The sequence below is a fragment of the Equus caballus genome, chromosome 3 (assembly GCF_041296265.1).
Source record: "Equus caballus isolate H_3958 breed thoroughbred chromosome 3, TB-T2T, whole genome shotgun sequence".
Taxonomy (NCBI): Eukaryota; Metazoa; Chordata; class Mammalia; order Perissodactyla; family Equidae; genus Equus; species Equus caballus.
In genome coordinates, this window is record NC_091686.1 from 24,198,351 (window position 1) to 24,411,013 (window position 212,663).

General features: G+C 42.2%; 5 protein-coding genes across 13 annotated transcripts; 1 reads left to right on the forward strand and 4 right to left on the reverse strand.

Moving 5' to 3' along the window:
- Positions 1-20,051: 20,051 nt before the first annotated feature.
- Positions 20,052-147,472, reverse strand: CFDP1 (craniofacial development protein 1). Of its 3 annotated transcripts, none has more exons than XM_001498771.6 (7): positions 147,341-147,472; positions 131,450-131,567; positions 129,750-129,969; positions 129,287-129,414; positions 118,678-118,797; positions 33,439-33,597; positions 20,052-20,356 (listed from the first exon to the last, which is right to left on the reverse strand). In XM_001498771.6, exons 1-7 carry the CDS (start codon positions 147,402-147,404, stop codon positions 20,266-20,268), a joined length of 900 nt encoding a protein of 299 aa, XP_001498821.2. In that variant the 5' UTR covers positions 147,405-147,472; the 3' UTR covers positions 20,052-20,265. The 3 variants fall into 3 exon arrangements, 2 of the variants coding, with proteins under 2 accessions (XP_001498821.2, XP_070119223.1); XR_011437395.1 differs by lacking the exon at positions 20,052-20,356 and adding an exon at positions 29,604-31,701 and having other exon boundaries at positions 33,106-33,597; XM_070263122.1 differs by lacking the exon at positions 33,439-33,597.
- A 552-nt stretch (positions 147,473-148,024) lies between these two features.
- LOC102150625 (tigger transposable element-derived protein 1) lies at positions 148,025-149,806 on the forward strand. The gene has a single exon (XM_005608555.2). The coding sequence runs from the start codon at positions 148,025-148,027 to the stop codon at positions 149,804-149,806; it is 1,782 nt and encodes a 593-aa protein (XP_005608612.2).
- Positions 149,807-153,361: 3,555 nt separating this feature from the next.
- TMEM170A (transmembrane protein 170A) lies at positions 153,362-171,142 on the reverse strand. 4 transcript variants are annotated; one of them, XM_023637347.2, is made up of 4 exons: positions 170,461-170,702; positions 164,203-164,257; positions 159,160-159,261; positions 153,362-156,562 (listed from the first exon to the last, which is right to left on the reverse strand). In XM_023637347.2, exons 3-4 carry the CDS (start codon positions 159,257-159,259, stop codon positions 156,432-156,434), a joined length of 231 nt encoding a protein of 76 aa, XP_023493115.1. In that variant the 5' UTR covers positions 159,260-159,261; positions 164,203-164,257; positions 170,461-170,702; the 3' UTR covers positions 153,362-156,431. The 4 variants fall into 4 exon arrangements, with proteins under 4 accessions (XP_023493115.1, XP_014593898.1, XP_003364685.2 ...); XM_014738412.3 differs by having other exon boundaries at positions 159,091-159,261; XM_003364637.5 differs by lacking the exon at positions 164,203-164,257 and having other exon boundaries at positions 170,461-171,142.
- Positions 171,143-171,760: 618 nt separating this feature from the next.
- CHST6 (carbohydrate sulfotransferase 6) lies at positions 171,761-186,088 on the reverse strand. 3 transcript variants are annotated; one of them, XM_070263120.1, is made up of 5 exons: positions 185,604-186,088; positions 185,182-185,485; positions 180,735-180,881; positions 179,464-179,539; positions 171,761-178,708 (listed from the first exon to the last, which is right to left on the reverse strand). In XM_070263120.1, the coding sequence occupies exons 3-5, from the start codon at positions 180,736-180,738 to the stop codon at positions 177,505-177,507; spliced, it is 1,284 nt and encodes a 427-aa protein (XP_070119221.1). In that variant the 5' UTR covers positions 180,739-180,881; positions 185,182-185,485; positions 185,604-186,088; the 3' UTR covers positions 171,761-177,504. The 3 variants fall into 3 exon arrangements, with proteins under 3 accessions (XP_070119221.1, XP_023493111.2, XP_005608494.2); XM_023637343.2 differs by having other exon boundaries at positions 185,182-185,655; XM_005608437.4 differs by lacking the exon at positions 180,735-180,881 and having other exon boundaries at positions 185,182-185,926.
- Positions 186,089-186,472: 384 nt separating this feature from the next.
- TMEM231 (transmembrane protein 231) lies at positions 186,473-211,501 on the reverse strand. Of its 2 annotated transcripts, XM_001501532.5 has the most exons (7): positions 209,591-211,501; positions 209,320-209,489; positions 199,726-199,854; positions 199,246-199,389; positions 190,958-191,039; positions 189,768-189,873; positions 186,473-189,405 (listed from the first exon to the last, which is right to left on the reverse strand). In XM_001501532.5, exons 1-7 carry the CDS (start codon positions 209,727-209,729, stop codon positions 189,225-189,227), a joined length of 951 nt encoding a protein of 316 aa, XP_001501582.1. In that variant the 5' UTR covers positions 209,730-211,501; the 3' UTR covers positions 186,473-189,224. The 2 variants fall into 2 exon arrangements, with proteins under 2 accessions (XP_001501582.1, XP_070119222.1); XM_070263121.1 differs by lacking the exon at positions 199,246-199,389.
- Between the last annotated feature and the right edge of the window lie 1,162 nt (positions 211,502-212,663).

The following is a 212,663-nucleotide window of genomic DNA, read 5'->3' on the forward strand; positions in this document are numbered from 1 at the left end:
GAGCTGGGCTGGCTTTTAGGAAGGATCCTGTCTCCTGGTCACCCCCACTCATGGGCCCACCCACAGCCAGGCCGTCCCTACGCCAGGGGCCAGCCCTCAGACACTAGAAGACAGGCTTTGGGGCCAGAGATTTCCTTTCCCCAGGTTAAATACCCCCGATTTCTTCTGCTGTTCCTCATCGGACACAGTGTCCAAACACCGTACCGACAGGCAGTGGGCACATATATGTGCGACCTAATTTCCCCACCCCCTGCCAGGTACGCCTTGCTGTTCCCATGTTGTATTTAACATGCTAGACTGAGGCTCTGAGACCCCTCAGCTACCTGAAGGCAGAACCAGGGGGCTGACCACTCTGTTCTGCTACCCATCACAGACAGCCTGTCTCTGCTCCCTGGGGACCCTGCTTGGGCAAAGCCAGACCTGAGAATTGGCTGCTACTGCCCAGGTAGGATGAGTGAGTGCCTAGACCAGGGTTCCAGGGGCCAGGGCAGTGTCCGGGGAGGTCAACACTGCTGCCCACCACCTGGAGAAGAAAGACAGAGCCGGTTCCATAATGCTGGCTGGCAGCAGCATGGCTCATGGTGGGGACATGAAGGACAGACAGACAGTGCCAGCCCCTGTGGGGGCAGGTGCCCAGGGGGACAGGCTTATTCTGTCTGCCAAGTGTGCAGTATCAGGAGGCCTAAGGTGACTGAGCAGAGGAAGGGAGCAGTGACAGGTGACAGGTGGGTTTCCCCAGAGACCCAGATCTGGCCCCCAGCTCCCCAGACCTCAAAATCCCCCATTAGCAGACCATCCTTTGGGGTTTTGGAGGCTTTTCAGTCTTCATCTCCAAGAAGAGGGGCTGCCTGGGTCTTTCTCCTCCTGGAGGGTCCTGGGGAGAGTCCTAATAGTGGCCACCAGCCATGAGAGGGGTAATAGATGTGCAAAAAAGGGGGAAGTTGAGGCCTGCCATGTTTCCCAGGTCCTGGTTCTAGGACTGATGAGCTGGGGTCCCTCCCTGCTCCAGCTGAGCAGGGTTGCCCTGCTTTACCCCTTGAGTGGGGGCTCCGCAATTGTGTACCTCGCTTTCCCCAGCGCAGTGCTGGGCAAGTTCTTGTTGGAGGGGGCAGGCAGGGCCACAGCAAGCAGAGGGGGGTCTGGGCTGACAGCTGCCACCTCCTCAAAGGGCGCTCTGTGTGTGCCTGGCAGGCAGCCCTGCCCGTGCCCACCCGCCCGAATCCAGCTGGCACAGGGGCTCCTGAGCTGGGAGCAGCAGCTCAGCCTGGCACCCGGGCTCCCAGCCACACACAGCCGCTGTCTCTGAGGCCCCCACTGCCACCCTGGCCCCCTCCCTCACTGAGCCTCCGTCCTAGCGCCCTGGCTCCTCCCCCCTCCTTCTCTCCTACTTGAGCTGGATTCTTTTCGCCCACTGTTTCTGTCTCCTCTCCCATCGGCCCCATCTCTAGGTGCCCTGCCAGAACTGAGAGAACAGTGAGAAAAAGACCCCTTCAACCCTGCTGGTATAGAGAAATGGAAACCCAGGGGAGGGTGGCAGCTGGGGCCAAGACCTCCAAACCACCTGCTCCTTGCCTCCAACTGACCCCCAACAACTGCTCATGGCTGCTTACTCAGGGAGGGCACCACTAACTCATCCTTTAGTGCAGAAAGAGGGATCCCTGGCTGGACCCTCACTTACTCCAAGGCAGGGACCCAGGGCCTTGGGTGTTGGGTTGGGGGCGGCCAGAGGAGCCCCATCAGGGCACTGAGTGGCCTCCCTTGACACTACCAGGTGTCTGGGAAAGCGGCAGATGCTCCTCCCTCACCACCCCCATGCATCCCCCACTTTCCAGCAGGCAAATGATCCCAGGATGACTCATTCAGTCCTGCAGAGAACAGGCTGTGGGGGCCTCATGACTAACAGTTCACACCAGAAGCAACTGCTGGGTGGGCTGAGTAGACACCAGCGCCCTGAGAGGGGCCTTGAAGGATGACCAGGGCCCCAGGGAGACAGGGGTTATTCTTGTCCCTGGCACTGGGAGGGAAGGGAATTTGGACATGGCCACAGAGTAAATCTGAGCAGAGACAAGCTTCACGCCTAGTTCTCCAGACACCAAGCCCGGCCTCTGTTGCCTGGAGCATGCTGTGTCTAGAGTGGCTGAGGCCTGGGAGATGGCTTCTTCTCCCCCAGCCTCCCAGGGTAACTAGGGACCTCTCTGGCGGAGGGGCTCCTGGCCCAGGAGAATGTATGAGCCTTTGGAGGCACCTGTGGGCACTGTGTCATAATCCTACATTAGCATGGTGCATCTGTCACCACTGATGAACCAACATCGACACATCCTTATAAACTAATGTCCATGCTCTACTCATATTGCCTTAGCTTTTCCCTACTGTCCTTCTTCTGTCCTGGGATCCCTTGTTACATTTAGTCTCCTTGGGCTCCTCTGGGCTGTGCCGCTTCTCAGACTTTCCTTGTTTTTGATGAGCTTGACAGTACAGTGGAGTACTGGTCCACGATTTTGTAGACTGTCCCTCAGTGGGGATTTGTGTGATGTTTTTCTCATGGTTAGACTGGGGTTATGGCTTTTTAAGAGGAAGACTCCAGAAGTAAAATGCCCTTCCTCTCACATCGTATCGAGGATATCAACAGGACTTCTCTCTGTTGATGTTGACCTTGACCACCCGGCTAAGGTGGTGATTGTCAGGTTTCTCCACTATCAGATGACTCTTTTCTCCCTCACTTTCTCTACTGTACTCTCTGGAAGGAGTGACACTCCACCTCCTTGAGGACAGAGTATCTACAGAAACTATTTGGAATTCTGTGTGGGAAATTGGTCTCTTCTCCTTCATTTATTTACTTATTCAATCATTTGTTTATATCAGTATGAACTCGTGGGTATTTATTTCATAGTTTGGATTATAATCCAGTACTACTTTATTTTCTTGCTCAAATTGTTCCTGCTTTGGCGATTGGGAGTTCTTTCAGTTGGCGAATCAGATTTTTCAAGAGAATCTAGAAATCCAGATTGTTTTATAAAATCTCTGGATTTTTGAACCATTGACTGAGTAAGCCCAACAAATTCTTTCTCAGGCCAATCCTGCGCAGCTCTGGGCTCTCTCGAGTCAGGTGACCTGGTTTGAATCCTGCTCTGCTCCTTGCAGCTGAATGACCTTGTGTATGGGAGTTAACCTGCCCGGGTGTCAGTTTTCTCATCTGTGAAATGAGAGGATAAAACTCCCTGGGTGGTTGGGAGGATTCGGTTGAATGACTCAGGTAAAGTTGAGGGCACTAGAATCCTTGCTTGTTAAGCAGCAGGGGCCATCATTGCCACATGCACGAGCCAGGTGTGGTTGAGCAACTCCCGATGGAGGGCAAGAACTGAGTCTGTTTTGGGAATACCTATATAGAGACTTCAGGGTTGGGGGTGGCTGACGGGACCCTGGGAGCTCTGGAATGGATGAGAAAGGGAATGCCCCACCCCAAGCCTGGTTTTCAACATAAGAGTCGAGCTCTACGATTCTGTAGTAATATCACATCGACAGGATGGGGAGTACCCAGAGCCAGATGTCCTGTCTTACTCAGTCTAAACTGTTAATGACTACCTCTCTTCAGGAAGGCAAGTCAGACTGGCACAGAAAGAGAAGCTCAGCCGAGTGGAGTAGATGGGAAACCCACTGGCCCGCCAAGCTAGCCCTTGGTCCTGGCACCACTTCACATGTACTTCATGACCTTAAGCAAGTCCAGTTTTGTTTTTTTTTTTTTTTTGAGGAAGATTAGCCCTGAGCTAACTACTGCCAGTCCTCCTCTTTTTGCTGAGGAAGCCTGGCCCTGAGCTAACATCCGTGCCCATCTTCCTTTACTTTATATGTGGGACGCCTACCACAGCATGGCTTTTGCCAAGTGGCACCATGTCTGCACCCGGGATCCAAACCAGTGAACCCCGAGGCCACCAAGAAGCAGAACGTGCAAATTTAACCGCTGTGCCACCGGGCTGGCCCAGCAAGTCCAGTTTCCAACATCCTTGAGGGTAATTTCACAGTCTGGTCAAAGGTGGGCCCTGGGGGCTGGGGCAGGGAACCTCCTTGTCTGTCCTTCATGCACAGAACCTTGGGTATACTCTGCCTAGGAGGCATCTGGTTAGGAGAGGGAGTAATGTTCAGGTCATCAGGCTGCTGGGTGCAAAGGAAGGTGTCCCTTAGACAATGGGGCTTTAGGACCTGGTTGCAAGGGGGAGATGCATTAGTTTCTCTCTTTTTTTTTGAGGAAGATTAGCCCTGAGCTAACTACTGCCAATCCTCCTCTTTTTGCTGAGGAAGACTGGCCCTGAGCTCACATCCATGCCCATCTTCCTCTGCTTTATATGTGGGATGCCTACCACAGCATGGCGTGCCAAGTGGTGCCATGTCCACTCCCGGGATCTGAACTGGTGAACCCCAGGCCACCAAGAAGTGGAACATGGGCACTTAACTGCTGTGGCACCGGGCCAGCCCCGGGTTAGTTTCTTATTGCTGCTGTAACAAATACTATAAACTTAGTGACTTGAAACGACGTGAATTTATCTTACAGTTCTGGAGGTCAGAAGTCCAGAATGGGTGGGCAGGGCTGCATTCCTTCTGGAGGCACTAAGGGAGAATCCCTATCCTTGCCCTTTTCAGCTTCTAGAGGCCCCCAGCATTCCTCGGCCTGTGGTCCCACATCACTCCAGCCTCTGCTTCTATCATCTCATCTCCTCTGACCCAGGCCGTCCTGACTCCCTTTTATGAGAACCTTGTGATGACATTGGACCAGAAAATCTCCCCATCTCAAGATCCTTAATTTAATCCCACCTGCAAAGCATCTCTTGCCTTGTAAGGGAAGCTAGTCATAGATTCCGTGGATTCAGGCATGTATGGGTGGACCCTGGCCCCCGCAAACTGCTCCCCCACTGGGCACCACAGCCTGATCTTCTGCCGTGGCTGAGTTGGGCTGCTGCAGGAATGTTCCCACTCAGCTCAAGCAGCATCTCGCTGCTCATGGGAACAGCTATAAGTGATGTGTGGCTCCAGCATGCAGTCTGGCAAGATGAGGCAAAAACCCCCAACAGGCACAGACCCTTTGACCCAGAAATTCCAGGAATTTATCCTAAAAAATGCACTCATAAGTGGCCAAAGACACATGTGCAGAGACACGACCTGCAGCGTTCCTCATGATCAGGGAAACGTGGGAACGACCTACATGTTCAGTAATGGGTAGCAGTTAAACAAACCATGGAACATTCACATGACAGAATCCAGTCCTGGGCGCCACCACAAATGATACAGGATGACTTGGAAATATGTTTATGATATACTGTTAAGTGAGGGAAAATAGGCTTCCAAATAATAGAGACAGTTGGCTCCTATTTTCATAAATTCACATATTTATATTTGTCATCGTTCTGCATTGGGAAAAGTGTGGAAGGATAGATACCAAACGGTCAGCTGTGGTTATCCTGGGGAGGGGGTAGGATTTCTTTCACCATTGGGCACCATTTAGGGAGGGCCTCTAGAGGCTTAGTACTGTGTTGGTTAGTAAGTAGGGCTTCTTCTGTCTTCATGGATTATAATCTCACGGGAGACTACTGGTTTGTTTTTTGGAGAAGGGGAGGAGGTTTTGGTGTAACTAAAATTATTTTCCCTACTTTCTAATGTTTCTCAAATGAACATTACTTGTGTAATTTTCTTTTTACAGTATACACTTTTCAAAATTATGGTAAAACATACATAACATGAAATTTACCATTTTAACTATTTTTAAATGCACAATTCAGTGGCGTGAAGGACATTTACAATGTTGTGTGACCATCACCACTATGCGTTTCCAGAACTTTCTCATCATTACAAATAGAAACTCTGTCCCCATTAAATAATAAGGCCCCATTTCCTCCTCCCCCAGCCCCTGGCAACCACCATTCTACTTTCTGTCTCTATGAATTTGCCTATTCTAGGTACCTCATATAAGTGCAATCATACAATATTTATCCTTTTGTGTTTGGCTCATTGCACTTAGCAAAATGTTTTCAAGTGTAATTTTTTTAAAAGAACACCTTTTGAGGGGAAAATGCAATTGCCAAGTTCTAGCAAATGCAAGCCACCCTGGACATCTTCCCAGGGACCCTCTGGGGCCTGGTGCAAGGATCTTTCCCAGGGACAGACACCAAGTGAGGCCGGGGAGGGGGTGTAACTGAACAGCGAGCAGAGAAAGGCCCTGGAGTCACACACACCAATTCTCGCAGCCCCATCACCCTGGAGCAGGCAGGAGACAGAGGGGGAGGGACTTGCCAGGGGCCCCCAGCTGAGCTGGGCAGAACTCAGGCTCCCACCTCAGCTCCCAGCGCCCTGGCTGCTGGCCTCCTGGTCTTCTAGGATGTTTGTAAACATCCAGAGACCAGAGCCCCTTCCAGGAACAGGCCTGCCTACTTGGTGACTGTGACAAGTGGAATTTCACTCTGCTGGAAACAATCCCCAGGGCTTTGTGTTTCTGAATCCAGGGATGAAGCCGCCTGGCTGAATAGTATACATTCTCTAAATTATTAAAGAGCCTGAAAGAGTGGCTGCCACATGGGGGCTACCAGTGTGAGTCCCCAGAGCAGCAGTTCACGTTCTCAGTGAGGCAGCAACGCCATGCCCCCAGCCCCCATCAGTTGCTCTGCTTCCTGGAGGGCAAGGGTCTGCCCCAGGGGTGCTGGGAAAGTCTCCCCACTCCCTGGGAGTGAGACTGACCCTTGTGAAAACAGGAAGGAACTCATTGTAGGGAGCCAGGTCTGCACTTTGGCAAGAACCTGGACTCCCTGTCACCTTTGACCTCCAGTGGCAGGGTGGGGCGGCAGGTCTGGGAGCCAGGCGGGCCTGGGTTCTGATCCTACCCTGAGAACTTCAGCATGGGATTTTTACTCTCTAAGCATGTTTTCATCCCATCTCTTAAATGGGGCTTACTGAAGCAGTGAAGCATCCTACAACTCCAGGGAGGCCCATTGCTATTTTATTCTACGTGAACAACCCCCCCAGCCACCGCGCCTGCCAAGAGTGGTGCAGTGGCCCTGGTCCAAACGTCCTGGAAGGACTGGAATATAAGGCATATAAGGGCTGGTGTGGCACCCTGAGCACGGGAAGCATCAGTTAAATGCTGGGGCTGTCAGAATTGCTGACTCAAGCCTCTCCACCCTCCACCCACCAGCCTTCCTTTCTGGCTGAGCTTTCTACTTCTTATGCTCCCCTAAGGCAGGAGACGAGACACCCACTCCCAGAGGATAGTCCCTGCATTTACCGATGGGGGATGGGGCCGAATGGAGGGAAGGCTGATGCTGGAGGCTGGCCCAAGTTCTGGCCTTGAGGATAACCTCAGGCAAGTTCTTTGCACAAGACTCTTGGGCTCAATGCTTGACAGAAGGAATGTCTGATAGGAGGTTCTGGAAAGACAAGGCTGCACATCATCCGATGACAGACCTTGAGTGGATGGAGTGATGTTCGCTGCAGGGCATCCCTCGAGTGCCAGGCTAAAACCCAGAGACACAACGACAGACGCAGATGGAGAAGCTGGACTTGTGGGCTCTGCTCTCCTGGGCTGCCTGGGATGGCAGAGGCTTCCTAGAGGAGGTGGCACTAGAACAGGAGCTTGAAGGAGGAGCAAGAGTTTAGGGGCCTGTGTAGGCAGCAAAGCCAGTGTGGAGGCTCCCCATGAGGGTCCAGCAGCCTCAGCCCTGCCTCCTCCTGGGGAGAGACAAACCAAGGTTTCCGGAAGCAGAATCCAGTGGGAAGGCCTACTTTCAAACCCTGCCTCTGCCATGCTCTGCCGTCCCACCCTGGCCAGTTACCCTCCTTCAGACCTCGATTTCCTCTTCCGTGCAATGGGGCAATTGTGCGGGGAGCTCAGAGAGAGTGTTAGGGAGACCTGGGGCCGGCCACTTTGGGATCCACACCTGTTTCCTTAGAATGATGTTTTTCTCCCCTGCTTAACAAATCTCTCAGTGTTTTAAGGCATCAGGACCAGACTCCCGCTGGGCACCTGTATCCTGGCAGAAACCCGGACATGGAGGGAAGGGAGCCCCAGGTGAGCAGACCTACAGAGAAATATTGATTGTATACCTAATATGTGCAGGACATTGTAGGGGTTGTCATTTCTTAGAAGCAGAGCCTGAGACAGGGGTCCTTTGAAAGTAGAGTCTTGAGAGAAGAGGAGTGAGTGGGCAGGAGGGAACAGGGGAAGATGTGGACAGGGAAGTGGTGCCCTCAGCTGGAATCTAGCTCCAGCCTGGTCCCCAGGGAGCTCTGGACTGGGAATTGCACCACAGAACTGGTCCCACCTCGGGGCAGGGGGCTGGCCTGTCAGGCTCCTGGTCAGCCACACACTGACCATTGCCTGGCGTGGGGTGGGGTGTAAACTCTGACCAGGCAGGCTCCATTTTGCCAAGGGCAATTTTCCAGAGAAGGGGCAGCTGTGAGCAGTCGGCAGCCAACTCTCCCAGCAGCTGGGGATGGGTGCCCCCGAGAAAGGGAGTCTGGGCCTGTTCCCTTCAGTGTGCTCACAGAGGTGAGTCGGCAGTTCTACACGTTCTTCTGCCCTTAAGGAGCCACTAGCTTATCGACTTCCCTGTCTGCACGGGCTCTTGGGCATATTTGGGGAGTTGCTTGCAGAAAGGCCCTAAGTAAACAGGTGGGGATGAGATTTCCAGAACTTTCCTGTCCCTCTCCTCTTCCCCACTCAGCACCCCATTCAGTGTCCCACTCAGCGTCCTGGGACACTCCAGGGAGGAAAAGGCTCAACCCAAACCCTTCCCCTTCCCTGCTCAGGAAGGAGCCCCAGGGGAGAGGAAGGGGCTTCACCAAGGCACCATAGAGTTAGGGCTAGGACCCAGGTCTTCTGACTTCCAGTTCTTTCCTGGCCAGGGAGAAAGCCTATGACAGATCCTCCTGTAAGGAGGAGCAGAGTCTCCTTTTTGGGGGGTGAGGGTGGGCAAAGCTCCCTTGGTGAGCAGAGGCAGGCTCCCTTCTTACTCTCTGGCCTCGGGCATGTTGATTTAGCCAGCTGGATAACCCAGGCTACAGTCAGACCAAGGAACAAGGATGCAGCAATCCTGGGGCCAGCCAGCAGCCTGGAGGGAAGCTAAATGCCACGACTTAGCTTGGAAAGAGCCCAGGGCAGCTGCCTGAGGGGTTCTTAACGGCTCGGGGTGTCTTGCTGCCAGTGTCTTAGGCTCTAGAGAAGGATGTGACTTTTGGTTTTAAATGGTTTCCTTCCAGATAATCCCTTCACCCATCCACAAGGAAGGAGTCTTCACCAGCCCTGACGCCTATGGTGGCCTAAGCCTAGCTCATCCTGGAAGGCGGGGGGTCTTGCTGTAGCTGTCAGCGAGGACCAGTGCTCCACCTGCAAGCAGAGAAGCCCAGAGCAGCTCTGACTCTCAGACTGCTCCATCCTTACTGGCTCCTTCTTGTCCAAGGATGCACTGAATGGAGCAGTTGCCACAAGTGCAGTATGTACTGCTTCTTGATTGTCAAGAGGCACCCCCATTTTATAGAGAGCAAAAGTGAGGCCGCCTGAAGCAGCCAAATTTACGAAAGAAACAGTGGTGGCAGAACTGATGCTTGGGGCCTGAACTGCAAATGTGGAATCCTCTGTGCAGGTCTGATTGTCCCAAGTCAAGGCCAATGTGGTAGATGGAGAACAAAGGGGCAACTGAAATGAGAAAGGGGGTGGGCAAGTGATCGCAGGAAGAGGAGCCTCACTTTGGAAGGATAAAGACAGAGAGGGGATGAGATCAGAAGCTATGCGGTCATGAATACTACTTAAAGGCAAACGTGGCCTGGCTTCTCAAACCTCAGAACCCTTGAGAAGCGTGAGAGAAGTGAAGTCCCACCTCTTAACTGAACAAGACTCACTAACCCTGAGAGGTGAGAGGATAAATGGATTCAGAAAATGTTTAGAGCAACTCATAGACGGGTGTGCCACAAAACTAGGTTTGTGATTGGGGCATATTCCTGCTGCATTAGTCAGGGTTCTCGAGAAGCAGAAGCAATACAATAAATATAGGCTGAGAAGCCCCACCATCTGCCGTCTGCAAGCTGAAGACCCAGGGGAGCCACTGGCGTAAGTCCCAGTCCAAGTGTGAAGACCCAAGAACCAGGGGTGCCGATGGACAGGAGGAGATGGATGTCAGCTCAAGGAGAGAGCAAATTCACCCTTCCTGCACTTTTTTTGTTCTATTCAGGCCTTCAGTGGATTGGATGATGACCACCCACATTGGTGACAATGATCTTTACTCAGTCTACCCATTCGAATGCTAATCTCTTCCAGAAAAACCCTTACAGACATGTTTTACCAGCCATCTGGGCATCCCTTAGCCCAGTGAATTTGACCTGTAAAATTAACCATCACACCCGCCCTGTCCAAATGCCCCTTCCACAGAGTCCTGGGCTGGTACCACAGAAAGTTCTCGTACTCAGGGATGATCTAGTCCAGTCCTTTCCACGGATGGCCATCCTCCTAAATGCAATCAGGTCTCGCCCAAAGCACTGGGCTCTGTGCTCAGAGACAGGCAGACAGGGCTTCCTTGCTGAATCTTGATTTCTCAGAGGGTTTACACAGGAAGAGAGGGCCACAACATGCTGGAGAGAGGGAGAGCTTTCTGGGAGGTAACTGGGCATTATATTTCAAGTCCTTGAAAATGTGCGCCTTCCCTGACATGACAACCGCACTTGTAGAAGTAATCTATAAATAATCAGGGCTGCAGATCAAGATCTGGACCAGGGCAGTTCATCACGGCATTATTTATAATAACAAACAGTAGGTAACCCAGTGGCTAATGGTGACTATTGGTAAAATAAATTATGGTACAACCATGCAACGACATACCATGCAGCTGTTAAAAATTGTGTTCTCAAAGAATGTTTGAATAAATGGGGAAATGCTCATAGTATATACCATAGGTTAAAAAAAAGAGAATACAAAACTGCATATACCGATGCAGTCCGATAGAATTCTGTGATGATGGAAACGTTTGACATCTGCACTGTCCAATATTGTAGCCACTAGTCACTTATGACTACTGAGCACTTGAAATCTTTGGCTAGTGTGACTGAGGAACTGAATTTTGAATTCGAATAAATTTAAAATTTAAATAGCCACACGTGGTTAATAGCTTCAGTATTGAGCTGCACAGGTACGGTATAATTCCAACTGTATTAAGAAAAGGTATGTAAAAACAAAGGAAAAAAGATTGAAAGAAAGGATCTGGAAATGCATATAGTAGTTTTCTCTGTTAGTGAGATTATGGGAGATTTAAATTTTAATTTTTCTGCTTTCAAATATTCCGACAATAAACAGTTTCATTCTATAATGGGAACGATAAGAGAGGGGTAGCAGAAGGGGGAAGAAGAGAGAGGAACAGCCATTGCAGGCACGGCTCCTGTTGGCGGGAAGGCCCCAGCGCTGGCGGAGCTGGCCAAGCTGGCCTGGGAGCCGGGGTAATCTGCCTCGTACAGGGCTTGTTTTGACAGGAGTGTTGTGCCTCTGGTGGCTTGGGGCTTCTCCAAGTGGCAGGGCGACCTAGCTGACACGCTACAAACTCGATTTAGCTGGTGTGAGCATGTGTGTGTGTGCACGTGGGTCTTGCCATCTGTTGCCAACCTGGCAGTGAAGTGTTGCCTCCTCAGCTGTGTTTGTTGAGACTTGGGCGGATTTTGTTGTTTGAATTTCTTGCTTGCTTCCCAGGCCTTACTTCAGCTGCTTCTCCGAGTTCCTGTTAACTTTAAGGAGCTTCCAGCTAAGCTCTTTGCTGGCCCTCCAAAGCCTTTGAGAATCGGAGAAAGCTCCTGCAGGTGGGTCTCAGCAGACAGCACGGAGGAGACCAGGGCCTACTCACTATGGTTTGCTGGTGCGTCAGGAATTTAGGAGTTTGAATTATTTGAAGTGGCAAGAATAAAGGAAGATGGAATTTTCCTAAATACATAGCTGGAGGCTTTTTAAGTTTTTATAAGTAGGGAGGCCATAGTAGTGGTTCTCAAACTTCAGAGAGCTTAAGAACCGCCTGGCCTGGCTGCTTGTTAGAAATGCAGATTCTTAGTGTTAAACCCCCAGGATTATTTACACCCCCCTCCCCACCCCGCATTTTACGGATGCAGAAATGGCAGGCAGGGGAGACAGAGCGCCAAGCCATGGCCTGAGGGCACCTGCTAGTCAGCAGAGCTGGGATTAGACTCGGCTGTCCTGACTCTCCAACATGCGTGTCTTTCACTATATCCTGCTGCCTCTCAGCCGCCTGCGGCTGATGTTTGCCGTTAAGGAAAGCGTTAGATCAAAGTGAGGTCCAACCAATTCTATAACACCAGCTCGATGTCCAACCATTCAATTCAATCCTGTCCCTGACTACTCAGAGTTCCACTCTACTCCAACAGAACTGTGAAGTCCAGCTAGAGACAATAGTAAAGATGAGGCAATCTGATTAGGCAATCTGATGAGGCGTCTGGGACAGAGAGGGCCCACTCTGCCCTAGACAGTGCCCTCAAGCACCCAAAGAACTTCGACTTAAAAATGTCTTCCAGCGGCCGGCCCAATGGCCAAGTGGTTAAGTTTGCACGCTCCACTTTGGTGGCCCAGGGTTTCACTGGTTCGGATCCTGAGCGTGGACATGGCACCGCTCGTCAGGCCGTGTTGAGGCAGCATCCCACATGCCACAACTAGGACCCACAACTAGAATATACAACTATGTGCTGGGGGGATTTGGGGAGAAAAAGCAGAAAAAAAATTAAAAAAGAAATGTCTTACATTTGCCAGTTAGGGTGCCTCAAACGTGGGCAGACTTAGGTTATAACGCAAAGATGTTAACTGGGAGAAGTAGGGCATTAAATCATTAACAGAAATTAGTGGGACTAGTCAAAGAGGATAGCTTCCTGCCCTCCCTGCAGAGGAGAGCAGGGCAGCTGGCCCAGCAAGTCTTCCACACCCTGAGGAGTCTGGCCACACCTCCCACTGAGAGAGGGCACCCACAGTAGCCTCATGTCAGAGCTGTGGCCCAAGGGCCTTGGGGACAGCTCAGGATGCTGAGCAGAGTTTCAAGAAAGACAGCTCCATAACTTCCACTAGAAAACCCAGACATTGACTGTAATTCACTGTGGTGTCTTCAAATCTCAAGCTCATTTATCCAGGTCAGGAACCATTTATTTGCATCTAACAAGTCGAGGCCTGCCGCACCTTTCTAACACATGGCCTGTTTGTGTCTTGTCTCTGTGCATCTGTCGAGGCTGTGTGGGTGAAGGAAAGGCTGACTCAGCAGGCCTCGCACCATCGGCTGTGCTGAGAGGGGGCAGAGGGCCTGGCACAGACCCGTCAGCTCTCCCAGCTGCCACCTGCTTTTCAGAGAAAGGGGAGTTGGAGGGCACCCATGTGAGTCACTCCTCTCCTGAGGAATGTTCCCAGGAGTTGCTTGCTGGGGGTCATTCTGGAATGCCTGCTAGCCCAGAATGGAATGTGGAGAAAGCTCCTTGACACCCAGCAAGCTCATCACCATGGCAACCCTTCCATCCCTGAAGTCCATCCCTTGGACCTCTCTCTTGTAAGGAGACAGACAGAGGTGATACAGGTTTAAATGTGGGCTCGCTTGTCTTTCTTTTTAAAAAATTACCTTGAAACATTTCAGATAAATAGGTATAATGAATAATGTAAGAAGTATCTGTGTCCTCATATCCCAATTTAAGATAAAACCTCATCTGCAAATTAAGCTCCTTTTTATCTTTCTCTGATCATGTAATCTTCCCTATCCCATGAGAGGTAACCACCATGCTGAGTTTGGTGTTTATCACCCATTTATTTATATATGACTATGTTTATATATGTATTTTTATGTATAATGATATATATATTCTGAACCAATGTATAGTATCTTCAGCATGTTAAAATTTTTTTTTTATTGAGGTGAGATTCACATAACATAAAATTAACCATTTTAAAGCTTACAATTCAGTGGTATTTAGTGCATTCACAATGCTGACAACCATCACCTCTACGTCCACATTTTGAACTTGTATAACTGGGATCGTATGCTAGGTCTTTCGCAACTTCCTTATTGCATCAATGCTGATTACGAGCTTCGTCCATTTCATCGCTGTATCATATTCCACCGTGTGACTATTTCACAACTGATCCTTTCTCCTAACGGGCGTTGGGTGGTTTCCAAGTTTTTATGATCACCTCGTCCTACCTCCTTGTGCACATGCTGGTGCTTCTCTAGGACATCAACCCAGGAGTACAGTTGCTGTGTCAAGGGCCAAGTGCAGTTCCAGATTTATTCACATAAGCTTGGCTGTCTTGAGGGGCTGGAAGCCAGGCGCACAATTTAATTATGGTAACTTAACAGTTAGGTACTGTATTTCATTAATGAAATGCTGTCAGGGAGGCAGAGCAGGATTATTAACATCATTCTTAGCAACTTTTTGAAGATGGAATCTGAGACTCAGAGGATCTCAACCTGGATCACAGCACTAGGATTTAAGGTTAGGGGCAGGATACCAACCCCAGTGTATTTGACCCCAATAATGCTCTCCTTGTGTTAACCTCCGTCCTCCCCTCCCTCACATAGCTACCTTGTACCTTACTTGAACAAAGATCAGTCCACCCTATCAGCTGAGATCACAGGGAAAGCTCACTGGCAGACCACAGGGAGGAGACCCTGCAGGAGGGTCTTTGTGGTTAGGGCCATTCCAGGCTGCAGGGGACCAGGGAGGAATCTTCTGGATTTCCACATCCCTCTTTCTTTGTTGTGGTCAATTTGCCTGTGCACAAAGACTGCATCTGACAGTATTTTTGGATCTAAGTTGGGCTAAGAGGGCACACAAAAAAAAGCTGCAGAAAAAAAAGACTTTACAGAAAAGTCTGAGGCAGAAACTCTGGGCACGCCTATAAGCCAGGGAAGGAGGTACCGTGGGAGTGGCACTTAAGATACCCTGACTCTCCAAGATGCAGTCACCTGGCACCCAATCCCTCCTCCCCTCACTCCCTGCCAGGCAGCATCCTAAAGAGGAGAGGGCAACTCTGCTTCCACTGCTTAGTACGGAAACTTGGTTCTGGAGCACAGCGTATGCATGAGTGACACCACCATGAGGCCTGAGGCTGTCTAGGTGAGGCAGCGCACTACCCCCATGCAGAGAGTGGTTCGGATGCTGCCCCAGGGTGTAGGCAGGACTGGAAGCTGAAGCCAGTGCACCTAGGCCTTTGCTGTACTTCTGACACAAACTTTTGGCACCAGTGTGTGCCAGCTGCCATTCTTTTCAACTGCAAGCACCTCTTCATCTTTGGTTCTTCTGATCCCTTACAATCAAGTCTTGCCTTTCCAACGTGAATCCTCCATTATGGAACTGGGATCCAGAAGGCGATGAAAGGCTGTTTAATCTTGCCTGCACCAGACCCCCCCATCTTGCCCTTCAGTCCTAAGATGTAGGTGTGATCACTGGCTTTTCTGCAGTTTGACCTTAGGCAAGTTTCCTCTTCTGAAAAATGAAGAAAGGATCTGATGAGATAAGCTGTGAGGAAGCACTGGCACAAGGGACCACTCCATCATTTGTTGGTGAAGCTAAGAGCTTCTGATCCTTCCCCAGGAATCCACCATCTCATACCAATTCCTATTTGTTCACTTCTGCTTTCTGGTAATTAAAAGAGTCATGGGGCCAATCCTGGCGGCCTAGTGGTTAAGTTCGGCATGCTCTACTTTGGCGGCCTGGGTTCACTTCCTGGGTGTGGACCTACACCACTCGTCTGTCAGTGGCCATGCTGTAGTGGCGGCTCACATACAAAAAGAGGAAGATTGGCAGTGGTTGTTAGCTCAGGGCAAATCTTCCTTGGCAAAAACAAAACAAAACAAAAGTCATGTACTCTTATCCAACATGCCTGAGCCATTCCAGTTCTGGCTAAAGGCTGCTACCAAATGCCTGAAGACTGTACTCTCAAGAGCCTGTTCTGGGTCCTTTCCCTCCTGCCACGCCACGCCAACCACACTGTGCCACGCTAACGACCCCACATCACACACCTCCTCTGTTCAGCTGACAGCACGAGGCAGCACAGCACCTGGAGGGCCCTGTCACCTGGCCTGCCTGGGCACCAGAAGCACCATCACTCCACTCCTTTCTAGGAAGATTCTCCTCGTCCTTCTGTGGGGTCAGCCTTCAGCTAGCCTGCTGCACCTGTGCAGTTCTCATGGCCTCAGGCACCAGCTAAGCGCCTGCCAGGGTTCTTAGTCCAGCTCCTCCTCCTCAGCTCTGACAGTGTACAGCTCTCTCAAGATTTAGTTCTTAATGCGGTCCCTTCTCCCCTAGAGACCTTATACAGAATTCCTAATTAGAACACCTTGTTCCTCAGGAAATAGGTGAGAACACATAAAGAAGCTTGTTTTATTCTTTGATCTTACACTGTTTTAGGGCAGTTTTTTCAGTAATGGGAAGGTACCAGATGCCCTGAAAACCTGACACACCCATCTGGGACAAGGAGAAGACAAAGACTGATGGCAAGAGCAAGGCCAGGAACCTCAACGCTCAAGGATTCTCTGGACTCTGCAGGCCAGCCAGGAAGCGTCCTCAGGCCGTCCTCTTGTCCTTCACGCCATGGCAAGGGAGGCGCATGGTCACCAACAAACGGCTGCTGAACTGCCTCTCAGCACTGACTCAGTCTTTCCACTTCCTGCAAATATTTTCCTTGACATTTCCCAACTCCTGGATAAAGGGCCATCACTTCCTTTGGGAGTTGGGCAGATTAGTTTTCACTAAATGTGGATGTGCAGAGCCAGATAAAATACTATCCACTTGTTCTTAAAAACTATGGGCTAGATGGTGTCTGCCATCTTGCAAACAAGACTCAGATAAAAAAGGTGATTCTTGATTGCAGATAACACAACTCAATCAGCCCCACCACTCAGCCTGGCTGCCACAGGCCCACTGGGAAAGGCCAGGCATTTGCTGAGGCAGCTCTCAGTCCTTTGGAGAGTGAGGGAGGAAGAGGTCAGGACAGGTAGCAATGCTGACTGAGAAAGTAGGTCCTGCCAAGGACAGAGATGGAGCTCAGGCAGGAGCACAGACGACCAAGAGGAAGGCCCAAGGGTGGTCCATGCCTGCCTCAGGCGCCCACATGGATGCCCACACCTCACCCTCTCCAGATTTCACCAATTGCTGAATCATGCAGGTCTGCTCCTTAGTGGCTGTGTCATTTCCTTCATATTTTCTCCTACACCTTAGTCCTCTGCCTGGGTCCCTGACTGGCAGCCAAGGCACATTTCATTCTGCAGCCACAGTGCTCAGCCCACTGTGGATGGTCAGGAAGGGCTAAGAAGACACACATATCCTGGGGTCTGGTTTACACCTACGAGAAACAATCACACATTTGGAGACCAACTGCGCACGTCCAAGGACCTCTCTTGCTGGCAAATTCCACCATCCCTTGGAATTGATCCACAACACTATGAAGTGAATATAGGCATCAGAGGAGGTGCTTCAAAGTCTGAGAGATGAGGGGGCCAGCCCGGTGGTGCAGCAGTTAAGTTCGCACGCTCCACTTCAGCGGCCTGGGATTTGCAAGTTCGGATCCTGGGTGCGGACCTACGCACCACTTATCAAGCCATGCTGTGGCAGGCGTCTCACATATAAAGTAGAGGAAGATGGGCACGGATGTTAGCTCAGGGCTAATCTTCCTCAAAACAACAACAACAAAAAAGTCTGGGAGATGAGATGACATAGAATCTGTACAGATTAGTTTCCAAGTTGTCAAATAAGCACAGGATCTTAGGAGGTGGAGAGCAGGGCTTCTGAAGGCTGCCCATTCTGTCCTGGAATGGCTGGAACACCTCAAAGTCCTTATAAACAGCTCAATTCTGCCTCTCTGGGACAATTGAAAAAAATGATTATCAAAAACTCAAATCTATATAAAAGTAGAGGTAATACTGTAAAGAACATGATGTATTCCTCACCCAGCTTCAACAGTTACCAATACACGGCCCATCTTGTTTCATCTCTAACCCCACCCACTCCTCTGGGACAACTGTCAAGACCAAATGGAGAAAAGCCTGTGGATTTATTACAAAGAACTGAGTGTGCTGGGTACCCTGGTTGGCTGACCTATCACCTACTCCTAATTCCTGCCCTGCAACCCCCTGCCCCAGCCAGCTTCCACGACAGAGGCTTTTCCAGCCTCCCCTACTGCTGGGGGTGGTCAGATGATTCAGCCATGGCCAATGAGACAGAAATGAAAGCCTGCTTTGAAACTGCTTCTAAAAAGTCTCATTGTAAAATGATACACGTATGTGCATACATACACACACATGCACATTAGCCAGAGGAAGCTGCTTCATCAGTTAAGGTGAACTTAGTTCAATATGAGTGGCTTTTAAGGAGGTTACATGTAGATCGAGAGGGAGGCAGGTGAAGTCAAGGCAAAGGAAATAATTTTAAATGTGAAAGTCTGGGAACACTAAAGTAAGGATCTACAAAGCTGGGAGGAAGGGCATCTGTAACAAGAATGGTGCAAACAGCTATGAATTCTTGAGAAGTTGCCAGATTCTGTCAGAAGAAGGGGCTGGGCTAGAGGAGCTTTTCAAAAGACTCACGAACGCGTAAAAAGTCATCTAGTGGAGATCAGATGCGTGCAGCAAACCTGTCAGGAAAAGACTCACCAAACCAAGAGGGCGAAGAAAGGAGCCGACCTTTCTGCAGAGCTGTAGCATTAACCTAATACAGAGTACAGAGGGAGAAGCCTGGATCATGAGTAAAACAGGCAGGGCCAAGGCCCTGCTGTGACCATCACTGACATACTTGACTCCTCTCTCTATGCCTTCGGAGCAAAGCGAGACTAGCTAACCCACCTGTGTGAAGAACCCCAGCATCCCACGAGGCAGCCATCCACAAGGCAGTCAACAAGGGACGACACACCTGAGGATACACATGGCACGACTTGCATCTCGGTCTCAGCTGGTGGCTCCTGTAGGTCTGGATGTCCCGCCCTAATCAAAATGCTGGATAGTCTTAGGTTAAAGGACTTTCCTGTTATTCCTGTGTCCCCGTGTAGGCCCAGAACTGAGGCCTGTTCTGACGCTGGCCTGAATGCACTAGTACCAGTTCTAGAATCCTTTATCATCATGGATGTGGACAATGTGTTCGAATGTAGGTTGTAGACTACCCTCCCGAGCAATAAAGTTCGTAACCCCATAACCATGTAGGGTCGAATATTAAAGGACTGGATGGGGAGGCCTGTGCTTATAGCCCTCAGGTGTGTCATTAGCTCATCTCAACCCTTACGAGGTACTGGTGTTCCTCATGCCTTTACAGACCAGAGAATGGAGGCTCAGAAAGCTGAGCTGTGGTCAAGGTCACATAGCTGATAGACGTCCAGGCAGGAACTGGATCCCAGTCTTTGGAACCTTAACCTTCCTCTCAAACTATCCATGTTACTTAGGACACACACACACGTGAGCACACTCACAACCCTACCTTCCCTCAAACCTGTCCATGTGACTCAGGACACACACACGCACACACATACACGGAGCAGGTTGTGGGGTTTACAGCTCTATTACTATGAAGTTTGGAATTTAAATTTTCCTACGGAGTATAAAAAAGAAAGAGCCCTTCACAGTCTCTTTTGACAAACCAAAAACTAAAGAATTATTGAGGTGAGAGCACATCTGAAGTTGACTTTAGGAAGAGGAAAAAGACTGAAGGGAAAAAAATCTCTAATTCAGCAATAATATATCCTTATTTTCAGCTTTACTCTATACCAGTAAATAGGAATCCCATTCAGGATGGAGAAGGAGATCAGAAGAGAAGCACGAGCGGAACTGAGAACAAAACTGCCCAGGACCTGGGGTTCCGCAGCGCTGGTGAGCCTCCTTCCCTCGGTCTCCACAGCAAGGCTGACTCAGAGAGAGCCCCACGGCGCCAGAAATGCACACCCAGGCCGGGCAGCCCTCCTCCCCTAGGCCAGCTCAGACAGGTCTGGGGCATACTGCCTTGCCCTGGAGGACTTCGCAGCAAAATAAGGGAAGGTGAGTGTGCCATCATCTTCGCCAGCCTCTCAAAAGACCAACTTGTACTTACTTATTTATTTATTTTAAAGGACAAACTTTTAAAAGTAAAATGAATGAAACCACGTGAGATCAAGATACAAAGACACAGATTCAAAGTACAAAAAAAGACCTTGCTGGGAAACAGTCAGTGAGAAATACCGGAAACATTTCACAGATGCACAAAAAGCTCACATTGTAAACCGGATTAAGCTGCTACTGATTTTCCCCCATAACATTAGGGTTTCATTTTGCTCAGCCTGAGATCCCGCTCAATTTCAAACTGCCTGTGATCCACTCGGTCTAGAAAAGCTTTCCGTTCAATGTACCTAGAAGAAAACGAAAAAAGATGTTTGTCAGCAGAATCCAGCCAGAGAAATGCCTCCTCTGCACTGTCCCAGCGCACCCTCTCCCTCTGGTGTGAATGGGGCCACTTGGCCAGCGCGATCATGGGGTTACAGCAAATGCAAACAGATGACAACAGTTGGTGCCCAGACTGACCACCCACGACTCTTTCAGTAACATCCAAACCACTCATGTTGGATCTAAACAAGGATGTTTCTGGTTCAGATGTATAAGAAAAGAAAATGAAAAGGAGAAAGCAACAACTTATCAAAGGGAAAGCACATCAGAGCCTTGGTGGCAGGAGAATGTTCCAATTTTGTAACAAGGTCTTAAGGAAAGAATGCAGGCTTAGTCAAGCCCAGGTTTGGAGCCGTTACTCATTAGCTGGGCCACGCTGGTCAAGGACTGAATAGCCCTGAGCCTCAATTTTTCTCAACAGCAAAACAGTGATGCCATATTTCCTGGCCTTAGTAGTGTGCTGAGTTTGTAGGGGAGAGAAAGCTATGCATGCTGCATGTATATATCAAAATGTTAAAAAAATAAATGCATCTGAAAATGGAAGAAACAGGGTAGTAAAAACCACCCTCTTGGACTGCAGTGAAGGGGCAGAGAGCTGAGCTACATAAAGAGCTCGCTTCAAAAGCGATTTAACTGCCTTCAGCTACTACCTTTCCCCCCACCTTTCTCTCCTCTTCTTGGCTCCTCCAGGTCGCTTCTGTGAGCTTGACAGAAGAGGCCTTTCCCTCAATTCCTCTAAGGGGTGGGATTAAGCGTCTGCTGCCTACAGTCCACATCAAAGGTCAGTGCTCTGGCTCCCAAACCTGGGGCCAGGTCCAGGCTTCCCTTGGTCCTCCCAGGCAGGATGGGAAGGCAGCACAGGGCTGAAACGGGCAGACTGGCGGCTTAATGAGACACAGCTGCATTTTAATGCACCTTCTTGCCATAAAGTGTGCCGAGATTTGCCTGGGGGGAGGGGATCTCTGTTGCTCATTAATCTATTGAGAGAGCAAAATTGCCATTGAAAATGGGAGACTTAATTGAATCTCTGCACTAATTTTCCTTTTGTTGCACTGTGGAAAATGTGCACCTGTCATTACAAGGTCATTACGTTTATGGTGAGAACATTCCCAGGTTCAGGAACCTGTGCTGCTTTGCTGAGCTCAGGGCTTCGCTTTCCCTCCCGGAGCACTCTGTGAAATGCAGTCCAGCCTCTCTGCTTTCCAGCCAAGCCTGCAGCCACTAACCCTATGCCTTACTACAGAGGGGGTGGCGACTCTGAGTTCGAATCTTGACTCTGTCACTTGCTGGCTGTGTGACTCTGGGTAAGCCATGTAACCTGCCAACTCTGTTTCCTAATCTGCCAGAAAGAAAAAAAAGGATAATCATCCCTTTTTTGAAGGGCTGTTGTGAGGACTAAATGAAATAGTGTATATATAATGCCTAGCACAGGGCAGGTGTGCAACAAAATGGCAGCTAATGTTGTCACCATCATTTTGGGAAGCCAGCTTCTGCCAGGGTCCTGAGGACAATGACCCAAGAGGAGCAGTCAGCTCTTTTTTTTTAAAGATTGGCACCTGGGCTAACAACGGTTGCCAATCTGTTTTTTTTTTTTCTGCTTTATCTCCCCAAACCCCCCCTGTACATGGTTGTATATCTTAGTTGCATGTCCTTCTAGTTGTGGGATGTGGGATGCTGCCTCAACGTGGCCTGACAAGCGGTGCCACGTTCGCGCCCAGGATCCGAACCCTGGGCCGCCACAGCGGAGTGCGCGAACTTAACCACTCGGCCACGGAACCGGCCCCTCAGCTCTCTTGATGAGTGTTCTCAGTGACTAACAACCACTACCTGGTCTGGGATCAGAGATTAAGCTGCTGTGTCAAAACTACCAAGAGGCCAGAATGGCTGGGAACACAAGAGCAGAGCCTGCTCGCCTGATATAAGCCCTCAGGGTCAGGTTGTCAGATTTAGCAAGTGAAATGGAGGATGCCCAGTTACATTTGAATTTCAGATTCCCTGGCCGACAGGAAGCCACAGACACCATGGACCCCTTCTGATAAAGAGAGAAAACAGGAGACTGGTGGGGAAATAGACACACCACAGAACAAACTCGCATTCCACCTAACACTGAGGGACCCATGATTTTCCAGAGGGGGCTGTTAACCCAAATTGATTGATGGGCTTCGTTACACTCCAACCATCATCCCTCCCCACCCCAGTCAACTGGTCCTGGCTGAAGACTGTGATGGGGATCAATGTTTTGACAGCAGTGTGCTTTACCTGCCCCTTGAAGCTCCAGCAGAAAAAAAGGGGTGAACTGTGGCTCGAGAAGAATTTCAGGCATGTTTCAAGAGAGCCACTACCAGATACTACCTATCTGAGAGAGCGGGCCAGGGGAAGGAAGAGAAGTATGCAGCTTTGAGCACTTGTGGTCTTTCTTCTTGACTTTCCTTTAAAGAGGAGGAAGTCATACTTAAATTAGGATGCTCAGTGAGCATGAAGAATGGTCTTGCAGGTTCCTGGAAGCTGTTCTGGGTCCAGCTGACCTTGGGACTATCAAGAGTGAAGCCAGGCTGGGTGCTCAGCAGGCAGAGTTCAGGTTTAGAGAAGGCCTCAGGCAGCAAAGAGGGGCACATGTGCAGAATGCAACTGAATTCCCAAGGGCAACCCGGACAAAAGCCATCAAGGCAGGTTTGGCGACTTCATGCCCCTATTCACAGCCAGCTGCAGCTGCTGATAGGATGCTTGTGATGGCTTTGGTTTACTGCCAAGAACTGAGCAGGAACAAAACTTCTATTGGACGTGGACTCCCCTACCACCCAGAGATAGAGAAGGTGTTGAGGATGAGAGTGGCTCTGACGTTTACTATTTGTGTGACTTTGGGCAAGATACTTAATTTTCTGTGCCTTATTTTTCTTCTCTGTAAAACAGGAATAAAAATTACAATATCTCTGACAATACAATGAAACTGTGAGAAGTGCTTTGTAAACAGTAAAACCAAAAATAGCTGTGAGCATCGCGGGGTTCTTGCTTCCCATTTCTAACTTGACTATATCACTGCAAAGCCTCAGAACTTGGGACAGCTGGAGCAGGGACCAAGAGACCAAATGCTCCAGAAAGAGGAAGGGCTCGTGGGGAAGGCCACCTCCTCCAAAGTGGCCCAAGTGGATGGCCTATTTAAACCGAGCCTCAGGAAGTTCTCAGGCGCGGTAAGTGGGTTACAGTCCCAGCACAGAACCGCCAGCTGACAAGTGCAGTGATGCTTTTCTGGCCTGGGCCCAGCACTCCAGGTGACCCAGCTTGATGCAGCCCAGTCCCCTGGGAAGCCGGGCTTAGGGTTGAGGGTGTCATCCCTTTCCCCTACTATTGCCTTACGTGGCCCATTTAAGAGGCAGCAGCTCTTCTCTTGTTTAATAAAATATGCTAACAGCATCAAATCCTAAGGGATTTTCTAGCTTTTCCTTTCAGAACCAGGTTAGACACAACTGGCTCTGACATCTTTTTGATCTTTCAATGCAAATTTTACTTTTCTGCTACCAACTTTCTTGAGATCCAGGCCAATGGGGAGAGAGGGAAAAATGGAAGACAACAAGGGTAGAAAATGCTTCTAGGGGCTACATCAGTACCTACTTCTGGGAACCCATGCTGCAAATGAAAGAATGGCTATCTCTCCTCCCAAGAAGTCAGAGGTCTTTGAAAGTAGGAGGGCCCAGGGGAGTGCTGACCTGCAAGAGCTCTGTTATATGGTCATCTGCCCAGGAGAGGCCTCCTGCCCACTGGCCAGGAAAAGAAAGCACAGGGAGTGGCAGGGAAATCTGAAGCAGGGACATGAAGAGGACGTTTTAGGGCTGTTAGTTTGCTCCACGCAGAGCCAACGTTCAGTTCCCCAAGCAAGCATTCAGCGCAGCACAGACATGAGAAGGAAAGCGGGTAAACTTCAATTCCCAGCACCAGAAAGCAATGGGCAATGCAGGCACTTGGAGACTAGAGCAAAGCTCTGTGATGGACGTCATATGTACTTTTTTTTTTTGAGGAAGATTAGCCCTGAGCTAACTACTGCCAATCCTCCTCTTTTTGCTGAGGAAGACTGGCCTTGAGCTAACATCCGTGCCCATCTTCCTCTACTTTGTATGTGGGACGCCTACCACAGCGTGGCGTGCCCAGTGGTGCCATGCCCGCATCTGGGATCCGAACCGGCGAACCTCGGGCTGCCGAGAAGCGGAACCTGCGCACTTAACTGCTGTGCCACCGGGCCGGTCCCAGATACGTACTTTTTTGCCCTGAGAAATGCAACTGAAAGAAGCAATCTCCCCAGTATTGCACAAGCCCATGGCACCCCACCCTCGTGGAAGAGGATGTCACTCGCAAACCTCCCAAAGGCTAGAGTGAAAGTGTGGTGATTTTAATTAAGTTTCTTCTCCACTGCTTTCCTCCCATTTCACCTCAAGGTTGTGCTGGTTCTGAAAGAGTGACTTGGTCACGGAGATAGATTCCTTGGAGAAAAAATTATTTTCTCTGGTCTCTCCTTCATGCCCCGCCAAATTACAAACACACCTGGCTTCCAATCACCCTGCTCCATGACCTTCAATTTGACTGCCAGCAGCAGCAAAGACCAAGCCCGTATTTCTCTCATTTTCTGTACATTGACCCTTTCCCCCTAAGCCTGCTGATCTCTGCCTCAGCAGTGCTGGAGAGACACACTGCTGATGGTGAACACTGCCGGGGAACCTGTGTGATTGGGCTGGAGGGAAGCAACGCTAAATGCCTGAGTGCAGACTGCTGACACCAACCCTGAAAAGCTGGACCATGCTGGCCTGGGCCCTGGGAGTCTGGGACTCAGAGAACGAGCAGCGATTCTTTGCTGTGCAGACAACTGTCTTTGTTACAGGCATTTTGCGTATGCTTTCTTTTTTGTTTTTGGTGAGGAAGATTGGCCCAGAGCTAACATCTGTTGGCAATCTTCTTTGTTTTTTCTCCCCAAAGCCCCAGTACATAGTTGTATATCCTAGTTGTAAGTCATTCTAGTTCTTCTATGTGGGATGCTGCCACAGCATGGCTTGATGAGCAGTGTGTAGGTCCATGCCCAGGATCCGAACTGGTGAACCTTGGGCCACCAAAGTGGAGTAAGTGGACTTAACCACTTGACCACGGGGCTAGTCCCAGGAACAGGCATTTAAACCAACTTCATTGACTGAAAATGATGCATGGTGGAGACATCATTCTGATGTATTGCACCCTTCTTTTCTAGGTGGTTGATTCTAATCCTACTAGGGCCCCAAGCAAAACCATGGTCATCTGATCAGTACTGGGATGGGCACTTGGACAGTGCTCCAGGGGCAGGTGTTCTTCAGATGCTGGTGATGCAGTGTGAACCAGACCCTGCCCCTGGGGGCTTACTAAACATCAAATAAGACACTACAACACCCGTCAGTTGATACTAAGTGTGAGGGAGACAATCAAACAGGGTAGTGGGATTGAGGGTTCCTGGGGGAGGGCGGGGGCCATCCCAGAGAGTGGCAACAAGCTGAGCCCTGAGTGACAAATAAGAGCCTATCGCGGAGGAGGATCCCGAGGAGCACTAGAGGCCAGGTTGCCTTGTGCGGGGAGAAGAGGAAAAGAGGTGGGCAGGGCACAGCGCGGGCAGGACCTGGAATGCCAGGGTAAGGAGCTGAACGTGGATTGTAAGTGCAACTGGAGGGCTTTCGGCAGGGAAGAGAGGGAAAATGATGTGTATTTTTAAAAACTTATTTTCACTGCTATGTGGAGAATGGAGAAAACGGTAGAGATATTGAAGCAGGGAGCAAAGCAGATGTCTGCGGCATGTACCGGAGTGGTGGCAGTGGGGCAGACACCAAGATGGACAGACTGAATGTTATACTACAGAATTGTCTATTGGACTTTCAGGACATGAGCGGAAAGAGTGGAAATCAAGGATGACTCCTAGGTTTTTCTTTTAACAGTTGGGTGGATTATGATGGTGCCATTTTCTGAGAAGTCTGAGGAAGGAAGGAGTCCATTTATGCAAAGAAAGTGAGCATTTGGTTTTGGATGTTAAGTTTGATGTGTGTCGGACATATAAATGGAGATGTCAACTAAACAGATTGTATGGGAGTCTGGAGCTCAGTGGAACAGTCAGGCAGGGGACAGCTTTTTTGGGAGTCATCAGCAGAAAATGGTATCTTAGGGGCCGGCCTGGTGGCGCAGTGGTTAAGTGCAGACGTTCCACTTTGGCAGCCCAGGGTTTGCCAGTTTGGATCCCGGGTGCAGACATGGCACAAACTGTTTGGCAAGCCATGCTATGGTAGGCGTCCCACATATAAAGTAGAGGAAGATGGGCACAGATGTTAGCTCAGGGCCAGTCTTCCTCAGCAAAAAGAGGAGGATTGGCAGCAGATATTAGATCAGGGCTAATCTTCCTCAAAAAAAAAAAAAAAAAGAAAGAAAAGAAAAGAAAATGGTATCTTAGCATGGAATGTGAGGAGAGACAGCCCTGGGACTTCCCCAGTTTAAAAGCCCAGAGAAAGAAGAGACCAGCCGGGGAGACTGGAAGGAGATGCTCCCAAGCTGTACCTGCTTGGGAAAGTATTCCTGAAGGGTTGGCAGAAATACACCAGGAAGAGATTTAAAGGAATAAAAGCACCTAGCTTTCCAGTAAAACTCTAGACTTGGCAGGGTCAGTAATGGCAGACAGAAGAAAGAAGAGCAAGCAAAGGACCTGGGGGAAGAGGGAGGAGATTCCTACTTATAAACATGCTAGACATTTCCCCTACTTACTTAATTCCCACAGTAAACCTGAGAGGTATACTGAAGAATTTCTGCTTTATAGATGATGAAACTGGGGCTAAAGCACATGGCAGGTTTGTCGTAGAGCCAGGATATGAATTCAGTTTACTGTAAAATATAACGCACACACACACACGGATGCACAAACACGCACACACAGAGCAAAGTGTTTAAAACGGGCAAGGCAATGAATCATTATGAAGCAAGCGCTCATGTGGCTATCACCAGGTCGAGAAGCAGAATGCTGGCAGTCTTGAGGAGGCCTCTGCATACCTCTTACCCCAACACGCACCCAGCCAAGTGTGTTTAACTCGCCCACATTTCCCTGCTTCCCTTTCAAGTTTCTGTTTCCTTGGCATTGCAGTCTAGTTGTGCCTGATTTTGAACTTGATGTAAACAGACTTATACTGTGTATTCTTTTGTGACTTGCTCCTTTCACAAAATGACCTAATGGACACATTGGTTTTGCCTATTTTTGACCTTCATATAAATGGAATCATACTGGGTGAACTTCTCTTTGCTACTATGTTATTGAAATTTATCCACAATCATTCCCATTGCTAAAGAGCATCCCAGTGTGTGAACATACCCCAGTTTGTCTCTTATACTATTGATAGACATTTGAGTTGTTTCGAGTTTTGGGATATTATGAAAAGCACCATTATTTAAATTCTCACACGTCTTTTGGGGGAACATATAACTGAACTTCTGTTGGGCATATAGCTAGGAGTAGAACTGCTGAGTCACAGGGAATGACTACACTGAGCTTCAGTAGCTAACGCCAAACCGTACATTCGAATCTGAATTGTTCTATCTCCCAAAGAAAGTGAATGTTTTTTATCATTATGAGAAGACCGCTCTCTTTATTTCCAGTAATGTTTTTGCCTTAAAGTTTATTTTGTCTAATTAATATGGCTACATCAGCTTTATTTTGGTTAGTGTTTGCATGGTTTATCTTTTCTCCCATCTTTTTATTTTCAGCATTTCTGCATCCCATTGTTTTAGCTAAGTCTCTTTTAAACAGCAAATAATTGTTTTTTATTTTTTAATTCAACGTGCCAATCTCTTGTCTTTCAACTGGAGCATTTAGTTTATTGCTATTTAATGGAAGTTCTGATAAATTTAGTTTTAAGCCTACCGCATGGGGCCGGCCCCGTGGCGGCGTGGTTAAGTTTGGGTGCCCCACTTCAGTGGCCTAGGGTTTCACCGGTTCGGATCCTGGGCACAGACATGGCACAACCAGAGGCACTCACAGCTAGAATATACAACTGTGTGCCGGGGGGATTTGAGGAGAAGAAGAAGGAAAAAAAAAAAGAAGATTGGCATCTGAGCTAACATCTGTTGCCAATCTTAAAAAAACAAAAAACAACCAACCAAATAAACTCTATCACCTTATTTTGCACTTATTATTTGTCCTGGCTGGTTTCTTTAATTCTCCTTTTGTGTCTTCTTTTGCTTAGTTAAAAAAAAACACATCATTCTATTGTCTCCTTCCATTACTTTGGAAATTAAATACTCTGTTTCTACTCTAGAAATTTCAATATGCACCCTTAGTTGACACCTTCCCCGTCCTTCTAGACAATACAAGATCTTTGGAAAACTAAACTCCATTTATCCCCGCTGCCCAACTTTTACGTATTTGTTGCCAGCTATTTTAATACTATCTTGCTTTAACAACTTACAAGACATTAATATATTGTTTTATATAGTCAAAGCTCATTTAAGTTTACCACATATATGCCTCTTTGCTCTTCAGTGATTCTTAGACCTTCCATCTGGAATCACTTTTCTTTTGCTAGAGTATATCTTTCATCCTTTAGGTGAAGACCTGCTGGGGGCAACTCTCTCAGCATTTTTTTTTTTTTTTTTTTTTGCTGAGAAAGATTGGCCCTGAGTGACCATCTGTGCCAATCTTCCTCTATTTTCTATATGGGTTGCTGCCACAGCATGGCTGCCACTGAGTGGTGTAAGTCCCCGCCCAGGAACTGAACCTGGGCTGCCAAGGCGGAGTGTGCCGAACTTAACCACTAGGCCATGAGGCTGGCCCTCTCAGCTTTTACTATTCTGAAAATGTCCCTATTTGCCCTCATTCTTGAAGGAGATACACACAGACACACACACACACTCATTCATCTATATGTACACACACACGTAAAGCAGAAGTCTAGGTAGATAGTTGTTTATTTCAGCACTTTGAATAGATCATTCCAGTGTCTTCCGGTTTGCACTGTTGCCGATGAGAGGCCATCTGTCAGTGTAATTGCCCCTCCTTTCTTTTTTCTGGCTGCTCTTAAGATTTTTTCTCTTTGTCTTTGGTTTCTGCAGTTTCATGCTGACATGTCTATGTGTGGATTTCTATTTCATCTATCTTGGATTCTTTGGGTTTTAAAAAATCTACAAGGAGGTTTTTTTTTGTCTTTTCCCATTCTGTTCTCCAGGCTGCTTAACTTCTTTTCTATTATTTTGTCTTTTTTGTCTCTCTGAACCATCTTCTGGAGAATTGCTTCTGACTATTTTCCAGTTCATGGATTCTTTCAGTTGCCTAAGTACTGTTAAGTCTATCCATTTAGTTTTTAATTATGGTTATTGTATTTTTCATTTCTAGAAATTCTGTTTGGATCTTTTTCAAATCTCCCAGGCCATAGTTTCCCCTTCCTCAAAATATTTTCAGGTTTGTTGTTTACTTCTGTAAACACAGTAAGGCATAATTGTTTTAAAATCTGTATCTGCTATTTTCATTGTCTAAATTCTTTGCAGATCTGAGCCTGCACCTGCTGTTTCTCAAGGTGCCTTGTTTCCTTATGTGAATATTTTAAGACGGCAAATTCATCTTTAAAAAATTGGACAATAATCATCCCATACTGACGAATATAGCTTTGAATTCTATCAAATATTTAGAAGGGGAAAGACATGATAGCACTTACTGAACTGGAATTACTATCAAAACACAAAAAGCATCATATAACCTTTTAAACTCAATCCAATCTTATTTTAATCAGGACTGCGTAACAGGAATATTAATCACCATTCTTGACCTAAATTCTTATATATGAGATCAATTTAAATACGGTGCTTGTAAAAAAGTCTTGGTCTCATAATAGACATGGCAGAGGCTGGTCATTACTTATAGGTAGCTTTTCTGAGATGTGATCAGTATGACCTTTCCCCCTTCTTAGTTTCAACGAAGATCACTTTTGTCCCAGGGGTATGCTTCTTGGATTCTCCACATATTCCTTCAGAGTATTGTACTGCAGGTGATGCCTTTGCTCTCGCTGGCATCTGCGTACGAGAATATGGGGGCCTGACGTGCCTCTGCCCAAACAGACCTTACAGGTTTGATTCTTGTGCTTCCCTCCCTTAACACTGTGGCACTGGGCATCCTTCTTAACAGAAATCTTCTTGCCTTCTCAACATCCCCTGTTTTGAAATTGGCTGTCTAGATACATATGTGCTGGAAAGGCTCACCCAGCAGCTGGTTGTCTAGAATTGTGACACTGCGGTCTAGTGATTCTCAACCCTGGCTGTGCATCAGAAGTACCTGAGGAGCATTTAAAGACACAGATATCTGTGACTCTTGATTCAGAAGCTCTGTACAGGGGTGGCTTTGTCACCTGAACTTTGGAAAACTCCCCAGAGGATTCTCATGCTTAGCCAAAGTAAGAACCAGAGCTACAGTCCCTTCCCTGGACTAGGGGTTGGGCCCTTCAATCTGCCTGCAGGAACTAGGGAAGGCACGGGAGTTGAGGTGCAGGGGCAGGTATTGGAGAGGGCAGGTGAGAACAGCCAAAAGCAGAGCAGAGTCATCAGAGCTGCATTGGAAAAACACAATCAGACCCATGGTTTCACCTGGCCAGGGAGAACGTCTCAGAGGAGGAGGGAAAAGCAGAGCACTTAGAAGGTACATGCTATTAGTTGTTCCGCAACCCAATTATATGATTTTCCATTGCCTGAAAAAGTCCTCATTGGGCAGATGTCCTTTTTAATTTTGTTTCCTCTTCCAGTGTACATTTTATTAACTGTCCCTTATCTTCAACAGCATCACTCCTTATTTTTATAAGACCTCCATTAACTCGAGCAGAACGAACATTGTCCAACCTATATAATCAGTGCTCAGAGACGCAATAAAGTGTAGCACACACTGGCAGTTCCTCTGCTGCCTTAGATCACTAGGCAAATGTGGAGAAGAGGAGGGAGCTGTGAGCTCCTAGAGCTGAGTCAAAGAGGGGGGAGGTTTGGGGTGAATATCAGAGACCTTCTCTAGATAACACTGACTTCTGCCTGTGCTTTATCCTGGGCCTTCCCCAGAAGGCTCTGGCACTCCACCTCTGTCCTGTGGCATTTCATCTTTGACAGACTGACTTAGAAGTCTGCTAGTTAAATAAGCTCATAAAGGCATTAAAAAAAATTTTTTTTTTAACATACTGATCAGTTTCCAGGTTCATTCAAATAATCTTGAAGCCTAATTCAGAAATATAACCCCCCCGGGGCCGGCTCCGTGGCCAAGTGGTTAAGTTTGTGCGCTCCGCTGCAGCAGCCCAGGGTTCGGATCCTGGGCACAGACATGGCACTGCTCGTCAGGCCACGTTGAGGCGGCGTCCCACATCCCACAACTAGAAGGACCTGCAACTAAGATATACAACTATGTACCGGCGGGCGGAGGGGCTTTGGGAAATAAAGCAGAAAAAAAAAAAAAAAAAAGATTGGCAAAAGTTGTTAGCCCAGGTGCCAATCCTTAAAAAAAAAAGGGAGACTGGCAACAGTTGTTAGCCTAAGTGCCAATCTTTAAAAAAAAAAAAGAAATATAACCCCCCAAATAAACACTGCACTTGTCTTTATTATAATTTAGCTTATAAATAACCTGAATGACTACAACTTCCTGCATGGCCTTCTGTAACATGCACTCCGCAAAGGGCTTCATGTACTTACAGATATGTATTATACATATATTACCTATATTATCTCATGAGATCATCACAACCCCCCTGAGGATGGTATCATTATCCCAATTTTACAGGTGAAGGAACTAAGCCTCAGAGACACCCCCTGTACTACAGAGAGAGCCCTTACTGATGTGGTGCAGAGATAAGCACCCAGGGCTGTCTGCTGGGCCTTGTAACACTTCCTTTTACTGTCAGGGGCCAGAGTGTTGACCTTGAGCCATGGACCCACTTCTGTAATAACTTTGTTCCTTAGCTCCTTCTGAGGTTCCTAAGTACTCACCAAATATCATTTCTTTCTTGATATTCCTGAATACACAGTTCATGCACATCCTCCTCGTATTCCAAAGTGAAAAGGAAGGGGGTGCAAGTGATGGCCTGAATGGCGTCTGAGGGCTGGCATGTCACACAGGTTGAAGCCAAGGGTAAAGCCCCACCCTGGGCCATAAAGACATGGATAAAAAGAATCCCATGATAACGTGACAATATCTAAGCACGCTGTTGGCTCTGCTTTTGAATCATTCAACCAGTCTGGCTTCTCAGACGGCAAATAATTCAGATCAAGCCAAGGCTGATACAGTGAGCCAGATCTGACCATGTGAATCGATGAGGTGACTTACAGTTCACGGGAGCTGTAATTCAGCAAATTCAGCTTGGCAGATGTGACTGTCCCTGAGAGAAGCGCTGGTCACATGCCCCACCTTCCTACCACTCAGTGTTTTTCTCACTAACAAGACCCGCCCCATATTATTTATTCTTTTTTTCTTTCACAGATTTCATTTTTCCCTTCTCTCCTCAAAGCCCCCAGTACACAGCTGTATACTTTTAGTTGTGGGTCCTTCTAGTTGTGGCATGTGTGATGCCGCCACAGCATGGCTTGATGAGCAGTGCCATGTCTGTGCCCAGGATCTGAACCAGCAAAACCCTGGACTGTCGAAGCGGAGCACGCAAACTTAACCACTTGGCCATGAGGCCAGCCCCCTGCCCCACATTAGAACAGAGCTTTACTGACAAACCAAGGTATTCACATTTTTCATTTTACCATGAAAAGCTCCTGCTTGCTTAAATTGGGTGGCCTGTTTGCAATAAACTATTTCAGAGTTCTTGAGATTTTCTTTTTCATTATTTTTGTGTGTGTGAGGAAGATTGGCCCTGAGCTAACATCTCTGCCAGTATTCCTCTACTTTATGTGGGATGCTGCCACAGTGTGGCTTGACGAGTGGTGCTAGGTCCATATCCGGGATCAGAACCTGAGAAACCTGGGCCACCAAAGTGGGTGTGTGAACCTAACCACTATACCACCGGGCTGGCCCCTATTAAGATTTTCAGGCATGGAATCTACTTCTTACCCTTCCTTCCCTCGATTATGGATGGCTAGTTCTTCACCAATGCCCTCTTCCTCCTTGAAGCTCTCCCAGTCCAATTTGGACTTCTCTAGGGTGCTCATCTTCTGCTTCTTGGCTCCAATTTTTCCCAAAAGGCTGCTCATGCCACTTGATCTTTTTAACCTAGGGAAAGCAAAAACATGAAACATGTAGCATGTAAAAACTATAATCTCTTGATTACTGGTTTTTCTGATTGGCATGGGGCTCCCTAGATTAGAGCTATTTATCTTAACAGCAGCTATGTTTGTATCCAGGGCATTTCCTATCTAGTATGGAGAATACCGTAAGTAGACCAGAATTCGAATGCACTTTTTCTGCTTAACATCTCTGACCGCTCTAAGGACCCGGGGATAGGAAAATGGTGAAGACCTCTGTATGACATGTCTCTGCTTGCGAGGAGGGAGAAGGACGGCATGATTCAGAAACAGCCTTAGAATCACAAGCCTAGGTTCATATTCCAGCTGTGTGTGACTTTAGGCTAATTATTTAACCACATCTGCTTGTTTCCTAATCCACAAAGTGAATATTTACCCACGAGGCTGTATTGTATCTTATATGTAAAGTGCTTAGACAGCACCTGGCACAGAGTAAAGGTGCAATAAATGTTAGCCATACTGAATCACCATCATCATTTGTGCGCTAAAGCCCCAGGGAACTCATTTAAGAGAAAGAGAAGCAAATCCCAACACTGATGAGCAAGAAGTCTTGATTATCTTAAAAAGACTCTAAGATCAGTTTTCTTTCAACTCCTGTGCATCAGGGTTCTGGTTTTTCCCAGGAGGTGAACATTCCTCACCATGTAAGCAGGAAATATACAGCCTGTGTCCTACTTGCTGGTGATACTATCACGGACTGTGGGAGAAACCCCAAATGCCCAAGTTCAAGTCTTGGCAGGTCAAATGCTTCTAGTCAATGTTAAATGTATGAGATACAACGTATGTATGAGATAAAACAAGAAAAACAGAATACAGCTAGTTAGTAAGAAGGTGGTATTAGGGAAAGGAACTACGGAAGGAACATGGCTTTTGGTCTCTTTATGAAACTAAAACAAGTTATATACCAGCATGCAGGAAACTGGAAGTTATTTTCCATTTTACTGGGATATGCAAGAGAGTCAAAACATTTAAAAACTCTATGAGCTAACATCACAAGGCCTACTGATAATAATACCTTTCACTTGCCTAAAATATTAATTCTTCAAGTGCTTTCATAATCATTTTCTCATCTTCTTCTCACTATGGCCTGTGTAAGAAGACCAGTGAGTCTCAGAGTTGGAGGAGCCTTCAAGATGATCTAGTGTCATAGTAAGCATTTTGAAATCCTACCTCCCCACAGCACCATGCCAGTGAAGGATAGCTCACTACCTCTGCCCTGGAGTGAGCCGACAGGCCAGCGTCCACACTGAACACAAGACTCTTGGGGCTGAACAATTCCCCTCCGCACTCTCATTCCATTCATGCTGGTTGAGAGAATGTCAGCTTCCCTGTTGTCATCGTATCCCATTACATGCTGTTAGCTTAAGATCAACTCAGAATAGGCTGGGCAGGTTATCATCATTCTTATTTTGAGTTGGACAAATAAAGTTCAGAGAGGTTAAATGATACAACAAAGGTCAAACTAATAGAAAATGCAGATCCAGAACAAAGCAAGGGCTTTCCAACTCCTAGCGCGATATACCGTGTTGTCTCATCTCTAACGTGAGCATTTACTTGAGATATTTTCTGACAGTTATTTTACTCCCCAATTTGCCTAAGAATTTTCCAAACAGCTCTTTATGAGCTTTCAATTCACATTTTCTAAAAATTCTTTACCAGATAACTCAATCTCTACAACAATCTCTCCATCAACACAAGTGTGCGAGCGCACACACACGCAGACTGCATTTTACCAGCAGAGCATAAGTGGAGATATAGAAACTTAATATGTGGGGCCGGCCCCGTGGCCGAGTGGTTAAGTTTGCGCGTTCTGCTTAGGTGGCCCAGGGTTCCGCCGGCTCGAATCCTGGGTGCGGACATGGCACCGCTCGTCAGGCCACGCTGAGACGGCATCCCACATGCCACAACTAGAAGGACCCATAACTAAAAATATCCAAGTACGTACTGCGGGATTTTGGGGAGAAAAAGCAGAAAAGAAGATTGGCAACAGTTCTTAGCTCAGGTGCCAATCTTAAAAAAAAAAGAAACTTAGTATGTCTCAAATCTTTTCACTTCTTGCCTGCCTCACTGCGACGGCCCTGGTTCTCATTATTACATTCTCTCACCTGGATGATTCAGCAGCCTCTTCACTGGGCTCCCTGACTTCTGTTGTATTCCACCCTCAATCACCTGCTCCATCCTGGCATCTAGTTTACATGCTGTCAACAGAATAAATTTTCTAAAACACAAAGCTTATCATTCTTTCTGCTTAAATGTCTCTTCCTTGACCTGTTATTTCTCTTACAATAAAGTCTAAACTCCTTAACTTGCAAAGTTCTTCCTAATCTTCTCTCGCCACATCTACCATTGCAATGCATGCTCCAGCCAGAGTCCTGAACCTGCAGTTCACCTCTACCTGCCTCCCCTCCATTCATCTGGTCTTGTCTCAGCTTGGAAGCTACCTCCTCTAGGAAGCCTTTGCCAAACCTTCCCCAGTCTGTGGACTGGATACCCACTGGAGGGGTCTCTCCTGCACCCCAGCTCTCTTCCTGTCACAGCACTGATCCTTTCCACTGCAGAGGCTTGAGGACTCTAATTTCAGCTGCCGGCATACTGGTCAGTTCTGAGCAAGCTCAGTCACTGTGGACAACATCCTAGCAAAAGCACATGCCTCAGGGCTTTCCATTTCTGGCTGCAGGGTCTCCTTTGACCCTGCCTACATGTCACAAGCACTGCCTGGAAATGTTGTGGAGTTCATGCCATCAGGGCCACTCTCATGGGGGACAGGAGCTGGTGGCTAAATGGCCCAGCTGCCTGTCCTCACAGAGGCAATTCTGGGAGTTACAGGTTTCCTCTGCTATCCACAAGTTCCTATGAAATCTTTCATAAGGTGAAATGGTGTAAAGAGAAGAAGCAATTACCTGAGGACACATCTCGCTAATGAATGCACAAAATAAACTGAGATAAAGCACAGATGCTCACAGACAGTTCAAAGCTACGGTGGCTTGATGCTGAGTATAATCCTGGGGAAGGAGCTTGGCCATGCTTTCTCGCTGCTTGGAGTGTGTGCTGCGTCTCTGATGGTTCGAAGCAAAACAAATGCTGAACAGTATTGTCGTAAAAGCAAAAATCCTCTTTGGATTTCTTTCCGTTAGTGAAAGTGGGTACTAACGTGGGTCTTCCATAAAAGTGAAATTGGTGTAAAGCGAACTTTCGAAAAGTGGGGGAAGCCTGTATGCTGAATGCTCCTCAGAAGTTCTGGTAGCATCGAGCCCTCATGGCCTTGGAAACACACTCTTGGATCAGCTTTTCCTCCTTCCCTGACTTACTCTTCCTACCTACTCACTGCTGCTTCCTGGGATGACTTCCTAAGTAAACTACTTGCACTCAAAGCCTCAACTAAGGTTCTGCTTTGAGGGGACTCTAACTAAGTGTTTAGGAGAAACATGATTTTCCTCGTGCATGCTCTATCTCTCTCTCAAGTTTTCGGTCTCCAAATCGCTATAGCACGTGGATCTAGTTCTGCAAACAGCTGAAAGCTTGATAAAGTCAACAAGGTCACCTGAATCCTAGAACCAAGTAGTGGGAGACAATAAGATCTTCGTAGAGTAAAAGGTGTTCAGAACACTTTTAAATTGGGGAATTCTAAGGGAAGTTAACTGCCACTCATATTAGCCAATGAGCTCTCAACAACCCAGGGTGTCCCATTTCATCCGGGCAGCACCACAGGCTTTGTACGCTCTCTCTTCCTCTTGGCCTATATTTCCGATGGTATTCCCATATTACACCATCTTTTTGAGAATCACTTTGAGAAGTCTATGAGAAAATGATTTCTGGCTGTATAGCAGTGAAGTGGGTTCCAGAAAAGGAAAATAACTATAATCCTCCTTTGCCTTATTCACCATTAAACATCAGCAAAATGTCCCCGTGCTGTTATCCTTTAGGGGAAAGTTTCTAGGTGTGCCTTCATTGGATCATGAACACGGTTTATGATTTCCTAGTTTGATAGTCTCAAAAGCAAAATTACCTGTCTTTTATTTGAGGCTAAATCCAAGTGAATGACACATTTACAGCAGCAGCCGGAACATGCAGAGGCTCAGCATAACTAGGAGGCTAGCACTTTCTTCCTGGAACCCAGCAAGGGGGGGTCTCTGCAGGCTTTCCAGCTCTCATACTCGCTCTCTCACCTTGACATGGGGCTTTATCCTAGCACAATCCTGGCATCGTCGTTCCATCACAGCTTTCAGGAAGGCAGATTTACCATGACCTTGGCCCTCTCTCTCCTGTGAAGGTTCATCAATCAGGCTTTCAGGAACTGAGGCAGGCAAGAAAGAATCAGCTTCTGGGCAGGGGCTGCTGGCTCTCTCTGCCGTGAAAGAACACTGCAGAGAGCACCGCAGTGGTATGTCTCCCCTCTAAGGACTGTGCCAGCTAGGAGTGGGGAAATCAGCACTGATTTTCCATAGGCATTTGGCAGCTGTGTATACCAGAAAACTGTGGAAAGGGGGAGGTCAGAACTCCCTTGGAGACCACTCTGCTGTCAGCAGGAACTAGTGCAGTTTCAGACACCAGATCAACAGAACCACTGACTTCTCTTTGTTCTGGATCTTAACCATGAAGGCAAGGTACTACAGGAAGTGGGCTTTGAGGGACCGCCTCTCCCCCAGCCATGGATTTTCTGGTCTTGGTTCTAAAGCGCGGTGAGCTGTGTCACAGATGACCACAGTCCTTCATCCAAGAGAATCCTCATCCACCTGCTGCAAGTCAAAGCTCGAAGAAATGCACCATGCACTTGCTCACTCACAGACTATATCCCGAATGCTATACTCAGATATGTCCAGAATACTGTTGCCAAGATGTTTTCAACATAACAATGACATTTCAGCCACGTAAAGACTAATCCTGTCCAAGGAACACGGCCTTCATTCTACTCAGCTGGCTTCCATGCTGTAAGAGACCATGGCTGAGTGCAGGAGGCATACTGGTGAAAGAGACTTGAACCAAGCTTTTCTTTCCTATTCTGTCCGGCCATCCCTCAATCAGCAACTATCTTCAATTCCTTTCCTACCACACCTGGCCCGGTGACCTATCCCAACACCAGATACCAACCAAGACCTCGCACAAAAAGATTCAGAAACTCGGAAAAGCTTAGGACAAAAAGGCAAAATTACAGTGGTCTTTTTTCTTCCTGAATTCACAGCTTACAATAATTTGCTACAACTTATTCTGCTTTTCTTTAGTCCCAGAAATATAAGTTTAACAAAATTCTTTGCAACTAAATGATAATGTCCATCCTGCTGATTTTGTTAGAAAGATACGATAGTAACTTGTTTTCTCTGCTTCAGCCCCATGAGGATGGACTCAGATTTACTTGTAGCAAAAGCACAGCTCTATGTGGCCACCATCAATGATGCTCTGGATCTTGCTGTTTATTTATAAGCGGTACTGGAAAGGAGCTGCAAAAACAACTTCTTAAGTGGAAAAAGAAAGGATGACAGGACACAACAACTGGTTGTGAAGGAAAAGTGGGAAGATCTTTCCTCATGATCTTCAAAATTGGCCTTAGGCATACAGCTGTCCCACAGAACAGAATTTTAACTTTGAGAATGAATTTAGAGTCATTCATTCATTTTACTCATCCAACAGAGATTACTGAGAAATTACTGTACACCAGACATTGTGCTTGGAACTGGGGACACATAAACATACAAAAGGCATAATCTTTGGCTCCAAGAAGAAAATCTAATAGAGATCATCTTACAGGCAAATTGTAACCACATACTCTGAAGGCATAAAAGAGGGAGCAGCTGAGAGGCTGTTTTATGCAAGTTCCTTATTTCAGAGATGAGTTAACTAAAATCCAAGAAGGCTAAGAAACCTGCCAAAATTCACAGTGGGAGATTTGGGACTAGTACTCAGTGTTTTTGACACCCAGCCTGTCTTTTCTACCTTGCTGATGTTAGAGCTGGGGATAGACAACCTTTGAGTCCCTTCCATGCTCCAGTTTCTATCATTGCTAATTTTGGGGGTGTATTCTTATTTTCCTGTTGTCCTGGAGCTCACTGTACACAGGACCTATGTCTTACTCATTCTTGACTCACCCACAGTGTACCACAAAGCCTTGCCATGGGACGTGATCACTCCATGTTTAACAAACTAAATCCCTGTGATTTGACAATAGGCTTATCTAAATGAATTTTTTCTCATGACAAAAATATTCAACACTATACATGAACTGACAGGCCAGAAAAGGTAGCTCCAAAAGTGGACCAGCAAGGATAGGGTCAACAACATGAGCACAAAAGCACTATTGACCTTTACTTAGAACTTCAACACACACAGCCTGGCTCAAGTCTAAGCCTTCCTTCTCATAACTCACATAACCACTAAAATGCAAATTATTTGGAATAAAGATTCTTTGGCAGAGATATGGAGTTTCCTTAGTATTTGTCATCTGTTTACAAGGCAGTAGTGGACTTTGTTGTAACTCACATGAACTATTTTCCAGAGTCATACAAGGGTCTGGAAGTGGCATGGTACTCCCTAAGAAAGGGGAAGGAAGTTTATGAGGATAATTCCTCAGTGAGAGCTGTCTGCTTGGAACTGCTGTTCTCTTTCAGATCTTCTTTGGATTTAGCTGAAATCTGCAAGGATGAAAAGCAAAGCCCCAATCCCTGGGCCAATTTCACTCTCCACCTGGATAAATCCCTGAGTAATCTGAAAGCCCAAGCCCAGACCACTCAGGGAAATGGCCCAGAAGCCAGTGGCACATTACGGAGAGACTTAAATACCATCCACTTCCCAACACTGCACTGACAGTACCCTATGGGACATGGGGCTCAGGAACGTGGAAAACCAGAAGTAAGACAAGTTCCAAATGATCTTAAACATTCTGTGGCTTGAAAAATTGTCACTACTCTTAAATCTATTATTGACATTGATACAGTGCCAGAAAAAAAAAAAAAGGTGGCATCTATTAGCAAAAGGTGAAAATAAAAGCTGGCAAATAGTAGCAGCTTCACAGTCTTTATACAAGTACAAAATGATTTGCTACTCAGTTTTATTGCTCTTATGCCAATCCAAGAACGAAGGGCACTTAAGTTTGTCTGATTTCATTTCAGCTGCTCTATATCTTTATACGTCTATAAAACATACCTGATTATTCTGATGGCAAAAGTCCTGAATTCTAATCTCTTCTGAAACAATATATTACAGAAAGCCCTTCCCAACTCTTTCTTCCAGAACTTTTAAGCACAGAGGTGTGTTTGCCCTGCTCTCACCTCTCAGCTGATGCTGGGAAGGCTAATTATTCCAGCTGACTTGGTCTACTTAAACAGACAGCGCTTCCTATCAGACACACATTTATCCATTCTTCGTCAGGAAGACATAAACTGTTCTCCCCAAAGCAGTAGATGTCCTCTAACTGCACAGTCTCCTGGTCTCTGTTGTGATTAAGGGCATTCATTTTGAAACAAGTAACTGAGGTTAGGGGCTCTCAAGTGACACTCAAATGGACTTTTTCTCTAGGACAAGCTAATTGATCTGCTGGGCAGTATGTTTATTAGCATCATATGCCAAGAAAAAGTTAATGTCCCTCTTCTTTGTGAAGAATAGTCCTCTACTGGTCTATTGTTCTGCTGAAACCAGCCAGCTCAGTGGGCTCGGGTCCCTTGCCACAAAGGGTAATTGTTTGTTTTTCATTGTTGTTTGTTGTCTTAAAAAATTAATCTGCCTAGCCCAGACCTTTCAGAGAGGGTCAAAGTTAGACAAATGTTAGGAAAGAATAGGTCCTTTTCCTTGGGGCACATAAGGCATCTGTAATGCTTCACTATATAACGCAGAGAGAAATGCTGCATGAAGATTCAAAAGGATTTGTATTACCAGTTGGGCGTGTAAGCTTTAAGGCAAATGAGTACTCCACTTCTGCTTCTGAGGGATGGACTAAGATGGCACTCAGCACAAGAACTCTAGTATGGTCTGGTGAAAAATTTTCCCTATCTTTCTAGTCTGAAAAATGTCAAACTGACAGAAAAGTTGAAAGCAGAAAATAACTATTATCTGAATACTCTTCACTTAGATTGACCAATTAACATTTTGCCACATTTGCTTTCTCTCTATATATACACATAAATTTTCTTTTTTGGAAGATGTGGAACCATTTTCAAGTAATTTCCAGACTTTATGCCACTTCACGTTTAATTTGGCACGTGTCTTCTAAGGACATTCTCCTCCATAAACACAACAGATTATACCCAAGATATTTAACATTGATATAATGATGTAATCCAATTTAAAGTCCATATTCAAATTTCCCTCATTCCTCCCCAAATGGCCTTGACAGTTGTTCTCTATTCCCTCCCATCAAGCACCACATTTGAAGTCTCCTTAGTCTCCTTTAATCTTTTAATCCAGCACGGTCTCCTGCCTTTTCTTTTGTTTGTTTGATTTTTGGTCTTTGCTGTCATTGCCAGTTTTTTGAGTCCAGGTTGCTTGTCTTACAGAATATTTCTCGTTTAGGATTTGTCTGTTTCCTATGCCAAATGTGCTATACAGATCAAGCTGGGTACTTCTTACTGCACCATCACATGTTGATGGGCACACAGTGTCAGGTCAGCCCAGGACTCAGGATGCTTAGTGAGTGTGGTCCCTTGGGTAAGGTGGTGATTGCCAGAGCTCTAATTTTCTTCTCTGTACATTCTCTCCTCTGTAATTAATGTATAATATGTAGGAAAATACACTAAGTAAGTTCTGACTAATTCTTATTTCTGATGCCTGACTCTATAATGCCCTGGTCATGTCTAGGGACAGACTGTGGTGAATGCATAGGAAAGGATCCTACTGGAAGGACAAATATTGAGAAAACCCCAAAGGGATCATAAAGCTCTGGCTGTATGAAAGTTTCTAAAAAGTGATAGAGAAAAGGCCAAGGGTTATGGGATCATCAGTAGAGTCCTAGACTGGACATGCCAATGGCAAGTAAAGAGGTTTCTGGCCAAAACTGAAGCATTCACCTAGATACCTGGATACTTTTCTCAAGGGCCAGGGAACTTGGTTAGCATAAGGATTAAATGACACAAAGTCAGTAGCAAAGGAAAACCCTTCTGGCCCGCCCATGAGACCTCTAGGAAACGATACTTCTGAATTTGCCTTCTCCTTTGTTCCACTCCCATGTGGTTTCATCTCATTCCCTGGGAAAGAGATAATGCCACATCCCTTCCTGCCTCTGCTCCAGCAATATCCTTCCTTACACCATTCCCGTGGAGGATCATGGCAAAGTAGAGAAGGGCTTCCATTATTTTATAGCAGCTGGGGAGTGAAGAAGGCCTGGGGGCTCTCCAAAGAGGAAGTGTTTAGTTTATTGGGAATGAGGATTATGCCTGAGGAGGATGCTTTCCCCGAGGTGCAAACTACTGTTGCTTTAATTTGTATGATCAGGCACAGCTGGGAAGAATAATTTACTGAGCAATATAAACAGACCATTTATATTTCTGAGACAGAATTTTAAAGGAATTATTAAATACAGCTTGTAACAAAGCCCATAATGACATTTTTCTTTATGCAGAACCCTGGGAGCTCAAATGAGAAGGGCAGAGCTTGTTTTCCAGATACTGGTTCAATATGGGCTCCCAACCAATCACAGCCACAGAGGCAAAGAAGCGATGAGGCAGAATCAGGACCTGGCAGCTAACAATTCAATGAGCTCTCGAAAGGAGAGCTTTGCTGGCTTTCTCCTGTGACAGTGTGAAGCCAGAGTGTGTCTGCAGACTACCTGCCTGGTCTGAGAGAAACTGCTATCAGGAAACACGGTTGGGCAAACAGCACCTCTTTCAAACTAGCCATCATGAGATGTAAAACACAGGGCACGGAAGATAAATCTGCCTCAATTATGGTTGGTTTGGCTCACTGCTGATTAGGGAGTTGGCATACTTCCTCAAACCATAGTATTCTGCTTTACTGACTTTTAGCTTTCTTTTCCCCCTGGCAGGTCTCTATCTCCTCAAGAAAATGTCTGAGGATGTCAACATAAAATAAGTTTCAAATTCCCGGGAACCTCCCAGGTTGAGATCAGGTTAAAATTTCAGGATGTGGGAGTATCCTCAGTCAGACCAGAAATAGTCCTTTAGTCTTATAAAGACCTCACTGAAAATGAGTCATGCCTGTGCTCCTTTCTAGAAATGGGGGGGAGGGGGACACATTAACCACATTGCTTTAAATGAAACGCATATGAGTTGGCTAGCATACATTTTGCAAAATTACTCCCCCTTCCTCCCAAATTTCTCACTGCTACTAAATAAGCATGCTAAATTCCAAATGAGAAGGATACGGATGTTGGATACAGCTCTGACAGGAATGAAGCACACTTCAATGTGTGCTTTATGGTCCTTTCATTAGACGAGGCTGAAATGGTAAGAAAAGTCATTTTTCAGTGCTTGGTGCTCCTGCTGGGGCCCTGACTCCAAATCCCTTTCATGGCAGCATCTGCAACATCGCTTGCTCACTCAGTTGCCGGGGTATCTTCTCTGGCCTCCTAAAAACCACAATCCTGATAACCTAAATGGCCAACTCAGTGAGGTTCAGACCCCAACCTGCCCCTCTCCCTGGGGCAGCTGCTACCTCTCCTCAAAAAGGCAGGACCCACCATCATCAGTACCAGCGGTCTTCCTTATGTCACGAACCCCTCATAATCCAGGATTTGATTATCCGCACAAGGGTGAACCAAAGAAGGGGGTTGTTTCAGCCTGAGCCCAAGATGTCACTTTGCTAAGGGTTTGAGATGGATTTTAACAAAGAAATATCTGTTCCCATAGAGTCTAGTAGAGAAAGCAGAAAACTTTCTTTTTACTGCATGCAGGAAATGGTTTTCATAGATGCTAACCACAGCTGGGCAATCTGTACAACCACAACATAGTTTCTCTTTAGTAAATGGAAGATTTTTACCCATTGCATCACTGACCACCAAAAAGAGTTCCCACCCTCCATCTCTAAGGCAAGAGAAAACACTAAGAAGAGTCTCTTTCCTTAATCTGCCAGCCAGGGGCTGCTAAAGCAGCTTTTTCATTCAGAAATACAGACTGTTCTACAAGGTTCCTATCACCTGACTCTACTGCCAAATGAGGCCAGTTTCTTTGCACTCTGGGACCCCCTCAGAGCACGTGCCGTTATGACCACGATGCACAGTGGGTCCTAATGTACACGTATGACCATGGGTGATGGCCAAAAAGTTTGAAAAAGGTGCTCTGGCAATTGCTGGCTGGAAGATGAAGGTGTGCTGCAGCAAAGCTGGCCAATTCTGCCACGCGTAGATGGCATGAAGGAAGTAAAACAAAACCAAACAAATGCAATTAACTACAGGTACGAACGGCAGACTATTCAGTTCTTCGATTAGTCCTTGCATATTAACCATTTGCTCTGGGAAACTCGGCATCACTCTCTCCCTGCTTTGAGAGCAAAGCCTCTGATTCATGGCTCCTTGCTCTGAAGCCAGTAGAGCAGCCTGTGAGAGTCTGTAACCCTCTCATGGGGAGCCAGTGGCTTCATGATGCCCTTCCGGTCACTGTGAAGCTCAGCAGGTAATTCACTAAAGACTACATGAGTGTGTTCATCATTCTCACTGCCCAGATGAAGGAAAGAGGCTTGGAGCTAAGGGACACTGACAGTCTCATCTGAACGATACAATTAAAACCAAAAAGGGCACTCATGCAAAAAACCAACCAACCAAAGTCCCAAAATGACCTAGTCATACTGAGAAGAGTTTTCTTCTAAGAGTGAAGAAAACGGAGACAATAACCCAAATATACAAGCTACTTAACTTATTTGCATTCTGAAAAAATGCTGGAAAATCTGATGACCAATCATTTCTTTTTTTTTTTAAAGAGTGGCACCTGGGCTAACAACTATTGCCAATCTTTTTTCTTTCTTTCTTTCTGCTTTATCTCCCCCAACCCCCCCGTACACAGTTGTATATCTTAGTTGCAGGTCCTTCTAGTTGTGGGATGTGGGTCGCTGCCTCAACGTGGGCTGACGAGCGGTGCCACGTCCACGCCCAGGATCCGAACCCTGGGCCGCTGCAGCGGAGCGTGCAAACTTAACCACTCGGCCACAAAGCCGGCCCCTCCCCCCCCGTTTTTTTTTTTGACCAATTATTTCTTATTCTCAGCTAACACTTTTAAAAACAGCTTTATTGAGATATAATTCACATACTAAATAATTCACCCATTTAAAGTATGCAAGTCAATAGTTTTTAGTATATTCAGTAGTGCAGCCATCACCACAATCTAATTTTAGAACATTCTGTCACCCCCTCAAAAAACCCTCATACCAGTTAGCAGTCATTTTCCCAGCTCTAGGCAACCACTTTCTGTCTCTAGAAATTTGCCTCTTCTCTCAGCTAATACTTTTAAATTATAAGTTTAAGACTATAGTAAAGCATTCAGAAGCAACATCTCTCAGTTGGTATCTACTACAGCTTCCTATAGGAAATACATTTAAACTCCTGATTTGTCCTCTGCGTTGATGGTCATATCTAAATTTCTAAGGGCCAGGAAAATCAGAGATCTAGACTTCAGACAAGAACACTGGAATACATGAGCACTGCATGTACTGTTAAGTCCCACACATTACCAACACTATTTTGGAGCTGTGTTTTTAAAGCCGAGGGGCATAGTGGCTTTGCCTTCAGTGCAGAAACCTGCCCCTGCTACTTAACCTTTTTTTTTTAAACCCTTGGTGGGTTAATTTTTCTCTGAGCCTGAAGTAACCAATAAGTAAAATGAGAATAATAACTACCGTGAAGGGTGATGATTAAATGAGATACTCATCAACTCAACCCTTATTTATTGAGTGCCTTCAGGGTGCCAGACTCCTTGCTGGCCACTGGAGACAGAGACACAGATTTCTCACCCTCATTTAATTCATTCATGCAAGAGACGGATAGGCAAACAAGTAATCGCATTACAGAAAACTGCTACACAGCAAGTGCTTTAAAAGTGTGAGTTGGGGAAGGCTGTAGAGAGGGAGGGGGAAGTGTCTAAAATCCGAAGGATGAGAAGGAATTTGCTAGGGTGACAAGCTGGGCTAGAGAAGTCCAGAAAGAGGTAATAATGTTTGCAGTGTATGTGAATGCACTTAGTACAATGCCTGGCACACAGCAGATAATCAATACTTCCCGTTGTCCTGACTCTTAACCTCTTATGTCCTTGAAAAGATGCTCTCTAGAATCCAGAAAGAAATTAAAATCTTGCTGTTGCTAGAGAAAAATCAGTGGGTCTGGGACGGTAGGAATTGCTTGTTTATCTTTTTTCTGAGGGAGCAAAGTACATTTTAAATTTTGACTCTTTTTTCCCCCCAAACCTTTCATTTTGAAGAGCTTCAAACCAAGAAAAGGTGATTTCCTTTAATCTAGAACAGTCCTCTTGGCCTGCAGAATGGCCTACAGTTTGGACTTATCTGATTGTCACTGTTAGTTTTTTTGAAGGCATCTGGGAGTCTTCTAGCATGTGGTCCTTGGACTGCTTTTCTCCATCTACACTCACTTCCTGAGTGACGTCATCCAGTCCTAAGGCTTAAATACTAGTTACATCCTTCTGACCCTCAAACGTCTAATCTTCAGCCCAGACCTCTCTCCCTGACTCCAGCCTTAAATACCCAACTGCCAGGAGACACCTCCACTTGGATGCCCAGCAGACCTTGCCTGCAGCAGCTTTCCACATCTTAGTAGAGGGCAATGACACCTGCCCGGTGCTCACCTCTCAGACCTCCTGGATGACTATCTCCCCTCCCCCATTCATTCCACTTCAGGCATGTTCCCGCCTCAAGTCATTACTTGGCCCAATATAGTCTCTTCCCAGATAGCATTTTGGTTAACTTTCTCACCTCCCCCAAGGCTTTTGCTCAAATCTCAATTTCTCAATGAGGCTTATCCTGACCATCCTATTCAATACTGTAACTTTCACCCTCACTCCACACTCTTGATCCCCTTACCCTCCTTAAAAAAGAGATTTTCTTTTCTCCATAACACTTAGTACTTTCTAACAACCATATAATTTATTTATTATGTTTACTGTCTATCTCCCTGCTGGAATGGAAACTCCACAAAGGCTGGAACTAATGTCTGTTTTGTCCACTGATATAACCCAAGCACCTGGCACATGGTAGGCACTCAATAAATTTTAGTTAAAAGAATGTATGAATACTGGGAAAACATATCAACTTTGAACATTATAAAAAGATTTCAATAAAGATACCTACTAAAGTAACAATCCTCTGTGTTGGCTAATCTTGTAGCTGTTGCCCATCCTTCGCTAGATTTTCTACAGGAGAACTAAGCACTTCAGAGCAGGCACAGGAAAAGCATTTGTTCATTACAACAGATGGCAGACCTCCTTGAATGGCTGTCAGTAGCCTGGCATTCGTCCTAAGCTGGCCTCAGCACCACCCCATGAGAGTCTGCAGAATGTTCTACAACTTTGTCATACATTGTAATCTGGGGTACAGGGGCAAAGATAGCTTAACTGAAACACAAATAAGAGACAGAATTAAGCAGAATGTTAGAAGAATCTTTGCCTTTTTTTGGTCCATGATAACAGAATTTGCAAAAAGAAAAAAAAAAGATATTTGGATTCATTTTACGTGAAAATGAAGTTCTTGAACAACCAGGTCAGGAAACCTACTGAAAGACTTAGCTGTGTGGTAAATGAGTCTTTCTCCTTGCCTCACAGCTGGGCTGCTTCTGTTTGTTTGGTTTTGGGGGGCTAGTTTTAAAGTCATGTCCACTATTATGACTTATGAGCCAGAAGCAACGCCTGAGTCCAGTCTTGAAGCTAAAACCAACATTAAATGGATGTAACTGCAACAATTAGCTAACTCAATACTCAGTCAATTGAACAATTTCTTGTCAGAATCTGCCATAAAGAATTATTCAGATATACAAATTTGCTACAGGCAGCAAGCTGAGCTGCAGCAAAGGTGACCACGTCCTCCAGCTGTCACAACTGACCATGTCAAGGTAAGAGAATGATGCAGATACTTTCTCTCTTGTTCACTAGGAATCTGAGCTGGTAAATACAGTGGAAGGGATAAGATGGTAAAGAGCAGCTAGAAAAAGATGCAGAAAGGAATTGGTGCTTCTCACTGCTTGGAGTCTTCGTGCCTGGTGAGAATTCCGGGGATAAAAAGAAGATCCTAAAAACTTCCAGAGAGAGGGGTGGAAATGAGGTCACATACAAAGATTCAAGACTTCCAAATGGCTTCAGACTTCTAGAAGCCTGACCGTGGAACAACGTCCTCACAATTCTGAAGGAAAATCATTTTCCATCCATAATGCTATACCCAGCAAAACCACTAATAAAAATGTGAAGGTAGAATAAAATTGTTTTCAGACATGCAAAGTTTCAAAAATTTATCTCCCATAAATCATTTCCTCAGGATGTTACTGGAGGATGAGATCTACCAAAATGGAAGAATAAACCTAGAAAGAGGAAGACAAGGGATCCAAGAAACAGAGGAGCTCCGGAAAGAGGGAGAAAAGGCAGGGCCAGAACAAGAGCTGCACAGAAAGCCAAGAGAACAAGGAGCCCCAACTGGAGCAGGAGGATGGAAGACTCCAGAAGGGATTGGGCGGGTAAGGGATAGAAATGACAGACTATATAACATAGTTGAGAACAGTACTGAGAGGGATTTTACAGCCCTGTTGGAGAGTGTGGAAAATATCTGTGATACAGGGACACAGAAAATCAAGCAAACTAACAAATGTACATAAATAGACATGAAAGGAAATATAATCCTGGTCCATATCCTGGATCAGTAGTGAACAATACTAACAGTGATAATAATGTCATTAAATTGGGAGAATGGAAGGAGAACTGGGAGACTGAGGCACAGAGGTGACAGAAGAGAGTTAATTCCTCCTCTTCCAAAACAGAGTTGGCACGCCTTAAAAACTAGAATTAACAGGAAATTAATAAATAAAACCTAAAATCGATAAACCAAGAAATAGCAGTATTCTAAACACATTAGTTTAACACATGGAGAAAAAAATAGCAGAGCTAGCTAAGAGTTTAAAGAGGTTGCCTTTGCGAAGCAGAATCAAGGACTGGGTCAGGAGGTTGCATAGTATACTCTGACTTTTCAAACTATGTACCTGTTTGACTTTCATTTGATAACCAATCTGGGTTAATAAATCTTAATATCCCTTTTACCAGGAAAAGAAGAGAACGGAATTTTTCTGAGGAGCCACCAATCTGGCCATATGAGGATCTTGGTCTTCCTAATTTTGAATGTGTCCTCTTTGACCTCCACTGCTGTTATCACTTAACGTGTTTCTTCTTTTTTTTTTGAGGAAGATTGTTGCTGAGCTAACACCCATGCCAATCTTCCTCTATTTTATGTAGGGTGCTGCCACAGCGTGCTAGGTCCATAGATCGCCAAAGCAGAGTGCACAAACTTAACAACTATGCCACTGAGCTGGCCACTGTTTATTCTTAATAAAGATTTTCTATATGTACAATCCTTTCCATAACATCAAAGTATCTGAATTGAGTTGTATTTAATAGCATTCAGTGTGTTGGTCACTTGTTCATTTGTTTTAATTAATGTATTTACTCATTCAAAATGCCTTACACATCTGCTATGTGCTAGCAACCATGCTGATGCCAGGGATGCAAAGAAAAATCAAGGCTCAGTACTATTCTTAGGGAGCTGTAGCCCCTGACAGTGCCTGACAAATAACAAGAATGAAATCTTCTTTGTTGTTTCTCCCTAAACACCTTTAATAATATATTTTAGTGCTTCCCATGCTAAGAACTACCTGCTTCAGAATCCCCTTTGGCTATTAGAAATGCAGACTCCTAGCCTATCCCTGATCTCCTGAGTCAGAATATCCAGGAGCAGGCCCTGGGATCTGCACTTACTAGGAGCACACTACGATTTGAGGGCCACTGTTTAAGAGAAGGTTCCTGATGTCTCCCATTGAAGTGCACTACCACATAAGTAATTATCCAAACATTATGGTTTGAAGAGAAACCGAACGGCCTGTCTAAACATTTGGGCAAGGCTATGGACTCACTTTGGGCCAGTAAGGCCAAGTCACTGAGGAGTCACAAAGCTAGTTTTCAAAAACAATGACAGATATATAAATTTAGCTTAGAGGTGAGGCCAGGATGGGGGTGGTTCTGTCTTCTACATCTGCTTCTGAACTCCTCATTAGGCAAAATCACTCAAACTTATTGCTATTTCTCTATTGGAAAAGTTGGTGAAATGATATGATCCCCAGTGAGTGTACTGCTAAAATGACGAAAGAGATGAAAGCTAGAACATTCTTCCAGCACTTAATATGAAAGGTTTTGCAGAAACATATTTCTCAGGAGGTTTTGTATACTGTTAATTAAAATATGAAGAGCACAAAACTGTTTATAACTCTCACAAGATGAGAATTCCCCTCATTTTTCTAACAATCAAGCTCCACTGTCCATCTCAGGTACACTGAGTCCAAGCAGCACAATTTTGCTATTATCCTGAAGGTGCATCTTCGGCAGACAAGTCAGCTCTTATGATGACAAAATGAAGCAAATTCTAGTTACTAAAAGTAGGAAAAAACACAAAGTGGGTCTTATTCACCAGGGCTACTTCAAGGGGCAATGGGACTTACTAACCACAGCTATTCAGGATGAGCCTCCTCTCCCATAAGGCACTGCTCCACCTGCTGTGCGTGGGCATCAAACACTGATGGCCTCCAGCTTACAAGGGAAAATCAAAGGAAGGAGCAGCACCACAGCGCCTGGAACTTGCCCCATCCCAATGGTGGTCAAATGCAGTCTGTTTCACCCCCCTTCCTGGGCTCAGCAAGTGTCAGGATTGGTGCACTGACAGCAAGGGAAGAAGGATGAGAGGCCTCTGGCTCAGCCACTTCTGTCTTTTCCAGCAGGCCTCCCCCTACCTTTTTTTTCTGGCACTGAAATTTACGTACAGTGAAATGCACAGATTAAGGGTAGAGTTTATTTTCCACCAGTTTTAGCAAATGCATACCCCTGTGCAACTCATAACCCTACTCAAAATACAGAATATTTCTGTCATCCCGGAAAGTTCCCCTCCCAGTCAACAGTCCCTAACCCCTACCCCACTATTCTGACTTCTATCATCACAGATTAGTTTTGCCCTATTTTGAATTTATGGAATAATCTGGTACTTATTCTTTCGTGTCTGGCTCTTTCATGCAGCACCATGTTTCTGAGGTTCATCCATGCTGAGTGTATCAGTCCATGTGGGGGTATCAGTGTTTTGTTCCTTGTTATTTCCACTTTGTTTATCCATTCTCCTGTTGCTGGGCACCTGCGCTGTTTCCTGTTTTGTGCTGTCATGAATAAAACATGCTTGCACAAGGTTTTGTGGTAGAAATGCTTCAATTTCTTTTGGATGAAAACCAAGAAGTAGAACTGCTGGGTCATAGAGTAGGTATATGTTAAACTTAACAAAAAATGTAAAACAGTTTTCCAAAGTTATGAACTGTCGTAATTTACACTCCTACCAGCAATGTACTAGAGTTCTGGCTGCTCCACATCCTCATCAACACTGAGTATTATCAGGCTTTTTCATTTTAGCCATTTCAGGGGGTGTGAACTGAGATCTATTATGGCCTCAATTTGCATTCACCTAATGACTAATAATGATGAACACTTTTTTTCATGCGCTTATTTGTATTCTTTTGTGAAATGCCTGTCAATTTTTTTTTTGCCATTTTAAAAATTGGTTTGTCTTTTTTATTATTGTCAGCTCTTTACAGATACATATATGTCAGATATATATTTTGCAAACATTTTCCTTCATTTTGTGCCTTGTCCATTCATTTAATATCTTTTGATAAGCGGACGGAGGGGCATCTGAAAGGCTATTGGGTCACATTATAAGGGAGAAAAAGTACTAATGTTATAAATTTAAAGAAACAAATTGATCAGCATTTCTTCTTTAAACTATTTGCTTTTAGAAGCTAAACTTCAGAAAGCCAAGAATTTTTGATGGCTGTCCCTTCAGATATAAGCTGTGCTGCAGAGCCAAAGTAAATCACAGGAAATGGCTAAAAAGGGACATGCCTCTGTCAAATGAGAACTAGGAAGGGAAGTCCTGAAATGCTACTGAGATTGTCATCAAACCAGAAAGTTTTTGTTTTTGTTTTAAATAAGGGGAGGGAAGTGAAAAGGTGACGAAAGGAAGTCTTTAAAGCCTTTCATACCACATTCTGGTTATTAATACAGCCCATTCCTCCTTTGGCTCTCTCCAGAAGCTGATTAAAAATAAGGAAGGAAGTTGTGGTGGTTAGAGCAAACATTAAGATGGCACGCAGACCTCTGGGCTGCACTCCTAACTCATTTGCTGTGCGTGCTGCCCCCACCCTGGATAAATCACTCCTTCACATTTTCTACTTCAGTGACTGAGACACAGAGAGACCAATTTAACTTTGTGAGAGGCCATGAGCATTATTAATCATTAATGTCCTGCAGAAACCTCTGTGGAACAGAGGTAGTGCAGTATTACTAATGATCATCTGGAGAGGCCAACAATCATTGCCACCTTCCCCCATGGATCCATGACTTGCCTCCTCCTTGTAGCACCTGACCCACGGCAGCTGTGGAAAGGTTTGGGGTATTTTTCTTCTCTAGTAATTAATTAATCCAAACAGAACCCTTTAAACAACAGGTGAAAAGGACCAGGAAAGAAGACAGTAACAAGGATAAACTGTTGCAGCAATCCGACCTGTCCAGACAACCTTGCCAGCCTGAAGTGATCTAGAGAATATCTGCACTTCCCTGGGATGCCCCAGAGAAAGGCTGCGGGCCAGCCGACTTAGCCTGGGGCTGCAAAGCAGAAGCCCACAACTGGAGGCTGTGCACTGTGTAGAGATTTCCATCAGAATAAAGTGAGGAGAAGGGAGAAAAGGTCATGTAAGGCACAGTAAGAAGTCACTTGCCCCACCTTTTACTATTCATGTTAAAATCTGCTGAAACAAAGCTAAAAAAGGTGGCATACTCCCAGCATAATCTAAACCCTACCGAACTGAAAAAGTCTGGAGACAAAGAAAAACACCATATGCATATGGTCAAAATTCAAAATGATCAAAAAAGACGCAGAGAAAAATAATGTCCTACCAATTCCCCAGCTACCATATCTTTTTTTCTCTGAAGCAACCATTATCACCAGTTTGTGTCCTTCCAGAGATGTTCTCTGCAAATGCAATCATTGACAGTTCATAGACTACTCCCTCCAGTAGCTGATTTCCTAGCACTGTAGGAAGAACCTAATTTCCTAGCTGATCATTTGTGACAAATCTCCATATACTTATTTTTCATCCGAGTCTGGAAATAAAGCTCCGCAAATCAGATTTTAAAAATCTGTTTCTTCCTCCCAGAGCTATTTCATGCACGTACAAACAATGCGTATTTGTATATATTCTCCCCTCTTTAACATAAATGGTTGTATGCCCCCAACACTATATGGCTCCTTGCTTTTTTCACTTAGGTATTTCAGAGATCATTACCTATCAGTACATAAAGCACACCCTCCTCTTTTATTCAAAATGCATGTTCTATTTTATGAAAGAACCATCATTTATCAGGCAGTCACTACTGATGGACTGTCAAAGGCAATCTTTTGCCACTACAAACATGGAGAACCACATCGTTGTCAAAGCACTGTTATCAAAACTTTGGGATATCTGCCAATCTGGTGAAAAACAGCATTTCCTTGTCATTTAAATCTGTATTTCTCTTTTTATTAGAAAAATTCATCTTTTCTAATGTGTAAGAGTCATTTGTATTTCCTCTCTAGTGAGCTTTCTTTGTCCTTTTAAAGAGTGGGCAGGGGTCGGCCTGGTGGCACAGTGGTTAAGTGTGCACGTTCTGCTTTGGTGGCCTGTGGTTCACCGGTTTGGATCCCGGGTGCGGACATGGCACTGCTTGGCAAGCCACGCTGTGGTAGGTGTCCCACGTACAAAGTAGAGGAAGATGGGCATGGACGTTAGCTCAGGGCCAGCCTTCCTCAGCAAAGAGAGGAGGATTGGCAGCAGATGTTAGCTCAGGGCTAGTCTTCCTCAAAAAAAAAAAAACAAAAAAAAAAAGACTGGGCAGTTGATATGTTTCTTATTAATTTGTCGAGGCTCTTACAAGGGAAATTTGCACATTGTTTGGATTTGCATTGTAAATAGTTTTCTCCTAGGCTGTTATTTGTTTTTGTTTATGGTAGTCTTTGCCATGCACAAGTTTTTTATTTTTATGAATTTATCAGCACTCTTTTGAGGAGGGGGCACACAGCGCAGAGATGGGTCGGAAACAGTGCTAGAGAAAGAAGGCAGGACCCAAAGGTACAACAGGTACAAGTGCTGGATGGACAGGGGAGCTGCTGCTTCCAAAGCTTCTCCTTTTTTAGCCAAAACCTGTCCTACTTTGAAGCACAGGTCATCAAGCTTTACTGCCCTTTGTCCCTCCTTATCGTTACCACCTACTAACTTCTCCAGTCACTCCCCTGTTGCTGACTGACCACTTCAGCCCACCCAGCTTGCTCTTGTCCTCCCTCTCTGTCAGGAGACTTCAACATCCACAGATGATCCAGAGGTGGCCTCCCAATTTTTCTTTCTCAGAGCCAAGTAACCTTTTCTTTAGCCCCACTCAGCCACCTATTCACATGGGCATTCTCTGATACCCAACAGAAAACCTCCACTACCTTTCTTTCAAAGGTTCCACTTAGCCTTCTTGGTTCAAATACTTTAATACTTCCACTAGCCTCAGTGGCAAATCCAGGAAGGAGTAGGAGAGAATTTGGAAGCAGTAATGACATAAAAAGGAGACATTTATTTCACTTCCAGGTCTTGGGAAATGTGAAGTGTAGGAGAAAAAAAAGCTTCTGCCTGAGATTGCTTGCAGGGGAAGTAGTGTTTCCAGGAGACCATTGGGCCCAGTTTCAGTGAAGGTAGAAGGAAAAGCGATCATTCATCAAAGAAGCTAAGACCATTGCGCCGTCCCAGAGGTGCAGCGGTTAAGTGCACGCATTCCGCTTTGGTGGCCCAGGGTTCGCCGGTTCAGATCCTGGGTGCAGACATGGCACCGCTTGGCAAAAGCCATGCTGTGGTAGGCATCCCACATATAAAGCAGAGGAAGATGGGCATGGATGTGAGTTCAGGGCCAGGCTTCCTCAGCAAAAAGAGGAGGATTGGCAGCAGATGTTAGCTCAGGGCTAATCTTCCTAAAAAAAAAAAAAAAGCTGAGACTGTAGGGGTTCAGAATGTCACCCCAAAATATGCCACTTTGGCATATTGATTATTTTGAATTAAAGGTACTTGAGAAACAGCCAGTGCAAGGAGATAAATCCCCCAAAAGGAGATAAATCGCCCATGTGAAAGGTACTCTCCTCGTACCAGAAGAGTAGAGGGCATCCTTATCACCAGAGACAGGGTCTTTAGGGCTGAGAAGGCTGTATAAACAAACCTTGTTACTTCTTCACTAATTTACTACCTCATGCCCTTTGTCTTGTCAATTCTTCACAAATTTACTGTTCCTTTATCTAAAAGGTATAAAAGCTTCCTGCTTTGGTTACTTCTTCGAGTCTCCCACACGAACTTAACCACTTGGCCACAGGGCCAGCCCGTTTTTCTTTTCTTAATCTGTTTTATGTCTATTTAATTATTAGACCAGCCAAAGAACCTAAAAGGGAATGGAAAATTTTTCTGCTCCTTCAAAACTGAAGGGAGATCACTGGGTCCCAAAGTGCACGTGGGTATGAGAGGATAGGGAAGGGCAGAGTGGGGATGAGCATCTTGAAGATGAGCATTATCTGGAGGCTGGGACTTCTGGTGACAATCCTAACAGATGTCAGAGCACACTGTGATTGAGACCTCTGGGTGGCTTTTTGCCTGTGTCTACAGATGTCACTGCTGTCAGGAGCATGCAGTGGCTCAAGTTCCATATTACTAACCTACTGCGTTTTCTTTGTGTGTGTGTGTGTGTGTGTGTGTGTGTGTGTGTGTGTGTGGTTTTTTTAAAGATTGGCACCTGAGCTAACAACTGTTGCCAATCTTCTTTTTTTTTCCTGCTTTTTCTCCCCAAATCCCCCCAGTACATAGTTGTATATGTTAATTGTGGGTCTTTCTAGTTGTGGCATGTGGGACACAGCCTTGGCATAGCCTGACCTGTGGTGCCATGTCTGCATCCAGGATCCAAACCAGCAAAATCCTGGGCTGCCAGAGCAGAGTGCGTGCACTTAACCACTTGGCCACGGGGCTGGCCTGAGTGTTTGTTTTGTTTGTTTGTTTTTGGTGAGGAAGATTAGGCTTGAGCTAACATCTGTGCCAATCTTCCCCAATTTTGTATGTGGGATGCGACCACAGCATGGCTTGATGAGCACTGTGTAGGTCTGTGCTCCAGATCCGAACCCAAAAACCCTGGGCCGCTGAAGTGGGGCATGCGAACTTAATCACTAGGCCACTGGACTGGCCCTGGTGTTTGGTTTTTTTCCCCTCATCAATACTTCTTTTGTTTCCCTTTTCATTTTTCTGGACAACATCCCTCTGGTAATTCTGTAAAACAGGGATCCTCAGTGGGAAACTGAGTTCTTGCACACCTGAAAAATGTCTTCACTTGCCCTTAATACCTAAGGGATAGCTTTCCTGGGTATGGACTTTTAGGTTCTCCATTATTTTCTCTCAGAACTACAAATATGTTGCTTCAATGTCTTCCTGCATCCACTGTCGCTAGTACGGCTCTGATGCTAATCTGATTCTTGCTTCTTTCTCTCTCTGGAAGCTTTTAGGAGTTTTCTTTATCCTTAGTGTTCTGAGTAACATTATATGTGTAAAATGTGAATCTTCTTAAATTGGTAATTCACAGTGGGCCCTCTGTGGAGGGCCCTTTCATTCTAAGGATTCTTGCTTTTCTTCTGTTTGGGAAATTTTCTTCAGTTATTTCTTTTGAGTATTTGTTTCCCCCCTCCATTTTCTCTCTCTTCTTCTCCCAGAACTCATATTGGATGAACCTGGGAACTTCTGAAATGACTCCCTTTATTGCATCTCTTTTTATTATTTTACATTCTAGGAAAATTCTTTGCTCTTTCCTCCTGCTAATTCCCTTTAGTTGTATCCATCATGTTATGCAGCCCTTTTAATAAGGTTCTAGCTAAAACTCATGTTTTATTTCCAAGATCTAGGAAATAAAATTCATTCTTTCCCATAATAGTCTGTTCTTGTTTCATGAATGCAATATTCTCTTTTTATGCCTTCTGGGGTATAAACACACTTTCGTTAAAGTCTCCTTTATGTTCTTTTTACTTGGACCTTCCAATGTTAGCTTCTCAATTTCTTATGGAGCTTCTCTTTTATGACACTGGTTTTCCTCTGATGTTTAGCAACTCTTAGTTATGTGCTTGCTCATGTGATGTTTTAGATCCCCAGTGTATAAAGGCTCCTCTATTTACCACTGCCCATATCTAGCAATTATGAGGGGGAGAGAGGGGACATGCAGGACTTTTGGGCTCTGATTTCTAACCTTTAATATGATTCCATCTGCCTTCTGCCCTTCAGGAATTCCTCCAATTTCTAGAATACCCAGGACACTCTTTTTTTGCCAGCATTGCTAAAGACATGTATCTTTCTGACATACTTAGGGATTTGGGGCAACTGTGTGGTGACATGTGTTCAATTTACCATCTTGAGCCATCTTAACAGTGGCTATTTAGCACTGACCAGGTAGAGAGTGTTCTAAATATGAACCACTAATACCAAGTACCTGATGGATACATGCCTTATAGTAGAAGACAAATATTCCTTAAAAGCCTCCAAATGGTATATGGAGAAGGTATCTTTAAGATGACGAATCCACTTTTTCTTTGTTTACCAAACAAACAAAGCCTCCTGTCATTTCTTATGATTTTCCAGGTACTGGTTTTGGGATGCTTCAATAGGGCAAACTCTTCCGGTTAATGAAACAGTAGTTATAAGTTAATAAACAAGCATTTTAGTTTTCTAAACCAAATGTAACATTAGCCTAATGAGTATGGCTATCATGAATCAGTTCATCAGAATCTAATCAACTGATAAAAATCACATTTCTAGAATTGTGAGGCTGAGAAATGATCCTGTAACAGAGGTATCTACAACAACCCTGGGGCCCTTTCAAATCATGGATCATCACCAACAATCAATCACTAAAGAAAAAATAATCTGGGAGAAAAAATAATTTGTGGGTCTCAAAGATAACTCGATTTAAAGGAGACTGTTCTTTCTCTAGTAAGCTGAAGAGAGGATCTGCCAACTTTAATAAATGCTAGGTTAATAATGTTTGCTTACAGAAGTAAAAATTTCTTTTCTTTTTGATACATGGAAATGCTTACACAAAACTCAAATACTTATCTTGCTCAATTCACAGTAGTTTCTTGTCAGAGTAATGGGTGGGGAAATCCTTAAAAAAAAAAAGGTCATTGCCGGGCCGACCTGATGGCGTAGCAGTTAAGTGTGCCCGCTCAGCTTCGGTGGCCTGGGGTTTGCAGGTTCAGATCCCGGGTCTGGACCTACGCACCGCTATGCACTGCTGTAGCAGGCGCCTCACATGTAAAGTAGAGGAAGATGGGCATGGATGTTAGCTCAGGGCTGATCTTCCTCAAAAAAAAAAAAAAAGAGAGAGAGAGAGAAGACAAAAAATGTCATTGCCATGCAGGTTTCTTTTCTCCCCTTCTGTTTCTCATTTCCTAAGTAAGAAAGAGTTAACTCATAAATTAGAGGAATGCTGTTTCAGCTCCATGGAAAGCTTTTAAGGATAGGGTCATGCAAGGACCAGATTCTTCATTAATTTATTAACAAGACAGGTCACTGTGGCCTCAGGGTTCATTTATCAGCAGGAAAACCTCAGCTGGTAATGGCTGGTTGTTTCCTGCACATCTCAAAATCCAAAATGGAGAAGTAGACTCCATTGTGAGTCTGTTTCCTGACTTAGAAGGAAAGAAAATATTTTCACGATGACTATTCTTTTCTCAGGCTGGTGTTACATTTGGCCCAAAGGCACAATGGGCAAGCATTGGGCTTCTACTCCCAGAGCACTTTTTAATGCTTTTTTGTTCTCAGTTAATTATGTTCTAATGATGCTATATGTAACCTCATTGGGTTTTAGTGATTTTAAGGCACTAGTTTTTAAATGAACTTTTATGTAAATTTTAATGGCTGTAAATTAGACAAGTCTTAGCAGTAACTGCCCATCCACCTGCACCACATACCATCAACTTCAATTCTCCTTGATGGCTGCTGTTCTTGACTCTGACCTCTGTTGATAATCCAAAATGGATTCAAAGCTATTAATAACCCTATGGAAACTCAAGTGGTTTTGCTATAATGCTCAGAAAGGCTTTCTTTTGTAATGTTGAACCTGGCATCTACCATGAGGAGGAAAACCATGAAAGACTGAGCAATCACCACATTGTCAAAAGAAGACTGGTAGTTTCCCTCCAAAAAAAGCATATTGGTTGGATCAGCAGAGAGTTTAAAGAAAACTCCAAAGTATAACTTCTCAGTGGGGGTATTACAAGCAGAGCTCTTGTGTATTTGGCATTGCTCTGGCAATTAAGCCTTGGGAAGGTTTCTTTGGCCTTACTACAAATAGCAGGGTATAGGAAAAAAGACCTGATTTCCTACCCTCTCATCTCAGCCTTGAACCAGGAATGCTGATATGCCTTCCACAGCTCCATGAAAAGGCAGCCCAAGCATTTCTGGAGGAGGCAAAACTGTTGGGTTCTCTTTCCACTTGCTTTTGCATTTGCTACCATTTCTAAGACTCCCTTTCTGTGCTCACTTTATTCCTTTTCTCAAGCTGCCAGTTCAGGAGGCAGTAGAGCACAACTGAAAAGACCTGGGAGGAGGAATCAAAAGGCCAAGTCTTTTGACTCTGCTCCGGTCCTTAGTCTCTCTGAGCTCCCTTTCCCATGGTCTCTTTCACTTCTAAAACTCTAGTGGCATTTTCCTAATTCCTACTATTTGTATAGTACATACATTCCAAGTGAAACTCTTCAAACATGCACCTCAGGAGCGTGAGTATTACAAGTCACATGGGATGTTTCCAGTTGCCAGCACACTGCCACAAAATTCACTACCAGGACCAATTTGCAGAGTCTGCTGTGTTAGGGGTTTTATAATCCTCTGTTGACATCGGAGTTTACTTTTTACTATAAGATGTAGAGAACAGTGGTACTTTCCAATTATTATTGTTGGGAAAAATCCGGGATTTATTATTTTGAAAAACTGCTACTCACTATAGTCACAAATCCTTGTTGGCACTTCTATTTTCACTGGTATCCCTCCCCACTCTCCAGGAAGAAAACATCAGTACAACAGGAACTTACGTGTACAAAACTCTATGTCTCTCTTCCTAATAGCTTTGGCAAAAGCAGACTGTTTTCTTTACCAGATGACTCATCAACAGAAAGACTGTAAACGCTTATTTAACTGGAAGAAGAGGGGCAGGTAGTAAGGCGGTCACTGCTGGCTCATCACTTCCCATCCCCAGTGGTTGCCAAAGCCAAATCCAGTTACAGTCCTTTCAACTCCTGTATATCAGCATACCTGCTCTCCCTCTGCTCACAAAAGCAGAACAGGCATTCTTTCTCTAGGCTCTTACTTGGGAGAAGAAAAAGTATTTTGAGGTTAGCTGGCTGGGTTAAGGGTCAGGAACTCTCATCTCGCCTAGGTCAGTGATTCTCAGCCTTGGGCGATTTTGCCCCCAGGGAACATTGTGCAATGTCTTGAGACATTTTCGGTTGTCACAACTTGAGGAGGGGAAAGAGGTAGACTGGCAGCTGGTGGGTAGAGGCTAAGGATGCTGCTAAACATCCTGTAACGCACAGGACAGTTCTCTATAATAAAGAACAATCCAGCCCAAACAAATGTCGGGGTGCAGATTTTGAGAAGCCTTTCCTAAGTGAAATGGCACTCCCTCTACCCAATGGGAGCAACTCTGCAGATCTGCTGCAATGACAGCAGTCTCCCTGAGGGAGCACTGTGAGCTCCTTAGAAGAAAATAACTAGATTGGTCCATCAGTGAAAACACCCTATGAGTCTCAAGTTCTGGATGCTCTTGAGGAAGATGGAGACTGGCTTGGTCCCTGGGAAAGTGGGAAAAGTCTCTGGGCTAAACTTAAAGATTCTACTATACAGCACGAAACACTTCTAAATGCCATTCAGCAAAAACCCTTCCACATTTTAGCTGGGTAGAGAACAAAATGCTGGTGGCACTAGAAAGCCAGTTTTCTCTGCATGCACGTGTTCTTCTCTTTTATTTAACGGCCGTTCCTTTGTTGAGGATTCCACCTCTGAGCAGCCCTCAAGTGGTCTGGAAACAGCCTAGATGTAATTCCCTCATACTAAAGTGTTGATTCTATTTTTCTCCAGCAAAAAAGGCGCTGGTCCACATCATGTAGATGAGAAACAAATGCTAATGGAACTGTTCCAAGATGAAAAGGAATTTTAGAGGAAATATATGTATACGACAAAACAGCTGGGGCAATTCCCACAGTCTTTAGGGGAGTACGAGGCCCCAGAGTGCATGAGGGTAACCTGGAGGGAGTTCATGACTTCATCACTAGCTCAATTATTTTAAAAGCTTCCAAATAGAAACTAAGCAATAAGCTTTGGAACTGCCTTAGGTAGTAAACTAAGTAGAACTCTCAAAGGCAGCCTGATGAATGAAAACTGATCAATAGCCTAATACTGACTAACCCGACTCTCCTTCCTGCCATACCACGGTAAATCAGTTAATCAACGCAAGATTAGCTCATGCAGGGGTGATTTCCTAAGGGGCAAAGAAAAAGGAATAATGTGGTGGATGATTTGATAGTTGAGTAGACTGGGCAATGGATGAGTATGCAAGATTTTGTGCAGAATTTTTAAAAGGCATTTGTTTAATTATGAGGACATTTCAAGAATCTCTAGTAAGAAACAGTTTTTCCCCATCTCCAAATTAAAGCAGCATGAACAATTTTAGAACTCTTATTTAGTGCAATGATGGTAGGACAACCACCTGTAATAAACCATAGTTACTTAAAACCCAATGGACCAATTGCTTGGCTGTTGGATGAAACTAACTAACCTCTAGCAGCAGTGCGCAAATTCTGAAGCCAATGAAAAGCCTGCCCTGTCAGCATATACAAGGTTTTGGGGGCCTATACGGGGTTTTCTATTGCCACATACAAACATAAAAAGGAATCAGTGTGATGACCACACAACAGTGTGAATGTACTAAATACCACTGAATCATATGATTTAAAATGGTTCATTTTGTGTTACGCAAATTTCACCTAAATAAGAAAACAAAGGACGGGCTGGCCCGGTGGCATAGTGGTTAAGTTCACACCCTCCACTTCAGCAGCGGATCCCAGGTTTGCAGGTTTGGATCCCAGGTGCAGACCTATACACTGCTCATCAAGCCATGCTGTGGCAGCATCCATATACAGAGTAGAGGAAGACTGGCATGGACGTTAGCTCAGGGACCATCTTCCTCAAGCAAAAGGAGGAAGACTGGCAACTGATGTTAGCTCAGGGCCAATCTTCCTCACAAAAGACAAAAAGAGAGAGAGAAAAGGACACAAAGGAATCAGGAGTTAAACCACTTTAATTGGTTTAGAAAACAAAATCATGGAAAGTATGCTCATTAGAAAAATATCTATAAAATAATGGTATAATTCATGACCAAGCAACCACATTATAGTTCAAGTTCAGATGTTTTATAGAAGTGTATTCCCATAGGAAGAAAAGCAAAAAAAAAAAAGAAGGAAATTTGAATGAAAGACTGCTCAAAATAAATTTTTAAACTGAGATAATGATCCCTACAGTCAAGAAACAACACCTTTTAGAAAGAATGTCCCCAAAAGCTATGAGACAGTTTGGTAAAAGATCAACATCATTTGTTTTCCTGTTGTGACTGGTTTGAGGTAGACCAATGTGGAAACTGTAAGGAAAGTAACTGAGTGAACTTTAAAATCTTTGGAAATGTTATCTTTTTAAGACTCGTGTTGTTTGGTCTTAAGTCGGTGCCAGCTGCCACAAGAGCTGGTCAAGTATCAGCGACTGCATTGAGACTGTGCCAGGGAATAACCAAGGTCTTCTTGAGATGAGGTCTGGAGGCTTCCAGGTCTCTACCCAGGAAGAAATCTGAATGTCCTTTAAGAAAAAATAATAGAATCGGATGGTAGTGTGAACAACAAGGAATGATGGCTCAAATGTAAATGTCAGTGTTCACAATACATCTCCCATGAGAACCCACCTTGGTTAAAACCTGCTGGACACACAGTGCTTACTAGTACCCATCTAGTGTTAACAACAGAAAGGTGGTGAGATTAGGCCTGGATTGTGACATAAAAACTCCTGGTGAAACATAAATGAAGTAGACCAAGGACCAGGAATGTTAATTTACCAAAGTTCTCTGGGAGCAAAAGCTCTACTGCACATAGTGCTAGATGGACAGGGTGAAAGAAACAAGAATAAACCACTAAATTTCTAGATATCCTACATTGTGCATACTTTGATTTTCTAAGATAGTTCTAAAAACTTCCACTCAAAAAATTAAGTCAACACTCCCTACAAAAAAGATGGGTATGCCATCCAAACTCTGGAAATAACCCTGCTCCATTCCTCTCCTCTGAGGTAGTATGTTGTTGCCTAATAAAGACCTGGAAATCCTGACAGTCATCAGGACTTCCCCACCCGACCCCCGAAAAGTGATGTAGCTTTCCTTGGGAAAACACAGACAGTCTCATCTATTTTTCCCATGTAACAGCAATTGAGTGGGTGGTGCAACAATGCATTCTGGGAGCTCAAGTTCAGTAACAAGTGTCAACATTCCTTTACTAATACCAAGAGAACACTAATCCAAAGTGACCTGAAAAAAACCTGAAAAACGAAGCAATTAAAAAAGATCAATTTAAAGGGAAAAAATAGTAAGTTTATGGTGGAGAAACCTGGCACAATGCAGCTTAACCAAATGATCAAGGTTAACAGCACCAGAATATGTCGATAGCACATGCAGTAAGAAGGGCCTGTCATCTCTCTGGCAGTCTTTACAAACATCCATAATACCAGACTTATCATGAGAAATCATGAGGCAAACTCAAAAGGAAAGACATTCCGACCGGTACTTGTCAAAAGCGTCGAATGAAAAATAAAGACTGAGAAATTGTCGCAGATTGGAGGGCACTATTGAGACATGACAACTAACTGCAAGGTGAAATGCTGGTTTGCATCCTGAACACAGAAAGACTAATATTAGTAGGAAAACTGGTGAAATCCGAATAAAGTCTGCTGTTTAGTTAAGAGCATTGTACCGATGTTAATTTCTTACTTTGGACAAATATACCAGGGTTATGTAAGATGCTCTAACATTAGAGGAAGATGGATGAAGGGCTCATGGGAACTTTCCGTATTATTTTTAAAACTCCTTCAAAAATCTAAAATTATTTCAAAATAAAAATTAAAAAACAACAAAAAATAAATTTAAGCCCCAAGCCCAAAATTTCTTGGGCTCTGCTTTGGTGGTCATTGTCTTGTCTTGAACGGGAAAGAAATGTTCATTTAACATGAAAAATTGGAAAACTGAAGTAAACTGCAAGTTATTTTTTCCCCTTTTGGTTTATCTTAAATCAAACTTTACTGAGGCAAGAATTTACTGCAAGCTCTTTTTGTTGTATTGAGATATAATTTGCATATTATAAAATGCACTCTTTTAAACTACATTTCGGTGGTTATTAGTATGGCCATAAAGTTGTATAACCATCACTACTATCTAATTCTAAAACATTTCCATCGTCCCTCTCTCTCCCTCAAAAAACCCTGTACCATTAGCAATCACTTGCCATTTGCGATTCTCCCCAGCCCCGGACAATCACTAATCTTCTTCCTCTCTCTATTGATTTGTTTATTTTTGACACTTCATATAAACATGAATCACACAATATGTGGCTTTGTGCCTGGCCTCTTTCACTTAGCACAAGGTTTCTAAGGTTCATCTATGTTTTAGGATCAATCAGTACCTTACTCATTCTCATGGCCAAATAATATTCCCTTGTATGGATTTTATACCACATTTTATTTATCTACTCGTCAGTTGATAGACATCTGGATTGTTTCTACTCTTTGGCTACTATGAAAAAGGCTGCTACGAACATGTATTTGTGCGGACAAGTGCTACCCACTTGTCCTAGTACCATTTATTGAAAAGACTAAACTTTCCCCAATTGTCTTGGCATCCTGTTCAAAAATTAATTGACCATAAATGTGAGGATGCATTTCTGAACTCTCAATTCAATTCTACTGATCCATATGTCTATCATTATGCCAGTACCACACTGTCTTGAATATTGTAGCTTTGTACTAAGTTGAAGTTGGGATCCAATTTTGTTCTTTTTCAAAACTTTTTTGGTTATTCTGGGTCTCTTGAGTTTCCACAGGATTTTTAGAATCAGCTTATCTATTTCTACAAAGAAGCCAGCTGAGATTCTGATAGGAATTACATCGGATCTGTGGATCAATTTTGGGAACACTGCCGTCTTAACAATATTAAGTCTTCCAATTCATGAACATGGACGTCTTTCCATTTATTTAGATGTTTAATTCTTTCAATAGTATTTTATAGATTTGAGCATACAGGTCTTAAAACATCTTTGTTAAATTTGTTCCTATTTTATTCTTTTTGATGCTTTTTAAAATGGAATTTTCAATTTCAGTTTTGGATCATTCACTGCTGGTTTATTGAAATATAACTGATTTTTGTATACTGACCTTGCATCCTGCCTTGCTGAACTTGTTTATTAGTTCTCATAGTTTTTTAGAGGATTGCTTAAGATTTTCTTTTTTTCCAAGATTTTATTTTTCCTTTTTTTCCCAAAGTCCCCCCAGTACACAGTTGTGTATTTTCAGTTGTGGGGCCTTCTAGTTGTGGCATGTGGGATGCCACCTCAGCATGGCCTGATGAGCTGTGCCATGTCCACGCCCAGGATTCAAACCTGCGAAACCCTGGGCCACGGAAGCAGAGCACGTGAACTTAACCACTTGGCCATGGGGCTGGCCCCAAGATTTTCTATATACAAGATCATGTTACCTGTGAATGGAGATAGTTTAACTTCCTTTCCAATTTGGATGCCTCTTATTTCATTTTCTTGTCTCACTGCTGTGGCTAGAACCTCTAGCACAACGCTGAACAAAACTGGCATGAGAGGACATCCTCTTACTTTTTTGTTTTTTTTTGGTGAGGAAGATTTGCCCTAAGCTAACGTCTGTTACAAGTCTGCCTGTTTTTTGCTCCAGGAAGCTTAGCCCTGAACTAACATCTAGGCCAATCTCCCTCTATTTTGTATATGGGTCACCACTACAGCATGGCTGAGGGGAGTAGGTCTGCACCTGGAATTCAAACCCATGAACCCAGGCACAGGCCACCAAAGTGCAGCACATGGAACTTTAACCACTATGCCACAGGGCTGACCCCAAGGGGACATCCTTGTTTTGTTCCTATCTTAGGGGTGCAGGGGGGAAGACTTTTCCTCTACCTAATGTGGGTTCCTCTGGCCAGAGAACGAATTAAATTCACATGAGACAGAATAGCAAGAGAAAATTAAACAAAGCTTTATGAGGAACCATGGCCCAGGGCCTTAATTCCCGAAGGAAGAAAGGGCACTGAAGAAGTGGGGTGCACAGAGTGGTTATATGCCCCCAAACAGGATATTTCACACATGATTGAAATGTCCCTCCCACAACAGTCACAAGATTGCCCTGCACAGCGCCTGATGGACACAGCAGATAGTGGTCTGCTATCTCAGTGGGCGTAGCAGGAGGCAAGTCTATTGTCTTGAGGTGGGTGGTCACAGATGAGTGCAGCAATCAGTTCCTAGCCTAAGGAAAGATGCTTAATCCTTAAAGAAACGCCAATGTTGGGAGGGGGAGGGAAGTCAGTTACAGGAGGTTACCAGACAAGCACAATAAACAAATGCAGATTTAAGTCCTTGCCTTCCCCATTGATTAAGAGGTTTCTAGAGACAAGGTCATCTCCTTTCTTCTTCCTGGTACAGAGAGGGAGGCACCTTTACAGATGGAGAGTTCCTTTACAATGTAAATGTCTCCTAACAAAGGGCAAGCAAGTTCCACTCCTCAGAGCCTCCTTCCCTGTCCCAGTTTATCAAAAGCAATCAGCCTCAAATAATCCTCATGCCAAAGAGACATATCTTGGGGTGGCCAATTCCAGTCCCCACAGGGGAAAAGGATCCAGTGTTTCATGATTAAGTATGATAGCTGTGGTTTGGTTTTTCATTCATGCCCTCCTATCAGGTTGAGGAAGTTCCCTCTTATCTCTAATTTCTTGAGCGTACTTCATTCCTTTTTTTTTTTTTTCCACAACAGAATAATGAACTATATGGATGCGGAATAAAAAGAAATATATTTGGTCTTTGTCCCCAGTTCCTGGGAGACAGCTCCTAAAACCCATGGAATTTTCTGGGTGGTAGGAGCATCTTTTGTTATTCATAAGAACTCCTTTGGATCACACTGGGATTTTATGCTAATGAGGTAGCTTCGGGTGGGGCCCCTAGATAGCCTCAGGATGGAGCTGGTAACCAGAAAGACCAAATTATTAGAGGGTGGGAACATTTAACCTCATCCATTGACCTCCAAGAAGGGTGGGTGAGGGGATTCACAGGAGATTAAGCTCTATAAAAACTCTAGAACAGGGAGATGTTCTGAACTTCTAGGTTAGTAAACACATCCAGGTGCTGGGAGGGTGGTGGACCTGGAGATGGCATGAAAGCTCTGTGTGCACTCTCCCTAATACCTTGCCCATGCATCTCTTCCATTTGGCTGTTCCTGAGTTGTATTCTTTACAATAAAGTGATAAACTTAAGTAAAGTGCCTCGCTGAGTTCCGTGAGCCATTTTGGCAAATTATGGAACCTTAGGAGGCGGCCATGGAACCCCTGATTTATAGTTAGTTGTCAGAAGTAAGGGTGGCCCAGGCCTTGTGACTGGCATCTGAAGTGGGGCGCAGTCGTGTGGGACTGAGCCCTTAAGCTGTGGGGTACACACTAACGCCGGGTAGTGAATGCCAGAATTGAATTGAATTCCAGAGAAGGAGAGTAGTAGCTGCTGGTATTGGAAAACACTCCAGAATGGATGTACAACATTTTGTTTATCCATGCATCAGCCGATAGACATTGGGCTGTTTCTACTTTTTGGCTATGAATCATGCTGTTATGAACATTTGTGTACAAGCTTTTGTGTGGACATATGTTTTAATTTTTCTTGGGTATATATCTGGGAGTAGAATTGTTGGGTCATACGGTAAATCTGTGTTTGCCTTTTTAAGAACTGCTAAATTCTTTTCCAAAGCAGCTATACCATTTTACATCGCACCAGCAACATATGAGGGTTTCAATTTCTCCACACTCTCACAAACACTTGCTATTTCCATCTTCTTGATTATAGCCATCCTAGTGGGTGTAAAGTGGTATCTCAGTGTGGTTTGATTTGCATTTCCCTAATGAATAATTATGTACTGCAAACTCTTTTAAATTAAATATTGTTGTTATTTTAAAATTATTGCAGACATTTAATTGGATACGACTTAAGAATAGCCTTCAATCACATTGAAATCCCTGCCATAAACCATAAAAACACATAGGCATAAGACTATTCATTGCAAAATTCTTTATAATAACAAAAGACTAGAAACAGCCCAAATGTTTATCAAAGAAAACTAACTGAATAAACTCTGGTATACTCATACAATGAAACACTACCTTGTATCAGGGGAAAAAAAAAAAGAATGAGGCAACTAAGTACTAATGTCAACTGACCTCCAGGATATATTAAGTGAAAAAAACCAAGGCAGAGAAAATTGTATACAGTGTACTATTGTTAATCTAAGTAAAGGGAGATAAATGCATCTTTTTTTAATGGAAGGATCAACCTTTAAAAAAGATTATTTATGGTATAAAGAGAGAATAGGTGGAGGGAATACAGACAGAAGCCAAACTTACTTGAAAATTTGTTAGTTTTATAGATTTTGCAGAAGTACAAACTAAAATTTAAGTAGAAACAAAAGCAATCCCTGAAAACAAAAAATAAAATAAAACAAATGAACCTAATATGCATCCAACTGGTGGCATTACTATAAAAAGGCAAACTATTCCACGTGACTTTAGAACACAGTAATTTCACTATGCATTTCTCCTGAAATTTGCCCTAGGGATAAAAAGAACTGCAAAAACAAAACGACCCAATTTAAACCTTTTGTACTGATCACACTCAGTGGTGGCAGTGTCAGTATTGTCATTCTGAGACTTTTGTATGTATATTCTGAAACAAAGCAAATAGGTACTTATGTGATATTCTATCATTCCTGGTTTTTGTTCTTAGTTTAGGAAGATAGAAGCTTCAGATTTAAGATAACCTGAGAATCCTAAATTTGATTTGGAAGTAGCAGTATTGCCTTCAGAGTAAGGAAATATAACAAAACAAAATTCTTCTTTTTGTGTACTGAAAAGGCCTTGGGACAATGACCAACTCAGTAGCAATTAGCACTGCTTATCCCTAGTGTCCTGAAATAAAGATTCCCACTAAAAGGCACCACCGCTCCTAGGTCAGACAACTGGATGCCAGGTCTGGGGCAGGAGATGTACAAAATGGGCCTGGGATATTCTGTCCAGACGACATGAAAGCTATCAAAGACTACTGGGTCACTGTCAAAAGGACTTGTGAAACTACCTGAAGAAGTACTTATTAACCAGATGAAACAATATAAGAATCAATAAGGATAATGACTGCAATGGACTGAAACATCAAATGTTTAAATTCATGAGTTCATAATAACAAATACTAATTGGTTACTATTGGAACACTTTAGTGAACCAACTCATTTTGAAAACAGACAAATAAAAAGGAAGAATCATGCATTTATCCTGGGGTCCTGTAAGATTTGGGAGGCAAATATATTAAATTATATTTATAGAAGTATTACAGCTAACAAACGAAGAAGAGATGACAGAATTAGAACTGTCAATGCTATAGAGTGAAAGTTTGTGTCCCCCCAAAATTCATGCTGAAAGCTCATCCCAATGTGATGGTATTTAGAGATGGGGCTTTTTTTTCTTTTAGAGTGGCCCTGAGCTAACATCTGTTGCCAATCTTCCTCTTCTTTTTTTTTTTTCTCCCCAAAGCCCTGCTACACAGTTGTATATCCTAGTTGTAGGTCATTCTAGTTTTTCTATGTGGGATGCCACCACAGCGTGGCTTGATGAGCAGTATCTAGGTCTGCACCCAGGATCCAAACTGGCAAACCCTGGGCCATCAAATAAGAGCACAAGAACTTAACCACTGGCCACGGGCCAGCCCTGGAGATGAAGCTGTTGCGAGGTGATTAGGTCATGAGGGGAAAGCCCTCATGAATGAGATTAGCACGCTTTAAAAAGAGACCCTAGAGAACTCCCTTGCTCCTCCTGCCATGTGAGGACAGTGAGAACATGAACCAGAAAGCAGGCTCTCACCAGACACAGAATCTGCCCCTGCTTTGATCTTGGACTTCTCAGCCTCCATGAGAAATCAATTTCTGTTGTTTATAATGGTAATCTGTTACAGCAGCTCAGATGGGACTAAGACAACCACCATTTTGCAACCACAAACAGATCTAGGACTGAAGGCGGGTAACTGAGGGTGACTGTAAATACTTAACAAGAACATGATTACCCTTGACCTTGTTCCCAACACAGACACAGATGAAAAGTTAATCTTGTTAATTTGCTGTTTTCTTGTTTAACCTGAGGGTCACAAGGATTTATGAGCTTGTTTTGCGGAAGAAAAAGGATGCCTTTAAGGAAGCTGAGATCACCAGACCAGGAGCCCCTAGCAGCATTGACGCCCAGAAGTCTGACTGCCCAAGAGCTTACCTGGAATGAAAGAAACACAGATTTCCCCTTTGTTTCTCTAAAACTTCTCCTCCCCAGCCCTTTAGGGCTATAAAGACTCCCTGCTTTCTTCTTTTGTTAAGGTAGATTTGAGAAAACCTATCCTCCCACCTTCTTGTTTTGGCCATGAATAAACTTTTCTCCATTTCCAAGCACCCGGTGTCTCAGTGATTGGCTTGTCAGTGCACTGGGCACCTGAGCTTGAGATCGCAAAGTTTGGTATCAGGATCATCAATAACACCCAACATCACAAAAAGAAAAAACCAGACATTATGTATCTCCTAACAGCACATCACTCTGATACAGTCTTGAAGATAAAATCATGACATTTCAGTCAATGACACACCACATATACAACAGTGGTCCCATAAAATTAGTAACACAGAGCCTAGGTTTGTAGTAGGCTATACCACCTAGGTTTGCACAAGTGCACTCCATGATGTCTGCACAATGAAGACGTTGCCTAAGGACGCAATTCTCAGAACATATCCCCACTGTTAAGTGATGTATGACTGTAAAAATTGTATACATACATAATTGGAACCTGATCAAGTCTTCAGAGCCATCTACCTATTTACAGGAAACACAGAGACCAGAGGAACATGTTAAACTCTACTATAGAGATGTAACCAGCAAAATCTAGGATGTGGGAAACTCTACAGGACAACTAACTTAGTTTCTTCAACAAATACATTTCAAATAAAAACAAAATAAAAGAGATGAAGTGGAAATCTAAAGATGAAAACGGACTAAGTGATATATCAACTGATTACTGTCTGGACCTTACTGGATCCTGATTCAAACAAACTGTAACAAATAACCAAACATATGAGACAAACTGGATATTTAAACAATGACTGGATATTTGGTAATATTATGAAAACAATTTTTTTTCAGGTGTGATGTGGTATTGTGGCTATGTTTAAAAGGAGGTGATACATATAGAAAAGTTTATGGGTAAATATTTTTCTTTTAGAGATAATGTATTAAAATATTTATGAGTAAAACTGTGGGGCCAGCCTCGTGGCACAGCGGTTAAGTGCACACATTCTGCTTCGGTGGCCCAGGGTTTGCTGGTTCGGATCCAGGGTGTGGACATGGCACCGCTTGGCAAGTCACACAGGCATCCCACATATAAAGTAGAGGAAGATGGGCACGAGAGGTGGGTTGGCAGCAGATGTCAGCTCATGGCTAATCTTCCCCCCAAAATAAAAACAAAAACTTGGGGCTGGCCCCATGGCTGAGTAGTTAAGTTTGCCCGCTCTGCTTCAGCGGCCCGGGGTTTCGCCGGTTTGGATCCTGGGTGCGGACATGGCACCGCTCATCAAACCATGCTGAGGTGGCGTCCCACATGCCACAACTAGAAGGACCCACAACTAAAAATATACAGCTGTGTACCAGGGGGCTTTGGGGAGAAAAAGGAAAAATAAAATCTTAAAAATAAAAAAATTAAATAAATAAAACTATAGATATGGGATTTGCTTCAAAATAATATGGTGAGACTAGGTAGAAGTACAGATGAAATAAGACTGGGCACTAATAATTAATTATTGAAGGTGAGTAAAAAAAGAAAAAGAAATGGACCATGATATTAGAGAAATAATAATAATAATAAAAAATCTTAACGTTTTTAAATCCCTTTTATCATTTTAAAGCTTTTAATCATTTTACTGAATCTCTGTTCTATGCCTTTTTCTGGGAATAGAAAAGACTTTTGTATTTGAAGTGGAATGCTTATACCCTCTGCTGTAATTACTTTTTATGTTTTAAAGAAGAATTTCCACAGAAACTACCATAAAGATCCATTCTAAGAACCTTAACTATACCTATTATGTCTCTAGTGAAATAGGTGTTTACCTGATACCAATACTATAAAAGATTTTTTTTTACTGAAAGTAATACAGAAAGTTAACACAAAAATAAGCTTGCTTACTTTAATGAACTAAGTGGCTTTCACTGGGAGTATATTTAAATATGTAAGAAAAGTTACATGTGGATCACAACCTTCATGCAACTCCTGTTTCTCAAAGGATATTTACAGTCCACACAGAATGAAAGCCGTTCACTTAGAAGACTGAAAGGGCAAATGTCCAAAGGGAAAATTATCACTTATAGCAGGAATGGCAAGTAACTAGCAACGTGTCTATGGTCTATGTCTTTGCTTCCTGGCTTTCGTCTCCTTGGAAAAGCATCATGATACAGTGGAAGGAGACCAAGCTTTAGAGTCAGCAAACCTGGGTGTGAACCTGGGTTCTGTCTCTTTATTACTTTGGGCAAATTAACAAACCTATCTAAACCTGTTTCTTTATCTGTAAAATGGGGATAAAACTATTTTGTAGGATTAGAGATGATGTACATTAAGCAGCCATGGTAGGTGTTCACTAAATGATAACTATTACCACTCTCTCCTGAGACTTGTTGGAAGAATAGTGCCAGGCCATTACTGCTACCATTACCGAAAGGGTGGTACAACGTCTAGCAGAGCTGGGGAGAGGACACACTGGCCCACAAAGAAACGTCAACTATTTGTCTTTAAGAGCCACTCTAATGTGAGGATTTGTGGAAACCTTGCAGTGACTTGTGGTGATCTGTGAAGAAGAGCAGACGGGGATGTACACAAGCCAAATGATTCTTTAAGTGGGGTAGAGATGACTGCTTCAGATCAACAATTAAGAACAACTTGTTTTAGAGTCAGTTGTAGGGGATTTCTCTTTCACACTAGGATTTGAGTCCTTTGACAAAGGACAGATACCTTTTTCTTTCTCCTCTGTACCTCTAGCACAAGACGTTACCGGAAGTATTTTTCATTGTGAGAAAGAGTGAAAGAAAGAAAAAAAGCCAGTTCCACTAAGAACGAAGCAGCAGTGTGCTGAGTGCCTGCCACCAGCACTAAACTTGCCCATTTGTGATTAGAGGAGCCATTCAGCAGAGGCTGAGGCTCAGGGAAGTCACACAGTAGGACATGGCTGGGGCGGGATACAAAGCCCTGGTGTGCCTGACTCCAAGTCTGAATCATGCGTGAGACTCTCAAATATGGAGGTTCTGAAAAATCTAAGACATGTCTCCAAGGGAGGTGTCCTCATGATGGTATAAAAACGTGGTAGCCTCACTGATCTATTAGTTCGGACAAATGCACTGTGGTTATGCAAGATGTTCATGTTAGGGAAGCTGGGTTAAGGGTACAAGGCACTGTGTTCTATCTTTGCAACTCTTCTATAAATCTAAAATTTTATTTTCTTAAATCTGGTGGGGAAAGGGAGGAAGTGCTGTTTAAAAATTGCTGCCTAAACGCAATGGGGTATTCTAGACTGGATCCTGGAACAGCAAAAGGACACTCATGGGAAAACCACAATGAAGTCTAGAATTTGGTTAATAGTACTGTCCCAATGTTAATCTCTTAATTTTTTTTTTTTTGAGGAAGATTAGCCCTGAGCTAACATCTGCTGCCAATCCGCCTCTTTTTGCTGAGGAAGACTAGCCCTGAGCTAACATCCATGCCCATCTCCCTCTATTTTATATGTGGGACGCCTACCACAGCATAGCTTGCCAAGCGGTGCCATGTCCGCACCTGGGATCCAAACCTGCGAAGCCCAGGCTGCCTAAGCAGAACGTGTGATGCACATTTAACCACTGTGCCACCAGGCCAGCCCCAATTAATCTCTTAATTTTGACAAATGTGCTATGATCATGTAAGATGTTAACATTAGGAGAAGCTGGGTGAAGAGTACACGGAAACTCTCTGCATCATTTTAGCAACTTTTCTGAAATAATAATCTATTTAGATTATTCAATATAAAATTATTCTAAAATAGGAACTTTATTTTTATAAAAAGAACAAGGCAGTAAAAATTAAGTAAAATAAATATTTTACATACCATAATTATAATTGTATTTAAATACAATTTTATTAAAAATGAGGTTATTAATTTATTAAATCTTAATACTTAATTAGGTGTATTTTTAATATTCTATTTTATAAAATGGAAGCATAAAGCTCTCCTGCCAAGAGTGGTGGTCTACAGGAAAAGCATTTGTGCAACTGAGTTGGAAGCTAAATAATCTGCTTTTTCCAGATTAATTATGGTTATTCATACTTGGGTACTTGGTGGACATTTTCTCATTTCTGAAAAATGAATGGCCTATCACTTCAAGGAGAACAACTGACAGTATCTGCTGCCAATGATAAATTTTGAGCTTTAGAATTTTGAAAAACTTATATCTACCACTGTGAGTTGGACAGCTTCCCAGCACTTAAAGACTTTCTGATGAGATTGGCAGTGGTATTAATGAATGACTTGTTAATGAAATTAGTCAACATTAGCAGATCTGTATAACCCAGTGAACTAGTACTTTTCAAATGCCTAATGCATGGTGTTACAAATCATGTATAATGGTAAAAAAAAAAAAACTCATTCAAAGTGCAAGACCAAAGATTTCTTTTTGTGAGGAAGATTGTCCCTGAGCCAACATTTCGTGCCGATCTTCCTTTATTTTGTATGTGGGTCTCTGCCACAGCATGGCTTCATGAGTGGTAAAGGTTCACGCCTGGGATCCGAACCCATGAACCACAGGCCACCGAAGTGGAGCATGAGACCCTAACCTCTATGCCATTGGCCCAGCCCCCAATAAACTTTTTGTACTATTACAGTAAAATCTTTTTGGGCTGGCCCGGTGGCGTAGTGGTTAGGGTCACGAGTTTGGATCCTGGGCGTGCACCTTCACCACTCATCAAGCCATGCTGTGGCAGAGACTCACATACAAAATAGAGGAAGATCGGCATGAAATGTTGGCTCAGGGACAATCTTCCTCACACACACAAAAAAGTTTATCAGTAAGGTTTCAGATTCCACATTGCAACTGAACTTTAAAAAACTACCACCATTCATATTTTAGTGTAGTATCACAGAATGAAATGCAAAATTATCTAAATAGCTATTAAAATACTCCTTCCTTTTCCAACTACATAAGTATATGAGGCTGGATTTTCTTCATGTAATTCAACCAAAATAACATATCAAAACAGACTGAACAGAGAAGCAGATCTGAGAATCCAACTATCTTCTACTAAGCTAGATATTAAAGAGATAAAATCATAATACTACGACTGTCCTCATTAATTTTTTTGGAAAATAGTCACTTATTTATATTAACATGTCATGGGTTTATTATTATTATTTGAAAATGAATTAATACATATTTTACATTGTTCTCAGTTTTAATTTTTTATACCATAACTGACAGTTATAACCCACTCACTAATTTTGAAGAGTATGGGGATCCTAAGAACAAACAATTTGAGAACTGCCTATGTAGAGTGGTGTGCACACAAGTTTCTTTTTTCCAAAAGGAAAAGTGCCAGATGCTTATTAACAGGGAATAATCCACACCACTGTCTCCAAAACAGCAAAGCTCTGCAGAGGCTGATATACTGTGAAGTGGATCAAGTGTTGAATTTTTAGTTACTCTGTGCACTGATTTTTTTCCCTAAAGACTCTTAAAAAGAAAAAAATAAGACAGAACAACAACAAAACCACCAAATCTCACGCCTTGGGTTTACCAAACCATTAAGCTAGTCTTTCCTGACACTCCGTGCCTTCACAGCCTGTAAGCAGTTTCCCTGACCATCACCACCTCCACTAAGGCAAGTGGCTCAACTTCCGTCAGATTTTCCTATCTTTTCTCCAGGGATAATAGCCCTAAACAAATTTGGACACATATTCAGGACAATTAAAAGAAACTGGTTTTGAATTCAGAACAAAAGGATAACAACCTCTAGCCCAAGAGAGATGTGCTTTGCTGTCTACTTGACCAAAGCTAATTCTCTGAGTGCCAGTATTTCATAAGTACCATCTCAAGTTTTCAATGTTTTTATTGTGCTATTAAATGTCACATTTGCATTGCTAATGGATACTCTCCAAAGGAAGCTGAAAATGATCTGCTGAGAGACAATTAGGTTTCTACCTGGCAGAATTATGTATACTTTCTCCCTTTTCCAAAGCTGATCTCCCAATATAACTTGGAATACCTGTTTTTGACTTACCCACACATACCTCTTATCACATCAAATTAAAAGATGGCTTCCGGGAGGAGGTCATTTCAGAAAGTAAACACAAGGGTCCTTTACTACAATACAGCTTTATTTCATGGACTTGGGAACTTTGGGGTGAAAGGCAGGGAAGAGCTGGACATGTCGCTAAAGAGAATAATGCATCTAATTAATCTCAACCCCTGACTGGGTGTTGAGTCAGTTGGCTGGGTGGTGAATAAAGTTCCTTGGAGCCAAAGCAGTGAGACTAATTTCTAAATCCTGGCATTAGGTAAATAAGAGAAGCCCTGGGGGAAATAGAGCTGAAAAACTTCTCTGGTACTGGCAGATAAGGAAAGCATAAACCATTTTTCTTTCAAGATCAATTTACACATGTAGAATTATATTTACCTATCAACTGTATCAGTAACTTGAACAAATTATGTTGTATATAAGTGGGGTCCATGCAACTCTTATCAGTTACTAAGGTGTCACCAAGGCCTGAAGGCTACTGGATTGTCCTGTCTATTAAGACTTAAATAAAACTGGTTCAATCTTTCATCTTATATATAGAGAAAACATGCACCCCACCCACTTTCTTCTAGACACTCTTAAGGTCTTTTATTAGTAGCTTCCAGCTTCAATTTTTTGGCTTGAGTTGAATTCATAATCTCTGCTCTGTCACTCATCTTTAGCACACACTGTCCATACATACAACGCTCTATATGTTGGGGCCCCTTGATGGACACCAACCCAATTGTGCCACCAATACAAAGCTGTGAGCCCTATCAAACTTTTACAGGTTTCAGGATTGGGGAGAAGGGGGTGAGTTGGTGTGGAGCCATCTCTCTTTCTGGGAGTCCCTAGGAACTTCTCACCAGGTATCCATTCCCTTTGAAGTCCCAGAATGGTCAAGAACTCTCTGAAATTGTAGGTCGAATTTATGTACATGCATGTGTAATTTTTCTAGTCAGTAGGTCCCTAATTTTCATCAGAGTTTCAAAGGCCTCAAGATCTAAGAAAATTTATGAACTACTTTATATTCAGATGAACATCAAAGTGCACTCTAATAGTAGATAAAACTGTCTCTCCACTAGATAATCTGATCAGTAATAGGGAAATGCAAATTAAAACTACAGGACATACCATTTCATACCCATGAGACTGGCAACACTGAAGTCTGCCTACACCAAGGACTGGAGCAATAGGAACTCTCACTTGCTGCTAGAATGGTTCAACCACTTTGAAAAACAAATCGACTTAATCTTCTTAGGTTAACATTTAAACATACTCTAGACCTAGCAAACTCATTCTTACAGTAGTTTTTCAAACTGCTGGTTGTAACCCAATAGATCATAAATCAATTTAGTGAGTCACAACCAGTATTTTAATGAAAGACAATGGAACAGAATGTTGTATTTTTACTTCATTATACCTAAGTATTGCATTTTACCTTATTATACATAAGCGTAGTAAAATTTTTGTTTCAGTGGTGTGTGTAGGTTAGTGAGAGTGTATGAGTGTGTGCGTGAGTGCACATGTGTGCGCATTGGGGTCATGATGAAAAAGACTCCCCAAAACAATGACCTGGAGAAACCTCTACACATGGGCACAAGGAACCATGTACGGGAATGTTTGCAGCAATATTTTTCCAATAGTAAAAAACTGGAAACAATATAGGAAAACGTAAAAACTGTGGCATATTCATACCATGGAATACAATAAAGTGATGAATATGAATGAACTAAAGCTACTGCATCAATATGGATCTCAAAGTAAGGCTAAATGAAAACAAGTCAAAGAAAAATGTACACTGTAAGAGATCATTATTTCAAGTTCAAAAACAAGAAAAACTAAATAATGATTGTTTAGGGGTACTCATATAAGTAGTAAAAAAAAAAAACCTAAAGAAAAGTAAGAATGACAAAAACAAAAATTAAGATGGTGGTTACTTACCTCTTTGGAGTTGAAAGGGGATGCAATACAGAAGGATACACAGGGAATTTCTGAAGCTTAGTAAGGTTTTCTTTCTTAAGCTGGGTATTGAGTGTATGGCTGTTTGTTTTATTTGTATCTCTTATACATATATTACATGTACGTCTTTTGTAGGTAGGAAATATCTCATGCTGAATAGGAAAACAAAGCTCTGTCACTAAAATTAGTTTAACAGCAACAGCCGTACTTGTGCTGGTCACTACCACTCATAAGCTCCCTTGTGCCAGATTTTGATCTCTAATACTGCGGTAGTCCCCCCTTATCCAGGGTTTCGCTTTCCACAGTTTCAGTTACTCACAGTCAACCTCAGTCCAAAAATATTAAATGGGAAATTCCAGAAATAAACAATCTGTGAGTTTTAAATTGCACACTGTCCTGAGTAGCATGATGAAGTCTCGTGCCGCCCTACTCCATCCTGCCCAGGAAGTGAATCATCCCTTTGTCTGGCGTTATCCACACACTATACGCTACTTGCTCCCTAGTCACTTAGTAGCCATCTCAGTTATCAAATCGACTGTCATAGTATTGCAGTGTTTGTGTTTAAGTAACCCTTATTTTATTTAATAATGGCCCCAAAGCGCAAGAGTAGTGATGCTGGTAATTCGGATATGCCAAAGAGAAGCTGTGAAGTGCTTCCTTTAAGTGAAAAGGTGAAAGTTCTTGACTTAATAAGGAAAGAAAAAAAAAATCATATCCTGACGTTGCTAAGATTGAGTAACTTTTATTAAACGATATTGCTACAATTGTTCTATTTTATTATTAATCTCTTACTGTGTCTAATTTATAAATTAAACTTTATCACAGGCATGTATGTATAGGAAAATATAGTGTACACGGGGTTCAGTACTATCCGCAGTTTCAGGCCTCCACTGGAGGTCTTGGAATGTATCCCCTGCGGATAAGGCGGGACTCACTCTCCATTAAAAAGAATCAGGACTCCTCAGATGGGAGATGACTTTGTGTCTTGGGGCAAGAAAATAACCAAAACTGTTCTGGTCCTTTCTAACATTGCTAGAAAGCAAGAACACTTTTAAGTCTGTCAGAGTTGTGCTGAAAAGACAAAAGAATAGGTTAAAGACAATAGTGATAATCAGACTGACAATTTGAGCATCAGAAAGAAAATAACTATGGTTAACTGAAAGAAACCAATTTTGTAAAAATAATTTAGCATATATAAATAGGATGTCCAAGAGTCTAAAATGTTTTTTGGGTTTTTTTTTTGCGTGGAAAGGAACAGAAGCCCTCTTCCTCCATCTCACAAACACCTAAGGGGAGCATACGGTAAAGACAAAAGCAGCAGATATGACAATAACCTCACTGTAGCTGATTAACATCCCCCTTCCTAGTTTTCTATTAACTGCAAAAAATCAAGATAACTGGAAAGTAGCCACCAGTTTAACCCCCAAACCAGACAGTTATAAGTTTCATAGTAATTGTATTTATAATACTTTTTATCTGTTTAGTTGTTTCAAGTGTTTAAAAGAACAAGCCATGTTAAATTTTAATCAATGTTTAATATTTAAAGAACACTGATTTTCAATAGATAAATTTAATAACTGACTATTAAATAAACCACAGAAATGCTACAGGCAAACTGTTAAAAAGTTGCATATATCACTTCTTTTTTTACAAAGCAGTAGTAAGAACAGCAGTTGATTGTCCAGATGGACTCTAGTAATATTATCCAAATTCTTAAGTCTTAAGTTACATTTCTGGCTATCCTTTCAAACATACCATCCATTCCCCAATTTTCTTCCTAGAACCATTCATTAATTCAACAAATATTTATTGAGTGCCTATTTTTCTTTTTTTTGTGAGGAAGACTGGCCCTGAGCTAACATCCGTTGCCACTCCTCCTCTTTTTGCTTGAGGAAGATTGTTGCCGAGCTAGTATCTGTGCCAATCCTCCTCTATTCTGTATGTGCAACGCTGACACAACACAGCTTGAGGAGTGATATGTAGGTCTGTGCTCAAGATCTGAACCCACAAAACCTGGACCACCAAAGTGGAGCACCGGAAGCTGACCATTATGTCACCAGGCCGGCCTCCCGTTGAGTGCCTATTTTTAACACAACCTGTTCTAGGTGCTGCCTGACACAGAAGTGAGTGAACAAATCAGACTGGGTTCCCACTGTCTTGGGGCTTATGACTTCATTGTATAAGCATGGCCCTGTACACACTGACAATACCTAACCACCACCCAGTAACACAAACTTTCACAGGTGAAATTGTGGGTTTAAGGTACAGATTCAGGTCGCCATAAATTCTTCCCAGAACGAAACTGTTATCAATATTACAGAGTTTGCTGCTTTGGGAGAAGAGGTCCAGCAGGAACTATAAATCTCATCTCAAAAAGAATGTTAGGTCAGATATTACAAAAACTTAGAAAGGAGTAATGATTTAAAAAGCTTAAAGAATGAACAAACTTTTACAATACACAATAGAATGCCAAGGCACCTGTACTCTCCATAAATATACCGTAGAAAATAACTCTGAACACACAGACATGTTCTCTACTTGTCTAGTTTCTTTCTGACTTTCTCACGTCTGTTTCCTCTTTGGTTCCCCTGGCTTCCTTGTATTTGTTTTCAGAACTTTTGTTATTTCTTTGCTCTCTTCCTTCTCCTATTCCACAGTGTACACCTACGGCCTGGGCTGGAAGTGAGGGCTAACAAAAACAAGCAAAAGAGCCTCTTGACCAATAATTCCCATACCTATCGGAAGTTATTTGTATAAGATGAAAAAACTCAGAACTAACTCAGGTATTCAATGAAGTTATTCTCTTCTAGAGGTACTCTGCTGCCATCAAACACTTGCTAGTTCCTACAGTGTATGACCTACACAAATTAGGTGGTGAGAGTCACATGGAACAGTCCCGGGTCACTGCTGTCTTCTCCTGTTTCTACTTGTCTGCCCCACAGGGTTTAAGGCAAAAAATCTCCTTCATACTAGAAAACAAGTCTCCATATAGACCAATGGTTTTGCCTATAGTCTACGGTGTAGCATCCTATGTTGGGTAGAAAGACAGGGCCAGGATGCAGCCCTACGAGTGCTAATATCAAGACTGTGCAGAAAAGACCAGTAAAGTGGAAATTAAAATACAGCATATCACTCTTTTGAAGGGTCAACCTCTTGTCTTCTTTCCAGGCAAGGCAACACTAGGTTCTGGATGTTCCTGGACAGTCCCAACGTTTTTACTTTACTCCTTAATGTATACCTACATTTGACTTATTTTTTATACCACTATAAGACCTTTCTGGTAAATAAATCCAAAAATAAATAAATAAATAAAAGAGCAGGTCTGCCTATGATTTTTGGTTTGGAAAATATGCTCACCATAGCTCAAAAAAATACGTTGCACAATAATAAAGCCAGTCTCAATCTATAACACAAGCTGTGAGCTAGGGTACCTTCCAGAAGAGTACTGTCTGCTCTTCATTCCTACACTTTAGTTAAAGTCCTGCTTATAAGAGGGAGAAGAACTACCTTACTATAAAACTGTATTTCACTGTGGGCCCTCCTACTAATGACTACAAACTTTCTGTTCCGTGCGGTTATTTTATATAGAAAAGATGCTAATTATTTTTTTAAACAACAACACGACATGGAATCAGAGGCCAGGGCAGGAGGCCTCTGAGTGGACCTCAATGGCTGCAGCAAGAGCTCCAGCTGAGGTTTTGTTACTATGGCAATGGCAGATCTTGTGGCAATGGAGGGTCTTGTGGCTATATAAGCAAACTGCTGGCTCTGAAACCAGCTGCTTGCCTTTGCCAACCTCACAGTGAATGAGCTGAGAATACTGAAAGAACCACTACGAAAAAACAGATGAAACATTTGGGCAACTTCATCCAGGCACAAAGAAGTCCAGTGTAATGCTCTTTACTCTGGCACTAGAGTCAGGTTTGGTAAAATCCAGAGGAGGTCTTTTTCAAATGTTTATTTTATTTAGAGAAAAACGCAGCAAATCAAAGAATGAGACAGAGAAGGAAATCTTTAAAACAGCCAAAAGATTTCATGTATGAAAGTTTGAGGAGAAAAGAACCATTTTGTGGGCCCCTCCTGCAACACTCATCTTCTAAACTGCTTATTAATATTTATTGCTGATCTAGTGCACAATCTATGGGAAACCAGAACAAATGCAGGAAGCTTTTTACCCACGAAAAAATGGTGTTTGGGCAGGATATCTGTCTTCTGGCAACTGCCCAGAATTGCTCAGCACTGACAAATGGGAAATTGACGTGAGTTCCCCAAAGATCCTCATTCATTCATTTAATAAATATTTACTGACAAACTACTACGAGCCAAATACTAAATTGAGAACAGTGAACAAACAGCCTTGATCCATGCCCTCAGGGAGCTAACAGTCTAGTGGGGGAGAAGAGAGGAAAAAGAAGTCAAACATACACTAAAACCTATGTAATTACAAATTGAGGTAAGTGCTACAAAAGAAAAGAATAAGGGGCTATGAGAGATAATAAGAGTGGGAACTGAACTTAGATTAGAGAGAGGTGTGTCTCCGGAGGCTCTTCTCCCCTCTATCTAAAATTAGATAATTTAAAACAAATATTACTTTAAGCACTTTTCTGCCAGAAGGAAGATAAGGGCTTTATTTAATAATCCATCTTTTTAAAAATGGTAATTAATACATACAAGGCACAAAATTCATAAGTATTTGAAAATAAGCCTCCCTTCTTCTCTCTCCTGTCTTCTAGCTAGCAAACTGCCCCTCCCCTGAGACAAATACTGTTATTAGTTGCTTATCTCTCCAGAGATATACCAAACCTGCAGTTCTCAGTGTGGTTCAGGGACCCCTGAGATCTCTTCAGGCAGCTGAGAAGAGTAAAACTATTTTCATGACAACACTAAGACATATGTGGCTTTTTCTCTCTCATTCTCTCACAAGTGCATGGTGGAGTTTTCCAGAGGCTACATGATAGGTGACGGTATTACCACTCTGATGGCTTATGGAACATGTGAAGCAGATAGGAGAATCTGGCTATCTTCTTTTCTTTTTTTTTTTGAGGAAGATTAGCCCTGAGCTAATATGTGCTGCCAATGCCCCTCTTTTTGCTGAGGAAGACTGGCCCTGAGCTAACATCTGTGCCCATCTTCCTCTACTTTATATGTGGGACGCCTACCACAGCATGGCTTGCCCAGCAGTGCCATGTCCACACCCAGGATCCAAACCAGCGAACCCCGGGCCAGTGAGGCTGAATGTGTGCACTTAACCACTGCGCCACCAGGCCGGCCCCCCAGCTATCTTCTATTAAAACAGATATTGAGGAGTTTTGCAAAAATGTAAAACAATGCTACCCTTCTAACTAAATTCTTTAATTATTTTGGAAATAAATTTATTTTTCATAAAAATGCTATTTATACTAACATACAATGAGTTTACTACTACAGTCATATGTTGCTTAACAACGGGGATATGTTTTGAGAAATACGTCGTTAGGTGATTTTGTTGTTGTGGGCATATCAGAGTGTAAAAATACAAAACTAGCTGGTATAGCCTTACACACCTAGGCTAGATGGTACTAATCTCATGGGACCATTGTCATATATGTGGTCCGTTCTTGATCAAATGTCATTATGCAGCGCACGAATGTATTTGAAAATAAATGTTTTAAATTTCTTAGTTTTCTTTTCTTTTTACCTTTTTTTTTTTTTTTTTGAGGAAGATTAGCCCTGAGCTAACAACTGCCGCCAATCCACCTCTTTTTGCTGAGGAAGACTGGCCCTGAGCTAACACCCATGCCCATCTTCCTCTACTTTATATGTGGGATGCCTACCACAGCATGGCTTGCCAAGCGGTGCCATGACCACACCCTGGATCTGAACCGGCGAACCCCGGGCCGCCGAAGTGGAACGTGCCAACTTAACTGCTGTGCCACCAGGCTGGTCCCAGTTTTATTTTCTAATACAGTAAATATGAGTAGATATCAAGAGCAAACAGCTTGAGAACCACTAATGCAAGCATTTATAAACGTACATCGATTGTTCATTTTTAACCCTACTGATCATCTATTGCACCATTTTGGTGGATGTTTTACAGTGCGTTTTAAGTAGACAGGGGAAGAGAAGAAAACTAAGTTACTTATTTGTGGCTACAATGTGTTGTGGATTATCTGGCCATCAACACAACACAAATTTTACCATGGTGACTCGCTAGTTGTTTTTCCACATGATCTCAAACTTTTGGTGTATTAACATATGGAGTTACTCCAAGCCAATACCTCACAAATCAAAAAGTAATTATAACATATCCGTGGTATCTGAAGTTGAACGGCAAGGTTAAATACATACCTGTGGTGTGAGAGTAAAGAGAGAAGCTATTTTTAAATGGAATAACACGATAATGGTGGAGTAGTTTTTTTGGACTAACTCTCCCACAGTTAGATAACAATGATAAATTCTGAACAAACATGAAAAACAAGCATATGAAGGCACTAGAGAGCAAGCAAAACCTGGCAGAAACTGGACTGCAGTCAACCCTCAGAAGGGCAACAACTCTGAGAGCTGAGTTGTACACACTGCTCTGCCTGTGGGCACTCCTCAGTTCCTGTGCAAGAAATGGCTAGAACTCAAGCAGAAACTGCATCTTCAGAGCTTAGGAGACAGAGTATTGACTTTGGCTGCCAGAGCAGCTGAAGAATGAGAGGGGAAATCTCAACTCAATAAGAAGATAAACAATCCATAACCCTGTTCAAAAACAGGCAAAAAATTTTAAAAGACATTTCATCAAAGAAGATATACAAATGGTTAGTACACACATGAAAAGATACTCAACATCATTAGTCATTAGGGAAATGCAAATTAAATACAACAGGGTACCACCACAAACCCACTAGATCAAAAAGACTAACAATAACAGGTGTTGGTGAGAAAGTGCAGAAATGGGAACCCTCTTACATTGCTGGTGGGAATGTAAAATGGTGCAGTCACTTTGGAAAACAATTTGGCAATTTCTTAAAATTTCTTTGAACATAAATTTACCATACAAACCAGCAACTCCACTCTTCGGTATCAACCCAAGGTTCTTTGTGGAAAACAAAACAAAACAAAACAAAACAACAAAACTTATGATACTATTAAGGAAATATGAGCGTGTAATACTTGACAATATCAAGGAATTATTATTTTTCAGATGTAATAATGGTAATTGTTTCTAAAAGAAAACTTACTTTTTAGAGATACCTATTGAGATATTTACAGCTAACATGACATGATGTTAAAGTTTTGCTTCCAAATATTCAGTGGGGATTCTGGCAGTAAAGTGGACGGGGCTATCACAGATACACAGATGGGACTCGGTAAGTGTTGAAGCTGGGAATGTGCATATGGGAATTCATTATACTATTCTCTACTATTGTTTGAAATTTTCCATAAGAAAAAACAATTAAAAGTGGATATTAATATCTACCTCATAGATTTATTTTGAGCATTCAATTTGATAACACATACAAAAGGCTTATCATAAAACAAGTTTGGCAAAATGTTGGTAATTGTTGAAGTTTGATGATGTGTACAGGGATTCATTATTCCTCCCTCTATACTTCTGAATATATTTTTAAAGTTTTCCATAATAAAAAGATTTTTAAAAAAAATGAGTCTGCGACCTATACATTTCATTACTGGTATCAGCACTTTCATTTTTTCATTTTTCAATAATTTACACAAAGTAAAAGTAAAATGCAATAAAATGTTCCAATATTTACACAATCAAGGTTTTGCTTTACAAAGACCAAGATACTTATGTGGCCAATCAACTAATGTATCAAATTTAAGGTTTGGTTAAGATAGGCAAATCAGAAATGTAAGTATAATGTAAATAAATATGAGGTGCTCAAAATTCAAAAGTAAATACAGTCCTCCTTTCCTTTGTATAGTTTTTAGAGGTAAAATGAGACTGATTTCTTTAGGCATCAGAGAAATTTTCTTCTTTTTGAGCAAGGTTCGCCCTGAGCTAACATGCGCCACCAGTCCTCCTCTTTTTGCTGTGGAAGACTCGCCCTGAGCTAACATCTGGGCCCATCTTCCTCTACTTTATATGTGAGACGCCTACCACAGCATGGCTTGACAAGCAGTGGGTAGGTCCGCATCTGGGATCCAAACCAGCAAATCCCGGGCCGCCAAAGCAGAACGTGCAAACTTAACCATTGTGCCCCTGGGCCAGCCCCAGAAATTTTTTTTACATAAGTAATAAAAATAATAAAAGTAGCTTAAAGCTCATATTGCTATGTAGAAGTCTAGCTAGCTAAAAGTTTCTGCTTTAACTACTCTATATAATTAGACTCAAGGCTTTGCAGTAGCTAGCTTATTTATTCGGTAATATCCTAAACACAGACTATTGCTAGAGGCATATGTCCCCACAACTTGTTTCTTCTGAAGAGACTGGAAAAGAAATGATTGCAAATCTGTCCACCAGATACAAAGGAGATTGGGATGGGGAAAAAGAACCAGTCTCGTCTCTACTCTAAGTCAGTCTATTCTCTATTATTCAGAGTCTCAAGAACTGGCTAAGGAGCCAGATCAGAGTTTCCAAACTGGCCTGCTTTTGTTTGACCCACATTGTTTTTAAAAAATAGAAAAAAATTCACACAAATTCACATAAAGTCCAGATCTCCAACATCTCTGGAAAAACCCTAAGATCTGGTACCGTTTCCATGTGGCAACAATTGACTAGTAGATGTTACAGTTTGGGACCCCTGTCCTAGACTGATATAAAGACAGATATGATGTTCCCTGTCCTTGTGTCAATCAGGTAGAATTAATTCAATTGTAATGAATGTGGTGGAGAGTGCGTGACAGAGGTTCCTCTTAAAATTTTTATCTCTTTGTAATGCTGTACATCCTGGCACTGAAATATAGTCCATCTTATATTTTTTGCTGCTTCATATATTATACACACCTTTAATATAAGGGTTATATCAAATACTTCATTTATATTACTTAGGAGCCTTTACTTGGCACCAGACTCATAATAACAAACAGTGAAAAAACCAACAAAACAGTCCATAAATCTTACTAAACAAAATTAAAGATCTGCAGAAATCAGCTCATTTGCAAAAGGAGCTGCCTACAACAAAATTCAAGATGAGACCTACCTTTGTTCATTCAACAAATATGTCCTATATGAGCATATAACGTGCCAGGTGCAGAAAAAGGCCAATTTCAGTAAAAAACTAACTGCCAAATGCTTACATGGGCTTCAATGTAGTGCTATGCAGAATTTCTCAACCTGGGCAGTACTGCCATTTTGAATCAAACAATTCTTTGCTGCGGGGAGCTGTCCTGTGCACTGCAGGATGCTGAGTAGCATTCCTAGCTCTTACCCACTAGATGCCAGGAGCTCCCCCCACCCGCCCCTCCCCAGGTTATGATAGCCACAAATATCTCCAGACACTGTCAAATGTCCTCCGGGACAGGATACAACTGAAAACAACTTAAATGCCAGTAGAAATATACACAACTTCATAATTAATAACCTCTCTCTCTACATATATATGTAAAATGATCAAACACTGGCTAATTAATGATATCGTAAGTAAATGAAACTGTGGACATTAACAAAAAGTCCTGTCAAAGTAAATCAAGAAATCTAAATAAGATTTCTATAAACTCAAAAAAAATTATTTTAACTAATATCTCCATCTTTAAGTCCTATAGTTAAGCGCCCTCTGTAGTGGAGAAGTTCCTATCCCGCTAACTCAGGCTCTTTTCTGAATACAGACACATATTCTAATACATAAAAACATTAATAGAGCCTACCATTCACAGGGAGAACCTCTGTTTCTGAGTCTTCCCTCTCAGATGTTTCGTTATACATTAGGATGAGCAAAAGAAAGAAAATCAAGTGAAATGTCAGTCAGGGAGTATTCTTCTCTAATTCAAAGGTTCCATTTAGTAGGAAGAGGATAAAAATATTGATTACACCTATACAAGTTTTTAATTAGTTTTAAGTTTCATTTATTTGTTAACTCTTCTTATTTTTCTTGATGATTTTATAATTTCTTGTCCAAATATTAGCTAGTAAGTAAAGATCAATCTTGTTTAACAGGGAAAAAGGGAACAAGAACTAATTTTTATTGAGCCCTTCTTTGCCAGGAACAGTATTAAGACACTTTATCTCACTTCCTTCTTAAAACAGTTCTGAGACAGGATTTATGATCCCCATTTTATGGCAAAAAGAATTATGTAAAACTAGGGTTTGAAGCAGGCAGGACTGCCCAAGTCAAAGGTACATGTAAGTATATTCTACCTCCTTCTTTGGAAGGCACGATGGCATTCTCTTGCCTCTACTATAAAATACAAGAGGCTCAAAATAACGGCTAGAAGAAGGGTCTTAATCTGAAGAGTTTGACCAAAAGTTAAGAATTCCCAAATAAAAAGAAAAAGTGAACATATTCTAGTGGTAACAAAATTCAGATGTATATGGTTTTCATATCTGTTCACAAATAACTCAACATTGGGCAGCAGGAACACACCCACAATTTCAAGACTCCAGCAAGGAGCGCTGACTGGCCTCAATAAAATGTCAACTTACTGCCAAAGGATCCAGATCAGTGGAACTTTCCAGTTCTCTAAGGAAGCAATATATAGCTGCCTGAAAAATGGTTCCAGAATCCAGCAAGAACTAGAAATTAAAAAAAAAAGCTCAGACCAGGCTCTGAGTATCAAATATCTTCTTCATGAAAGAATCAACAGAAAATCTAAGAGAGGTACTCTAGTTGTACCTCAATCCAGGCTTTAAGGTCTGAAAGTTAGTCTACTTTTTCATTTGCTTGCAAAGTTCGTTCAACTTTTCCTTCTATGTTTTGTTTCACGGAAGAAAAATAAAACCGTCATCTTTAAACACGAGAGTGCTAACTTTTCCTCCTGGTACCCATGTCCCCGACACAGTTAAAAGAACACTCTCCCCCACCCCCCGCACACATACCCTTCGAATGCCTGTTTGAATCCTAAATAAACCAAAACACATGTGTCAGGGAGGGGACAATAAAAGCCTCAGCAAGGAAACATTTTAGTTCCAAAGTTCCAAAGGCAAACTGCTAACTGAAAACGGAAATTAACTTTACCAACTGTAAGATAAAGAAAAAAGTTCATGACCCCGTTGTTTTAAAGGAATTTCCAGGCATGGAATCAGATTATAGATTTAATTCCCAGTTTAGGAACTGAAACAAGTCTGGCCTGGAGATAAAATGGTGATGATTTGCTTGACACACCTCTACTGGAGCAGCTGTTCCCATCTGTCCACTTCGCTCCCTTCCTCTAAAAGGTGCTTCAAGGTCTGGATTTATCAGTTACATGTGCTAATTGAAAAGAAGGCACATTTCCCACGCCACATTTATGGAAATAACATGATGACCCATTTCAACACTCATAAACAGATGTTAAATTGACCAAAGTATATTTAAATAATTTCATCTCATTCATTCTTGCTAAGGCTCTCAGATTTGTTCTCTTATGGCACTTTCTTCCAAGATGACTGGCCATATACTAAGTTTAATAAATGTTAGAAAGGTTGTTTTGCTCTGAAAAAAGGAAAATAACTGCAGTAGAAGACACAAACTTTCCCAAAGAATTTTCACACGATGAGCATTAAAAACTCCCCTAAGCTAAGACATAGAACACTGGGTTCTTTTTCTTTGACCCTCTATTCTGCCTAAACTCACTCTAACTGATCATGAACAAGAGAGGCACAGTTTGAACTCCAGCAGGAGAAATACACTATATTTAAGGGGTCTGCCCCCCCTAAGATTGTTCTGATTACAGCTACAAAGCCATTTTTTTTTCCTTTTTCTCCCAAAGTCCCCTGGTACATAGTTGTATATTTTTAGTTGTGGGTCCTTCTAGTTGTGCCATGCAGGACGCCACCTCAACATGGCTTGACGAGCGACGCCATGTCCACGCCTAGGATTTGAACTGGTGAGACCCTGGGCCGCCAAAGCGGAGCACGCAAACCTAACCACTCAGCCACGGGGCCGGCCACTATGAAGCCATTTGCTTCTTTACAAAAGAAGCCTTGACCTCCCCACAATTTACCCATCCTAGCTACAGTAACCATTTCTTTCTTTCTTTCCTTTTTTTTTTTGCTCAGGAAGATTCACCCTGAGCTAACATCCACTGACAATCTTCCTCTTTCTTTTGTATGTTAGCTGCCACTACAGCATAGCCATTGACAGATGAGTGGTGTATGTCCATGCCCAGGAACCAAACCTGGGCTGCCAAAGTGGAGCGCATTGAACTTAGCCACTAGGCCACTGGGGCTGGCCTGTAACTATTTCTATTTGGGAAGAAAACTCTGAATTTTATCACCTTTCTCAATATGAAGCAGTCTCTACAAACACATTGTTTATCAGAAAGCAAAATGATAAACAACCTAAATGTCCCTATAGGGACATGGTTTTATAAATCACAGAATATTGAAAATAGAAGACTATGCAGCAATCAACAAGAATACCAGATAAATCAGATAAACCTACATGCACTAACATGAAATGTGTTAGTATATATATTTTTGCATTTTTAAGCAAAAATGAAAAATTTCAGGAAAACAGGATTAGATGACTCCATTTATGTAAATACAAACACCTTTTATATGCGGGGAAAAAAATCCCACACACAGATTACCAGACGCTTAGAAAAAGGTCTAGAACAGAGTTGTCCAATTGAAATATAATGAGAACCACAAATTAAAGAGACATATATAATTTTTTTCTTTTCTTTTTGGTGAGGGAGATTGGCTCTGAGCTAACATCTGTGCCAATCTGCCTCTATTTTGTATGTGGGGTGCTGCCATAGCATGGTTTGATGAGCAAGGTGTAGGTCTGCACCTGGGATCCAAATGCTGTGAACCCTGGGCTGCCAAAGCAGAGCATATAAACTTAACCACTATGCCACTGGGCTGGCCCCCCACATATATAATTTTAAATTTTATAGTAGCCATATTAAAGAATGTAAAGGTGAAATAAATTTTAATTATTTATTCTATTTAACCCAATATATTAAAAATGCTACCATTTCAATAATAAAATTCATACAAAAACTGAGATAGCTTATTTTTTTTCTTACAAAGCACTCAAAATGCGGCGTGTATTTTACACATAAAACATATCTCAAATTGGACTAACCACATTTCAATGCTCAAGAGCAATATATGGCTAGTGATTACTGTATTGGACAGAGGAGGACTAAAAAAAGAGAAACATCAAACTATTAACTTTCATTTTGTATTCCATATCTTTCTGCATTGTTTGAATTTTTTAAACCACAGCCAGTATTACTTTTATGATAGTTTAAAAAAATCTAAAAAGTGACTGTATCTATATAAAAATTAATTCAAGAAAGATCAAAACCTAAACATAAAAGCCAAAACCATAAGGTTCCTAAAAGATACAAGAAAAACAGGAGAAATCATCTCAACCTTAGGATAGATAGATTTCTTAGGAGAAAAAAGCACTAACAATAAAAGAAAAAACTAAAAGAAACAATTTTATCAATATCTAAAATTTCTGCTCATCAAAACACACCATAAAAAAGTGAAGAGGCAAGACACAGATTGGGAAAAATACTAAAAATAGTATTTATATCTGACAAAGCATCCATAACTAGAATATATAAAGAACTACAAATCAACAAAACTGATGAACAACCCAACAAAAAATGAGACTGGGGGCCCGGCCCCACGGCGGAGTGGTTAAGTTTGCATGCTCCACTTCGGCTGCCCAGTGTTTCGCAGGTTTGGATCTTGGGCACAGACCTAGCACGGCTCATCAAGCCATGCTGAGGCAGTGTCCCACATAGCACAACCAGAAGGACCTATAGCTGGAATATACAACTATGTACTCGGGGGATTTGGGGAGAAGAAAAAAAAAATTAGACTGGAAGTGACACTTCGCAAAAGAAGATATACAAATGGCCAATAAGCACATGAAAAGATGCCATGATTATTAGTCTTCAGAGCAATGCAAATTAAAGCCACAGGAGACACCATTTCACACCCACTAAAACAAGAAAGACTGACAACACCAAATGTGGGCAAAGATATGAACCAAATGGAACCCTCATACACCATATTCATGCCCTCACACACTATGAGGGGAGGAATATAAAATAGTACAATGATTTTGGAGAAGTGTTTGGCAGTTTGTTATAACATTAAGCACAGATCTACCCTATGATCTAGCAATCCTATTCCGAGGTATTTATTTACCCAAGGGAAAAAAAAATATGTCTTCAAAAACATTTGGAAACAACCCAAATGTCCATCAGCAGGATAAATTGGTACATTCTCATACAATGGAAATAAAAAGGAATGAATCCTGATAGACAAAGCAACATGGAGGAGTCTAAAAAGTGTTATGCTGAGTGAAAGAAGCCAGGCACAAAAAAGTTACACAACATTTGATTTGATTTACATGAAGTTATGGAATAGGCAAAACTAACCTATCATAATAAAAATAAGTGGCTGCCTAGAGCAGAGGGTGTGAGGGGGTGGGGAAAGAGAACCAACTGGAAAGGGGAATGAGGGAACTTTCTAGGGGTGACAGATTTATACCACACACTATTTTGGGTGGTGGCTACGTGAATGTATGAAATTGTCAAAATTCACCGAACTGAACATTTAAGGTTCCTGTGATTAACTAACCTACCTCCTGTCAGGAAGGCCAAATGTTACAGGGAATTAAAAACGCTTAATGGATGCTGTTTAATACATCTTCTGAACAGATGACGACGGAGAAAATAATGAAGCTTGGTATATGGAGAACTGTCACTAAAATGCTCTCCATCATTCTTCTTGATAGGAGTCTAGACAAATCTCTCCAAAGTATTTTCCTCTAGCTTTGTTATTTATAAATGAGATGAAGGAATACTAACCACAACTAAAATGATATCCTTCCTCTCTGAAATCTTGCTTTATTTTTATCTCCCCCTTTCTTAAATATTTTCAATGAATGTCCATATAATAAGGCATCTAGCTGAAATAACAACAACAAAAGGTAGCAAAGAAGAGCAGTAACCAAGTATGAGAAGATATAGAAAAGACTTCCCATGTTCAAGTGTAATCTAGCCAACTTAGTTCCAAAGGAGGAAAAACATGAATCCATGTAATATGCTCGTAACTGAAAGTCAGGGAAATCACTCAAAGTCTTTTCCCCACTGCCCTTCCCCAAAGGCTTACTCAGTTCTACTTTTTCTTGCAGTAAAAGGCACAAGAAAATCCCCCAAAGCAACAAAGAGGTAGTCACCACAAACTACTTTAGCGATAAACAGGATATAGAGCCAAGTGGCAGAATGTTTAGCTCACGTCTCTGTAACGTCTCCTATATCTATTCAATCTACTGTATACAGCGACTTTGCTAGTGGTCACCAGCCACAGCCTGAACACTTACAATAATGGCACAAATTATACATCAAAATCCCTTAGGTACATTTTAACCCAGCACCTGTGCTAAATAGGATAAAACAACTGAAAGGTTAACCATAAGGAAATCCAAAGTTAAGCGCAGGAAAGGCTGAGGGAATACCATATGCTTCCTGACTAAAAACACTGCTTCCAGGCACACAGCAGAGCTTCTGCTCACCCTGACAAGGATGTGCATTGTGAAATGTATTGCCGTGGAAACATTTCTACAAGAGGACAAGTCAACCTCAAATAAAGGAAATAGCAGGAGTTGCGAAATAAGTCTTGTGGAATGAGTAAGGAACTTCCCACATGTCTGTGCTTGAACTATGGCATGATTAAGCTGAAATAAAATGTCATTCCAATCATACAATAGACTTGACAGTCTGTTTCCAGGGTCAGATACCTGTTGAACACAAGCTGTGGAACCAAAAACACCCTGCTTTTAGATTAAGACTGATAGGAGAATACATATAACCAAAAGGATAAGAATGAAATCTCCTTAGATCAAAGTTTACCAAAGACTTTTTAAAAATAGTAGCTATTAATAAAACATATTCATTCACTCAACAAATTCCTATAAATTATTTACCATGTACCAGACTAGACAAAAAAAAGAAGACACAAGGTCTATGCCCTCAAGCTCACAGTGTAGTGGGGGAGATCAACATGAGTTGACAGAGGATAGTGTAGCAAGTGCTACAATAAAGGCTATTAACAAATGCCGCTGGAAAGGGGTATTAGGGTTTTTAGATCTAAGACACAGACATTGACTGGCTGGTTTAGACAAAAAAGAAATTTACTTGAAAGATATTGGGGGTGAAAAAAAGACACTGGGCTTTGCAAGAGTCCACAGAACATGTACCAAGATAGACCACATCCAGGGTCATAAAACTAATGTCAACAAATTTAAGAGCTGAAATCATAAAAAGTGTGTTCAACAACAACAACGGAGTCAAACTAGAATTCAACAACAGAAAGATAAGAGGAAACCTCCAAACATTTGGAAATTTGACAATACACTTCTAAATAATGCATGAATCAAAGAGAAAGCCTCAAAGGAAATAAATATATTGAACTGAATGAAAATGAGAATACAACCTATCAAAATTCGTGGGATACAGCTAACGCAGTGCAGGAGGGAAATGTGTAATACTAGATACATTATAAAGAGGAAAAGTCTCAAATCAACAATCTAAGCTCCCACCTCAAGAACCGAGCAAAAGAATAATAATAAATATGCAAAGAAAGGAGAAGTAAGGAAATAATAATGAGCAGAAGTCAGTGAAACTGAAAACAGACAACAGAGAAAAATCAATGAAACAGAGTTAGTTCTTTGAAAGTATCAATAAAATTGATAAACTTCTAACAAGACTGACAAAAAGAGACAAGACATAAATTACCAATATCAGGAATGAAATAGGTTACCACTACAAACCCCACACACATTGAAAGGATAAGAGAATGCTATAAAGAATCCTACCCACATAAATTTAACAACTTAGACAAAACAGACCAACTCCTCAAAAGACACAAACTACCACAACATACCCACTCTGAGATAGATAATTTGATGAGCCCTATCAAAGAGACAGAATTTGTAATTTAAAAACTCCTAAAAAGCAAATATTCGGGCCCAGATGGTCGCACTGGAGAATCTAACAAATTCTTAAACAAGAATTAACATCAATTTTACATCATCTCTTCCAGAAAACAGAAGAGGAGGGAACACTTTCCAATTCATCTTATGAAGTTAGCATTGTCTGATACCAAAACCAGACAAAAGAAAAGAAAATTAATACCAACATCCCTCATAAATACAGATGCAATCCTTAGCAAAAGATTAGCAAATAGAATTCAACAATACATAAAAAGAATTATACACCATGAGCAAGTAGGGTTTATTCCAGGGACAAAAGGCTGGTTAAATATTTGAAAATTAATTAATGTGTTGGCATAAGGATAGACATATAGATGAAGAGAATGGAGTTGGGAGTCCAGAAATAAACCTAATTAAGGTCAATTAATTTCTGACAAAAGTATCAAGACAATTCAGTGGGGAAAGAGGTTTTTCAAAAACGGTGCTGGGACAACTGGATATCCACATGCAAAAGAGGGAAGGCGAACTCCTACATCATATCATATACAAAAATCAACTAAAGACAATCAAAGACCTAAATGTAAGCACTAAGACTACAAAACTTTTGGAAGAAAACAATCAGGATTAATATCTGTGATCTTGGATCAGGCAATAGTTTCTTAGATATGATACCAAAACCACAAGTGACAAAAAAAAATTAATTAGATTTCATCAAAATAAAAATTGTGCTGCAAAGGACATGATCAAGAAAGTGAAAAGATAACCCATATTTTGAGGGAAAATATTTGTAAATCATATATCTGATAAGAAACTTGTATTTAGAATATATAAAGAACCATCACAACTCAAAAATAAAGAGACAACCCAATTAAAAATGGGGAAAAGATCTGAATAGACACTTCTCCAAAAAAGATGTACAAATGGCTAATAAACACCTGAAAAGATGATCATCATCATTAGGTACCAGGGAAATGAAAATTAAAACTACAATAAGATAGCACTTCACACCCCCTAGGATGGCTATGATCAAAAAGAGGGATAACGACATGTGTTGATGAGGATGAGGAGAAATTAGAACCTGCATACACGGCTTGTGGAAATGTAAAACGCTGCAGCTGCTATGGAACACAGTCCGGCAACTCCTCAGTTAAACCCAGTTACCATATGATCAAGGAATTCCACTCCCACCCAAGAGAAATGAAAACATATGTCTACCAAAAAACTTGTATACAAATGTTCATAGCATTATTCATAATAGCCAAAAAGTGGAAACAACTTGAATGTCCACCAAGTAATGAATGGATATCCATACAACGGATTATACGGCAACAGAAAGAAATGAAGTACTAAAATATGCTACAACATGGATGAACCTTGAAAACATTATGCTAAGTGAAAGAAGCTAGACACAAAGAAACACATATTGTATATTCCATTTATATGAAACGTTCAGAATAGGCAAATCCATAAAGAAAAAACAGACTGGTGGTTGCCTAGGCCAGGAGTGGGAGGAATGAGTGGAGGGGAGGAAATAGGGAGTGATTGCTAATGGGCTCAGGATTTCTTTTTGGGGAGATGAAAGTGGTCTGAAATTGATGGGTTTACATCCCTATAAACCCACCGTTAAGTCAAAAATATCTTAAATCGAAAATGCTTTTAATACACCAAACCAACCGAACATCACAGCTTAGCCTAGCTTACCTTAAATGTGCTCAGAAAACTTACATTAGCCTACAGTTGGGCAAAATCATCTAAAGTGTTGAATATCTCATGTAATTTATTGAATATTGTACTGAAAAACAGAATGGCTGTACGGGTACACAATGATTCTAAGTCTATCAGCTGTTTGCCCTCTTGATCATGTGGCTGACTAGCGCTGTGGCTTGCTGCTGCTACCCAGCATCATCAGAGAGCATCAAATTGTATATTGCTAGCCTGGGAAAAAATCAAAATTAAAAATTTGAAGTAGACTTTCTACTGAATGCATATTGCTTTTGCACCATCATAAAGTCAAAAAATCCTAAGTCAAACCATTGTAAGTCGGGGACTGTATGTATTAAAAATCATTGAATTGAACATTTTAAATGAATGAATTATATAGTATGTGAATTACCTCTCAAGAAAGCTGTTATAAAAAAATCAATGCAATCCATCATATTAACAGGCTAAAGGAAAATAAAATCACATGACAACATCAATCTATACAGAAAAAGCATTTGACAAAATTTAACACTGATTCATGATAAAAACTCTGAAAAAATTAGAAAGAGGGAACTTACTCAACTTGATTAAAAGCATCTACAAAAGACCTACAGCTAATCTTTTTTTTGAGGAAGATTAGCCCTGAGCTAACATCTGCTGCCAATCCTCCTCTCTTTGCTGAGGAAGACTGGCCCTGAGCTAACATCCATGCCCATCTTCCTCTACTTCATATGTGGGACGCCTGCCACAGCATGGCTTGCCAAGTGGTGCCATGTCCACCCCCGGGATCCAAACTGGCGAACCCCAGGTCGCCAAAGTGGAACATGTGTACTTAACCACTGCACCACTGGGCCGGCCCCCTACAGCTAATCTTAAACATCATAGTGAAAGACTCCCCAAGATTGGGAACAAGGCAAGGATGTCTACTCTCATTGCTCTTATTCAAGATAGTGCTTTAAGTCTAAGCCAGTACAATAATGCAAGAAAATGAAAAAGCATACAGATTGGAAAAAAATAAAACTGCCCATATTTGCAATAATGATGATCTACACAGAAAATCCCAAGGAGTTTATTAAAAAGAAATTCTAGAATATGTGAGTTCAGCAAGGTTGCAGGATATAAGATAAACATACAAAAATCAATTGTATTTCCATATACTAGTGATGAATATGTGGACATTAAAATTAAAAATACAATACCATTTATAACCACTCAAAAGAAAATGAAATATTAGGTATAAAGCTAACAAAACATGTACAGGACGTGTATGCTGAAAAGTACCAAATGTTGATGAAGGAAATCAAAGAGTGTCTAAATAACCAGAGAGACATACCATATTCACGGATTGGAAGACTCAACATAGTAAAGATATCAATTCCCCTCAGACTGATATATAGGTATTAGTCTGCTTGGGTTGCCATAACAGAATATCATAGCCTGGGCAGCTTAAACAACAGAAATTTATTTTCTCACAGTTCTGGAGGGTGGAAGTCCAAGATCAAAGTGATTGGTGAGTCTTCTCTTCCTTCCTTGCAGACAGCTGCCTTCTCTGTGTCTTCACATGGCCTCTTCTCTGTGTGTGCTTGGATAAAGAGATTTCTGGTGTCTCTTCATCTTCTTATAAGGATGTCAGTCCTCTAGGATTAGGACCCCACCCTTATGACCTCATTTAACCTTAACGACCTCCTTTAAGGCCCTAGCTCGAAATATAGTCACACTGGGGATTAAGTAACATACAAACTTGGGAATGGGGCACAATTGAGTCCATAACAAAGTTTAATGCAATTCCTATCAAAATCCCAGAGTTTTTTGTAGGTACAGACAAAATTATTCTAAAATTTATATGAAAAGGCAAAGAAATAAAATAGTTAAAACACTTTAACAAAAAACCAACAATGTGGGAGGAATGAGTCTATCAGATTTAAAGACTTATTATATAAATCAAGATATTATATAATCAAGATTGTGTGTTGGGGCTGGCCCCGTGGCCAAGCGGTTAAGTTCGCGCACTCCGCTGCAGGCGGCCCAGTGTTTCGCTGGTTCGAATCCTGGGCAGGGACATGGCACCGCTCATCAAACCACGCTGAGGCGGCGTCCCACATGCCACAACTAGAAGGAACCACAACAAAGAATATACAACTATGTACTGGGGGGCTTTGGGGAGAAAAAGGAAAAAAATAAAATCTTAAAAAAAAAAAAAGATTGTGTGGTACTGGCAGAAGGATAGACACATGTCAATGCAACAAAGTAGAGAGACCAGAAATAGACCCACACAAATATGCCCCACTGATTTTTGACAAAAGTGCTAAAGTGGGGACGGCCCTGTGGCCAAGTAGTTAACTTCGTGTACTCTGCTTTGGCGGCATCCTGCATGCCACAACTAGAGGGACCCACAACTAAAAATACACAACTATGTACCAGGGGACTTTGGGGAGAAAAAGGAAAAAAAAAAACCTTAAAAGAAAAGTGCTAAAGACATTCAATGACAAAGGTGCAAAAGCAATTCAAAGAATTTCAAAAATGGTGCTAGAATTGGATAGTATAGCCAAAAAAGTTAACCTTGACCTAAATCACATATCTTATACAAAAATTAACTCAAAATAATCATGGACTTAAATGTAAAACATAAAACTACAAAACTTTTATGAAAAAGCAAAAGTGAAAATATGTGGGATCTAGGACTATGCAAAGCATTCTTATATTTGACACCAAAAGTGATAATCCATAAAAGAAAAAACTGATAAACTAGACTTGATCAAAATTAAAAATATGTGCTCTGTGAAAAATCCTCTTAAAACAATAAGACAAGCTACACACTGGGAGAAAGTATTTGTAGACCACATATCTGATAAAGGACTAATATCTAGAACATATAAAGAACTCTTAAAACTCAACAGTAAAAAGCTCAGACAATCCAATTAGAAAATGGTCAAAAGACATGAACAGTCATTTCACAAAGAGGACATATAGATAGCAAAAGAGCACATGAAAAGATATTAACACCATTAGCCATTAGGGAAATACAAATTTAAAACATAATAAAGTATCACTACGCATCTATCAGAATGGCTAAAATAAAAAATAGTGACAGGGGCCGGCCCAGTGGTGTAGCAGCTAAGTGTGCACATTCTGCTTCGGTGGCCAGGGGTTCACCAGTTCGGATGCCGGGTTGCAGACATGGCACCACTTGGCAAACCATGCTGTGGTAGGCATATGAAGTAGACGAAGATGGGCACGGATGTTAGCTCAGGGCCAGTTTTCCTGAGCAAAAAGAGGAGGAGTGGCTGCAGATGTTAGCTCAGGGCTAATCCTCCTCCTCAAAAAAAAAAAAAATAGTGACAATGCCAACTGGTGACAAGGATGTGGAGAAACTGGATTCCTAATACATTGCTTGTAGAAATGTAAAATGGCACTGCCCCTCTGAAAAAGTTTGGCAGTTTCTTATAAAAACTACACATGCAACTACCACATGACTGGGCAACTGCAATCCTCTCAGAGCATTTATCTTTAAGAAATGAAATTTTAATTATGGTAGGCAGAATAATGGCATCCCAAAGGTGTCCACTTCTTATGCCCCTGGAATCTGTGAACTAGTTACCTTACATCGCAAAAGGGACTTTGCAAATGTGATTAAGGGTATGAACCTTAAAACGGCGGATACTATCCTAGATTATCTCTGTGGGCCCAATCTAATCACAGGAGTCCTTAAAAGCAGAGAAATTTTCCCAGCTGGGTTAAAGAGATGAGACGGAAGAGGGAACAGAGACTCACAGCTCAGGAGGGAATCAATCAGTTGTTGCTGGTGTTGAAAATAGAAAGAGGCCATGAGTCAAGGAATGTGGATGGTCTCCAGTAGCTGGGAATGGTCCTTAGCTGACAGCAAGGAAATCAAGACCTTAGTCCTACAATCACGAGGAACACAGACCTGCTTTCATTTTAGCACAGTGAGATCCACTGTTGGATTTCTGATCTACAAAATTTGTAAAGACAACTTAGTTGCCGTGTAAGCAACTAAGTTTGTGGTAATTTGTCATAGTAGCATTAGAAAACTTATGTTCACACAAAAATAATACACTTACATTCACACAAAAACCTGTATGTGAACATTTATGGCACTGTATTTGTAATAGCCCCTGGTAACTGGAAACAACACAGATGTCCTTCAGTGGATGAATGGTGAGATGAACTGTGGTACATCCATACCATGGAATACTAGTCAGCAATAAAAAGAAACGAACTACTGATACACACCACAACCTGAATGACTCTGCAGAGTGAAGAAAAGCCAATCTCAAAGGTTATATACCATATGCTTTCATTTGTATAACATTCTTGAAATGACAAAATTATAGAAAGAGAGAACAGATTAGTGGTTGCCGGAGTGGGGGTAGGAGGAAAGTGGGTATGCTTATAAAAGCAACATGAGTGATCCTAGTGGATTGGAAATCTTCTCTATCTTGACTGAATCAACGTCATTATCCTGGTTTTGATATTGTAAGACGTCACTACAGGGGGAAACTGGGTGAAGGGTTCGAGAAATCTCTCTGTATTATTTTATACAACTGCATGTGAGTCTACAATCTCTCAAAATGAAAAAAAAGTACTGAGTTACTAACAAAAGCCAGGAGGACTCAAGAATCAAGTTTAGAGGCCAGAAACAATGCCCTTAAATCACACCATAGACCTAAGCTGGTAAGGATGCTGCTGTCATGGCTGTCATGCACATGGTGCAGCTGGTACCCCAAAGTGGGCCCAAGAAGATTTTTGGAGTTTCCTGCCTCTGTCTCACTAGCCCTGGACTCAAAATCCTGAGCAGATGTCTGATTCATGAAGCCGAGGCTCCTGAGTGAAAACTAGCTGTAAAAGAGGCTGGGAAGTCAAGGGTTTTGAATTTTCAGCTCCTTGCTTCCCATGAAAGGTGACATCTATGAGGTTTCTTGCAGATCTCTGAGGGGTCAGACACTAGATAAAAAGAACATTCACAATAATGGGGCGTAAAGACTTTTCAAAACAGGTATTAAGATGGAGCTGAAAGGGGGTTCCAAATATACTGATACAGATATGAGGGAACTTCATGAAAGGAAATCCATGGATATCTTAGAGATCATATGAAGAAATATTCCCAGATATTTTGTTTCTGAACAGAATAGGGAAAACAACAAAGAGACCAATGTAAACAGCTCAAAAGAGAGAAGAAAAGCATCAGACATTTAACATACACAGTACTTTAATGGTGAAAATCACAGGGCTTGGGTAGGAGAAGCAGCGATTCATATCTGATATGAAAGATAAGTATTTTAAAAGGGATTTGGGTATTTCTTCTGTGCTCAAAGCAGTCAGAAATGTTTCCTTTAAGTCACTTCAAATTCACCAAATATAATGAACTACTTTGTACTAGTTGCAGAGAAATATGAAAAAAAGCAATAGAGGGTATCTGTTCACAATGAGCTTCCAGTTCAGGCAAGATAGATGTTTAATATATCCAAACATTTTCCATATAAAGACCTAGAAATGCTAAATAAAATACACCCAAAATTATTTTAAATATATAGTGAAACTCATAAGAAAGAAAGGGAAAGCCCCGGGGTGCCAAGATCAAAAAAGGAACTGAAAACCACAGTAGTAGCACATAAGCTGATATAGTGGCTAAAAGGGGTGGGGTGCGGTGAGTGGGGTCGGGAAGAAGTTTCAATAACTTTCAGCCTGGGTTTTGTTATCCACATGATAACAGGATGGTCTTGGGCTTATAAAAGGTGGAAAACCAGAACTAAAACCCCAAATAAAGTGGAAACTCTATGTATCCTCAGCGAAAGGACAGACTAGGAAAAATTCACCTAATAGCCCAGGGATCAGACAAGAAAATTTATCTCTGCTTGGGCTGTAGGGGATAAGAGGAAAAAAGGTGTCTCTTGAGAAATGGAACCCTGCGCCTGCAATCACATGGACTCGGGGTTCACAATTATTTCAACTATAATACCTGAATGTTCTAGGAATTCCAAAGCAAGAAATTAACATAAAAATTAGCCCAAGCCAGGGCATTCAGAAAAAGCAAATTCGTCTCCGCTTCTGAAAAGTACAACTTCACCCCAGGCCACATGAGATCGTCCCAGAGATAAAACCTTGCTAAAGATGAGTAAAAGAAATACTAAACACAAAAGGAAAGCCAACAAATTAAAAAAAGACAGCTTTAGAACCCCAAGAACTTCTGGTTAAAAAACCATTACAAACTATAATAGAAATATACCTAAAATGATTATGAATATAAAAGAAAACTTCAAAACCATTAAGAATAGGATCCTATGGAAAAAGAACAGGCAGATTTGAAAACAAACCAAATAGAACTTCTAAAAATAAAAAACAGTCGTGAAATTAAACTCAATGGACAAGTTAAAATAGATAAGACAGAGAGGAAGAAAAAGGAAAGAACTGGAATACAAGAGACAGCCAGAAGGCAACTCAGAGAAATAATGAAATGGAAAATTCCAAAGAAACTGAAGTGATATGGAGGACGGAATGAGAAGATCTGACATGCCTAACTAGAGTTCTAGAAAGAGATAATAGAATTCAAGGAGGCAATATTTAAAGATATAACACCTGAGAATTTTTCAGAAATTTCAAAAGCCATGAATCCCCAGATTTAAGAAACAAAACTAAATCCACAGCATCCACATGGTATTGAAACTGCAGAAATCCAAAGTCAAAGAGAAAATTTTAAAAGAGCCTCTTTGTAGGGCATGAATAAGAAAATAAAATAACCATATTTCATGGTCAAATATTTAAAGAGCCATTCGTGGAACTGGAGTACAAAGAGAGAAGGCATGTATCAGGGAAGAGTGTGGGAGGGCAGAGAGCTGGGGCTTGAAAAATGGGCAGGATTCCCACAGACGGAGAGAGATGGGGGCAAGCGGGGAGGGGAGAGAGCAGTGTGAACGAAGCTGAGGGAGGAGGACACAGGTCGCAGGGAAGGACTCCCGTCTGGCCGGCAAATAGAGTAACTGAGACAAAGGTGTGGCTGGAGCTAAACCATGGCGTTCCCTAATCTCAGGCTAAAGAATTTGAACTTAATGGTAGGCAAGGAGGATCAAATTTTTGGGCAAGCGACATGATCTAAACTGAATCTCTGCCAAATTATCCTAGCAGTGGCAAGTAGGGTGGATACAGGAAGAGGGATCCTAGGCTTTAAGTAAACTTAGGCAATAATTACACCAGTCCAAGCCTTTCAAAAGACTAGAAAATATTCCAACAACATAGAGACAGATGCTTCAGAAAGCAAGACCTAGAAAAAAGGCAACGGGAATGGAGATGAAATACAGAGAGAGGAGAGGACAGAGATGGAGGGGAGGAATATAAATGAATATTTATAGACATTTTGAAGGTGGAATTAAAAGGACTTAATGGATTGGGCAGTTGGGGAGGCAGGAAAAAGGGAAGAATTGAAGATGGCACGGAGGCTGGGGCCAGAGTGATGAGGGAACAGTGGTGGTACATTTTTTTCCTCCAGGGACATACAGGGAGTTTGGCCCAGCAGATGAGAACACTGGATTAGAAAGAAGCCTTAGATTCTAGTCCGGGCTCTCTCTCTTGGACAAGCTACTTATCTTCACAGGCTCTGTTTCTTCAGCTCTGTAAAATGACAGGATCTAGAGAAAATGACTTGAATGTTAGACCAGTGTGTTGTCAAGGAGATTCAGAAGAAATTTCTAGCAAGTAGTGAGAAATACAAGTCTGGAGCTCAGGAAAAGAGCAATACTGGAAGGAAAGAGCAGAGAATCACCAGTATAGAAGAGATAGTTAAAGCTGCTGGAGTAGACGAATGATATTAAATGCACAGAGAGAAGAAGCCTGTGAATCTTGGGAAAACCCTAAACAAATACAGAAAGGGCGGTGGTAGAAAGCTTACAGGTGTACCAGTCTTATCAGGAGTGTCCTGAGATAATGTATCATAATTAGATGACATACCATATTGGAAGAAAGGAGTTGTGTTCCATTTTCCATTGCCAACCAATTTCCTCAGTGATTGATAAAATGTAAGGAAAACAAAAGCCTTTATCCAGACTTTCTCTACTATGCCTGAAAAACAAAGTCCTATTTCAAAGGAGTTAAAAAACATATGTAACTCCAATTTCATAATCTAAGCCCTCACAGAGCTGAAATTCTGCCTGGCTCATTCTTGAATGATACTGTAAAACACACAGCTGACTCAAGTTAGCCCAGTAGGAAACCTGGCTTCACCACATCAAGACTGAGAAATTGAGGTCTAGACTGGTCCAATGTAAGCTAGATCAGAATGTCTTTCTGAAATGGTATAAAAAATTTGGATTTAGTTAACCCACAGCACAATACAGAAGCATGGCTGGGAAGCAGACACCATGTTTGTGGTTACTGAACTAAAGGAAACTTTCCTCAGTTCTTTTCTTTGAAGCTAGTTACACTAGACAAGAGACCAAGATCCAGAGCATTTTATATATGGTATTCCTTGGATCTTTACAATTCTCACTTCTGGTCCAAACAAGTCATGTCACGCTTTACCTGACTGTAGAAAAAAACTCCTCTTCTCCTTTGGTTTCTACCTCCAACAGCTCATCATCTCACAAGCAGCTGGGGGTAAAGGATTCCAGTTTAAAGCAGAAACCAATGCAAAGCATGGGTTTTTCCTGCTCATTCTCAAAATAGCAGCTACTGAAATTGTACATTTCAAATTCAAGGGGAAAGCTAATAATCAAAAGGCTGTGACTTTTTAATGGTCTTATACATCCAAAATTACTAGATCTAAAAATGTATACTTGTTCAGAATCTTCCATTTTCTCAATGAGATGGAAATAATAGCCTAGTTTAGAAGTTTTAAATTATTTCAGCTTAAATTTATCATAGGTTCCCTTGGGTAACAAGGTTTCGGCAAGAATCCAGGGTTAAGTAACTGAATATAGTAAGTGCTGGACTTCAGATCACCCTGATTTTCAATCCCTGACCAAAATAATTAGAACACAGCTGCTCAGCTTCTCCCATAAGAAAAATTCTCCAATCCAAATTAAAATATATATCTAATATGAATCTTTCTGTACAATAATAATCTTCCATGAAATGGCAGCAAGATGCCTTTACCAGAACCTGAACAGAACATAAGAATCATTGATAGCCATGCTTAGGACGAATGACATTCTTCTCTGCCATTAACTTTCAACATGAAGGACCCAAGAGAGAAGTCATCACACAGCATTTTAAAGGATCTACAATATATAGTCCCTAAACTGGCTTACAATTTCTCTCAACGTTTATAAAACTCAGATTTTTATCTGAACACTTAAATGAATGAGAATTAATTAATTTTGATGATTTGATATACTACGGAGACTATCTATGGGTGATACCCAAATCTTAATTTATTCTTTCTGTAACATTTGACAAATGCACAAAAATCCACCATTAGCTTAATTCTTGGGAAAAAAGTTGTTTTTAGTAAAAGTTTTCAAATGAAGGGAAATTTTAAGCCACAACTCAAACAAGCAAGCTATGAAAATCCAGTTAATGTAATGATTGTGGAGAAAGCCCTGAGGAACACTGGTAATGGAACGCAGAAACTGGCCCTCTCACGTAACACTGGAGAGACTCCAAATTGGTATCACCTATTTGGCAGCATCTATCAGCATTCAAGGTGTACCCATCTGATGACCCAGCAAGCCCACTTTTAAGAATCTACCCTCCAAAAATAACAGCAGGAGAAGATAATACATGTGCAAGAATTATTACAGAATTACTAGTATTTATAAAATTTGGAAAATTAATGTTCATCAATAAGGGAATGGTTACTCAAATTATAGAATATTCACACAATGAAATACCACATAGGTACCAAAAAAATGTAGATGTTTATACTGGACCTGGAAAGATACCCAAGAGACTGTTAAGTAAAAACGCAAGTTGTAGACTAACATAGACAGCATCCATTCTTGTTTTAATGTTTATATGATTACAATATATGAGCACAGCATAAGGAAGGATCTGCACAAAACTGGTAACCAGTTAACTATTAACCTCTGGGACTGGGAATGAAGGAAAGAAAGGCAGGTAGCAAAGAAATGTCACTGCCTTCTTTCCAAAAAAATTTAAGTGGTGCGACTATGGGTCATTTTTACTTTCTTATTTGTATTAAAAAAAAACAAGAACAACAATAAAAGCTTTTGCATCTCAAGGGAAAAAATGAGAGAAGAAAAATCATCTTTCACTTTCTAAGCACAATGGTAGAGTTGAAAACAAATTCTAATAAAAGAAAAATGCAGAAACTATATAGCACATAAAAATCTCGTTATCAAGAGGCTAATCTAATTAGGCAAAGAAAAATGTACAGCACTCATATACCAAATCTTAGGAACACTACGTTCCTGGGATCGTGCCAAAGATAAGCGATCTTTTCATTGGGGATTCTGCCCTCTAGTGTACACTGGAAGAAGCGAAAGCACATGAAGCAGTTAAATCAACAATTAGTGAAATTTAATGATTTTATTAGTGAAATGAAGTGAAATATTTTCACTTCATTCTTAGAGCATTACAATTTTCTCCTTAAATGAAGGCCTCCACATCTTTGTTTCTAAATCAATTTCCTATTATCATACTGAGTAAACTTTGTGAACATAATAACTTCTGCTACCTATTCTTTCCTACACTTCCAAAGGACTTTACTGACTCGTATTTCACAGCAAGAAAAATATGGCACAACCGAGGGTATAGGAAAACAGCAAAATAAGTATTAAAAGTTTATAACATATATAGTTACCTGGCTCATTTTTAAATTCACAGATTTTTAAAACTTGTTGGCACTATAACTCAAGGCTAAGTAAGGGCCAATAATAAAGTTGCAATAAAATTCCACATAATAAAGTTCATCTCCTCAGAGGATTTTCTAACACTAGAATTTGTTCAACTCTGGGCAACCTTGAAAACCACTAGGGACACTTCCTAGGTTCATAGTATGTGCTGTAAGTAGTCAATCCAAACTGACAGAGGTTACCCCATTCTGGTGACCACAAATGAAAAAAGTTCTTGCTTTGAAAGTTTTTCTATGTTTGTGATCTCATTTAGAGGCTCACATTGGCAAGCACCTTATTGCTTGATCCAAACGTCAAATATTCTCCCCCCCGCCCCCAAAACAAGAGTATTACTAGTCTTTTCATTCATAATTCTTCTAGTTACTAGCTTGGCCTGGAACAATCTCTTTGAATGAAGAATGTGAATGAGACCACCTTTAATAAATTCAAAATATTCCAACTATTCATGGGGAAATCTTTAAAGAATTTTTAATTTCACTTTCAAATACATTTATTCTGCTCCTCCAACATCTATAGGTATTTAAAAAACAAGTTAAGGGGGCTTGCCCCGTGGCCAAGTGGTTAAGTTCGCGTGCTCTGCTGCAGGCGGCCCAGTGTTTCGTTGGTTCAAATCCTGGGCGCGGACATGGCACCGCTCATCGAACCACATGCCACAACTAGAAGGACCCACAACTAAGAATACACAACTATGTACTGGGGGGCTTTGGGGAGAAAAAGGAAAAAAATAAAATCTTTAAAATAAAAAACAAGTTAAGAATAATTTAAAACCAAATGAAGCAGGCTGTTATCATCCATTGAAGAACATGAAGGTGAAAGTCCGGTACAGGGTTTTCTTGCCCCAGTACAAAGCACATCATTCCGGAGCTGATAAGTAAGATAACGGCAGTACCATCCAGGCTGCCACAAGCAATCATTTCTATTGTCATACTAGCTCCTTGAAACATCCTCTTAACAGTTATTTCTAGCTGTTCTTATCCCGGAGGAAATGGCTACCAGAAGAAACGCACTTAACACAAGCTGGGCAAGGCTATCACCTACACGGCTTCCCTGGCAACACCCTCAGAGAAGCTACCTGCAACGTCGGAGTCAGGTCTCAGCAGGAGTCCAACAGCCATCATTCCCCAGCTCACTGATCACATCTCAACCACAGCTTCACTGTTGACTGTTGACAAATTATCAATGTACAAACACACCTGGAACTCATTTTTTAAATTGCATGAGCTCCTTCCATTTCATGAAATAGGAATGAGACTGAAACTAAGGAAACCTGGATTTGCCATGGTTAATGCCATGGTAAAAGGCTTACAAAGGAAAAGAGAGGAAACAGTCATCTTACTTCCTTCAAAAATAATAATTTTCAAAAAGTCCTTCATCAGTTATAAAGCTTAAGAGAGAGACTTCAACAAAAAAGGCCAATTAGGAGTTAAGAAAGAATGGTTGTATGGCACAGTGGCTGAGAGCGCAAGCTTTGGTCTCAAATAGACATGAACTAGAATCCTGGTTCTACCATCCATCACCTACGTAATCTCAACAAGTTAACAGCACCTCACTGAGCCTCAGTTTCCTGATCTGTGAAATGGGCACAAAGTGAGCACCTACCTCTTGAAGTGTTTATGTGGATTAAATGAAATAATACACATAGAACACTTAGCACTGTGCCTTAAACTTGATAAGCTGTAAATAAATAGGAGCTATTTATTCTTTTAAAAAGGGTAAAGAAATGTTTAACCTGCAATCTGAGAAGAGAGTATGTCTGATATTTAATCTAGAGAACAAAGTGGTTCCAAAAGGAAACTGACCTGGTCATTAGGGGGAAACACGTTATCTCAGTGTGAGAAAACAACTGACTTAGAGGAACCAAGCAGGCAGCATAAATGAGTGAAGCAGCTGAGTAGGGACCAGGAAAGGGCAAACCCCATCTACTTTGCTCCAGTTTATTGTTGCCATAAAAAAAAAAGGGAAGACAGTAGCACAACTTCTCATTTCTGAAGAAAAGCCAGTAATCCAGATTTTTATGTCAACTCTCCTGATTTTTACATACTGGCAAAACAAAAACATCTAAGAACAGATCAGCCCACAAATTATCAGTTTGTGAATGCCTGCCCTGGAGTGGAGTCTCAAACCAGAAACCAAAGGGTAAGCTCAGTGGTTATGAGGGACTCCAGTTCCCTAAAACTGTGTCTCTCAAAGGGGACACTGCTGGCTTCTTGGAAAAGAAAATTCTTCTCTGTACAAATTGTCCTATGTAATGCAGGATATTTAGTATCCCTGAGCCCCACCCACTAAGTACCAGAGGTCTCTTCAAGTCATGTGACAACCAAAGTATCTCACCACATACTTCTGAACACCTCCTATTGGCAGCACCACATCCGCTAAGAATAACAAAGTTAAATTCAAAAGTTACTGGGAAGGTCAAGAACATCTATTTACAAACAGTAATACAATAAAGACAGGGCCAGCCCTGAGTCAACTAAACTAAAATCCCAAATTATCACCAAACAGGAAATCTCACTGAGTAGAAAGTTCAAAGCTGGTTGTAGGAACAAATCAAAAGGCTGAATTCCCTCTCCTTACTTCTAGAATTATGATGGAAGGATACTGCCTTATCTTTTTTCTAGTCATTGCTTTTACAGTGTTACTGGACATTATAGTTTTCCATCAATCTCTTCTTTCCTACAGCAGGAGCTTATATATATATCACTGTACATGCTTCAAAGAAATCATAGTGGAAGAAATCTAGGCACCCAAGTCACCCAACCCCTTGATAACACTTCCAAAGTTTTCTCTTATGGCTCATTCTCCTATTCAAGAGCATGTTCAAACTACCATATTCCACGCCCAGGTATATACCCAAGTGAAAACAAAAACACATGTCCATACAAAAACTTGTACATGAACGTTCATAGAAGCGTCATTCATAATAGCCAAAAGTGGAAACAATCCTACGTCCATCAACTAATGAATGGATAAACAAAATGTGGTATATTCATACAATGGAATATTATTCAGCTATAATGAATGAAGTACAGACACATGGATGAAACTTGAAAACATAATACTAAGTAAAAGAAGCCAGACACAAAAGTACAAATATTGTATGATTCCATTTACACGAAATGTCCAAATAGGCAAATCTAGACACAGAAGATAGATTAGTGGTTGCCTGGAGGTGGGGGAGAGAGGTGGGGATAGAGATGGAGAGCGATTGCATTTCTTTTTGGGGTGATAGAAATTATTGTGATTGCATAGTTTTACGAATGCACAAGTCTGTGAATATGGTAAGAAACTTTACACTGTATAATTTAAATTGTTGAATAAATAATAGCTCAATAAAGCTATTTTTTGAAAAGAGAAAAAAAGCATATCCAATTTTAAATTATTAAAAATTGACAAATACCATTTGTTCTCTTAAAGACTAGAGTCCAAAAACTATCACAGGCCATGTCTGCTGGAATATCTGTTTCCTTCTAATTATCTTGATTATTATAATAATTACCAATAAGCCCTTACTCGTGATATTTACTCTTTTGAAACAAGCTGATTTTCCTCTTCCTGGAATGGCCATTCTCTAGGCATTAAGTAACCTCACCAAGTCTATCTATTCAGCAGGCACACAGGTACACGCCAACTGATGAGTATTTCATGACAGCGTCAAACCAGGAGGTGAAGTCAGATCTCTGAGGTAGCTTGTCTTTTTTTTGTTGTACATATTTTGATGTACATATATTTGCTGTGAATAATTTGCGGGTCCTTTCTTCTTTGTTAGTAAAAATACTTGAAATATAATTAGATCTAGCTTTGAAATGCTCCCCTCTAAATTAAAGCAACTCCTTTAAAAGTAAAAGGGGAGCTGGCCCCATGGCCAAGCGGTTAAGTGCACATGCTCTGCTTCGGTGGCCCAGGGTTTCACTGGTTCAGATCCTGGGCGAGGACATGGCACCACTCATCAGGCCACGGTGAGACACTGTCCCACATGCCACAACTAAAAGGACCCACAACTAAAATATACAACTATGTACTGGAGGGCTTTGGGGAGAAAAAGGAAAAATAAAATCTTAAAATCAACGTAGGTTAGAGGTCTGACTGATCATCATAACAAGAGATTCTGATAAAAAATTAGAAACATTACCACCTAATATTGCAGCTATATCTGATTTTTGTTAGAGTGAAATGCTCAATACCCTCTATCAAAAGACTCAAGACTGAAAAATTTAAAAACTTAAAAGAGCCAACGAAGTTAACTCTTGCCTGAGGAGACTGGGAGCGATAAGATTAACTGCTCAGACAGGAAGACTCTGTTGCACAAATTCAAGGTTCCCAGGGACTGACTAGTCAAATGTGCCCAACACTGACAAATCACAAAAGCAGTCAGGCACTGCGGCCTTTCTGCATCTTTAGTCTGGGCCTTCTGTCGTCAGTATGGCACTGTGAGGAATTCTGTCTCTTCTCTCCTTGGGGCAAACACTGCTAAACTGACACCACCCATGATGTTGTTTGAGACTCAAGGCCCCCTCTTATTTTTTTTGCTAAATAGATCGAGAAGACAAGACAACTATGTGGGAAAGTGATGTTTTTCATGCTTATGCTTTATTGCTTTAGGTCATTCCCAATCTATCAAGAGGCAACTTAAACAGTAAGCACTTAATGAGACAAAGTAATGCCTGCAGCTAGGACTAGAAACTTTAATGAGACTAGCAGCCCGCTAGTAGCCCAGTGCTGGAATAAGGTAAGCAGCAAATGTGGGGTTGAAGGCTGACCAGCCAAATACCCACAAGCACTGCAGGAGCTGGATGCTGGCGGCCACGGCAGCGGTAGTGAGGATTGGGGGCCAGGAGGGGGAGAAGAGGATCAAGAGCTCAGAGTAACAGAACTACAGTAATTCAGACACACTAGGCTGAGCATCACGCTTTCTACTACCAAATGTAGACAGTGGAGAGGGCTTCTTGTCATCTCCGATTCCTGCCTCTAATTAAAATTCGGTGTTTGGTTTACTCCATTCCCAAAGCATAAACTTTGGCTTTTTATAGCCTAAGCAGTGTGCTATTTTAAACATGTGGAGGAAATGCATTTTCAGTTACAAACATTTGCTCCTGTGAATCTGTTCCTATTTGCTAGCAAAGGATGTGGGACAGGATGTTTCACTCTCCTGCTCTGGTTTTCCTGTATTGCTTAAATCTGTTTAGAGAAAAGAAAAATAAACAAATAAAGCGTTTCTGCTGGACAATTTCTATAAACTGAAGCAACTCCAAAAGTGAAAATTAAAAAAGTATGTGGAAAAAATATTTTAAAAATTTTCTTTTAATAAATTGGATTATTCCAATAGAGTCTTCCCCTGAAAAGACTTTCCATACCAGGCATGTGCAGCCTGCAGCAGATAGATACTAATGTTCGCACTGATAAAATGTGCCCACTTACACACCCTGGATCAGGTGAACTCCTCTTGACTCCATCTTTTCTCAAGCACGATCACAACTCTAGATGCTTTTTCAGATGCATTTCAGAAAAACAATCTTGCTAACCTTGAAGGTTATCTTCTGGATTTATTCAGAAATTCAAGGTACACTATCAGAATTACATGTCCCCATTTTCACATACAACTCTGAGGACTTTTTCACTCAAGCAGACATATCCTTGTAATCTATTATGTTCTGTATAGCTTTCAAAGAGATTGATTTTGACCAAATTTCACTTTACCTCTTTATAACGGAGTCACTAGTTCATTAATCTACTGAAAGATATTTTACTGGTTGGTCCCTCTAGATTCCCTCTACGTCGTTCTCCACACTGCTCTCTGCCTCAGATGCTGTCTTGTATGGACAAAGGACTCTTCTTGATCAAAGCTCAGTCAGGCTCCTTTGAGCCCTGTTCTCAACCAGGCCTCAATCATGACCCTCTGTCCTTGCTGGGCTCAGACAGCCCAGTTTTAGCAAGAATCCTGCGAAGTCTGTAAAGAGAATGCCCCACTCTTGATACCTGATCAAGTTCCTCATCTCTCACCTTTGATGTATGGTCCTTGGCCTGCCTTCAGCAAGAACTCTGTTATGTCGGTTTAGCAAGATCTCCCTACCCTTAGTAAGGTTCCATCCACTGCCTCCATCCCCCTCACTCTGCTGCCTGGTATAAATCCCCAGATGTCTCTGCTGTATTCAGAGTTGAGCCCGATCTTTCTCCCCTTTTGTGATAGTCTTAACACCTGTTGCAATAATCTTGAATAAGTCTTCCTTACCATTTTACCAAGTGTCAGAATAATTTTTTCTTTCACAAGCTCAGCGGGCCAATGAAGTCCCCTAACAAGAGATGGGAAGGAGGGACAAATGGGAGATCTGGATATTTATTCTTCTGGCTTCTCCCTGGATAGTCCACCGCTCAAGGGAAGGTCTCAGCACCTGTCAGGAGGCCCTCTCTGTCTTCACTGCAATAAACTGCTCCCCCTCTTGCCCCTTCAGGTCTAGGGGTAGTAATGGAGCCTCATTATTACTAGCCCAGGGGACAGCACACTATTCCCATCCCTGTGGTTTTCATCACTTTGTGAGTTATTAAATTCTCCTCAAAGTATCCAAATTTGATGATGCCATCTGTTTCCTGCTGGGTCTCCCTAATTCACATATCATCTCAGCAGATGTCTTATCCTAGAAAGAAAGGAAGGCATGGATAGAGAATGCAGTGAGATTTCCATGAGTGATTTAAGCTGACCTTGCTAAGCTACCACTTCTCCCCTCTCTAGTTACCTTCATAATTATAGAAACAGAGCATTTTCTGAAACACAGTTTCCAAGTATAATCTCTAAGCATCAATAGGGATTATTTTAAGAAACACTAAGGAGGCCAGAAGTAAAAATTGTGCTAGTTCAAACAAACTATGCTAGTAACCTAAGGTAGAAGAACCTTTGCCTCTATTTCTATCTGCTACTTAATCCGGAGGCAACTTTTAATAAACACAAGAGACACTGTTTAATAATACCAGATACAAGCCTGGTAACCCAAGTAAAAGCCTGCAAAAGGCTAATTCTATATGTAATTTAGAGCAGTATTTGTCAAAGTCAGGTTGTAATAGATTGTGAGATCAATTCAGTGGGTCCTAACTTTTTCTGAATGACACATACTCCACATAATTTTGTAAAACAGGAAATCAGAGTTCATTATATGTAGTAAAGAGAAATATTATTTCACCAAATTTTTATTTCACTTTTTTACATACCTTTATTTATGGATGTACTAGGGCATACTGTAAAATGTATTCCTTACTAAGGTGAGTGGCAATCAATAAAGTGCGAAAGCTACTGGTTTCAAGAGAATCCCTCTCATACAATATAATTATCTGAAGGCTAAAAACAGCTTCAGCCTCACATTTTTTTTAAATCTCAACCCTCACTAAAAGATAGAGCTTATTCTTCCACCCACTAAAAGCACATCAATAACAGAAATAAAAATTTTATGAAGCAGTATTTACTCTTACTATGTGATATACTATGATATTTGTCATTCTATTTCATTTTTTTTAAAATGACCATTGCAAACCACAGCTTGAAAAGTACTGGTCTAGAGTATTAACAGGGCCAGGTCTGGAGCACTCCGTTCACATTACCTGTCTCCTCCCATAGCTGCCTTCCTTGGTGTTTACATCATTTCCACTGTGGGAGCAAGCACTCAAATCCTTTTCCTTCTTAGGTTTCCGTGTAACTACTACATGACCTCTGCCACCCACTCACTCCAGTGGGAGAGAAATACTTGGAGTAAGAAACAGATAACGAGTATGAAGCAGATGTGGACACAGCCCCAGGCTCATGTCCTTGTGTTCACCACTATGGCACACCTGAGAGCAGCAGCTCACAGCCTGAAGTCTGAGGGCACATGGAAGCAGCTGAGCCGCTAACTGATGGAAGTTAAAGGATAAACATCCCAGCCTCCTCCCAGTCTTCACCATCTCCCTGAGTTGCCAGGGGGGCTGATTACCAGCCACCACCAGCAGTCACCTACTGGGGAACACACCTTGCACTGGCTTCCTTTTCACCCCTTTTCATCTCCCTACTGGGGCTTTCCGGAATCACCTCCCACATACACGACTTGCACTCACACTTGTGTCTCAGGGTCTGCTTCAGGGTAAACACAAGTAGTGAGCATACCAGTGTGCCATAGCATTGTCGGAGCCAGGGCAGCAAAGATGAGAAAAGCTTGTCCTAGAAAAGCTCATAATCCGATAGGAAAATCAATGATTTTTTTTTTTTAATGTAAAAAACAAAACAAAACTCTACCCTTCAGAGAAATGACATAGGCATGATTGGGGAGGGAAGGAAGAAGTGACAAACTGACAGAAGGGTCAGAGAAGCCCCTATAGGTGACTTGTTCTACCCCAAACATCTCAAGGACTCAGAGCTGCCCAGAGGAGTCAGCAGGTGATCAGTTCCACATATGAGGTGTGGTCCATGTTCACTTCCCTGCAGGCTAGCGCCCTGGCTCCTCATATTTACTGTGATGCTTTGCTGCTGCTGCTTCTTTTTTTTTTGGTGAGGAAGACGGGCCCTGAGCTAACATCTGTTGACAATCTTCCTCTTTTTGCTTGAGGAAGACTGTCGCTGAGCTAACATCTGTGCCAATCTTCCTCTATTTTGTATGTGGGATGTGGCCACAGCATGGCTTGGTGAGTGGTGTGTAGGTCTGCACCTGAGACCCAAACCCACGAACCCTGGGCTGCCAGAGCAGAGTGCACAAACTTAATCACTACACCACCGGGCCAGCCCCTGATGCTTTATTTCCTATATATAGGTTAAGAAGAAAGAAATTTTTATTTCCTCCAAAGAGAAAGAATTCTAGTCTTCAAGTAATATGGAAAATACAAAGGGAGAAAAACTATTAAGTTCCCGATAATGTATTAATAGAATTATTTATAAATCAGCTTTAACCTTTTATGTTTCTTTGAGGTCCCTGGGGGTTGGGAGTGAATACTCAACCCAAATCTTCATTACAAGTTTGTTTTTAATTATTTATTTTTTATTTTTATTTATTTATTAAAAAAAAAATTTTTTTTTTTTTGAGGAAGATTAGCCCTGAGCTAATGTCTGCCACCAATCTTCCTCTTTTTGCTGAGGAAGACTAGCCCTGAGCTAACATCTGTGCCCATCTTCCTCTACTTTATATATGGGATGCCTGCCACAGCCTGGCTCAACAAATAGTGTGTAGGTCCACACCCGAGATCTGAACCAGGAAACCCCAAGCCACCAAAGCAGAATGTGCGAACTTAACCACCATGCCACTGGGCCAGCCCCTCATTAGAAGTTTTGATGAATTGCTGATATTTTCATTCAAAAATTATTTTTTAAATGTAAAGCCTACTACATGGTCTGTAGTCAACAATGTAAATCAGGATGTTTTTCAGGCTGGAATCAAACAGGAAACTTATGGCTAATTTTCCTTTGCAGCTTCCATTTTGGCATGTAATTAAACAAAGACAGAGCAGCAGCAAACTTCCTTTTCTCAGGAAAAGAATCATGACAGCTACAGTTAAAGCAGGTCCTTATACTGAAAATAGCTTCTCCAGTGTGCCAGGTACACCTGGGCCTGAGACTAGAATACTCACCCTGACCCAGCAGGGAGTGATGGCAGAGCTGAAGGGACATTAGTCTGTGGTTTGTCTTTCTCATTTTGCTTGAAGAAGGATTTGGCTTCTTTAGATGTAGCATCCACTTCCTTAGTCACCCTGTGCCAAGGAAGGAGACATCAAGTTTACAAGAGGAATAAAAAGAGACAAACAAAATCTAAGAAAAAGGAATAAATGACAGAAGGAAAATCCCCACGGGACTTTCAATAAGTTCTGGCTACTGAGATTTATGGTTAAAGCTTACTACAACAGTTCTAGATAAAGACATTTTCCCTCACTAAATGAAACGACAATGTACGTAAATCTGACCTCTGTAAAATCTCCTCCATTACTTCTGTCAATATGAAACACACCCCGGTAGTCACTACCGAACCACAGCCCACATGAGTTACCGATGTGAAGGCTGAAGAAGGCTCTCCCCCTGTGCTGCACATGGAGATTCGGACTCACACTCAAAGGCCAGTAAAAGCTGGAATGAGGAGATGGAATATTTGGGAGAAGAACACTGGTATTATTTCAAGGAGAAAAGCAACAGTATAAACAAATGAAAAGACTCTGCAGAAGGCTCCTTTTCTAAACCTAAAACAATCCAAAGATGAAACAAAATCTCTTGAAATGGGCTAAATAGGTACTATTAATTTGGGAGTGGAAGAAAGCTAGATGATTGAGAATCCTTTCCAATTTCAGCTCTGGAAAAATTGCCCTCAATAAAACTGAGTCCTAAAGGATCATATAAAGATATTAATGGTGCCTGAAATTTCAGATAAAGAGATGAGAAATACCTAATACCTGCCTAAGCTTATCAAGTCAACAAAGACATCTCAGGAATTTTGTTTAAATTCCAATCTATCTGTGGGAGGGTCCAAGAGTACGGTCATTGTATTATGAGTGTTCAACCAGGTCATCCAGAATAAGACTGAACAAGAATGACAGGTGAATCCCATAAATTCTAGCTTTGCAGGAATATCAATCTCTCTCTCTTTTCTTCTTCCTTCTAGGCTTCTTGGGACCAGAACCAAATTTTCTTATTAAGAGCCACCTCACTCCTGCACTCAGTACTGTGTCACTCACACAAGTGGCACAGAATAAGAGTTTGAGAGTTTTGTATGAAGAATCTTCACTGAGAAAGACTGCCAAATTATTTTGAAGGCGACAGGTTTAAACCTGAATAACAGGTTTATTTTTAAAAAACCTGTTACTTTCCTGCTCAAGTTCTTGTGATGGCTCAGTATTACTCAGAGGATCAAATATAAATGGCTGAACCTCGCGTTCAAGACCCTCCAAAATCTGGTCCTACTCTCTATGAGGCTTAATTTGTGAGTCCCTCTACTGTCCCAAATGAACCTCTTAGTAATAAGCGTCAAGAGTCAAAAATAAGAGGGAGAATTTATACGATAGATTAGACCACCATTCAGCAAATATTCACTCCTTCCCTACTGATGAAGATACTTCCCCACCTCACTGATGTTGAGCTTGGATACATGACTTGGTTCAATGGTCAATGAGATGTTAGCTGATCTGACAGGAACAGAAGCATTAAATGTGTTTGTGCTGTTTCACTTGCCCCTTGAGTTCCTCCCTTTAGCCATAAGAATATGCCTCAAGTAGGTGCTGGCCAAAGATGGCTGAAAAAGACATGCTGCAGACCTGAACTCAATTAGCAGCTTGGAGTCAAGCTCAGGCCAGCTGAACCCCAGACATCCAGAAACATATGAGCAATAAACAAATGTTTACTGGTGTATACCACAGAGTTTTGGGATGGTTTCTTACACAGCATTTCTGTAGCAACAGCTGACACATTTACATTTCATCAGTGAGAAAACTGAAATCTAAGGGGTTGGAAGTTACTTTTTCAAGACTGCCCAGAGATTAAGCAGCAATACTAGAGAGAATCCAGTAGTAGGCTCTATTTCCCAAAGATGGTTGCCACAAATTTCCCATCCCACATGCTCCTCCAGAACCTGACACTACCCCAATGAGAGAGGGAGTGTATGTCACCACTCCCTGAAACTGGGTAGGCTTTGTGGCTGCCCTGACTTATGGAGTTGAGTGAAAGTGGCACTACGCGACTTCTGAGGCTAGTTGATAAAAGGTGATACAGCTTCCACGTGGATCTCTCCCTTGAGAATGTGTCTCTGAAATCCCAAGTTACCACATAAGAGGTCTGGATACTCTGAAGCCACGATGCTGGAGAGAACATATAGGAAGATCACATAGGGAGAGATGCCTGAGAAACCTATTCCAGCTCCCAAGTGTCTGAGTCTTCCTAGCTCAGGCACCAGACACAAAAGTAAGGAAACCTGCAAGATGATTTACGCAAGAAACCTTCCTAGCACAGACCCAGTCACTAACTACAACTGCACGAGAGACCCTGAGCAAGAACTGCCTAGCTGAACCCAGTCATACCCAGAACCTTACAATGAGAAATTACAATAAAACAATTGTTTTAAGCCACTAAACTTTGGCGTAATTCCTTACACCGCTCTATGGACAACCAAAATAAACCAACATTCAAACCTAAGGCTTAATGCAGAGTCCCAGAGTACTGGACTAGAACGAGCTGCTGTACATCTCCTTCCCCTGGGTAGAATCTGGGGCAGACCTAAGACGGCTCATGAAGAACAAGTGGAAACTTCCACTTAGAAAGGGTGGTCTGAATACATGCTTTATTCTTCACTCCCTATCAAAACCCTACTAAAGACTGGTAAATAAATTTACAAAGGCAAAATTACACAAAGATAATAAGAAGAGGTATGTCAGACAGAAAACGGATGTCAATCACATATTCTGCAGGTAGAAAGCAAATAGACAAGTAGTAGTTGGCTTAGGTTTTGGTTTCCTCTGATCTCCTAATCCTGTAGCCATATGGAATGGCCAACAATAAGCAAGCCAATCTATAACAGCATTCTACAAAGGCTCAGGAGATTGAGATACCAGGAACCTTTGAAAGTGGAGGAGAGGGGTTAAGACCAAAACCACTTGAAAGTTTGCCTCAGGAGCAATTAGCTTCCAGATCCCCTTCTCCACCTCGTACCAGAGGCTACTGTTTACCACCCAACTCAGCAGAACCCATCACTCTTTGGAGAAATGAAAACCACAGAAGTTCCAGACTCAAAGGGCAAGACTGAAGTCTCATTCTGAAAACAAGGGAATTAAATGAAAATCTATTTATTCCTTCTTCCTTTGCTACAGCAACCTTGGATTTGGATGGCTGAGTTATAAGACAGAGAACTAGCCAACCTGCATTGGACTTTGCACCAGTAAAAATAAATGTGTGCTCTGTTATGCTACTGAAATTCTGGATTTATTTGTCACCCCAGCATAGCGTAGCCTAGCCTTACATCGATTTAACTAACAGGAATTTTAGAGGGGGAAATATGGGAGAGGTCATCAACAAAAAAGAAAATTTCCTAAAAGGATGGGTTTCCACAAAATGAATGTTACACAGAACATCTGACATAGCAAATTTAAAAAGATCCACATCAAGGCACATCATTGTGAAATTTTAGAATGGTTTAGGTTGGTGATAAGAGAAGATGAAGATCAAGTGGCCCAAGTTATAGGGAAAGTAAAAGAAGCCTTTATGCAAAGCACATTTGGTCTTGTTTTTTACTTGTTTTCCCATAGGATTAACAAAACTTTTATAGCAGCCACTTAAGACAATTTGGTGAAAATTTTCTGAAAAGCAACCTAGATCCAGGCACTGTGTTAGATGTGGGACATATAAAAAGATATGACATGGTCTCACACCTTAAGGGGCTCACAGTCTATTGGGACAGCCAAGCACTGAAAACAAGTCATGATAATACATGATATATAGTACATGCCATAAAGGAAGCATGGCAAAGGTATAACTTGTGGGAGTATCTCTGTTAATTTCTGTGCCAAAGTCCTATTCATATTCACCAGGAACCAACTTCTAGAAACTCGTACATTTCTCTCAGGGACTTTGGTAATCAACACAAAGTAACATTAGCAGAAGATTACTCTTCGTTGATCACATACCTAGAAAAACTCCACTTTTACCAAGTGATAAGAAGAGATCCAGTGATCAAAATATCTTCAAATAGGAGAACAGTTAAATCACATACCACTTCTAATATATGAGAGGGAACTCTGAGAGGAAAAGGCCCTCTACTCGCAATAGTTAATTCAAATGTTATCAGCAGAAATTCCATTTTAACTTCATTTTCACTTGCTCAAAACTTCCTGAAAAGTCCTTATTTAGACAGAAACTTTCCATGACTGGCCTTTTCCAAAAGGTGAATCATCTAGGAAAGCCTGAACTAACTGGCTCAGCTGGTTATGCGAGAGGGAAGAATAAAAAATACTATTTTTCCTCATTCCCCAAGGTTAATAAGCTACACATTTTTCAAGTGGGGAAAAAAAACAAAACAAAAAGTTAAAACTCAAACTTAACAATTAAAACATAATTAGAAAAAACTAAAAGACTAACTTTGTGCTAACACTACCTTATGCTTACACTTACAAATTCTTCCCAGCCATCACTAGCTCTTTCTCACATTTCTTAAGGTTGTTGTAATGCTCTTCACTTGATACACAGACAAAAAGAAAAAGGAGAATGATGACATCAAGAGATTACAAGATATGCTCAATTCCATACACCAAGTTTGCATCTGGTTGTCAATTAAAAGTTAGGCCTCCTAAGTTCCTACATCAGGGTGGCTTATAAAACCTAAATTTAAGTATAAATAATTTAAGTTGAAAAAAAATCCTGCCAACATGCCAACTATTAACGGGGTTACTGTCTCCTTTAGGATGGAGTTACAGAGAACTTTTGCTTGTCATGTTATATATCTCTAAAATGTATGTTTTTTAAAGCAATGAGTATATACTACTTTTGAATATGTGTGTGAAAGAGTTATATTATGGAAAAATAAAGTGCTACCCTTCTGATGTTTCTTTGTTTTGCTTTTGATAGAGACACGTTGCTGCCCTCTTCTGACAAATGATAGAAATAGCAGGCCCCCTCCCCCATATAGTATCTAAAATTACCATCCACTTGCTTTAAAAAATGAAAGAGGAAATTTGTGTCAGACAACTATGTTTATAAATATCAGTAAGTCCAGAAAACTTAATTTTATCAGTAAATTTAATGATTTCCCATAGCAACAGTTATTCACCAGCTTTTCTTACTCTCTCTGTAGGGCCAGTGGTAAAGTTACCATAAATCTTTCTTAGATATCCTATGACATAAAGAAAATAATGCAAGCCAACAAAGATTTCTAAAAATTTTAAAACCTATATTCCTAATGGTGTATTAAACACTTTCTGTATCATTTTTGTAGGAATTTCAAACCAGTAAAGATGTACTGTCAGTGTTCTGTTACCCTCTATCAGACAACTCAAGAGTTTCCAGTGTGATTTCCGGCAGCAAAATACATTACTAACTCACATCATCGAGAATTATTTAATGGATCCCCCAAATGACTGATTATCAAGGCAAAGGGTGTCTTTACAATGGAGAATTCTGACAGATACTGCCTTAAGTGGTCTAACTTACCACCAATACTGAGTGTTACTGACGTGATGCACTGAGGAGGCCAAAACATCATCAGTGTAGTATTTTTGTCTAAAGTGATTAATCTGAAGGTAATCAAGGGGAAACAATTCAACAATCCAAACTGATGACCATTCTGCAATACAAATAGACTCAAAAAATATATATCGGGTCGGCCCCATGAACGAGTGGTTAAGTTTCTACGCTCCGCTTTGAGGACCCAGGGTTTTGCAGGTTCAGATCCTGGATGTGGATGTGGCACCACTCATCAGGTCATGCTGAGGTGGCGTCCCACATAGGACAACCAGAAGGACCTACAACTAGAATATACAACTATGTACTGGGGGGCTTTGGGGAGAAGAAGAAAAAAAAGATTGGCAACAGATGTTAGATCAGGTGCCAATCTTTATAAAAAAAAAATTATATATCAATGTTGTGAAATACAGAAAGGCTTAAAAGCAGTTCCAATTTCAAGGAAGCTAAAAAGACTAAATGCAGAATGTAATCCTGCACTGGATGTTGGACTGAACAAGAAATAGAGCTATAAAGAATGTTAACGGGATAACAAGAAAAATTTGAGTACAACTGTATACAGAACTACTTAAATGTGTGCTGCAAAACTACCTGTTATTAGTCCAAGACAAGATGGGTAGAGAAATTGTTAAGTATTTAGAAACCTGTTTAGCAATTTGACAATGTCACAATATTCATGACACGATCAGTGGACTCATTGCATTAAATAAAGTATAGACCAATTCAGGTATTGTCAAACTTGCAAGGTGCTCACACGTGATGTCAGTGTATCAGTCATGTGCAGTAAGAACACATTACAATGTGTGTGACAGTTTAGGGTTATTTTGTCAACTAAAACCCAAAAAGGTAAGCATTTATTTTTAGAACCATTTTAATTGTTAACCAAGTGTGAGTTTTAAAATTTACAGCTTAAAATCAGTTAACTAAATTAAGAAAGTAAAATTAGTATTCTTTCTTTTTTGAATTAATTTACTTTTTGTGATGAAGATTCACCCTGAGCTAACATCCATTGCAAATCCTCCTCTTTTTCTGCTTGAAGAAGATTCGCCCTGAGCTAACATCTGTGCCAGTCTTCCTCTGTTTTGTATGTGGGACGCCTCCACAGTATGGCTGATGAGCAGAGTAGGCCTGCATCCGGGATCTGAATCCCCAAACCTGGGCCACTGAATTGGAGCACGCAGAACTTTCATTACTCAGCCATGAGGTCGGCCCCTCATTTCTCTTTAGTCGTAATTTACTTATGGCAAAGCAAGCCTCACTGTACGTCTCTGTAAAGACAACACATATCTTCCCAAATGCAGCAGCAGCACTAAGTCAGGCAATGAGGACGGAAGAGGTTCCACAGAAACAAAGGCCAACTGAGGTAAAACTGCTATTAACCTATAAGCCCTTATATGTTGAGTTTGGTTTCTCATCACTGAGTCCTCAAATCATAGTGAATTCTTTACAGAAATGTTCTGGCTAATGAAGCAACAAATCCATTAGAACTTCAGTGGCATTTACATACAAAACATAAAGACGTAAGTTCAAAATCAAAAGAATTCTTTGAAAGAAAGAGTATTGAACTAAAAAGCCAAAAGAAACAGACGCAAAGTTCCATACATTAACATTAGTGCACTGCAGCCTTCTGAGAAAGGAGCACTTTTGGTTGCCAACTAAAAAAAAACAGACTTTTACCAAGACATTAGTAAGACTGTATCAAAGAAATTTGCTTGAAAATCTTGGTGAATCTGTGACACAGAAGGTGGTTCAAGTACAACTTTCCAATGACACCACAGGTTGAAGTATTCAGCGTCTGGCTTATAATAGTGAAAACTATAAGAAAGTGAGCAAAGTGTGTTTTTCCAGTGCAATTTGAAGAATGCTAGATTACTACTAACATGAAAATTACTATGGGATATGTGTGATTTAAACATGAATGTCAGATAAGGATTCTTTCATTAGTTTCTTGCTGACAAACATAACTAATATTAATCTGTATAATAGAACTAGGATCACACTCTGTCAACAAATGCACTGTGAAGTTTAACTGTTTGGAAGAATATGTTCCAGTGGTGGGGCTCCAAGACGGGATAAAGGAGCTTGCACTAAACCATAAATTAACACACTGCTTCCTTCATTGAGCAAAATGTGCTACCAAAAAAAATCACTGTTCTCAGTACAGTAGTAAAAATCGTGAATTACATAAGGCTAATGCATTAAATTTTCATATGACTCTCTTCATATGTGATAAACAAAGCTGATCATAAATGTGCATATGTTAAATTGCATGCTGAGGTACAATGGTTACAAAAGGGAAAAATTCTCTTGAGAATGACAAACTACAGAATAAAGAGCGTGTCCGAAAGAAAAAATCACTTGGCCCCCAATTTTAAAGACACAATTAGACAGTAAAACCTGCTTATTTGTCTGATATCTCTGGTACTTTTAATAATCTAAGCACTTCCATGCAAAGAAGTGATTCAATATGTTTTTCAGTAGCAAATAAATTATCAGGGTAAAAATGAAAGCTAGAAGCCTGGAAGAACAGAGTTTCTACAGATTAACGTGTTTCACAGAATGTTCTGAATTGTATTTTCTATCAAAACAATGTCCACACAAAGGAAATTCATGCACCTAGAATTCCTTTTTTCTACTGAAATATAACTTATATTTAATTATAGCTTGACAGGATAAACTGTGGGAACTGGCGAGTGATGAAGCATTGAAGATGAACTTAGAAAATATAGTATCACCGGCATCATGTTGGATAAAAGTAAAATTGAAAATCCTAAACTTAATAAAATGGCTTTGAAAATCTATACTTCCATCTTCACAAAAATATCTCTGTGATGGGTTTATAATGAGCGTTACAAAGGAAAAAAAAGGAAAACCAACATAGAAATAATTTATATATATATTAGCCTCTAGGAGTAGTGAAGTCATCAATCCAACTTTAGATTAGATAGATTAACAAGAAAGAAAGAAGCTGTTTTGTCACATTAAAAACTTTAAAAATTAATGTACACAGTATTTATTTAAAGTGTGAGCCTAGATGTTAAGTGTTGAGAACTGATATTTTACTTTCAGTTTTTTGTTTCAATTACAGAATAAAAATGTATACATATAACAATGATTTCCTGTAGCAATCATTTATACTCACACCTTTATTAAATAGCATATATATAGCTATATAATTCTTTCCCTTATGTTCACTTTTTTTTTTTTGAAGATTTTATTATTTTTTTCCTTTTTCTCCCCAAAGCCCCCCGGTACATAGTTGCATATTCTTCATTGTGGGTCCTTCTAGTTGTGGCATGTGGGATGCTGCCTCAGCATGGTTTGATGAGCAGTGCCATGTCCGCGCCCAGGATTCGAACCAACGAAACACTGGGCCGCCTGCAGCAGAGCGTGCGAACTTAACCACTCGGCCACAGGGCCAGCCCCTCCCTTATGTTCACTTTTGACTATATTTATTAAATGCAATTTTATGTCTGTCTATTAAATCTCATTAAAAATTTGGGCTTGTATTTTGTACTTCTTTTAATTTATTTTTCTAGTAATTCCTTTTTATGTTTTACAAAAATATTGGTCTGCAGCAGGCTGAAAATTTAAAATCAAGGTCCTTCACCACAGATAGGTTAAACAATAATCTGCATTAATATGAAATTCACTGGAAGTGAGAGTTATACCGCATCAAGAAGGAGAATGCTCTTGTTTTTAGGAAACAGTGCTGAAATATTTAAGAATGAAGTGTCATGATGCCTCTAAGTAATTCTCAAATGGTTCAGCCAAAACAGAGAGAAATACAGATATAGATGGCGGAGAGGGAGGCAAAACGTTAACAAGTGGTGAATCTGTATGATAAGTATATAGTGTTCATCGTAATGTTATTCTTGAAAACTTTCTGTGTGAAATTTTTCAGAAGAAAAAGTTGGGGAGAAAAATTTTTTAAAAAATAATAAAAAGTTTTGCTCCACACCATTTATAAAACTAATAATGCCAAAGTCTTTTTTCCAAGATGTATTTTCACTTGATGAAACAATTGTTGGAAACTAAATATTATTTTTAAGAAGATCAATTTTAGGGGAAATTATATTTTCAGAAAGCATTTACAGGTCTAATTAATTACTGTCAAAGAAAATAAATGTGACCATCTAAAAAACTGAGAGGTACTTCATCTGTTCTCATTTAGCTCTAAATTACAGATCTGCTGTTTTCACAAAGTAAAATTTAAATAAATGAGCAAGAGGAAATCCTAGGCACGTGGCTTACCTAGAACAGCCAAGAGGTTATTAAGACTCTGTTTTTCTAAACTAGTAACAAACCTCAGAATGAACTTAAAAAATACTACTAAGGTGAGGAAATAATATTAGAACCAGGGTCAGCCCCGTGGCTGTGTGGTTAAGTTCGTGTGCTCCACTTTGGTGGCAGAGGGCTTCGCCAGTTCGGATCCTGAGCATGGACGTGGCACCGCTCATCAGGCCATGCTGACGTGGCATCCCACATAGCACAACCAGAGGCACTCACAACTAGAATATACAACTATGTACTGGGGGGGCTCTGGGGAGAAGAAGAAGGAAAAAAACAGATTGGCAACAGTTGTTAGCTCAGGTGCGAATCCTTAAAAAATAAATAAAAATAAAAAATAAAAACATTGGAACCAAATTTCTCTCCTAGTCTTTTTAATTTTCACCTGATTTCAGAGGCTTCACTGGGGCTCATACTTCAGAATCAAGGAAATAAAGGGAGAAAGGACTCAGCCAAAGTCACAAAACACGGCAATGAGTAAGTGGAACCATATACTTAATTCTTACATTTTCATGTTTCTGTTCAGCCAACCACGTGACAATACCCAAAAACTACATTACCATATGTGAAAGGACCTTTCTCATGTTGCCTGATAATTCATGGAGCCACTGGTTTCCTTGAGCTCAAATATAACTCTTTCAAGACACTATGATGGGCTAGAATAAGGACAGATGTCTAATATCATGTAGAAAGATGCTCATTTTAAAAAAGTAGTAATTTGAAAGTTTGTGATGGTCATCCTACCTGACTTCTTCACCAGCAAAATCAAACACCTTGGTGATTTTAACTTTTTCTGTTTCTTTAGGTTTCTCTAGCTCTTCTGCTTTGACCAACAATTTACTTGAACTTGTCTCTTCAGTCTCCTCTCCTTGCTATGAAAAAAGTAAGAAATACAATCAGTTTCACATAAGGAGGAAACCTAAAAGAACCATCCAAACGTGCTATTTATGGCTGTCCTTAACCATTTCACCTCTAAACAGTTAAAGACCTATTAGATCTATTAGGAATTTATTTGATTAGAAAGGCTTATTTTTCCGACCACAGGGAATGCTTTGCTTTTCACTTAGTAGAGTTACTAGTATCAAAAGGCATCTGGTCTGATTACTTCTTGGAGCTTCAAATCTCAGTTTGTAAATAAAAAAAAATCTATCTGGGGAACTTATGGTATTTCTGGGGAAGCATTCATCTCATTCATCTATCAACTTACTTTAACTTGTGTACTCGGGGGCACTTTTGATTTTGGTCCTACATCATTGAGGAAGCTGGCCCATAGTTCATCCTCCTTCTTTTTCCTCGCGTCCTCTGATCCAATGCCTTCTTCCTGTTCTGCAGCTGCATCATCCTCCTCACTGCTACTTCTTCCAGATTCCTCATCGGCCTCCTCCTCTTCCTCTTCTTCTAATGAGAGGCCACCTTGTTTTCTCTTCCTAATCACCAACAGTCACAAGGAAAAGGAAAAACAAGACAGACAATGCAAAATGATTTCAGTTATCCCTTCCTCAATTCCAAACATAATGTTGCAAACCCAAGAAAACTTTTACATGTGGGACTACTGATTAAAAGTGGAGGAGACTAGGGGGGGTAAGCTGAGATTTTTGTGGAAGATAAAAAGAACTGAGCTCTTACAGTTAGCATTTTCCCCATACACTTAGAAACAAAATATAGTGTTCTAAGTCAGGACCAGCTATTTTCACCAAGAAAACACCCCAAATCACCTCACAAATCAATCTGTCCAGAAAAAGTGTTCCAAGAATATATATATGCGCCAGATATTTTTGACTTTTTAAAGTCATTCTATTTAGAGAACATGTTCTACTGAGGACAGCCTCAAATTTATTTGCACTACTTCTTCCTAGAATTCTCAGTGGGAAAAAAATCCATGTTTCTTCTTACTTTCTGAAGATATGAAAGCTGGAATACAGAAAAACTCAAGGACAAAAGGACTGGGCCCAAGAATTTTAAGACTAAATTGCTTCTTAGAATATTCTGACTTCAAGTGAATCATCAAATACCTAAAATTATGTTTTTCCTTTTTTATAAACTACAATTTGCTTTTTGCTTCAATGCCCAGGACGACAGAAACACCAATCAAAGAGAATAAAAGACTTCTATGGAAGATTCCCTTATCTAAGTTAAAGAACCCATCAGAATTTTCATAATTTTTGGTGAGGGTATAATTTAGTACCAGGCCTATGGAAGGTAATCTGCTAATCTTTACTAAAATTTTTTTTACTGCACATAACCCCAGATCAAACAATTTTACTTGTACAGATTTGATTTACAGATATACTTCTACATGTATACAAAGACATACAAAGAATATTCATGCAGTCTTATCTGCTGTAGCAAAGATGAGGTTTAATCTAAATGGCTCTCAATAAGGGAATGCTTAAATAAAGTTAAGGTTTACCCATATAAAGCAATACTATGCAGTCACTGAAAAGACTAAGGTATAGTTAAATGTACTACCATGGTATCATCTCTAAGATGTGAAATAATAAAAGTGAGAAATGATATGCAGAGTATACAACTGCCTTCTTTTTTTTAGAGAGTAGGAAATATATACATACATGCTTGTACATACACAGAATATCTCTGGTAACATAGTTCTTCTGAGGCAAAGCAACAAGGGCGAGGGTCAGGGTACACATTTTTATAGCAAGTGAGTCCTTCATTTTAATCATGTGTACATATTACCTATTAAATTTTTTTTAAATTAAAGCTCAAACCTTTTAAAGCTTGCCAGAGACCAAGAACTTAAAACTAAAACGTCACCAAATGTTTCCCTTGAAGAGAAAAAGGCAAGAAACCCTGACAGTAAGCAATCTATCATCAGACCAATCCCAGCCATCAGGAGTGGTTGTGACAACAGCCCCTGACTTCTACGGGCCTTGAGGGCAGCATCACCTGGCCAGAATGCTCTGAGCCTTTCTTTTCTTCCCTTTGGTTTTCTGTGTCTGCTCTTCACCATCCACTTCATCTTCCTTCACTAATTCATTCACATCATCTTCACTATACTCTCCACCTGGAATCACATAATAGGGCGGTCAGACATACAGGAGCAACGACTTTCACATCAAGATGAGACATTTTCATTACGATTAAAGTTTTTCACATCAAGATGAGACATTTTCATCATGAAAAAAGTCTAGTACTTTTCTCTATCCTTCACCTAACTACAATATCATTTCTTTAGGGGAGTCTTCCCTGTCCCTGAAGACTAGGTTAAGTTCCTGAATTGCAAGCTTCTGTGGCAGTCTGTTTCCCTCCATAATTAATCCCACTTATATTTAATGTTTGCAATTTCTGCTATGTTCTACACACTGTGAGGTCATGGATCCTGTTTGCCTTTTTAAGTATTTGCTCAATGAATGAATGAAATATTCCAATACTACTACTGTTCTTTTTAAAGAAGAAACTGATGTTCCAAATTCATCTTGCATATCTTCCGAAAGTAAGCAAAAGATACCTTATCTTGTGAATAAAAGAGATTTACAAAGAGGACTAAAGACTTCCAGTTAGACATAGCAGAAAGAACAAACAAATCTATTTCCCATCCGCAGACACTGACATTCAGGGGCCCCCAAAGAATGTCTCCTGGATGCCCAGTCTGACCAGTCTGTAGGAACCAGTCAATAAATCCTGCCCACATGGAGACTGAACTAACTTTCTTCTTTTTTACTTCATATAAACTTTCATTTGAAGTATAACACACATACCAAAAAGCACACAAATCTAACGCACACCTCACTGAAATTATGCAAAGTGAACATACTTATATAAGTAGGACCCAGCTCAAGAAGCAGAACATGACCAGCATTCCTGAAGGCCACTTGAGCCCCCTTCCTGTCACTAGCTACTGCCCCCATGCCAAAGGTAACCACCATCCTGACTTCTAATACCACAGATTAGTTTTGCCTGTTTTTGAGCCTTAAACAAACAGAAGCTTACAGCATGTACTCTTTTGTGTTTGGTTTCTTTCACTCAACATTCTGTTTGTGACAGTCACCCATATTGTTGCATGTAGCTGTAGTTTATTCATCCTCATCCTGAAATCGTGTTTCATTCTATGACTAGACAATTTAATTATCCATTCTTCTGTTAATGGACATTTAGATTGTTTCCAGTTTGGGGCCATTAGAAATAGTGCTGTTCTGAATAGTGCTGTACATATGATCGGCTTTTAAATATTTCACTTACAATGAACCGAGGACCACCAAACACTTGAGGAAAGCCTCTAATGTGAAAGCCAAGACTGAAAACAAGCAGAAAGAAATTCAGAGGAAACAGAATTAGGGAAAACAAAAGAAAAGAAAAACTTTAAAAAAAAAACCTTAGAACTGGGGGGAGGCAACATCAGCATGAAGGCAGAGTGAGCTGTTCCTTCAGTCTCTCCTTCCTAACATACAACTAAAAGAACATGCATTAACCAACAGAGGATACCCACATAGCACTACAGGACGTCTGAGAGATCACATAGCCATATGTCTGAAGGTGGGGGTACTGGGTCCCTGGGAAGCAGTGGAAAGAGGTGAGTAGATCCCCTCCCCATCTTGAGTGGCAGTGATCTAATCTGCAGGTCCTCAAGCAGTGGCTGGTGTACAACTCTAAGAGGAGGCGGGGGAACAGTCAGGCCTCCGCACGAACATTTTCGCTTTTAAAGTTGCATCCCAGCCTGCAAAACGCTCTATACCAAGGCGGCTCAGCCACCATATGAGTGCCCCCACCAAGCCCAGCAGCCCAGGCAGGTTGCCAGTGAGTAAAGAGTGGGCAATCATGTGCAAAAGAAAGCAGCAGCCCCCTCCCACCACCCCAGTGCACCAGCTCAGCCAGTCAGCCAGGGCAGCAGATCTGCACCAGAGTTCCTGCGCATGTGACCCACCACACAGTGACAGCCAGTGGGCAAATGCAGATGAGCCCTATCAGCAACTTCCGGTGGACGGGCACAACTTCCAGTGGATGCAATGTGTTCAGAAAACACAGCTACTGCACCCCCAAGGCAGCAGGTCAAATCTGCAACCAGCTACTCCCACTATGTGCCAGCAAACATCTACTTCATTGAACACTATGAAGAAATACATTAACACACCAGATCAGAAGGAAAATGACAAATCTCCAGAAACCAATCCTGAAGTCACAGAAATTTACAATCTAAATGATGGAGAATTCAAAGTAGTTATCATAAAGAAACTTAATGAGCTACAAGAAAACACAGAAAGACATTCAATGAACTCAGGAATAAAACTAATGAATGGAAGGAATTCTTCACAAAATAGATGGAAATTCTAAAAAAAAAGCCAAACAGAAATGCTGGAGATGTATAACACAATGAATGAGATAAAAAACAATCCAGAAACCTTTAAAAACAGAGCTGACATTATGGAAGACAGAATTAGTAATTTGGAGGACAGGAATATAGAAATGCTTCATGTGGAGGAGAGAGAAGTGAGACAAAAAAAATGAAGAAATTCTCCAAGAAATATCTGACTCAAGTAGGAAATGCAACATAAGGATTATAGGTATTCAAGAGGGAGAAAAGAGGGAGAAGGAAGCAAAGAGCTTCTTCAAAGAAATAATAGCTGAGAATTTCCCAAACCTGGGTAAGAAACTAGAAATTAGAAGTAAATGAAGCCAATAGAAATCCTAATTACATTAATACAGAAAGACCTTCTCCAAAGCATATATTTGTAAAACTGACAAAAGTCAATGACAAAGAAAAAATATTAAGGGCAGCAAGGCAGAAGAGAATATCTACAAAGGAACCCCTATCAGGCTTTCAGCAGACTTCTCAGCAGAAACTTTACAGGCTAGGAGAAGGTGGAATGATATATTCAAAATACTGAAAGACAAAAACTTTCAGCCAAGAATACTCTATTCAGGGGGCTGGCCCCGTGGCCGAGTGGTTAAGTTCGCGTGCTCCGCTCCAGGCGGCCCAGTGTTTCGTTGGTTCGAATCCTGGGCGCAGGCATTGCACTGCTCATCAAACCACACTCAGGCAGCGTCCCACATGCCACAACTACAAGGACCCACAATGAAGAATATACAACTATGTACCGGGGGGCTTTGGGGAGAAAAAGGAAAAAATAAAATCTTAAAAAAAAAAAAAAAAGAATACTCTATCCAGCAAAAATATCCTTCAAATACGATGGAGAAATAAAAACTTTTCCAGATAAACAAAAGCTGAGAGATTTCATCACCCCAAGACATCCCCTACAAGAAACGATTAAGAATGCATTCACATCTGAAACAAAAAAGAAAAAGTTTTACAAAGCCTTGAGCAGGGAGATAAACAGACAGGCAAAACTAGAAAATCGCAGCTATCAGAACAGGCTAGCAAACACTTAACTATGACATTAAAGATAAAGGGAAGGAAAGCATAAAAAATAATTATAGGGGCTGGCCCCACGGCCGAGTGGTTAAGTTTGTGTGTTCTGCTGCAGCAGCCCTTTCCCCGGTTTGGATCCTGGGCACAGACATGGCACCGCTTGTCAGGCCATGTTGAGGTGGTGTCCCACATGCCACAACCAGAAGGGCCACAATTAGAAGGACTTGTAACTAAGATATACAACTATGTACAGGGGTGGGGGGGGTGGGCAATTTGGGGAGATAAAGCAGGAAAAAAAATAAAAGATTGTCAACAGTTGTTAGCTCAGGTGCCAATCTTTAAAAAAAACAATAATAATAATAGTTATAAACACTTCATTTTAATCACAAACACAACATAAAGCAGAATAATTTGTGACAACAATAACTTGGGGAAGAGGTAAGGGATGGAACCTGCTTACGTTAATAGAGATAAGAGGCTACAGAAAATGGACTATCTCATCTATGAGATCTTTTATACAAAAGTCATGGTAACCACTAAACAAAAAATCAGGATACACAAATGATAAACGATGAGAAAACCATCATAGAAAATTACCAAACTGAAATGGCATCAGAAATACAAGGGAAGAGAAACAACAGAAATATAGAACACCCAGAAAACAAGATTTAAAATGGCAATACTAAGCTCTCATATATCAATAATCACTCTAAATGTAAATGGACTGAATTCTCCAATCAAAAGACAGAGTGACTGGATGGATTAAAAAACAAGACTGAGGGGCCAGCCCCACAGCATAGTGGTTAGGTTTGGTGTGCTCCACTTTGGTGGCCTGGGTTTGGATCCCGGGCATGGACCTACACTACTCATCAGCCACGCTGTGGCAGCGACCCACATACAAAACAGAGGAAGACTGGCAAACATGTTAGTTCAGGGTGAATCTTCCTCAAGCCAAAAAAAAGAGGAAGATTAGCAACAGATGTTAGCTCAGGGTGAATATTCCTCAGCAAAACAAACAAACAAAAACAAGACCAAATATGCTGCCTCCAGGAAATACATCTCACCTCTAAAGACAAACATAGGCTCAGAGTGAAGGATACAAGATGATACTCCAAGCAAATGACAAGCAAAAGAAAGGAGGTGTTGCCAAACTTATATCAAACAAAGCAGACTTCAAGATAAAAAAGGCAATGACAGACAGAGGGGCAGTGTATAACGATAAAGGGACATTCTACCAAGAGGACATAAAACTTATGAATATATATGCACCTAACGCAGGAGCACCAAAGTACATAAAGTAACTACTAACAGACCTAAGAAATAAATAGCAACATGATAATAGTAGGGGACCTCAACAGCCAAATTACATCACTGGATAGATCATCCAGACAGAAGCTCAACAAGGAAATTGTGGAATTAAACAAAAAAACTAGACCAGATGGATCTAATAGACATATATAGACCATTCCATCCAAAAACAGCAGAATACACATTCTTCTCAAGTGCACATGGAACCTTCTCAAAGACAAACCATATGTTGGGAAACAAGGCAAGTCTCAATAAATCTAAGAAGACTGAAATCATACCAAGCATCTTTTCCAACCATGATGCTATGAAACTAGAAATCAACTACAAGAAAAAAGCTGGGAAACTCACAAATATGTGGAGACTAAACAACATGCTACTGAACAACCACTGGATCAATGGAGAAATCAAAAAATATCTGGAGACAAAGGAAATGAAAATACATCACTCCAACTCTTATGGGATGCAGTAAAAGCAGTTCTACTAGAGAAATTCATAGCAATACAGGCCCACCTCAATAAACAAGAAAAATCTCTAATAAGTAATCTTAAACTACACCTAACACAACTAGAAAAAGAAGAACCAAGCCCAAGGTCAGAAGGAGAGGAATAATAAAAATTAGAGCAGAAATAAACGAAGTTGAAACAAACAAACAAAAAAAAAACAGTAGAAAGGATCAAGGAAACTAAGAGCTGGTTCTTTGAGATGATAAACAAAATTGACAAACCCTAAGTCACACTCAACAAGAAAAAGAGAAGGCTCAAATAAAATCAGAAACAAAAGAGGAGAAATTACAATGGATATGACAGAAATACAAAGAATTATAAGATAAACCTACAAAAAGCCATATGACAACAAATTGGATACCCTAGAAGAAATGGATAAATTCTTAGACCCATACAACCTCCCAAAACTGAATCAAGAAGAAATAGAGAACCTGAATAGGCCAATGTCAAGTAAAAAGATTGAAAAAGTAACCAAAAACATCTGAAAAAGCAAAAGTCCAGGACCAGGTGGCTTCTCTGGAGAATTCTACCAAACAGTCAAAGAAGACTTAATACCTATCCTTCCCAAACTATTCCAAAAAGTCAAAGAAGATGGGATGCTTCCTAACTCATTCTATGAGGCTAACATCACTCTGATCCCAAAACCAGACAGGGACAACAAAAGGAGGAAAATTATAGGCCACATTGCTGATGAACATAGATGTAAAAATCCTCAACAAAATACTGACAAACCGAATACAGCAATACATTAAAAGGATCATACACCAACATCAAGTGAGATTTATACCAAGGACACAGGGATGGTTCAACATCCACAAATCAATCAATGCGACACATGACTATCTCAATAGATGCAGAGAAAGCATTTGACAAGGTCCAACAGTCATTCATGAAAAAAAGTCTGGGGGCTGGCCCCGTGGCCGAGTGGTTAAGTTCGCGCGCTCTGCTGCAGGCGGCCCAGTGTTTCGTTGCTTCGAATCCTGGGCGCGGACATGGCACTGCTCATCAAACCACGCTGAGGCAGCGTCCCACATGCCACAACTAGAAGGACCCACAACGAAGAATATACAACTATGTACGGGGGGCTTTGGGGAGAAAAAGGAAAAAAAAAAAAAAAACTCTGAATAAAATGGGTATAGAAGAAAAGTACCTCAACATAATAAAGGCCATATATGACAAACCCACAGCCATCATCATATACAATGGGGAAAAAGTGAAAGCTACCCCTCTAAGAACAGGAACAAGACAAGGGTGTCCACTCTCGCCACTCTTATTCAACACAGTACTGGAGGTTTTGGACAGAGCAATTAGGCATTCGATTAATCAGATTAATGAATTCTAATTAGAGCAATTAAGAAATAAAAGGTATCCAAATTGTCAATGAAGAAGTGAAACTCGTGCTGTTTACAGATGACATGATTCTGCATATACAGAAAACCTTAAAGAACCCTCAGAAAACTATTAGAAATAATCAACAACTACAGCAAAGTTGCAGGGTACAAAATCAACTTACAAAAATCAGTTGCATTTCTATACTCTAATAATGAACTAGCAGAAAGAGAAGTCAAGAATATAATCCCAGGGGCCGGCCCAGTGGCGCAGCAGTTAAGCACGCACGTTCTGCTTCTTGGCAGCCCAGGGTTCGCTGGTTCGGATCCTGGGTGTGGACATGGCACCGCTTGGCAAAAGCCATGCTGTGGCAGATGTCCCATGTATAAAGTAGAAGAAGATGGGCATGGATGTTAGCTCAGGGCCAGTCTTCCTCAGTAAAAAGAGGAGGATTGGCAATAGTTAGCTCAGGGCTAATCTTCCTCAAAAAAAGAGAATACAATCCCATTTACAATCACAACCAAAAGAATAAAATACTTAGGAATAAATTTAACCAAGGAGGTGAAAGACCTATACAATGAAAACTGTAAGACATTACTGAAAGAAAGTGAAGATGACATAAAGAAATGGAAAGATATTCATGCACATGGATTGGAAGAACAAACATAGTTAAAATCTCCACATTACCTAAAGCAATCTACAGATTCAATGCAATCCCAATCAGAATCCCAATGACATTCTTCATGGAAACAGAAGAATCCTAAAATTTATATGGAACAACAAAAGACCACAAATAGCCAAAGCAATCTGGAGAAAAAAGCTATAGGCATCACAATCCCTGACTTCAAAATATACTGCAAAGCTATAGTAATCAAAACAGCATGGTACTGGCACAAAAACAGACACAGATATCAATGGAACACAATTGAAGGCCCAGAAATACCACTCATCTATGGACAGCTAATCTTTGACAAAGGAGCCAAGAACATTCAATGGAGAAAGGAAAGTCTCTTCAATAAGTGGTGCCGGGAAAACTGGACAGCCACATGCAAAAGAATGAAAGCAGACCATTATTTTACATCATATACAAAAATTAACTCAAAAATCAAAGACTTGAAGGTAAGACCTGAAGCCACAAACCTACTAGAAGAAAATATAGGCAGTACACTATTTGACATCAGTCTTAGCAGCATCTTTTTGAATACCATGTCTACTCAGGCATGGGAAACAAAAGAAAAAACAAACAAATGGGACTATATCAGACTAAAGAGCTTCTGCAAGGCAAAAGACATCATGAACAAAATGAAAAGACAACCCACCAACTGGGTGAAAATATTTGCAAATCACGTTATCTGACAAGGGGTTAATCTCCAAAATATATAAAGAACTCATACAATTCAATGACAAAAAACCAAACAACCTGTCAAAAAATGGGCAGAGGAGGTTGAGTGGAGGGCATAAGGGGTAAAGGGGCACATATATATGGTGACTAACAAATAATAACGTACAAGTGAAATTTTACAATGTTATAAACTATTATAACCTCAATAAAATTTTTAAAAATGGCCAGAAGATTTGAACAGACATTTTTCCAAAGAAGATATACAGATGGCCAACAGGCACATGAAAAGATGTTCAACATCACTAATCATTAGGGAAATGCAAATCAAAACTATAATGCGATATCATCTTATACCTGTCAGAATGCCTATAATTACCAAAACAGAAAAAAATCAATTGTTGGAGAGGATGTGGAGAAAACGGAACCCTCATACACTGCTGGTGGGAACGCAAAGTGGTGCAGCCACTAATGAAAACAGTATGGAGATTTCTCAAAATACTAAAATTAGAAATACTATATGATCCAGCTATCCCATTACTGGGTATTTATCCAAAGAACCTGAAATCAACAATTCAAAGAGACTTATCCACCCCTGCATTCATTGCAGCATTATTCACAATAGACAAGAAGTGGAAGCAACCCAAGTGCCCACCGATTGATGATCTGATAAAGAAGATGCGGTATATATATATACACACACACACACAAAGGAATACTACTAAGCCATAAAAAAAGACAAAATCATCCCATTTGCAACAACATGGATGGATCTTGAGGGTATTATGTTAAGCAAAATAACCCAGACAGAGAAAGATGAACATTGTATCATTTCACTCGTAGGTAGAAGTTAAACTAACACATGGACAAAGAGAGATTAGAGGTTACCAGAGGGGAAGGGGGTTGGAGGCTGAGCATAAGGGGTAAAGGGGCACATTTACATGGTGACTGACAAATAATAATGCACAACTGAAATTTCACAATGTTATAAACTATTACGACCTCAATAAAAAAAAAGTTTTAAAATGACCAGAAAAAAAAAAAGAATATAGGGGCTCACCCGGTGGTGTAGTGGTTAAGTTCATACACTCTGCTTCAGCAGCCTGGGATTCGCAGGTTCAGTCTGTGCGTGGAGATGCACACCACTCATCAAGCAATGCTGTGGGGGTGTCCCGCATACAAAATAGAGGAGAACTGGCACAGACATTAGCTCAGGGACAATCTTCCTCAAGCAAAAAGAGGAAGATTGGCAAGGGATGTTAGCTCAGGGACAATCTTCCTCATACACACACAAAAATATATGAATATGATCTCAACCTTTTTTAAGAGAAATGTTTTCTAGTCTGTTCACTGAAATAGCACAGAAATAATGTCACTCCAGTAGCAATGAGCATTTCTTTAAAGTTCAGATTGCATTCTTTGATATGATTCATCACAAAAAAGGCTCCCTGAAAAAAACCCAGCTAATCTCAGGTCTGAGGGAAGGAAAGCACAAGGTTAAACTGGGACACTTTGCTGTGCCAGAAAGCAAGGAAGTTATTTAAGAAGAATGGGTCACATTAAAAGGATAGAAGACTCAGCTTGAAAGAAGTCCTAGTGACTGACAAATAAAAATGGCAAGCAATAGGATATGTTGGAGAATATGAGGAAGCCATTTGGTATAAACCTAATTCAGCTTGACCTTGTCTTTCCAAAAGGGCCTGACCGAGACCGTTGAGCATGCATTGTATATCTGCTTTAGAGATTCCTTATGGCAAGAGCAAAAGGCCCTTGAGATAAACGTGCAACTTCCCTCCCCCTCCCAACGTTGGCGTCTCCTTAAGGATTAAGCATCTTTCCCTAGGCTAGAAACTGATTGCTGCGCTCACCTGTGTCAGCCCAGCTCGAGACAATAGACTTGCCTCCGGCTATGCCCACCAAGATAGTAGACCCACTACCTGCTGTGTCCATCAAGCGCTGTGCTGACAGGGCAATCTTGTGACTATTGTGGGAGGGACATTTCAATCATATGCGAAACACCCTCTTTGGGGGTATATAACCACTCTGTGCACCCCACTTCTTCCATGCCCTTTCTTCCTTCGGGAAGAAAGGCCCCGGGCCATGGTCCTCAGATTTCAGCTCAGAATAAACTCACCCAAATTTTCATTTACAGATTAGTTATGGATTATTTTCGTTGACAGTTCTTGGCGTAGTCACAGCAGGATTTCAGAGAAACCCACCGGAGGCCACCTGGAATCTACACTGAACCGGCATTTGGTACCAATAAGGGCCCATTGAGCCCCCCGGATGACTGCATTCATCACAAAAAAGGCTCCCTGAAAAAAACCCAGCTAATCTCAGGTCTGAGGGAGGAAAGCACAAGGTTAAACTGGGACATTTTGCTGTGCCAGAAAGCAAGGAAGTTATTTAAGAAACGGGTCACATTAAAAGGATATAAGACTCAGCTTGAAAGAAGTCCTAGTGACCAAATGTGATAACTTGAGCATTAAAAGGAATAACTGTTAGCAGACTAAAACAAACTGAATCGATAAAAATCTGTGAACCCTTCATGATCCTCAAAAAAACGAGAAAAAAGAAATAATTTGTGCCATTTTAGGCTATTAAAATTACTTCCCATTTTGAAAATTGGTAATTAAAGGAAATGAATTAAACATTTATCCTGCCCCAATTGTTGAAAGTTAGACTTCACAGAAGAACATCAACTAATAGAGAAGAACCACAGAACCAGAAAAACATCACTTCTCACACTGTAATGATAGTAGTAATTTAGGCAAAGATTATCAAATAATATTAAAAAAATTTTTTTAAAACTTTAGTTTTAACCAATAAGTATACTGCCACATAAAATAATTTCCAGTTCCAAGGGAAAAAACAATTACACAATAAAGGGATCAGACTCGCATTATCCTCATCCAGTAGCCACAACTATGGAAATCAACCAGCTATCATGTGTCTTCTGATGTCATGCATTATGAAACACACAAATCATCTGTAATATATTCTAGCCAAAAAATATTTTACTTGACCCCATCAAGCATTTAGATCTAACTTCCAATTTACAGAAAATGCAAGGGACAAAGGAACAACCTAAATCAATACCGTGAGGGAACAATCAGTCAAATCCAGAAGGTGAGACTGATGGGGGCACGGTGAGTCGAGTAGAAAGAAAGATTTCGTGGACTCTCAAAGTCTGACAGTAGTGCTCTTTTATTTAGAGAATAGCATGGAGTAGCATGGGGACAGGATCCATGGGCAGTAAGAGCTGCAGGCATAGGGACAGGACCCATGGGCAGTAAGAGCTGCAGGCATAGGGACAGGACCCATGGGCAGTAACAGCTGCAGGCATGGGGACAGGACCCATGGGCAGTAAGAGCTGCAGGCGCGGGGACAGGACCCATGGGCAGTAAGAGCTGCAGGCGCGGGGACAGGACCCATGGGCAGTAAGAGCTGCAGTGGGTTGAGGGCAGGGCTAAATTTATAAGGCATGAGTATGTGAGTTACTTCTTTACAAGACAAAGGAAAGATCATGAAAAAAATCATTCAAATGGTAGCAGTGCAGGTGGGGTCTGGTTACTGGGTGGTCCTAACTTTAGATAAGGATCAGACTGGATTAAGTCAGGACGTCTTATGCTTCCCAGAGGATGATACAGATCAGTATGTAGGGCAGGGCACTTTGGGCTTCTCTGCCTGGGGCAGCCTTGATCCTCATCAAGACATTCTACAGGACATACCGCCTGATCTCTTAAGCAAATCAATGTCATTAGACAAAGAGGCGTTTGCTACATTAAAATACATTTAAGGGATGGAACAACTAGATGACATGTGTAGTCCTGAATACAACTGTGATTTGGACAGACCAGCTATAACTATTTTCGGATGAACTGGAAAAATCTGAATATGGCTTGTCTGTTAGATGAGTTCAAAATTTACTGAAATGGACAGGGAGAGACCATTTACTGAAAAGAGCAGATTACAAAGAAGCATGAAAAAGTATGATTTCAGATTGGGGAAAAATACAAATATTTATTCCTGGGTGTAGAAAAAGATCAGAGTGGGTGTTCACTAAGGGATTCATACAGAAAATCTCTAGGTGGTAGTCATGTAATGATTCTATCTTTTCATGTTTAGTGGTCTGCATTTTCTAATTTTCTACAAAGCTTATGCACTACTTTTACAATAATATAAAGTTATTTTTCATCATAAAAATGGGCAAATGTTACAGATAGTTCAGACAAGGAGATGCACATGGCTCTGGATCTTAAACATGCAAAAAGATGCTCAATCTCACTGATAACAGATAAGCAAATTTTAAATTAAACAAACAAATAAAAAAGGTCAAATTCCGTGCAGTTACCAGGAGAAAAAAAGAATACAAAGCAGAATAACATCCCTAAGACAATGAAGCACAAAATGAACAAATCTTGCGCAAAGACTCAGAGCTTCCACCACGTTTTTAGCACCCCATGCTTAAATATGAGCCAAATAAGTAAGAATCATGCAACATCTGAGAAAACATCTAACATAACAAAGCCCAAACATACAGGGTGAACAAAAGTCACTTTGGAAGAAACAGAGATTATTTCCTCATTTTATGAGGCTAGCATTATTTGATACTAAAATCAGACAAGGAAATTATAAGAAAACCACACTCCAACATCCCTCATAAACACAGATGCAAAAATCCTCAAAAAAAATTAGCAAACCAAATGCAGCAATATATAAAAAGAACAATACAGGGGCTGGCCCAGCGGCGCAGCAGTTAGGTTCATCTGTTCTGCTTCGGTGGCCTAGACTTCACCAGTTCGGATCCTCAGCACAGACCTACAAATGCTTGGCAAGCCATGCTGTGGCAGGCATCCCACATATAAAAGAGAGGAAGATGGGCACGGATGTTAGCTCAGGGCCAGTCTTCCTCAGCAAAAAGAGGAGGACTGGCAGCAGATGTTAGCTCAGGGCTAATCTTCTTCGAAAAAGAAAAAAAACCCAAAAACAAAACCCCAACATATCATAACCAAGTGACTTTTATCCCAGAAATAAAAGGCTGTTCAAAATTTTAAAATCAATCACTGTAATTAACCTCATTAACTGACAAAAGAAAAACCACACATAATCAAGATGGTGAAAAAGCATTTGACAAAATTCACCTCTCAGCAAATTAGGAATAGAGGGAACTTCAACCAGATAAAAGGCATCTGTGAGAGGCAGTATATGCAGGCTGCCAGAGTGCAAATCACAGCTCAGTTATTATCTACCTGGGTGACTCTGGATACCTCAGTTTCTTCATGTGTAAAAGGAAGAGCACAGTACCACATACCTGGCAGCGTTACGCGACTGAGTTAGTAACGAGTTAGTCAAGTAAAGTGCTTACAACACACACACACAAAAGGCATCTGTGGAAAACCTATAGCTAACATTATACTAAATGTTGAAACACTGATGCTTTCCCCTTAAAATTGGGAACAAGGCAAGGATGTCCACTCTTCACCACTTCTATTCAACATTATCATACTGGAAGTCGTACCAAGTACAGGCAAGCAAAAGAAATAAAAGGTTTATCCATTGGAAAAGAAGAAATAAAACTGTTTCTATTCACAGACAACACGATCTGTGTTTTTGGGGGGTGGGGTGGGGCTGCTTTGAAACTGTTAATTTTGGTGGTGGTTACATAACTCTAAGCATTCAAAACTCATAGAACACTGTATGTAAGTTAAAATTTTAAAAATTTTAAGTATTATTAACATCCACAGAGCACTAACACTGTACTTATGAAACAAAAACATGATGCTATAAAAAAGGTATACTCAAAGAACACGTTACTCAAAATTAAAAATATGAAAGGAGAAAAAAACTCAACAGAAGAGATGGAAGATAAAATATTAAAAATTTCCCATTAAGTGGAAGAAAGTCAAAGGGTTAGAAAATAAGAGAGAATAAAAATTAGAGGACCTGTCCAGCAGATCTAACATAAGATTCAACATATGAATAGTGAGGATTGCAGAAAAATAAAACAGAATGAAGATAAAAAAAAAAGACCAAGAAAGCCCAGCACAATGGATGAAAACAGACTCAAACAAAGGTACATCATTGTGAAAGATGAGAAAATATCGGGAACAGAGAGAAGATTTTATCAGCTTCCAGAGACAAACAGATCTTATATAAATGAGGAAAAATCAGGAACAAAACAGGTTTCTTAATAGAAACAAAGGAAGCTAGTAAGTAAAGGAGCAACACCTTTAAAATCTGGATGTAGAATTATTACTACAGAACACAGAATTCTACAGAAATGATCAATCATGTCTGAGGGTCGCATGTTAGACATTCAAGGCCTCAAAAAAATGTTTCTCCCATGCATCCTTCCTCCAGAAGTTATTTGAGGATTTATTCTCATTTTGGTGGAACACACCAAGAAAGAAGACATGGGACCCAAGAAACAGGGAACCCAACGAAGGAAGATAAAGGAAACACCCAGAGTGATAATCATGATGGAAGATCCTAGGTTTAAAAATGGTAAAATTAGGCCAAACTGGAGCGGGTCAGAAGGCAAAGATGGACTTCAAGATGAAAGTGAAAAATTATCTAATGGATCTAAATATCTTGGGAGATGACTTAGACAATTCTGGGAGTTTAGGGTCAAATGAATAGTAAATATATAGATAAGCGACAACAACAAAATGGCAACCACTAACTCCAGAGAAAACAAGTGGTGCAGGAAAAGCAATCACAGTATGTACCACTTGGTCTAGCTGTGAACGTGGTGTTCACACAATCATTGCAAAAAAGCAAACACTGAATACTGATCTAACCACAAATGGACACAGGAACAATGGCAGTCTGGGGAGCTGAAGAGGGCCTGAAGGCGGAAGGGTGTGTGTGCTGGGAGGGAAGGGAACGAGCTAAGGGAATATTAAAAGTAAAGGCCCACCATGCATGGGTTAAGTCAAAACACAATGGAAATATCAACTTTTTCAAAAAGTGGAAACATTTTGCCGCTGGCGAGGATTAACAGGGATGAGGGATAAAGGAACTACCCGGTTTCAAAACAAGCCTTTTAGAAATATTTGACTATTATCAAGTACGTGCATGCATACCTTTGATTAAAATGAAAGCAAGTTTTCAAATGATCACTCTGACAGTTCGCGTAAGACCAGTGTCGTTGGACAAGAATGGAATCAGGGAAACCAGTTGGGGACCTATAGCGAATCCTAGTGAAGGATAACGGTAGTTCAGCAGCAGTGAGATTGGGGAGGGAGCAGTCAGAAACTGATTTTACAGGTAGACACAACAGAACTTATGCATCGGCTGGACCAAAAGAGAGTAAGGACGACTCCTGGATGTTTTTTGTTTGTTTGTTGCCTGAGGGATTGTCTGAGTAGACACTTTCAATGAGACGGGAAGTCTGGGAAAGGCGCAGAAGCGCGGAAGGGGTAGGTCTGAAGGACAAGATTAATTTTGGCTCCGCCTCGTCTGAGATGCCAATACAGTAGGGGAAAAAAACAGTTCTGAGAAGAGAACAATAGGTATACACTTTGCAAAGAGGCAAAAGGCATCATGACCACCAGACCCCTTCTGAGCGCACGACGTGGCCACATCCATCTTGGACGTGATGCTAGCTCGCAGTTCCCCGGGGACGAAAGGTCTGCCATAACGTCCAACGCCCAGTCTGCCTTTCGGAAGATTTCAGCGTTGGAGTGGTTAGCGGACGACCGACCACCGCCAGCGGCGCCAGCGGCAGGGCCGCGTTCAGGTGCCGGTTCCCGCGCTCTGGGAGGGGGCAGAGGCCGAAGCCAGGCCAGCGGGAGCTGCGGCGCGAGATGTCGCCGTGCACACGTCCCGGGCCACGTGCACGGCGCGGGCAGGCGGGTGCGGAGCCTGCCGGGCCGGGACGCTCGGAACTCGCGCCGTCAGGGCTGGGGCCCACGCGCGCCAGGCCAAGCGCGCCTCACGTGAGCGCGGGGCGGGGCCAGCCACCTCTCGCGTCTGGTGGAATCGCTCACCCGACGGCACGTAGTCCTCGTCCTCCTCCGAGGTGGAGAAATCTTCAGAGTCGAATTCTTCCATGTCGCTGTCGCGCGGGGCCAGCGAGCCAAAGGACCGCAGGGGCTGCCCCCAACGGCAAAGCTCTACAGAGAGACCATTGGGAGGCTGCAGCGACGGCGGCTGGGGCGACTCCGCAGTGTGTGCACATGCGCAAACAGTGCTACGTCATCCAAACGCGACATTTCCGGGCCAATGCCTCGGGTCTAACGCTACGGTGGCCATTGACGGAGCCCTGTGATGAAGCTGTGCATGCTGGAACTTGTAGTCTTCAGCGCTACCAAGCCACTTTGATTTAGTAAATGTGCTTAAACAGAATTACAAAAACAAAAACAAAATTGCCCGTGGAAATACAGTTGATCCTGATTATTGACGGGTTGGTATTTTCGAATTCGCTTACTTGCTAAACTTTATCGTAACCCCAAAATCGATATTCGCGGTGCTTTCTGGGGTTATTCGCGGACATGCGCAAAAGGTGAAATTTTGAGTCAATCACGGCGCGCTGTACCAGCTCTGGTTGAACGAGACGGACGATCTGCTTTTTTGCTTTAACTCTCATACTGTAAATAAGTGACATTTTCGCAGTCTATATAGTGCCACGTCTTTTGTATTTTTGTGCTCTTTTGGTGATTTCGCAGTTTAAAATGACCGCCAAGTGTAGTGCTGAAGTGCTGCCCGCTGTTCCTAAGCGCAAGAAGGCTGTGATGTGCCTTATGGAGAAAATACGGGTCTTAGATAAGCTGCGTTCAGGCATGAGTTGTAGTGCTGTTGGCCGTGAGTTCAATGTTAATGAATCGACAATCCGGTACATCAAGAAAAAGGAAAAGGAAATTCGCCGATCTGTACGTGAGGCTGCTCCGGAAAGTGCTAAAGTGACATCTATAGTGCGTGAGGAAGCTATGGAGAAGATGGAAAAGCGACTGAATTTGTGGATTCATGAGATGACAACCGATAAAAAAGGTGTGGTGGACAGCATTGTTGTGAGGCTGAAAGCCAAAGAAATTTACGGTCATGTTACCCAGGGTCAGAAAAATGTTAAACCCTTCTCGGCTAGTGCTGGCTGGCTTGCACGTTTCAAAAGGCGATATGGTGTGAAAAATATTAAACTTGCAGGTGAGGCAAGTTCTGCAGATCAGGAGGCTGCGCAAGAATTTAAAAAACACTTGCTAAGTGTTATAGAGGAAAAGGGATATGTGGAAGAGCAGGTTTTCACCGCTGACGAGACTGGCTTATTTTACAAGGACGTTGGCAAACGAACCTATATAACGCAAATGGCTTCCCAAGCCCCTGGCTTTAAATCATTCCAAGACTATGCAACCTTGCTGTTGTGCGCCAATGCCAAGGGCGACTTTAAGTGCAAACCTCTAATGGTGTACAGAGCCCAGAATCCACAAGCAGTTACAGGGAAAAGTGTGAACCATATGCCCGTCCATTGGAGGTGGAACAAAAAAGCATGGATGACATCCGATTGGTTCCACAACTGCTTCATACCAGAAGTTGAATGCTATCTCCAGGGCAGAAACCTTGCCTTCAAGGTTTTATTAATTTTGGATGATGCCCCAGTGCATTGCTGTGAAGAACTCAGAAATGCCCACCCCAACGTAGAAGTTCTTTTCATGCCTCCAAACACTACGTCTCTCATTCAGCCCCTGGATCAGGGCATAATAAAAGCATTCAAGGCGCACTATACCAGGGAGCTTTATAGCAAGGCCTTGGAGGCCCTCAAGGCCAACAAGGAAACCACCATGATGGACTATTGGAAGTCAGTCACTATACGCAACGTTATTGATTATGTTGGCACAGCCTGGGACAGCATCAAGCAGGCTACTATCAATAACTGTTGGAAAAGTGTTTGGCCAGACTGTGTGGAAAATTTCGAAGGCTTTGAAAGTGTTACAGAAAGTATAAAGAACAGCGTCAAAAACATAATGCACATCGCACGGCAAATAAGTGGAGAAGGCTTTGATGACATGAAAGAAGAAGATGTGGAGGAAATTTTGGCAGAGAAGGCAGTAGAACCCACCAACGAAGACCTGGATGAGATGGCAAAACACGGCACTGGAGTCAGCAACGACGAGGACAGTGATGAAAGTCAGACTAAGACTTCAAGAATTGTCCCTCTTACAGTGGCCAAAATATCAGAATGGAATTCTGCCTTGGAAAAAATTTTCAATGACATGGAAGAGTGTGACCCTATGCTTGATCGAAGCCTCAAATTTAAGCACCTAACCTCCACTGCGTTTGCCCCTTATGCCGAGATGCTCAAAGATTTGAGGCAAAAAGCCAAGCAGACAAGGCTGACCCAATTTTTCGAGCCCGTTTGGGAGGGAAAATTGCCAGTTCCATCAACAAGTCAGGAGAGCCAAACTCCTAAGGTTGAACTGCCAGATGTCAACATGCCACCCTCTTCCTCTTCAGCAGAATAAGTTCCACCTACCCCTCCCTTGGTTTTCCTGGAGCAGGCCAAGGTCACGAGGTTTAACCACACTGTGCACTGCACCGTCACACATCCTGCTGCTCCATCAACAGTAAGATTTTAGTTAATGTTTTTATAAAACTTTAAATGCTTAATCTTTTTTTTTTTTTTAAAGATTGGCACCTGAGCTAACAACTGTTGCCAATCTTCTTTTGTTTCTTCTGCTTTTTCTCCCCACATCCCCCAAGTACAAGCAGTATATTTTAGTTGTGGGTCCTTCCCCTTGTGGCATGTGGGACGCCGCCCCAACGTGGCCTAATGAACGGTGCCATGTCCGCGCCCAGGATCCAAACCAGCGAAACCCCGGGCCGCCGAAGTGGAGTGTGCGAACCTAACCACTCAGACATGGGGCTGGCCCCTAAATGCTTAATCTTGAATTTTTTCAGGATTTTATTTGCATTAGTGTACAATATACAGTATGTGTTCACAGTACTGTTTATTGTACATGCATGTTGTATGGTGTGTTATACCGTGTGTTTACTGTATGTACTATATATGCGTACTCTGTGCGTGTGTATGACTGAGGGAAAGTATTACAATTTCAGTATTGTAGAGTACATTGCACAGAAATTCTGTAGTTGAAATATTGTTTCATTATAAAGAAATACTGCATATAGTGATTTGTAAGAAAAAGACACATGAGATAAGGTGCTTTGAACAGAAATGCACATAAAACAAGGTTATGTATTGTCAGTTGACAAAGATGTTGTGACCAGAGATTCATATAACTACTGCAAACAGCAAGAATTGACTGTATTCTAGAATTCAGACACCGTCCACATGAATCTTCCCAAGTTAATCCATACAGGAGTACAACCATATATAATCTTTACCATTTTATCAGATTAAAAATTTTTGTTTAATTATAACCAAATTATAGGAGGCAGCAACCAGAAACAAATGCAGATGAGAGGTTAACAACTAACGTCCTCTTTGTTTAGGTTTAGGTTTTTTCAGCTGAAAATTGCTCCTTGTTGATACTCTGAACTAGACCTGGTCTGTGTCACCCAGCCCTAGAGTTATCTAAATCAAGGAATAGATGAAACACGTCTGTGATTAAAAGGACATTACAGTGCCTCTATGCCAGCAAAGTTTTTAAAACAGCCTGATTGAAACATAATTCACACACCATAAAACTTACCCATTGAAAGTGCACGATTCAGTAGTTTTGGTATATTCACAGACTTGTGCAACCATCACCACAATCAATTTTGGAACATTTCATCACTCCAGAAAAATCTCTTACCCATTATGAGTCACTCTTCATTTCTCCCCAGGCCCCAGCCTCTGCGAGGCTAATCTTTCTGCCTCTATAGATTTGCCTATTCTGGACATTTCATATAAATGGAATTATACAATTTGTGGTCTTTTGTGACTGTCTTCTTTCTCTTAGCACATTTTCAAAGTCCATTTCTTTTAGGTATATACCTGTGGAATTGCTTGATCATATAATGACTCTGTGCTTTACCTTTTGAGGAACTGCCAAACTGTTTTCCAAAGCAGCTGCACCATTTTATATTCTCACCAGCAGTATATGAAGCTTCCAGTTTCTCCACACCCTTGCCAACACTATGTCTTTTTGATTATAGTCATCCTAGTGGGTGTGAAGTGGCATTTCATTGTAGTTTTGATCTGCATTTCCCTGATGACTAATGATGTTAAGCATCTTTTCATTTCTTTATTGGCCCTGTTATATGTTATTTGGAGAAATGTCTTTTCAAATCCTTTGCCCATTTTTAAATTGGGTTGTCTTTTTATTGTTGAGTTGTAAGAGTCCTTTATATATCGTAAATACCAGTCTCATAAAATATATGACTTGAAAATATTTCCTCCAATTCTGTGGGGTATCTTTCACTTTGTTGGTGGTGTCCTTTGAAACATATTTTTAATTTCGATGAAGTCCAATTTATCTATTTTTGTCTCGTCTCGTGCTTTTGGGATCGTATCTAAGAAAACTTTGACTAACCCAAGATCACAAAACTTACTCCTGTTTTCTTCTAAAAGTTTTATGGTAGTTTTAGTTCTTACATTTAGGTCTATGATCCATTTCAGCAGATCTTTCTTATGGGAGAATAATAGAAAAATAGATGTGAAATTAGAACCCAGTATTTAGGAGTTTACCATTCTCAGCCTCATTTTCCTTGAAGAGCATAAATGCACCCTGCAGTGACAAACTGAGATGTAACCTTTTCCCCATCACTGGGGTCTGCATCTGGGGAAAAGGATATGTTGGCATTCTCCAGCAGACTCTCTCCTCCAGCATCATCCCATTTCTCCCAGTGTCCTCTTCACAGCTCATTAGCACTCCATGCATTTGTTCAAATTCACAAAATTTCCAACCACTTTAAGGTTAACCAGGGGAGGAACTATTTTGTATTGTCAAGTAGTTTAGTAAAGAGGTCAAAAATCGGTTAGCAGGCCAAATCCACCTTTAAGACATGCAACATTTGACCTGAAAAGCATTTTGCATGAATTTAAATTAATTGCCAGGACTTAAAAACTTGAGATTTCAAATAATCTTGATTTCCAACTTCCCTTGAAAAACTGGAGAATCTGGCAACTCTGGGCTCATAATCCCAAAAAGTAGAAATAGGCCAGAACTGGGCAATGGCTTTAGACAGGGCTCTCCAGTTGGCCACAGTACAAATCTCCCCAAATTCCTGGTTTACTATTACTGGCAATAATTTATGGGCTCCTCTCTGCCAAACTCAGCACCTTTCACCACTCATTCACCATCGTCTCTTTCCACTGTCTAATCTTGGGTTATCACCTTTTAGAAAATTGAAAGAGAAGTCCCTCCTTTGTTGGGTCCAGGATACATATGATCTTGGGGACTTGTGGCTGAACTCTGCATCTATCTTTCTGGGGTGCTAAAAACATTCTGTATCTTGATCTGAGTAGTGGTCACGTTAAGTGTATAAATATGTAAAAATTCATCAAGCTATCTAAGATTTGTGTACTTTACTGTATATTATACCTCAAAAAAAAAAAAAAAATAGAGGGAGAATGGATGGGTAGTCTCCTGCCAGACACTATTTCCATCTGCAATGCCTGACACAGCAGCAGTCATCTTGTGATCATGGACAATGCAATTTGGACAATGCAATTTGCTGAAAATGGCAGAGCAGAAAAAGATTTATGATGTCAGAGAGGGTCCTAAACTAACTTTGGAGCCTCTCTTCATGTGGACTTACAATTGAAATAAATTTTTTCACACACTGTATCAGTTTTCAGCCATCCCAGTGTGTAATCATACAAAAGCTTCTTGGTGGTAATATACAGCCCACAGAGTGGAGTTAGTAAGACTCAAGTTCACGTGTAAGTACAGTTTAATCACATCTTTGAACAAGAATTTACCATAAATTAGTACGAAGTGGAACATAAAAGAAATATAAACATATATGTTAAGTAGTAAGTCATTTAAAAAACCCAAAAACTTAAGTCAGACAACTTTATAACAAAAGATTAAATTCACTGGCCACTGAAAAAGAAATAACAGTTCCGGTTCACAGAATTGGAAGTAATTCTTTATTGATAAACATTTATACCAGAATTAGAAATGTCAGTAGAAAAATAAAATTTAAATAATTTTCTATTGTACAAAGATTTGATCACTTTGTAGCAGTTAGTGAAATAATCTAATACAAAAAGTTAAGCTGATTTTAGTCACAACCAGCCTCACAGAGTGCACAGAAAAGAAATGCACATACACAAAACTTTCTGCGTTTGGAGAGCTAATGGCACCAGGGCTTCACATTCCAGGAAATGGGTTCTTAGGGAAGACTGGTATGCACTGCAGATGTTGTAAGAACTTAATTCAAACCAGAGCAGTCAGAAAGGATGGTGGAATCAAAAGCCAACACACAATTTAAAAAATTAAAAAACACAAGGGTTTAAAGGTAGTTATTTGCATGAACTTTTTCTCACTACTTTAGACATTTCCTAAGAAGTAATGTTTTGATGCAAAAATAAGAGTTAATAGCACAAAGAGACATCTTTCTCTTGGGATCTTCGTTACGCATCTGTAGATGGACTTAAGTTTTCATGAAATGGCTTCCAAATCCCTCTATCAAAGAATCCAGAAATCAGCTTTTATGGTTGGGGGTTGCCTCCCTCCTCTGCATAAAAAAAGGGTGGGTGCAGAGCTGGGGAGGGATGGTTGCATATGTCTCTAAGAAAGCCAGTTGTTGGCAAAAATTCTCAAAAAACTATATATGGTAAAATAAAATTTTCAACATAAATGCCAATATTTTTTCATCTGAACAACCACCCCCAAATAATTGTGTATTTGAGACGAGAAATTTAAAAACAACAAAAACGAGAGATAACAGACATACTTTATCAAATAGTTTCTCCCTGAAAACATTCAAGCTACAAAGCTCAATCTGTATAAAGTCTATATAACATTTATTCACAAGAGAATGTTCACATAGTGGGATGGATGAAGCATTCAGTAATTTGAAGGTACCCAACATTTTATATTTGAAGTTTTTAAAAAGAGTGGATAATCAAAATATAGCAAGCAAGAAACAGATGGAAACAAAGACATCTTTCAAAATGCATTCATTTTTGTGTCTTGGCTCTAAAGGAAAAATAACCAAACATTCAAATCATGGATCAATATGTTCAAAAATTAGTATTCAGGGGGAGGGGCTCACCCACCTCTGGCCCTGTTCATGTTCAATTTGTGAAATTCTATCCAAAAGAATGTTTTAGATGAGAACGCTACGAAGCATCCTTCAATAGAGATTTTTAAAATCATTTCTTATAATAAAGGATACAATATCCCAAAATTTCTTAAACTGAAGGGCTACTTTTCAAAATCACAACTCCTTGAACTGAAAAATGGAGTCTTTAACTAAAGACTTAAAATTTGCTTCAAAGGAAGATTTGAGCACTTGGAGGGTAATCTTGTTGGGGAATTTCTAAGGACATTTGCCTGCGTTCCAGCTCTACTTGTAATTTTCCACTTGGTCTTGAGTATGTGTCACTATAATTTTGATAAGTGGGCTAATGGCCTATTCAAAGAAAATATCCAGTTAATTTTTATGATCCCTTTGTAATTTTTCTCTTGGACTATCTCTGGTTAAATTGGTCCTCTTGGCTATTTTTTAATCAGAAGCTGAGTGCATATTGCTCTAATTGGAAGAGATACATTCATGTGCACATGACCTCATGGGCTCTTAGCCTGACTCTCACAATGAAAACTTTCCTTTAAAATGTCAGACTTAATTACCAGAAACTATTTTGAAAACAGAAAACAACACTGACTGTACTCCATACAAAACAGTTTAGGTGGTAAGGATCAAGTTAGATAATTTTTGCAATCCTATCTCTTTTGAAGATCACAGTTTTCAGGCCTTTCAATGAAAAAGAAAGTTAGGTAGTAGAAGAAAAATTAAAATAGCTAAAATTGGGTTTAAAAGACTCTCAATATTTAATTCTCTTTAAGGATACAAATTCCCTTGAAGGAGAATGTATAGTGCACAGTGGAGAGAGCTGTGAAAATTAAACTTTAGGCACTTTCTGGGAGTGACACCCAATACTGTCAAAGTGGGCTGAAGACTCGCCACTCGGTAACCACGTTAAGACTGAGAAATCAGTGACCAGAAACTCTACTTTAAGCTGCACTTCCACAGTTTTTTCAAACGCCATTAATAAACCAAAGTCACTACAAAAAACTAACAGAATATTTAAGTATCTTTTTTGTGTGCCTCAATGTTAAAAAGAATATCCTAACCAATCTGGCTTAAAATTTTTAACTGGAGCTATTTCATAAGGTATGTTCCCAATTAAACTAAATAAAATTAATAGAATGAAAGTGATAGGAAAGAGTGGTATAGGAATTCTAAAAAAAAAAGTCTCAATTAGCTAGCTTATTTTGACAAAACTTACAAAACAACAAATTCACGTCTTAAAATATATTAAATAACTAGAGGTCAAGAGAGTTATCCATAAAATGTCACATCTTTCAGTAGGTATCTTTTTCTTTAAATAGTGGAATGAAAGCCACTACTTGTGTTCTAGATTTTTTTTCCTGTTTTTGTTCTCAAAGCTGTACTCAACCGAAACCTACTTGGCACTGACTGTCATGAAGGTGTATCAGAAGAAGAGTCTGCCAAATTTTAATCAAGATTAGACCAAATAAGATTTTAGTATGTCTACTCTGCTCAGAAATAAACCAATAATTTCCACAGTTTCCATGAAATATGCAACATTGCATTTTCTCACAGATATTGTACGTTTCAGTGCGAAGGATGCCAACCCAGAATCACTGTGGACCTGGCTTGGGTAAAGGTGCACCTGGAAAACGGCTTAACTATCCACCAAAAAAAAAAAAGAAAAAGCCCAAGAAACTTGATTTGCTTTGGTTGAAAACAATAGGAGTTCAGAAAGATCTTCACTTCGATTCTTGGAGCTTCAAACTAAGGAAGGGTTGAGGTGTTGTTCTTCACATACTTTTTCATCCGAGTTGCTTCCATTTGGAGAACTAAGAAAACACTACATTCCATAACGTATTCTTTTGGAGGAGTCTATAAAAGCGTAGGTTCGACATCGTAGCTGGAGGGTGTATGCTATAGAGTAGCCAAAATCCGCAAAAAGGAGACCACCACTACACAAAACGTCTGGCCGGTGCCCAAGGTGAGGGCTTCAAATGGTATCATTTCCTTTCCTGCGGCTCGGTACACTCCAGCAATTGCTGCACCTGTCCAAAAATTCAGGAGTGTTAAAAAAAACAAAAAAAAACAAGGTTAACATAAGCAGGAAAATATAACACTTAAAACTTACTACAAGTAAACTAGTCCAGATTTTTTACACTAAGATTTAAATATTATACAAATGTTTTGTTTTCTCTATTCTTTTTGCTGACTGCTCTAGGTTTTAAGTATTCTCTATATGGTTTGCATATCACTGATATGTGCTTTTAGATGTCGAAAAGTGACTCCTTAAAACTGAGATTTATTGAATAAAATCATCTGGAAGTCATAACCCAAATCACAAAGACTGCAATTTCCACGTGACCTGATTACAAACTCAACAACATCTCTTTATTGCCCATGCATTTAGCAGGTACTGAATAAATTCTTGGCAATAAATGACAAAGAATCTTCTGTGTGAGACTGAGCAAGAAATATTTCAGGAGAAGCCGCAGGGAATCCCCATTCCACCTCTACTATACTCAGTTCCCTTCAAGAAATGGATGGAGCAGGAGGAGAGGGGCGGGAAAAGGAAGAGAGGGGGACCCTAAGCCTATAAAGCTGCTATTAGTTCAAAGGGCGTGAGGGGAGAGATCCTCAGGGATTCCTCCCTGTTCCCCAGGCCATTAACTGTTTTTATTACGTTAGTCACTACAGCTTCCTAGAAACTGCGTACACAAAACGAACACTAACAACCTCTCTATCTACCCAGGTACACATTTGCATTGCTGCAGGGACTCAGCATTCTCTCAAAAAAGTCAAGATTGCACTAATTTGAAAAGAACAGACCAAAAGTTCCCAGATGATCCTCCCCCAGAAATGTTCCACACAAAATTCTCCCTGGTCACAGTGTATTCATTCATTCAAATATTTATTTACATCTATGTCTTTTAAGATATGATCCCTATTCTCATAGTACTCAGAATTTAGCTGGGGACACAAGACAGAAAGCACAGGCATGAAATAGATTTTGAATTCAAGACAATATATAGTACCTCAATCAAATGTCTACACATTTTATAAATGTGATGTGAGGGTATATTAACATATTCTAAGAAGAAGAAAGGACAATATTAACCAATACCTGAGTTGGTTGCCTGGAACATTTGTGACTTTGAAATGCCCACCTCCCCTGGCAGTGCATATACACTGTGCAACTAAAATCTGAAAGGCACCTGTTCCACTGGGCCCCTTCGTAATTTGGCCCCCAAAAAAGTGGGTTGGGTAGAAAGAAGCTTAAGGAACTTGAACTGGGCCCTAATGTGGGATTTGGATGATGATGAAGGGAAGAAAAGAAAAAGCAAACCAGAAGGAGCAGCAAAACGGGAAGGCAATAGATTCTATGCACTAGAGTCTTAAAGACAGAATGAACACAGCATTTACTGCACAGTCACTACGTTAGATATTCTGTTAAATATTTTGTACATACATTATTTCATTTAATCATCACACAGCATATGAGGTGGGTGGTATTATCCTTATTTTACTGATGAGAAGTCTAAAATAGGGCCTAGGGGCCAGTAATCCAGCAAGGAAACTGGAGCAGAGGGTCCCTAAAGACAGCAGTAGGTGATCTATTAAAAATGCTGTACAGGCCAGTTATGGAAACTCCTTATGCAGACAGGAGAAAATTGGCTTCCTCCCTCTGGTACCACAAAGGTTTTCACCATCTACAGAACACAGAGAAACGAGGCCACTCTGTCCCAAAAAAACCCAAGTCAAGAAACAGAAGGAGCTTTCTGCTTGAAGCTCAAGCAGCTTAAATTCACAGTGAAAAAAACAGTTACAAAGTAGGAGGAATATTGTGTCTATTTTTTTAAGAATATGTTTATGTTTACACGTATATCTAAAAAAAAGCCTGAAAGCACATACTAAAATGCAAACCGTGCTTAAACTTAGGAATGCAGCAATGGAAGATTTTAATTTTTGCTTTCTTATAATTTTTAATTTATATAAAATATACATTTTATATTTAATTATGAGCTTAAAAATGATTTAAACTTATTTTCATCCCTATGACATCAGCAAAGGCCAAAAAAAAAAAACTAGGTAAAAATAATTTATAATATGTTACTCCAATTTTTATTCAGAAAGTCTTGAGGGGAAAAAAATAACTAGGTACTTTTCTAAACAAGAATTCTTGTCATTAGAATTATTCTTCAGTCCTTAATCACACCTGAATGAGTGGAAGTAATTCATCAACAATCTTGTGGTGCCATTACTCAAGTGACAGCTGATGAGAAAGGAGTAGTAGCTTCCAGAAGACAAATATCTTTCTTTTGCTAGTGACCTATCTCACAAAGCTTAACTTAAGGTTTTCTGAAGCCAGCGAAAGTCTGACTCAGGAAGTCAAAGATGTTAGCCAAATAATGGGGGGTTGGGAATGAGGAAAAAAACAATATATAAAAAAAGAGGACCTGTGGTTAAAGGCCACTCTTTTTTCTTTATTCCACTCAGACATGTTTATAAAATGGTCCTGAAATTAACTGACTAGTCATATCAAACGTTTTGACTGGTATTTTAATGTCTAACATACTTGTCAAGATTCCAGCAGTAATTGGTCCCACGATGCCCATCAACAGGATGCTTACAGACATGAACCTACCATATTTGTGATGTCTGAGGGTGAAGAGGGCCAGTAATCCAGCAGGGACATGAAAGAAGAGAGAGGACACCAGTGCCCACAGGAACACACCATACCACATCTCTACAAGGGAAAGCAAAGAGAGGTCACAAATCACTGCCTTTTCCAGGGCAATCGTCACAAAGGGGTAGTCATTATACTCAGTGATTTCATTTTCAAAACCACTCAGTTGCAATGTCAATTCATCAATCAAATATCCAAATATTGATGGTTTTAGAGGGATCAGCAAACTATGGCGACCAACTGTTTTTGTGCATAAAGTCTTACTGGAACACAGCCACCCCCATTCATTTGAGTCTCGTCTCTGGCTGCTTTCAAGCTACAAGAGTGGAGCTGAAACAGTACAGAGACCACGTGGCCCGCAAAGCCTAAAATATGTACCATCCTGGCCTTTACAGAAAGTCTGCCAACCTCTGACAAGCCAGCTGTACTCTAACACTGAAAAAAGGTTCACCCAGATTTGAATATTGACCTAAATAATTTCCCTCCTATAAGATGAACAAGCATAAGTACCATTGATAGGGTACTGTGCGATCAATACCTGTTGATCTTTCCAGACTTTCTGATTATTCAGTCTTCTAAAATGGAAAAGCTGTACAATTATATTCATTCAACAATCATTTTCAAGTCAATACAGTAAATATCAACCCGTTGCCTATTAGGATATCAGAGCTCTTTAAGATATGAAATAAATGCCAGAAAATATATATGTTTGGCTTAAAGACAAATGGCAAGTAAGGGGGCATGTTAGAAGAGGAGCTAGTTCCTACAGAGAACCTCTAATCACTCTCAGGATGACATTAATTCAGGCAATGTTAAAATACTTGATCACCAACTATGTATACAAACCTGTGCATGAGACAGCTTGGAAAATTCAAAAAAAGAGGAGATACCATCCTGCCCTCCCGACTGTATAATTTGGCAAATGGCAGTCATAGCATTTCCCCCAGGGAGCCCAGGCAAGGCTTTAGAATTCTCATGACAGCTCTTTAACTACCCATATGGAAGTAGTGAAGGTGTCGCATTAGAGAAAATCTGTTGTCCACCCCTGCACCAGAGGCAGGTAAGTAACAGGCAATTTTAGAGATCAGTCAAAAGCTTAATTCAGGGTTTCCTGACCACAGCACCACCGACATGTGGACCAGGTAAGCTTTGTTGTGGTGGGCTGTCCTGTGCAGTGTAGGATGTGGAGCAGCACCCCTGGTCTGTACTCACTAGATGCCACTAACACTCTTTCCCCCAGTTGTGACAACCAAAAATATCTCCAGAAATTGCTGAATGTCCCTTGGGGGCAAAATTGCCCTGATTAAAAACCACTGGCTTTGGGGCCGGCCCGGTGGCACAGTGGTTAAGTTTGCACGTTCTGCTTCTCAGCAGCCCAGGGTTCGCTGGTTTGGATCCCGGGTGCGGACATGGCACCGCTTGGCAAAAGCCATGCTGTGGCAGGCGTCCCACATATAAAGTAGAGGAAGATGGGCATGGATGTTAGCTCAGGGCCAGTCTTCCTCAGCAAAAAGAGGAGGATAGACAGTAGTTAGCTCAGGGCTAATCTTCCTCCAAAAACCCAGAAAAACAAAAAACCACTGGCTTGACTGAAGCCGAGGGTTTCTAAGAGTAATAGCAGTTAAAGCTGCAAAGACAGATAGGGGCACATTACAGTGGGCTTTGAAGGCCAGACTAGGGACTTGAATGCGAAAGCCTGGAAGAACCATTAAAGGTTCTGAGCAGTGAAGGGTTGTCAGGACATTACTTCACAGGTCCCACCTTACCCCCAGCAGGAATACAAACTAGAAAACCTTTCTGGAGGGTAATTTGGAAGTGGGTGTCCAAAAAAGTCAAATGTATGTACCCTTTGCCACGCGATTTTACATCCAGTAATGCGTCCTAAAGGAATACACATGTAGGCAGGGACGAGGTCACAAGAGTTCCAGGCAGTAATGGCAAAAACTAGACGCCAACTGCATGTCTAGCAACGCAAGACTTGTGAAACATGTTTTGGTGCATCCACGTCATAGAACATTACACAATCATGAGACAGATCTTTAAATACTGATGGGTAAGATGCCCAAGCCACAGTGGTAAGTAAAAAAAGCAAGTTGCAGAATACTATGCGGAATAAGATCCCATTTTTGGGAAAACAAAAAACAAACAAAAGAAACAAATGTGTGTGTAAATACTTCTTTGTACTGAAAAGTCTGGACGTATGTTTGTTTAATAAATATTTATGACAGGCACAGGCGCTGTTCTAAGTGCTTCACAAATATCAACTCGTGCAATCCTCTAAATAATTCTATGAGATACATATCATTAATATCCCTAGCTCTCAGATGAGGGAACTGAGGCACGGGGAGGTGAGGAGACTTGCCGGAGCCCACGTGGCAGCTCGAGGCAGAGCCCAGGTTCACCGCTGACTCCCGAGGCCACACCCTCATCCTCTGTGCCACCTCTTGGTGTATGTTAAACTCCAGAAAATTGTTATTTCTGGGGAGCAGGATGGGTTGGGGAGAGGGTTGATGACAATTCACTTTTTACTTTGATTAAAAAACCCCAAAGCTTTTGTTTTAAAAAGAACTGTTCCAGAAAGTTGGTGGGATTGGGATGAACAATTAGAGAGCAATGAGGAGCGTCAGTTAGCTCGGGGAGAGTGGAGCTGGGGAAGGACCAGGCGCTTTTCTTGAAGCTGTATTTGAGTTGTAAGCATAGTGTTGTGTGTGGTTTTTCCTAGATCAATTTCTTATTCTTATGGAGGGGGTGGTGCTTAGGGGCTAATGGAGATAAGGGCTGGGGGCCAAATCCCTCCCAACAACCCCTGCCATTGTCACTAAGCACTGCACTCATTCTTTGCTCATTTTAAGCCAAATAAAGCTTGAATTAAGACCATATTCTACATACACCTAAATTAGGATGCGTAGGTCTTGTTTTGGGTGAAAGGCTCTGAATAAAAGCATCAGAGGTGCCCCATCTAGGGCTCAATGCTTATTAAAAATAACAAACGACTGGGCGTGTTTTGGCATTTTTGTTCTGGTGAAAAACTATTAGATAGCTACAAAAGGTTTCAAACCATTTGTGAGATGTTTTTTCTTTCTGCCGAACAAGATACACCTTGAGAATAATTTTATAATACTGTTGAAACTGGTCTATTTTGTTTGACAGTGTTTGGAAAATTGTTAACACAAGTTTAAATCACACAATATGGAGTATAAAGTGATTAAATAGTAACGTCCTAAGCTTAAAAATTAAATATATAACATAAAAAAATATATATGCATACTAACTACTGCCCTTGTTCCACCAAAGAAAAACCATCTTTCCAGTCAATAGTGTTGATCAGAAATCGCAGGCAGGGCTCTCCGTCCTCCAGGTTTGAGTCCCCATCCTCTTCAGGAACAAACCTCCATTACCGCTGCCTCCTTTCCAGCCTCAGGCCAGCTGCTATTCTTGCTTCTACTGCCCAGGAGACTGGCTCTCTCTTCCTGGCAGCAGCTCCACGGGTCGCAGCATCTGGAGTCCAGGTACTGCTGCTCCCCAATAAGTGTGCATCTGCCTGGTCTCTGGCACCTACCGATCGCTCCTGCCTGAGCAGCTGCTATTATTGTACCCTGGCTCAGTGACAGCAGCCTGGCCTCTCCAGCCTAAGGCCCCCTGGAACACTACCCACCACTAGCTTATCCTCAAGCCAAAGCACAGCACCATGCACTTCCCTTCCAAAGCAGGAACCCTATCTTCAATCCCATTGTCCTCACCAGCTCCTCCCCAAATCACTCAGAGACTCTGACCTCCACAACACCATCTGGTGTGCCGAAAGCTCTCTGATGGCACCAGGAATGCCAGTGCCCTGGGGTAGACAAATGGGATACAAACCTGCCTCCAAGAACTCCGAGCAATTGCCACCCTGGCTGCTGTCTGCCACTACTGAGCTCGGCCCACCCCTGGGCCCTGCCATTGCAGGGCTTCTGCTGGAGCTCCCCAAGTTTTAGAGACAAGCACTGCTTTCCGCAGCAACTCAAGGCACGGCTGGAGCTTGGCTTCTTACCGGCTGCCACAGAACCATCAGGGCAGTGAACTGGGAGGTGAGGCCTGGGTCTGCCAGAGACACACTACGTTGGGAACTTCAGTAAAAGTGGGTCCAGACACTCAGGTGTGCTATTCAACTGCTATGGACTGAATTATGTTCCGCCAAACAAACATGTTGAAGCCCTAATCTGATAGGACTGTGGCCCTATAAGAAGAGGAGGAAAGAGATTTCTTTGTGTCTCATATTCCCCCTCACCCCACATCATGTGAGGAAATATCAAGAAGGAGCCCAAGAGGGCCCTCACCACAACAGGACTATGCGGCCACCCTGATCTTGGACTTCCGGCCTCCAGCACTGTGAGAAAATAAGTTTCTGTTGTTTAAGCTACTCAGTCTATGGTATACTGTTACAGCAGCCCTAGCAACTAAGACACCAACACTCACCTGTTCCCACTTCCCCAGGAGCACAGCACCTGCCCAAGGAGGCCTGCTAGGCTACCAACCCACATCTCAATTTTCCTAAGAGCTGGAAGGCCTATTTATGAACAAGATCTGGCATAGTAAGTCAGCACTTCCCTGAGAAGCGGACGCACACGGCACCCTCCTACAACCGCGAGCTACATCCATTAGCTACCTCAGTGCCTACATATTTTATATAGCATCGTCTAACTCACTTTAAGTAGGAAAAAAGGCTTTATTATATTAGATAAGTAGTACAGTTTATAAAAGACTTTGCAGATGGATGGATTACAGGACTCTTAATAGCAAAGGCAAACGCCAATCAATAAAACACTTTTAAAAAACTAAGTGATTTCCCTTTAATCTACTGCACCTTAATTTGCCATCAATTTAATAGCTATTTATTGATCATCATATATTACTTTTCATTTCCCTGGCTCAACACACAGTCAAAAATCTTTGCTACGTATCTTACAGTATTTCCTGGTCTCACTGTTTCAAATCAAGTGCATTAGCTTCAGCTTTGTTTACCTTGGCAGCTAAAGTCGCATCACTTCAATGCTGAAGAATAAACCAGATAACTAATCTGTAATGAAAGATTATAAGGAGAAATCAGATTAAGCACTGGTGGCACAATGGGTCCCAAAAATGTCCACATCCTCATCCCCAGAGCCTGTGAATATGTGACCTTATATGGCAAAAGGGAGTTTGCAGATATGATTAGATTAAGGGTCTTGAGATGGGAGAGTATCCTGGATGTTCCAGGTGGGCTTAATGTAATTACAAGGGTCCTTGTAAGAGGGAGGCAGGAAGGTCAGAGTCAGATTTGAAGATGCTATGCTGCTCGTTTTAAAGGAGGAGAAAGGAATGCAGGTGACCTGCAGAAGCTGGAAAAGGCAAGGAAACCAATTCTTCATAGAGCCTTCTATGAAGGAATGAAGGAAGGAGAAGGAATGAAGAAAGGAGAAGGAATGAAGGAAGGAGAAGGAATGCAGCTCTGCTGATCCAGTTTGGACTTCTGACCTCCAGAACTCTAAGATGATAAATCTGTGTTGTTTTAAGCCACTAAATTTGTGGTAAGTTACAGTACAACAAGACTAATACAAGGACTAAGAGTTCATTCATTCAACAATCCCATATTTGAGCCCATTCTCTATGAGTGAAAAAACAAAAAGACAAACATCCCTGACCACATGGAGTTTATATCTTTAAGAATCTACTTTTCAGACAGACAGCTCCGTTAAAGAAAAGCCACACAGATTGCAGAATCCAGTAGGTGAGTTCTGTATTAACAAAGGGGTTTGTAACGGCCGGCTCGCTGGCCCTCCAGCCTCTACAGCTGAGTCCCCTAATCTCCAGACAAGGCCTCAAGACCAACCTGGCCCCAATCAGCAGGAATGGAAGGAGTCTAAGCCAAGTGGGCAGCGTGAGGCTCAGTACTTGGCCATCCTCTTTCAGCAGGCCCCACTCTGACCTTATGTTCCAGCTCAAGCAACTGCATGAGCATGGCCAGTTCCTCCAAAGCCAGGGTTCTAAGCAGACCACATCAGCCTTGCTGGGAACCGTAGTCCCACCTGGTCCTGGAACTTGATGCTGGACTGCCTTGATGCTAACTGCCCATCAGCCTGCATTCTCTCCACTCTGCCCACTGTGAGACCGCTCTCTTACCAAACCCCACCTACCTGACAGGGGCCCCATCTGTCCCCCTTGTGCAATAGTAAGAAATGCATATATATTAGTCTCTGTTCCTGCTTCTTGACACAGAGCTCCCAAACCCTTGTAAATAGGGGTGCTAAGAAAATCTTTTGTTCTAATATTTAGTCTTTGACCCTGGTTCCTGACACAAAGCTCCTTTAACCCCTGTAATTTCCTGAGTGATAGGAGCATCTGACAGAGCTCCTAAATCCCTTAGAATTTCCAGGAGCATCTTTTGTTCTCATGAGGTGACACTTAGTGGGCTCCTGGATGGGGGCTGATCACCAGAAAGACCAAGCCATTGACTATAAGCTTGGAACTTTCAGCCCCACTCCCTATTCTGGGGAGAGGGGAGGGGGATGGAAGTGGAGTTAATAATCAATCATGGCTAGGTGATGAGGCCTCCATAAAAATCCCAAAAGTATGGAGTTTAGAGAGCTTTAGATTGGTAAACATACATACATGCTGAGAGAGTGGCACACCCCAACTCTACAAGGACAGAAGCTCCTGTGCTCAGGACCCTTCTGGATCCCGCCCTAAGTATCTCTTCATCTGACTATTCATTTGTATCCTTTAATATCCTTTGTAATAAACCAGTATTCTACTAAGTACTGCTTTCCTGAGTTCTGTGAGCTGCTCTAGAAAATTAATTGAACTCAAGGAGGGGGTCATGGGAACCTTCGATTTATAGCCAGTAGGTCAAAACCACAGGTAACAACTTGAAATTTCGAATGATGCCTCAAGTCGGGGGTGGGGGCAGGGTTGTGGGTCTGAGGCCTTAACCTGTGGGATCTGATGTTAACTCCAGGTAGACGGTGTCACACTGAACTGAATTGTAGGACACTCAGATGGCGTCACAGAATTGCCTGATGAGTGGAAAACCCACACATCTGGTGTCAGGAGTGTTGTGAGTGTGGTAGTAGTGTGAGAGTAAAGGAAAACAGTGAGTTCTTCCTGGAGACCCGCCTCCTCTCCTCCCTAACATTGATGACTTGCCCACCGGGACTACCAACTGTGGGCTGCCCCCTCTCTCCTGACACTACTGCCTGACGGCCCTCTCATCCCTGGTTTCTGAGTGTGCCCCCTGGTCTGCTTCACCTCAATGCTCTCTTGGTCCTAGCCTGGCTAGATCTTGTCTGTCCTGATCTGGCCTTCCATCTACTCACATAAAGCCAGAAAGTCAGTGCTAATGGGTACAAGATTGCTCACTGGAGTGATGAAAATATCCTAAGTTGATTGTGGTGATGGTTGCAAACTCTGCAAATGTACTAAAAGTCAATGAATTGTACACTTAAAAAAAGTAAGAAGGATCATCCCTCCTCTGCTCGAAACCCTCCAACAACGACCTCAGGGATCTGACCTCACCTCCTCCTCCCCACCTTGCCCACACTGTTCTTTTTATGTGGGACACCTCCCACAGCATGGCTTTTGCCAAGCGGTGCCATGTCCACACCCGGGATCGGAACCAGCGAACCCTGGGCCGCCGAGAAGTGCAACGTGCGAACTTAACCACGGCACCACCAGGCCGGCCCCTCTTTCATGTTTCTTAAGCAAACTCCTGTTCCAGGGTCTCTAGGGCTTCTGCCCATTGCCCAGAATGCTCTTCTCAACAGCTGCGTGGTGTGTTCATTGCTTCCTTCAGATTTCAGATGGCATCACCATAAAGGGCTTCCTCGTGACCTTAAGTAAAAGAACATTCCACCCTGACACACAAGACCCACCACTTACTATCCCCCTACCCTGTCTTCACTTACCACCAGCTGTTCCTTTCCATACTTCCTACTTTTATCTTTTTATTTTCTCTCTGCCCATTAGAATGAAAGCTCCTTTGTTTTGTTCACTAAGCATCTTTATTTGGTGCCTAGAAAATAAGAGGCACACAACAGACATTGAGTAAATACTTGCTGACTGAGGGAATAAATAACTGGTCCAACGTGACCCATTCTTGATTCCAGCAATGGCATAACCAAAACATTAGGGGAGTTTAGCTTAACTATCACAAGATACACTTTGACATGGATTTTAATAAAATTCATACTTTCAGAAAGTTAATGTCATTCCTGATACAAAGTTTTTCACATTCAGATTTGTTAAAAATGACAGCAACAAAAGAAATTTGAACAACTTGGAATAAGGAGAGGTAGGCAGAATTGCAACGGCTAAATTGCAAACGCAGGTTTAAAAAAAAAATCAATTCAAAGCTTCCTGATGGTGATAAACCATAGAATATTTCAGAGCAACGATTTTGCCATACTGAGTTGGCATAACGTGCAAATAACCTTTTCTGTGGGGTCAGAATAGAAACTATTCCAGATTCAGGACAATGAATGAAATTCACTGTCAGCAGGCTTTGGTGCCTCAAAAAGAACCAAATTTCACATACCTATTATGTCCATCATTCCAGCTAAGATGAGACAGAACAGGGAGGTGGTGTGTTTACCCAACATATTCTGATAAACTTGAGGTCAAGGGCTCTCTCTCATGCATGTTTATACCCCCAGCCCAGGGCCTGCACTTGGCCAAATGTATGTTTGCTGAAGGAATGACCGCAGGAATCAAAACCCCCAAGTTACCTATTTATGGAAATACCTATAAACTCAAGTACATATTGCGGTTTCATATTTTCAGAACAATTTCTGAAAGCAAAAAAATTCCCATGGCTACAGATTCTCTACTATGACATAATGTTAAAACTCTCATCCCAAATCTACTTATCTCAATCTTTTCTTAGAGAAAGACAAGGCAACTAAAAGCCAGACTGAAGAGAATATTCAGTTTCTAAGTATCACCCCACATATGACTTATTAATAACTAAAGGATTAAGTTACCCTTACAGTGGAGAGATCTGATAAGCACCACCTTCACCAAATGACTAAACTTCGCATTATCAATAAAGGTACAAATTGAAGCTAAATGTCTCCTAATGTGATGCACTGAGAAGTGGACGTCACCTATGTAGATAGTATTCTGACCAAAAATATTTAATCTGAATGTAATCATGAAGAAACAATCAGATTAACTTAGATTGTGGGACAGTCTACAAAACAATTAGCCTGGACTCTTAAAAATATCAGTCTCAAGAAATTAAAACAGGGGCCAGCCCGGTGGTGCAGTGGTTAAGGTCGCACGGTCCGCTTCGGCGGCCCGGGGTTCACCGGGTCAGATCCCTGGTGCGGACGTGGCACCACTGGGCAAGCCACGCTGTGGTAGGCGTCCCAAATATAAAGCAGAGGAAGATGGACACTGATGTTAGCTCAGGGCCAGCCTTCCTCGGAAAAAAGAGGAAGACTGGCAGATGTTAGCTCAGGGCTACCCTTCCTAGAAAAAAAAAAAAGGAATTAAAACAAAGATGGAGAAACTGTTCTAGATTCAAGGAGACTAAAGAGACATGACAACTAAAGGCAATGTGTGGTCCTTGATTAGATCCTGAAATTTTTTTAAAAAAAGAGAAAAAGCTATAAATGACATTATTTGGACAACTTGGGAAATGAAATAAGGACTGTACATTACATAATATTCTATCAATGTTAAATTTTTTGGGTGAGATATGGTTTTTTGTCTATGACAGAAAATGTCCTTGTTTCAAAAGATACAAGCTGAAGTATTAGGCATCAAGTGCCATCACTTCTGTAACTTCCTTTCAAATGGTTCTGCAGAAAATAAAAATGTCATGTGTATGCATATACCTATTTAGAGAAACAGAAAGCCAGAGATAAAAATAACGAATCTAAGCAAAGGACATATGGATATTGTTATACTATCATCTCAATGTTTCAGTAGGTTTGAATAACTTTTAAATAAAGAGTTAGGGGAAAAATAAGGAAACAAACAAAAACAGACTAATCTGGTCCAGGAGTGCCTCCAGACTGCATTAACATTTCTTTTTGTGGACAGTGTCTCCAGAATGCCATAGATTTCCGTTGTCACTGACAAATGGGATCTTAGTACCTTCTGAAACACCGTGAGCTACCAGATTATCATTTTAGGCATGATTTCCAGCTAACATCTGCACCTGCCCCAAGATGGTTATTATCAGCTACTTCACAAACCTGTCGGGAAAGGACTAGGCAGGTAACACACCGCAAGTCGCGGGTGTCCACCGAATGGCGCCTGGCAGTCGCCGCCCGGAGGATGAGAAATCACAGGTGCCTCGTTCACGACTGCAGTCAGTAATCCAACCCTCCTCCTCCTGCAGGTCTCAGGGCCCCGTCCTCTCATTGTTTACTAAGTCAGGATAACAGTCAGCTTTGCTGGAGAGCCTTCTTGCCTTTAAAGGTCCAACACAGAACTGTCCCCTCCCCTCAAAGCCTCTCTTAGTCCTCCCCAGTAATTTCTCCGCCTCTCAACTCTGCGAGCACAGACAGCTTTCTATCTTGTATTATAAATGTGAAAAGCCCTAATGTCAGGCCCAGCAGAGGCTCCAGCGGGGGTAAGAACGGTTAAAAAAGCAGCTGTGTCAAACATCTCGAACGCATGAGCGGGAGACTCGGCAACAGGTCTCAGAAAGTGATTCCGAGAAAGAGAAGCCGGTGGAGTGGGCGGATTTGGACGAGGTGCGAGCGATCAGCAGACAACCTCCCGGTGCAGAGGGGCTGGGCCAGACCAGAGACAAAGGGACGGGGAGCTGACTGCCCCTCCGCCTGGCCCGGACGATTCGGCGTCCGAGCTGCGGAAGCCAAGAGGCCGGCGCGGACCAAAGCGGCCAGGCGCATCCCGCGCCCCAAACAAGGCGGCACGACCGCCTCCAGGGCTCTGTCGAGTTCGGGTCTGGACCTGGGGCGTCTGGAAACTCCAAAGAGCAAGACCAGTTTGGGTGGTGGCCGAGCTCCCTTCAGTGACCGGTCCGCCCGCGGCCGCTCCCTCCGACCTCGCTCCCAGCGCGGGCTCGGGGTGGCCCGGCCTGAAGGAGCGACGGGAGCAACAGACTATACGCCCCTGCTCTCGGCCGAGGGCGCGGGAACCTCCTTCCAGGAGGAAAACAGCCCCCAGCGGGCGGGGCGCCGGGGCCCCTGGCTGTCCGCGGGGAACGGTCGCCGCACAGCCAGGCGGCCGCGGCGGGGCGCGCAGTGCGCAGGCGCGGGGCGGGGCTGGTACCTGGGAAGGAGCAGAGAGAAGTGGAGTTGGGGCACAGGGTGCCGTTGCCCACCCGCGGCACGAGCTTCAGGCTGAGGATCTGCTGCAGGAGCCCGGCCGAGCCTCCGCTGGCGCCGCTTCCCTCGTGCTCCATCCCGCCGCCATTCACCGCAGAGAGATGGGGGAGAGTGGCCGAAGTGCTGCCGAGGCTCCCTCTCACTCACGGTCCACCCCGCTTTCCGCAACTCGGCCGCCTCAGCGTCACCTTCGGCCCAGCTCTCTTCCTCCTACCCCAACGGCGCTGCCAAGTGATGGTTCCTCCCTCCAATCAGAGCGCGTCGCTGGCGGCAGGGGCGGGGCTAGGGTTGTTCCCGTCTCTGACGTTGCGTACGGCTCGCCGAGACCCAGCACCCACAGGCTACGCCCTCTACTGGGGAAGTCTCTCCTGCTCCAGTGAGGCGAGCGCTGCTCTGCCCTTCTCTGCAGCGCCACCTGAGAAAGAAGGGAAATTGCATACGCCCCACCAGGCCAGAAATGCAGATTTAAAACGGATTTGGCAATGAGAATCAGATGGCCCAGCAGCCAAGCGAAGGAGGCTGGAAGGCAATGCAGTAATACCTTCAATATTTGGAGGGAAAATCATTTTTTTGAAAGCGTAACTTACTTTAAATTAAGCTTAACTTACTTTAAATTAAAAAGCACTGTGTACAAAATGCATATTTTCCTCTTAATTCAAGAACATTAGCAAGATTGTTTATTAGAGTTCCCTCTTGAAAGCCTTTGTTTTGGAAGCTTTCTTATGCCAGTTCCATGACACTATAACTGGGATTTTGCATCAACCAAGAAACTTTTCTAAAACAAAAATAGTAAGTATAAAAAAAGTTGTGGAATATTTAACAACGCTGTCTTTTGGTACATTTCCCAGATTGGCAGAGTGTATAAGAAGTGGAAGAAACCAATTATTTTAGGGTTATATAACAATCAATTGTGTATCACATTAGGAAACGTTATTTTGAATTTAGAATTCTATTGTCAGTCAGATTGTGAATTGAGAGGTTAAAAAAAAGACTTTTAGACTTGCAGGACTCAGAAAGTGTATATTTCATGTTCCTTTTCTAAGGAAGCTGTGTACCCCAGCAAAGTTAAAGAGTGATAACTAAGAAAGAGAAAGATGTGCAGTATAAGAAATAGTGGATTTAACCAGGAGTATTAGACTGACTTCTGTGCAGTAGTCCTAGCAGCCACCTAGCCAGATTAGAACAGAAAGAAGAGTGTCCTCAGGAAGAGTACTGGCATTCACTTCAAGCTATAGACAAAATGGTTAAGAAGCTCAAATTTTTAATGACAGGGGGAATAAGATACCCATTTCTTCTCTCAATGGGAAAAAACTGAAAAGCAATACAAACTCCAGGAAAAATACAAACCTGCAAGAAAATTATGAAGGAAATATAAAGCAAACAAAAACTAGGTTTTTGTTTTTGTTTTGTTTTGTTTTGTTTTTTAGAATCCTCTCTCCTACTTGTTTCACTTACAGTGAGATACAGAACTATAAAACTTTTAGAAGACAATGTTGAATATCTTTATGGTCTCAGGATAGTAAAGGAGTTCTTAAACTAGATACAAAAAACAAAGACCATAAAAGAAAGGTTTGATAAATTTAACTACTTTAAGAACTTGTGTTATTCAGGAGTTACATAAAGAAAGTAAAAAGACGAGTGAAAAACTGGGAGAAATATTTGTAATACATATAACTGACAAAGGAATAGTATTCAGAATATATAATGTACTCCTAAAAATCAATAAGAAAATGACGAAGAGACAAAAGACCCGAATAGGTACTTTGTCAAAGAGAAATACAAATGACAAACAAAAATAGGAAAAGACGCTTAACCTTGTTGTTAATCACTGAAACACAAAATGAAATCACACTGAGACATCATTTGTCAACCGCCCAATAGCCAAAAATTTAAGTCTGAGAATATCAATTGTTGGTGAGGTTGTACAGCAACTAGAACTCTATTCCAAAATGATATAACCATTTTGGAATAATGTTGACTGAAGATGCTCATGATCCAGCCATTTCAGGCCCAGGTGAATATGCTATTGCATTTATACCAGGAGATACATACAAGATTTGTTACTTGTAGCACTGTAACAGCAAGTAACTAAAAACAAGCCAAGTGTTCGTCAAGAAAAAAAGATAAATAACATTGTGGTATAATTTTCAATAAAATACTGGTCAGTAGTGGAAATAAATGAGCAAAGCTGCAAGCAAGATGATTAATCTCAGGAATATAAAGTCGAGGGGAAAATTTAAGTTGCAGAAGAAGGCCACAGTGTGATTCAATTCAAATTCAGTTCAAAAAGCTGCAAAACTAACAGTATACTTATTCAGGATGTTAACATAGGCAGTAAAATTATAGTGAAGTATTTATTTCCCTAGGTACTTGTTCTATTATTTTTTAAATACTTGACATATTACACATTTATATGACATTATATTTATTTATTCAACTAAAGAGGGCCATAGAGCAAGAGTGGCCTTGTATACCCTCCATCTCACTCCAAGCAAAAGCCAAAGTCCTCAGCAAGGCCTTACCAGGTCCTGCCTGATCTGACCCCCTCTCTCTTACCTTCTCATCTCCTAGCATTCTTCCTTTGGCCCCCCACACCAGACCATTAGCCCCTTGCTGATCTTCCAGTATGCCAGATGCCTTCCATCCTTAGGATTTTTGTATTACCTGCTGCCTCCTCCAGGACACTCTACCCATAGTTACACCTTAATTAACTGCCTCACCTCCTTTAAGACTTTGCTCAAATGTCACTTTCCCAATGAGACCTACATGATCACCTCATTAACAAGTGTAACTCACACCGACACACATGCATTCCTAAGCACATGATCCTTTCCTACTTTTGACCTTAGCGCTGGTTGGTGCTCAATCCCTCATGTATGTTGAATGCATGAATGGAGGCCTGGAGGACTTGAAGACTGGGATCAGAATAGCATCAGAATTGCAAGGGCAACCAAGTCCTCCTGTCTTACCCCCAAAGGAGAAAATACTCAATCAGCTGAAGGTCTCACCACTCTGGGAAAATTCGAAGTCCAGGCTGTGGGGGTTGCTTCCACCTCTGTATGGTTGGCCAACCCTTTCCATTTCAGCAGCACTCCCACACACTCCTGAGGCTACCAAGGCTTTGGCTCCACTTGTTGGTTTTTTTTTAAAGACAATTTTTTTTTAGAGCAGTTTTAGGTTTACAACAAAATTGAGAGGGAGGTACAGAGATTTCCCATATACTTCCTGCCCTCACACATTCATAGCCTCTCCCATTATCGACATCACTCACCAGAGTGGTACATTTGTTAACAAGGAGCCTACACTGACACATCATCATCACCCAAAGTCCAGAGTTTACCTTGGAGTTCACTTTTGATGTTGTATGTTCTATGAGTTTGGGCAAATGTATGATGACATATATCCATCATTATAATATCCTACAGTATTTTCACTGCCCTAAAAATCATCTATGCTCTGCCTATTTGTCCATCCCCTCTCCACCTCCAGCCCCTGGCAACCACTAATCTTTTCCTGTCTCCATAGTTTTTCCTCTTCCAGAATGTCATATAGTAGGAATCATACAGTATGTAGCTTCTTCAGATTGGCCTCTTTCACTTAGTAATATGCATTTCAGTTTCCTCCATGACTTTTCATGGCTTGATAGCTCATTTCTTTTTAGCACTGAATAATATTCTATCATGTAGGTAAAAATGAAAATGATTGATTTGACCCTGTACAGCTGATGGTGGTAGGGTGGGAGTAGTTGGTAGGAGAGGGTGACAAGGGAATTCTTGACATTGTTCCAGAGAGTATAAGTTGGTCCTCCATTTTTAGAGTAATTTGGCAATTTCACATTTAAAAAAATAATGCTCTTTGAACCAGCAGGTCTACTTCTGGGAAACTTTACTATAGACACACAAACTCGGTCGTCTCCTGGGGGCTTCTCCCAGCTCATGAGCCCGGATTCCCAGGAGGGAGTCTTTTATTTTGTCAGGGAACCTTGATTCCAAGGGACCAATCCCTCAGTCTCTCTCTGCCTCTGTTTCTTCATCCCATGCTTGATTAACTCCTATTCACCCTTCATTTATTCAAACCAAATGTTTCCTCTTCGAAGAGGTCTTCCTGACTCCCCATTCTAAAGTAGGTTGCCCTCTACCCATTCTTATTGTTTCTTCTTAGAGCACAGTTGACATTTATGGTTACATGTTTATCTGTAGGACTATTTATTTAGAGTCTGCACTCCCCGCAAGAGCAAGAGCAAGGGCTGTGACTGCTTTGTCCACCACTATGTCCCAGGGCCCGGCACAGGCCTGACTCATTGAAGCACTAAACTGGCTACTACCTGTTTTTGTCCTGAAACCTCATCTGAGTTCACCTGAGGCTTGCTTGGAACCCATTTACCAGGGAACTCACCCAGAGGCTTGCCTAGAGTGTCCCATATGCAGGGAGTAAAGTCTATGAGCCTGTCATCCCTGTGCCTGGGACCCCCGGAGTCAAATGAGAATGGGTAAATCACACAGCAAAGGCCATTAATTGTGGCCATCAATACAATTTGTGACCTGAGCAGGGCAAATGAAACTTGTGGGATGCCACTATCAGGCTGGGCTCTGAGGCCCCCAAAAAAGCCTTCCTGGACTCCACTGGAGATCAGTGTCTCCTCATTCTTAGCCTCTGGCCCCAGAACCTCTTGCTTATCCTTCTTTGCCTGAACACACCACACTGCCCGGGACTGCTCCTGGCTGGACCCCTCCACTTGACCGAGCACTTCTTCCAAAGCAGGCTGCTTTTGTCCCCAGTGGCCAGCACAGGGTGGAAGACAGAGAGGGGAATGCAGAGAGGAAAGAGGCAAGCGGCAGGGGCCCAACACCTCAGCCAACTGCCCACTATACCTTTCAACATTCTGGTTCTTGAGATGTTTGCAGCCAAATGCCAGGATGGCTCCCTGACACCCAGAGACCCATGTCATCACTAGGGTAAAATGATCGGGCTTCCCAAGCCTTTGGTGGGGTCCTTTGCTACATCCCCAGTTCACTTTACTTGTTAGAACCGTAAGTGTTGAAGTCAAAGATATCAGTTCAAGTCCTAGCCCATATATTAAGTGATATGACCTGAGCCTTTCTAAGCTGCAGAGTCCCTGTTAACAAATTTTGGGTTTTAAATATCTTCCCCATGCTATTATGAGCATGGGCAGACTGAGGTTTTATGGGGCCTGAAGCTTCTACATCTTGGCAGATCCTCAAATGAGGCGTCCTGAAGCTTCAGCTTCAAGGTCAATATACCTCTTCTCCATGCAAGAAAAGCAGCAGAAAATGCCAGATCGCCCTTGCTCCTCCTGCTTTGCAGCGAGGATGTGGGTCCACAGTCCAGGTTCCATCAATCTAAGGCCACACTCAGGCGGAGACTCAGAGACTAGCCACCTCCAGAATCCCTTCTGGCAACTGATGGCAACAGTGAGGGCAGCTCCCTCGTTTCCAGAGGTAATGGGCACAGAAGTTCTGGTGGCAAGCGTCAGTCCCCAGACCGACTTTGTGCCCCAATGGGACTTGGGGTATTCTGTTTGTACAGACTCAGATCTGCTTCCCTGTCCTTCCTAGAGGTTCTGTGAAGTTTTTTGTTTTTTTCTTTGAAACATGTACTGAGCACTTGCTGGCTCTCATTTCCTGAGCTCAGGACCAAGCCCTCTACACATCGAGTATCTCTTTAATAAGTCTCTTCGCTGCCAGAGCTAGGGGTTGTGGTCTGCAGTTAGGACTCTTACTCTGCTCTCCTCCGGGGCCTGGCCTGGAAGGACCAAGGGAAGACAATCACCCCAGAGCTGTTTTTTTCCCAAGCTCATAGCAAGCCTGATTTAATTACATTCACCCTGTGACCTGCCCTCTAGGCACTGATCCTGCTGCCAACCTCTTGCTCAGCCACACGCTCTGCCTGGCTTGCTGCCCAGGCCTCCCAAGCCTTCTCTCCCTCCACCTTTCCTCCTCACTGCCTCCCTCCAGGCTCATCTAGGAGGCTCTCCAGGTTCTGCACTCTGGGCCCAGAACTCACCACTTCCTGAATCCCACAGCTGTGGCCCCAGCCATGGCAGCTTGCTCTTCCCTAGGGCAAATAAGAGGGGGAAATGTGGCCCTTCTTGTCCATAAGACAGGTCTCTGCAAGCCTGATTCATCCTCTTCTCCCCACTGCAGCCCCAGAGCAAAAGCTCCCTCCTCCCTTCATACTCCTTCTCATGTTGTAACCTTGGACAAGTCTGTGTTTCGCTTGTCAAACTTTACAGGCTATAAACTCTAATCTGTATCACACAGGTTAATTATTATGTTTATTTCTGTAGGTAGGATCTTTCCTATTAGGACAAATCAAAGGCTCACCTTACCTGGGCAAGTGATGGGGGCATGTGGGCTCCTGGAAGATGGGGCAGAGAGTGGCTAAGAGAGATCACAAAATAAGAGAAATCTTGTCTGATTTCTTTCTGACGATACAGGTGAATATAACCGCCAATAGATTTGATGGAGTGAGGTGCCAGATGCATGGGGGGAATGGAGTCGGGGTGGGGGGGGGGGGTCTGTGTGTGTAGGCGGGGTACCGGAGGAGACACACAGAAGCTCACTGTACTGCCCCTCCACTCTCAGGCAGGACCAGGCCACCCTTCTCAGCTGCTGGATGACGCATCCCAAAGGAGGAGAGGGTTAAGGGGAAAGAAAGTGCTCGAGTAGGAACCGAGTCGTCTGAACTTATTCCCTGTGCCAAGAAGAAATGGAAGCACGAATTTTGCTTTCCATAAAGTGTGTCTGATGGGAACTCAGCTCCTAAAGAGGACTCAAAGGAAAGTCAAGAAGTGGGGAAATAGAAACATGTAGTTTGGGGACTCAGTCCTTTCCTACTAAAGGGGAGGACTCCCCAACTCCGGCCCCTCCGGTAGCTGTCTGCGGCCCCTGCACCCACGTGCCCCAGCTCCCTCTCCACCATACACTAGCCTCCCGGCCCTGGCGACCGCCACAACTTGGGGCCTCCGCTAAGGCCCAGGGTGCGCGGCGGTGGACGACGCCCAGCTGAAGCTGCTCCGGCCGCGCGGCAGCACCAGATCCAGGGCGAGGTTGCGCTGTTCTTTCTCGGAGAACACGGGCCGGTAGCCCAGCAGCTGCAGCGCGCCGGCACACATCTCCTGCACGCGGCGGATCTTGGTGAAGGGCAGAGCGTGGCGCCAGGCCTGGGAGACGTTGAGCGCGTCCCGGGACGTGGTCTTGAAGGCCTCGCGGCGCGCGCCGGGCCCGGACCCGTGAGTGATGTTGTGGATCCAGGCCTCGAGCTGGGGCGTGAGGCTCAGGCCCGCGAAGTCATAGAGCGCACGGATCTCGGACAGCGGCGCCCGCGCCAGGTCCTCGAAGCGCACTAGGCGGTAGCGGTCGCGCAGGAAGGGCGGCGGCTTGCGCGTGGCGGCCTCAGCGATGCGCACGTGGCTGCGGCACACCTCGCTCACCACGCGCAGGCCGGGATCAGCCTCCACCCACGTGCCGTTGGTGCCCAGCACGATGCCGTTGTCGCGCGCCAGGGCTTTGGCTGTCTGCTCGCGCGAGCGCAGCACCGCCCGCGGGTCGCGCACCAGGTGCACGATGCGCAGGTTGAGCGCCGGGTCGTTGAGCAGCGGGTAGAGCACCTGCAGGTTGAAAAAGCGCACCTCCTTGATCACCACGTGGCTGTAGGAGCGGCAGGCCTCCTGGGCCACGCCGAAGGGCCGCCGCGCGCACAGCGGTTTGCACACGGCCTCGCTGCTGATAGCGCCGCGCGGGAAGGCGCTGCAGGCCGGCGGCGAGCACAGCGCGCGGCTCACCGCCGACTGGAAGAGGTCCGACAGGTTGCGACGCCACGGCAGATAGGCATCGAACACGTCCATGTCGCACAGGAAGACGGAGCGCACCAGGTCGCGCACGGCCATGTGCAGCGCGGGCGCGCTGCCCTGCGAGAGGGCGGTCCACACGTGCCACCCAGGTTCCATCAGGTAGAAGACATCGGGGTGCTGGCTGAAGAGCTGGCCCACGAAGGACGAGCCTGAACGCCACGAGGACAGCACCAGTACGTGCACCCGCTCCTCGCTACCCACTGGGGACAGCGTCCTGGGCCGGGAGACCAGGAAGAGCAGGAGGCCAGACTGCGCCAGCAGGAGCGCGGTCACCACAGTGCTGGAGAAGCGCGACAGCCACATGCCGCCGGCCAGGGGCCTGCGGGAGGAGAGCGCAGCCGTTAGAGAGCGTGGCCTGCTCGCCCATCCCACACCCCTAACCAGTGCTTACAGGGAGCAGCCCCAGGACCCGAGCATGCGATCGATCATGGGGGCCTCCCAGGACCACGACGATCTCAGTTTGGGCGCTCTCCCTGGAATGTGAAGTTAAGACATAGCCACGATCTAGTCCATGCAGAGCAAAAGGCCAGTTGCAGAATACTGTAGGAAATGTTTCTTTCTCTTTATCTCTTTATCTGGGGAGGGAAATATCTTTAAAATAGAATTCCCACCTTTTGCCTAAGAATTCCTTTTAGGGAGACAATTTTAGGTAGTTTAGCTAAACAACTTAATGGGTGGTTTGGCCGATGTAAGAGCACCACCAAGCTCCCTCAGGTTGAATCTTGGCTTAATCACTTCCTGGCCTGTGATCTGGGACCAAATACTTAATCTCTCTATGACTCAGCTTACCCCTCTGTAAAAAGGGGATAATACTGGTCCTGGGGTATTGGAATGAGCATGGGGGGGGGGGGGGGCGCATGAGAACCTGTGCTGTCTACACAGTGTGCTTCTGCATCTTATGATTTTTCTTAAGCCAGCAGATACAATTTTTGGGAGGGTATCTTTCTGGAACTGTGTGAGTTTGCAGAAGAAACCAGTGAAGGGAGAGAGAGGATGGAGCCAGAGACAGGGAGAGGTGAGAATAGTCAGGCTCCTGGCAGGATGCTTGACCCCTTCCCTGCTGAGGTTACTCACCTCTGTCCTGGACTGCTGGGAGAGCTGCCCGCCCCAATCACAAATCCATGGGAGATGTCTGGAGGGTCCTCAGGGTCTGAGAAAGCAGGAGGGAGGCTGGGTCAGAGCCCCACATTAGGAGAAAGCCATGCACAGTGGGAGGGTTCTGCCTTCCCAGACTGACAGGAAGTTCCCCACAGGTGGGGATGGAGCTGCCCTGCCTCTGGCTGGAGCTGGGCACGGACCAGGTGCTGGATACATTTTTCCAAAGGAGTGCGAACTGACGGGCTCTCCTGCTGGATGCAGGAGAGAGGGCTGGCTTTGAGTCCCTCCATGCCTTACTTACGACTTCTCAGGCTGTTTCCTCCTCGATAAAATGAAGACGGTAACATTTAAACTCTTAGGGTTGTTGTGAAGAACGCTGCTACACACATGTGTGGAAAGGGCTTGGTAAAGTGCCACACATATGCCCCCAGTTACTGATACTGTTGTAGTGTTGAGCTGTGTCTGGAGAGGAGGAACATGGGAGGTCTCTATCCAGATGAGACACCCTGAGGCCACCTATGCTTAGAATCCCAGCATCTCCCAGGCCCACCTTTAGCCCCCAACCACCCCTGAGTCCTTTAGTGGATCCTGAGGTTGTCACACTTGTCCTGCAGAATGAAAGAAACACTCAGCCCAGCTCCCACACCCTGAGGTCCCAGAGTTTTCTCCTCTTTGCACCTGTTGGTCCTGCAATAATCTCAAGGATGAGCTGCTTTGGGAGGGAGGGGCCTGGAAGTTTCCTCCTTGCTTCCACAGCATTTGGATCCCATTAAGACCCCCGCCTCCCCTGCCCATGTCACCACTGAGAGAAGCCGAGGTCTAAGTTGTGAGCAGATCCCATCTCTGCTCCTTCCCCTTATTGCGAGGCTGCAGGAGTGGGTAGAGACACCCAAGAGCTCTGTCATCTGCTGACTTCAGAACTGCCTCCTGGATCCCATACCCATGCCTAGAAAACCTGGAAGACAAGGACAGTAGCTACTATCTGCTCTGCACATGTTATCTCCTCTCCTTAAGGTGTGCTTCCTCTGAGAACAGGGTGCAGGGGAGGAAGGGAACTCGTAACTCGTATTTACAGACAGAAATTACTTCAAGTGCCTGATGCTTTACATCCACTCTGTGATTTAACTCAACCGCCCCTGAGGTGGGCATTAAGATCTCAATTTTTTAGATGAAGGACCCAAGGCTTGGGGAGACTTCAGGGTAACTAGGACCTCAAACCAAGACTTCCATAAGTTCCTGGCGCTTACCCATCACAGGCTGCTGTCCTCTTCCATCCCTGGGAGATCCCTGCAGATCACAGGACCCTGATGTTTGGTCCAAACACAGCTTCCCTGGCCAGCCCAGCCCTCTCCTGGGTAGGGAGGATCTTGACCCTATACCAAGGTGTTCGTTACCTGCACTCCAGGAAACCAGAGGTTTTCTTAAGTGACTCACACAATACAGGAATTGTTATTTGATCCTGTTATTGGAACTCAAGAACTAGGAAGGAGATAAAAATATCCTACCCCTGGAGGGGTGTCCAGAGAAGTCCGGGTCCCAGCTGGGAGTTTTCTGATAAGGAGCCATATGTTCAGCACACCCATTAATTGCCCCAGGGTTCAAAGTTAGGAACAACATGTCAGGCAGGCCCTCTAATATGTACGTACTTTATCTTCATGACTGAATCTTATCTTCCCATCATCCCTAGGAGGTAGAAATTATCCCTGTCTGTTTTAGTTGAGGCAGTGGGGCTCAGAGACATGAATACTCAGTTAGTAAAGGGCAAGGCAGGGGTTTAAGTCCCACTGTCAACCCCCAGGGTAGGGATCTGGGGTGGGTTCCACTGCTCAGCCTTTGCCCAATGAAGTCTCCCATCTTGGGAGGCCTAGGCCCTCCCCTATAAAGTCTTTCCTTTTTAAATTCTTTTTTGGAGGTATATGTTTATTAGGTGTTTAATTTTGGGATAAACTAACACATAGAGGTGATACAAAATTCTAAAAGTACAGATGAGGGCATCATGGGCTTATGTCTTAAGAATCTGTGAAAATTAGAAAAGGGGACACAGTCCCACACCAGAGTGCCAGGGCCACTCAGTGAAAGGGAAGTGGCATTCTCTATCCCTACACCTCCCTCAGGCCATCCTCAGAGGCAACCCTGCCTCCAGCTTCCACCAAGTCTTTGATGGTAATGATGGTGATGATGAAAATACTCATATATTTTGGGGGTGGGGTGGGGGTGGGAGTAAAGTACAAGAGGCCATGGAAGGAATAGAAAGTTCCCCCTCCTCCCCGATACCCAGAACCACCTTACAGAGTGCTCTTTCTCAAGTCGCTGAAACTTTTTTGGTCATAAAGTCTTTTTAAAATTTATTTTTGTCAAAATAATACACATAGCTTGAATAGGCATAAGCTATCCCTGGAAGTTTGTACAAGAAAATAACCATGTTAGTTTCCCCTGGGTGGGGAATGAAATAGCTGGGAAAAGAGAGTTCACAATAAATCCTTTTTTGTACTATTTGAATTTTGATCCATATGAACATATATATATATATATACTATTTAAAAATTACTAAATTAAAAGTTTTAAATGTACATAGTTTAAAAAGTCAGATAATTATCACAAGTCCTTCTCTTGCTCCAAAATCCTATTTAACAAGAGGTAATTGCTTTCAAATTTGTTAGTTGTTTCTTCTGCTAATTACTTTATTTCTTAAAAAGAAAGCATGAGTTGTTACAGTTAGAATTTATAGCATTTTCTAATGACTTGTTTTAATGAAAGATAAAGATTTATCTTCTCTCTACACATAACACACACACACACAGAGAAACGTAAATACACTTTCCTTCTACCCCTAGCCTCCTAAAATAATTTTTGGTTAAGTCAATATTCAAATTTACATTATATGACCTTATAAAACAGCTCACAGCTGAAGCACGTAATGCACCAAGAGTACATTTCCTTTCTCGTACAATCTTTGTCTTCATCAGAGTTAAATTGCCTTAGAGATTAAAATTGTAATAGTAGGTTTGAAAGATAAAATTGAGGAAATGGAGAAAGTAGAACAAAAAACCAGATGAGGGATAAAAGATGTAAAATAGAGAAAAGAAAGCAAGCAAGAGGATCAGTCCTGGAGGTCTAATGTCGAGGGCCCCTATCATGGTGGAGCTGACAATCTAGTTGGGGGTGTTAAAGACACACCCATGGTCAAGAGACCAGATAGTGGTCCAAGTGAGTGGCCTGGGCATCCAGTACCACAGGAGGGTCCTGTGGATTCTGGCAAAACTGCCACATAGCCTCCCGCTAATCGACATTGCACCAAGCCACCAGAGCTGCCTATACCACTCATTTGATCATGACATTCTTGGACTCAGCAACCTTCAGCTTTCTAACCTCACTTCCCATAATTTCTGCATTTTCCAGATAGTCTACAATAGACTTTTTTATTACTTTGGTAATCATAAAATCCATTTTTTCTCGTTGGTTAAAGGAGGCATGCATGGAGTTTGCCTCTTCCAGCTTTCACTGCAGAGAGAGAAGGGCCTGCAAATCTATCTCCCAGCTGACCCGAGTACCTGGTTGGCCAGAGGACAGGGGCATGGGATGGAAAATTATCTCCTGTGCTGAGAAAGGTATCAAGGCCCCCAAGCCCTGTCTCAGTCTGAGGGCTGTGGGCTGGGCAGAAGACATGCCTGGCCCAAACCCTGGCCACATCTGCCAATCTCTCTGCCAGCCCCGATGAGCAGCTGCGTGGCACGAGCCCGAGGCAGGGAGGCTGGAGTCGCACAGCCCAGATGCTGCTGGAGGAAATTTCTGCCTGCAAGAATCTATGTGAAGTGAAATCACACTGTCTGGGCAAGGAGCCTCAAGTCTCCCTGGCTCAGCCCTGGGGCATTTCAGAGCAGATGAGCAGATATCAACACAGAAACGCTTTGCCCTGTCTCTGAGCTTTGGGATCCTCAAAATGCACTTTGCACAGCACCTAATTTGGTGTAAATCGTAGAACCTGACAGCTGGAGGGCCCTAAAGTCTGGGGGCTCCCACCTCTTTTCTGCAGTACCACACACAAGGTATGGGGGTAAGGAACACACATTTAGCATATTCCTCTGTGTTCCTCCAGGTGTTGACAGAGCCCTCTTATTATGGGGATAATCTGGAATGTTCTCTGGTTTATTTTTTTTTAAGCTTTTTTTGATTAATTTATTATTTTAAAAAAGTAAATTATTCTTACAAGTCAATGACAAGAAAAAGAAAAAAGAAGGGACAGTTTTAGAAGAAAACAACTCAAACACATAACAGCCAAAAGCAACGTGTGGTCCTTGTTTGGATTCTGATTTGAACAAATCAACTGTAAGAAGGTATCTTTGAGGTAATCAGAGAAATTTTAATACGGACTGAAATAGTAGGTGATATTGAGAAATCATTGTTAATGCTGCTATCACTACCTAGAATACTCTTGTTCATGCATTTCTGTACCTATCTCTCCTTACTAGACTAGAAGCAGGACCTTGGCTGTCTCATTACAGGGAGTAGGGCTAGCCCAGTGGCTAAGGGTATGAACTCCATTTGTTCATTTACTGTGTGATCTTTGGCAAGCTACTTAATCTCTCTGTGCCTGTTTTTTTTTTTTAATCTATAAAATGGGATAAATAATATAACCCCATTATGTGGGCTTGATTTGAAGATTAAATGAGTTAATATTTGTAAAGCACTTAGAACAATGTCTGGCATATAGTACACTTCTAAGTATTTCTTCAGAAATCTTCCAAATTCTGGGTCACAATGATGTTCTATGAATCCAACGAGGAGCCTTTCATAAGGACAACTCAAGAACAATAGCCTAACCACATTCACGTGACCGTAGCACCCTAGCAACAAAATATGGGGCAGCACATGTACATACAGACAGAAGATGGTGAATAATGGCCAGAAGCCTGGCATTGAAGGCAGACCGGGTTCGAATCCTGCCTCTACAACCAGTGAGGTGTGCGACTCTGAGCAAGTCACTCCTAACGTCTCTGTGCTGCAGTTGATTCCTCTGTAGAGGAGGCTATAACAGCACCTACCACACCTGCTGGAGGGGAGTAAATGGAACAAGATAACCCTTAGCACGGCCAGCACTCACTGAGCAGGCTACTATTCTCATTAGTCCTGATGCCTGGCTCACTCACTCATGGCTTCAGGTCGGCCAAGTCCTTTCTGCTCTTAGGCCTCAGTTTTCCCATCCTCATGCCTCTGATATACGAGGGAAGAGGAAAGAGAGTTAACATTTGCTGGGCACCTACGCTGAGGCCAACAGAGATCTCTTTTGTTGCCCCAAGATCCAGCAGCCAGAAGCAGGGGCCGCCAAACTCAAATTCAGCTGGATCTGGTTTTAAATTCACTCACCAAGCTGCTTTTCCTCAAAAGTTCCGTGGGAAAAGCCTTTAGAGAGCTTTCTAGATTAAAGTCATTCCCTTTGAAACTCAAATTTCATCGGATAGGGATCCCTCAACAGTGATCTCGTGTGCAGCTGAAGCCCAGGAAGACACTTTCAAACCAGCGACTGGGAAGGCGATGCCCTTTCCACGTTGCTCATGGAACCACCACGCTCGGCTCCTCCCCGCAAACCCGACCTCCAGCTGCAAGATCAATGCTCTCCAAACTGTGCCACCGGCCCAGCCCCAAGCCTTCCCAGGGTGGGGGCATCCCGCGCGGAGAAAGGACAAACCAACGTACCGCAAAGCTTGGCGTCCCTGCTGGACCCGGCGCGGCCCGGAGGCAGACACCCCTCTCCCGAGGCTCAGCAAAGGCTCCTTGACCTCGTCTCTTCCAAGTTCCACTCCACCGCCGGCTCTGTCTCTTCACTGGGAGAGTCCACAGAGGCTGATTTGTTCGTTAGGGTCCCAAGGCTAATAAGGGGCACCCAGTGACACCGGGGAGGGGGCTCTAAGAGGCATAGACGGGGGTCAGCGGATACCAAGATATTGGAGACACCTGGAGACCCAAAGCAGAGGGAACCTGAGAACAGGGCAGGAGCCCCCTAAAAAAAGAGAGGCGTCGTAAGAATGGGATGCTGGGGGCGGCGGGGAGCAATCCTGGGGCAACGGCAAGAAACAAACTCCGGCGCTCCTGACCCGGAGCCCGGCGCCCTGCGCTACCTGCGCTGCAAGCCGCGGCCCACTGCGCTGCTCCGCGCTGCCGACCGGAGCTGAGCGCACACAATGAGGCGCTTTCAGACGTGGCTGCGGTCCCGGAGCCGGCGGGCGGGAGCCAGGGCGGGAGAGAAGGAAGGAAGGAGCCGGTTGGCCCCCGGCTGCCGCTATCCTCTCCACCCGGGGACCGAGGGGCCACGCCTCGGGGGAGGGGCAGCTGCCTAGAGGCGGGCGCAAGAGGGCCCCGAGTAAGGGAGGCACAGGTGGGCCCGGGGGGCTGCGGGAGGCGCGCTGTTTGGCCAAGGATGCCAAAGGGCGCTCGCAGAGTCACCTCTCGTCTCACTAATTGACCAGAAAAGTTGTCTCCCCCTCCATACACCAGAGAAGGGAGGCTTCTGGGAGCACAAAAGGCCCTTGTGAAGGAAACTGAATCTTAATCTTGCCCCTCCTTGCTCTCAGTGGCATCCTCACAGCGAAGTGACTTGGAATCTAAATCACTTCCCAAGCCCCGGGTCTCAGCCCTAAGCCAAGTCCGCGATCCCCTGACGCCAAGGGCACGCAATAGCCAAGCTGAGAGGGAGGGGCCGAGACACCAGGTGGCCCTCAGGAGCTGGGCCCGCAGCTGGCTGTCCCCTACACATAACGGAGCAGAGTCCAGGCATCTAAAAAAGAGCATTCGGACCTTTTGTAATCCGTGGTGGGATCTAAAAAAAGTCTCTTTTTGAGACTTCTCAAATTAGTGCATTCTTTCCAGGATTCAGTTTGGCAAGATGAATTAAAATCCTTAAGAACGGTCATAAGTTTTTTCAATTAGTAATTCCTTTCCAGGATTTATGTTAAGGAAATAAACCAGCAACAAGAATTTATACACGAGGTTCATAGAAGTGTTGTTTATGATAGCAAAAAAGTTAGACATAACACAAAAGAGTAGAAAGATGTGTATCAGAATGCCAACAGTGATAACTTTTGGGTAGCAGATTTATAGACAACTTATTTTCTTTCGGTTACTGTAATTACACATTTTCCCTAATAGGCATTTAGAACTTACGTGGTCAGAAAGAAACAAAACTTCTTTTAAAAAGATGAACATGAAGAGAAGGAAAGGAGATGCACAGAATTGCTTTATTAACCTTAGATGACGGGACCAAAGCCAGACTTTAGGGGCCTCTCCTGATTCAAACAGAAAGTGGATAATCATTTGGCAAAATTAGGGATCTCCCCCAACCCAAATATTGAGTAATTGTCTCAAACTCTCTGTCCTTAGCTATGGGTTACAGCTCAGTTGATAAAATCCTGGCTATTTCTCACCTTTTACCTCCTTGCAGCTACACTGTGTGATTCAGGTCCAGAAGCTACCAACATGTGATCTGTAAATAATTTGATATGCTATTCACCAGACGCAATAGTAATTTTCCAGCCTCTGGTTTCCACAGGCCATGTGGATGCCACTGAAAACTCACATTTACTTGGGGCTGGACCAGGTGACTTTTGCCAAAGAGCTAACAAAAACTCCAAGGTCTCTGGGCAGAGCCCTGGCAAAGCAAGGCTGTTGGTGAGTAACTTGAAGAAGTGTGCGCAACCTCTGCCCTCTCCATTCTTCTCCTTCCAAACCTTTCCCCTCTAAAAAGCCACATTAACCTTCCATTTTGAACATTTTAATTAGAAAGTTATAAAACATCATGGTTCTTTACACAAAATTTGCATTAAAATAATTTAACAAAATGCAAAGCAATGTTTATACACATCTTTAGCTATCTTTCCATATCTCATTACCTCTTTGTGATTCAAACCAGCAACCATTTTTCACTTAAATCTCAAGAAAAAATTTTTAGGCAGATAAACACCCCTACACATTAAACTAAAGAAAACAGGTAGAGGAGCTAGTGCCAGGATATTTTTGTGCTTGAATACTTCAAAATAGCTTTGTTTCCAGAACTCTTATTTTGTTCAGCCTGGAAGAAAAGGTGCTTTGGAAATAAGAACTGAATCTCCAAGGTAAACTGAGGCATACACTGAGTGTGTTTGTGGGTGGGCATGAAGCTTGGATCACAGTGGGTATGTCCTTCCAGGGCCAATGACATTCTAGATCATAAAGCAGATCCATCCATCCTCTGAAGAAGCTGCATGCGTCCTCAGGATGAGAATGGAGAGTCAGTCTTCTGTGTACAACAGAGGCCTGTTCCAGTGGTCTCTTCTTCTGCAGACGCTCAGTGAGCCATGAGGGTAATCTGGCAGGACCGCCTGTCATGCTGCTAATGGCCAAGCTGGATTGGGCTGCCTGGGCTAACATCTTCTTTATTCCGTCACTGCCGCTTGTGTGTCCTACCCAAAGCTGCCTGCTCCAACAGGCACCCTGTTCCCTAGTCAAGGGAAACACAAGTAGCTGGGCTTCTTGCTAGCCCTCCAGATAAACTCTGTGGTTGTTGGGCAGTGGGAGCAAGCCAATAAAACAACAGTTCCTCTGTCACTCACATCCTTTTCGGGAAGTTGGCGGAGGGCGGCGGGGGTGCGGGGGGGGGGGGGGGGCGCTGTTAAGGAGGAGGAATGGCAAGTCTCCAGGCTGTTGGGTGAAGGCCAGAGAGAAAGAACCTGTTGTTACAATCCTTACTTCCCCCACTGTTGCTGAGCGGATTGTGAATGAAACAGCACTTCTGACTTCAGCCTATTCCACGGGCAGAGAGAGGGCAAAAGGCAGGGCAAAGAGCCAGCCACACCAGGGCAGGGATAAGGGGCTGTTCAGCTGAGCTGATGACAGATGACTGTCTGTTAGGCCGAGGGCAGGTGGATGGTCCTAGTGTCAAGTCGCCCCTCACGTACACGCACACATGTGTTCTTGAGCGCTCTTTCTCTCTCTCCAGTTCTCTAGTTAAAGGCCTCTCAGTTCTCGGAATCAAAGCTCTGAATGGGAAATTTAGATGCCCAGGAGTGGAAAGTGCTAGTGACCTGCGTATCTATCACAAGAGAGTCCTGAAAAGCGTAAAACTTGGTTTACGATAGGGGGAAGAAATGCATAACATGTTTCTCAGTTCATGAGACCAAAAGTCTTTGCTTGACCAGAGATGGGACTCTTTCCAAGATGTCTGAACTGACTGTAGTTTTCTCCTGAAATTCAGGTCTCAGGCAAAAAACAAACAAACAAAAACAAGCAAATTACAGCCTTCAGGAACCCTCTGACCTTTCCACAAACTAGTCCCTGATGATTTGTTAAGTGCTTAGATGATATGGAATTTGTGTAGAGAAAAACGAGAAAGAATTGCTCTTTGTCTCTGATAGGAAAACACATATGTTGGCACGTGTCCATGGGCTCTTTTCAGAAACATCATAAGATGGCAGTTGTAGGAAGACAACAATGAGGTAATCAGGGTCCTGCTTAGTGTTTTCAGAAATGATCTTCTTTTTAAAGATTTTATTTTTTTCCTTTTTTCTCCCCAAAGTCCCCCGGTACACAGCTGCATACTCTTAGTTGTGGGTCCCTCTGGTTGTGGCATGTGGGACGCTGCCTCAGCATGGCCTGACCAGCGGTGCACATCTGCGCCCAGAATCCGAACCGGCGAAACCCCGGGCTGCCGCAGCGGGGCACACAAACTCAACCAGTCGGCCACGGGGCCAGCCCTAGAAATGATCTTCTTAAGATAAGTGCTCCTTATACAGTTCTCCCTGGGGCATTGCTGTTACAGGGACCGTGGTGACCACCTGATTTTGAAACACAAATCTTTTGATTCTTTCAAATACCCAGAGGAAGATAAGCAGGATACTGACATATTGGATCCAGGCAAACTTGATCATTTCCCAGAATCCTGGTAGATAAGTACACACAGTTAAGGAGTCAACATACGACCTTTTCTAAAAAAATGTTAAACCAAAGTTTAGTTAGACAGAAAATGGCAAAAATGTTTCAAATACCCTTAAGATAAAAGGGATAATAAAAGATTATTAAGTCAAAAATATGGATGATTCTGACCTAGAAGAATGGCTCATAAAGAACTATGAACAGGAAATGAATTTTTTGCCTGTACGAACAGCAGACGGAGTCATCTCTGTGAGGCTACAATGCTATAGCAGATTTCCAGTCTAAGGCTTCCCACATCTGTTCCTTCTTGGGACTACTGAGGAATTCTTTTTTTCTTTTTCAAAACCAAGCTACTGTTGGCTCTTTAACAGAAAGGATATGAAATGACTTCCGCGGGATAACGAATGACAGCATTAATCACAAACGGAGCTTCAGCAGCCCTTCCCACCAGCCAGATGGGGTTGGCGTCAGTCAGGATGGTGGTTACTGAAATGCAGACAATCAGGGGTTAACCCATGAAGGCTCGCTTTGGCAATAAACAATTGAGGGCTATAAAAAAGTTTTTTGACCTCTCAGACAAATTCTACACACCAGAACTCATCCCAAAGAGACAGTTCAAAAGGAAAGAGAAATTGGATGTACAAAGTTGCTTAGACATTATTTGTTAAAATAATTGTCAAAATACTTATGTTAAAAATGTGGAAATAGTCCATGTGTTCTTCTGTAATTGCTAAGTGTCTAAGCAAAGGAATACTATGCGACCAATAAAAACAATACCAATTAAAACCTTGTAGCAGCATGGGGAAAGATTTATATTACAAAGAAAATAAAAATAAATTGGATCCTAAAGCATCTCTAAACTATGAGAGCAGCTGTACAAAAAAAATCTGCATATGGACAAAGACTGGAAGGAATAAGGAAAGGAAAGTTGATTTGTAGTTTTTTTTAGTTTAGTATCAGTGTTTTTAAATTAGTTTTAAAATTCCTTTATTTTTGGAATAATGCTGCTAGAATATTAAATAAAATCAGGAAGAAATACTGGAATTGGAGTCCCCTACTCATCAAATGTCTGTATGTAGTATCTGTAGGTAGTGTCCATGATATGTGGTTGCCAAGGAATACTTGTCAGAGAAAACCTCAGACCACCAACCAGCCAGACGTGCTGAGTCAGGCCCACGGGATGGCCTGAGGGCCTTGCCTCTGTAAAGGAGGGATACACTCTGCCTTCCAGCCAGAACCTGGGGGCCTTCTATTCTTCTACTTCGATTACTAATATGGGCTAAATCACTCATATACCCTATTTCCATCTGAAAAACATGGATGGTAATTGGTCTTTGGTTTCTTTTACAGGTGTGGTAAAGGGAGCAACTCAACAAGGCTTATATTTTAAAAAAGGAAACTCATCAAGCTAGTGATGGGATAAATATGGCAATTAATCAGCACTAACTGCTGGACCATAGGAGTGAGGGGAGGAGGAGGGCATGGGTCTCCAATTCTGTTTCTCTCCAAAGCCCCCACTAACCTGGAAAGTCTCTGGCAAGTGTCTGAATGAACTCTACCCATGACTCACCATTCCTTGCCTGGTAAGCAGCAATGATGTGGGTGAGGTCATAGTCACAGGCAAAAGGGCTGGTCCCGTTGATTACCGACACCTGAGATACAGCAGGAGGATGTGGTGTGAACACCCAGACAGCTTTCCTCACCTCTTTCCACCCTCCTGCCCACCCAGGTTCATCTCAGAGACCACCCTCTGACTCTTGGTGGCCTAGTCTAGCATCAAGAATCTTTTCTTCAAGGATGAATGAACTCTCTTGCAACAATTTAAGTCATTTACTCTCAGTCTTTCCCTTTGTGTGGATGGAAACAAAGGGTCAATAACCACTTTTTACAGGTTTTAAAGCTATTTATGAAATACCCCTCTCTATTCCAATGGGAGAAATAATTCTTTTAGTTTTCTTAATAGACCATATTTTCAGCTCCTTAGTTTTTTTCTTGCTCTTCTCTCAATGATCTCTAACTTCTTTCTCTTTTAAATGTAGATACAGAAATAGGATAAAGTACAAATAGTAAACATATAATCCTCTGAAGAAGGAAATTGCTTCTTCCCTCTAATATCATATTCCCATTGATATAAACCTTAAAATAAAAAGTGCTATGGGTTTCCAGGTAAAGACTGGATTCAGAATGCTGAGGACTTGGGGGAGGTATTAAAAATGTAAAAAAGAGGTTCCATTCCAAGATGGTGACATAGGAGCCTCCTGAACTCACCTCCTCCTACTGACACACTGAATCTACAGCTACACATGGAGCAATTCCCTCTGAAAGAAATCCAGAAACTAGCAGAGTGATTCATAAATATTGGGAGGACAAGAAAATACACACCAGCCACATCGAAACAGGTCTTGGCACACTGCCAAATACTGGGAGCCGCTAAGAACAAAGGTGGTGGCTTGGTTAAGATAAAGGTTTGAGAGACAAACAAGAGCTCAGGCTGGGCTGATGACAGATTCATCTCCTATGTGAGATCACTCCATCAAGACTGAGAGAGGGGGTTGTTTTATCTAATGTGCAGAAACCAACACACAGAATCAAGGAAAATGAAGAAACAGAGAAATAGATTCCAAACAAACAAAAAAAAACAAGCAAAAACTCTAGGAATAGACCTTAATAAAATGGACATAAATGATTTACCTGATAAAGGGCTCAAAACAACAGTCATAAAAATGCTCACTGAGGTTGGGATAATAATGCATGAACAAAGTGAGAAAGGACACTACAAGAAAATCACAGGCGAATATCCTTGGTGAACACAGATGCAAAAATCCTCAACAAAATATTAGCAAACCAAGTTCAACAGTACATTAAAAGGCTCCAATACCATGATCAAGTGGGATTTATTCCAGGGATGCAAGAACAATTCAACATCCACAAATCAATCAATGTAATATACCAAATTAACAAAATGAAGGATAGAAATCATATAATCATCTCAATAGGTGCAGAAAAATCATTTGACAAAATTCAATAGCCATTCATGATAAAAAACTCTCAACACAGTAGGTATAGAGGGAATATATCTCAACATAAAAGGCCATATATGACAAGACCATAGCTAACATCATACTTAATGGTGAAAAGCCAAAAGCTTTTCCTCTAAGGTCAGGAACAAGACAAGGATGCCCACTCTTGCAAGTTTTATTCAATATAGTACTGGAAGTCCTAGCCAGAGCAATTAGGCAAGAAAAAGAAATAAAAGTCATCCAAATCAGAAAGGAAGAGATAAAATTGTCTTTATAGGCTAATGATACAATATTATATATAAAAAATCTTAAAGATGCCACCAAAAAACTGTTAAAACTAATACATGAATTCAGTAAAGTTGCAAGATACAAAATCAACATACAAAAATCAGTTGTGTTTCTATATGCTAACAATGAAGTATCAGAAAGAGAAATGAAGAAAACAATCTCATTACATTGCATCAAAAAGAATAAAATACTTAGGAATAAATTTAACCAAGGAGGTAAAAGATCTGTACATTGAAAACTATAAGACATTGATAAAAGAAATTCAAGAATACACAATAGAAAGATATTCTGTGCTCATGGGTTGAAAAAATTAATGCTATTAAAACATTCATATTACCCAAAACAATCTACTGATTCAGTGCAATCCCTATCAAAATTCCAAAGGCATTTTTTCACAGACATAGAAAAAACAATCTCAAAATTTGTATGGAACCACAAAAGAACCCGAATAGCCAAAGCAATCTTGAGGAAGAACAAAGATGAAGGCATCAAACTTCCTAATTTCAAACTATATTGCAAAGCTATAGTAATCAAAATAGTATGGTATTGGCATAAAATCAGACACATAGATCAATGGAACAGAATAGAGAGCCCAGAAATAAGCCCATGCATCTATGATCAATTAATTTATGAGAAAGGAGCCAAGAATCCAATGGGAAAAGCACAGTCCCTTCAATAAACAGTGTTGGGAAAACTGGACAGCCACATGCAAAAGAATGAAATTGGACCCCTATCTTACACCACACATAAAAATCAAATCAAAATGGATCAAAGACTTAAATTTAAGACCTGAAACTATAAGAAAACATAGAGGATAAGCTCCTTGACATGTGTCTTGGGAATGATTTTTTGGATTTAACACCAAAAGCACAAGCAACAAAAGCAAAGTGGGACTAAGTGAAACTAAAAAGCTTTTGCACGACAAAGGAAACCATCAACAAAATGAAAAGGCAACCTACAGAACAGCAGAAAATACTTTCAAATCATGTATCTGAGAAAGGGTTAAAATCCAAAATATATAAGGAACTCACAAAACTCAATAGCAAAAATAACCAAACAGGGCCAGCCCGGTGGTGCAGTGGTTAAGTTCGCACGTTCCACTTCTCAGCGGCCCAGGGTTTGCCAGTTCGGATCCTGGGTGAGGACATGGCACCGCTTGGCAAAAGCCATGCTGTGGTAGGTGTCCCATATATAAAGTAGAGGAAGATGGGTACAGATGTTAGCTCAGGGCCAGTCTTCCTCAGCAAAAAGAGGAGGATTGGCAGTAGTTAGCTCAGGGCTAATCTTCCTCAAAAAAAGAAACAATCTGATTAAAAAATGGGCAGAGGAACTGAATAGACATTTTCCCAAAGAAGACCTACAGATGACTAACCAGTACAGGCATACCTCATTTTATTGTGCTTCACTTTATTGCACTTCCCAGATGCTGCGTTTTTTACAAATAGAAAGTTTGTGGCAACCTTGTGTTGAGCAAGTCTACTGGCGCTATTTTTCCAACAGCATTTACTCACTTCATCTCTCTGTCACATTTTGGCAATTCTTGTGATATTTCAAACTTTTTCATTGTTATTATACTTGTTATGGTGATCTGTGATCATTGATCTCTGATGTTACTATTGTAATTGTTTTGAGACACCACAAACTGCGCCCATAAAACACTGTGAACTTAATCAATAAATGTTGTGTGTGTTCTGACTGCTCCACTGACCGACTATTCCTCCATCTCTCTCTCTCTCCTCAGGCCTCCCTATTCCCTAAGGCACAATATAGAAATTAGGGCAATTAATAACCCCACAATGGCCTCTAAGTGTTCAAGTGAAAGGAGGGGTCACACACCTTTCACTTTAAATCAAAAGCCAGAAATGATTAAGCTTAGTGAGGAAGGCCTGTCGAAAGCTGAGACAGGCTGAAAGCTAGGCCTCTTGTGCCAAACAGTTAGCCAAGTTGTGAATGCGAAGGAAAAGTTCTTGAAGGAAATTACAAGTCCTACTCCAGTGAACACACAAATGATAAGAAAGTGAAATAGCCCTGTTGCTGATCTGGAGAAAGTTTGAATGGTCTGGATGGAAGATCAAGACAGCCACACCATTCCCTTAAGCCAGAGTCTAATCCAGAGCAAGGCCCTAACTCTCTTCAGTTCTGTGAAGGCTGAGAGAGGTGAGGAAGCTGCAGAAAAGTTTGAAGCTGGCAGAGGATGGTTATGAGGTCTGAGGAAAGAAGCCGTCTCCCGACACAGACGTGCAGGTGAAGGAGCGGGTGCTGGTGGAGAAGCTGCAGCGAGTTATCCAGAAGATCCAGCTAAGGTAATTAATGGAGGAGGATACACTAAACAACAGATTTTCAATGCAGACGAAACAGCAGTACATTGAAGAAGATTCCATCTAGGACTTTCACAGCTACAGAGGAGAAGTCAGTGCCTGGCTTCAAAGGACAGGCTAACTCTCTTGTTAGGGGCTAATGCAGCTGATGACTTTCAGTGGAAGCCAGTGCTTATTTCCCATTCTGAAAATCCTAGGGCCCTTAAGAATTATGCTACATCTACTCCGCCTGTGCTCTATATGTAGAACAACAGAGCCTGGATGACAGCACATCTGTTTACAACATGGTTGACTGAATATTTTAAGCCCAGTGTTGAGACCTACTACTCAGAAAAAAAGATTCCTTTCAAAATATTACCCCTTAGTGACAATGCACCTGGTCACCCAAGAGCTCTGATGGAGGTGTACAATGAGATTAATGTTGTTTTCATGCCTGCTAACACAACACCCATTCTGTAGCACATGGATCAAGGGGTAAGTTTGACTTCAAGTCTTCTTCTTACTGTTGTTGTTATTTATTTATTTTTTGGTGAGGAAGACTGACCCTGAGCTAACATCTGTGCCAATCTTCCTCTATTTTGTAAGTGGGATGCCTCCACAGCATGGCTTGATGAGTGGTCTGTAGGTCTGCGACCGGGATCTGAACTTGTGAACCCTGGGCCACCAAAGCAGAGTGTGTAAACTTAACCAATGTGCCACCGGGCCAGCTCCAAGTCTTATTATTTAAGAAATACATTTTGTAAGGCTATAGCTGCCAAAGATAGTGATTCCTCTGATGGATCTGGGCAAAGTAAATTGAAAACTTTCTGGGAAGAATTCACCATTCTAGATGCCAATAAGAACATTAGTGAATTATGGGAAGAGGTCAAAATATCAACATTAACAGGAGTTTGGAGGAAGTTGATTCCAGCTCTCATGCATGACTTTGAGGGGTTCAAGACTTCAGCAACTTTTTATACATAATGCAGACTTAGACTACAGTATAGTATAAACATAACCTTTATATGCACTGGGAAACCAAAAAATTTGTGTGACTTGCTTTATTGTGATATTAGCTTTATTGAGTTGGTCTAGACCCGAGCCCACAATATCTGTGAGGTATGCCTGTACATGAAGGGTGCTTAACATCACACTAATCATCAGGAAAATGCAAATCAAACCACAATGAGGGGCCACTCCATGGCCAAGTGGTTAAGTTCACGTGCTCCACTTTGGCAGCCCGGTTCGGATCCTGGGTGCAGACATGGCACTGCTCATCAGGCCATGCTGAGGTTGCATCCCATATAGCACAACCAGAAGGACCTACAGCTACAATATACAACTATGTACTGGGGGGCTTTGGGAAGAAGAAGAAGAAGAAAAAAAAAGCAGATTGGCAACAGTTGTTAGCTCAGGTGCCAATCTTTGGGGGAGAAAAAACCCACAATGAGATACTCACACCCATTAGAATGGCTGTTATAAAAAAGACAAGAGACAACAAGTCTTGGTAAAGATGTGGAGAAAAGGGACCCCTTGTTCAATGTTGGTGGGAATGTAAACTGGTGCAGCTACTATAGAAAACAGTATGGAAGTTCCTTAAAAAAATTAAAAATCGAACTACCATATGATCCAGCAATCCCACTGCTGGGTATATATCCAAAGGAAATGAAAACAAGATAGTGAAGAGATATCTGCACTCCCATGTTCTTTGCAGCATCATTCACAATAGTGAAAATACGGAAAAAAACCTAAGAGTCTGTCACTGAATGAATGAATGGATAAAGAAGATGTGATATACGTATACAATGGAATATTATTCAGACATGAAAAGAAGGGAATCTTGCCATTTGCAACAAAACGGGTGGACCTTGAGGTATATTATGCTAAGTGGAATAAGCCAGACATAAAAAGACAAATACTGCATGGTATCACTTATATGTGGAATCTAAATAAAAAGTTAAACTTATAGAAACAGAGTAGAAAAGTGCCAGGGGCTGAGGGGTGAGGGAGATAGGGAGAGTCTGATAATAGGGTATAAACTTTCAGCTAGGGGCCGGCCCCGGGGCCGAGTCGTTAAATTCATGTGCTCCAGTTTGGTGGCCCAGGGTTTCACCGGTTCAGATCCTGGGCACGGACATGGCACCGCTCATCAGGCTGTGCTGAGGTGGCGTCCCACATGTCACAACTAGAAGGACCCACAACTGAAAATATACAACTATGTCCCGGGGGATATGGGGAGAAAAAGGAAAAATAAAATCTTTAATAAACTTTCAGATATAAGATGAATAAGGTCTGAGGATCTAACATATAACATGATAACTATAATTAATAATAATATATTGTACAATTAAAATTTACTAAGAGAGTAGAACTTTGATGTTCTCATAAATAAATGAAAAAGATAAATATGTGACGTGATGGACATGTTAATTAACTCGGGAGGAATCCTTTCACAACGTACACATATATCAAATTATCACAATGTATACTTAAATAGTTTATCATTTTGTCAATCATACCTCAACAAAGCTGAAAAAACAAAAAACCAGCAAAGACCTTTCCCAAGCAAAAAAAAAGTGCCATGTTAAGTTTATGTGTTACAGTCTTCCTCTTTTTTTTCAACTTAGGTTGATTACGAGCTAGGGTGACCATAAATCCTACTCCAGGTTTATATCTCTAGTAACCGATAGTATCTCTCTTTTATTTTCCAAAGTAGCCAAGCCCAACTTATATGGGCCCCCTTGTAATAAAATAAAGATTAGTAATGAGTAAACACATACATGTGATCTGGCCTCAGACAATTCATGGCCCTGTGACTTTCAAACTGTGGCGCTTTGGGAAAATTAATTAATCCCTGGAAGCCCCAGTCTCCTCATGTGTAAAATGAGAGCTCATTCCTTCAGCAAACCTGTCCGAGTGGGTACAATGTGCCAGGCACTGTTTCAGGCACTGGGGTGAGAGTATAGAAGATGTCAGTGCTTTCACCACTGAGGGAGACAGCAAATAAACAAGCCAAAAACATACCTTTCATATTTCAGATGAGAGTAAGAAAAGTATATCAGAGTGAGGGATGATGCAGAGAGAGGGGAATGCTATTTTAGAAAGAAGTGTCTGGGGGCTGGCCCCGTGGCCGAGTGGTTAAGTTCTTGCGCTCTGCTGCAGGCGGCCCAGTGTTTCATTGGTTTGAATCCTGGGCGCGGACATGGCACTGCTCATCAAACCACGCTGAGGCAGCGTCCCACGTGCCACAACTAGAAGAACCCACAACGAAGAATATACAACTATGTACCGGGGGGGCTTTGGGGAGAAAAAAATAAAATCTTTTTTAAAAAAAAAAAAAAGAAAGAAGTGTCTGGAAGGACTGTGCTCAGGGGCACTTGAAAAGGGCCCTGAATTGTGTGGCAGAATAAGCTATGTGGATATTTGGCTAAGGGAAAGGCAGGTGCAAACGCCCTCAGGCTGGAGCTGCTTTGTGGGTCTGAAGAAGAGCAAAAAGGCCAGTATGGCTATAAAGCAGCAAGGGGAACAATGATGGGATGAGCAGCTGGAGAGCTGGGAAATGACAACTGTAGGCATCTTTTGAGGTTGCTGTGATGATTAGAGGAGACGATATAATTAAACCCCTTAACTCAGAGCTGGCATAAGTTACATGCTTAATAAACGACAGTTAGGGGCCAGCCCCGTGGCATAGTAGTTCAGCTCATGTACCCTGCTTGGGCGGCCCAGGGTTCCCAGGTTCAGATCCTGGTGTGGACCTACACACCACGCATCAAACCATGCTGTGGTGGCGTCCTACACACAAAATAGAGGAAGATTGGCACAGATGTTAGCTCAGGGACAATCTTTCTCAAGCAAAAAGAGGAAGACTGGACATGGATGTTAGCTCAGGGCCAATCTTCCTCACCAAAAAAACCCCAAAATGAACAAAAAGAGAAACACGATGGTTGTTATTATTTTTCAAATGTTTTACATGAACTGAAAAAGATAACTTGAAATAAGCCATTTGTGTGTGTGTACCCAAAAACAATAAACAATTTGGTTCTTAGACAAAGATTTTTTTTCTCTCTTTCTAGATGTAAATACAGGCATATCTGTCACTATATTTTGAACTATGGCAAGAATTCCTCAGAAATCCTCTTTTATGCCACCCACAGAGAAATGCTATTTCCAACTTTCTTTTCTCCTTCTTCAAAGGATTTGATAATCACTAACATATAGAAACAAAGGAGATGAACAATAAGAAGCATTCTTACATTGTATCGAACATCTAGGCCACCATAGTGTAGAGGCTGCTTCTGCTGCAGCCTCAGGTCTCCGTTCACATATAACTGGGACCCTGGAACAGCGAAGGAGGATTGGAGAAATGCCATGCTCTGCATCACGAATGTTGACATCCTCTGAAATCATTAGAGTGAGAAACAATACCAACTTTGGTGAGATCTGAAGATCTCTGGGTTCTGAGTGTCACCTGTCTGTGGCTGAAGCCTAATAGTCCCTCATACACCTGGGTTAGCTATGCAGGAAGCACTCTGCCGAACACCCTTTATGCTATTAATAGCTCATATATATTAATACGACACCAGTGAAAAACATTTAATTTGCTTCAGTTAAATCCCAAATTACACCTCAGAAAAGAGCCTTTTACAGTGTGGGCTTTCCTAGAAACAGAATGAGGGCTCTGTTCTTTAAAAGACAAAAGGGAGAGGAAGGGCTTCCCTCAGGAATTGACTCACGTGCAATTGGTAGGAGAAAGTCAAGATGAGCTGCACAGCAACAACGTGCTCCGTGGACTGCAGGGGTAGCTCCAGTTTAAAATGTAACACGTCCATCTTCCCATCCTGGTTTCTGTCTTCTTCTCTAGTCTAGGAAACCCAAAGAGGCCCAGTGACCCTGGTCCTTAATAAGTCGGGAAATATCCATATCACTGTTGTACATACACATGATCCATTGTTCTGCCATACACAGGTACTCTCTCTCTCATAGAAAAAAAAAGAGAAACATAAATAGGTAGAAGTGGATCAATACTGGGGAAAGAGAGACAGTGTGCATGGCCCCTGAACTTCATACTTGCGCTTCTCAACTATTCAAGGGCCAAAATGAACAGCAACTGGAAGTGGCAGTAACAATATACATCAGGATGGCATTTTTCTTTTTCAGTTGTCTCATTTGATCTCTTGTTTGTTTTGTTGCTGGGATTTTCTTTTTTATAGATGAGCCAGAGTTTGTACAGAAAATTTAAATAGCACATTACAATTGTCCTCTACTTGTCTAGAAGTCAACTTTTTAAAATAGAAAAAAAACTCATACTAATCATTACACTTTCCCCAAAACGACTCAGCAGAAAAACACCAAGCTCTATTTATATCTTCTTTAACCACAAGCATCTTTGCTTCAGATTCTCATTGTTGGACCTCATCTCATCACTGATGTCAGGACTTTAAAGCCAAGTGCATCTTTTAGTACAAATCAATAAAATGAAAAAGGAAGCTAAGTAAAATTGGTAAGGCATTAAAACGACACAGATACTCTATAAATTATGGACATGAAAGTACGGATAGTAGAGATCTGAAGAAGGAAAAAGACAAATTACAGCTCATAAAAAAACAGTGGTATCCAGTTTTGCCATCCATAATCTTGCCTCCTAGTGATCCTAAAATGACTAGGAGGAAAGGATGGTTCCTGAAATGTGATACTGCTGACACGATTCCTTGGCACAACACTGGATTTTGTTGCTACAACTGATCCTTTCCCACTGTAGGTTCCCAGAAAGATTCTACTATGCTATATCAACATCCCCATCTGAATTCTCCATCTACTGATTCATTTTGCTTTCCACCAACACCATTATGTGAGGAAGAGATCTTTGTTCTTTTTCAGGCTAATAAGGTCTTTTGAGATGGAGATATCTCAGTTTTCAGAACCTTTCAATCATTTTTTCCTTCTAGACAATAATGTCCTTATCCTAGGCCTAGCTATGGAGAAAACTACCCTTCTCTTCTGTTGGATACTATTTTTTTCTGTCCTGTTTCATCAGCTCCGCAGGTGCAGGGGAGGGCTATCTGCTACCACGGCTGATGATCAAGTTACAGAGGCGATTACGTATTAGCAATTATGAGCAGGATGGAAAAGAGGCTGCCTTGTCTTCCTGTGAATTTTCTTCAGTTGGTATCTGGGAAGACTTGGAAGACAAAGTCGGGTTAACTCTCTGTAGTGGATCCATGCCTTCTGGACCTTTAGAGTTGGACAGGAAGACAAAGATCAAATGTCTCAACTTGCAAGAAAGGACAGTGGTCAGGAGGAAATTGCCAGAAGAATTCAGACTCCAACACAGTGGCGGGGGGAGAGAAAGGCATTTCATTTGATCTTTACAATAAGCCTAAGGTAAGCAAAGCAAGTATTATCCCGATTGTATAGATGAGAAAATTGAGGCTCACAGAGGTTAAGGGATTTATTGGGTATGGCGAGTAATGGTAAAGACAGAATTTGAAATCATGCCTTTGACTTCAAATCTGGTCCTCTTTCCAGGACTAAAATGCCCATACTCAAAAAAAAAAAAAAAAAAAAACCAAAGAGAAGATGTTGGGTAGGACAGGACAAATCTTTTTGTAAAACATCATCATCAAAAGTACCAGCGTAAGTCTGTATACTTGTTCATGTACACACTTTTATTCCAAGTTCACAGAGAACAGAGATCTGGCACGGCACTGCCATTAGTGTCTACTTGTTAAATTCACTCATTAATTTGTCAAGGATTTTTTGAGGGCCTACTATGTGCTAGGCACTGTTTCAGGTGCTGGGAACAATGGCAAACAAAATAGACAAAGTCCCCACTCAAATGGAGCTGACATTCCTGGCCAGGGAGGCAGAAAATAAATCAATAAACAAATAGATATCAGGTGGTGATAAGTGCCACAAAGAAAAATGAAGCAGACTAAAATTAGAGAATGACAAGGTAGATTTTTACAGAAATTTTTACAGACAATATTCAGGAAGACCTAACTGTCAGAGACCTGAATGAAGTGAGGCGACGAGGCACAGAAATATCTGGGGAAAGAGTGATCCAGGCTAACAAAGTGCATGTGCTCTGAGTAAAAGCGGGTGAGTGTTTGAGAGAGTGCGGCGAGGCCAGTGCAGCTGAGCAGACTGAGACAGAGGTGGTGAAGGATGACGGCCAGGAGAGAGCTGTGAGGGTAAGCGATGATGCAAACGGTGCATCCCCCATAATGACCTATCACCAAGGTCGACTCCCTCCCACAGGGCTGAGGAGGTGGGCTACATTTGTTATCACCTGGACTACTGATGAAATCAATTACTTAATGCCATTTGGTTCAAATCAGGCTTAACACATGTGCAACAGCCATAAAGGTAGGCAATCAAACAGCTAATACTTCTTTAACACAAGCTCAAAGTTAGTATCTAAAATCCAATGGGTGTATCTAGCTAAGAGAATTCATAAATCACACCATCACCTTATTTTTATAAGGTATCTGTGCAACTTGGAACAATTTTTATATCCAGTGATTGTCTCATCTGATCTCTGTGCATACCCCAGGAGAGAAGTATTATTACCAATAATAATAATTAGAAAGGTAGATACTATCATGCTCTTTATATAGATAGTTACATTGAGGCTGAAAGAGGGTATGGAACCCCATGACAGAACTGGGGCTAGGTTCTAGGTTTGCTGACCCCTGATTCAGTGCTCCTTCTATAACAGCCTACGAGAACCCTAATTTAAAAGATTTCTGGTGGTTAAAGCAGGATAAGGCTTTACAGGTATGTGTGAAATCAATACTAATATACTAGGCATTGTTGGATTTACTCAATGCCTATCAGTGCACCTGTATCAATCAGGGTCCAACCAGGAAAACAGAAACTAAACAGCGATTTTAACAGAATTTAGTATAGGAAATAATTGGTAATACAGGTATTAAAGGACAAAGGGAATGCTGTGCTAACACAGAGAAGGTGCCTGCAGGAAGCAGCTCCCGTGCCTAGGGCTGGAGAAGAAAGGGAAGAGGTTGGCATTCCCTTAAGGAGCTGGGACTCAGACCTCAAGAAGGGAGTGCTGCTCAGCTAGTGCTGGCACCTCTGGAGCTTGCAGGAAAAACCCGCAAGAGGGAATCGATAAGGCTGAAGGAAAGACTCCTTCCTGTTTGCATCACCCCGACAATGATTCTTCACCGTGGGAGCAGCCACTGGTAGCAGTTTCCAGTTTTTTTCCACTCCCAGAACAAGGCTCATCATGCCTCCTACTGGCAGAGCCTAACAGGGAGCCAGTGGGCAAAGGAGAATGTGGTTTTCAGCATCTCAGTGTGAGCATCACAAAGCAGAGTATGAGAGGGTGTGTTTGGAGCTGACACAAGACCTCATAACAGCACACCATCTGACTGTAAGAGCAGCTGTAAATTTAAGGAGAGCCATTGTTTCCGGAGTGCCCTGACTTGCAACATTTTTTCCACCATGGATTCTATAGTATCTGATGGTTTGTTGGAATTTTGTTTGGTTTCTGTTTGTTTTCAATCTTTTGAGTCACTATTCTCTTATTAAAGGTTAATTTTCTATTTTATACCAGTGTCCATTTTACCATATATTTGTCATCATTGGGTGTTCCATTTTTTCTTTTTATGCTGAAAATTCTCTTTGGCAGTCTTTGGGTCTGTAGCAAAGCAGGGATCACTACTTCATGGCTCTTAGACTCATCAAATCCTTGCTACCTGTATTTCAATGAATCTAAGGTACCATCAATTGTAAACTGCACCATTATTTTATATTCCTGTAAGACAGAAAAAATATTTCCAATTAAACTATGACACAATGCTTTCTAATCAGAGTATTTTGTACTTATTGAAGGAGCTTTTAGACTTCAGCATATTTATATCAGATATCATATTTCTGCACATACAAAAATATAAGCAAAATAAATTGATCCAGGGATTCCCAAAACTTCTTTACATTGATTCTTTTGAATCACTTTTTGACTCAGTGATATCCGAACTATTCTATGTAATTTTGTCCTTTGTGCCATCAAGCACATTGATTATAAAGCATTTTAAAATACAATCCATAAAGGGAGCTAAAATCCGTTGGTCTAGGCTCTTAAGCAGGCTTTAAAATTGCGTAGAGCTAGCCTATTTTTAAATGCCTCTTGAACCTTCCCCTACCTGCTCTCCATTGGGTTCTTAGGGGTTAAAACAGTGTTTTACTATCTTACTATTTTGTCAATTATACCTCAATAAAGCTGAAAACAACAACGTTTTACTATCGTCTCTGGGGATTTCTTTCAAGTTGCTGATGTCCCTTCTGCAAGTTTTGGTGCTGGCATGTTTGACATTTGCACATGTGTAGGCAATGAGGACTATGCCAAACCTGTCTCTTGTCGAACAGCTATTAGAGGACACCACAGACAGGAAGACACAGTCTGTTTCTCTTGGAGATAATTCCACGTCAGTATATAGAGATCCATTTCATTAAAAAAATAGCTATGGGGGCTGGCCCCGTGGCCGAGTGGTTAAGTTCGCGCGCTCCGCTGCAGGCGGCCCAGTGTTTCGTTGGTTCGAATCCTGGGTGCGGACATGGCACTGCTCATCAAACCATGCTGAGGCGGCGTCCTACGTGCCACAACTAGAAGGACCCACAACGAAGAATATACAACCATGTACCGGGGGGCTTTGGGGAGAAAAAGGAAAAAATAAAATCTTAAAAAAAAAAAAAATAGCTATGTAACATTCCACTGGGTAAATGTACCACAATTTCTTTAATGAGTCTTCTATTGCTATGTAGGTTGTTTACAATCTTTTGATATTACAAACAATGCTGCAATAAGCAACTTTTTATATGTCATTTCACCTATGTGCACAAACCTTAGGATACCTTACTAGAAGGAGAAGTAGGCACATGCATAAGTAATTTTGCCAATATGGACAAACAGTCCTTCAAAGAGGTTGTACCAATCTACACTCCTACCAGTGATATATAGGAATGTGTTGCTTAATGACAGAAATATGTTCTGAGAAATGTGTCCTCAGGTGATTTCGTCATTGTGTGAATCTCACAGAGTGTATTTACACAAACCTAGACAGTATAGCTTACTATACACCTAGGCTAGATGGTGCTAATCTCATGGGACCACAGTTGATGGTATATGCAGTCAATCGTTGACTGAAATGTCGTTATATGCAGCACACAACTGTACAGGAATGCTTACATGCTTCCTTATGTCTTGCCCACAATGTCACCAAACTTGTATTTTTGCAAATTTGATAGATAAAAAATGGTATCTCAATGTACCCTTAATTTGCATTTCTCTAATTATGAGTGAGATCTCATATGTTTAAGAGTTATGTTTCCTTTTCTAGAAACTATTCATATTCTTTGTCATTTCTCTATTAGGTACTTGGTGTTTTAACTATTGATCTGCAAGCACTTTGTTTGGAAAATTAGCCCTTTACAGTGACACAAATGGTAAAACATTTTTCCTAGTTATAACTGTATTTTGACTTTGCTTATGGTTTTCAGCATGCCAGTAATTTTTAAAATTATTTTTATATAGTTGTATTTATCAAAAATGTTTCTTTTACAGCTTCTGGATTTTATGTCATACTTAGAACGGCCTTTCCTACTCCAAGATATAAAAGCTTTCGCTCATCATTTGTTTCCGTACTTTACTGATTTCATATTTTAAATGTAATTTTGATTTATCTGGACTTTAATTCTGGTGTACCATCTGAGGACTGACTTCATCTTTACTTTTTCCAGATGGCTTCCCAGTTGTCCCAACACCATTTTATTGTCATCTTTCCACACGGATTTTAAATGCCACTTTTGTCATATGTGTCCATTTCCATATTTTCTATACAAGTCCCCAAACCACACTGCTTTACTTATTACAACTTCAAGGTATAGTTTAATATCTGGTAGTGCTATTCTTCTTGTATAATCCTTCTTTTTCTCCTAGAATTTTTATTTTTCCATATGTCTGTTTCTCTTTCCCCCCAAATTATGTTTTCATTGAGATTGCATTAAAATTATCGACGTATTTAGGGAGAACAGACATCTTTACGATGTTGAATTTTCCTAGCCAAGAACATGACATAAATTATCATCTTTTTCTTTTCTCTTTTGTGTCTTTCAGCACTCTTTTAAAGTTTTATTCCTACGCATCTTGTGCATTTCTTCAGTTTGTTCCCAAGTAGTTTCTCTTTTGGGGTGCTACTGAGGTCTGTACTTCCACTGCCTCTCCTCATTTTTTGTATCTCATGATTTCAAACTATTCTCAAACCAAAAGCTCAGCCAGGCAGGAAGCAAATCATTTACTGAGAAAGACTGTAGATAAGAAGGCCATACATTACTTATAGACACTGGCCTAGAATGAAGGGGGAAAGAAGACTAAGAAAAATGAGCTTTGGTTTGGTGTTTTACAGTATTAAATTAGGCAGTATGAAAGAGGATTAATGGTTCCGGGCAACAAAAAACATAAGAGGTAGTCTTGGCTTCATAGATTTAAAATCGGAATCCACACACACCAGAAGCGGGGGGAACATGGGCAGTGCTCTCAGGGGAGCAGTTTCTGGTTACAGAGATAAGAGGCTAACTAGCAGTCCAAGTGGGGAGCCAAACAGTTGTGGTGGATCAACAAGTGAAAAGAACCAATGAATGAAACCTCATGCTATTTCCCTGTTTTCACGATTATACTAAGTTTTCATGATTATTTCTTAGACTCAAGCAACCAGAAGAGTATGATAGAGAGCGATACACAAATGTAAAGTAAAAGTTGCTACTAAAAATTTAAGACAGGGAATTCTAACCTAAAGTAAAACTAAGTTAATTTTTTGTTTATTTGGAATAAAAAAAACCCTTTTGTTTCCACTTTTGGAAAGGAAACACATGCACACGGAACACCAGAAGTACAGTGGGTATACAATGAAAAGCAAGCATACCTCAGCACTGGCCTCTCATCCACTCACCCTTCCCCAGAGGTATTATAATCTCAAACAGGAATAAAAATGAGCAACATGTCATGATTCGTGAGGAGCTATTCAAAGAAATCTGTCTCCTACTCCAATTCTATTTTTAAAATCAATTTAAAAGACCTAAGCGCTTAAAGAATCAAATTGTTCAACCATATCTGTTACAAAAAACAGACTTCCACTCCCATAACAAATATTTTAATCTCATTTATCTGATTATTTAGAAATGTATTTCCATGTCTTAAACAACATTTGAAGTGGCACTTCTTGATTTCTCAGTTTCAGGCATTCTTTCTTGACTTGACTTCCCACAAGGAAAGATGAAGATTTAGTTTTCTTTCCCTCACCTCCCACTAGCCCCCAACACAGACACAGACAGACAGACAGACACACACACACACACCCCCTTCCCATCTCCTTTTGTTTAGTCAATATTCAGTGTCCACATAATTATGACTACGTAAATCCCATTCACAACTCTGATTACTTTTCCTTTCTCACTTTTCCTTCCTTTTTATTTCTCTGGCGTTAATAATTATTTTATTTGCTTGCTTAGTTTTCTATGTACTTACACAATTTCAACAAACAGCTTCTATTCCAATTCCTCACAATTTAATGGTTAAAGGTGTAAGATTTATTCAAAATCTTGCTCACTGCAATATGCTAATAGTGAAAAAGTAAAAGCAAATCAAATATCCATCAAGAGGGAACTGATTAGATCCATTACAGGTTTTCCATGTCATGAAATACTTTGCAGACCTTAAAAAGGCTAAGGTTAGGGGGCCGGCCCTGTGGTTGAGTGGTTAAGTTTGCACGCTCCACTTTGGAGAGCCCAGGTTGCCGGTTAGGATCCTGGGTACAGACATGGCACTGCTCATCAAGCCATGCTGTGGTGGCATCCCACAGAGAGGAACAAGAATGACTTACAACTAGGATATACAACTATGTACTGGTGCTTTGAGGAGAAAAAAAAAAAAGGGAAGATTGCCAACAGATGTTAGCTCAGGGCCAATCTTCCTCACCAAAAAAAGAAAAGAAAAAGAAAAGCTAGGATATTTAAAAAAGAATAAGGTTAAATGTATTGATACACATACCAAACTGAGCCTTTTTTTAAAGATTTTTTTTAATTAATTCTATTTATTTATTTATTTTGAGGATGATTAGCCCTGAGCTAACTACTGCCAATCCTCCTCTTTTTGCTGAGGAAGACTGGCCCTAGATAACATCCGTGCCCATCTTCCTCTACTTTATATGTGGGACGCCTACCACAGCGTGGCATGCCAAGCGGTGCCATGTCCGCACCCGGGATCCGGGCCAGCGAACCCAAGGCCGCCAAAGCAGAGCGTGCAAACTTAACCGCTGCACCACTGGGCTGGCCCCCAAACTGAGCCTTTAATTTTATGCCTTTCTGTATGCCTGTAACTCTAATACTTTACAATGAGCATGCATTTTTATAATCAGAAAAAAAAAAAAGAAAATTTAAAGAATCAGAAAAAAACTAATCTGAATCATAGTTTGTTTGTAGTTACTCATATAACAATCAGAATTAATTTTTTTTCATGTTATTTAGTTGCTGGAAAAAAGTCTGAATTTCTTTTTCTTTAGCTACACAAGTTTGGCTTGTAGGCCAGTCATCTCAGACATGTGTAGAGATTCAACTTTGGAAAAAGGAAAACCAGAATTTTCATACTTCTGAAGGAAAACGTTTTCAGAAAATGAGCGGAAAGGGATGACGGTAAAGGAAGCACTCACTTATCCTGAACCAAAGACTACATTACAGACAGTAACATGCTTCCTTTTCGTCCTGGACAGCTGCAGGATGCAGCATCTAATGAGACAAGCGCAGGGACTGGGCCGCGCGACATTCTGGGGAGGTGGCGGAACCAATCAGCGCCTTGGCCTTCATCTGCATAAAAACGCCTGCCCCTCGCGTTCCCACCCTGTGGCGACGCACAACTGCGGCGACACGATGGGGTTCTAACAGGAATACTGCTCCGCCTTCAGGACTCACGAACTTCCCCGACCACCCTTCCATCAGGCCAGGCCCACGGAGATGACGGGGCCAGAGACAGGGTGTCCCCAGTCTCCTGGACTCTGTGTCAAGACGCAGACACTGACAGCAGTGGCCAACCTTCTTGGGGTTGGGGACGGCTTGGAGAAGTTGAATGACACAAGCGACTGTATCCCCCAAGGAAATTAAACATGCTCAGGCCAACGAGCCTGGGCACACAACTTGCGTGGGTTCACGAAGCCTTAAGCACCACGCTGGGGTCCCCGCGGCTGAGGCCGGGCAGCTCGCCACCCCACTCCCCCCGCCCAGTCCCGGGGGGCTGCTCGACAAGGGCGGGAACCACGCACCGAAACGAGCGGGACGCGCAGGTGATCCCCCTGCAGCCGGTTGAAGGCGGGGAACGTGCTCCAGGCGAGAAAGCCGTCGCGCTCGGATCCCAGCAGGGCCACGAGCAGCACCTGGTGCTGGAAGTGCACAGTCGGCTGCTCCTCGTAGCTGCTCCGCTTCAGCCAAAACCCTGAGGTAAAGAGGGCGGGAGGGCGGTGGGGAGGAAGTCAGGAAGGCCGGCCAGGGCGCCGCGGGGAGCTGTGCCGCGCACCGGCCGGGGGTCAGGCTCACCGTGGCTCCGGAAGGCCACTAGCAGCGGCGGGATGTAGGTGAGCGCGGCGGCCAGCAGCAGGAACAGCGCGGCCTTAGAGCAGAGCCCCGCGCGGTAACCGCGCTCGGCCGGGTGGGAGTAGAGCTCGTAGAGCGCCATGAGCCCCCCGCGGAGTCGCCCAGCGCGCTGGGGACCTCTCCGCGGTTCGAGAGGAACGACTAAGTTTGGCTTCTTCTAGTTGCCATAGCCGTGGTCTCCACGGCAACCGACAGCGCAGGGAAAGGAACCAATAGCAAGGAAGCGGGGCCACGGTAGGGGCGGGGCTGGCGGGGGCGGCTCCCGCTTGTGGACGCTCGACCTGCTTTACGTGTTACGCACGTTTCCCCAAAGGCTGAGTGGTAATAGATTGTTTCTGTGCACCAAAATTGTAGCGGTCGCCCGTGTTAACACTTGTGTAAAATAAGGTTTTCATTAAAAGTTGCCTTAAAGCAAATACCCGTTTATGTGTCATCTGTTAATCCCCGGTGTAGTCTAACCAGCCACAGCACACCCTACATTGGAGGAAAACACACAGAACATAAATGTGGCCGTGGTCCTGGATCTGGTCCTGGGCTAAGACCAAAGCCAGGTCCCTTTGTCTCCAAAGTTTCTGTTGCTTTCACTCTACTCCATGACAGGACAAACACGGAAACAGGACACAAATCTCGCAGCTCTTCGTGGGATAAATGATAATTACTACATAGCTCTCTCTGCTATACTTTGTTACCGTTTATTGGGTACAAGCTTCCCCGGTTTTAGGGGAAGCTACGGTCCTCCCCAAAGATAACACTTGCTTATCACTTAATTGAATGCTTCCAACCCTCGCCTCCCCCAAACCAGTATTTGGAACACGGCAGAAGGATTTTCTCTTTACCGTGGTTCACAGCCCGTTCTTCATCAAAAGGCCCTGAAGGATCACCCTGCAGTGCCAAGAGATAGTGTGAGATTTGTGCTCGGAGTGGAGTCCCGCAGTCGATGTCCCCCTCGTTTTGTTTTGTTTTTGAGGAAGATTAGCCCTCAGCTAACATCCGCCACCAATCCTCCTCTTTTTGCTGAGGAAGATTGCCCCGAGCTAACATCTGTTCCCATCTTCCTCTATGTTATATGTGGGCGCCTGCTATAGCGTGGCTTGATAACCTTACACACCTGGGATCTGAACCTGCCAACCCTGGGTTCAGATCCCTCCGAAGCGGAGCGCTCAAACCTATCCGCTATGCCACCAGGCAGCCCGATGACCCTATTTTGAAGGCAACCTAAAAGTGGTTTTTAGATGAAGAGAACAGCTGAGATCCTAACAACACAAACAGAGAGAGGTCGAGACCTGCCCATTTGGAAAAACTATCCAGGGTTCTTACCATAGTCCAAGGTGACAATGTCATCAGCCATAAGATGCTTTTGACATATCCAGTCCAGTACTGCTCATTCCCGATTTAAAGCTTTTCTGGGATGGCAACACAGCTCTTAAATACAGGAATTGTTAGGCTTAAATCTATGTTATGATTCTGACATTATATTGTATCTCTGCTTTAAGTGGATGACTTTCATTTATTTAAATAACCATTAAAACAAGATTCTAGGATAGATGGTTCTACTGTTGTATCCTGAGGGTGGATCTATTCTGAGGAAGGAGGTGTTTGCTCCAAAGCGCCTCCTTTCAGCAGAAGGGAACACACACTGTAACTAGTGTCACTTGGTCACTTCTGAAACAGAGGGAAGTGACTGTTAAGGATGTAGGCATATTGGGAGGGCAAAACGGGTGATTAGGCTCACATGTGAGGGGATGGGCTATAATTAGTTTTCGGGTGGTGAACATGATGTAATCTACACAAAACTTGAAATATATTATGATGTACATCCAAAAATAAATAAGTTAATTAATTAAAAAACAAAACAAAAAGGAATCTAGGTGTATGAAGTGCTTCAGCCTCCCCTGAAATGCCAGGAGCTTTGCCAAAGTATTTAATAATAATGGATACTAATATTTACTCTTTGTCTCCATGATTTGAGGAAGCTAGTCTGTGTTTTTAATTCTTTAAGAGAGAATATTGGATTTTTTAAAAAATGCTAAAGATCTGTGTATGTTGTATCATTTTCACACATTCATGACTGAGAACTGACTTCTCAGTTTCCATAATTTTCTTGTTTCCTACAATTTATCTCCAAGATCAAAGAGAGTTGTTCTCTTAAAACTACACATTTTAATCCAGTTTTACTCCTTTCTAGAAGCTCCCATTCAGGGTCTCCTGAATCAGTCTAGAATTCCTGAATGTTTGCTTCAAAGCTTTCCAACATTTTTTTCACCTTGGCGTTTATCTATATATTGCTGAACTTTTGGCTTCCCAGTTCCCCCTTCCAACTCGAGCCTTTGTTTCTATCTGTTAAGGAAAGTTTATCCTTTGGAAAATGTACTCTTCTCTCTGAAACATAAGATTCACGTTCTCTGTGAAGTTTTTTTTTAGTTTCCAAATGTATTTTTTATTATCTTGTTAATTTTATTACCTTGTGATCAGAGAAAAAAATCATTATAATATTATTGCAGGTAGCTGTCAATCCTTCATTTTGATTGCTGGACACTCTTCCGTTCTGTGCATGTACTACAATTTGTATATCCATAATCTTGTCTGTGGACATTTGGGTTGCTTACAGGTTTTTGCCAATATGAACAATGACAGAGTGAACATTCTTGTATATGTCTGCAGGCATACACGTGCAAAAGTTTATCTTGGACACACCAAGGAGTAGAATTCTGGGTTATAGAAATGTAAGTTTTTAATGTGAAGTCTTTCTTGATCAGCTTTCCATGGCTTTGTGTTCGCCCCCACTGCCCTAGCCATCCCTCAGTATCCATGTTCACATACCTCGCCAACATTTGAAATTTATTGTGTTTTATAAGTGTTAATGTGTAATTGCATATATTCATTATCTTATTTCTCCTCCTGACTCACCCCTTCAACTGACCACCCCCTCAAGAAAGGTATCCAGTGTTCTTAGAACATTCAATAAGCTAAATGTAATGACCCAAAGAAGGTGATGCATATCATCAAGACAGATCAG

What these genes read in the sequence shown, in the direction of transcription:
- CFDP1 (XM_001498771.6), bottom strand. Translation starts at nt 147,404, where the DNA reads ATGGAAGAATTCGACTCTGAAGATTTCTCCACCTCGGAGGAGGACGAG. An exon ending in TCACTCCCTGCTGGGTCAGG is followed by an intron (nt 33,598 to 118,677) that starts GTGAGTATTCTA and finishes TGCTTTCCCTAG; the next exon opens with GTTAAAAAGATCAAGTGGCA. An exon ending in CATAATCGAGGGAAGGAAGG is followed by an intron (nt 20,357 to 33,438) that starts GTAAGAAGTAGA and finishes GTTTTCTTCTAG; the next exon opens with GTACATTGAACGGAAAGCTT.
- LOC102150625 (XM_005608555.2), top strand. Translation starts at nt 148,025, where the DNA reads ATGACCGCCAAGTGTAGTGCTGAAGTGCTGCCCGCTGTTCCTAAGCGC.
- TMEM170A (XM_001501481.7), bottom strand. Translation starts at nt 170,593, where the DNA reads ATGGAGCACGAGGGAAGCGGCGCCAGCGGAGGCTCGGCCGGGCTCCTG. An exon ending in TTCTCTCTGCTCCTTCCCAG is followed by an intron (nt 159,262 to 170,460) that starts GTACCAGCCCCG and finishes TTTCCCTTGTAG; the next exon opens with AGATGTGGTATGGTGTGTTC. An exon ending in TACTGCTGGAATCTTGACAA is followed by an intron (nt 156,563 to 159,090) that starts GTATGTTAGACA and finishes ATTTTTGGACAG; the next exon opens with GTGCAGCAATTGCTGGAGTG.
- CHST6 (XM_070263120.1), bottom strand. An exon ending in CCCAGCAGTCCAGGACAGAG is followed by an intron (nt 178,709 to 179,463) that starts GTGAGTAACCTC and finishes CTCCTCCCGCAG; the next exon opens with GCCCCTGGCCGGCGGCATGT.
- TMEM231 (XM_001501532.5), bottom strand. Translation starts at nt 209,729, where the DNA reads ATGGCGCTCTACGAGCTCTACTCCCACCCGGCCGAGCGCGGTTACCGC. An exon ending in AGTGGCCTTCCGGAGCCACG is followed by an intron (nt 209,490 to 209,590) that starts GTGAGCCTGACC and finishes TCTTTACCTCAG; the next exon opens with GGTTTTGGCTGAAGCGGAGC. An exon ending in GCCTAGATGTTCGATACAAT is followed by an intron (nt 191,040 to 199,245) that starts GTAAGAATGCTT and finishes GCTGTATCTCAG; the next exon opens with GTGTCGGTAATCAACGGGAC.